Source organism: Oncorhynchus clarkii, chromosome 7, assembly GCF_045791955.1.
Source record: "Oncorhynchus clarkii lewisi isolate Uvic-CL-2024 chromosome 7, UVic_Ocla_1.0, whole genome shotgun sequence".
NCBI classification, from domain to species: Eukaryota; Metazoa; Chordata; class Actinopteri; order Salmoniformes; family Salmonidae; genus Oncorhynchus; species Oncorhynchus clarkii.
The window spans coordinates 24,193,667-24,469,544 of record NC_092153.1 but is presented as its reverse complement, the minus strand read 5'-3'; the positions used below and the strand labels follow the sequence as shown (position 1 = coordinate 24,469,544).

The 275,878-nt window shown below is 43.5% G+C and overlaps 8 protein-coding genes across 18 annotated transcripts in view; 4 read left to right on the top strand and 4 right to left on the bottom strand.

The window, feature by feature from the left end:
- Positions 1 to 1,406: 1,406 nt before the first annotated feature.
- LOC139413099 (pyridoxal (pyridoxine, vitamin B6) kinase b) lies at positions 1,407 to 33,052 on the bottom strand. 3 transcript variants are annotated; one of them, XM_071160159.1, is made up of 11 exons: positions 32,752 to 33,052; positions 27,253 to 27,307; positions 19,005 to 19,109; positions 15,058 to 15,141; positions 12,512 to 12,546; positions 11,143 to 11,228; positions 9,722 to 9,767; positions 6,241 to 6,352; positions 5,970 to 6,106; positions 4,094 to 4,160; positions 1,407 to 2,661 (listed from the first exon to the last, which is right to left on the bottom strand). In XM_071160159.1, exons 1-11 carry the CDS (start codon positions 32,830 to 32,832, stop codon positions 2,543 to 2,545), a joined length of 927 nt encoding a protein of 308 aa, XP_071016260.1. In that variant the 5' UTR covers positions 32,833 to 33,052; the 3' UTR covers positions 1,407 to 2,542. The 3 variants fall into 3 exon arrangements, 2 of the variants coding, with proteins under 2 accessions (XP_071016260.1, XP_071016261.1); XR_011634766.1 differs by lacking the exon at positions 1,407 to 2,661 and adding an exon at positions 5,402 to 5,535 and having other exon boundaries at positions 4,104 to 4,160; XM_071160160.1 differs by lacking the exons at positions 1,407 to 2,661; positions 4,094 to 4,160 and adding an exon at positions 5,299 to 5,535.
- Positions 33,053 to 42,432: 9,380 nt separating this feature from the next.
- LOC139412565 (transmembrane protease serine 3-like) lies at positions 42,433 to 50,470 on the top strand. The gene is made up of 13 exons (XM_071159283.1): positions 42,433 to 42,489; positions 42,734 to 43,007; positions 43,232 to 43,351; positions 43,918 to 44,034; positions 44,244 to 44,367; positions 45,960 to 46,088; positions 47,477 to 47,523; positions 47,629 to 47,794; positions 47,953 to 48,125; positions 49,250 to 49,345; positions 49,461 to 49,603; positions 49,926 to 50,078; positions 50,447 to 50,470. The coding sequence occupies exons 1-13, from the start codon at positions 42,433 to 42,435 to the stop codon at positions 50,468 to 50,470; spliced, it is 1,623 nt and encodes a 540-aa protein (XP_071015384.1).
- A 685-nt stretch (positions 50,471 to 51,155) lies between these two features.
- Positions 51,156 to 58,429, bottom strand: LOC139414173 (homeobox protein PKNOX1-like). 3 transcript variants are annotated; one of them, XM_071162058.1, is made up of 11 exons: positions 58,360 to 58,429; positions 57,304 to 57,423; positions 55,336 to 55,478; positions 54,946 to 55,117; positions 54,254 to 54,427; positions 53,913 to 54,060; positions 53,521 to 53,618; positions 53,289 to 53,423; positions 52,248 to 52,324; positions 51,963 to 52,135; positions 51,156 to 51,663 (listed from the first exon to the last, which is right to left on the bottom strand). In XM_071162058.1, the coding sequence occupies exons 2-11, from the start codon at positions 57,352 to 57,354 to the stop codon at positions 51,482 to 51,484; spliced, it is 1,353 nt and encodes a 450-aa protein (XP_071018159.1). In that variant the 5' UTR covers positions 57,355 to 57,423; positions 58,360 to 58,429; the 3' UTR covers positions 51,156 to 51,481. The 3 variants fall into 3 exon arrangements, with proteins under 3 accessions (XP_071018159.1, XP_071018161.1, XP_071018160.1); XM_071162060.1 differs by having other exon boundaries at positions 53,943 to 54,060; positions 58,360 to 58,428; XM_071162059.1 differs by lacking the exon at positions 58,360 to 58,429 and adding an exon at positions 57,509 to 58,327.
- Positions 58,430 to 70,657: 12,228 nt separating this feature from the next.
- LOC139413098 (intersectin 1 (SH3 domain protein)) lies at positions 70,658 to 133,575 on the bottom strand. 4 transcript variants are annotated; one of them, XM_071160155.1, is made up of 41 exons: positions 133,418 to 133,575; positions 116,860 to 117,055; positions 113,162 to 113,229; positions 112,489 to 112,584; positions 111,721 to 111,784; positions 111,258 to 111,424; positions 108,418 to 108,579; positions 108,159 to 108,234; positions 106,611 to 106,723; positions 106,451 to 106,514; positions 105,955 to 106,092; positions 105,493 to 105,605; positions 104,802 to 105,064; positions 104,290 to 104,439; positions 104,043 to 104,183; positions 101,150 to 101,237; positions 100,365 to 100,504; positions 98,400 to 98,486; positions 97,577 to 97,663; positions 95,467 to 95,588; positions 95,114 to 95,316; positions 94,579 to 94,700; positions 91,545 to 91,873; positions 91,214 to 91,388; positions 90,594 to 90,799; positions 85,481 to 85,563; positions 84,803 to 84,969; positions 84,252 to 84,419; positions 83,729 to 83,927; positions 82,645 to 82,839; positions 79,038 to 79,159; positions 78,704 to 78,810; positions 78,255 to 78,438; positions 77,753 to 77,851; positions 77,087 to 77,254; positions 76,623 to 76,835; positions 76,048 to 76,169; positions 75,867 to 75,949; positions 75,217 to 75,300; positions 73,513 to 73,686; positions 70,658 to 73,332 (listed from the first exon to the last, which is right to left on the bottom strand). In XM_071160155.1, the coding sequence occupies exons 3-41, from the start codon at positions 113,187 to 113,189 to the stop codon at positions 73,184 to 73,186; spliced, it is 5,451 nt and encodes a 1,816-aa protein (XP_071016256.1). In that variant the 5' UTR covers positions 113,190 to 113,229; positions 116,860 to 117,055; positions 133,418 to 133,575; the 3' UTR covers positions 70,658 to 73,183. The 4 variants fall into 4 exon arrangements, with proteins under 4 accessions (XP_071016256.1, XP_071016257.1, XP_071016258.1 ...); XM_071160156.1 differs by lacking the exons at positions 97,577 to 97,663; positions 116,860 to 117,055 and having other exon boundaries at positions 133,418 to 133,558; XM_071160157.1 differs by lacking the exons at positions 97,577 to 97,663; positions 98,400 to 98,486; positions 116,860 to 117,055 and adding an exon at positions 96,831 to 96,893 and having other exon boundaries at positions 133,418 to 133,558.
- A 225-nt stretch (positions 133,576 to 133,800) lies between these two features.
- Positions 133,801 to 138,794, top strand: LOC139413096 (crystallin, zeta (quinone reductase)-like 1). Of its 2 annotated transcripts, XM_071160152.1 has the most exons (13): positions 133,801 to 134,009; positions 134,098 to 134,156; positions 134,285 to 134,362; positions 134,638 to 134,710; positions 134,826 to 134,870; positions 135,070 to 135,138; positions 135,294 to 135,427; positions 135,599 to 135,710; positions 136,198 to 136,296; positions 136,556 to 136,668; positions 137,012 to 137,117; positions 137,302 to 137,347; positions 137,955 to 138,794. In XM_071160152.1, exons 1-13 carry the CDS (start codon positions 133,922 to 133,924, stop codon positions 138,052 to 138,054), a joined length of 1,122 nt encoding a protein of 373 aa, XP_071016253.1. In that variant the 5' UTR covers positions 133,801 to 133,921; the 3' UTR covers positions 138,055 to 138,794. The 2 variants fall into 2 exon arrangements, with proteins under 2 accessions (XP_071016253.1, XP_071016254.1); XM_071160153.1 differs by having other exon boundaries at positions 133,859 to 134,156; positions 137,955 to 138,791.
- Positions 138,795 to 138,890: 96 nt separating this feature from the next.
- LOC139413095 (SET domain containing 4) lies at positions 138,891 to 146,543 on the bottom strand. 2 transcript variants are annotated; one of them, XM_071160149.1, is made up of 11 exons: positions 146,468 to 146,543; positions 145,812 to 145,896; positions 145,630 to 145,725; positions 145,476 to 145,513; positions 145,307 to 145,395; positions 144,508 to 144,937; positions 143,356 to 143,530; positions 143,009 to 143,093; positions 142,828 to 142,908; positions 141,430 to 141,553; positions 138,891 to 140,744 (listed from the first exon to the last, which is right to left on the bottom strand). In XM_071160149.1, the coding sequence occupies exons 2-11, from the start codon at positions 145,885 to 145,887 to the stop codon at positions 140,565 to 140,567; spliced, it is 1,374 nt and encodes a 457-aa protein (XP_071016250.1). In that variant the 5' UTR covers positions 145,888 to 145,896; positions 146,468 to 146,543; the 3' UTR covers positions 138,891 to 140,564. The 2 variants fall into 2 exon arrangements, with proteins under 2 accessions (XP_071016250.1, XP_071016249.1); XM_071160148.1 differs by lacking the exon at positions 146,468 to 146,543 and having other exon boundaries at positions 145,812 to 146,190.
- LOC139413097 (carbonyl reductase 1) lies at positions 146,514 to 148,628 on the top strand. Its single transcript, XM_071160154.1, has 4 exons — positions 146,514 to 146,622; positions 146,990 to 147,271; positions 147,375 to 147,482; positions 147,793 to 148,628. Exons 2-4 carry the CDS (start codon positions 146,992 to 146,994, stop codon positions 148,227 to 148,229), a joined length of 825 nt encoding a protein of 274 aa, XP_071016255.1. The 5' UTR covers positions 146,514 to 146,622; positions 146,990 to 146,991; the 3' UTR covers positions 148,230 to 148,628.
- A 90,613-nt stretch (positions 148,629 to 239,241) lies between these two features.
- Positions 239,242 to 275,878, top strand: part of LOC139413092 (B-cell CLL/lymphoma 9 protein-like) — a 55,892-nt gene continuing 19,255 nt past the window's right edge. The window contains exons 1-3 of one of the 2 annotated variants that reach the window (XM_071160144.1): positions 239,242 to 239,580; positions 243,375 to 243,580; positions 257,597 to 257,672. The gene's annotated coding sequence lies outside the window, so the exon portion shown is untranslated. Of the gene's footprint in view, positions 239,581 to 243,374; positions 243,581 to 257,593; positions 257,673 to 275,878 lie in introns of both variants that reach the window. The other variant, XM_071160145.1, reaches the window with a different exon arrangement.

The window sequence follows — 275,878 nt, the reverse complement described above, 5'->3', positions numbered from 1 at the left end:
TACACATGGCAAGAGTATATGTTATGATACTTTGCCAAAGGGACTATTTTAGGAGAGAGCCAACACTACAGCAAACACAGTGGTCCAAACAAAGAAACATCTTTTATTTATTTTTTATATATATTCATTACTTTTATATATTTAACCTTTATTTAACTAGGCACTACCTTGAATCAGATGGGACATTCCAAAATCTCTTCTTCCCTAATATTCAGCCAATAGCACGTGGCTCAATTGCAGTAGTGGTGAAACCCCAAAAATGGGTTAAGGATGATTGTTGACATGTAATGCCCTACATGGGCATTTTTTCTAGACCAAAACACAAAATGTTGCACACCGTTACATGTCAACAATCATCCTTAACCCATTTTGTTTTTGTTTCACCACTTCTGCATGTGCTATTGGCTGAATATTAAGGAAGAAGATACTTCGGAATGTTGTATCTGATTCAAGCCCGCGCCCTCAAATATATGTTTCAGAAATTGGCCATATCTTTAGCACAGATTCATGATCCACAGTACATGACATATTTATACATATACTTTATATATGTATAAATAACATACATTTTGTAATCCACCGTGAACGATCGCTCTACGTTTCCCCCAGGGAATGTGTTAAAACATTGCTGCAACAACAGTGAATATGTTGTTTCCATGGTTTCCCACAGAATACTGGGGGAGCTGAAGATTTAGTTATGTGACCAGACTCCATTTTGCAAGGCAACCCACTTCAGACCAACATATATATATCATCCGAAGACACAGACAGCCTCGACCATCCAACTCCCCCAAGCTCTTACTCAAAGTACATACTCGGACCACTCAATGGCAGTTTTAGGTGCTTCCGTTTTGGAGTTCAATGCCCACATACAGTATTTGGGTTCAAAAGCTGGCACAGCCAACAAACCTCACCACCACCGACTTAGTCAGCAGCTGGGTTATTTCTACGAGAGCACCGGAAAGGCTAGTTTCTGGATGATAAGACTTTGCTTCTCTTCTTTTTTTATTAATTTTTTAAAACTAGTTTCCCCCCACCCCAACCCCTCCCCTAAAACCCCCAAACCTCATTACAGAGGAAATATACACTTACATACATGTACATACTCTCACACACACACACACACGCAAACACACAAATGTACAGTAACGCACAATTGGAACATAGATTAAACAGTTCACTGGTTTCATGAAAAGCTGAGGAGTAAGTACATGTCAGTCAGAGCAGAACTAACCCCTGATTGGTCCTGCACACGGACACTCCCACGCCTGAGTAGAAATGGTTGTAACATAGCATCACCAGAAAGATCAAATCAGCTTTCTCCACATTGTTCATTCTTCAGAACAGAGCGTAAGATATGGAGAATTCCCCACAAAGCAGGGGAAGACAGAAAACTTACAGCAAGTTGGCTAAATAACAGGAATCATATTAACTTTATTGCAATTTCATGTCTGTTTCAGGAAACAGCCAGTTTGGCACGCTCTAACATAATTTGATTTCACAAGTTTGGTACAGACAGAGAAACCATATCAATATTATATCTGCCCAAGATATGTAAATATACAAACACATAAAAAAGTATATGAATGTTTTGCTTAATTTGTATGTATAAAAATGAACAGTGTAGATTATCCTTGCTAGTCCTTGCAACCAATTAAGAACAAAATAAAAGACATACGCATGGTAATTCCAATAACATTGAAATTTGAACACACACGGATCATACATCAACAAATGTTGAAATGATAGATCTCCAGCATTTCACACATTGTAAATAACAAACAACACACAAAAACGTACAACCACAAAGTTAGTGACGTGCTTACAATGATCATACGCTGATCATGATCTAAGCACCGAACATGGTTAATTGATTTAAGAATCAACATACCCAAAACCATTGTCCTGTTGTGACATATGAGGTAAAACGTTTATAAACCACCACTCCTCCACTCAAATAAGTGCCTCAGAGTCTATCCTATCCCTGATCAGTATTCTGCCCTCAGCTGTGCATATATTTCACAAGGCTTGATTGATTGACAGATTGTTGATTGGTTGATTTTTGTAGGCCAGATATAACCTCGGCCTAGGCTTTAGCTAGCCTGAGCCACCACATTGCCACCGTAGTTAGCTAGTGCTGCAACTCCAATAGGCCTAAGCCCTGTGATGCCTGGCCTTGGAATAGTCTAGGCCTGGGCTGGCCTGGGCTGTGAAGCTGTGTGTGCAGGACAAACCAAGAGGTTAGGCAAGCTCAAAGAGGGAGTGGGAGAGATAAAGAGAGACCGAGAGAGACCAGGTTGTCGAAAAGAGGTGTCTGAGTGCAGTAGCCCCCACCCCGGCCCACTCAGGTCTTCCCCTCCTCTGCTCACCCCCCCCATCTGTCCATCCATACCCTGCTAAGTCTCCTCATATGGAAATGTTGTGCTCTGTAAGAGATTTCTAAGGCAATGTCACATTACAGATCAAAATGTACAACACCTATACATTGTGCGGTTGTGGCGCGTGGGGGGGGGGGGGGGGGGGGGGATTGGGGATGGGGGCTCTATAGGTTTAGGACAGTAGCCTCCATCACGATGGCGGGGTCCTCAATGTCTGCTTTACTCTGAACCATCCTCAGCTCCAGTTGAGGCGGGCTGGGTTTTCGGCCAGGCCCTGCTAAATCTGACAGAGAGAAGGAGATGGGGGAGGTGAATCACCCAGGGAAAGAGAAAAACAAAGACAGAAGGAGCAAATGAACGCTCAAGCATCTTAAACACGAAGCACATATACAGTGGGGCAAAAAAGTATTTAGTCAGCCACCAATTGTGCAAGTTCTCCCACTTAAAAAGATGAGAGAGGCCTGTAATTTTCATCATAGGTACACTTCAACTATGACAGACAAAATGAGAAAAAAAATCCAGAAAATCACATTGTAGGATTATTTATGAATTTATTTGCAAATTATGGTGGAAAATAAGTATTTGGTCAATAACAAAAGTTTATCTCAATACTTTGTTATATACCCTTTGTTGGCAATGACAGAGGTCAAACATTTTCTGTAAGTCTTCACAAGGTTTTCACACACTGTTGCTGGTATTTTGGCCCATTCCTCCATGCAGATCTCCTCTAGAGCAGTGATGTTTTGGGGCTGTTGCTGGGCAACACAGACTTTCAACTCCCTCCAAAGATTTTCTATGGGGTTGAGATCTGGAGACTGGCTAGGCCACTCCAGGACCTTACGAAGCCACTCCTTCCACATTCTCCCAATCTTCTTCTGGATCAACCAAATGCTCTCTAGCAAACTTCAGACGGGCCTGGACATGTACTGGCTTAAGCAGGGGGACACGTCTGACACTGCAGGATTTGAGTCCCTGGCGGCGTAGTGTGTTACTGATGGTAGGCTTTGTTACTCAGGTCCCAGCTTTCTGCAGGTCATTCACTAGGTCCCCCCCCGTGTGGTTCTGGGATTTTTGCTCACCGTTCTTGTGATCATTTTGACCCCACGGGATGAGATCTTGCGTGGAGCCCCAGATCGAGGGAGATTATCAGTGGTATTGTATGTCTTCCATTTCCTAATAATTGCTCCCACAGTTGATTTCTTCAAACCAAACAGCTTACCTATTGCAGATTCAGTCTTCCCAGCCTGGTGCAGGTGTACAATTTTGTTTCTGGTGTCCTTTGACAGCTCTTTGGTCTTCGCCATAGTGGAGTTTGGAGTGTGACTGTTTGAGGTTGTGGACTTTTATACTGATAACAAGTTCAAACAGGTGCCATTAATACAGGTAACGAGTGGAGGACAGAGGAGCCTCTTAAAGAAGAAGCTACAGGTCTGTGAGAGCCAGAAATCTTGCTTGTTTGTAGGTGACCAAATACTTATTTTCCACCATAATTTGCAAATAAATTCATTAAAAAATCCTACAATGTGATTTTCTGGATTTTGTTTCTCATTTTGTCTGTCATAGTTGAAGTGTACCTATGATGAAAATTACAGGCCTCTCTCATCTTTTTAAGTGGGAGAACTTGCACAATTGGTGGCTGACTAAATACTTTTTTGCCCCACTGTACACACAAACACTTCTTACAGTGAGTAAAATGATGCTTGCTTTTGTCTTACCGTGAGCATAGGAGATGGTCCTCTTGATAACGTGATGCATGACTGAGAAAGTCTTCTCACATGCAGTCTAACAGAGAGACAGAGAGAGACAGAGAGAGACTTGTTTGTCAAAGCAATGTTGAAACTTTCAAAGGAAATTAAGCTGCCATCCCGGTCTTTCTTTTACAATTGCGGTTTTAAAATCCTAGGACTGAGCACCCCTTCAGTGGTTCAGACAATTTTTGAAATATTGGTAAGAGCTCCAGCATATCACACCTATGAAGTTTGACCTTACCTTGAGAATGGGGGAAGTTTGAATGGTGGGAACGTAGCTGACTGATTGAGATCACTATTATTCTAAGTATGATGCTGACAGTATCAGTGGTGAGCTTCAGCTATACAAGAGAGAGCTATAAAACCTAGAGGGTGCACCTCCAATCTATTCTATTGATTGCTTCTATGACAGCATGGGCAGCGCCATGGAAGGCCATTACTATCACACTCCGGGGTGAAGTTTCCCCTAGATCTAGGATGATCTTCCCCTTCCCCAATCTTAACCATTAGTGGGGGAAATGCAAAACTGACTCAAGATCAGCATGTAGGGTAGTGGTCACCAACCGGTCGATCGCGATTGGTCCATCTCCAAGCCATTCCTAGTCGATCACCAAACATTTCTGTAAAAAACCCAATGATAAAGCCTTGCGTTCCTCTTTAAAAAAAATATTTTTTATGCTGTTGGCGGTAGGTGCACTTGATTCAGCAGCCCTAGCGCCGGTAAGGCAAAGTGTTACCATTTTGAACAATTTCACGTGTCTGAAGGTAGAACTCCGCCTACCCGGCAGGCCCAGAGAGCAAATCAAGTGCACCCATATGCCTACCGCTAGCCAATCACATATCTCAAATCTACGTGTCTACAGTTTCCTTGCGCCATAGACTGTAAAAAGAAGCCTCGAGCGCACAGCAAAGTTGCTAATGTGAGATTCCAAAACGTTTAAAACCACGACTAGAGAGAGACTCAACGAATAGAGCAAAGTGCTGATGTTTTTATAAGTAAGTAAGTTCCTGTTTAAGTTGTTATTCAGCACTGTCAACACTTTGTTCAACAGTTTTAAAAGTCAATAAATGTGTCTCCCTACTTCCACTCACACTACAACCAGCACTGCAGCTGCAATAAATGAGTATCGCAAAGTGTTTCGATAAGCTTGCGCTGTTATTATTAGCGGCTTAGCGGTCTTTTTAATATCAAGGAATATTTAATTTTCTGTGGTCATAGAAGTAACATGAATTGGTGCATGAGGCAGAAATAATGCAGTGCGACTTGAGTTTCACCATCAGCTGGAAGACAGTGTCCCCTTTTCCGAGCGGAGGGAGGGAGAGAGGAGGGACGGTGAGTCGGGAAAGAGGCAACCTCAACGCTGCTCCCTCCCTCCCCTCAGATTGACCATCAGATGCAGGCCATCAGTCTAGTAAACAAACAAAAAAAGACCAAATTATTATGCTCACTCAGCTGTGCCTCACAAGGAATACAACAAATGATCTCTTACCAGTGTGATCATATACCTACATTTAAAAATGTAGATAATTTAAAAATGGCCTTAGAAGAACAACATTGGCAGGGCAATTGAAGTGTAGCCAATATGCAGTGATAATGTATTGGGCCTATAGCCTACTGCAGAAACCTCATTACTACAGAACTGCTTTTAATTGGTTAATATTGCATAGGCGTATGTTTTTTAAGTCATGTTTTTAAAATAATCTGAGTGGTAGATTTCGGCTTGCATTTTGGTTGGTGACCAAAAGTCTAGGGGCAACTTCACCCTACACCTTTACAATCACAGTCTTTTGTGCCAAATGAGCCCTCTAGGTTTTATAACTGGCTTTAGTACACACTGCAGACCTTGAGGTCGTTGGGGTAGTGGTGAGTCCAGGCCAGCAGCATCGCAGCAAACAGGTCCCCTGTCCCCACAAACACAGCGTCCACCTTGGGGATTTCCATACGAACCCTCTGGGTGGACTTGGTACCATCAGGCATCACTGGAGATGCAAGATGAGGAAATGTTACACCAATGACCAATGATTCACAGATGGGACATATAACCATGACAGTTACATCAATTACTCATTGTCATTGTTAGTTTGCCCACCCTTGACCACAGACACACACTTACACGTCCTCTGGCTGCCCAGGGACACAAGGAAGCGGTCACCCAGACGCGAGGGCAGGTCAGAGCTGGTGATGACCACCGTGTCAGGACCCATCTTATGGAGCAGGTCCATCACCTGGGGAAGGAGGCAGCAGCCAGGGGAAAAAGGTCAACTTCCTGCTACATTTAATGGAGCCACCTCCCTATTCAAAATCACATACTTAAAAAATGCACCCTTCTGTGCAGAGCCATGGTTGAGTTGGTAACACTCAGCACATATTCATGCCTCCCCAGCAGAGACAGGGCTTCAATCCCCATCTCCACTCTTCTTGGGAACACAGATTTGGTCACAGATACCTTAAAATAAAAGGTAGGGGCGTGGATCAGAAAACCGGTCAGTATCTGGTGACCACCATGTCCCTTATGCAGCGCGACACATCTACTTCGCATTGAGTTGATCAGGGCTGTTTATTGTGGACTGTGGAATGTTGTCCCACTAATCATCAATGGCTGTGTGAAGATGCTAGATATTGGCGGGAACTGGAACACTCTGTCGTACATATCGATCCAGAGCATACCAAACATGCTCAATGGGTGACATGTCTGGCATGAGTATGCAGGCCATGGAAGAACTGCAAAATGTTCAGCTTCCAGGAATTGTGTTCAGATACTTGCGACATGGCGCCGTGCATTATCATGCTGAAACTTGAGGTGATGGCGGCGGAGGAATGGCACGACAATGGACCATAGGATCTCATCATTGTATCTCTGTGCATTGAAATTGCCATCGATAAAATGCAATTGTGTTCTGTGTCCGTAGCTTATGCCTGCCCATACCATAACCCCACCTCCACCATGGGGCACTCTGTTCACAATGTTGATATCAGCACACAGCTCACCCACACAACGCCATATATGCTGTCTGCCATCTGCCCGGTACAGATGTGAAATCGGGATTCATCCATGAAGTCACTTCTCCAGTGACTATCGAAGGTGAGCATTTGCCCACTGAAGTCGGTTACAACGCCGAACTGCAGTCAGGTCAAGACGCTGGTGAGGATGACGAGCACACAGATGAGCTTCCCTGAGACGGTTTCTGACAGTTTCTATTCGGTTGTGCAAACACAGTTTGATCAGCTGTCCAGGGGGCTGGTCTCAGACGATCCCGCAGGTGAAGAAGCTGGATGTGGAGGTTCTGGACTGGCGTGATTACACGTGGTCTGCGGTTGTGAGGCCCGTTGGACGAACTGCCAAATTCTCTAAAACGATGTTGGAGGCGGCTTATAGTAGAGAAATTAACATTCAATTATCTAGCAACATCTCTGGTCGTCATTCCTGCAGTCAGCATGCTAATAGCACACTCCCTCAAATTTGAGACATTTGTGTCATTGTGTTGTGTGACAAAACTTCAAATTTTAGAGTGGCCTTTTATTGTCCCCAGCACAAGGTGTACCTGTGTAATTATCATGCTATTTTATCAGCTTCTTGATATGCCACACCTGTCAGTTGGATGGATTATCTTGGCAAAGGAGAAATGCTCACTAACAGGGATGTAAACATATTTGTGCATATGGAACATTTCTGGGATATTTTATTTCAGCTCATGAAAAATGGGACCAACACTTTACAGGTTGTGTTTATTTTAGTTCAGTGTAATAAAGCATAAAACATATGGTAAAAGTTCCACTCTCCTTAAAATATACAGTGCCTTGCGAAAGTATTCGGCCCCCTTGAACTTTGCGACCTTTTGCTACATTTCAGGCTTCAAACATAAAGATGTAAAACTGTATTTTTTTGTGAAGAATCAACAACAAGTGGGACACAATCATGAAGTGGAACGACATTTATTGGATATTTCAAACTTTTTTAACAAATCAAAAACTGAAAAATTGGGCGTGCAAAATTATTCAGCCCCTTTACTTTCAGTGCAGCAAACTCTCTCCAGAAGTTCAGTGAGGATCTCTGAATGATCCAATGTTGACCTAAATGACTAATGATGATAAATACAATCCACCTGTGTGTAATCAAGTCTCCGTATAAATGCACCTGCACTGTGATAGTCTCAGAGGTCCGTTAAAAGCGCAGAGAGCATCATGAAGAACAAGGAACACACCAGGCAGGTCCGAGATACTGTTGTGAAGAAGTTTAAAGCCGGATTTGGATACAAAAAGATTTCCCAAACTTTAAACATCCCAAGGAGCACTGTGCAAGCGATAATATTGAAATGGAAGGAGTATCAGACCACTGCAAATCTACCAAGACCTGGCCGTCCCTCTAAACTTTCAGCTCATACAAGGAGAAGACTGATCAGAGATGCAGCCAAGAGGCCCATGATCACTCTGGATGAACTGCAGAGATCTACAGCTGAGGTGGGAGACTCTGTCCATAGGACAACAATCAGTCGTATATTGCACAAATCTGGCCTTTATGGAAGAGTGGCAAGAAGAAAGCCATTTCTTAAAGATATCCATAAAAAGTGTCGTTTAAAGTTTGCCACAAGCCACCTGGGAGACACACCAAACATGTGGAAGAAGGTGCTCTGGTCAGATGAAACCAAAATTGAACTTTTTGGCAACAATGCAAAACGTTATGTTTGGCGTAAAAGCAACACAGCTGAACACACCATCCCCACTGTCAAACATGGTGGTGGCAGCATCATGGTTTGGGCCTGCTTTTCTTCAGCAGGGACAGGGAAGATGGTTAAAATTGATGGGAAGATGGATGGAGCCAAATACAGGACCATTCTGGAAGAAAACCTGATGGAGTCTGCAAAAGACCTGAGACTGGGACGGAGATTTGTCTTCCAACAAGACAATGATCCAAAACATAAAGCAAAATCTACAATGGAATGGTTCAAAAATAAACATATCCAGGTGTTAGAACGGCCAAGTCAAAGTCCAGACCTGAATCCAATCGAGAATCTGTGGAAAGAACTGAAAACTGCTGTTCACAAATGCTCTCCATCCAACCTCACTGAGCTCGAGCTGTTTTGCAAGGAGGAATGGGAAAAAATTTCAGTCTCTCGATGTGCAAAACTGATAGAGACATACCCCAAGCGACTTACAGCTGTAATCGCAGCAAAAGGTGGCGCTACAAAGTATTAAGGGGGCTGAATAATTTTGCACGCCCAATTTTTCAGTTTTTGATTTGTTAAAAAAGTTTGAAATATCCAATAAATGTCGTTCCACTTCATGATTGTGTCCCACTTGTTGTTGATTCTTCACAAAAAAATACAGTTTTATATCTTTATGTTTGAAGCCTGAAATGTGGCAAAAGGTCGCAAAGTTCAAGGGGGCCGAATACTTTCGCAAGGCACTGTATATATATTTTTTTAAACAAGCAGATGCCATCTGCTTACTTACATATCAGTGAATACCTCAAGGAAGGAAGAATCCATTGTATTGGTATTCAAACATGGCCCATGGATTAAGGACAAAATTCGACATGACTTGAGGACAACTTTGCAACATAATATATATGTTGCATGGTCTATGGTAAGACTCACCTCCACTGCATCTTTCTCTGTGCTAATGTTCTTCCCTGTCAGGAGCCTGGAGGACAAATACGGGCACATTAATAAGGTCGGGCACATTAATAAGGTCACACACAAACATGCCCATGCTAATTTAACCTTGAAACCAGAGGAGGCTGGTGGGAGGAGGTTGGGCTCATTGTAATGGCTGGAATGGAATAAATGGAACGGTATCAAACACATCCGTTCCATTGAATCCATTCCAGCCATTACAATGAGCCCGTCCTCCTATAGCTTCCCCCCACCAGCCTCCTCTGCTTGACACTAACACCACATTCATTGTAAACAGCAACCGACAAACAGTCTAAGGAAGAGACTGTTTAGTGTTCTACTATAGTGTTCTAGTGGCCATAGTGAGAGACAGTGAGCAACATTTACGCCATCATCTCCAAGCTAAACGACTGAGACTATCATTAGGCTGTGGAAACACCTCAAGACACAACGTACAGTATATTATTATTCAATCTGTATCCACCAGAGGGACCCTGTGCACCGGTAGACCTGGGATTGCAGTGATGAGCAGAGGAGGTGGTTTAGAAGTAGGGTTGAAAGGAGCGAGGGAAGAAGCAGTGGCGCACACATAAACCAACACAGAGCCCACACAAACCAGCACAGAACACACAAATCAACACAGCCCACACAAACCAACACAGCCCACACAAACCAACACACAGCCCACACAAACCAACACAGAGCCCACACAAACCAACACAGAGCCCACACAAACCAGCACAGAACACACAAATCAACACAGCCCACACAAACCAACACAGCCCACACAAACCAACACACAGCCCACACAAACCAACACAGAGCCCACACAAACCAACACAGAGCCCACACAAACCAGCACAGCCCACACAAACCAACACAGCCCACACAAACCAACACAGCCCACACAAACCAACACAGCCCACACAAACCAACACAGCCCACACAAACCAACACCGTACACACAAACCAACACAGCACACACAAACCAACACAGTACATACAAACCAACACAGCACACACAAACCAACACAGCACACACAAACCAACACAGCACACACAAACCAACACAGCCCACACAAACCAACACAGGAAAAATGATGGAGGAATGCAGACAAAAAGACAAGCAGACAAACACAGAGAGGAGTGACTGGGTATCACTCAGCTTAGCAGCCATCTTACTGACATGCTACACGCCATACATAGGCCTTTGGTGTATCTGTATATCAGTTGATAGGATATTGAGTAAAATTACATCAATGTAGCTGATTAGAATGTGGACGAGGCTTAGTGACAGTGATAGTAACAGATACGATACAGTCCCTGTGGTGATTTAACTCTCCGTCTCTCTCTCTCACACACACACACACACACAGCAGCTGTATAGGTTCACTACTACTCACTCTGCTTCAAACTGATTGGGTGTGATGATGTCGGCCACTGGCACCACCTTGTTCTTGTAGACTGGGTGCAGGTTCTCTGGAACGTACTGGAGACAGAAAGAAACACATCAGTACCGGTGAGCAACCACGCACACACACACACACAGGGTGCATCTCAATCACCTGAAGTGACTGCCTCTCCTCATCAGCCCTTATTTATCTACACCGAGCTGAAATTTCTGCCTAGCTCAGATCAGAGCAGACTAAAAAAAGGGGACGAGGAAAGGAAGCAACTTTAGACTACTGAGATGCATAACAAGGAAAGGATGGATGTTTTGAGTAAATCAGAATGATGAGCACAACAAGTATACACACCATTTTCTCAATGTCACTATATACATCAACAAACATTATGCATGTATGCCCTTCTGCTCTCTCTACCTATCAAACACACACACACAAATACTAGTGTACGCACACACACGCACACTGTAACGCGTACGCACGCACGCACAGTGAGTCACAATCGAGCAAATTATTCCGCATAATTCTCTCTGTACAGACAGCGAGGGCAGCTCCGCTCATGCTAATTTCATCTGTCACTGTGAAATGAGATGCGGTCTATCCTTCCCCAATCCACAACACACGGATACGCACGTCACACACACACACACACACCCACACCATGATACAACAATGACATCATGTCGACTGATCCCTGATGCTCAGCCCATAAAGGTAAAGAAGAGATTCCAGTACGAGATGGGGGAGCGAGATAGAGGGAGAGAGACGGGGACAGGAAGTGACACAGGGAGAGACAGACAGAGAAAGGGCAAGGGATAACAGAAAGTAAAAGTGGGGTTCTAAGTCCCCAGTCACATTGCGGATTTTGTGTCTGAAAAATTTGCCAGTGGTTTTCCAAAGGACAACGGAGATCGTTATCCATCAGAAAGTGCTCAATATGCCTTTTTACATCCGAAAATAGTTGACTTGAATTGAACTCTTGCCTGACAGACAAAAACAGGCAATCGATGAATGCATATAGGATTTCCGTTTATGTGTTCTCAGTGTGGCTGCGGGGTCTTAGGTTTGACTCATTGGTTCAGGTAAAGCTGAAGGTCAGCGTTGCCCCATTGAATGAGATTGAGCAGGAGTAGTGACATCACTTACTAGTACCATCTGATCACCCATTAAAGGCACAGTACTCTCTGGTGGCCTGGATTGTGTAGGATACATACCTACCAATGTCAGTGTGGGTTCAAATCCGACCCACTGTCTATGATGAACTCTTCCAATCTTACCCACTATTATATTTTCATAGTCTTTTCTGCTCTGTTCAATAAAACATACGAAATACAGGCAGCGTAACACAAAAACACAAAGTACTCACCATGGAGCCATGGTCCCCCAGCACCGGGTCACACACTGAAAAGGCAAACGAGAACACGCTCAACCTCTTAACACAGATCTCTCAGGTTTCACACAGACATTACAGATGTTTTACATCGAAGTCAAGCTGACCCAAGATGTCTTCCGATTATGTTCATCGTCAGCTAATCACGTCAAAACACCTGGGTCGTATTCACTAGACGCCAAAACGGAGGATAACGGGACGAAATGGGGATGGACGACTTGGACAAAGAAATTCTTGTTTTCATTTTCCGTTGCAAAACGTGTTGCTATGTTGTGCACTAATGCATACGACACTGCCCTCGGAACAGACTGTAAACACGCCCTACAGCAGTTTCATTCATCCCGCTCCTACATGTTGTTCAACTAATTTCCATGGAAATGCATGGGCGTTATTAAATGATGTCAACTTTAATCTTAATTAGCAGCTTAATGAAGAATGATTTACTTTGGACTCACTGAAACAGACACAACTGTCCTGTCAGCGCTTTTTCTAAACGCAGCAAGGGCTTAAGGCGTCCGCATACTTAATGTTCAGTTTGCTTCTTGGAGAACTCAGTTAGGAGAAACAAACGTCTGAGCTCGCATACTCCCTAAAGACCTTTACTTGAAAAAAGGGGGAAAAAGCAGTAATATCACTGTTGTTTGTCCCTATTGAGCAACCATAGCAACAACATACCCAGATACCCTTCCTCAAAATAGGCTAAATTAATACAAAATATGGTGCATTCAGAAAGTACATTACAACCTTATTCGAAAATGGATTAAATAAACATTTTCCTCATCAATCTACACACAATACCCCATAATGATAAATTATCAACAAATTATCAACAGTATTCAGACCCTTTGCTATGAGACTCGAAATTGAGCTCAGGTGCATCCTGTTTCATCTTTGAGATGTTTCTACAACTTGATTAGAGTTCAACTGTGACAAATTCAATTGATTGGACATGATTTGGAAAGGCACACACCTGTCTATATAAGGTCCCACAGTTGACAGTGCATGTCAGAGAAAAAACCAAGCCATGAGGTCGAAGGAATTGTCCGGAGAGCTTCGAGACAGAATTGTGTCGAGGCACAAATCTGGGGAAGGGTACCAAAAAATGTATGCAGCATTGAAGGTTGCCAAGAACACAGTTGTCTCCATCATTCTTAAATGGAAGACGTTTGGAACCACCAAGACTCTTCCTAGAGCTGTCCGCCCGACCAAACTGAGCAATCGGGGGAGAAGGGCCTTGGTCAGGGAGGTGACCAATAACCCAACGGTTCCTCTTTGGAGATAGGAGAACCTTCCAGAAGGACAACCATCTCTGCAGCACTCCACCAATCAGGCCTTCATGGTAGTGGCCAGACGGAAGCCACTCCTCAGTAAAAGGCACATGACAGCCCGCTTGGAGTTTACCAATAGGCACGTAATGACTCTCAGACCATGAGAAACAAGATTCTCTGGTCTGATGAAACCAAGATTAAACTATTTTTGGCCTGAAGGTCAAGCGTTACGTTTGGAGGAAACCTGGTACCATCCCTACGGTGAAGCATGGTGGTGGCAGCATCATCCTCTGGGGATGTTTTTCAGAGGCAGGGAATGGGAGACTAGTCAGGAACAAAGGAATGGCGCAAAGTACAGAGAGATCCTTGATGAGGATCTGCAGAGAAGAATGGGAGACACTCCCCAAGTGCCAGGCTTATGGCATCATACCCAAGAAAACTCGAGGCTGTAATCACTGCAAAAGGTGCTTCAACAAAGTACTGAGTAAAGGGCCTGAATACTTATGTAAATGTCATAATTCAGTTTTTATTTTTAATACATTTGCAAACATTTCTAAAATAACATGGGTTTTGCTTTGCGATGATGGATTATTGTGTGTAGATTGATGAGGGGGAAACGATTTAATCAATTTGAGAATAAGGCTATAACGTAACAAAATGTGGAAAAAGTCAAAGGGTCTGAATACATTCCAAATGCACCGTGAATCAAGGTAAGTCATTCATTTGGCAGTTTTTGCAGAGGAAGTCTTAGTCACACAATGTTACATCTGACTAAGATGTTTGGTGCAGTATTTCTCATGTGAAAAAAAAGAACCTGCCGAAGACCAAAACAAACAAAATATTGTCATAATATATGCATGAACTGTTTCGACTGGGAAACATATGGTAAGCTTTATTCCACATCAAGCTTGTCATTACCCTGAAACCCGGATGAAGGCAGCTAAGCTGTCGAATAACAGGTTATATCAAATGTATTGCTTCGGAGCCATGAGTGTGAAGTTTTTCTTTTCTTTGTTACGTGTCCTTACGCTTCTACCAACTCAAACCTGAAGACGATGATACAACAGCTAGGGCCAGGAGTTCTCCCTGGTCAGGTCAGGTGGTCAGGAAAAACTCTTGGCCCTAACAATAATCCATACTGGCATCTTGAACTTGTGATCAGCAGTGGTTGAACCCCACCCTGTTGATTTGAACAGATGTGTGAGACACACACACACACACACACATAGGGTTGACATAGCGAGGGATACACACCATACACAAGGTTAGGATTGGCCCTCTTCAGCTCTTGTACGATGTCCACAACCATCTCCAGAAAGGAAGTGTCTCGAGTGTACCCTGAGGGGCGAAGAGGATTCTGGGTCAAAGCAAACTCCTCAATGTCTCAATAAAGTTTTATACAGTTCACTGCAGACAAAACCAACCCCTCACCCAGGGCTCTAATGAGAGGATCGGGGATCATGGTGTGACAGTGTGTGTGTGTGCCAAATCAAATCAAATTTTATTTGTCACATACACATGGTTAGCAGATGTTAATGCGAGTGTAGCAAAATGCTTGTGCTTCTAGTTCCGACAATGCAGTAATAACCAACGCGTAATCTAACCTAACAATTCCACAACTACTACCTTGTAAGTGTAAAGGGATAAATAATATGTACATAAAGATATATGAATGAGTGATTGTACAGAACGGCATAGGCAAGATGCAGTAGAAGGTATCGAGTACAGTATATACATATGAGATGAGTATTTTTGGGTATGTAAACATAAAAGTGGCATTGTTTAAAGTGGCTAGTGATACACGTATTACATAAAGATGGAAAGATGCAGTAGATGGTATAGAGTACAGTATATACATATGAGATGAGTAATGTAGGGTATGTAAACATAAAAGTGGCATAGTTTAAAGTGGCTAGTGATACATGTATTACATAAAGATGGCAAGATGCAGTAGATGGTATAGAGTACAGTATATACATATGAGATGAGTAATGTAGGGTATGTAAACATTATATTAAGTGGCATTGTTTAAAGTGGCTAGTGATACATTTTTTACATCAATTCCCATTATTAAAGTGGCTGGAATTGAGTCGGTATGTTGGCAGTAGCCACTCAATGTTAGTAGTGGCTGTTTAACAGTCTGATGGCATTGGGATAGAAGCTGTTTTTCAGTCTCTCGGTCCCTGCTTTGATGCACCTGTACTGACCTCGTCTTCTGGATGATTGCGGGTGAACAGGCAGTGGCTTGGGTGGTTGTTGTCCTTGATGATCTTTATGGCCTTCCTGTGACATCGGGTGGTGTAGGTGTCCTGGAGGGCAGGTAGTTTGCCCCCGGTGATGCGTTGTGCAGACCTCACTACCCTCTGGAGAGCCTTACAATTGTGGGCGGAGCAGTTGCCGTACCAGGCAGTGATACAGCCCGACAGGATGCTCTCGATTGTGTATCTGTAAAAGTTTGTGAGTGCTTTTGGTGACAAGCCAAATTTCTTCAGCCTCCTGAGATTGAAGAGGCGCTGCTGCGCCTTCTTCACGACGCTGTCTGTATGGGTGGACCAATTCAGTTTGTCCGTGATGTGTACGCCGAGGAACTTAAAACTTACACCCTCTCCACTACTGTCCCGTCGATGTGGATAGGGGGGTGCTCCCTCTGCTGTTTCCTGAAGTCCAAGATCATCTCCTTTGTTTTGTTGACATTGAGTGTGAGGTTATTTTCCTGACACCACACTCCGAGGGCCCTCATCTCCTCCCTGTAGGCCGTCTCGTCGTTGTTGGTAATCAAGCCTACCACTGTAGCGTCGTCCACAAACTTGATGATTGAGTTGGAGGCGTGCATGGCCATGCAGTAGTGGGTAAACAGGGAGTACAGAAGAGGGGTCAGAACGCACCCTTGTGGGGCCCCAGTGTTGAGGATCAGCGGGGTGGAGATGTTGTACCCTACCCTCATCACCTGGGGGCGGCCCGTCAGGAAGTCCAGTACCCAGTTGCACAGGGCGGGGTCGAGACCCAGGGTCCCATAGGTATTCCTATAGTCCAGATGGGTTAGGGCAGTGTGCAGTGTGGTTGCGATTGCGTCGTCTGTGGACCTATTGGGGCGGTAAGCAAATTGGAGTGGGTCTAGGGTGTCAGGTAGGCTGGAGGTGATATGGTCCTTGACTAGTCTCTCAAAGCACTTCATGATGATGGAAGTGAGTGCTACGGAGCGGTAGTCGTTTGGCTCAGTTACCTTAGCTTTCTTGGGAACAGGAACAATGGTGTCCCTCTTGAAGCATGTGGGGACAGCAGACTGGGATAAGGATTGATTGAATATGTCCATAGGCTGTTTTTTTTTTTGTAATCCGTGATTGACTGTAGACCCTGCCACATACCTCTTGTGTCTGAGCCATTGAATTGCAACACTACTTTGTCCCTATACTGACGCTTAGCTTGTTTGATTGTCTTGCGGAGGGAATAGCTACACTGTTTGTATTCGATCATGTTTCAGGTCTCCTTGCCCTGGTTAAAAGCAGTGGATCACGCTTGTGTGTGTGTGTGTGTGTGTGTGTGCGTGAGCAGGACCTGCTGACGCTGCAGTGCTGGCTGTACATACAGTACGTGGGAGATAAGGGCCAGAAGAGAGGAAGATGATTCCATGGGAATGCTGATGTAAGGCTTGTTTGCGTGTGTGCCTCACTTTTGTGCTCGGCCACAAGGCTCTCAGTGAGGGAAAGCCCATGTCCTCATGGCTGATTTAAACACACAGGGGCTAACTGTCTCAACACCTATTCCCTTTCTAGCCCCTAACCCGAGTTTTCGCCAATCTGAAGGGTCTGGATAGGTATGAGTATAAATAACGACACACTGCTTGCTTAGCGACTACCGCTTCCTCCTAATTTTGGCTCATACCGAAGGCCCGAACCCAGGACCTCTGCCTTGCAAACATACCTCCCTCCTGAAGCTAGCTATTGCGCAAGTGGGGACACTTCGGGCTAAGGAGTGAGTTTCACACATCTCCATGCACAATATGAGCAGTGTATTAGTTGAGCTTCCCCCATATTTCTAACTTTTGACCGATCTGTAAATGACGAAGATTTAGGGCCATGGGAAGAGTTGGGAAAAGGGAGCAAATTGGCACGGCTAGATTCTAACTCAAACTCCACTTATTCAGGTTATCTACCTATTGGATGATAAACACAGAGTACTTCATGCCATGTATCTGACCGCAGAGTAAGTCCCATTTGTAAGCTAAGTTTCTTACAGACAAAGTTTCAACTGACAAACCTAAGAGTCTACTAAAGGTGAACCTTTTCATTGTTGGTGTTATACAGTATGTAACCTAACTGATGTGATTTTTAGCCGCACTTAAGTCTCAACTACTGTATCCATGATATCTACTCTAGTGTGTCCGTAACGATTACTTCCAAATGTCTAGCAGTCTGTCTTAATAAAAGAGCTGACCAACCAATAGTCTGCTTACTAGAATGTAGCTGTTCCAACACATTCCTGTTTGGCAACATTTCACACCTCGACAGATTCACAAGGACTCGGAGAGAATAAAACCATGACCTTCACTCTCTCCTCTCCTCTTCTCTTTTCTTCTCTCCCTTATTGTCTGCTCCCTCTTTCTCTTTCTCTCTCCCTCTCTCTTCTTTTCTCCTCTCCCTCTCAAGGTGATAGGAGAGGAGACGTAATCCATCAGGGAGTGCGAGCGTTTCTGTTCCGTCTCTCTCTCTCTGGGCCAGGGCTAGCAGAGCACGACGGCTACCACAGAACAGTGGCTGGGAGCGAACATCTGACAGCCTGACTGACATTAGGTTCTGTAAACCCTGCAGCCTGACACAATCTCTGTCTGGGTGACCTCATGAGGCTCATGTCCATCAACTGCTTCCTGTGTTCTCCCTGGAAAGCTGCAGAGGGAGCCGAGGACTGATGAGAACAACATCTGTCTGAAGAGAATTTAGGCCTTGACCAGAAGCAGGCACTCTCTGAAGCTATTGACTTAGCTAGCCGCTCTCTATGAAAAATGTCTTCAGCTAGCTAACTGTTATCTCCTTTTTTTTATTGTTTATTTTTTGTCTGTATACTGCAATTCAGCTTTTAGCAGCGAATGTGTCCCAAGACAGTCTAAACAACATAAATAAATACTTGATATAAACTAACAACCATCCCCAGTCTGCTAGCACTGCTAGCGCTGGCCTTCACTTCTTTCTGTGTGTGAGTCTCACCTGTGAGAACATAGTCGTAGTGGTGGACGTTGTTGAGCTTGATCCCCTCGTAGAGGACGTGCAGCTCGTCCGCGGTCAACACCTGGCCTTTCCAGTGAGAGTAGCCTTGGGACAGAGGTCAGGGGTTAGAGGTCAGGGAGACAACTCCACAACAGAGTGACAACACTTCCCCTGTAATGGATTTAACAATGGTGAAAACTCCCTCCACCAATGCTTTGAAATCTATGACGGGGATTGAACCAGTGCAACTTTGAGGAAAGTGTGGAGAATCGGGACGCAATCAGAACAACTGACAGTTCACAACATAGGCTAGTATCTTCATTAATTTCTATGGTTTAAATGATGAAAACAACAGTTAACAGTGCTGATGTCTTTTCTACACAGAGGGGGCCTAGAGAAGCCCCCACCCACAGTGAGGCAGCTTCTCAGGAAGGGGGATGGGACAGGGGGCATGTTTGTTGCGTCAGCTCCCTCAAATGCAAAAAAAAATGTGTGGGGCTGTGGGGGCAACCAGCATTTTGTCAGAGACCATTGTCGCTGCCGCAGGAATTGTGATGTCACACTTCAGGGGAGTCACCCAGCAGATCACATGGTGTGGTGCTGGTTGCCTAGTAACAGGCCAGAAGAAAGCCTGAGGGACTGAGAGCAATAAAGAGTTGCCGCTGCTCTTCTCTCTGTGTGTGTGTGTGTGTGTGTGTGTGTGTGTGTGTGTGTGTGTGTGTGTGTGTGTGTGTGTGTGTGTGTGTGTGAGATAGAGAGGGAGGGAGCCAAGGAAGGAGAGAAATCTTTGTGATAAAGGCTGGCTCTGTCGTCATACTTTTCTGCTGTCGCAATTACATGATTCGCTGCTGGGGAGAGCATTTTCAGCTCGTCACAATCCAAGACACACACACATACACAAACACACATACACACGTTTTCTTCAGCACGTGCAGAGTGAAGAAGAGATAGACGCTGCGTATCCTTCCCCACTGGGAAGATAACCGCCACTGTGTTTTGAGCTGAATCTACCCATCAGGCCCTGCTTCTCTTTGCCCCCCTAAAGCTAACACAGAGAGACACTTACACACAGCAAAAACATTGTTCTTTAAAACCTTGAAAAAATACTATTGGGCATGGGAAAAGACAAATGTTACATCCCAAATGGTACTCATTCCCAATATAGTGCACTACTTTTGGCCAGAGCCCTATTGCCACTATACGGAATAGGGTGCCATTTGGTACACAACCAGAGATGAAACTGCAGTAGCTAGCCTAAGTCACTGACATAATTAAAGTCTGAATCTTCCTCATTGCAGTAATGTTTGATGTGTGATGAGCGGAGTGACCCGTACGACAGGAGCAGGGTTTTTTGGCCTCCATTGCTGTGATGTTCCAGAATCTAGATTATGTCTGATGTTCCACACTAGAGGTCGACCGATTAATCGGAATGGCCGATTAATTAGGGCCGATTTCAAGTTTTCATAACAATCGGAAATCTGTATTTTTGGTCACCGATTTTTACACCTTCATTTAATCTTTATTTAACAAGGCAAGTCAGTTAAGAACACATTCTTATTTTCAATTACGGTCAAGGAACGGTGGGTTAACTGCCTTGTTCAGGGGCAGAACGACAGATTTTCACCTTGTCAGCTCGGGGGATTCAATCTTGCAACCTTACAGTTAACTAGTCCAACGCAATAACGACCTGCCTCTCTCTCATTGCACTCCGCAATGAGCCTGTTACGCGAATGCAGTAAGCCAAGGTAAGTTGCTAGCTAGTTAAACTTATCTTATAAAAAACAATCAATCATAATCACTAGTTAATTACACATGGTTGATGCTATTACTAGATATTATCTAGCGTGTCCTGCGTTGCATATAATCTGACTGAGCATACAAGCATACAAGTATCTAAGTATCTGACTGAGTGGTGGTAGGCAGAAGCAGGAGCATAAGCATTCATTCAAACAGCACTTCGTTGTGCGTCAAGCATTGCGCTGTTTATGACTTCAAGCCTATCAACTCCCGAGATGAGGCTGGTGTAACCGAAGTGAAATGGCTAGCTAGTTAGCGCGCGCTAATAGTGTTACAAACGTCACTTGCTCTGAGCCTTGGAGTGGTTGTTCCCCTTGCTCTGCATGGGTAACGCTGCTGCGAGGGTGGCTGTTGTCGAGCCCAGGTAGGAGCGAGGAGAGGGACGGAAGCTATACTGTTACACTGGCAATACTAAAGTGCCTATAAGAACATCCAATAGTCAAAGGTAAATTAAATACAAATGGTATAGAGGGAAATAGTCCTATAATTCCTATAATAACTACAACCTAAAACTTCTTACCTGGGAATATTGAAGACTCCAGCTTTCATATGTTCTCATGTTCTGAGCAAGGAACTTAAAACGTTAGCTTTCTTACATAGCACATATTGCACTTTTACTTTCTTCTCCAACACTTAGTTTTTGCATTATTTAAACCAAATTGAACACATTTCATTATTTCTTTGAGGCTAAATTGATTTTATTGATGTATTGTATTAAGTTAAAATAAGTGTTCATTCAGTATTGTTGTAATTGTCATTATTACAAATAAAATATATTTTTTTTAATTGTCCGATTAAATCGGTAACGGCTTTTTTGGTCCTCCAATAATCGGTATCGGTATCGGCGTTGAAAAATCATAGTCGGTCGACCTCTAATCCACACATCTTCAGAAACTCAATGAACTGTGTGTGATTGTGTGCTCATGAGAAAACTACCACTGGGTTAGTAGATACAGTAATGGTCCAATGGATATTGCATGTTCCTGTCTCGAAAGAAACGACAGTAAAAACCCTTAAGAAGTAGTCATCCTTAGCCAAACTGGAACTACTTACAAAGGATAAGTCTGAGCCAAGCCTTTTCAAAAAGAAAAGTTTCCATTAACCCAGTGCAGGGACATAAAGAATGGCAGCTAACAACAAAACAACTGGAGGAATGAGTCTGATTTAGGTGGCAACAAATGTTAAGGCATTCAAAGATGGATCATTCATGAGCGATGTGCATGGGGTCTTATAATCGCTATGCACTTTTTGGGCATCATGATGTCCCAATAAGTCTGTATTGTATTGTTTCTTTATTTGTATCTTTATTTTGACAGAGAGTCATGCTGAGACCAAGGTATCTTCTACAGATGAGCCTTGTATCAAACACACATCTATGCACATCGATATAAACCAATGCACAAAAAGCAAAAGCAATCATTGAAAACAAAACGCATTCTTCAGTAAAAAAATAAAATCCTTAATTAGCCGTCTGAATTGCTCTCGAGGCACCAACTCTTTTTTGTTGTTGGTGCCTTCAAAATAACTTCAACCTGAACTTAATAACAAACGGAAGCTTAAATAACTCAGAGCACGTGTCAAACCCATTCCACAGAGGGCCCGAGTGTCTGCGGGTTTTCGCTATTCTCTTGTACTTGATTGATGAATTAAGATCACTGATTAGTAAGGAATCCCCATCACCTGGTTGTCTAAGTCTTCCCCTGACTCAGAGGAATCACGTAAACTTCCGGACTTAAAGCGGATTTAAACACGGTCGATTTGTACTGCTGGACTGTATGCATTCGGGTTAGGTGTGAACGCTGTATCAAAGCAAAATGGGGGACGTTTACCCAATTATCCAGAAGCTGTTGGAGCGTGGGGAGGCTGAGAGGACACAGGGAGTTGTGTGACAAGTGGACAGAGAGGGCTACGGGACTAGCATAAAGCATGGTGAGGACTGAGGGGCCAGGGATTAGCTTGGGCCCCAAGCCCAGAGAGGAGAGCTCTAATAGGGGTGACGATAGCAAGGACAGTGCCTCCCCTAGTTGAACAGTACAGAACCTTCTAGATAAATGTTTACCGTTATTTAACCAGGCAAGGCATCTTTGAGGTTAAAAACCTATTTCGCAAGAGCGGCCTGGCACATTCAAGTGGATGAGGTCAGCACAGCCAAGCTGGCTCTTTGGCACGGTGCCGCTCTCCAGGACATCTGCTCATGAATGAACACTTAGCAAGAACACAAGCGGGCACACGAGGCTGGCTAATTCATACGTTGACAGACGCGGCGCAATCGATAGGGTCATTCCTCAAACCTACGTCCGAGACACACAGTGTACTTATCCCTCTGCTCTCTTTTAATCTCCCTCACAATCACTCACTTCCTCTCTGTCGTCTTGCCCACGCTGCTCATCGGGCTCAGGCAGGCATCCGTGGTTTTCCCAGACGGAGCGACAGATGAAGTGAGAGACGGAAACCGAGAGGAGCCTGACAGTGGTGCGATCTCAATTAGCACTCATTCACGTTTCTTTCACAGACACACACGGACGTGCGCACACACAAACACACTGGTGTCTACCATGTCATTCACCTTCAGCTCGAAGACCAACAGCCCCCTCCCATCCTCCCTTAGGTGACCCTGTACAACTACTGTATTAGGCTATAACAGTGTCCACAACCCCAAAACATTTGGCACAAATGTTACATTATTGCCCTAGCGGCTTCCAGTGCATTCTGCTGTCACTATTGACATCACAATAAAGCTGGAGTCACTCTGAAGATTTCCTCTGTGGTGGATGTGACGGGCTCATGGGGCCACCGGCAGGTGACTCGTGCGGCAGTGAGGCGTGAACAGGCAGCGGAGTGATTGGGCTGTGATTGGCGTTGCCTGGAGGTTGCATCCAAAATGACACCCTGGTCAAAAGTAGCACACAATTGTATATAGGGAATAGTGGTCCATGGTTTGGGACATAGAATCCTTGGATATCTGAGAGAGATTACTGTGAGACTGACTGCTAATCTCTGCCCCATAGCTATGGGACTCAGTGTCAGGGTGTCCGTTGCAAATGGGGCTCCTGTAACAAGGGTGGTTCAGAGAACCTTGCTCGCATGTTGAGTAACCTTCCCTGAGACTAAATCAAATAAAAATGTATTTGTCACACGCGCCCGAATACAACAGGTGTAGTAGACCTTACAGTGAAATGCTTTCTTTACAAGCCCTTAACCAACAATGTTTTAATTTTTTTTTTTTTAAGTGTTAAGTAAAAAATGTAAAATAAAAGTATCAAATAATTCAGTAGCAGCAGTAAAATAACAAGCGAGGCTATATACAGGGGGTACCAGTACAGAATCAATGTGCGGGGACACATGTTTGGACCATGATAGTTTGTTGGTGATGTGGACACCAAGGAACTTGAAACTCTCAACCTGTTCCACTACAGCCCCGTCGATGAGAATGGGGGCGTGCTCGGTCCTCCTTTTCCTGTAGTCCACAATCATCTCCTTTGTCTTGATCACGTTGAGGGAGAGGTTGTTATCCTGGCACCACACAGCCAGGTCTCTGACCTCCTCCCTGTAGGCTGTCTCATCGTTGTCGGTGATCAAGCCTACCACTGTTGTGTCATCGGCAAACTTAAATGACGGTGTTGAAGTCGTGCCTGGTTGTGCAGTCATAAGTGAACAGGGAGTACAGGAGGAGACTAAGCACGCACCCCTGAGGGGCCCCCGTGTTGAGGATCAGCGTGGCGGATGTGTTGTTACCTACCCTTACCACCTGGGGGAGGCCCGTCAGGAAGTCCAGGATCCAGTTGCAGAGGGAGGTGTTTAGTCCCAGGGTCTTTAGCTTAGTGATGAGCTTTGAGGGCACTATGGTGTTGAACCCTGAGCTGTAATCAATGAATGACTAGAGCGGGCTAACACAGTCTTGTGGCATACAAGAGACCCAGGTTCAAACCACAGTTGATCACATGGGTGCTGTAACCTGGATGGGTTTATGTGAGGCGCAGGAGGAGGTCAAAGGGGAGGAAAGTGTAAATGTGGTTCATGTAAGCTTGCGTCATGAGTAACCTTGTCTGAGACCTGATTATTTGTGTAGGCTTAGTGGGCTAACACAGTTTAGTAAGGCACAGAAGACCCAGGTAAATAACCCAAGACACACCAGTGGCACTGAAGAAGGCCACAAACGTGTTACTATTAAGTAACTCAAAGGCCTATTAAGCAGGGCAGGTGTGTGTAAGAGAGAGAGAGTCAACAAGTGCAGTAGCCTATACTGTAGTATAGTGGCCTCTTGTTATGCTATCGTTTCCGTTTCTCTCAGACCACCTGCACTGTCAGCGTGTAGGCTATCCCCCAGTCAGATCCCATGTAGAGAAAAATACAATCCTGAGACTGTGTCCTGAACTGGCCCTGACAGACAATTCATCTTCTCCACTTAAGAGAGGACAAATTGTACATGTGGCGTCACTTTAACCATTACAACCAGTGACACTTTGTTCCACCCAAGAACGTGTCTGATAACTTGACACAATGAGGAATGTGACACAAAACACAAAACCCATATCTTTTCATCACACTTTTCCTGATGTGAGCCTGATCAACAGCTCCACTTTCAAGATGGAAGAGATTTTGTTTCATGTGATAAAGGTTGATTGCAGTCATAGTGGAAATATAATGTGAGGTTAGGGTGCAGTCATAGTGGAAATATAATGGTAGGTTAGGGGGAGGCAGGTAGCTTTAACTTCTTATGGCTGCAGGGGCAGTATTGAGTAGCTTGGATGAAAGGTGCCCAGAGTAAACAGCCTGCTTCTCAGTCCCAGTTGCTAATATATGCATAGTATTAGTAGTATTGGGTAGAAAACACTCTTGACGTTTCTAAAACTGTTTGAATGATGTCTGTGAGTATAACAGAACTCATATGGCAGGCAAAAACCTGAGAAGAAATCCAAACAGGAAGTGAGAAATCTGAGGTTGGTCAATTTTCAACCTAGCCCCTATTGAATTCACAGTGGGATATGGATGAAGTTGCACTTCCTAGGGCTTCCACTAGATGTCAACCATCTTTAGAAACTTGAATGAGGCTTCTACTGTGGTGTGGGGCTGAATGGGAGCTGAATGAGCAAGGTGTCTGGCAAAGAGCCAAGGGCTGGTCACGCGCAATTCACATGATAGCGACCTGCGTTCCAGGGCTTCTCTACACACAAAGGAATTATCCAGTTGGAACTTTATTGAAGATTTATGATAACAACACCCTAAGGATTGATTCTATACTTAGTTTGACAAGTTTCTTCGACCTGTAATATAACTTCTTAAAGTTTTTGTCTGACATTCGGATGGACCTGCACGAGCGTTTGGATTTGTATACCTAAGCCCTAACAAAAGTAGCTACTTGGATATAAATAATGGACATTATCGAACAAATCAAGCATTTATTGTGGAACTAGGATTCCTGGGAGTGCATTCTGATGAAGATCATCAAAGGTAAGGGAATATTTATAATGTGATTTCTGATTTCTGTTGACTCCAATTGTATTTATTTTCTGAGCGCCGTCTCAGATTATTGCATGGTTTGCTTTCTCCGTAAAGTGTTTTTGAAATCTGACACAGCGGTTGCATTAAGGAGAGGTAAATCTATAATTCCATGTGTATAACTTGTATTTTCATCTACATTTATGATGAGTAATTTCTGTTGAATTAATGTGGCTATGCAAAATCACTGGATGTTTTTGGAAATAGTGAACGTAACGTGCCAATGTAAACTCAGATTTTTTTTACATAAATATGAACTTTATCAAACAAAACATACATGTATTGTGTAACATGAAGTCCTATGAGTGTCATCTGATGAAGATCATCAAAGGTTAGTGATACATTTTATCTCTATTTGTGCTTTTTGTGACTCCTCTCTTTGGCTGGAAAAACGGCTGGATTTTTCTGTGAGTTGGTGGTTACCTAACATAATCGTTTGTGGTGCTTTCGCAGTAAAGCCTCTTTGAAATCGGACACTGTGGTGGGATTAACAACAAGATTACCTTTAAAAGGGTATAAAATACATGTATGTTTGAGGAATTTGAATTATGAGATTTCTGTTGTTTTGAATTTGGCGCCCTGCACTTTCACTGGCTGTTGTCATATGATCCCGTTACGGGATTGCAGCCCTAAGAAGTTTTTAAGGGTATATGAAAATTATTAGCTTACCCAAAATATGTCAAGATCTTTCAGCAATGATAGTAATGGTACCAAAGATGCTGTTCTTCTCTCAAAAATGTGAAATAATTTCCTTTCAGGAAGGGTTAAAAATATACAAGACAGCAACACATGGTACTTTTATACTTTTACTTTTATAAATTCTAGGCAATTCATAAAGTTCACCAAATTCCAATTCCACATTTTCTTAAATTAAGAGAATTGAAATTTCAGTGCCTGAATTGACTAAAATGTCAATAGAAATGACGACAACCCTGCTCTACATTATATGTACCTGTATGATTGGAGAACTGTACCGAGTTGATTGAATCCACTTCAAACCCCAGCACCTGTGGAAGAGACAGACAGAGCATTAATCAAAGTATTGGGCAGAAGACGAACAATATGGGTAGCACAGGAGGTTGGTGGCACCTTAATTGGGGAGGACCTGCTCGTGGTAATGGCTGGAGCGGAATTGGTGGAACGGTATCGGATGTCATTCCATTTTCTCCATTCCAGCCATTATTATGAGCCGTCCTCCACTCAACACCCCCCACTGGAGGGTAGGTTAATCACCTAGGCCCCTCAAACTCAACTCTGGACCTCGAAGGCAGTTCCACTGCTTTTTTTCCATAGTTCCCCTCTAATCAGGGACTGATTTAGAACAGAAAACCATCAGGCGCCGTAGCTCGTATGGTAAGAGTTTAATATCCCTGATTTAGGCAATACAAAAGGCCAGATTTAGAGATGTGGTGGTCCGTTTAAAAATGACATTGAACCAGCCCCCAAAAGGGCCACCCCCCCCCCCCCCATACATTTGTATTATTCCACATCTAAAAACACATTTTTCATAATGTTTAATGCATGCAATTCTGAAATGTATTGGACCAATAAAGCTGTTGAGTCAGTGACTAACAGTGAGGGTCTCCTGGGCTATTGGGGCCCATTTAACTTGAAATTAAACATAGCTAAGTCCACCTGATATGGTGGGAATAGTCCACAAAGCAAGAACAGCCCTACACGTTTCAAATTACCAGCCATTTTACTTATATTTCGACTAGCAGTTTCAGATACCTGCACAAGAGGGTTCCTGGTAGTCTTCAACTAAAATGACAGAATGTACCTGGTGAAAAGCCTCATGTTGACACTGACTCCTGCACTGTATTGAGCAGGCTACCCCAAGGGGATTTTTTTAACATGACTTGACCTTTCTATAAATAGAAGGCAATGGTTTTGACTTAGGGTACCCACACTAATAGATTTCACTTACATGACTTCACATGCAACAGATTGATATAACCATCGTCCCGTCATTTTGAGCCCCACATGTAGCCTCTAACCTGTTTCAGAGAAATGTCATCATCAAATATTTTAAGAGCTTTCATTGTCTGCTTATATGCCCCCTTTATTTATCCAATGGTTCTGACTTGGAAAGCAAAAAAGAGACCATGTTTGTATGCGGCTTTATTAACTCAATAATATTTTTTTACATTGTTTGCAAACTGATATGTGACACGTATTAATGCCAAAATAGCATGCAACATGCCTGTTTGGCATTAATACGTGTCACATATCAGTTTGCAAACAATGTAATAAAAATTAATATGTTGTTAATAAAGCCACATACAACATGGTCTCTTTTTTGCTTTCTTGAGTAAGGTAGCTCCAAAATGCCTAGCTCAGTGCTTTCTGTGGTGGTGGGGCAGCCAGCGGAATATACGGAGCGTAGGGGTTGGTAATGTTCTCTAGTTGCACCGTGATTGGCTCAGTGTCCAGTCACTAATGGGGACCCTACGTCACCGCAAAATCTAAAGGGAGAGCTTGAATTTTCACGCCCATTGGGTGCTGCTATAGATTTACAATAGAAGTGCCCATCCAAGAAGGCTCAACGTCATTGGCCACAGATAAAATTATGTCAAATCACGTTATACAGTACCAGTCAAAAGTCTGGACACACCTACTCATTCAAGGGGTTTTATTCTACATTGTAGAATAATAGTGAAGATATCAAAACTATGAAATAACACATATGGAATCATGTAGTAACCAAATCAAAATATATTTTATATTTGAGATTCTTCAAAGTAGCCACCCTTTGCCTTGATGACAACTTTGCACAAGCTTTGCATTCTCTCAACCAGCTTCATGAGGTAGCCACCTGGAATGCATTTCAATTAAAAGGTGAGCCTTGTTAAAAGTTAATTTGTGGAATTTCTTTCATTCTTAATGTGTTTGAGCCAATCAGTTGTGTTGTGACAAGGTAGGGGTGGTATACTGAAGATAGCCCTATTTGGTAAAACACCAAGTCCATTATGGCAAGAACAGCTCAAATAAGCAAAGAGAAATGACAGTCCATCATTACTTGACATAAAGGTCAGTCAATCCGGAACATTTCAAGAGGTTTCTTCAAGTGCAGTAGCAAAAATCATCAAGAGCTATGATGAAACTGGCTCTCATGAGGACCGCAACAGGAAAGGAATATCCAAATTCATTAGAGTTAAATGCACCTCAGATTGCAGCCCAAAGAAATACTTCACAGAGTTCAAGTAACACACATCTCAACATCAACTGTTCAGAGGAGACCGCGTGAATCAGGCCTTCATGGTCAAATTGCTACAAGGAAACCACTACTAAAGGACAGCAATAAGAAGAAGAGACTTGCTTGTGCCAAGAAACACAATCAATGGACATTATACCAGTGGAAATCTGTCTTTGGTCTGATGAGTCCAAATTTGAGATTTTTGGTTCCAACTGCCGTGTCTTTGTGAGAAGCAGAGTAGGTGAACGGATGATCTCCACACATGTGGTTCCCACCATGAAGCATGGAGAAAGAGGTGTGATGGTGTTGGGGTGCATTGCTGGTGACACTGTCAGTGATTTATTTAGAATTCAAGGCACACTTAACCAGCATGGCTACCACAGCATTCTGCAGCGAAACGCCATACCATCGGGTTTGCACTTAGTGGGACTATCACTTGTTTTTCAACAGGACAATGACCCAAAACACACCTCCAGGCTGTGCAAGGGCTATTTGACCAAGAAGGAGAGTGATGGAGTGCTGCATCAGATGACCTGACCTCCACAATCACCCAACCTCAACCCAATTGAGATGGTTTGGGATGAGTCAGACCACAGAGTGAAGAAAGAGCAGCCAACAAGTGCTCAGCATATGTGGGAACTCCTTCAAGACTGATGGAAAAGCATTCCAGGTGAAGCTGGTTGAGAGAATGTCAAGAGTGTGCAAAGCTGTGATCAAAGCAAAGGGTGGCTACTTTGAAGAATCTAAAATATATTTATATTTGTTTAACACTTTTTGGATTGCTACATGATTCCATATGTGTTATTTCATAGTTTTGATGTCTTCACTATTAATCTACAATGTAGAACATAGTCAAAATACCTTGAATGAGTAGGTGAGTCCAAACTTTTAACAGGTACTTCATCTACCGTAGTTTTGATTGGACTGATAATTTCAACCTTTCAAAATCTTAGCTAGCAAGCTAGACAAGCTGTCATCATCATGAATCAAGTGGACAATCTACTGGCAAATCCTTTTCAATCCTTGTCATATGAAGATAAATTATAGATAAAACGTATTTGTGCTCCTCGGCCATTGGACATAAACATTATACAACAAGTTGGAAATTGCAAATTCAACAATGAGTGGTTTGGAAGGAATCGGTGGCTAACTGCAAGTGTTGCAAAGCCATCACTAGCCTACTATTCAGTTGAGAGGGTGTGTGGTACAAGTTTGGGTTTTAGGGTCTCTTTTCCTAGCTTAAAAGGATAAACACTCACATGCAACACCATGGGCCAGGTTGAACACATTGGCCATGCTGTCAGCCCAGCATGCCACGTTCAAAACAACTGGAAACTTGGAACAGGAAAATCTCAGACTTCAGTGAGTTCAAGACAACTGGGAACTCGGTAAAAAACAAGCTCCAACTGGGAGAATACGTTTTGAACAGTCATCCAACTCAGAATTCCAAGTTGGGAACTCTGGCCTCTTTCTTTTTGACCTGAAGATCACTGACGTCATGAATCAACCTTGTTTTTGTTTTTTTTGAGTTCCCAGTTGTCTTGAAAGCACCATAAATCCAGAGAATGGAAGACTTTGATGACAAAGTTTGATTTGTCCACAAGAAGGTCCGCTGCACCACACCTTCCTGTTCAAATGATTGCATCACAACAATGTGAGTCCAAAAATGTATTGTATGCTGCTGAATAAATCATGTCATATGCCAGGAACATATGTATACTGTAGTTAAGCAAGTAATAATAAGTGTATGTTGTGTAGTAAGCTGTTAGTAGCCATTGTGCCTCACCCTAATAATTTTGTCCCTTTCCCCTCATAACTTAGCCTACTGTTCTGATTTGCTGATGCACATGTAGCCTTAAGCCTGTTTTAGAGAAATGTCATCATTGAATATTGTAAGAGCTTTCATTGTCTGCTTAAATGCCCCCTTTATTTATCCTATAGTTCTGATTTGGTGTACAGGGATAATACTGTAAGAATGGCCCATATTCTGAATTCTGTCGCTGTGCATTTCATAAGTGCTGAACAAATAGTTATATTGAATATGTCCGTCGAGGCTCGCTCATTAATGTCTTAATCGCAATGACGGATTGCCTCTTTGCCGCTTGTCGCCCCCTTATGCCATAGTTTGTACATCTCAATTGTCAGTAAAATCCACATTCATTTAAGCAAGTCAGCCATATCAGCTATGTTTTTACAAAGACAGTAAATTAGGCTAAATTAACTGTTTTGCTGCCAGACAAGGCTCCACTGATAGCCAGGTGTAGCAGTGGAAAAGAAAGCTCTGCTGTTGGGACAGCTTTGTGTAAGCCCTACCAGTTTGTGGGCCCCATTTGTCACCGTCATAGTGCAATTCATGTATTGTTTAGTGTTGTGTAGTGTAGTGGCTTTGCTGGCATGCATCCCAAAAAATGTGGGGAGTTGGCCCCACCAAGATGTACATGTTAAAATTGCCAGTGAATATAAACAGTTAGTGAATTGCTTTTGGCCTCAGGGTTTAATCAAGATAATTATATTACAAGCTCCTGTCTCCTCCTTAGTGACGTCAGTCAGAGGAATATATGCTAAATACGTCAGTTATCCATGCAGAATCTCTCTGCTGTCTTTCTTAACTGATAGAACAGCAGAAACAGAGGATTTCCAGCTAACTGAGGACAGCAGAAACAGAGGATTTCCCAGCTAATTGAGGACAGCAGAAACTGAGGATTCCCAGCTAATTGAAATGCCTTTACGGTCATCATCTATGACAGACCTGTACATTTGGATGACAATCAACTGTCCATGGAAATAATGACCACCATGGTACCCAAATCACAGCAGTGTCTAATGTGATGAGGAGGATGAGAAAAAAGGGGATGTCATTATGGTATTGATTATGAGGCGGACGAGGGTGAACGGATGACACGCGGACCCTATTGATGAGATTGCATTGCTGCAAGAGTCAAATCCGAATGTTCTTCACGAATGTCACATACGTCCTTTCTTCAGTGCTGTGCCTAATCTGACAGGCATGATCATGGCATGATCATGGAACGAATATTCTCGCCATAACAATATGTCTGATGATTGTTACATGTAAATTATACTATCATCTCTATTTCCTTTGAGTGTTCAGGGATTGTCAGCGCCAAACGGGTATTTGCCATGTGACCTTTTGCTACCTGCAAGCATGCACAATTGTCTCTACTCAATAAATAGAATGAAATACCGTTACATTAGCTCATCAAAACAATGAATCAGAATATAATAGATTCCTACCTGTAACGGAAATGATGCCGATTTATTGCCAACATATCCCCTGACAACATGACTCTGAATTGACAATACTCTGCATTCCATTTCGTGCACAAAGTTATAATAAAACACGCTACACAATCCGCGCAAAACAAACGCAGGTTTTGTGTTCAGGGCTGCACGTAAAGCAGCGATCCTGAGTCCACAATCCAAGGTGTTTTCAGTGAGGGTAAAATCAGAATCCAGCCACTAAACTGAAGGACATAGAACCCACACAGAAACGCTCATTGAAGAGACACATCGTTATTCTTCAGGCATTCGTGACGGGCACCTAAATCCACTGACATCACAAGCGCAATAATGGAACGGACGTGACAGCAATATTGTGAAATAGAAAAAAAGCGTGTTGCTTCTATATGGAAACCACCCGTAGTCCTTTCCGATGTTATCTGTGGATTTCAAGGGCAGGTGTTGTGCGCACCCAGGAAGCAGTGGGCTAATTCGAATGAAATCAATACAAATGTTATAGGTAGAGCCCTACACTCATTTGTAGCCAGGGATTTTGTAACTATATAAGTATTAATGGGAGCAAAGAACCCTGTCTAACAGGACTGTAATGGGAGCAAGCAGAGCGAGGATACTAGGCATTTCTTTGGAGCAAGAGGCACTGTGTGAATCGATTTGGGGGGTCCTTCATTATGTTACACATTATGGTCAGTGCTATCTGGGATGCTTGGGACGTTCCTACACCATAGCCGCGAAAAGAAGTTGTGCTGAGGGTGCTGCAGCACCCCCTGAAACATCGGAATTCAAAAGAATCATATGAATATGAATAAAAATATTGTATAAAGTAGTGCACTGGGCCTTTACTAGTCCTGTAAAGTTATATGCAAAGACCCAAAACATGCCCACATCAAATTAAATATTTTTCTTGATCAAATAAGATGGAAAACAACCACTTTTTGTGCAGTACTAATTTACCATCCTCACAAACCACTTAATGTAAATCTACATTACTGTATTCTACATAGGCTGGTCATCTAGATTTGTACCTGTAGACTTTGAATCGCCATAAAGAAAAGCAATGCACAATACAGTAACGGAGTACATTGAAATATCAAGTGGTTTATGACGATGTGATGAGATGTGGCTGGCTCATTTGGTAGAGCATGGTGCTTACAATGCTAGGGTTGTGGATTCAATTCGCAAGGGGGACCAGAAAGAAAATGCATGCACTCACTGCTGTAAGTTTGTCTGGATAAAAGCATCTCGTAAAAGAAATGAATAGACCATTTCAGTTTTCACATAGAAATAAGTGTCACGGTCGTGATTAAAGACTTGCCCGAGGCGCAGCGTGCATAGAGTTCCACATGTTTATGAACCATGAAACTTCAACAAAACACGAAAAGAACAGTGAAAGTCATGGTGCACAATAACACTCACACAACCCAGGTGGGAACAATGGAGAACTTAAGTATGATCCCCAATTAGAGACAACGATAATCTGCTGCCTCCAATTGGGAACCATACCAAGCACACCAACATAGAAATAGGAAAACTAGAACACCCCCCCTAGTCACGCCCTGACCTACAACACCATAGAGAACCAAGGGTGACACTAAGTAGAATTTGCAAGAAACTGGAAAATGTATATCAAGCAAGTATTATCAGATTAACTGTTTTGTACAGATAATTATGAGACTCAAGTTACAAATCCTGGTAAACACTCAGATACAAATACATTTAGTCAAATAAAAATCATAAAAGTAGTGCACAGGGTCTTTACTAGTCCTGTGTTAGCTGACAGATATAGACTTCTGTAGTGCGGGCCAATTGTTTTTGCAGCACGCCCACCTCCAAACTACTTACCGCAGCTATGCCCTACCCTAAACCCTAATCCTAACCTTAACCTTAACCAGAACCCTTACCATAACCATTGTACATTTAAACTTCAATGGGGGAGGGACGTCCCAAGAATTCTGTATAGTACAGATCTATACTTGATTGGCCAATTACATGGAAAGGCTTTTTGTGACGTCAGCCTACAAATACACAACACAATATATTACACGCAGCATGGAAAACTGGAAAGTTAGTACACAAGTCACACATTTAGGCTACATTTTCACATGTTCAAAGTCTCTGCGGCCTACTGTCTGTGTACCGGGCCTGCATCATCCTATGTCCCATTGTTCAGCAGCCCAATGGCTGATGGTATGAAACTTGCCTTGCTCCTGTTCTTGCTGAACAGTTGGGGCCCTCCTGGAGGGCAGCAGCTCAAAACATTGGGATTGTGCGTGGGGTCCTCTGATCTGTGCTTGGCCTTGTCCCTTGTCGGTTTATCATAGAGGCCCTGACACCCCCTCCACTGCAGCCAGCAGAGCCGGGGCCCCAGGTTATCTTTGTCGCATTGTGAACATCCTCTATCAGAAATAGTAGGGGAGATGGGGAATGGTGCTAATGAATGGGCTCTCTGAATGGTCACGCCTACATAATGATGTGAACATAGACTAGGGGGATTCAATGGAAGATGTATGGATATGAATGTACAGTAGGATATTGAGAATGTGATACTGACTGGGAACAGGACAGTATAACCTCATCACTGGGAGGTAATGGGACCTGTAGCAGCCTTTAGATAATTACACATACATACACACGTAATAGAGGCCACTGAATCAAGCCAAGCCAGACTCGACTGATGCACTCTTTTCACAGTGTGATAGGATTTCATGTAGGCTAGTCTAGACACTGTCTGGCTGGAAAGTGATGATACTAAAAAAGAAAACATATTTCACAGTATTTCTTCTCAACTAGACTAGAAATAGTGGATCATTATCGAGCAGCAAATTATTCAGAGCACTAACCCAATGTACAGAGAGGAAGGTCAATAAGTTGACCAAGTCAAGGCGAGGGTTCTTTCTAAATTTGTCACTCGCCATTCCTCGGATCTAACTCCTCGCCGCCTCCTCGACCATATTGGAGGACAAGGTCCAAGGTCTCGCGAACATTTTCCAATTTGTTTTGAGAAGGAGGCAAGGTGAGAAGATGTGAACAGGTGCTGCTTGCTTAGCCGTACCTCTTTTTAAATTTCAAGCTAAGGAGTGAGCTTCACAAATCCCCATCTGCTACACACTCACCCCCCTAAACGGACACCACAGCGACCCCAACTATTGCGCTAACCAATCACCATTATAACAGACGTCATTATAATGGATGCATCTAAGCCGGATGGATGTGGTTATTTGAGGTATTCATTCTGACTGTGCGTGCTGTTCGGTTCTGACTGCTGAGTCATACAGTCTTTATCTGCACAGTCGTGACTGAGAGCTGAGAGCTGAGAGGAGGAGGAAGAGGAGGGGATTAAAAGGGGAGCCTAACTTTGGCTTCGTGATATTACTGTACCCAAAGCTGTGAAATTGAATCAACGCTACCAAACTACCCAACACTTCAGCTCCGATTTAGCTTTTACCTAGCTTTTAGTTAGATGTCTTCATGGGGGATTGGGTTACTCTGTATGAGCATGGTTCCCATAGTTTAACTGTAGCCTGGCTGTGTCACAGGCTATGTGGACAATTCTACGTCCAGGTCTCTTTCTCAATCCATCTTTCCTCGATTCCTCGCAGCCTCTCTCCTCGTCTCCTTCTTCATTGGAGGAAGGGATCGTGGACCTTCTCCATCAATGCAGTTGAGAAGGAAGCTTGGAGATAGGATGCGAATAATCACATTGGAAAGACACATTTAGATACTGTATATCCCATCGAGAACCCCTTTAGCTGTAGGGTTAAACAAAGAACAAGGTTCTGACATCTGCTGGTAAGATATTTCCACAACATCCTAGTCCTCATTTATGAATGCCCTCTCCTTATTCCTACACATGTTTGGGTGAGTCGTTGAAAGAGGAAGACCGTTCACATACACATGGCCAGTGGCGACCCATCATTCAGGGCAGATGGGGCAGAATAGGTTATTTTGGCATTAAAACGTGTCACATATCAGTTTGAAAACAACATTTTATAACATGTATTGAGTTGATAAAGCCGTACACAAACATGGTCTCTTTTTTGCTTGTTTGAGTTAGGCAGCTCCAAAATGCATTTGTTTCAGCCTAGCTCAGTGCTTTCTGTGATTAATTGGCTCATTCATCTCCCTCCTCTCCCCTGTAACTATTCCCCAAGTCGTTGCTGTAAATGAGAATGTGTTCTCAGTCAACTTACCTGGTAAAATAAGGGTAAAATAAATAAATAAAATTAAATAAAATGGAGAGGTAGCCAGTGGAAAATACAGAGCGTAGGGGTTGGTAATGTTCTCTAGTTGCGCTGTGATTGGCTCAGTGTTCTGACACTCATGGGGATACTACGTCACCGCAAAATCTACAGGGAGAGCAAGAAAGTTCAAGCCCCCTTGGGTGCTGCCATAGATTTACATTTGAAGTGCCCATCCAAGAAGGCTTAAGGTCATTGGCCACAGATAAAAATTATTTCAAATCACGTTATATCTACCGTAGCTTTGATTGGACTGAACATGTCAACATCATACTTTCAAAATCTTAGCTAGCAAGCTAGACATGCAGTCATCATCAGGAATCACATCGACAATCTACTGGCAAATCCTTTTCAATCCTTGTCATATGAAGAGAAATTATACTGTAGATAAAATGTATCTGTGCTCATTGGCCATTGGACATAAACGTTACACAACAAGTTGGAAATCGCAAATTCAACAATGAGTGGTTTGGAAGGAATCAGTGACTAACTGCGAGCGTTGCAAAGCAATCACTATTTTGCTTCCCCTGCCTGCTATTTGGTGGAGAGGGTATGTGGTCCAAGTCTGGGTTTAAGGGCTTAAAACATCTGTCTGAAAGGGTCTGTTTTCCAAGCTGAAAATGATAAACATTCGTGTAACACCATGGGCCAGAGAAGGTTGAATACATTGGCCATGCTGTCAATCCAGCATGACTTCTGCCTCATTCAAAACAATTAGAAACTCGGAACTGGGAAATCTCAGACTTCAGTGAGTTCAAGACATCTGGGAACTCTGAAAAAAACAAGCTCCGACTGGGAAAATAGGTTTTGAACGGTCATCCAAATCGGGAACTCGGGCCTCTTTCTAGAGCTCCGACCTGAAGATCACTGATGTCATGATTCGACCAGTCGTCTTGAAAGCACCATAAATCCAGAGAATGACAGACTTTGATGACAAAGTTTCATGGCAAAATTTGCACACAAGAAGGACTGCCGTGCCTTCCTGTTTAAGTGAGCACAGCACAATGGTGAGTCCAAAAATGTATTGTATGCTGCTTCATAAATTATGTAATATGCCAGGAGATACGGTGCATTCGGAAAGTATTGAGACCCCTTGACTTATTCCACATTTTGTTACGTTGCAGGCTTATTCTAAAATGGATTCAATATTTTTTTCCCTCATCAATCTACACACAATACCCCACAATGACAAAGCAAAAGCAGAATTTTATTAAATGTTTGCACATTTATAAAAAATAAAAAACATTTACATAAGTATTCAAGCCCTTTACTCAGTACTTTGTTGAAGCACCTTTTCAGAATCTTCTTGGGTATACCTGTATTTGGGGAGTTTCTCCCATTCTTCTCTGCAGATCCTCTCAAGCTTTGTAAGGTCGGATGGGAAGAGTCTCTGCACAGCTATTTTCAGGTCTCTCCAGAGATGTTCGATGGGGTTCAAGTTCGGGCTCTGGCTTGTCACTCAAGGACATTCAGAGACCTGTCCCGAAGCCACTCCTGTGTTGTCTTGGCTGTGTGCTTTGCGTCGTTGTCCTCTTGGAAGGTCAACCCTCACCCAGACTGAGGTCCTGAGCGTTCTGGAGCAGGTTTTCATCAAGGATCTCGCTGTACTTTGTCTGTTTATCTTTCCCTCAATCCTGACTAGTCTCCCAGTACCTGCCGCTGAAAAACATCCCCACAGCATGATGCTGCCACCACCATGCTTCACCGTAGACATGGTGCCAGGTTTCCTCCAGAAGTGACGCTTGGCAATCAGGCTAAAATAATTCAATCTTGGTTTCATCAGACCAAAGAATCTTGTTTCTCATGGTCTGAGAGTCCTTTAAGTGCCTTTTGGCAAACTCCAAGCGGGCTTGTCATGTGCCTTTTACTGAGGAGTCGCGGCAGAGGTGGTTGTCCTTCTGGAAGGTTCTCCCATCTCCACAGAAGAACTCTGGAATTCTGTCATAGTGACCATCGTGTTCTTGGTCACCTTCCTAAAATGTCTAAAAACCTGTTTTCACTTTGTCATTATGGGATATTGTGTGTAGATTAATGATAATATACAGTGGGGCAAAAAAAATAATTTAGTCAGTCACCAATTGTGCAAGTTCTCCCACTTAAAAAGATGAGAGAGGCCTGTAATTTTCATCATAGGTACACTTCAACTATGACAGACAAAATGAGAAAAAAAAAATCCCGAAAATCACATTGTAGGATTTTTTTAATTTTTTTAATTTTACCCCTTTTTTTCCCCAATTTCGTAGTATCCAATTGTTGTAGTAGCTACTATCTTGTCTCATCGCTACAACTCCCGTATGGGCTCGGGAGAGACGAAGGTTGAAAGTCATGCGTCCTCCGATACACAACCAACCAAGCCGCTGCTTCTTTAACACAGCGCACATCCAACCCGGAAGCCAGCCGCACCAATGCGCCGGAGGAAACACCGTGCACCTGGCCACCTTGGCTAGCGTACACTGCGCCCAGCCCGCCACAGGAGTCGCTGGTGCGCGATGAGACAAGGACACCCCTACCGACCAAGCCCTCCCTAACCCGGGCGACGCTAATGGACTCTGATGGCACAGCTGGCGCTGCAGTACAGCGCCCTTAACCACTGCGCCACCCGGGAGGCCTCATTGTAGGATTTTTAATGAATTTATTTGCAAATTATGGTGGAAAATAAGTATTTGGTCAACAAGCAAGATTTCTGGCTCTCACAGACCTGTAACTTCTTCTTTAAGAGGCTCCTCTGTCCTCCACTCGTTACCTGTATTAATGGCACCTGTTTGAACTTGTTATCAGTATAATAGACATCTGTCCACAACCTCAAACAGTCACACTCCAAACTCCACTATGGCGAAGACCAAAGAGCTGTCAAAGGACACCAGAAACAAAATTGTAGACCTGCACCAGGCTGGGAAGACTGAATCTGCAATAGGTAAGCAGCTTGGTTTGAAGAAATCAACTGTGGGAGCAATTATTAGGAAATGGAAGACGTACAAGACCACTGATAATCTCCCTCGATCTGGGGCTCCACGCAAGATCTCACCCCGTGGGGACAAAATTATCACAAGAACGGTGAGCAAAAATCCCAGAACCACACAGGGGGACCTAGTGAATGACCTGCAGAAAGCTGGGACCAAAGTAACAAAGCCTACCATCAGTAACACACTACGCCGCCAGGGACTCAAATCCTGCAGTGTCAGACGTGTCCCCCTGCTTAAGCCAGTACATGTCCAGGCCCGTCTGAAGTTTGCTAGAGAGCATTTGGATGATCCAGAAGAAGATTGGGAGAATGTCATATGGTCAGATGAAACCAAAATATAACTTTTTGGTAAGAACTCAACTCGTCGTGTTTGGAAGACAAAGAATGCTGAGTTGCATCCAAAGAACACCATACCTACTGTGAAGCATGGGGGTGGTAACATCATGCTATGGGGCTGTTTTTCTGCAAAGGGACCAGGACGACTGATCCGTGTAAAGGAAAGAATGAATGGGGCCATGTATCGTGAGATTTTGAGTGAAAACCTCCTTCCATCAGCAAGGGCATTGAAGATGAAACGTGGCTGGGTCTTTCAGCATGACAATGATCCCAAACACACCGCCCGGGGAACGAAGGAGTGGCTTCGTAAGAAGCATTTCAAGGTCCTGGAGTGGCCTAGCCAGTCTCCAGATCTCAACCCCATAGAAAATCTTTGGAGGGAGTTGAAAGTCCGTGTTGCCCAGCAACAGCCCCAAAACATCACTGCTCTAGAGGAGATCTGCATGGAGGAATGGGCCAAAATACCAGCAACAGTGTGTAAAAACCTTGTGAAGACTTACAGAAAACGTTTGACCTCTGTCATTGCCAACAAAGGGTATATAAAAAGGAATTGAGATAAACTTTTGTTATTGACCAAATACTTATTTTCCACCATCATTTGCAAATAAATTCATTAAAAATCCTACATTGTGATTTTCTGGATTTCTTTTCTCATTTTGTCTGTCATAGTTGAAGTGTACCTATGATGAAAATTACCGGCCTCTCTCATCTTTTTAAGTGGGAGAACTTGCACAATTGGTGGCTGACTAAATACTTTTTTGCCCCACTGTATATATATTTTTAATCCATTTTAGAATAAGGCTGTAATGTAACAAAATGTGTAAAAAAGTAAAGGGGTCTGAATACTTTCTGAATGCACTGTATGCATACTGTAGCTAAGAAAGTAATAATAAGTGTATGTTGTTTGGTATGCTGTTAGTAGCCCATGTGCCTCACCCTAATAATTTGGTCCCTTTCCCCCTCATAACTCAACCTACTGTTCTGACTTGGTGGTGCACATGTAGCCTATAGCCTTTTTTTATAGAAATGTCATCATCAAATATTGTAAGAGCTTTCATTGTCTGCTTAAATGCCCCCTTTATTTATCATACAATTCTGACTTGGTGTACAGGGAGAATACTGTAAGAACGGCCCATGTTCTGAATTCTGTCACTGTACAATTCAAAAGTGCTGAACAAATAGTTATTTTGACCTTATCCGTCTTAGCTCACTCATTAATGTCTTATTCGAAATTACGGATTGCCTCTTATCTGCTCATCGTTCCCTTATGCCATAGTTTGTACATCTCTATTGTCAGTAAGATTTATTTTCTAAAATAGCCACTGCACATGGCCACACACCCACACATGTAAAGACCCCGAAGCACCACCCAAGGAAACAAGACACAGGAAGCAGAGGAAAAGGGTCAAACGCTAAAGGGTTCTCCAATAATGGAACTCATTGTCCCTCCACTCCTTGGTGACACAGTACTGCTATTGGTGGCGTTAGATCACTAGAGGTTCTGCTCACTATACAATTACTAACGTATAGTATTTTATTTTAGTCATACACTTAGACTCAGATAAGTACGCATCGAAGATCTTGCCTGTTGACAATAGAGAAACCTTCCTCCTATACAGTATGCACCAATGATCAGTCACGCACTGCACAATTCAAATGACTGAGCATTCCCCAGATGCATGGCCTCCTTACATCCATCTCTATTAGCCTGTACACCTGACTGACCACATCACATGGAACAGCCAGTAAGTAGGCTTATGACCTTTCACCTTACAACCACAGACCCACCACGCCGTCCCTAATTCCCCCAAAACCTGTAGCAGCAATGTGACCTGAGTGTCTTCCCAGAATACTCCACTGTAACCTTACCCGCGAGGTCGAGGAGCTTTCAGACGTTACTTGATCCCCCTTTATGTGGCACGGCACACTGGTGTTGCACCTGCTCAGGTGTCCCATTCTCTCCATCAGGGTGTGGCCAGAGGAGGGAGAGAGAGAGAGAGAGGTAGAGAGAGAGAAGTAGAGAGAGAGAGAGAGAGGTAGAGAGAGAGAGAGAGTCTGGTCTGTCTCCCATCGCTCCAACCAGCCTCCAGTGGTGGTCATCTTACTACCATGGGGCCAAGATGATTAGCTGGGTGAGGAGATATGGCCATGCCTGATAGTGACAAGACTGCTGCTGATGGTTTAGCCGAAGAGAGGGAGGTGTGTAGCCAGACTGACCTCCCGAGGTCTGCGTGTTTTAACGTCAATGCTTTTCAGATGAACGAACAACTGACCATGAAGACTCATCCTCATCTCTTTTTCTATCTCGTTCTCATTTTCCTTTTTTCTCTCCCCCTCCCTCTCTCACGCCATCCATCTTCTCTCTCGCACGCCTTCCCTCTATTTCTCTCTGTCTCTCTATTTGTCTCTCTCTCTCTTTCTCTCTCGTACACACTCCATACAGGTGTCTGGGGCAGAGGGAACGGACCCGTTCCGTATTGAGGTTGAGTCTGTGAGTCACGAGGACCTGCCAACCGTGGAGATCCCCACCACCTTCAATGTCAGCCCCCTCAGTGGCCAGACCAGCGGCTCCTTCTCTCAGGACCTCCTGGACCCCCATGTACCCACCGCTCCGCTCCAGGAGCCCCCTGCCCCCACCCCAAAGAGCCAGGGCCAGCTCACCCCAACCAGTTATCTCCCTTCCATGCGCTTTATCAAGGTCCGGCCCTTCATGCACGGTATGGAAGCCTCAGAGGACACAATGACTCTCCATCTATGCGCCAAGAGTTTTTCGTGGTCTGGACACAGAGTCAGGAAAACCCCCTTGCTCTGTCTATGAGTGCCTCACATGTTGTAATGGGGCTAACCATGGCTCTTAATGGTTTGTGGCCTTACTAGTGCCAGTGTTGCCCTGTCCCCCATTGTTTAGATTTTCTCTCATGGTTCATTTCTGCTGGTTCAGATGACGGCTTGGTGGAGACTAAGACCCTATGCAGCCAGCTCCTGGCACACTGGCTGCTGCTGGTGATTGTTGCGTGTGGTCTACTGGCCCTGAGTCTAGCCCTAGGCATTGGGCTTGGAGGTAAGGGAACACAGTTTGTGGCCTTGTTATTACAAAGTCATTATCAAGCATATTATTACAGATAATCAGAAAGTCTGTCTCTAGCAGTAATGTTGAACCACGTGTCGTTGGATTGAAATAAAGGACACATTTGCACTTGACACTATATGGCTGCATTATAAAGTGTTATCTATCTGTTACAACAGGCAATGTTGTGTGTTAGGATAGAGTGTCAAGTACTAGGATTCGGGTATACAGCGTCTGAGTGGCTCATAGTGTTATTGTAATAGTATCGTTGTTCTGTACTGTTTTATTGTGATTGTAAGAGGAGTCGTGTGTCATATGTGTAACAGGAGACAGGGTGCAGTAAGTTACTCTTGAGGCCTGAATGACGCGACAAGTTGTGTGTGTAATCAGGGGGGGTCAACATTTCATTACTTATCATTGTGACGTGCTTTTTACAGAGAATCATAGGATTTTACTACAACTTCTTTCCAATTCCACCACCGTGTGTAACAATGTGTGTGTGTGTAACAATGTGTGTGTGTGTCTGTGTGTACATGCGTGTGTCCTCCTTGTTTCCAAAGTGGGAGTCAGCTGCACGGGGAAGTTCCACTGTAGCACATCCACTTTGTGTTTTGCCAGATCTGCGCAGTGTGATGGAGTCAGCGACTGCGCAGATGGGGAGGACGAACTGCAATGTGGTGAGATGCACACTTCTCTCCCACACGCATGCACGACTAAAAACGCCCCCCCCCACCCCTGTAACCCTGATAAAGGGCTTGAAATTCCCTCGCACCATTCATCCACATTATTCACTGTGTAACCTCGTCCCCAGGCTAGGTCAGATAGGCCAGACTTTTCACAGAGTAACCTGTACACACACTAATGTCTGTCTGTCTGTCCCTTATAGTGCGTCTGAGTGGGAGGAGCTCTGTGCTGCAGATCAACAGTAGGGGTGTATGGGGGACTGTGTGCTCCACCAACTGGGATCACAAACTGGGTTATTCTGCCTGCAAACAGCTGGGATACTCCAGGTACCCGGTTGGGAATTGAATGGAATTGAATTAGTTCTCTGTGACAGGGGTAAAAAGATAAGTGAAGGGTCAGAGGTTCACTGGGGCTGGCATGGTGGATGACTAGGGTGAGGGTGAGTGGAGCAGTGTCAAGAGACGCACAGAGAATACAGATCATTCCACCATAGAAACCATTCTCCCACAGGGCCTGAGGAGATAGACTATTACATCGACATGACTCTGCAGTTTGTGATAAAAACGCTCTCCCTCCTCGTTGTAATACACCCACATTTACCCAGCTTTCAGAGGGAGGGCTTTCTAATGGGTTTCTGTACCCAAAGGTCCCATTAACTGCATTGCTAATCCCATTAAAATCAGCCTGGCATTAAATGAAGTGAAAAATCACCAGCCCAAACAACCAGCGCTCTAAGTAGGTCAAGATTGTCAGTTATACCATTGGCAGTGTTACAACGGATCTGGCCACGTTCCCATTTTGGGGATCATTTTGGTAATGAAGCCCTTTATCTACTTCCCCAGACTCAGATGAACATGTGGATACAATTTTTAAGTCTCTGCGTGCAGTTTGAAGGAAGTTGCTAATTAGCACTAGCGCAATTGCTAACTAACATTAGCATAATGACTGAAAGTCTATGGGTATCTGCTAGCATAGTAGATACCCATAGACTTCCAGTCATTGTGCTAACGCCAGTTAGCATTGGCTCACAAACCTACCTCTAACTTCCTTTAAACTGGACACAGAGACATAAAAACGGTATCCACAAGTTCATCTGATTCACGGGAAGTAGATAAAGACTAAAGATGTAGTGCCAAAATCCCAAAGTATCCCTTTAAGACCTTCCTAGTTAATGTTAGGAGTATGTTTGGATGAATAATTAACTGCTTTTATAAAATACAAATACAGTTGACTCAGCCTGTCACGTTCGTTATAGCGATGAGACCAAGGCGCAGCATGATTTGCATACATCTTCTTTAATGAAGAAAGAACACTGAACGAACTATACAAAAACAACGTGACGCTATATAAGATAAGTGCAGACACAGGCAACTAACACATAGACAATAACCCAAGAAATACCCAATGAATATGGCTGCCTAAATATGGTTCCCAATCAGAGACAACGATAAACAGCTGCCTCTAATTGAGAACCAATCTAGGAAACCATAGACATACATAACACCTAGACTAGTAAACACCCATAGACATACAAAACCCCTAGACAGGCACAAAAACACATATATCATCCATGTCACACCCTGACCTAACCAAAATAATAAAGAAAACAAAGAATACTAAGGTCAGGGCGTGACACAGGCACATGAAATCAAAGACACACATTCAAAATAACTGTGGATGAAACACAATAAAGTCAACAGACTTATTTCCGTTGTGGTCCAAGTATATTAGGATCCTGTGACCACTTTTATAAATGTATTGTAAATGAATGGGTAGTGCTGTCAATGGATCTAGTCACAGAACGTCAGCATAATAGCATCCCAAACCCACCCACTGCCTTATAAGCGGCAAATGAAGATTCACACTATTTGCCCCAATAAACTGTAAATGTCTGTGTGGTTCCTTCTTGTTCGCTCAGCTACATCAGTTCCAGATCCCTGCCTCTCTCCTCTGTCGAGTCGGCCTTCCAGGCTAACCTGGTATCAGTCAACCTGAGTCATCCAGATCGCCAGCAGACTGTCAAGATCCATAACACCACCTTCCTCAGGTGAACCATTTGGCCATCCATTTCTGACAGAAAATACAACTGTGTTCGCTACCAGTCTGCCAGTCTTTCTGTTAAAGTTCTAATGTACAGCTGCCGCCGCAAGTTCTTCCTCTTCTGGCGTATGCCCTTACAACCAAAGATCTTTTCACAAGCACTATTTGCGTTAAGTACACAAATTCTTGATTGTGCCATCACGCTACGGTATGCCACCGCAAGGACTACATACTATGCTGATGTGAGGCTGTCAACAGGGCTGTGATGGTTGAATGTCTCCCCGTTCCTGTTATCGGAACTGAAGCCTTTTACAGTGGCTTGTGAAAGTATTCACTCCTCTTGGCATTTTTCCTATTTTGTTGCCCTACACACTGGAATTAAAATATATTTTTTGGGGGGGTTTGTATCATTTGATTTACACAACATGTCTACCACTTTGAAGATGCAAATATATTTTCTTGTGAAACAAACAAGAAATAAGACAAAAAAACTGAAAACTCAAGCGTGCATAACTATTCACCCCCCCAAAGTCAATACCTTGTAGAACCACCTTTTGCAGCAATTGCAGCTGCAAGTCTCTTGGGGTGTGTCTCTATAAGCTTGGCACATCTAGCCACTGGGATTTCTGCCCATTCTTCAAGGCAAAACTGCTCCAGCTCCATCAAGTTGGATGGGTTCCAATGGTGTACAGCAATCTTTAAGTCATACCACAGATTCTCAATTGGATCGAGGTCTGGGCTTTGACTAGGCCATTCCAAGACATTTACATGTTTACCCTTAAACCACTCGAGGGTTGCTTTAGCAGTATGCTTAGGGTCATTGTCCTGCTGGAAGGTGAACCCCCGTCCCAGTCTCAAATCTCTGGAAGACTGAAACAGGTTTCCCTCAAGAATGTCTGTATATTTGGAAAAACGGCAAGGGGGGTGAACACTTTTGCAAGGTACTGTAACTGTCTGGAGGTACCCCCAAAGTGGCGCATTATACAGTATTTGTCAATGCTTCACATTTGTCATGTGAAGCATTTCCCTCAGAAACGCATGTTGCTCGGCGGCAGTAACTAAAGCATTTTTCGTAAGCGCGTGTTGATTGTTTATGTTGCTCTGCTCTGCTTCATAAGTCTAGTTGTGATCTCATGTTTCACTTCAGTCCATGTCATGTTTCTCAATTACATAAGGGCTTGACTGGGTTTGTACATGGTACAAATGAGACCACACATCAAACTTTCCCATTGGTGTTATACAGAGAAGAACCTAATTTGAACCAGTTTACTGTATAATTTCATTTTCTGAAGTTATTTCCAGCTTGTTATATACAATTGGTTCTGTGTTCAGGTCCACAGACTGTCTGTGTGTATGTTGGCAGTAAGTATAAGCCTTCATTCTCTGTTTTTCCAGTAAGACCCAGTGCAGCTCTGAGAGTGTGATCGTACTCAAGTGCCTAGGTGAGTGAAAGAGTGACAGTGGAGTTAGGAAGTGTGTGTGTGCGTTGTGAGTGCATACTAGCAACATTATCATATCAATGGTTTTCCCCTGGCTGCCCCCTGCAGATTGTGGCTCCAGGCCCATGTTCAGGTCTCGTATTGTGGGAGGGAACGTCTCCAAACCAGGCCAGTTTCCCTGGCAGGCCAGCCTGCACTATCAGAACCGACACCTCTGTGGGGGCTCCATCATCACACCACGCTGGATAGTGACAGCAGCACACTGTGTCTACGGGTGAGTCTCTCTCACAAACACAGGTGCACATGCGCGCACACGCGCATGCAAGTACGTACACACACAAACATTTGTCCTGTACTGACCTTACATGAACACAGCATAACTTTTAAAAGTGATATGATGTTTCATTGGTTGACTGTCCATCCCTTCTCAAGGTTTGCAACAAACACCATGCTGTGGGCGGTGCAAGTGGGATTGACAGATCAGCCGATCAATGGGGTGTCGTCTCGCTCTTTGGAGAAGATTATCTATCATGCCCGCTACCAACCAAAGGGCTTAAACTATGACATCGCTCTATTGAAGCTAACAGAGCCTCTTACCTTTAATGGTACCACGGTCTACAATGAGCCCCAAAAGTATTGGGACAGCGACATTTTGTTGTTGTTTTGGCTCTGTACTCCAGCACTTTGGATTTTAAATGACACAATGATTATGAGGTTAAAGTGCAGGCTGTCGGGTTTAATTTGAGAGCATTTTCATCCATATCGGTGAACCGTCAAAAAATGACAGCACTGTACATAATCTCCCCATTTTAAGGGACCAAAAGTATTGGGACAAATTAACTCATATGTGTATTAAAGTAGTAAAAAGTTAAGTGTTTGGTTCCATATTCATATTCATAGTACGCAATGACTACATCACACGTGTAACTCTACACATGTGTTGGATTCATTTACTGTTTGTATTATGAATGGTAATGGAAATGAATGGTAAATAATGTATTGTGTCATTTTGCAGTGACTTTTATTGTAAATAAGAATATAATATGTCGGGGCGGCAGGGTAGCGGGGCGGCAGGGTAGCCTAGTGGTTAGAGCGTTGGACTAGTAACCGGAAGGTTGCAAGTTCAAACCCCCGAGCTGTCGTTCTGCCCCTGAACAGGCAGTTAACCCACTGTTCCTAGGCCGTCATTGAAAATAAGAATTTGTTCTTAACTGACTTGCCTGGTAAAATACAAAAACAAACACTTAATGTGGACGCTACCATGATTATGGTGAAAAAGTCACAAATATCATTTTTTTTCTAAACGGTTCAGCCGATATGGACGAAAATACCCTCATATTTAAACTGTCAGTCTGCACTTTAACCTCATAGTCATTGTATCATGGAGTACCAAGGCAAAATAACCAAAAAATGTGTCCCAATTCTTCCTGTCTGTCTTGTCCTACTGAGTGATAGGGCTCTATTCAATCTTCAATCTGTATCGCGGAAGCATTAGAGATTGCGTGATAGAAATGTAAAGGTAATTTCTGATTATGTTGACATACAGTATGCAAGGTTTATCGTGAACACAGTCCCCCGCCAACTCAGGAACATTGCCTTTACATTTAAATGGGGCTTTAGTGCTGAACTTCCGCCATACGGATTGAATAGAGCCCTTAGAGTAACTGCTCTTATTCACCTCAAATCTGAAGGAGCACATCAGGTTCATTGGCTAAGTCTTTTCCTCCAGGTCTGGTTGAGCCTATCTGCCTGCCGAACTATGGGGAGAGATTTGAGGAGGGGAAGATGTGCTGGATCTCTGGGTGGGGTGCCACAGTGGATGGAGGTGATGGGCTCAAATTCAACACCTGACTAGATGCGCAAGCATGCACCACATGCCCGCACAAACTGTGATACACCGTTCCTGCCCTTCCTCTCTCTGTGTGTGTGTGTCTTTCCAGGGGAGACCAGTGTGTCCATGCACTCTGCCCAGGTCCCTGTGCTCTCCAGCAGGGACTGCAGTGGACCGGGAGTGTACCAGGGTGCCATCTCCCCTTGGATGGTCTGTGCAGGCTACCTAGAGGGGGGCAAAGACTCTTGCCAGGTATCTTTCAGAAGTGGACCTCAGAGTTCCATGCCCCATTTGTCTAAAGGACAAAGTGCAGACAAAAAGCACACAGCGAAGACAAACGGTTAAAAGCAGGGGGTGGCCACTGTGTGTTTTGCCATCGCGAAACGGTGGTGATTCAGCAAGTAGAATCGCCAGGAAATTAACAGAAAATGTCAACCAATTTCCTGTTCAAAGGCACAAGAACGGTCACCCGCTGCTTTTAACCGTTCCTTAGCACAGTGTGTTTTGTGTTATAGCGCTCACCTATTTGGAGTCAAATGCACTGCTGCTAATCCTGGTGTGTTTGGCTCCTCAGGGGGATAGCGGAGGCCCTCTGGCCTGTGAGGACTCATCAGTGTGGAAGCTGGCGGGAGCCACTAGCTGGCGCTATGGCTGTGCTGGGAGGAACAATCCTGCCATGTACACTCTCATCTCACACGCTCTGACCTGGATCCACCAGCAGATGGAGGTGAATTCTACTGTTGGTACTGTATACTGGTGCACTGAGGAACTCTGCTGGTGGCAGACAGTACTGCAATACTGTTAAGGCTGCTATGCAAAGGAGAGAGATACATGGTTTAAATGGACAGTCCACCCCAAAATCAAAGTCTGTCAAATGTTTTCAGACGTCAAAATGAATTTAGGCCTGGATTTACTAAGAGTTTCACCAGTTGCAGAACCGTTCTTTTAAGAGTGAAGCAGTCTTAAAGTCCTAGACAGCCAGTGAAATCAATGGAAAACCTTTTGGTAGTTTATTCTTTAGGATTAGTCAGTTAAATCTGTTAGTCTATTTAACATCAAAATGACACACACTCATTCTGTGATATCTTTCCCCAGAAAGAAGAGGCACTGAGTCCTTGATCCCCAAAGGATACAGTGGCTCACATATTTAGAGGACTTTACTCAGAGACACTAATTATTTGTTCTGAATGAATGGACACCATCTGAGGCTGAGCAATAGCTCTATTTTAAAGTCAGAGAAACAAGATGGAGGGGAATGGTGGACAATAAATGGAGGACTGGGGAGATGAACTAGGGCCAGGACTCAATACGGACTGCGGGGGATCCGCGTTGTAGCAAAGTTGACATTAAAAGGTAATTTCCGATTGAGCCGGCATCTGCAGCGTTTACTTTGAATGCGATCTCCACGATCGTGGTAACATCGCCTGTAAATGGGGCATATTAGAAGGTCGGCATCTCCACCGTGAGCCCCTTCCATCCCTACACACAAACCGTGTATGTAGACAATAGTTGAATAGTTGTAACATGTACTGTGTGTTATATACCATTATATAGCAGATGTGTTTGTAGATAAATATGGTACAGAGAACACAAGTAAAAACCTGTATACTTTTTAAATGCCATAAAGATATGTATTTATTTTTACAAAAAAAAAGTTTTTTTTTCCAATGATTCATTTTTGATGTTGCACTCATAAGGGTGTGAATTTCTTATCAATACATCCTCCAACACATCCTAGTTCACCGTGTCGATATCCTCCCCTGAAATACTGAGTCTACATAAAAAAACAAAGTTGAGGAGAATCTTTCTTGAACATTTTATTATTAGAGAAATCCAACAGACCTTGAAAAGCAGGTCAGCCATATTGGACATTCAATGTTCATACATAAATATTCTTTAAAAAACAAACTAAACAAAATAAAAACACTAAGCAAAAAAGCCAAATGAAAAAAATTAAACAGCCTTCATTCCAAACATTTTACATATAAAAATAGCATTTTTTTTTCTGTTTCTAGAAGGGCCTTAAAGGCCTAGTGTGGGTTGTCTTGGACACTGTGATGAGTGTTGAGTATTATAGTCAAACATAGGCATGCATGAGGGTGTGACATCACATCCCGCAGTAGTGGTATGTCACTCCAATCCGGCCATGTCACCCCCCTCCTCCTCCTCTTCCTCTTCTTCTTCCTCCTCGCTCTCGCCCTCCTCCTCCTCGCTGTGTCCTCCCATCATCACCTGCTGCATGGCCAGTGTTGCACCGTCTGAGGTCAGCGTCTGCAGCTCGTCTACACTCATGCCCATCGTCACCATGGTCACTGAGGAAAAATATCAAGCTTCAGCCACACCCACTAACCAGTACGGAATTGGACAGCGTATAGTCAGAGTTGACCGGGGTTATCGTGGTAATAGATATGGCTGGTATGTTAAGGGCAAGATCAAGTCATATCAAGGTGTGAAAACCACAGCATGGCATTCCTCCCAGCCTGTAGTAAGGACTGGGGATTGTCTGGAACTCTGATATGTTCCTACTGTGATTTCTCACTTGCGGTGTAATAAATCAGGAGCATATCAGAGTTGCAGAATTTTCGTATTATTATTTTTTCTGGGCATTTACCGTCATCGTCCATGGCCACCTCTTGCCCTACACCGGCCGAGGCAATGTTGTTGGCCATGGGCCAGAAACGCTGGGTGGGCCGGCTCTGGGGAGTCCTCTTCCTGCTCTTGGGCGTGTCTGAAGCACTGCTGTCCATCATGGGCTGGAGGATACGCCTCCTAGCATTAATGAACCTGGAGAGGGAGAGACGGACAGGGGCTAAGCCAATCACCCGAGGCCACATTTCTACGCTTGGGTATAAGGTGTGTGTGTGTGTGTGTGTGTGTGTGTGAAAGATTGCCTCACCAGTTGTTGACCTGCAGCAGGGTCAGGTTGGTCTGTATGGCGAGCTGTTTCTTCTCGTCCTCTGTGGGATAGGGATGCTGAGAGAGAAAGAAAGAGAGAGAAGGGTAAAGAACACAAACAATAATTTACAGCAAATGAGTTCTATTAGCTCCCTATTAAGCCGAGTAGGTACTGGGAGAGACTGTGGATGGATGAAGTAAGACTAAAGGTCAATTTGTATTGGAACGGCACAGGATGTTGATTAAGTAAAGTCGCTTCTATGTGAATTAAGAGTTCGGAGCAGCCTGGCCACTAGTCGGATACCTTTTTACCCAATTTCTCTGTTACTTGATCTGCTATCATGCAACGTTTGTGGGCGCCACAGGGACCATTAATAACACCGGTATAAATTGCTAGTGGGCCATGTGGGGGAAAATTATGAGGTACTGGGAGGTTGGGCTTTCGCCCCAACCAGGATGTATTTAGATTCAACTTTAGGATGTACAAAGGCCTGAGGGCCAGGATTGGCCGCTCGGGAGCAAGCAGAGAGGAACAAGCTGTAGTGAAGACGCGTCATCTCAAAGTGTCTTTGTGAGGGCTAGGATGTTCTAACATCTGGCTGCTAGTTAACTGTCTCTTACACACACGCGCAGGCACACAACAAACATACACCGACACCCACACATGCACGAACACACACAGGGAACAAAGGGTCTCTGTGAGCTACCAGTCTGGTTAGGTCCACCATTAGGCCTGTGGGCTGTCTACTGATTAACCTCTGATTAGCATTTAGCCAGCAGACCATGGGCCAGTCATATGAGGACCTAACACATCCGTCTCTGTCAACGCAACCGCTCCGAGCCATCATGGGACGAGCCATCATGGGACGAGCCATCGTGACGGGGGCCAAATGCATGCACGTGCACACTCACATGCACGCAAGCATGCTCAGACACCCTTGGAATAACCTAGCAGAGCTTTACTCTGGGTTACAATACATTCAGTTATAGTTGAAGTTATTCTAATCTTAGGAACGGTTGAAACGAGGTGTTTTTCACTCACCCCTATGTGTTGGAAGAGCCAGGTGCGCATGATGTTGGTGGCTGATTTGGGCAGGACCCCCCTCTTGTTGCTCTTGGATGAGCTGTCCTCCTGGGTGAAGAAACTGCTTAGGTCCTGATTGAGCTGCAACTGGAGCTGTACACACACACACACACACACACCAGTCAATTCACAGAACCGGCTGTAGTTTGTGTGACCGTGTGTCTGTCTGTGTGTGTGGTGTATTCCTCACCTGTGTGTTGTTGATGCGTATTGTCTGGGGTGAGATAGCTTGTCCCACCACCTGTCCCTGAGGAGTGACTACTGTGATGGGCTGGTACACTGTACCACCTGCTCATACACACAAATAAAAGTTAGGGCATTTTTGGTAACACCTTGATCCAAGGACCCTCAGCACCTCACCATAATCAACTTTGAAATCAACTCTGAAAAAAAAAGAGGCAACATTCACAGATTCAAGAAAACTGACTAAAACAGGGAGGGACTACCTGAACCTGCTAAGAAAATATTGTTTTCGTTATCCGTTGAAAAAAGTTTTTCTACGGTGTGCCATAATTAATATGACCCAGTGTTGCTAGTAGTTGTCTTAACAGGGACACAGTAAGGCCGGAGAGGAGAGGGTACCTGTAGAGGTGGTATGCCACGGAGACATACCTGCTAACACTTGGCCAGCAGAATTGACTGTTGTCAGGGTAACGTTGCCCTGCTGCAGGGCCGAGGCTGACATCACAATGCCTTGAGGGCTGAGGGTTCCTGTGAGTGGGCTGGAGGTCTGGGGGAGGGGGGAAACACACAGAATTATAGCCTTACTGCCTTCACATTCATTTGTGTTCATCTTGTATAATTGTACTATTATGCGCTTATCATTTAATCCCAATACAATAGCCAAAGTTCCCTCTGGGAAAGATACAAATAATCTATGAAGGGGAAATGTGTGTGTATAACCTGTGTGTGAGTGTGTGTACCTGTATCTGGACAGGGGAACAGGGGCTGTCAGTTTCTCCTCCACTCAGCAGGGTCTCACTGTTCATCTTGGTGCGCAGGCAGGCGATGTAGCGGCTACAGAAGTCCTTACACAAGTCGCTCACTTTCTCCAGCTCCAGGAGGTGGATACGCAGCACCTGGATGGCCTTCACCATCTGGGGTCAGAGGTCAAAGGTCAGGTGAGGTCATTAGCGGTCCATGGGTAGGTATGCTGCCAACCCATAACTCTAACCCTGACCGTAGCCAAGTTTTAAGCTTAACCCTTACCAATTAGGTCATTCAACATAAGTTTGCTGGTCAGTCATGTCTCTTCAGTTCTTTCCAATAAAGACATGGGTCACAACATTTATTTCAGTCTTTTTGATAAAACATTTACCATCACACATACACTCTTTCAATTGCTCGATGTAAAGAGGCAATTCAAGAGTGGTTTGTTGAGGGGCACAACAGCCGTGGAACTTCGTTATATTATCTTATAACGTCAAAGACAGACGTGTAATAGCTAGGTCATGTTCATTAGGTACCAAAAGGAAGAAAACATACAAACAGGAAAGGACCAACTGGGCATATCCAATAAGAAACAACTATTTTTTTCTCCAGTTGCACAAGATTTTCAAATGTTTTCAGTTGCATGCCCAAATGAACAAGACCCTGGTAGTGCAGAGTTCCTCACCAGGTTGTCCACGTCTGGGTCGTCACAGAAGAAGCCCTTGCCCTCTTTCTTCTGGCTGCGGACAAAGTTCTCAATGTCCACGTTGAAGCTGGCAGAGCTGACGCAGTCCGAGCTCTGAGTCGACTGCTCACACTTCTCAAAGAGCAGGGCCAGCAGAGGGAACAGGGGGTGCCTGCGATGCACAGGCGAGTGCAAAGGATTAACGCCAGTCGGGCGCAGTTAATGAAAGTACACAAACACACAGTCATGCACCGACGCTCGCAACCTCCACACAAGCTCACAGTCATAAACAGGACAAGGGAAGGAAAATGAAGGAGGAGGGGGGGGGGGAACAGAGGGAAACAGCTCTGATGAGGAGGATGGAGTGGAGGAGTACCATGACTCGCCTACCTGTAGATGGCCTGCTTGTCTGTGTCCATGGGCATCTGGGGCTGCATGGCAGAGGGGCTGCCTGCTCCCCCCTCGTTTCCCTCGGTCAGACTCTGCTCCGGATCCCCCTCCACATCCGCTCCCACGCGCATCTGCACCAAGACCTTTACCCAGGGAAGAGACACGTATGGTAAAGAGAAGAGTGGGAAACAAGGCAGATAAAATAGAAGGAGAGTGGAGGAGAAGGGATAGGAGTGAAATCCAGTAAAGTTAGTCAGTGGTTGGTAGATGACTCCCACTCAGGGTGGTAATGGGGTGAGTACACACACCCCAGGGAGAGGAGAGAGATATTGGTCTGATTCTTTCCACTCATAACACTGTCTCAATTCAGCGGCTTACAGACACCGCCTTAGCCATTTCTCTACTCACATTGAACCCCGATGAATACACTGTCTAACTTCTACACACAGTTATAAATTACTCATGATCCATTCTAGTCCTTCCCTGTTTCAACGGTTGTTTCCATTTGGTTTCTAGTGAACACGACCCTGTCCTACACTGCCTCAGGTCAGGCTCATTCCAACTGTGCCTAATTCTTCACTGGATCTGACATTCATTGGTTTTTAAAGTGGTCCTCTGTAGCACAGTTGGTAGAGCACAGTGCGTGCAATGCCAGGATAGTGGGTTTGATTAATGGGACCACCCATACGGGAAAAATGCATGCACTCATGACTGCAAGTCATTTTATAATGAACAAAAATATAAAAACGTGCAACAATTTCAAAGATTTTACTGAGTTACAGTTCATATAAGGAAATCAGTCTATTGAAATAAATTCCTTAGGCCCTAATCTATGGATTTCGCATGGCTGGGACTACAGATATGCATCTGTTGGTCACAGATACCTTTTAAAAAAAAAAGGTAGCGGAGTGGATCAGAAAACCAGTCTATCTTTCATCAGCTGTCCAGTTGTCTGGTCTCAGACGATCCAGCAGGTGAATAAGCCAGATGTGGAGGTCCTGGGCTGGCGTGCTAACCCGTGGTCTGCGGTTGTGAGGCCGGTTGGACGAACTGCCAAAACAACGTTGGTAGAGAAATGAACATTCAATTCTCTGGCAACAGCTCTGGTGGACATTCCTGCAGTCAACATGCCAATTGCACACTCCCTCAAAATTTGAGGCATCCGTGGCAACGTGTTGTGTAACAAGACTGCACATTTTAGTGGCCTTTTACTGTCCCCAGCACAAGGTGCACCTGTGCAATGATCATGCTGTTTAATGCCACGCTTGTCAGGTGGAAGGATTATCTTGGCAAAAGAGAAATGCTCACTAACAGGGATGTAAACAAATTAGTACACTCAATGAGAGAAATAAGCTTTTTGTGCGTATGGAAAATATCTGGGATCTTTTATTTCATGAAACCAACACTTTACATGTGGCGTTTATATTTTTGTTCTGTATAGATAAAAGCATATGCTAAATGGCATATATTATATTAAAATGACATGTATGATGATGAATATTGCCTCTCTCCTACTTGCACACCGTAGATGTGTGACTGCTACAGTATTTGAAAAACATTCCCCCACTCACGGTCTCTGGATATTGATGGTCCTTGCCCTTGTGATTGCCATGTGATGGCGCAACAATGACTTTGATTGAAAGGCAAATGTGTTAATACACACATTTATGTGAGAGCTAGAAGATGTGTGGTTAGACTCAGCCCCCGCGATCTCTGCCATGTTTGCTGGGAGGCCATGGAGTCCACAGAGGATTGATAGACTTTTAACGTGTGTAATATTAACTTTCACAGCAGCTCATTGAAATGGGGAATTCAGGACAGGAACACTTCATCAGACAGTTATTAATTTACTAGTGAATTTGTGGTTAAGTTTGGGGTATATAACATCACACAGCTCATTCATTGGAATATGGCCACCCACTTTGTAAAATGTTCAAACTTCACTCCTCCTCGTCTTCAATCTCTTACCTGATCTACCTCCGGGTACTCATCTAGAGATGCCGACTGGGCTTCCATCATGGTCGCTGCCAATGATGCCAATACACGGGCATTCCAGTCCAAGACCTAAGACCTGTGTGGCTACCAGTCCTACAGACAAATGCATCAGACATGGGGTTTAGATAAGGTTTTCGTTGTTGTCATAGATTAGATATAACCATTGCATGATACATACATAGCCAATGAAGAACGTAGAGTCAGGGTACTATGCCAACACAGGGCCTTTCATTCTGGGGTAGGAGGATTCCTCTTTTTTGGAGTGTGGTAAATGCTTGGTCACTGTATGCGTGTATCAGAATGGAATTCAGACAGTGCAGTTATCAATTCACGCGCGTGCAGGGTGGGAGGTATGTTGTACAGTCAATAGCCCTAACTTCCGGGCACACATTTTGATTAAATAAAGCATTTTTTTTAACGCAGTAGTTGTGCATCTACAGTTCGTAATGTTCACCAAGCATCATCCTAAACTGGGACACTAGGCCCACGAATCTCTCCTTAGCAAGCCGTATCCATTGGCAAAAATAAATAAGGGGAAAAAAATCAAGCGTGTTTCCATAACAAACAAAAAAGTGCATACAATTTCGTGTCAATTTGATTACCAGTGTATCATACCCTCGCTGTCTAAAGATCGTATGGCGGCTCAGGCTACATGTAGCAGATAATATTGGTGCTTTCAAATGTTGAACAAATAAAACTGTCAACAGCACACATCCCATCTACATTGCGGTCATCACTAGGTATCTCTCATAATAACATTCGAATATCCAATAGTCTGTAGATGAGTGAACACACGCTTGGCCTTCTCATTCACCATTTCCAATGCGCCTTTTCCAAACAAGCGGACATCTTTTTTTTCTCTCGCCACAACAGCTTGCCTTTATGTGTGATCAGTCTTTTTGGCTCACTGTCCATTCTGCAAAGTGCACATTGGCTCATTCCATGGCGAGCCACTGCATTCAAGCATGTTGCGTCGATTGTTAGATTGATGGGCGACGAAAAAAAAGAGGAATTTGAGTGACAGCTTACCTTAGTGCCAATCTTCGTCACAGTGACAAGGGGCTGCTGCAATCCGGGCCCGCAGTTTTCGTGTGTCGTCACTACGTATAGGCTCGCAGACTATTTTCTCTCATTAATATTCAACATGTGGGAGGAGAAGCAATTCCGAACATGCCTTGTCCCGCCCCTAGAGGCCGATACCCTTCCCCTTATGCTTAAATTATGATTACAAATTATTATTAGGAATTAAAAATACATTTCTATTACATAAAATGTATACACACTTAAAAGTGTATGTAATGGACTAGGCCTACAAATGACAAAAACATGAATCATTGAAAAATTATCCCTAATAATTGACAACATGAGTTTTATATTTCTGATGCAATGACAACTTTTTAAACAAAGAAGTGAAGGAGACTACCCATACTAAAACATTTTTGTAAATTAAAGATGGTTATTGGTCAGATTTAATTAAAAGACAAAAGACAGAGTGAAGATAATTTTGCAGACCAATCATCTAACTTGGGCCTGAAAAGAGAAAGAAAAGCAACACTGTACACTGTGAAATCTATGCTCCTAAATTAAGATGTAGATTATGGATATAAAGTGCATCACACATGATCAAAGGATAGTAGAACGTATGCTGACCTGACCTGACTTTTTAAATGTCATTTAAACTACAACCAAATCTTACCAAAATGAACAAAGGACGGATACTTATGAACACACAATTGACTCACCAGGGAACTAAAAATCGGGGAACTCAGTGAGGTCACCACCACCATACAACCGCTGTCGTTTGGCCATCTCCTCAGACAGTGCTTTCTCATACTTATCCACCAAGCCCCCAGAGGCTCTGATATCAAATAAAATGTTATTTGTCACATGCGCCAAATACAACAGGTATTACAGTGAAATGCTTACTTACAAGCCCTCAACCAACAATGCAGTTTTAAGAAAATAACAACAACAAAAAAGTAAGAGATAAGAATAACAAATCATTAAAGAGCAGAAGTAAATAACAATAGTGGGGCTATATACAGGGGGTACCGATACAGAGTCAGTGTGCGGGGGCACCGGTTAGTCGAGGTAATATAGGTAATATGTACATGAAGGTAGAGTTATTGAAGTGACTATGCAAAGGTAATAACAGAAAGTAGCATCAATGTTCCTGGGGGGGGGGGCTAGGCAATGCAAATAGTCTGGGTAGCCATTTGATTAGTTGTTCAGGAGTCTTATTGTTCGGCAGGTAGAAGCTATTTAGGAGCCTCTTGGAGCTAGACTTGGCGCTCCGGTACCGCTTGCTGTGCGATAGCAGAGAGGACATCTATGACTAGGGTGGCTGGAGTCTTGGCAATTTTTAGGGCCTTCCTCTGACACCGCCTGGTATAGAGGTGCTAGATGGCAGGAAGCTTGACCCCAGTAATGTACTGGGCCGTACGTACTATCTTGTGTAGTGCCTTGTGCTCAGAGGCCATGCAGTTGCCATAACAGGCAGTGATGCAACCCGTCAGGATGTTCTCGATGGTGCAGCTGTAAAACCTGTTGAGGATCTGAGGATCCATGCCAAATAATTTCAGTCTCCTGAGGGGGAATAGGTTTTGTCATGCCCTCTTCGCGACTGTCTTGGTGTGCTTGGACCAGGTTAGTTTTTTGGTGATGTGGACGCCAAGGAACTTGAAGCTCTCAACCTGCTCCACAATCATCCCCTTTGTCTTGATCACGTTGAGGGAGAGGTTGTTGTCCTGGCACCACATGGTCAGGTCTTAGACCTCCTCCCTATAGGCTGTCTCATCGTTTTCGGTGATCAGGCCTACCACTGTTGTGTCATCAGCAAACCTAATGAGGGTGTTGGAGTCGTGCCTGGCCGTGGAGTCATGAGTGAACATGGAGTACAGGAGGGGACTGAGCACGCACCCCTGAGGAGCCCCTGTGTTGAGGATCAGCGTGGTGGATGTGTTGATACCTACCCTTACCACCTGGGGGCGGCACGTTAGGAAGTCCAGGATCCAGTTGCAGAGGGAGGTGTTTAGTCCCAGGGTCCTTAGCTCAGTGATGAGCTTTGAGGGCACTCTGGTGTTGAACGCTGAGCTGTAGTCAATGAATAGCATTCTCACGTAGGTGTTCCTTTTGTCCAGCTGGGAGTGCAATAGAGATGGCATCATCTATGGATCTGTTTGGGCAGTATGCAACTTGTAGTGGGTCTAGGGTTTCTGGGATAATGGTGTTGATGTGAGCCATGACCAGCCTTTCATAGCATTTCATGGCTACAGACGTGAGTGCTACGGGTCGGTAGTCATTTAGGCAGGTCACCTTAGTGTTCTTGGGCACAGGGACTATGGTGGTCTGCTTGAAACATGTTGGTATTACAGACTCAGACAGGGAGATGTTGAAAATGTCAGTGAAGACACTTTTTTTCCTGGATTTTTTCTTTCCTGGATCAGTTTTAATATTGCGGATAAATTGTTGCTTCCATCAAAGTAATTGTCTGCATCATTTCCAATCCCCATATATTTTTGGTAAATATATATAGTGAAGACACTTGCCAGTTGGTCAGCGCATGCTCGCAGTACTCATCCTGGTAACCTGTTTGAAGGTCTTACTCACATCGATCGGCTGCAGAGAGCGTGATCACACAGTCGTCCGGAACAGCTGATGCTCACATGCATGTTTCAGTGTTACTTGCCTCGAAGCGAGCATAGAAGTTATTTAGCTCATCTGGTAGGCTCGTGTCACTGGGCAGCTCTCGGCTGTGCTTCCCTTTGTAGTCTGTAATAGTTTGCAAACCCTGCCACATCCGACGAGCGTCGGAGCCGGAGTAGTAACATTTGATCTTAGTCCTGTACTGATGCTTTGCCTGTTTGATGGTTCGTCCGAGGGCATAGCGGGATTTCTTATAAGCTTCCGGGTTAGAGTCCCGCTCCTTGAAGCGGCAGCTCTACCCTTTAGCTCAGTGCGAATGTTGCCATATTCCAGTCTGTGCTAGCAAAGCAGTCCTGTAGTTTAGCATCTGCTTCGTCTGACCACTTTTTTTTATAGACCGAGTCACTGGTGCTTCCTGCTTTCATTTGTGCTTGTAAGCAGGAATCAGGAGGATAGAATTATTGTCAGATTTGCCAAATGGAGGGCGAGGGAGAGCTTTGTACACGTCTCTGTGTGTTGAGTAAAGGTGGTCTATACATTGTTTTCCTCTGGTTGCTCATTTAACATGCTGATGGAAATGAGGTAAAACTGATTTAAGTTTCCCTGCATTAAAGTCTCCGTCCACTAGGAGCGCCGTCTCTGGATGAGCGTTTTCCTGTTTGCTTATGGCCGTATACAGCTCATTGAGGGCGGTTTTAGTGCCAGCATCGGTCTGTGGTGGCATGTAGACAGCTACGAAAAATACAGTTGAAAACTCTCTCAGTAGATAGTGTGGTCTACAGCTTATCATGAGATACTCTACCTCAGGTTAGCAAAACCTCAAGACTTCCTTAGATATCATGCACCAGCTGTTGTTCACATATATGCATAGGCCCCCGCCCCTTGTCTTACCAGAGGTTACTGTTCTGTCCTGCCGATGGAGTGTATAACCCGCCAGCTGTATGTTCTTAATGTTGTTGTTCAGCCACGACTTGGTGAAACATAAGATATTACAGTTTTTAATGTCCCGTTGGTAGGATATACGTGCTTTCAGCTCGTCCCATTTATTTCCCAGCGATTGAACATTAGCTAGCAATACGGATCGCAAGGGCAGATTAGCCACTCGTTGCCTGATCCTCGCAAGGCACCCTGATCTTTTCCCACTAAATCTCAGTTTCCTTCTCCAGCGAATCATGGGGATGTGGGCCTGGTCGGGTGTCTGTAGTAGTATATCCCTCCCGTCCGACTCATTGAAGAATAACTCTTCGTCCAGTTTGAGGTGAGCAATCGCAGTTCTGATGTCCAGAAGCTCTTTTCGGTCATAAGAGATGGTAGCATCAACATTGTGTACTAAACAAGTTACGAACAAACACGAAAAAACAAACAAAATAGCATGGTTGGTTAAGAGCCGACAAGACGGCAGCCCTACGCTCTGGCGCCATTGTTCCAAGGCTGGATAAATCAGGGAGTGTTGGGGTTGGAAGATGGAAAGAAGTGATGAAAACATGGTGAGACATGAGGAATCAAAGAGACGGTGTAGAAAATGTACACCCCCTTTCAAAATTGTCACCTTTTGTTGCCTTATAGCCTGGAATTAAAATGGCTGGGAATAGTTTATTATTCCATTGATCTATACATCCTACCCCACAACTTCCAAGTGAAACAAATATTCAGATTTGTATTTATTTATATCAACAAGAACAAAAAAGGATAAGGTTGGATAAGTGTCCACCCCCTTGTACTAGCAATCCTAAATTAGCTCAGGTTGTAACCAATCACCTTCAAAATCACACACCAAGTTAATTGCCCTCCATCTGTTTAATTGTAGTGATGAACATGATTTCAGGACTCATTCAGCAGTTCATGTGGGTTCCCTCTGCTGGGCAGTGAATTGCAAAGCAAACACTCAACCATGAGCATGAAGGACATTTCAAAAGAACTCTGGGACAAAGTAGTGGAAAGGCGCAGATCAGGGGATGGGTATAAACATATTTCAGAGGCCTTTAATATCCCCTGGCGCACGGTCAAGACGATTATTAAGAGGTGGAAGTTGTATGGCAGCACTAAGACCTTGCTTAGATCAGTTTCTATTAAGGTATCTTTACTTTTACTCAAGTATGACAATTGGGTACTTTTCCCCCCAATGGCCGTCCCGCCAAACTGGATGACAAAGGAAGTAGGAGACTGATCAGAGAGGCTACCAAAAGTCCATTAGCAACTTGAAAGAGCTACACACTTTTATAGCCAAGCCTGGTCAAAGTGTGCATGTGACAACTACAGTGCATTTGGAAAGTATTCAGACCCCTTGACTTTTTCCCCATTATGTTATGTTACAGCCTTATTCTAAAATTGATTAAATACATGTAAATACATCCTCATCAATCTACACACAATACCCCATAATGACAAAACGAAAACAGGTTTTTAGAAATGTTTGCAAATGTTTTAAATATAACAAAATAAACACCTTACCTTATATAAGTATTCAGACCCTTTGCTAAAATTGAGCTCAGGTGCATCCCATTTCCATTATCATCATTGAGATGTTTATACAAATTGTTTGGAGTCCACATGTGGTAAATTCAATTGATTGGACATGATATAAGGTCCCACAGTTGATACAGGTCCCACAGGGCACGTCAGAGCAAGAATCAAGCCATGAGGTTGAAGGAATTGTCCATAGAGCTCCGAGACAGGGTTGTGTCGAGGCACAGATCTGGGGATACCAAAAATGTCTGCAGCATTGAAGGTCCCCAAGAACAGAGTGGCCTCCATCATTCTTGAATAGAAGAAGTTTGGAACCACCAAGACTCTTCCTAGAGCTGGCCGCCCGGCCAAACTGAGCAATCGGGAGAGAAGGGAGGTGACCAAGAACCCGATGGTCACTCTGACAGAGATCCAGAGTTCTTCTGTGGAGATGGGAGAACCTTCCAGAAGGACAACCATCTCTGCAGCACGTCAGGAAGCCACTTCTCAGTAAAAGGTATATGACAGCACTCTTGGAGTTTGCCAAAAGGCACCTAAAGACTCTCAGACCATGAGAAACAAAATTCTCTGGTCTAAGGAAACCAAAACTGAACTCTTTGGCCTGAATGCCAAGCGTCACATCTGGAGGAAACCTGGCACCAACCCTATGGTGAAGCATGGTGGTGTCAGCATCATGCTGTGGAGAGGTTTTTCAGCGGCAGGGACTGGGAGACTAGTCAGGATCGAGGAAAAAATGAATGGAGGACCTGCTCCAGAGTGCTCAGGAACTCAGACTGGGGTGAAGGTTCACCTTCCAACGGGACAGTGACCCTAAGCACACAGTCAAGACAACACAGGAGTGGCTTCGGGACAAGTCTCAGAATGTCCTTGAGTGGCCCAGCCAGAGCATGGACTTGAACCCGATTGGAGATCTTTGGAGAGACCTGAAAATAGCTGTGCAGCGATGCTCCCCATCCAACCTGATAGAGCTTTAAAGGATCTGCAGAGAAGAATGGGAGAAACTCACCAAATATAGACGCTTTCAGCGTCATACCCAAAACGACTCTAGGCTGTAATCGCTGCCAAAGATGGTTCAACAAGTTACTGAGTAAAGGGTCTGAATACTTATGCAAATGTAATATTATTATTATACATTTGAAAAATAAATGTGCATATTTGTCAAAAATCTTGCTTTTGCTTTGTCATTATGGGGTATTGTGTATAGATTGATGAGGAGGGGAAACTATTTAATCAATTTTAGAATAAGGCTGTAACGTAACAAAATGTGGAAAAAGTCAAGGGGTCTGAATACTTTCCAAATGCACTGTATATCCCAAGATCTCCACAAATCTGGCATATACGGTAGGGTGACAAGAAGGAAGCCAATCTTGAATCCCATTTGAAGTATGAAAAAAAAACACTCGGGAGACTATGTAGCAAAATGCTTTGTGGTCTGATGAAACAAAAATGAAACTTTTCAGCCATAATGCAAAGTGTTACGTTTGGCACAAACCCAACATAGCACTTCACCCAAAGAACACCATCCCTACTGTGAAGCTTGGTGGTAGCAGCATCATGTTATGGGGATTTTTCTCATTGTCAGGGACTAATGTGGTTGGAGGCTCCATATAGACTGGGTGTGATGCAATCGCGGAGCATCCAGAGGTATGCGAAGGCCAAATAGTGCTCCGTACCGCATCGCCATACGGTTTCCAAATTTTGTAACAATGTGGAGGGATCTGTATAGATCCGCTTTCACATGATTGGTTGACGGTAGGTGGGGGCGGTACATCCTGTATAAATACAAACTCACTTCCTTCATAACAGCTCTGTACTGATCCGCAAGAAATATGAATGCCCTGACTTCTGCTGAGGCCATAACGCCGCATGGATTGACCATGCGCCCAGATGCACTTCTCTCTCCAGAATCTGCAAAAGCCAACACGGGTGGGAAGAGAATAGTTGGGCCAGGTTAATGTTTTTGTCTTGTGGTTATCTAGATCTGGCGCCATCTTGAGGCATTTGTCTTATTTCATCAAACTGTAAACTTAAAGCATCAGACAAGCTCAATGCATATACAGTTGAAGTCGGAAGTTTACATACACCTTAGCCAAATACATGTAATTTTTCACAATTCCTGTTTTTCACAATTCCTGTTTTTCACATTTAATCCTAGTAAAAATGCCCTGTCTTAGGTCAGTTAGGATCACCACTTTATTTTAAGAACGTGAAATGTCAGAATAATAGTAGAGAGAATGATTTACTTCAGCTTTTATTTCTTTCATCACATTCCCAGTGGGTAAAAAGTTTACATACACTCAATTTGTATTTGGTAATATTGCCTTTAAATTGTTTATCTTGGGTCAAACGTTTTGGGTAGCCTTCCACAAGCTTCCCACAATAAGTTGGGTGAATTTTGTCCCATTCCTCCTGACAGAGCTGGTGTAAGTGAGTCAGGTTTGTAGGCCTCCTTGCTCGCACACGCTATTTCAGTTCTGCCCACAAATATTCTATAGGATTGAGGTCAGGGCTTTGTGATGGGCACTCTAATACCTTGCCTTTGTTGTCCTGAAGCCATTTTGCAACTTTGGAAGTATGCTTGGGTCATTGTCCATTTGGAGACCCATGTAAAACCAAGCTTGAACTTCCTGACTGATGTCTTGAGATGTTGCTTCAATATATCCACATCATTTTCCTCCCTATGTTGTGAAGATGCCACCTATGTGAAATTCACCAGTCCCTCCTGCAGCAAAGCACCCCCACAACATGATGCTGCCACCCCTGTGCTTCTTAGGCTTGCAAGTCTCCCCCTTTTTCCTCCAAACATAACGATGGTCATTATTGTCAAACAGTTCTATTTTTGTTTCATCAGACCAAAAGTACAATCTTTGTCCCCATGTGCAGTTGCAAACCATAGTCTGGCTTTTTTATGGTGGTTTTGGAGCAGTGGTGTCTTCCTTGCGGAGCGGGTTTTCAGGTTATGTCGATATAGGACTCGTTTTACTGTGGATATAGAAACGTTTGTACCTGTTTCCTCCAGCATCTTCACAAGGTCCTTTGCTCTTGTTCTGGGATTGATTTGCACTTTTGCACCAAAGTACGTTCATCTCTAGGAGACAGAACGTGTCTCCTTCCTGAGCGGTATGACGGCTGCGTGGTCCCATGGTGTTTATACTTGCGTACTATTGTTTGTACAGATGAACGTGGCACCTTAATGCGTTTGGAAATTGCTCCCAAGGATGAACCAGACTTGTGAAGGTCTACAATTTGTTTTCTGAGGTCTTGGCTGATTTATTTTGATATTCAAAGAGCCACTGAGTTTGAAGGTATGCCTTGAAATACATCCACAAGTACACCCCCAATTGACTAAAATGATGTCAATTAGCCTATCAGAAGCTTCTAAATCCATGACATCATTTTCTGGAATTTTCCAAACTGTTTAAAGGCCCAGTCAGCTTAATGTATGTAAACTTCTGACCGACTGGAATTGTGATACAGTGAAATAATCGGTTTGTAAACAATTGTTGGAAAAACGACTTGTGTCATGCACAAAGTAGATATCCTAACCTCAGTCAGGAAGTTCAAGCTTGGTCTTACATGGGTCTCCAAATGGACAATGACCCCCAGCATACTTCCAATCCTCCCAAAACTATAGTTTGTTAACAAGAAATTTGTGGAGTGGTTGAAAAACAAGTTTTAATGACCCCAACCTAAGTGTTTGTAAACTTCCGACTTCAAATGTAGTTAATTTTATGAAAACACATAGGGTTTGTCTATTAATGGAAAAATACACATTTAAAAATATCCATCAATTGATTGGTAGAAAGAACAGACGACTTATGGTCGACCAATATTTATTTGGGTCGGGGACAGGCCTACAACAGACTCACAGCTGTAATTGCTGCCAAAGGTGCTTCCACCGGGTATTAACTCAGGGGGGCTGGAGACTTATCCAATTCTGATATTTCAGTTTTAAGGGGATTTTTTTGTGTGTGGAAAAAATATATACAGTACCAGTCATAAGTTTGGACACACCTACTCATTCAAGTTTTTTTAATATATATTTTTTAACTATTTTCTACATTGCAGAATAATAGTGAAGACATCAAAACTATGAAATAACACATGGAATCATGTAGTAACCAAAATAGTGTTAAACAAATCAAAATATATTTTATATTTGAGATTCTTCAAAGTAGCCACCCTTTGTCTTGATGACAGCTTTGCACACTCTTGGCATTCTCTCAACCAGCTTCATGAAGTAGTCACCTGGAATGCATTTCAATGAACAGGTGTGCCTTGTTAAAAGTTCATTTCTGTAATTTCTTTCCTTCTTAATGCATTTGAGCCAATCAGTTATGTTATGACAAATAAAATTAGAGTAAATAATAAATATTTTATGTCAATTAAAGTAAAAAACAAAATCAAGGTACATGTTGCTTTTATATATTTTGTTCAGTGTAGATAGCCATTATCAATAGCAGTTGCTGCTGCATGATTCTGAATGAAGTAATAATGCCCAAGAAGACAGTATTTGGAGGATATATTGGCATGGGCGTTTGAGACCAGAGACAAAGTTTCAATATTGAAACAATGTTGCAAATGTCAGAGACAGACAGTAAGGTTCATAAAAGTATCCGCTATTGAAAACCCAATTGCTAGTCTAAAATAAATGGGAGATAATGTCTAGATGGTTTTCACAGTGGATATCAAAGTTCATTAATTGTCTGGCTGGGCTGATGAGACTGGATTGGGAGTGAGATGGAACATAGTAAATAGGAATTTCAACTTCATAGCTTCAGCCGGTGGTAACTTGTGGAACTTTAACCAATCAGCATCCAAAATTAGACCCACTCAAAGAGACTACTAGGCTAACGACTGTAGCAAGTTAGACATCAAGCCAAACTGACTCGCGCTGAAATATGGTGAAGTACTTGGTAATAAACAGAGAACATTTCAAACAATACAAAAACCTGCGGACTCTCCTTCACTGCAGCCGACGTGAGTAAAACATTTGAACGTGTTAACCCCCGCAAGGCTGCAGGCCCAGAAGGCATCCCCAGCCGCGTCCTCAGAGCAAGCGCAGACCAGCTGGCTGGTGTGTTCACGGACGTATTCAATCAATCCCTATCCCAGTCTGCTGTCCCCACATGCTTCAAGAGGGCCACCATTGTTCCTGTTCCCAAGAAAGCGAAGGTAACTGAGCCCCGTAGCACTCACTTCCGTCATCATGAAGTGCTTTGAGAGACTAGTCAAGGACCATATCACCTCCACCCTTCCTGACACACTAGACCCACTCCAATTTGCTTACCGCTCCAATAGGTCCACAGACGATGCAATCGCAACCACACTGCACACTGCCCTAACCCATCTGGACAAGAGGAATACCTATGTGAGAATGCTGTTCATCGACTACAGCGCAGCATTTAACACCACAGTACCCTCCAAACTCGTCATCAAGCTCGAGACCCTGGATCTCGACCCCGCCCTGTGCAACTGGGTACTGGACTTCCTGATGGGCCGCCCCCAGGTGGTGAGGGTAGGGAACAACATCTCCACCCCGCTGATCCTCAACACTGGGGCCTCACAAGGGTGCGTTCTGAGCCCTCTCCTGTACTTCCTGTTCACCCACGACTGCGTGGCCATGCACGCCTCCAACTCAATCATCAAGTTTGCGGACGACACAACAGTGGTAGGCTTGATTACCAACAACGACGAGACGGCCTACAGGGAGGAGGTGAGGGCCCTCGGAGTGTGGTGTCAGGAAAATAACCTCACACTCCACGTCAACAAAACAGGAGATGATCGTGGACTTCAGGAAACAGCAGAGGGAGCACCCTCCTATCCACATCGACAGGACAATAGTGGAGAGGGTAGTAAGTTTTAGGTTCCTTGGCGTACACATCACAGACAAACTGAATTGGTCCACCCACACAGACAGCATTGTGAAGAAGGCGCAGCAGCGCCTCTTCAACCTCAGGAGGCTGAAGAAATTTGGCTTGTCACCAAAAGCACTCACAAACTTTTACAGATGCACAATCGAGAGCATCCTGTCGGGCTGTTTCACCGCCTGGTACGGCAACTGCTCCGCCCACAACCGTAAGGCTCTCCAGAGGGTAGTGAGGTCTGCACAACGCATCACCGGGGGCAAACTACCTGCCCTCCAGGACACCTACACCACCCGATGTCACAGGAAGGCGATAAAGATCATCAAGGACAACAACCACCCAAGCCACTGCCTGTTCAACCCGCTAACATCCAGAAGGCGAGGTCAGTACAGGTGCATCAAAGCTGGGACCGAGAGACTGAAAAACAGCTTCTATCTCAAGGCCATCAGACTGTTAAACAACCACCACTAACATTGAGTGGCTGCTACCAACATACTGACTCAACTCCAGCCACTTTAATAATGGAAAAATGTATGTAAAAAATGTATCACTAGCCACTTTAAACAATGCCACTTAATGTTTACATACATACAATGTTTACCTACATTACTCATCTCATACATATATACTGTACTCGATACCACCAACTGCATCTTGCCTATGCCGTTTTGTACCATCACTCCTTCATATATTTGTATGTACATATTCTTCATCCCTTTACACTTGTGTGTATAAGGTAGTTGTTGTGAAATTGTTAGGTTAGATTAATTGTTGGTTATTACTGCATTGTCGGAACTAGAAGCACAAGCATTTCGCTACACTCGCATTAACATCTGCTAACCAATGTGGATGTGACAAATACAATTGAAATTGATTTTGATTTGATATTTGTTTTCATTACTACCTTGAATGAGCAATCACAGAATGCCATCTAAACGGAAACAAATGTGAAAACAAATTTAGTTCCACCCTATTACCTCAAAGAACGAAATGACCAAAATGTCACACATCAAGACATTCTCAGTTTCAATGTGACGTATATGCAAGTTCGACACAAAAACAATACATATTGCTATTTCAACGTCAAACTTTCCCCAAACATTCCTTGCATAACAAAATTGCGCCCTGCTGAAACACCAGCCCCTTCAAATCATCACGGTTACTGCTTTAACATGAATGACATGTTCAATGTACAAACCTTTCAGGCACTGACTGAAGTGAACGCTATCTATGAGACCCATTTAATGGAAAAGTAATATATGGCGGTAAACTCCAAAACATTTAAGTATATTTTGTATAAAATAAGTACTTACAAGGTTTGTAAATTAAGGCTAAAACATACATCAAACTCCTTGGTCCAATCGAATTTTATTTTCAACATTTAAGACAATACACTTCTCATACCTTGATAACAATACATTGTCATCAACATTATTCTACGGTAGTTGTTGTAATATATTACTTATACTCCTTTCAAATATTTCAACATATTCACATACTGTACTTTATCAGTTAAGACTTTGCTCATTAAAAAGAAGAGAGACCATCACTGGTTTTAGAGTGAACATTAAAAGGGCACTACTGTGGGGTAACCGGGAAAGGAGTGGAGGTACAGGTCGCACGCTATAGGGAAATGACTAGTCATAATCTAAGTCCTCCAACTTGAACAGAGACCCAGCACAAACCCAAAAGCACTCGAGAATAGTAAGTTAATGTTACTCACTCCCTCCTAGACATACACATAAGGAACACAGGCTCTGCAAACGCTGTTCTCCTTGACCACTCTCACTAACACGGCAGTGGAATTTCACTAGTATTTGTACATTATCTACACGGACACATAGCTGGTAACAACAACAACATACATTAAACTAACATTAGACAAACTATGCTAACATTGTCAGACTTAGACTGAAGTCAGTCGTCTCTGCTGCCTTCGGATATCCTTGTACATCTCCTTTCGAACGCAGAACCCAAGATAATGGGAGGGTCATCATAAAGAACAAATTAACAGATAAGACCATATGAAAGATTCAAATTTTCTCATACCTCGGAGTAGATTGCATATTGCAGCAACCTGGAGGCTGATATTTCCCTTTTGTCAGAATGGTCTTTCTTAACGTCAATAAATATGTAATACAGTGTTGTTCAACTGAACACAGTGCCACACAAAACTCTAAAAAAAATAATTCCTGTTCTCTTGCAAAGGAAATATATTCATTTGAGACCCACATTGAATGAACCTGAAATGCCTCCTCTTCACAAACAGTTACAGCATTGGCCGAATATGTCCATCACAACAAAGCCTGACCTCAGCCTCCAAAACAAAACACCTCCAAAATGGCTTTCCAACACATAAATATAGCACTCTATATTAAATGGTGCTTTTTTGCCGTACGAAAAAATGTAATTAAAAACAACTAAAATATACATACAAAACGTGAAGATATGAATGCGTTGAAAATAACTGAATTTTTCGGAACAAGTACAAAAACATTCCTGACATCACCGTATGATTCTTCTAACCATCAAAAAACGAATGATTTGTAGTACACTGGTACTCCATCATCTTGGCCTACGCTGCAAATGTAACTAGAAATCGGCACTCATTTACACATCATTTAGAAAACAGGAAATCTGCTCTTCAATTTCCCTCAAACCGTACAACAATATATATTTGGCTAAGCCAATTTGATAGCGTGTACTTTCGTACAGTACTTCTGTAATGTTTCAAACACACCCAAACATTTCGTCTGGCCTTTCATTTGAATTTCCAATCTAAAACACAACGCTCAATATGTGGACCATATAAAGGTACATTGTAAAGATTACTGATAGCTTCATTTTCATTCTCAGCATACTGTAGTATACTAACATAACAGCTCTTTAATTCCCTAACACATTTTTCCAAAGTGTCTCACCAAACCTTTGAAGGTATATCACAAAGTATAGCTCTCCTCCTCACATTCACTTATGTACTGTACCTGCTTATGTACCCTGGTCTCAAACAGACGTACACAGAAACGAACAAATAACTCGAAACCTGGGTCACGTTTGAATGAAAGAAATACAAGGGAAGATGTTCCAGCTAAAACAACCAGGGGTATTATCAGATGGGCTTCACACAAGCTTTTGAAATTGTCTGACCTGCAATGACATAATAGCCGTATGTTTATAAACATGAACACAGTGTCAAAGGTTATATGGGAGGTTGCCGTATGTTGTCACAGGGATGGCACAACAACAGTGTGGTCACCTGGGTGGTGTTCATTTGGCCACACAACGGAAGGCGTTTTAAAACGTTTTGTAACGTGAAAAGAAAATGAACGTTTATTATTGGACAAGGGAGTCTCGCCCGGTTTGTCCGTTTTCTTCCGCTTGTTGACTAATGAACACGCCCCAGGTGTTAATGCCACAGGGTGGGCTCTTTAAGACATACAGTGCATAAGCAATGATCATATGTGTTGTTCAAACATTTCTCCACAGTATATCATGTCTCAAAGGTTCATTGCGTTATAAGACGGCCTTTGAGATTTTAGATTAGCTGTGGAATGCTTCATAATTTTGTTCAACCAAATAATAGCGGAATCATGATATCATATATACACCATAATGATTCAAATCAAAAAGAGGAGAAAAAAACCCACACCATAATTAAAACCCTTCTGCAGACATTCCTTCACAGTCACACGCACATGCACGCACACACACACACACACACACAGGAGTGTGGGGCTGGGCCGTTGGGGATTGTCACTAGAGCTTGGTGAGTCTTCGGGCAGGGATAACGGGGTTTGGGGGGGTGTACAGTATATGGGTGCTAGGCTAGGCTGGGTTAGGCTGAGCTGAGCAGGGCTGGGATGAACTGGGATGGGCTAGGGCTCCTCGAAGAGCTGCAGGTCCAGTCGTACGACAATCTCTCCTGTGGGCACCTCGTGGAGCAGCAGCCTCTTGGTGATGGGCCCTTTGGAGCCCTGGTCCTTCTTAATGTCCGCCAGACGGATCTCTGTCCTGCCTAGGAAATCTACAGACAGACAGGATAGACAAGTAATGAGGGTTCAATACAAGGTTGTCACACCATATATTGTGATAGAATATATCGCATGACAGCACACGGAATCAAAAAGGCCTGGTCAATAAAAAGCTGTTTGTGTGTGTGTGTGTGTGTGTGTGTGTGTGTGTGTGTGTGTGCCCGCAGCCTCACCGTCAGGAGAGAATTGGTCTCTCTCAAACACGGTGACACACAGCACGTCCTGCTCCAGGTCCTTGATGAAGAACTGACAGTTGGAGTTCCACTTGGGGTTGAGCGTGTCCTGCAGGGTCTTGGTGATGTGGCACTGGGAACCCATCGTCACCTCGCAGTACGGGTTGCTCTTACCTGAGAAGAGATCACACCTTAGGGTTGGGAAATTACACTCACTTTCCCCAAATCCACTGGTTTGAAAGAAATCCCGGTTGAAGAATTCCAAGTTGGAGAATGCTAACTCCCTCCTGATTCCTTAACCCTCAAACTGGGATTTCTGGAAAAAACTTTGTCAAATTACCAGAATTTTACAACCCAATAACAGATTGGCACAGTTGTATAGACGTTTAGAATAGACCAATATGGGTATTCCCCCTCAAAATAGTATTTTAACTTCTCTAGGGTAGGGGGCAGCATTCAGAATTTTGGATGAAAAGCATGCCCAAATTAAACGGCCTGCTACTTGGGCCCAGAAAATATGCATATAACTGATAGATTTGGATAGAAAACACTCTAAAGTTTCCAAAAGTGTTAAAATAGTGTCTGTGAGTATAACAGAACTGATTTGGCAGGCGAATACCTGAGAAAAACCCATTCAGGAAGTAGTTTTCTTTTTTTGTGTGTAGTTTTCTATTCAATGCCATTACAGTATCCATTGACTTAGGACTCAATTTGCAGTTCCTATGCCTTCCACTATATGTCAAAAGTATTTTGTTTCAGGCTTGTTGTTTCAGGCTTGTATTCTGAAAAATTAGGGAGTAAGAGCAGTCTGAATGAGTTAGTTTTTTCATGCGCGTGACCGAGAGAGTGCCTTTCTTGTTTACCTTTTATATTGACAACGGTTGAAATATTATCAATTATTTAGGCTAAAAACAACCTGAGGATTGAATATAAACATCGTTTCACATGTTTCTATGAAATTTACAGATACAATTTTGATTTTTTTGTCTGCCTGTTTTGACTGCGTTTGAGCCTGTGGATTACTGAAGAAAATGCGAACAAAACTGAGGTTTTTGGATATAAAGAGACTTTATCAAACAAAAGGAACATTTATTGAGTAAATTAATGCCTTCTGAGTGCAACCATATGAAGATCATCAAAGGTAAGGGATTCATTTTATCTCTATTTCTGACTTGTGTAACTCTTCTGCTTGGCTGGTTACTGTTTGTAATGATTTGTCTGCTGGGCTATGTTCTCAAATAATCGAAAGGTATGCCGTAAAGCATTTTTAAAATCTGACACCGTGGTTGGATTCACAAGAAGTTCATCTTTAAACCTATGTAAAATGTTTTGTTTTCAGAATTTTTATAATGAGTATTTCTGTATTTGAATTTGGCGCTCTGCAATCTCACTGGATGTTGGCCTAGAGAGATTAGATCTTCCACATACTTGTGCTCGATTAAGCTGGCTTGGCGAAATGGAACCAATGGAATAGTCCCGAAAGGGCAAACACCACCCATCTGGCACTGCAGGCAGGCTCAAAATACTATTTGAACCCCTGCATGTACTGTTAACACTATCATTCTTCTCCTGTGTACTGAACAGCAATCGACACATGTATTAAAAGGTGGTGTGTGTCACTCTCTCGTGTCAGAGAAACACAGATCAAGTGTTGAGATCAACCTCCGGTCTGGGTGTGGCAGGGGGTCATCTCCAGGGACTTACCGTGGGAGCGGCAGGGCTTCAGCTCGATGCCCTCCACAATGTTTACCATCAGCCGGCCGATGCCCGTGGCCCTCTGTGAGCGAACTGCATCGAGACAGACACAAACGTAATGGTCAGACCTAAACGTAATGGTCTGAGACAAACACGCAGCAAAGTCAGAGGAGACAAAGCCAGCATGAAAACACTCAGTGGTCATGAGAGATAGTTTGGTAACACTTTACATGAAGTTGGTCTTATACCTGTGTACTAACACTGTACATACATTAAAAACCAAAATCGTTATTAGCTCGTTCTTTGCATCTTAGTGAAATTAAGCCGTTTTTGTTAAAAGTGGAATAAGTAGTCACTATTCCTCAAGTATAACACAGAAATTGCTCAACTCCACAATTCCCACACTACTATGTAGCAACATTTTCATAAAATGTTACTAGCATAAATACAAGGTTACAAAGATAATGGGGTAACTTCAAGTAATAATACAAAGTACTTATATAGGGCTTTTATGAAACCCAAAGATGCTTAAAAAAAGACACTCATATAAAGTGTTACCAACAGTGCTTTTGAGACCATGGTCTGGAAGGGTAGGTGACAAAGCTGTCCCTCCCAGACACAGTGGACCTACAGAGGAGCAGAGAGACAGACTGTTATACCCAGGTAAGCCTTCTCCCTCTTCTTCTTCTCTGTCTCGATGAAGAGCTCCGAAGCTGCCTTGATCTTCTGCACCCAAGCAGTCCTGCATGAGTCATCACAACAAGGTCAAAAGAACACCTTGGCAATGTGTGTGTGTGTGTGTGTGTGTCTGTGACTGCATGCATTCGTCTGTGTGCGTACCTCTCGTTGATGCTCTCTGCCCGGATGGTGTAGACCCTGTCGATGTGGGAGATGTGGAAGATGGGCTCATCTCCCGAGGGATCTGTTGGCAGCTTCACCAACACCTCGTTCAGGAAGATGGGCTGTGGCGGGGGTTAAAGATCACAACAAGGTCAGAGGTCACAAGTTCAGAACTATTGGGGTGCATCGCAATAATATCTCGTCACGTTCCTGAAGTGCGCACTCGTTTACTACATCCCATAAATCTAAAAGCACGGGATTGGTGCAGGTTTGGGCTCGAGGGGATTTCCACAATATTTCTTATACAGGTAATTTCCTTTCGAATCAGTGAAGAGAAGTGAACAAATGTACAGGAAGGAGAGATAATTGGGATTTAGCCCTGGTCTTGAACATGCCACTAAAACAGCCATACTACTGTACTTGGGGATTTGTACGGCAAATCAGACACCCATGACCCACTCAAAACCTCATACGATTCAAATTTGGGTCACGACCCACAAGTTGAGAATTGCTGCCCTATAGGGTGCCATTTGGGGCGCGGACAATGTGTAGGTTGGGGAGAGGAGAGTACTTACGGTCTTGTACATGCGGTACTGCAGGTGGGACTTGGCACTGAACACCTTGTCGCAGCCCGAGAAGCCCAGGGGCTTGATGATCTGAGTCAGCAGGAGGAAGTCGTTGAATAGGAAGCCGTACAGCTCCTTGTTGCTCTTGGCCTTGTAGAGTTTGCCGCTGTGCAGGAACTTGCGCGGACCCAGGCAGTTGGTCACCGAGTTGAACACAAGTTGCTAAAAAGAAAGTCGTTAAAAGAAAAAAGGCCAGGTGATTGAGTTGGGAGTTGGGAGTTGAGTCTGTGTTCACGGTGTGGAAATGTGTCAATTGTGTGTGTATTTTTGTGGAAACAAGTACATGTTCCTGTGTTTTTCATTGTGTTTTATTTGACCTTTATTTAACCAGGTGAGTCAATTAAGATTTTTTTCCTTATTTTATTAATAATGATTTGTGTGTGTGTTTGTGTGTCTGTCTCTGTGTGTATTACCTCAGACAGCCCCTCACACTGGACGTGGGCCTGGATCCACTCCAGCCGGTCAGAGTTCTCCTTCTCCCTGACACCCTCGTTGACCTGGGAGCACAGCTCCTCAGCCTTCTCCAGAGCCTGCTTCAGATGGCTATGGTCCGGGTGAGCCTCCGGAGTATTCTCTAGGATCTGAGCCGTATCACACATAGTTAGTCAATTCCAGTGTGTGTGTATCAGTTAAATGTTTTATTTATTTAACCCTTATTTTACCAGGTAGGTTTACTGAGAACACATTCTCATTTACAGCAACAACCTGGGGAATAGTTACATGGGAGAGGAGGGGGATGAATGAGCCAATTGTAAGTTGGGGATGATTAGGTGACCGTGATGGTATAAGGGACAGCTTGGGAATTTAGGACACCGGGGTTAACACCCCTACTCTTATGATAAGTGACATGGGATCTTTAGTGACCACAGAGTCAGGACACCCGTTTTTTTTAGACCAGAGGAAAGAGTGCCTCCTACTGGCCCTCCAACATCACTTCCAGCAGCATCTGGTCTCCAATCTAGGGACCGACCAGGACCAACCCTGCTTAGCTTCAGAGGCTGTGGTCAGGCTTTTCAAATCACATACACTTTATTCAGATGGTGGGAAGAGTGGGTGTGAGAAAACATGTGTGCACATACATTTTTGATGATGAGGGGGTAGCGCGTCACCCTTTGCATGGGTTTGAGGAGGAAGCTGGAGAGGGGCATTCCCTTACAACCTGGGTCCATGGCCAGTCTCTGTAGGGGAGAGGAAATATTATCAGTATCAGATATCAGCGTAGAACCTAATAACACTCACATGTGAATATATATACACAGGAATCACGTTGGATCAGTCCCAACCTAGTGCTGTGGCTCGGCTACCCTCAAATAAGAAAGTACACTGACGCTAGTATATCACAGTCTAGTCTTGCGGTGTCAGACATCAGGCGAAGAAACCAAGAACGGCTGGAGTCGAGGCTATTCACAGTCAACCAAACAAGAGGCATGAACAAACCGAATGTGCACGAGACACTAGGGGCCAATAAAATATTGATACAAATTAGTCAAACATAGAGCTCTGGTCAAAAGTTGTGCACTATATAGGGAATATGGTGGCATTTCAGATGGTAACGCGTTCTTTACGACCTTTCTCCATTACCTTGACAAAGTCCTTGAACTCGGGCACCTCGTCGGTCTTCTGCTGGATGAGCGTGGCCCCGTTGAGCTGGCAGCTGCAGAAGCGGATGTAGGGCTGCATGTGGGGCAGCTGGGCCGTCAGGATGTCTCCAATCATCTTCACCGGCATCCGCTCGCCCGACATCTTCTTCCTAACCCTCAGAGCCCTAGTGACGGGGGACCGGAGGAAGGGGGCATAAGAGAATGGGACGATTGGTGAGTCTGGCTATAGTTCTGAAGCTGTACAGTGTTTGTTTACAAGAATCAATGGCAAAATATTATTACTTGAAAGTGTACAATGGATGTACCAATCCCAGATTGCCCCTTTAAGCCACGAGTCATAAAGACCCACAGGAAATCAGCTGCTATCCACCATATAGCTAGTTAAACTATAGTTATGACAACAGGACCAGAGGTGGCTAGGGAGCGTACTTGAGCAGCTTGATGTTACACATGATGAGCTCCTTCCAGTTGACGAAGATCATGGCCACCTCTTTCTCAGTCAGCAGCTCCGACTCCAGCAGAGGCTTCTGAAAGACCTGGCGAGGAAACGTTGACGCAATGTTAACACAAACATTCCGGAAACGTATTGAATCCCAGAGCTGACAAGGTACAAATCTATCATTCTGCCCCTGAACAAGGCAGTTAACCCACTGTTCCCCGATAGGCCGTCATTGTAAATAAGAAGTTGTTCATAATTGACTTGCCTAGTTAAACAAAGGTAAAAAAAAAAAGTGTAAATAAATAAATATATAAATATGGTTACCTCGGTGACGAGCTGCAGGTCATTGACATAGTTCTCCTCGGTGACGATGAGCTCGTGCGTGTAGCCCTGTCTCTTCCTCTCAACGGGGGTCAGCATGTCCAGCAGGTGCAGGTCCGCGCACCCTGTGGAACAGGACAACAGCTTCGATCAGAAACACAATCTCAATGACCCATCTCTCAAACAAACTTCCACAGAAAGCCAATTGCTGGCTCTTTGGACTTTCTGTCTTCAGAGTTCTAGGCATGTAGACTGACACCTGAACAAGTCACTGAAATAAACAATATACACTACAAAATACTTCCCCGGAAAAGTATTTCAAAAATGTATTTACAAGGTGTCAGGTAAAAGGATCTTCCCCTCAAAAGCCAACCAAAAATCATGCATAAAAATAAAAAGTTGAAAGTATAATTCTTTAGACCCTTGTAATATACATTTTTCCAGTTATCTATAAAAGGAATTAAAAAGAAATGGTGGTAGGTCTCTTGATCAAGTAAACAACCCTTTTGATTTTTAAAATCAGTAAATACATAAAAAAAACACAAGTCCACCATTGCCATTGAGCTTTTTAATCATTATACACGTACTTTTCTATATTAAAGACGGCATGACACTTAAAAAAAAATTAAAGCCGACTTGTTTGTATACATTTTTCAATTTGTACATTCATTTCTGACCAAATGCTTCAGGAACCAAGTGTAACGATTACATTTTGGATTTGGTTGTTGATTCCATAACATACCAGAAGCAATTCAGTTTATAGTCAGAGTATTGTATATACCGTAATAGTTCGAATTTTTGTTGTGCTTCTCAAACCCGAGTCAGCAACGGAGTACAAACCCCCTTGAAACTGATGAGTCTCAAAAAGACACATTGGGAAAGTCCAACAAACCAATCATAAAGCAGCAAACACCAATACTGTCACATAGTGGAACCAATAGGAACCAAACGGTTATATATTTTTTTTAAAGGCGGCATACAGGAATTCCATCTTTGTGTTTTAGAAGAACAATGAAATGACAATACTGTTGTGACAAAAGCAAACAAGATTGATATGGTTGAAGTACAATACTACTGTATGTATATATTGCTTTGAATGGATGATGCCATGCTTTTTCCTTTTGTTTGAGGAGAATAATAATAATAATAATAATAATAATAGGTTAAGGCCATAGCTATATAGCCCTAGAACATGGCATTCCACTCTGTTACAAGGACTACAAAAAAAAATACCATAGTCTTTGTTTTTTTCTTAGTTTTCATATGTAAACATTGTTAAAAAGCTATTATTAGGAGGCTATTCATTTCATATTTAGTATGTTCATATTCAGCTGAATCACAGTTCTTTTCAATAGGATTTTCTTGACAAAATAACTGCGGAAAAGGTCAAACTAAATGGACGTGTTGCTTCTGAGTTTTACAAATGGCAACTGCGTAAACCGGTAAAAAAATAACTTCAGGAGGGAAGGGGGGAAAAATACAATACAACATAACCATACATATTTAAAACACTATGCATTATAATTGCATTCATTTATAAAAAATAGACTGTCATGGTATAGTGCCTGGGGATTTAGAGTTGTCCAACTTGCGTAGAAATTACACTTCAATAGACATAAATCTAGGAGAAAACACGTAAACCAACTCATGAATACAAAACACCCCATATACTCTGAATAATACATAGTTCTGAGGAGACAAGAATTGACTTGCTGAGGATATAACATCCTTACTTACTTGGTGTGTGCCATTCAAATCACACAATTACAAGCCTGTGCATACTGTGTGTGTACCATCCCCACTCCACTTGTGGCGGCTGTGCATTATTTGGTTTGCGTCGATCATAACCCCGTTTCACAAAACGCCACAGCACAAAGTAAACACCCCAGCACCTCCAAACAACAAGACTCATCCAAAGAACGTTTAGTATGAACATTAAAAAAACACAGCTAGATGCGAGTGGATAAATTGACAGGTTCAGTCCCGCCCATAGGTTTGACAGACAGCTTCTCTGTCCACTGTATGAGCTGGCTTTGGGGCAGGGGTGGTCTGGATGTAAGCTACAGTAAATGTAATAAGCTCTGCCTCCATCCTATAACGTGACCCATGTGTGTTTCGGTGACCTTTCAACCCCTAGACTAGTCCATTAGACAGGGTGCTCATGATGAACCAATCCCGGGCCCAGTCGGACAACCAACCCACCACCCATTCCCATATAACCCTTCGTGTTTGTGCAGATCTGTAAGACGTAAGCAATGTGGTTACAACCGATCCCGTTTCCTTCAGATCTGCAAACTGAAGGGGGAAGGGGCTTGGGGTTGTCTTTCGGTCCAGGCCCCGGTTGTTTGGGGGGCCCGTCTGATGCTGTGTGTCATGAATAGTGGGTCTTTCTGTGGAGCTGTGGGTCGGATGGGGGAGGGGTTAGTAAGGGAGGGGAGGGAGAAGTTTAACGTCAAAAGGAAGCCATTTGACTCAGTAATTTCTTTTTTAAATAAATAGACCAAATCCGTGGTGCGCTGATAAAAAAAAGCAGAATGATAAAAGCAGAATGTCTAAATCTACCAAAAAAATCTTAGTTCACAGAAAGCCACAAAAGGACCCACTATCCAGTCTCCCATTCATATGATCACTTCCAAGTAGTTATTTTTTTTCAATTTCCTAAAAAAAACATTGAAATGTTTCGATTAATAATAAATGTTTAATTTGTTTAAGTAAATTGTTTAAAAGAATAAACGATGTAGGATAAGGAAGCTGCTTGGCAATTTTGGCGAATGCGTCTAACAGTTCGAATATGCGGCCTGCTCTCTGCAGCTTGACTCTTCTAGCCCACAAGGCCAGGTGGTAATCATGTGGCAGTCACATGATCGGGGTGGCTGCATCTCCCATCATCCCGCGGGGGCAGTGTTTAGGGGATAGTGGGTCTCTTTGAGGACTTTCAAGGCTGAGTGGGAATGGGCAACATATGAGTCCTAGAAAGAGGAGGAGAACACAGCACATAAGCAAAAAACGCAAACCAAAAACGGAACCAAACCAACAAGACAACAACAAAAGAAAGAAAAATATGCAAATACACGAGCGTGCAGAACTAAATGGACGTCGGTGGCGGACGAGTTCACGAGACGACACACAGCGTGCAGCATAACAGATGAGGTGGAGTCTAACCATGGTACAGTATATGCATGAGGGATGTGGGGGAGGAGGGGGCGTCTACAGGACATTGAGGGAGATGTTAGTGAGGAGGGACTGTACATACAGACACACACCTCTATTCAACTGAGGATGGTACATGATCTGAAACGTCTTCAAAGAGGGGGGGCCCATAGGTATCAGTATGATCAGTTGACTACAGATTGTACCCTTGTCAAACACTGTCCCTTTTGATTAGATTCCAGAGGTTTCCAGGGGTTTTAGTTGAAATGAATTAGGTTTCGAAGAGAGTGAGAGGATACAAGAAAGATCACGTCTATACAAAGCAGGAGTCCACATCAGTGTGTGTGTGTGTGTGTGTGTGTGTGTGTATGCGACTGTGTGTGTGAGAAAGGGTTCAGTATGTACTCAAACTGCTGGGTGTGACAGAGAGGTAGACTTTAGTAGTAGTGTGTGCACTCACATTGTTGGCTGGGGTCTGTGTCGGTGGTCAGTTTGACGTAGTTGGAGGGGAAGAGGCCCACGGAACCATTCAGCTCGCCTTTCCACCAATCAGGGTCTTCCCTGCTCAGCACATTGATGATCTGGCCCTTCCCAAAGGGCAGTTCGTCATCATTCTGCGCCATGTAGTCGTACATGCCAATCACCTGACAGACTGCTGGAGACACACATACAGATACAAGTGAAGGGTTAGTCATACAACACAAGAGACTTGGGCCCCGTCCACGAGAAAAGGGACAAAAGGCAGTGTTCGATCAAATCTGTGATACTTTGTGGGTAAATTGTTACCGACTGATTGATCTAATAATTATTTGATATAAATGAAGCAAAAAAGGCGATTTGTAGATCAAATCAGTCGGCAATGTCGACCAAACCCCCCAAAAAATATTGTTTAGGATCTGAGAGGATTGGAATGGGTATTATATAGGCCACTATGGAGACTATTCTACGTATAGCTTATCAGAGGGCAAGGTAGAGCTGCTACCAAATGAATTATACCTATCCAATCCCCTCAGATCCACACAGGAGACTAGGGGTGTAGGGGGCTAGGGCTTTACTCCTGGACAGGACATTAAAAAACACTACTATTAGGCCCACTGCACAACACAGTCCTCTGTTACTAATAATATGACAGAATGTTCTTGTAAAGAATGTTATTATAACACAAAATAATGTAATTATCAAAAATGTTATTATAACATGACAGAATGTTCTTGCAAATAATGTTATTATAACACAAAATAATGTAATTATCAAGAATGTTATTTTAACATGAAAGAATGTTCTTGTAAAGAATGTTATTATAACACAAAATAATGTCATTATCAAGAATGTTATTATAACATGACAGAATGTTCTTGTAAATAATGTTATTATAACACAAAATAATGTAATTATCAAGAATGTTATTTTAACATGAAAGAATGTTCTTGTAAAGAACGTTACAATAACTTGATTTTTTTTTATTTTGATAGGAAAGAATGTTATTATCAAGGACGCTACTATAATATGAAAGTACACAGAGAATGTCTGCACCGTGTTAGTACCCGTCATATGTTGAGTCAAGGAGGGGCCCCAAGGCCCTGGCGGGCCCCCGTCAGATCCCTGCTCCTGGCCCCTACCTGCACTGGGCATTGGCAGCTTGGGGGGTGTGGGTTCTGTGGGCGTGGTCTTACTGGTGCTGGGGCTCAGGAGCTTCACGTAGTTGGCCGGGAACCAGCCAATCTGCCGCTTCTTTCCCCGGGCCTGGACCAATGAGAGGACTTGTGAGTATGAGAGAGGCCACAGGGGCAGAGCAAGAATTTTAACAGTTAGAAACAGTCCCCTTTACTTGTTTTTAAAGCAAATGTGTGGATGACAATGAATCTACATTACTGTATTGTAATTTCTACATCACTGTCTACGTATAAATTACCATATCACCTTGTATATTAGTACTATATACTAAGACCATTATTGGCACATCTAAGTCCACGTATTAATACAACTTAGTATTTAAACATCTACTACGATATTTCAAGAAAGTGTTGTTGGTTTGTGGTGAGTAGTGTTGAGAGATGGTCCTCCAACCTGCAGCTCCCCTTCCCACCAGCCCCCCGGGTTCTTCTTCCTGATGAGGATGAGCTGGCCGGGCGCCAGGGTGAGCTGCTCGGCCCCCGTGGCCGTGTACGGGGCGATGACCTGGGCTATCTCGGGCTTCTTCCCCAGGCTTCCAGTCTTCCCTGCGGGTCCCAGTCCCTAGAGGGAAGACCGAGAGCTCTGGTTTTACTGGGAGTTAAACAAGGCACACAGTTCGTGAAACGTTAGCCAACGCTGGCCAACTAACCTATTCCATTTGTTTTATGTTCACCGTGAACGTTCGCTAATGTTAGGAGAGCGCTTTGGAATATATAAAGCATATTTTTCTATGTGTATGTATTAACACGGCAAAATCATTTTACTGTCCTACTGTTGTTTTAGCTGTCTGAAACCTAAAAAAGAAAACTCAAATATTTGTATTTATTTTTTAAAGGAGAGCAGGGAGATTTTTTAAAGGTTTTACTGGGAGAGCTGATCAGACAAACAGGACTGCATCGCAGAGCTTATGAATCGCCACACAAAGACTGTTTTCTAGAAGTTACCTCAGAGTCCTTGGGTTTGACGTAGTTGGAAGGGAATACCCCCGTCTTGCCTGAGACCACGCCCGTCCACCAGTCGCCCTCCTTCTTGGTGACCACGATGACGTCGCCCTGCTGGAAGGTCAGGTCGCCCTGCTCATTGCTCTCGTAGGTGTACATGGCTATGTATTCTGGGAAAACACAACATCTGAGCGACAGGGTCTGTTTATAGACTTTTTTTAGTTGTGTTTTACATAGGATTTCATCTAAAATGGGTAGAGTAACAGGAACATACTGTGTTCCATGATAAACTCTGGTGTAATTGTTCTGTTTTATATTGTATATATGGTGTGGAACATAGTCTGAGAGAAAGAGTCATTTAAAGCCTAGATCCGATGATAGGTGAAACGGTGCCACTGGTTGCCCCAGGCGCATTTGTTATTGTTTTGTTGAGCTTATCCAAAAGGACATGAGCGTCCAGCGTCACGGTAAAAAACTAATCGTAGAACATACTCTGCTGTTCAATCGCACATGCAATGAAATACAATGATGTCAGAGAAAAAAACAACAGCGTTCATTGTTTGAAGTCATTTATTTGTATTTGTAATATTGCAAACGGACGTGGCAGTTTCACCTCAAGGGATTCCAAGCGTATGCTGAGCTGTGTGTGTGTGTGCGCGTGTGTCTAGGGCCATCACCCACCTTCTCCTGGGTCCATGGACTTGGTAGGGGACGGGGTGGGTCTCTTCATGATCGGGGGGCTGTCGGACGAGCCAGACTCAATGCTGCACCAGAGAGAGGGCAAACAATCACTCAGACAGCCAAGCTAGTGGATAATATAACAATACATTCTAAAAGGGGGAGGGACTAAAGCCTTACACAGAGAACTTGGCCATTTAGGTTTCAATAAAAAACCATAATGATGTCACGTCATTCCATGGCAGCCATGTTGCTCCCTCCTAGACAATATCAAGCAATAGTAGTTGGGATTTACTCTAAAGTTGGCTGAAGTCTGTCCTGCTGACCAGGTCACCCACGCAAAATAGGTTTTTAACCTCAAGCGTCTTTCCTGGTTGAAAAGGCCGGACAAAGTTGAATTACTGTTTAACGGATGCCCCGCCTCAATTTTCTCCACACCACAATAAAATCTAAATCAGATGTGTTATATTTTGGCCAATATATGTTTATAATGAACTGTCCGCTCTCCCTTGAGGCTTTCCCAAGTTGATGCCCAACAGACCAAACAGTTCTCAGATCACACGCTCAGATCATGTTCAAGCCTCGGATTGGACAGTGAAACACACACGCTCGCACCTGCAGGCGACGTGTAGATGTTTAATTTCTCTCTCATACAGTCATGGCTGAAGCCAGCACAAATTCCTACTAATTTATGTGTCCAGGTTAAACGTGGGACGTCCCTCACTATAAACAAACAGTCGGTTAAATTCATGGTTATTGCATCATTTTCAGATCTATTAGAAGCGAGTAATAGACGAAACAACAACGTAATTTTACCAATTGACTGGCCAGAAATCAGGGCATTCATCAGAAAATACGCAGCGCAAGCTGATCGTATTTTGGACAACCAAATTGAAGTCAAAATGATTGATGAAATCGAAGTGTGTCAGCTGTATGGTGATTTGCGATTCATAACTTACATTTTACCAGTACTACCAGTAGTAGTAGGCTAATCGATAACACCACGACGGAATGCGTTTGAAGTGATGATGCGCCGCCGAGAACAGCTAGCGTGTCCAGCAAAGTACATTGCCAGTGGCACGGACACACTTTGTGCAGATCCGCAGGTGTGGGCTTTTCGTGGCAGCCAGACGAGACAATAGAAGGAGGATGTGGTGAACAAGGTTACTGGGCTTGAATTTAGTCACGCTTGATCTACAGTTGAAGTCAGAAGTTTACATACGCTTAGGTTGGAGTCATTAAAACTCATTTATAAACCACTCCACAAATTTCTTGTCAACAAACTATAGTTTTGGCAAGTCGGTAAGGACATCTACTTCCTGCATGACACAAGTAGTTTTTCCAACAATTGTTTACAGACAGATTATTTCACTTATAATTCACTGTATCACAATTCCAGTGGGTCAGAAGTTTACATACACTAAGTTGACTGTGCCTTTAAACAGCTTGGGAAATTCCAGAAAATTACGTCATGGCTTTAGAAGCTTCTGATAGGCTAATCGACATCATTTGAGTCAATTGGAGGTGTACCTGTGGATGTATTTCAAGGCCTACCTTCAAACTCAGTGCCTGCCTCAGTGCCTGCAAAGGCATTGACATCATGGAGAAGAAAAAAAAGAAGAAACCAGCCAAGACCTCCGAAAACAAATTGTAGACCTCCACAAGTCTGGTTCATCCTTGGGAGCAATTGCCAAACAGCTGAAGGTACCACGTTCATCTGTACAAACAACAGTACGCAAGTATAAACACCATGGGACCACGCAGCCATCATACCTCTCAGAAAGGAGACGCGTTCTGTTTCCTAGAGATGAACGTACTTTGGTGCGAAAAGTGCAAATCAATCCCAGAACAAGAGCAAAGGACCTTGTGAAGATGCTGAAGGAAACAGGTACAAAATAATCTATATCCACAGTAAAATGAGTCCGATATCGACATAACCTGAAAGGCCGCTCAGCAAGGAAGAAGCCACTGCTCCAAAACCACCATAAAAAGCCAGACTACGGTTTGCAACTGCACATGGGGACAAAGATCATACTTTTTGGAGAAATGTCCTCTGGTCTGATGAAACAAAAATATAACTGTTTGGCCATAATGACCATTGTTATGTTTGGAGGAAAAAGGGGGAGGCTTGCAAGCCGAAGAACACAATCCCAACTGTGAAGCACGGGGGTGGCAGCATCATGTTGTGGGGGTGCTTTGCTGCAGGAGGGACTGATGCACTTCACAAAATAGATGGCACCATGAGGAAGGAAAACAATGTGGATATATTGAAGCAACATCTCAAGACATCAATCAGGAAGTTAAAACTTGGTCGCAAATGGGTCTTCCAAATGGACAATGACCCCAAGCATACTTCCAAAGTTGTGGCAAAATGGCTTAAAGACAACGTATTGGAGTGGCCATCACAAAGCCCTGACCTCAATCCTATAGAAAATGTATGGGCAGAACTGAAAAAGCGTGTGCGACAAGTAAGCCTACAAACCTGACTCCGTTAAACCAGCTCTGTCAGGACGAATGGGCCAAAATTCACCCAACTTACTGTGGGAAGCTTGTGGAAGGCTACCCGAAAAGTTTGACCAAAGTTAAACAATTTAAAGCAATGCTACAAAATACTAATTCAGTGTATGTAAACTTCTGACCCACTGGGAATGTGATGAAAGAAATAAAAGCTGAAATAAATAATTCTCTCTACTATTATTCTGACATTTCACATTCTTAAAATAAAGAGGTGATCCTAACTGACCTAAGACAGGGCATTTTTACCAAGAATAAACTTGATTGACCCTCTTTCTACAAGGCCTAGGCTATGATAGCAAAAATATTCATACAAATATGATTAGACCTAACGCCTAGGCTATAGAGATGCATTCAGGTAATGAACTCATTATTATGCATCAATATTTTAATTTGATTACAATTATTTATTGTCAATCATTCTTTAATTTTTTTAGGCAAAACAATTAAGTATTCAATCACTCCCTATCCCAGTCTGCTGTCCCCACATGCTTCAAGATGGCCACCATTATTCCTGTACCCAAGAAGTCAAAGGTAACTGAACCAAATGGACTATCGCCCTGTAGCACTCACCTGCTTTGAGAGACTAGTCAAGGATCATATCACCTCTACCTTACCTGCCACCCTAGACCCACTTCAATTTGCTTACCGCCCCAATAGATCCACAGATGATGCAATCGCCATCACTCTGCCCTATCCCATCTGGACAACAGGAATACCTATGTATGAATGCTGTTTATTGACTATAGCTCATCATTCAACACAATAGTACCCTCCAAGCTCATCATTAAGCTTGAGTACCTGGGTCTGAACCCCGCCCTGTGCAACTGGGTCTGAACCCCACCCTGTGCAACTGGGTCCTGGACTGCCTGACGGGCTGCCCCCAGGTGGTGAAGGTAGGAAACATCACCTCCACTCCGCTGATCCTCAACACTGGGGCCCCACAAGGTTGCGTGCTCAGCCCCCTCCTGTACTCCCTGTTCACCCATGACTGCGTGGCCATGCACTCCTCCAACTCAATCATCAAGTTTGCAGACAACACAATAGTAGTAGGCTCTGGGAGTGTGGTGCCTGGAAAACAACCTCTCACTCAACGTCAACAAAACAAAGGAGATGATCGTGGACTTCAGGAAACAGCAGAGGTGCACCCCCCTATCTACATCGACAGGAGGTGGAAATCTTCAAGCTCCTTGGTGTACACATCACTGACAAACTGAAATGGACCACCCACACAAATAGTGGTGAAGGCAGCGCAACAACACCTCTTCAACCTCAGGAAGCTAAAGAAATTTGGCTTGTCACCTAAAACCCTCACAAATATTTTTTTTTACAGATGCACAATTTAAAGCATCCTGTTGGGGCTGTATCACCGCCTGGTATGGCAACTGTGATAATGCATTAGGTAGACTGCACCACCCTCTTGAAAGCCTTGCGGTGGTGCAGTCTGCCCAATGCATTACCGGGGGCAAACTACCTGCCCTCCAGGACACCTACACCACCCGATGTCACAGGAAGGCCAAAAAGATCATCAAGGACATCAACCACTCGAGCCACTGTCTGTTCACCCCGCTACCATCCAGAAGGTGAGGTCAGTACAGGTGCATGAAAGCTGGGACCGAGAGACTGAAAAACAGCTTCTATCTCAAGGCCATCAGACTGTTAAACAGACATCGCTAGCACATTAGAGGCTGCTGCCTATTGGCATAGACTAGGAATCACTGGCCACTTTAAGGAATGTAACACTAGTCACTTTAATAATGTTTACATATCTGGCATTACTCATCTCATATGTATATACTGTTATTCTATACTTTTTGACTGTATCTTAGTCTGTTCCGCTCTGACATCGCTCGTCCATATGTATATAGACTTAATTAATTCCTACTTAGATGTGTGTGTATTGGGTATATGTTGTGTAATTTGTTAGATATTACTTGTTAGATATTTCTGCACTGTCGGAGCTAGAAGCACAAGCATTTCACTACACCAGCAATAACATCTGCTAATCACGTATGTGACCAATACCATTTGATTTAAGTAGATTAATGAACTGATAATACATGACTTTCTCTCAATACTGCATTCTATTATAGAATAGATAGAATACTGCATACTGCATTCTATTATTCATCAAAATAATGTTCATTAATGTTAACTTGTGTATTAACAACAATAATCTGAAAATCAGTCTGAAATGGAATATTTCTCCTATTGTTCATGTCCATATAATGTGGTAAAGTACTGTTTGTTATTCCTTATACACGGAATGTTTTGTTTTTTTTGCTCGCTCGCCTCACTTTTCTGGGGGAAAATCCGTTAAACAGTGAATCAATTTTGTCTGCCCTAAGGGTTGAATAAAAATACATAACTATAACTATATGTGATTTTCTGGGTTTTTGTATTAGATTCCGTCTCTCACAGTTGAAGTGTACCTATGATAAAAATGACAGACCTCTACATGCTTTGTAAGTAGGAAAACCTGCAAAATCGGTAGTGTATCAAATACTTGGTCTCCCCACTGTATATAAATAATCGTTTTGATTAATAATAATACTCCAATAATGAGTATGGGGAGGGACAGTTTCATCCTCATTCTCCTCACCTCATGGACTTGCGTACGGGGCCAGAGATGAGCTTGACGTAGGACTTGGGGAACCAGCCCCGCTGGCCCTGCACCTCGCCGAACCACCACATGTCCTGCTGCTCCAGCACTGTGATCACGTGGCTCTTGTTGAAGTTGAGGTGGTTGTCCTTCTTGGCCCGCCACGGGTACAGAGCCTGGGCCTGCAAGCCCTCCACCTTCTCCCCCTGAGAGATGGAGGAAGAGAGAGGGGGGTGAAACAGAGAGCGAGAGAAAGGAGTGGGAGAGGAAGAGTGTGAGAGAAGGAAGGGAAGTACTACAGAACCTCTATGTGCTGTTTCTAAGTCCTGCTCTTCATTCATCTGACAGTACAACCGCACTGCTTCAGGTAGAGTCAATATCATTCTCCTGCTAGGCCTAGGTGATATGTTCCTGTGCTCCTCAGAGTCATCTAAACTGAGTGTTACAATCAAATGTATTATTATTACTATTATTTGACTGATATGTGTACTTTGTATTTAATTACATTTTTGCATGTTGCAGGGCTCATTTGTAAAAGAGACCTCCGTCTCAATGTGACTCCCTCTTTTTAAATAAAAGGGTAAAAAAATATATATACTACATTTTAAAAACGACTGTACCTGTCCCAGGACGGGAGACGGAGAGGAGCCAGTGAGGGTGGCGGGTGTGAAGGCAGAGCGCTGGCGCAGCTGGCCCCCGGGCCCGGCACTGGGCACAGAGAGAGATGGCTGGGTGGGCCAAGCGTCCCAGCCCTCCCCAGTCTCAGTCTTCTCTACAGAGCTGGTGGACGGCCATCTGAGCGGAGAGAGGCACACAGAGTTTACCAACTCAAACTCTGATTTCTCTTCAATTAATAACCTGGTGTAGGTAAGACTATGACTGAAAAACACTTGTATTGCATTTTAATGTATTGAGTGCTGTGTGAGAGGAAGGGTTGGAGCTGTCACTCACGTGGTGCTGAAATCTGCCCAGTTACTAGATGCCGATAAGGAGGAAGAGGCGGGACCAGGACCAGGGCAGGGCCCGGGGGCAGGGGGAGCTGTTGCCGGGGGAGGGGTTGCCATTGGCTGGCTGGGTGGTGTGGGTGTGGTGGAGACGGCGGTGGGTGTGAGCCGTGAGGCCAGTTTGGGCGCAGCGCCCGTGGTGGCAGCACTGGCCCGCAGGCTCATGGGAACCTCGGTTTCTGGGATCTTCTCTGCGTAGTTGGCAGGGAACCAGCCCGTCTTCCCCTTCAGCTCGCCGCCCAGCCAGCCTGGCTCACCTGTCTGGGACTCGTCCACCTGGGGGGCGAAGGTCAAAGATCAGCTCACCATCATAGCACTACAGAGCCAAATAAGACTATAGAAATAACTCAAATGAATAGAATGGATATTCTCATTTAAGTCATGCTGGGATGAGTGGACCGGGTGGGCCATATTGAGTGTACCTTCTAGTAATTATATTTCTATGCCAAGAACAACCCACAACCCCAGTTCTCAGGGATCACACTATCCATTGGACCTTTTCCTTTAACCAGCTACAGGCTCATAGCTGACAGCAGGGTTAGGATCAATTCTATTTCAAATTAGGAACATGTACTGAAAAGCTTTGTTGAAAAGCAATGGGGAAATTCCTGAATTGACTGAGTTGAAATTGAATGGACCCCAACTCTGACTGACAGAAAAGGCGAGTAGTCTGGACCAAGATAGTGATGAGCCAACACAGGATTGGATTGATAAATTGTGGGGAAACAAATTAAATTAAGAGCGGTTACAATAAATCCTGTGGACTGGGGTTGCCCAGCCATGTGTGGTTATTCCTTATTTAAAACATACAACAGAGTGGTTGGACCACTTTTGGAATGGATGTTCGCGATTCACAAGACAAGTTGCATATCACCGCTTCCTTTCCAAGCATGCGGATGGTCATGAAGAGAAGCTGAGAGAATAAGAATGACAGTGGATGGCTTTGGGACTGCTTTGTTGAAGGAGTACTTGGTGAAATGGGATCAAATGTGTCTGTATGATCGTCTCATTCTCTGCAGCTTACAAAATGCTTTTTCCAGTAACCAACGTAGAGGCACGCTTGAATAGATGTATAAATGATATGCCCTTTGAGAACAAGTGTGTATCCTCCGAGTATACTGACCATATAACGGATATACAACCACAAACATGCAACCCAACGGTTAAATTCTTTAAGCGCTTATGAAGAGATGACAGCAGTTGAGATGGACACATGAGATGGACCAATGAAAGCAGGTGTTGGGATCACAAGAGAGCAACTGATTAGACAGTGGACCTGCACTTACCCACTCCCCTTTCACCTTCAGGTAGAGTGAGCAAAGTCGGGAGAGAGTCAGGAGGCAAAAGTTAATACATGCACGCATGCAGGCAGACACACACTCAACTAGGGGTCGGCATGGCCGATTAATTGGGGCCGATATCAAGTTCATATAACAAATCGGTAATTTGCCTTTTTGGGGGCCGATTATGGCCTATTATATTGCAATCCATGAGGAAACTTCGCGGCAGGCTGACCACCTGTTACGCGAGTGCAGTATCAATAGGATCTTGGGGTTGCAAGGAGCCAAGGTAAATTGCTAGCTTGCATTAAACATATCTTATAAAAAACGAATCAATCTTCACATAATCACTAGTTAACTACACATGGTTGATGCATATAATCAATGCGGTGCCTGTTAATATATCATCGAATCACAGCCTAATTCAACTTCGCCAAACGAGTGATGATTTAACAAAAGCGCATTCGCGAAAAAAACACATTCTTTTGTACCTAACCATAAACATCAATGCCTTTCTTAAAATCAATACATAGAAGTCTATTTTTTAAAACCTACATATTTAGTTAAAATAAATGCATGTTAGCAGGCAATATTAACTAGGGAAATTGTGTCACTTTTCTTGCGGTCAGTGCAAGCAGAGTCAGGGTATATGCAGCAGTTTGGGCCACCTGGCTCATTGCGATCAATGTTTATTTCTTCCTAACAAAGACCGTAATTCATTTGCCAGAATTTTACATAATTATGACATAACATTGAAGGTTGTACAATGTAACAGCAATATTTAGACTTCGGGTTACCACCTGTTCGACAAAATACGGAATGGTTCCGTATTTCACTGAAAGAATAAACGTTTTGTTTTCGAAAAGATTGTTTCCGGATTTGACCATATTAATGACCAATGGCTCGTATTTCTGTGTGTTTATTATAATTAAGTCTATGATTTGATATTCGATAGAGCAGTCCGACTGTGCGGTGGTAGGCAGCAGCAGGCTCGTAAGCATTCATTCAAACAGCACTTTACTGTGTTTGCGAGCAGCTCTTAGCAATGCTTGAGGCACAGCACTGTTTATGACTTCAAACCTATCAACTCCTGAGCCTAGGCTGGCAATACTAAAGTGCCTATAAGAACATCCAATAGTCAAAGGTATATGAAATACAAATGGTAGAGAGAGAAATAGTCGATGCGTCATAATTCCTATAATAACTACAACCTAAAACTTCTTACCTGGGAATATTGAAGACTCCTGTTAAAAGGAACCACCAGCTTTCATATGTTGTCATGTTCTGAGCAAGGAACTTAAACGTTAGCTTTTTTTACATGGCGCATATTGCACTTTTACTTTCTTCTCCAACACTTTGTTTTTGCGTTATTTAAACCAAATTGAACATGTTTCATTATTTATTTGAGACTAAATTGATTTTATTTATGTATTATATTAAGTTAAAATAAAAGGGTTCATTGTTCATTCAGTATTGTTCTAATTGTCATTATTACAAATATATTTAAAATTGTCAGATTAATCGGTATCTGCTTGTTTTGATCCTCCAATAATCGTAATCGGCATTGAAAAATCATAATCGGTTGACCTCTACACTCAACCACACACTTCCTGGTTCATATAGACTAATCACTTTACATAAACCTCCATAACATACACACAAATGGTGCTTGGCAGGAGTGATTGACAGCTTGCCTCTCACCATGACAATGTCTCCGGGGGTGATGGTGATCTCATCGTGACTGCGGGCATCGAAGGGGTACAGCGCCCGGTAGAAGACCACCTTGACCTTGTCCTGGTTGAACCCAGTCACCGGGATCTTGTCTGCAGGGAGGAGACGAGGAAGGGAGTTAGGAACACAGGACAGGGTCACATCTTTCTCTCTCACCCACAGAACCAGGCACATCCAAACGTTCTTAGAACGTCTACAGTAGGACCTCTGAGATTTGAAAATGTTTGGAATGGATGTCATTCGGGAACACTGAAATACTCGAGACTACTTAAAAACGGCATTAAAACTTCACAGAAAATTTGAATTGTGTGAATTGAATCTACATGCATTTCCTAATAATTTATTCAGATACCTACAGCACACATTTTGGTTGTCTGATTTAATTGTCCCAGTTCGACATTGCCCCTGGTCAGTCCAGAAATCGAAGGATTTGTAAATCTGAGGTTCTACTGTATGCACGCTCTTTCAAGGCTTCTCTGTTATACATTTTATTTTTGACACGTACCGCCCGTGGGCCATGGGCTCTGGTTCACGAGTTTCCCTGGTTCAGGCTGCTGCATGAAGAGCTGGTTGAGTTTGTCCTGCATGTCCTTCTTAGTGCGCCCCTCCTCCTCACTCACGCGCTTCATCCAGGGCTGGGCGGGTGGGGTGGGGGCCTCCACCGTGCCCTCATCTCGCCACGCCAGGCCCTCGTCAGTGGCAGACAACCTGGGGAGAGGAAAGGGGGTGTTAAGAGATAACCTCTAAAATGACTGGATCACAGTGATGGGGCTGCATCCGCGTAACCCATACAGAATGAGCGGACATAGGAGCAGCTCGCTCACACATATGGTGTCCTGTGCGCAAGCACACACACACCTTCCGTCTGTGAGCTCGGCGGACTTGGCCCTCTCCTGGGCGATGGCGTGGATGTTGATTTCTCCCTCCAGGTGATCCTTCTGCTTTTGCCTCTGCTGCTTGCTGTGGATCTCTCGGAGCTCCTGCAAGGCAGCGTGGGATAGAGGAGGACCGGTGAGGGGGAAGTGTGGGCGGGGTCGCCGGGACTCAACACAACACTCACATCACAGTGAGGCGTCAGCCATTTTGTGCCCTGTAAGCGCCATTATGATCCCAGCCGGGCTCAGTTACCGGATGTAAAGTCTGTGTTTAGTCTAGTGCTTCCTTCCATTTAATCTCATCTCTGTGTTTTCTCCAATTAATGCTGGGCTACTACTACTACTGAAATGTAGGTGTCAGTGGGATTTTTGGGGCGGACACACTTGCACAAAACATAGCCGCCACCACAGTGCGTTCATGGGAGTTGGACAGCTCTCGGAGTCTGGCGAGTGCTGCACATGAACCACTGAGGGAGGGTTAAACAAGCCCTGGGTTACTACGGCAACACTGACACCACTGGAACTGGAAGATTGCAGTGTTTCAGCGCTCCGGGGTGAAGTTTCCCTTAGGTACAGATCTAGGATCAGCTTCATCTACCCCAATCCTAACCTTAACCTAGTAGGGGAGAATGCAAAACTGACCTATGATCAGCATCTAGGGGCAAATTCTCTCTGCTCTGGTTTGAGCACCAAATGGAAACACTACTGGTTAAAGCCAAGTGGTACCAACCAATCACAGAGAACATTCATGGCTCTGGGAGAAATCTGAGCCAAACTATGATTCTCAAAAGCACACAGACTGATATGGAGATCAGTCAAAAGAGTTGAATGGGAAATTCACAAGGATCATAGGTAGGTGTTCAAACCAATCGTCTCTAAAGGGTTAAGAAAGTCTTAATATACAGTCTGAGCAGGGAATTAAGTTCTGAGGACTTGATTTTCCTGAATGAATTACTATCAAGATCATTAATCAGTATTAGATGCAACACCATGCAACCAAAGGCTTCATCCCCATATGTTTAGTTTGCGTGTCATCAACACATGGGGCTGGAGAGAGTGAGGTACGTTCAGGAAAGCAATATTTGTTTAGTACTTGGTTAAAATGGTGAGAGATGCACGACTGACTGAGCAACTGTGAAGATTTCTTTAAATAGTCTCACAATAACAAATTGAGGATCATTTTCATATCGCCTCAATCTACTGATAAATGACATTACCCTGTTCACTACCTTGTTCTATATTTCTTTACTGTACCAAGTCTTCATGGATTTGGTCTCCCAAAATAGTAGGCCCTACACCACAGTTCACTATTAAATAAATACATCACTAAGACTAGTGGTCACTCACCCAGTAGAAGGACTGTACAGCCGCAAAGCGTCGGTCGAGTGTGCTGTTTTTAATCTTGTCCTCCTGCCATGTAATTAAACAAAGGCATTTCATTTCTTTCCAATAAGACAGAGTGCCTTACGAGTCTTTTGAGAAGTGTTTTTGTGCTTTCTACAGATGTTTACTAACGCAACAAGCGTATGTCTTAAAGTTTTTGGGGGATACCAAATAGGTAAATGTTGTCCTCTCACCGTAACCAAAACTACAAAGCCTGACAACTTAAAGCTCAAGTGGTCAAGGAGCTCAAAAAATATAAAATTGTCATTGATTCAATTTAATAAAATGAAATAGACAAACAACCAGGTTCACGCACATGGTGGCTAACAACATTGACCGGAGCTGTGTCCCAGTATACACTTGCATACTACCTAGTGTGACCCAATTGACTCTAGTCTTGGCAACGCATACTAAATAGTATGCTAGTGTTTTTATTGGGCCCTAGTCTAGAGGGTTGAGGAGGCAATGAGAGAGATATACTCCAGCACCACCCAGAGGACAGATAAAGGAGGGAAGCGGCGGCTGGCATTTATTAACTCGCTGCAGGGCTACCGAGGCTAAAGCTAAAGACGCTCAAGCGGAAGGACAGCATGGCTTGCTTTGACCAGCACTTCAAAAGAAGCAGAGGAGTGGTAAGGGGGTTGGGGTGGGGGAGCGCGGGGGGGAGGGCGTGGAGGAAGAGGAGGAGGAAGGGGAGGCAGTAGGGACACCTGCAGGTAGACGTCTATACGCTGCAAACAGGCCAGGAGGGCCGAGAGACAGTCCAGCAGCATCTGGTCCACCGAGCCCCCCTCGGACTGAAAAGAGACACACAGGGACCCCAGGGTCAGATAGAACAGCAGCAGTGCCACCGAAGTCAACAACAAGGTCGTGCTCATTAGGCACCAAACAGAAAGAAACAGACTGAAAAAGGGAGGGACTACCTGCCCAATAAGGAAAGCACATTTTTGTTTTCCATTGCGTTGTCCTTAATGAACACGACCCAGGTAAACATCCAGATTAGACTCAACCCCTAGCCCTGACCTGGCGCCTTGAGTTAGGTGGCCCAACAGCCCCACGTGGCTGTGTCCGACGTCAAACCATAGCAACCCACATACAGCTTAACCATTTTTGATTCCCCAGGTTGAGCCCACAGGATGTTGTGGGGAAGAGGGTCACGCTGCTCGGAAACAGCACAACCTACCACAGGTACAGACACAGGGTGAGCCTAACATACCCATCACATTACTGAGCCCAGCTGAGCAGAACCGTACTGCACTAGGCCTGGTTACACATCCACCATAGTCGCTGGAACAGTGTTTTGAAAGGACAATGTGAAATTGAGCCAGCCCAGTACAGTTCCGGTTGGCCCTGTATTGTGACATGGGTCTAACTTTCTTAGTTAGTTAGTAAGGCAGCTTCCTTCTTTATCATTGGGTTTCAAATCTGCTTAGTAACAGCACACTGAGTTATTCTGATTGGTTATTATTCTCCAGAGGAGTGCGCTATTCTAGAGTGTCCTGCGGTGGGCAGCAGTGCTGGTGAGTGGACTACCTGTCGCCCCCTCTGCTCCTCCAGCAGCAGCTCCAGACGGAGGCCCTCTATCCGGGCAGTGTGGCCCTGATAGAACACAGCCAGAGACTGGAAGGACAGGCGAGGGCAGAGGGCATGGGGAAAAGGTCAGCCAAGCCACACAGACCAGACGGGGGTTTCAGGGTGGATGGCGGGCGGGGCGACAGAGTGAGCCACAGTCAGATACAGTGAGAGAACAGTGTAAAACCCCACGTTTTCCCCTAGGTACAGACCTAGGATCAGCTCCCCTTCCCCAAATCCAAAACTGACCCAAGATCAGAGTCTACAGGCAATTTAACCCTACTCCACTACGCTGGGGCCCTGATGTGGTATGTGGAGCAATTAACAAAGTTTTGGCTGAAAAGAAAGGACTGAAATCACATTGAAATTAAAAAAGGGGGATCATCAGACACACAAATCATCAAGCCCTCTGACAGTCTTGGCTCCCCAACACACACACACACACACACACACACACACACACACACACACACACACACACACACACACACACACACACACACACACACACACACACACACACACACACACACACACACACACACACACACACACAAAAGAGATGCAAAGGTATCATTAGGCAGAAAGAAAGTTCTGGAAGTCAGTGTTTTAAAATGGTCCACTATCAACTGTTAAACTGAGCACATGGGGCAAATCCTAACTTCCATTTTATAAGTCAGATTTTCATTTGGTCTCTTATTGAAATCAATGCATGGTGAAAATTCGACTTATGTGGTAGTTAGGATTCGCCCTATGAGAAGAACTGTAGCCAGTTGTTGGTCACTTCTTGTCTGTGCTCTGTGGGATAGGTCTATCCACTGGGAACAGGAGACAGGGCACTCTAACCCTGTTCCTGGAGAGCTACCATCCTGTAGGTTTTAACTCCAACCCTAATCTAGAGCACCAGATTCTAATAAGTAGCTGGTTGATAAGCTGAATCAGGCTAGTCACAACTGGGGTTGGAGTGAAAACCTACAGGAGGATAGCTCTCCAGGAACAGGGTCAGAGTGAAAACCTACAGGAGGATAGCTCTCCAGGAACAGGGTTGGAGAGACCAGGGCCGGGGTTCCCGATAGCAATGGAACTTAAAGCTTCCATAATGTTTTAACGAGGCATCAATCCTATAAAACGGCTTTAGATTGTCACATGCTTTCCCCAAAACACCACGTACAGAGAATGTCCATAAGCACGTCGTTGGAGCATGTGTCGATACTGATCGAGACGAAAGAAAGTCAGCGCTGCTCTCGGATCAAGGTTTCTGCTTTCAAATCTTATTTTAGCATTAGAATTATTCCACAATACTGACAACAGATCTGCACCTAGAGAGATATCATCCCCTATGTGGCTGCAAATATTGAGGATGTTTATTCTAATGCCAACCCTATCATAATGCACTAAATCACAGATTTGGTACGTCATTGCGCACATGTCACACAGCATGAAATAAATTGAGACAAAAATTATAGACATTAGCATTGCAAAATAGAACTCCTTGATTGAACATGAAATTGATTTGAATAGCTTATGATTGAAATATAGGCAATAGGCCTAAGTAGCCTATACTTATCTTCTTTTAATGCAGTCATCTCGGTGTTCATTCAATGCATTTTTATCCTTTGTTTGTTTGTAACGATTGACAAACCGTTGACAACCTTCTATTTTGTAGTCAACTTCCTTCTGAAGTTAGCTGCGGTCACGGAGTGACAAAGTGACGCAGAAGGGTACAAAAAGCATCTAATGATGCACTATGCTGTTCTATGAGTGGTCTGGGGCAGTCGGTAAATAACGAGCGTTTTCAAGTGAAACTTGAATGCCAATGGTTTTGAGAAACAACCTCCTACGAAGGTTCTAACGATGAACTTAGCCTTGAAAACCGGGGCCCTGGTCTGTAACCTAGTAAGATGAGTGGTTAGTGAGTAGTACTACCTTGAGCTGGGTGTTGAAGGCATCTATCTCCAGCAGCTTGGAGCGGGTCTCTCTCTCCACGGTGTCAAGCTGTTCTCTCAGCTGCTGCCGACTAGACTCCTTGACTTCCAACGCCTTCTGCAGCGACGACAGGGAGTCTCCTGGACAAGGACGGGGTTGTATTTATTAGTGCCCAGCGTAGCAAATTTTTTTTGCAGCAGAAAACTAAAACAAGCATTTTCTATTGGACAAGTTCGACTAGCCCCTCCCCGTTTGGCCCGTTCATTTTGAGCCTAGTGAATATGACCCAGAGAGCAAGCGCCGTATCGGTTATTATAAACCGGGTGGTTCGAGCCCTGAATGCTGATTGGCTGAAAGCCGTGATATATCAGACCGTTCTAATTCCGTTGGTAACCAGTTTATAATAGCAATAAGGCACCTAGGCGGTTTGTGGTCGGTGGCCTATATACACACACACCACGGCTAATGGCTGTATCCAGGCACTCCGCACTGCGTTGTGCATAAGGACTTAGCTGTGGTATATTGGCTATATACCACACCTCCTCTGGTCTTATTGCTTAAGTATAGTAGGGCAGTCAGTATTTCCCTTAGTTTTGTTTGCAGGTGGGTTACAAAGGCCCCTCAGGCAACCGTTTGTCAATTAAAACTAATAGGCCAGATTATTTGATGCGGTGCTAGATGGGGGGCACTTCCACACCTATACTATACAGTGCACTACTTTTGACCAGGGATCTAGGAGACGGTCTCTGTAGAAAGATGTGCGGAGGTGAGGAAGCAGTACTTACTGTGCAGGCTGTTCTGTTGAACCTGTTTGAGTTGTTCGTTTAGACACTGTTTGTCAGGGATCAGCCTGCCGAGCCACTGCTGAGAGTCCTTGGGGAGACAAACAAAGCACTTAATTAAAATCTCAGTGCAGTTATCACAAAAATTACTATTTTGTGTGTTATAGTCCATAGGCTATAAAGGCCTGGGAAAGTTGTGTCATTCAAATAAAAGCAGAGAGGAAGAGGCAAACTTCAGGCTACTTTGGTGAATTTGCAAGGTAAGACATTGCGAGATGCAGATTACAAAAACATACGAGCCTGCCCCACCTCTCCATCTCTCTCGCTCTCTCTCTCCCTCATGCTGGCCTGCCTGCCTGCTCTGTCTGTTTGCTAATGATCAGATCAAACTTTATTTGTCACATCCCTAATCTGTAGAGGGTTTGGGTGGAGGATATGCACCATAATGTCTCTCCAGAGATGCTCAATCGGGTTCAAGTCCAGGCTCTGGCTGGGCCACTCAAGGACATTCAGAGACTTGTCCCGAAGCCACTCCTTCATTGTCTTGGCTGTGTGCTTAGGGTTGTTGTGCTGTTGGAAGGTGAACCTTCACCCCAGTCTGAGGTCCAGAGCGCTCTGGAGCAGGTATTCATCACAGATCTCTTTGTAGTTTGCTCCGTTCATCTTTGCCTCGATCCTGAATAGTCTTCCAGTCCCTGCTGCTGAAAAACATCTCCACAGTATGGTGCTGCCACCACCATGCTTCACCCTAGGGATGGTGCCAGGTTTCCTCCAGACATGACGCTTAGCATTCAGGCCAAAGAGTAATTTTGGTTTCATTAGGCCAGAGAATCTTGTTTGTCGTGGTCTGAGAGTGCCTTTCGGCAGACTCCGAGCAGGTTGTCATGTGCCTTTTACTGAGGAATAGCTTACCCAGATCTGTGCCTCGACACAATCATGCCTCGGAGCTTTATGGACAATTCCTTCGACCTCACGGCTTGGTTTTTGCTCTGACATGCACTTTCAACTGTGGGACCTTACATAGATAGGTGTGTGCCTTTCCAAATCATGTCAAATCAATTGAATTTACCACAGGTGAACTCCAATCAAGTTGTAGAAACATCTCAAGGATGATCAATTGAAACAGGATGCACCTGAGCTCAATTTCGAGTCTCGTGAGAAAGGGTCTGAATACTTATGCAAATAAGGTATTTCTGTTTTTGATTTATTTAATAAGATTTGCTAACATTTCTAAAGACCTGTTTTCACTTTGTCATTATGGGATATTGTGGGTAGAATGCTGAGACTTTTTATTTATTTAATCCATTTTAGAATACGGCTGTAACGTAACAAAATGTGGATAAAGTCAAGGCACCAGTCAAAAGTTTGGACACACCTACTCATTCAAGGGTTTTTCTTTATTTTTACTATTTTCTACAGCGTAGAATAATAGTGAAGACATCAAAACTATGAAATAACATAAATGGAATCATGTACTAACCAAAAAAAGTGTTAAAGAAATCAAAATATATTTTAGATTCTTCAAAGTAGCCATCCTATACCGTTACAGCTTTGCACACTTACTGGGACAGTGAATCATTTCATCTTCTTTTAGCTCTAGAATAATGTATGGTGTCATTTTGGAGTCCCTTTTTATTGTAAATAAGAAAAGAATATGTTTCTAAACACTTCTACATAAATGTGGATGCTACCATACACTACGGATAGTCCTGAATGAACCGTGAATAATGATGAGTGAAAAAGTTAGACGCCTAAATATCATACCCCCCAAAATGCTAACCTCCCCTGTTATTGTAATGGTGAGAGGTTAGCATGTCTCCTGTTATTGTAATGGTGAGGGTTAGCATGTCTTGGGGGTATGATATAAAGTGCTAACCTCCCGTGTTATTGTAATGGTGAGGGTTAGCATGTCTTGGGGGTATGATATAAAGTGCTAACCTCCCGTGTTATTGTAATGGTGAGAGGTTAGCATGTCTTGGGGGTATGATATAAAATACTAACCTCCCCTGTTATTGTAATGGTGAGGGTTAGCACATATTGGGGGTATGATATAAAGTGCTAACCTCCCCTGTTATTGTAATGGTGAGGGTTAGCACGTCTTGGGGGTATGATATAAAGTTCTAACCTCCCCTGTTATTGTAATGGTGAGGTTTAGCATGTCTTGGGGGTATGATATAAAATGCTAACCTCCCCTGTTATTGTAATGGTGAGGGTTAGCATGTCTTGGGGGTATGATATAAAGTGCTAACCTCCCCTGTTATTGTAATGGTGAGAAGTTAGCATGTCTTGGGGGTTATGATATAAAATACTAACCTCCCCTGTTATTGTAATGGTGAGAGGTTAGCATGTCTTGGGGGTTATGATATAAAATACTAACCTCCCCTGTTATTGTAATGGTGAGAGGTTAGCATGTCTTGAGGGTATGATATTAGTGCGCCTGTAACTTTCTCACTTATCATTATTCACGATTATCTGTAATCATGGTAGCATCCACATGAATGTATAAGTGTTTAGAAACATATTCTGTTCTTATTTACAATAAAAGTGACTAAGTGTACAGAACATTATTCACAATTCATTTTTATTGGGCACAAAATAATCTGAAACGCAACCAAAACAAACAGAAAATGCATGGAACAAATGTGAAGTCACAAGCTTGATGTAGTCATTGCGTGCTATGAATATGGGACCAATTACTTAACCTTTGACTACTTTAATATACATACAAGTGAATATGTCCCCAAAATTAAAGCTGACAGTCTGTACTTTAACCTCATAGTCATTGTTTGATTTCAAATCCAAACCTTTGGAGTATAGAGCCAAAAGAAGAAACAATGCTTCACTGTCCCAATAATTATGGAGGGGACTGTATGTGTTACACAAGGTGTGTACGTACCTGCAGCTGCTGTTGGAGGTGGGTGATCTCAGCGATGCGGACCTCGCGGGTCTTGTTGGTGCTCTCGATCTCATGCCGCTGGGCAGACAGGTGGAAGCGGATGTCCTGCAGCTTGCCCTCCAGCTGGCTCTTCTTGTCGTTCTGGGGAGGGAGGGTGAAACTAATTATCCTACCTTATTGTCTTTTCTTCCAAAGAACAAAGTAAAGACAGTTATGATGGTGTGTGTGTGTGTGTCTCTGTCTTTACCAGTGCCTCCAGCTCTAACTCCAGGGTCTTCTTGCGGGCTTTGAGCAGGACAATGTTCTCCTGCTCTCGGTTCCTCTGGGTCAGCAGCTCCTGCCGGCGGTTCCTCTCCCACTCCAACTGACGCTGACGCTCCAGCTCCCGCTTTGCCGCCTAGCCCGAGGAAACACAGAGGGAATGTTATACTGTATACGCAGAAATAGTGCAGAGCCAGCCGTGGTCGAGTGGTAACACTTCCAGGTCTGCGCACATATTCAACTTCCTGCCGGAGACCTGGGTTCAACCCGCGTTTCCACCTTTTTCTCTACACCCGTCTCCCCTTGTCATTAAAGCAACACAATAAGGAGAATGAATTTACAAATTTTAAAAAGACAACGTAATAGAATTGTTAATATACACACACACTGCATTGGTTCCTGTGTTCTTCACTTTCCCCTTACATCACCTCTCCAGCCCCCTCTCTTGATCTATCCTCGCTGTCCTCCTTACTCCCCCTTTCCACCTCCTCTCCTCACCTCTCTCCTTTCAATCTCCTTGCGTCTTTCCTCCTCCCGCTGCCTCTCCATCTCCCTCTGCCTCTCCAGCTGCTTCTCCAGCTCCTGCTGCCGCCGCCGCTCCTGCTCGAGCCGCTCGCGCTCCTTCCTCTCCTGCTCCTCGCGCTCCAGCGCCGCCAGACGCTCCTGCTCCTTGCGCTGCAGCTCAAGCAGGGCCTGTCGACGCTTCTCCAGCTCCAGGTTGCCCCGCTCAAAGTTCTCCCGCTTCCTGTCCTCAAAAGTCACTTTGGGGAGAGAGAAAGAGAGAGATAGGAGGGGTCAGAGCGAGAGAGAGAGAGAGAGAGAGAAATGGGGAACATATTTTGCCCTGTTGCCAAATTTTCAGGGGCATTTCTTGGAAAACTGGGGCCATTTTTATATACCTGTTTATATTTAAAAAGGAGCGTTTTGGTGTGTGTTTAAAGGGATTGGTACATACATTTTTGGACTTTAAAATTGATGATACATAGCCATAGATTCGAGAAGAACATAGCTCCCAAGCATTTTGGTTTAGTTCAACTGACGCACCGCACCCAAAACGTGAGCTCGTTTTGCTCCATTGTTCATTAACAACGTAATTGTAAAGAAACACTGCATAGCTTCAGATCTATCACTTCGAGCCCATGGACAGTCAGTCACCCATAGCTCGGTCTATGAATTTAAGAGTGGTTACGTTTCTCCAGCTTCTGTTTCTCGCTCTCCTGCTCCTCTTCGGCCTCCTCTTGGACCCGCTGGTCAGTGGAGTGCAGGCTGGTGACAGACACCCCGCTACCACTACGTACCCTCCTGGAGACGGACATCAGACCACAGTCAGAGCAGCTCACTAACCTACAGCACCTCATATAGGGCATGGGTGAGCAGGACCAGGGGTTTTTCCTGACCGTGTGACTTGACCAGGAAAAACTCCTAATGGAATCAATATAGACTGATTGATAGTTAAAACAATAGGAGCCAGTGTTTTTCCGGGTCAGGTCACGGGGTTAAGGAAAAATTCCCTGGCCGTGGTGAAGGGCAATAAGATCAATAAAGCATCTTTAGACAAGACTCTCTAAGGTAAGTGCCGGTATCAATGCTCTGCAGACAGAGGTAGAGTTAAGGGGCATTGCCAGACAGTAGAGGGGGCAGTGGATTGTACCTAAAGGTGGGGGGGATGAAGTCTGGGGGCAGGATAGGGGGCAGGGGCAGGCCGGACATGGCCATGTCAATCAGGTGCATGGCCAGGATGAACTCCTCGGCCGTCAGCTTGCCGTCCTGGTCGATGTCCGACAGGTTCCTATAGAGAAACAGGGAGAGGGGGAGAGAGAGAGAAAGACGTGTCGTGTTACCACCAGCCATGCACTTCCTGTCCTGTGACTAGCAGAGTGGACGAAGGTAAAAACAAGTGCCGTTTAGGGGCACCCCGACGGCACTGATCCGAGACTATTTATGCGTTTCACCCTCCTAAACAGCAACTGGTATGATTCGTTTTGCCATCTGATGGTTAAGCTGATCCTAGATCTGTGTCTAAAAGTAACTTCTACCCAGAGTCAGCAGAGAGAAGCAGTAGTCAGAGAACAAAGAGCAGCAATGTGTGAACATATAGGAATTAGTGGCCAAGTGTCTTAAGTATTGGCCCTGCTCCCATCTCTTACCATATAGATGCCAGCGAGGTCTGGGGCAAGCTGGACTGCATCAGGATGGTTCTTGCTTGGGGTCCTGAAAGACGAGGATAAAAACATTTGCTTTTTTGAGAAACCGCTGATGTGGACTGGACAAACCAGCAGTGTGTATTGTTGACAGACAAGGTCTTACCGGTGAGGTGGCCGCTCATCATCTTGTCGTGGCTGTTGAAGAGCTGCCGGTACTTTAGCCGGGACGAGCTGGGAACAGCCCAGTCAGTGGGAGGCTGGGGGGGCACAGGGGCGCTAAGATGAAGAGGGGGGGAGACAATATCTTATTAAATGCGTATTTTTAAACAGACTTTTTGATGATGCCTCACATCTGCTTGTATCTATTCTTTTTTTTTTTTATAGTACTGTTGTGTTAAGTTGTGTGTTTTTGCTTTGCTGTCTGTGTCGGAGCCAGTTGGAAATTGCCTTTAAGACAAAGACAAATTTCCATTATAAACCTTTACACTCGTACCGGTATACGGGTTTGGACACTGATAAGTGCCTAAATTGGAACACAGTGGCTGTACAGTAACATGCTATACATGACGCTAGAGCTCAGGCTCTACGCTTCACAGCGCTGTATGGGTTTTGACTCACAGATGTTCTGAACTTACGCCGCACAAGATAAGAAATTGCCCCACATCCCTCCCACTAATCCCTCCCGCAACTTTTGCAAATGTTTTGTTGTCTGAGTGAGGGAAATGCTGGAAATGAAGACTTGATATATTTAGAAAGATGAGCTGTTGAGGATAAAAAACACCTGTGAGTACAAATGTGCACTTCACATTTCCATAACATAAAACTCACGTCATATAGTGTCAACGTTTATGATCACTATGTTTAATGTACAGTTACAAGATGACATGGTTTTATATCCGGGTTGTTCTGAACAGAATGTCTACTGTACATTATAGTTGAAGCACATTATAGTTGAAGACTCTTCTTTGAGTCATAAAAGTGCATTGAAACAACTTAGGAACTGTGCACACTTTGTAGAGGTGTGTGGCGCCACTTGGAGACACCAGTTAGTCTTCTCACTTAAACCCTTAAATGTGTTGTCTAATGTTGCACCTAGCCCACATTTAACAAGAATATTCTCATCACGTGACTGAATGTATCCAGAGTATTTTCACATTTAGTTGTCAACAAATGCAGCGAAAAGTACCGTAGATGTACTTTGCACATAAAATCAACAGTGTAACGTTTGGAGTCTCGTTTGTGTCCTCAACTTTGGTCGAATCATTTTCCAATAATCTCCAAAGGGTTTCCTTTCAATTGCTACCATGCTTATGTATATGATTTTCATATTTCTTCTTGAAGAAACATTTCAATTTATCCATATAGACCAACTCCCACAAGTGTAAAGGGTTAACTTCTGGAAAAAAATGTACTTGAAACATTAAGTTATTTTTGTGTAACGTTAGAAAGCAAAGCGGTCTGGACAGAAGAATTGCTCTTCTCCAACTGACAACATGGGACGTCGGCTGTGCATCTCTCTTTAACAGAGGGATCTCATCTAAAAGTGATGTGATGGCATTTTAATGAGCTAGCCTGTTGTGTGTTCCAAAAAAAAAAAAGGGCTCGGTGTCTAAGCACAAACACAGCTACATTTGTCCCTTTGAGTTTGGGCTCAATGAGCAGGGGCCATTCTTCCAAGTGGGTGCTCTTCCAAGTGGGTGCCGTGACTCACCTAGAAGTCTCAAAAGACTGGCCCTGCATCTTGGCACCGGAGCGGTTGGAAGAAGAGCTTTTGTTGAGTGTGGTGGCTGAGAGACAGAGATGGAGAGAAAGAGACAGAGAGAGATGGGGTCACAAAAAGAGGTTAAGAAAGGATTAAATCAACAAAGTGAGATGCTCTGAAACGTGCTCTGAAACGTTGCCACTGTCATTCACTAGAACTCCGCTTTGAATAATCAGTATGTCTTACGGCGATGCTGATTGGGCCATACCTGGGTGGGAGAAGCCCGTCATTGGCGCTCCGTTGGCCAAGGGGGGTACAGACGGGGGAACCGACGACACCAGAGGGGGGGACATACCCACCCCTGGCATAGGGGGCATGGGTAATGGAGGGACTGCTGGGAGGCCTGGCATTACCCCTAAACCATGCATTCCTGCAGGGTAGAATGAAGTAAGTTATGTCAGACAAACATAAGACCTCCATTCATTTTCTATTGACAAGCCTATTATTATTTTTTTGAATTTTACCCCTTTTTCTCCCCAATTTCGAGGTATCCAATTGTTGTAGTAGCTACTATCTTGTCTCATCGCTACAACTCCCGTACGGGCTCGGGAGAGACGAAGGTTGAAAGTAATGCGTCCTCCGAAACACAACCCAACCAAGCCGCACTGCTTCTTAACACAGCGCGCATCCAACCCGGAAGCCAGCCGCACCAATGCGTCGGAGGAAACACCGTGCACCTGGCCACCCTGGTTAGCGCACACTGCGCCCAGCCCGGCACAGGAGTCGCTGGTGCGCGATGAGACAATGACACCCCTACCGACCAAGCCCTCCCTAACCCGGGCGACGCTAGGCCAATTGTGCGTCGCCCCACGGACCTCCCGGTCGCGGCCGGTTACGACAGAGCCTGGACGCGAACCCAGGGACTCTGATGGCACAGCTGGCGCTGCAGTACAGCGCCCTTAACCACTGCGCCACCCGGGAGGCCAAGCCTATTATTTTAACACTGTTTATTATTATTATTATTATTTTCCCCACTCACCCAAAGCCGATGAGTCTACAAGTGCTGAGTTCTGACTGATTCACTTGAAAATTAACAACATTAGCCTGGTCATAAACAGGCAGTGCACAGCAAAATGCCCTGGTTGTCAGGGGAAGCAACCAAATATCGACCCAGGGCGTTGCCAGTTCAAGTACCAGAAACAACACGGTTGTGCTTTGAGATAATAGGAAGTTAAAGGTTTTAAATTGCCCCAGTGAAACATCTAGCTACAGTTAAAGTCGGAAGTTTACATTCCCTTAGGTTGGAGTCATTAAAACTAGTTTTTCAACCACTCCACAAATGTCTCGTTAACAAACTATAGTTTTGGCAAGTCGGTTAGGACATCTACTTTGCGCATGACACAAGCAATTTTTCCAACAGATTATTTCACTAATAATTCACTGTATCACAATTCCAGTGGGTCAGAAGTTTACATACACTAAGTTGACTGTGCCTTTATTAAACAGCTTGGAAAATTCCAGAAAATTCCGTCATGGATTTAGAAGCATCTGATAGGCTAATTGACATCCTTTGAGTAAATTGCAGGTGTACCTGTGGATGTACTTCAAGGCCTACCATCAAACTTGGTGCCTCTTTGCTTGACATCATTGGAAAATCAAAAGGAGAGCAACTTCCTTGGGAGCAACTTCCAAAAGCCTGAAGGTACCACGTTCATCTGTACAAACAATAGTACGCAAGTATAAGCACCATGATGGGACCACGCAGCCGTCATATCGCTCAGGAAGGCGATGCGTACTGTCTCCTAGAGATGAACGTACTTTGGTGCGAAAAGTGCAAATCAATCCCAGAACAACAGCAAAGGACCTTGTGAAGATGCTGGAGGAAACGGGTACAAAAGTATCTATATCCACAGTAAAACAAGTCCTGTATCGACATAACCTGAAAGGACGCTCAGCAAAGGAAGAAGCCACTGCTCCAAAACTGCCATTAAAAAGCCAGACTACGATTTGCAACTGCACTGTTTGGCCATGATGACCATTGTTATGTTTGGAGGAAAAGGGGGAGGCTTGCAAGCCTTAGAACACCATCCCAACCGTGAAGCATGGGGGTGGCAGCTTCATGTTGTGGGGGTGCTTTGCTGCAGGAGGGACTGGTGCACTTCACAAAATTGATGGCACCATGAGGAGGGAAAATTATGTGGATATATTGAAGCAACATCTCAAGACATCAGTCAGGAAGTTAAAGCTTGGTTGCAAATGGGTCTTCCAAATGGACAATGACCCCAAGCATACTTCCAAAGTTGTGGCAAAATGGCTTAAGGACAACAAAGTCAATGTATTGGAGTGGCCTTCACAAAGCCCTGACCTCAATCCTATAGAAAATTTGTGAGAAAAACTGAAAAAGTGTGTGCGAGCAAGGAGGCCTACAAACCTGACTCCGTTAAACCAGCTCTGTCAGGACGAATGGGCCAACATTCACTCTACTTCTTGTGGGAAGCTTGTGGAAGGCTACCCGAAACGTTTGACCCAAGTTAAACAATTTAAAGGCAATGCTACAAAATACGAATTGAGTGTATGTAAACTTCTGACCCACTGGGAATGTGATCAAAGAAATAAAAGCTGAAATAAATAATTCTCTCTACTATTATTCTGACATTTCACATTCTTAAAATAAAGTGGTGATGCTAACTGACCTAAAATGGGGAATTTTTACTAGGATTAAATGTCAGGAATTGTGAAAAACTGGGTTTAAATGTATTTGGCTAAGGTGTATGTAAACTTCCGACTTTAACTGTATGAACATAGATGGTGCAGATGATATGGCAGAGTTGGCTTTGAGCACTCTAAAGTACATTTAGTTAATGGTGGCCATGGGGACAGTAACATGGGTGTATCTCATAGCCTAGTGGCACACACTCCTAGTCTCTTGTACATCACCTGCATTGATCTGAAAGAACAAGTGGACAGGTCAAAGCAAAAATGTACTTTTTTGTTTGTTGCATCCACCACACTGCTTTTACCTATCCTGCTGTACAGATCAGTGCAGATGGAGAAAAGGAAGCCCCTTAAGACTATTGAGAAGCACCCTGCCCCTGTCTAATCCCTTACCAAAGGGTGCGGTGGGTGGCGGGGGCAGGGTGAGGGGCGGCTGCTTCATGGAGGGGGGCAGAGAGGGGGGCAGGGGGTGACCCTGCAGCTTGAGCTTGATCAGCTTCATGGCGATGGAGAACTCGTGCATGTCCATCTTCCCATCATTGTTCATATCGGCCAGGGCCCTGAGAGAGGGAGCGAGAGCAAGAGAGGGAGAAAGTAAAGATTTGATTACATTATACTGATTATTATCATTGTTGTTCACAATATGTCCGTGCGGATGTCATGTCAATAAAGCAATTGAAGAGCGAGGGAGAAAGATAAAAGGAGAGAAAGAAGGAATGAGTGAAACTGGAGTGGAAGACAGAGGGAGGAGAACGACAAAAACCGGAGAAGGGCAAAGAGAGAGAGACAACAGTGGTTGACATTAGCAGCAGATTGAGTTAAGAATTGGAGAGATGGAGTGAGAGGAGACACTCACCATATCTGTGCCAGGATGGGAGGGGGCAAGCCTGACTGCAGGAAGAAATTCCTGGCCTGGTCACCTACGGACAATGAGAAGGGAAAATTACATTATAATACTGTCGAGTCTGTTGTACACCATTATGAATATATCTATTCAAACGCAGAGAGAAAAGGCCAGTTGGTTCCTCTTTCAAGGGGAATCATAGGGCAAATGATTTCAATTTGAACACAATCAGCAATTTTGAGACTTGTTGCTGAAGTAGCAGAGTGAAACAAGCACTAACACTTCTCGAAAATTGTGTGAGGAGGTTCTGCAAGGTTATGTTGAACATCAAAACACCCAAGGCAATGATATCAGATGATAATATGAGTGAGTGTGAGTGACTGAAATGTCCTTTCTGAAAGTGAGAAAAGTGGAGAATGACGTGGCTTGCTACGGTGTGTGCTGTAGGGAATGAAACACTTCAAGGCCTGCCCTAGACTCAGTCCACCAGGCTTCACTCAATCAGATTTATTTATAAAGTCCTTTTTAAATCAGCCGATGTCAAAGTGCTGTACAGAAACCCATCCTAAAACCCCAAACAGCGAGCAATGCAGATATAGAAGCACTAACCCTTCACCTTTGACCTGGTACTCTGTGTGTAATATAAGAGAAAGCCCTTAAGAAGTGACTTTCTGCTATCTTCAAGCAACTTCTGCCTGACATGATGTACTGCAAAGACTGTCCTCCACCGCTCTTTCCCTTCGTTTGTCCATCCCCTCCCCTGCTGTGAGTAAAGCTAACCTGTGATGTAGCCAGCTGGTGAGGGGGCCAGGCTGACAAACTGCTGGTCATGTTTGGCTCGCTCGTCCAAAGAGATCACCCAGGCGTCCAGACCTCCTGAGAGAGAGAAAGATCAGTTGAAGCTCTCGCCTGGCCTGTGTGTGTGTGTGTGTGCGTGTGTGTGAGAGGGGGGTTAAGTCCACCATACACCATGGCTGTATTCTAAATGCTACCCCATTCCCTATATAGTGCGCTATGTAGGGCAGGGGTATACAACTCTTACTCTACGAGGTACGGCTCCTGCTGCTTTTCTGTTCTACCTGATAACCAATTGCACCCACCTGGTGTCTGTCTAAATGAGTCCCTGATTAAAGGGGAACAGTGCTAAAATGCAGTGGAACTGGCTTTGAGGTTCAGAGTTGATGTTGAGGAATGTAGGGGAAAAGGTGGCATTAGGGATGAAGCCATTGCGGTCCAGCAGGCAGGCTTCCACCACCTGGGAGTAATAACTTGATAGTGGCCCTTCCTTCGTGCTGAAGTTACAGTATAACTCTCAATAACCCATGTGTAGAGGGAGATCAGGACACACACACCTGCACGCAGGCACGCAGCTGCGCGCACAGACATTTCTCTGACACACATGCACGCTTGTGACTCACACAGACGGTTGTCAATCTGGTTGGGTGGCACTCACCTCCGAAGGGCGTGGGAAACTGAGCCATTGTTCAGTCGGTCAGTCAACTGCAGCCTCGCTGCAAACACCTGAAAGACAGGAAGGTCCGGAACAGTCAACAGGTCCACAACTGTGTCTATATCCTCTCCTCCTCCATCTCCCAAAGCAGCTTCATGTTCTATGCCTTTTTTCTATTCCTTTCCTCAGAGGGAGGGCAGGCCAGGCAGCAAGTTGTTAACAGACAAGGTTAACATTTTGCAATAGAGACTTGTTTGGTAATAGGTTGATAGGCCTAAATGCATCACTTGTCTGTAAAGTACAGCGAGTCGGTCAGTGGTGTTGCACTGACAGACAAATGGTTGTCGTGGGGTGCATCCCAAAAGGCACCCTATTCCCTTTATAGTGCATTGCTTACTGGTCAAAGGTGGTGCATTATAAATGGAATAAGGTGCCATTTGAGACAACCAATTATGTATGGGTGTATTGTCATCTGGTTAACAACACTGAATTCGAGGTTAGCAAAACTAAACCCTGCATGAGCATACCAGCTGTTCTGGACGAATATGTGATCACGCTCTCTGTAGCCGACGTGAGTAAGACTTTAAACAGGTAAACATTCACAAGGCCGCAGGGACAGACTGATTACCAGGATGCATACTCAGAGCATTTTCAATCTCTACCTGACCCAGTCTGTAATGTTTCAAGCAGACCCAAGAACGCAAAGGTAACCTGTCTAAATGACTAGCACCCCTTAGCAGTCACATCTGTAGCCAATAAATTATTTGAAAGGCTGGTCATGGCTCACAACACCATCAACCCAGACACTGTGGACCAACTAATTCGCATACCACCCAACAGCTCTACAGATGACGCAATTGCTATTGCATTCCACACTGCCATTTCCCATCTGGACAAAAGGAACACCTACATGAGAATGCTGTTCATTGTCTACAGCTCCGCATTCAACCTCAGAGCTCTCCAAGCTCATCACGAAGCTATGGACTATGGGATTAAACACCTCCCTCTGAACTGGACACTGGACCCTGGACCCCCCCCAACACCATAATTAAGTTTGCTGACGACACGGTGGTAGGCCAGATCACCGACGACGATGATCACCGACGACGATGGCAGCAGGTAGCCGAGCTGTTAAGAGCGAAAAGTTGAAAAATCTGTCGATGTGCCCTTTATTTTATTTGACCTTTATTTAACTATTATTTAACTATTTAACCTTTCGGTTACTAGTCCAACACTCTAACCACTAGGCTACCCTGCCACCCCTTGAGCAAGGCACTTAAACCTAATTGCTCCTGTAAGTCACTCTGGATAAGGGTGTCTGCTAAATAACTCAAATTAAGGTGTAGACCTTACCGTGAAATGCTTACTTACAAGCCCTTTACCCACAATACAGTTCAAAATATTTACAAAAACAAAAGTTTAAAATAAATAAATAAATAGCAATAACGAGGCTATACACAGGGGGTACCGGTACCGAGTCAATGTGCGGGGGTACAGGTTAGTCGAGGTAATTTGTAAAGTGACTATGCATAGACAATAAACAGCAAGTAGCAGCAGTGTAAAAACAAAGGTGGGGCGGGTGTCAATGTAAATAGTCCGGGTGGCCATTTGATTAATTGTTCAGCAGTCTTATTGCTTGGGGGTAGAAGCTGTTAAGGAGCTTTTTGGTTCAAGTCTGGAACCAATAATACCCTGAACAGCTTCTACCCCCGAGCCATAATACTGCTAAATAGTTAAAACAGTTAACCAATAGTTAGTTACCCTGAATATCTGCATTGACCCTTTTTGCAGTAACTCTTTTGACTCATCACAAGTGCTGCTGTTACTGTTAATTATCTATCCTGTTGCCTAGTCACTTTATCCCTACATCTACACCTAATTTACCTTGTACCCATGCACATTGGCTCGGTACTGGTACCCCGTCAATATAGCAAAGTTATCATTACTTGTGTTATTATTTTTTCTGTTTCTATTATTTAAAAAAATAAAAAAATCTCACTACATTGTTGGGAAGGGCCCGCATAGAAGCATTTCACTGTTAGTGTACACCTGTTGTTAACGAAGTACGTGACAAATAATATTTGATTTGATTTTGATTAGGCAGAACTCTGGCCTTAAAATGGCCTAGCTACATCCTGGGGTGGCTGTCACAAGAGGGGAAGAAGGGGGACAGAAGGGCCCTCTTCATGTTTTTATAAAGTGGATGAATGAGATTTTATTTATTTAACTAGGCAAGTCAGTTAAGAAAAAATTCTTATTTACAATGACGGCCTAACGACGCTGGACCAATTGTGCGCCACCCTCTGGGACTCCCAATCATGTCCGGTTGTGATACAGCCTGGAATCGAACCAGGGTATGTAGTGCCTTAGATACAAAGATGGGGGGAAGATAGCGGGAGAGGGAACGGAAGAAAGGCAATGTTATCTCCCAGCTGTGTAAACGTCATGGTGAGAAAGGACAGCCATAGCCGGAGTATCAGTAAAACAAAGACATGGGGGAAGGGAGCAGCACACACAGACACGACCCCCCCCCCCCCCAAGGTATTTTAATCAGAGCCAGACCACTCCTCCCGTACAGCCCTCACAGTGGGAGCCCCAAGCAGGCTGAAACATTTCAATGACAAGGAGACACAGGCACTGTATTCTTCTCTCTGTTCATAAAAAAATAAGTAATTTCCCATGACATGTACATACTAGGCAGTCTGTTGGGTAAAAAAAAGAAAAGAAAAGAAGCTTGTTCGTGTGCGTTAATTATGGGAGTAGTGACTGTTTCCGGAGCTTTGAGAGGTTCTGTTTCGTAAGAGCAAAGCCAGGCCAGCAGTGCACCGACGCTGCTGCCAGCTTCGCTCTCTGTCCTCCAGGCAGAAAGAGCAGAGAAAAGGCAGAGCAGATTACCATGCTGTTCCACAGTGATTCATCATCCTACACTTCATTCACGTCGCCCTCGAGAGGCACACAAGAGCCTCGTCACACATTCTGAGCTAGCCTCACACTTACTGACTCACAGACACGCACGCCTCGCACATACCAAGCAAATGAGGGCGGGGCAAGGCTGTTTTGTCCCTCTGACCTAGTTTCTCCCTCAAACTTTTCTGATTGTCTTTGGTGGTGATGAGTGTTTCCCTGTGACCCAGGGTCTTGAACAGGACAGTTCAGAGAGAGAAACATAGGCTAGGCTGCAAGGTGGATTTATCTACATAATCTGGTCACTTGGCAAGCTCCTGTTGTGGTGGAACGCCCCTTATAAGACAGACAGGCTAGAAGCCTAGGGCTGGGGCTTGTGCACCACCGCACATGATGTCATAGAGGTATGCAGTCTGAGGGAGGGCATAGCCCAATGCAGGGTCAGAAGTGACAGAGAGCAAACAGACTGACAGATACACCTGGCACACAGGTGAAGGGGAGAATTGTTCTTAAATCAACTGGATTTGAAGCCTATTCCGCAGAAGACAAGGCCAGGCCAAAATCATGTATTTTCGAAGGACATCACATGGAGTTGGATTTGGTATTTTATTTAACAGATTAAATACAATTACATACAACGGAGGCTTACGATTTTGGAAGGCCAATCACTACATACACTCATGTTACATACACCCCTGTTCCACCCTTCAAGGGCAGATATTAATGCAGTAACACTAACTAGTGTTAGCACATACAGCCGGGAAGAACTATTGGATATCAGAGTGACGTCAACTTACCAACACTACGACCAGGAATACAACTTTCCCGAAGCGGATCCTTTGTCCGAACCACCCAGGGCATCTGAACTGATTCCAGAGGATGACCCAAAACAAGGTCGCTGCAGAAGAGGTAGACGGAGCGGCCTTCAGGTCAGACTTCGGAGGTGTGCACACCACCCACCGCTTCCGAGTTTATTACTCGCTAACGTCCAGTCTAGACAACAAGGTAGACGAAATTAGGGCAAGGGTTTCCAGAGAGACTTTAGGGATTGTAACATACTCCGTTTCACGGAAACATAGAACTCCCGGGATATGTCGGTGCAGCCACCGGGATCCTTTGTGCGTCGTGCCTACAGAAATAAACATCTCTCCAGGAAGAAGGAGGGCGGGAGTGTGTTTCATGGTGAATGACTCATGGTGTAATTGTAACAACATACAGGAACTCAAGTCTTTTTGTTCACCTGACCTAGAATTCCTCACAATTAAATGCAGACCATATTATCTCCGCAGAGAATTCTCGTTGGTTATTGTCACAGCCGTGTATATCCCCCCTCAAAGAACTTCATTGGACTTTATGCAGACTGGAAGCCATATTTCCTGAGGTTGCATTTATTGTAGATGGGGATTTTAACAAAGTAAATTTGAGAACAAGGCTACCTAAATTGTATCAGCATATTTATTGTATTACTTGCCCTGGCAGAACTCTGGATCACTGCAACTCTAACTTCCGTGATGCAAACAAGCCCCCCCCCCCCTGCCCTCCCTTTGGCAAATCTGACCACGAATCCATTTTGCTCCTCCCTTCCTATAGGCAGAAACTCAAACAGGATGTACCCGTGACAAGGTCTATTTACCGCTGGTCTGACCAATCGGAATCCACACTTCAAGATTGTTTTGATCACCCGGACATGTTCCGGGTAGCCTTAGAGAATAATATTGATTTATGCACTGATTCGGTGAGTGAGTTTATAAGTAAGTGCATAGGAGATGTTGTACCTACTGTGACTATTAATTCCTACCCTAACCAGAAACTGTGGATAGATGGCGGCATTCGCGCAAAACTGAGAGCGAACCACCGCATTTAACCATGGAAAGTTGACTGGGAATATGGCCGAATACAAACAGTGTAGTTATTCCCGCAGCAAGGTAATAAAACAAGGGAAATGTAAGTATAGAGACAAAGTGAAGTTGCAATTCAAAGGCTCAGACACAAGATGTACGTGGCAGGGTCTACAGACAATTACAGACTACAAAAGAAAAACCAGCCACGTCACGGACACCGACATCGACCCCACCTGGACAAGAGGAATAACTAACTATATGTTCATTGACTACAGGTCAGCATTCAACAACATAGTACCCTCCAAGCTCATCAATAAGCTTGAGGCCCTGGGTCTCAAACTCGCCCTGTGCAATTGGGTCCTGGACTTCCTGATGGGCCGCCCCCAGGTGGTGAAGGTAGGAAACAACATCTCCACTTCACTGATCCTCAACACTGGGGCCCCACAAAGGTGCATGCTCAGCCCCCTCCTGTACTTCCTGTTCACCCATGACTACATGATCATGCACACCTCCAACTCAATCATCAAGTTTGCAGGTGACACAACAGTAGTAGGCTTGATTACCAACAAAGACGAGACAGCCTATAGGGAGGAGGTGAGGGCCCTGGGAGTGTGGTGCCAGGAAACACCTCACTCAACATCAACAAAACAAAGGAGATGATTGTGGACTTCAAGAAACAGCAAATTACCTTCAAAAGTCACATAATTAGTTAAATAAAGTCCACCGTGTGCAATCGAAGTGTCACATGATCTGTCATATGATCTCAGTTTATATATATATATATATATATATATATATACACACACTGCTCAAAAAAATAAAGGGAACACTTAAACAACACAATGTAACTCCAAGTCAATCACACTTCTGTGAAATCAAACTGTCCACTTAGGAAGCAACACTGATTGACAATAAATTTCACATGCTTTTGTGCAAATGGAATAGACAACAGGTGGAAATTATAGGCAATTAGCAAGACACCCCCAATAAAGGAGTGGTTCTGCAGGTGGTGACCACAGACCACTTCTCAGTTCCTAAGCTTCCTTGCTGATGTTTTGGTCACTTTTGAATGCTAGCGGTGCTTTCACTCTAGTGGTAGCATGAGACGGAGTCTACAACCCACACAAGTGGCTCAGGTAGTGCAGCTCATCCAGGATGGCACATCAATGCGAGCTGTGGCAAGAAGGTTTGCTGTGTCTGTCAGCGTAGTGTCCAGAGCATGGAGGCGCTACCAGGAGACAGGCCAGTACATCAGGAGACGTGGAGGAGGCCGTAGGAGGCAACAACCCAGCAGCAGGACCGCTACCTCCGCCTTTGTGCAAGGAGGAGCAGGAGGAGCACTGCCAGAGCCCTGCAAAATGACCTCCAGCAGGCCACAAATGTGCATGTGTCTGCTCAAACGGTCAGAAACAGACTCCATGAGGGTGGTATGAGGGCCCGACGTCCACAGGTGGGGGTTGAGCTTACAGCCCAACACCGTGCAGGACGTTTGGCATTTGCCAGAGAACACCAAGATTGGAAAATTCACCACTGGCGCCCTGTGCTCTTCACAGATGAAAGCAGGTTCACACTGAGCACATGTGACAGACGTGACAGAGTCTGGAGACGCTGTGGAAAACGTTCTGCTGCCTGCAACATCCTCCAGCATGACCGGTTTGGCGGTGGGTCAGTCATGGTGTGGGGTGGCATTTCTTTGGGGGGCCGCACAGCCCTCCATGTGCTCGCCAGAGGTAGCCTGACTGCCATTAGGTACCGAGATGAGATCCTCAGACCCCTTGTGAGACCATATGCTGGTGCGGTTGGCCCTGGGTTCCTCCTAATGCAAGACAATGCTAGACCTCATGTGGCTGGAGTGTCAGCAGTTCCTGCAAGAGGAAGGCATTGATGCTATGGACTGGCCCGCCCGTTCCCCAGACCTGAATCCAATTGAGCACATCTGGGACATCATGTCTCGCTCCATCCAACGCCACATTGCACCACAGACTGTCCAGGAGTTGGCGGATGCTTTAATCCAGGTCTGGGAGGAGATCCCTCAGGAGACCATCCGCCACCTCATCAGGAGCATGCCCAGGCGTTGTAGGGAGGTCATATAGGCACGTGGAGGCCACCACAACAAACCTGCCAAGAGAGGGCCACCTATCAAAACTCAGGGAACAGGCAAGGTGGGCATTAATCAGAGGCAACAAAGAGACCAAAGATAACCACGAAAGAGCTGCAAAGCTCCACAGCAGAGACTGGAATACCTGTCCATAGGACAACTTTAAGCCGTACACTCCACAGAGCTGGGCTTTACGGAAGAGTGGCCAGAAAAAAGCCATTGTTTAAAGAAAAAAATAAGCAAACACATCTGGTGTTCGTCAAAAGGCATGTGGGAGACCCCCCCCCCAAAATAAATAAATAATAATTGAAGAAGGTACTCTGGACAGATGAAACTAAAATTGAGCTTTTCCTCAATTTTCCTCTCATCACCCCGAGAACACCATCCACAGTGAAGCAGGGTGGGAAAAGCATCATACTGTGGGGATGTTTTTAATCGGCATGGAATGTGAAACTGGTCAGAATTGAAGGAATGACGATGGCGCTAAATACAGGGAAATTCTTGAGGAAAACTTGTTTCAGTCTTCCATAGATTTGAGACTGGAACGTAGGTTCACCTTCCAGCAGGACAATGACCCTTAGCCTACTGCTAAAGCAAAACTCGAGTGGTTTAAGGGGAAACATTTAAATGTATTGGAATGGCCTAGTCAAAGCCCAGGCCTCAATCCAATTGAGAATCTGATGTATGACATAAAGATTGCTGTACACCAGCGGAACCCATCCAACTTGAAGGAGCTGGAGCAGTTTTGCCTTGAAGGATTGGCAGAAATCCCAGTGGCTAGATGTGCCAAGCTTATAGAGACATACCACAAGAGACTTGCAGCTGTAATTCCTGCAAAAGGTGGCTCTAAAAAGTATTGACTTTGGGGGAGGGGAATAGTTATGCACACTGAAGTTCAGGTTTGTACTATTTCACAATAAAAAAACATTTAGCATCTTCAAAGTGGTAGGCATGTTGTGTAAATCAAATGATACAACCCCCCTAAAAAATATATATTTTAATTCCAGGTTGTAAGGCATCAAAATATGAAAAATGCCAAGTGGGGTAAATACTTTCGCAAGCCACTGTACATACTGTATTTTATACCATCTATTGCATCTTGCCTATGCCGCTCCGTCATTGTTCATGAATATATTTATATGTATATATTATTCCTTGACTTAGATTTGTGTGTATTAGGTAGCTGTTGTCGAATTGTTAGATTACCTGTTAGACATTGCGGCACTGTCGGAATTAGAAGCACAAGCATTTCGCTACACTCACAATAACATCTGCTAACCATGTGTATGTGACCAATAAAATTTGATTTGATGGAAGAAGTGTTGAGTCATTACTTTGGTCATGACTGAGTCCTACTTCTCCTCAGAGTCTAAGGCTCAGACACCAACTTCCTCTCTAGTGTTCTCCTCGCTCAGTAGTTTTATGGCCTGCAGTATAAAACTTCTCTCCCTCAGCCCCACTGTGGGACTCGAAGTGTCCTGCTATTTCATGCACCACTTCCCTCTTTTTAAGAGGCCCAACACAGGAAGCGGGTATTGTTTGGCCCTGTATACTGACTGCAGTGTAGTGTTGTCACGATACCCACATTTTACAAACGATACGATACCAGGCCTAGTATCGCGATACCACGGTGGGGAAAATAATTCTGTCGCCAAGCATCCTGTTTGCCTTGTCCTGGACGCACACTTGTTCACGTTTTCTAACCGTTCTCCAAAAATCTGTCACTGAAATGTGAACACATTGAATTTCACTTCACTGTTTAGTGTCCAATGGAATTCTGCATAGAATGGCTGATTTGCACATATTTGCAAAGGCCTTCCTGTGATTTGGCTGGAGGAATGGGAGGAAGGAATATACGTGCATAATGATCTGCATTATCATTGTGCCAATAAAGGGAAAAACACTGCATGAAACACTCTTTAGTTAACACACAAACTCTCCCTCCCTTCCTCACTCTGTCTCCCTTACACACACACCTCCCCCACAAACACCAAACAATTTATTAAGGAGCACCAGAAAGAAATAGGATTTAAAAAAATATATAGTTTAGGCTTACATTAGGCCTATATGAATGCTACCATTGAAGCACATCTCATGAGTAGCAGACACTTTTCCTTTCTTGCTGTGCCAATCAAATTTGCATAAACCTACGGTCAAGTTACCAGCTTGTTAGCGATCAAGGTAACATGACTGAACAACCAATAATTAGTGACTCGGGATTAGTTTAAAATGGCCCGCTTGTGAAATTATATAAAAAGTGTGTGAATCACAATACGGAAAAAAAGGTTTCGGTAATATGGGTCCATTTTTTTGGGACCATTTAGGCTACAGACACGGCGTTTTCTTTACTGTAAAGATTCAAGCTTGCCTGTCACAAAGCAGGTGCTCCATTTTCCGTCTCTGCCTCTCAGAGGCTACATGACAGAACTTGCAAAGTCTACTCAGACTGGTCTGTGCTCTTGGTTATAACAGATGAAATTATACAACGTATCAACACTGCTCGCTTTGCGCACTGCTCCAATTTAACAAAATGTACAAATCTAATAACAGAAGACTCATCAGGATCTGCAGCTCTGCTCAACATCACGGCTAAATTCGATTAAACATTTTTTTTTTTTAAACTGACAGCGGGGCGGAGAAAAGCAGGTGATTGAGGGTTGGTAGGGGACACTGCTGGCTTATTACAGCTGTCACGTGATAATTGTGTGGAAAGTGAAGTGGATATTACTGGACCTGTGCACACAAAAGACTAGTGGCTTTAAACTTAGCTGAATTTATGAACTAAACTGACTTTATAAACATTTTAAAAAGACTCTAGCAGGTTCTTTAGATTTATAGAGCTGAAACAGTTGGTGGTATCAAATGAAACAGTGCCAAGGCATTCTAAAATGTTGGTATCATGTTTTGGTACTGTGATATTACCGTGCAACAGTAGTAGTACCGGCAGTGTCACTCACAGCTCAGGGGGCAGGACAGGACAACAGTGCAGAACAACATTCTGCCTGCTCATAGGACAACATGGATTGTCTCAGTTACACTGCCTCTGCACATTTCCACTGCTCAAACTAATATAGAGGCCAAAGGGATAGGGTGAGAACAGTGAGTGTGAAAATAGTGTCCTCTACCCATCTTGTTTGTAAATTGTCAATGCTCCCTGACTGTCTAGCTTTCATTTAGATAATGTTTTGCGAGCTGGACCCAGTCAAGAAACTGTATGAATGTAGACCCACTATCATTTCAACACAGTTTCTATTGGGTCGAGTCATTTTGTGTTGTTCTTGCTGCAGTTTGACGTGACTGTGTTAGCCGTAGTTGGCTAGCTAGCAAGCAAGGGATAAGAGTGTTGCCAGCCAGCATGGAAACGGAACATTTAGAACAAACGACTGGGTTGTGTCCATAGATATAGAACAAAAATACTTCATGATTGTGTCTGGCAACATAACTGATGGCTTGGCTAGAAACAGATGTGTTGGGACTAGGCCTATATTTTCATTGATGGATGAAATAGTAGCATATGAACACATTTATCAAAAATAACATTTTTATTTCATTTGTAACCCATTGTAGAAAAGCCATTGTACACTGAAGGTTGTGCAAAACTACCTTTTTAGCACGGCTGTGCTGCAGTCATAGGTACGAGGTGGAGCAGAGCACTGTAGATCAGCACATCCCTGCTAAAAAACTAGTTTTGCACAACCTTGTGTGTACAATTGCTTTATTCAATGTATTTTTTACCCATCTACCAATAGGTCCCCTTTGTGAGTTATTGGAAAACCTCCTTGGTCTTTGTGGAACTTACAGATAATTGTATGTGTAGGGTACAGAAATGAGGTAAACAGTATTATTGCAGAGTGAGTCCATGCAACTTATGAAACTTGTTGAGCGAAGTTTTCCTCGTGAACTTATTTAGGATTGCCATAACTAAAAGGGGTTGAATACTTATTGACTTGAGACATTTCAGCTTTTCATTTTTAATTAATTTGTAAAAATCTCAATAAAAATCATTCCACTGACATTGTGTGTAGGCCAGTGACCCAAAAATTTGGTAGCCCAACAAAATGTGGAAAAAGTCAGGGGGTGTGAATACTTCCTGAAGGCACTGTATGTATGCATAAATGATTAGTAACTAATGCTTTAGGGTGACATGGGGCCAAGGCCCTCTCATTGAGCCCGCCATAGCAGATGTGTGTCCACTAAGCCCTGAGTACACTAAGTCAGGCTTATGGTTGTTTTCTCTGTGTCTGAGCTGACCATGTTAACTCCAGGGGAGGTTGAATATATCCCTGACACACAACAACCAACAAGACAAAGCAATAATAAATCCTGGGCATTACTCTTTGGGCTAATTCTTCCATCGTCATTAAGTGAATGAGGGAATTACGATGATGAACAAAATGTGTGTGGAACTGGAAGTCGATGTGTTTTTGTTCTCTCTCCGTCTTAATTGGGGCATGGGGTGATGGGACAGTGTGAGGGGTAATAATAGCCCCCCCACTTCACCCTCACTAGCAGCGCCTAGACACCCACTCCGGTGTGAAAGTCCTGTGCCACTACCGTTATGACATTCCTGTATTGTTGACGCCCAAAGCAGTGACACACTGGAGGACAAAAGTGGCTATGACAAGTTGAGGGACTGTCATCCTAGTAGGGCTAGGGCCTAAAAATGGTCAAAGACTCCAGCCACCCAAGGCAGAGACTGTTCTATCTGCTACCGCACGGCAAGCGGTACCGGAGCGCCAAGCCTTGGAACAAAGCTTCTACCCCGAAAGACATAAGTTAATCAAATGACTAACTGGACTATTTGCAGTGGCAACCTTATTTTATTCTCATCTATTATAGGTTTTTGCACTGACTCTCTTGCACAGGATCCATGTACACTCACTGGACTGACCACATTCCCACATATACTACACTGGACACAAACACGCATATTGACTCCACACACATACAGTGGCAAGAAAAAGTATGTGAACCCTCTAGAAAAACCTGGATTTCTGCATAAATTTGTCATAAAATTTGATCTGATCTTCATCTAGGTCGGAACAATAGACAAACACAGTCTGCTTAAACTAATAACGCACAAACAATTATACACTTTCATGTCTTTATTGAACATGCAGTGTAAACATTCACAGTGCAGGGTGGAAAAAGTATGTGAACCCTTGGATTTAATAACTGGTTGACCATCCTTTGGCAGCAATAACCTCAACCAAATGTTTTCTGTAATTGCGGATCATACCTGCACAATGGTCAGGAGGAATTTTGGACCATTCATCTTTACCAAACTGCTTCAGTTCAGCAATATTCTTGGGATGTCTGGTGTGAACTGCTCTCTTGAGGTCATGCCACAGCATCTCAAATGGGGTTGAGGTCAGGACTGACTGGGCCATTCCAGAAGGGGTATTTTCTTCTGTTGACTTCTGTGTTTTAGGTCGTTGTCCTATTTTATCACCCAACTTCTGTTGAGCTTCAATTGGCAGACAGATAGCCTTACATTCTCCTGCAAAATGTCTTGATAAACTTGGGAATTAATTTTGCCGCCAATGATAAGCTGTCCAGGCCCTGAGGCAGCAAAGCAGCCCAAACCATGATGCTCCCTCTACCATACTTTACAGCTGGGATGGTTTTGATGTTGGGGTGCTGTCTTTTTTTCTCTCCACACATAGTATTGTGTGTTCCTTCCAAACAACTCAACTGTAGTTTCATCTGTCCATATAATATTTTGCCAGTAGGCTGTGGAACATCAATGTACACTTTTGCAAACTTCAGACGTGCAGCAATGTTTTTGGGGACAGCAGTGGCTTCTTCCGTGGTGTCTTCCCATGAACACCATTCTTGTTTTACCTATCGTAGATTCGTCAACAGAGATGTTAGCATGTTCCAGAGATTTCTGTAAGTCTTTAGCTGACACTCTAGGATTCTTCTTAACCTCACTGAGCATTCTGCACTGTGCTCTTGCAGTCATCTTTGCAGGACGGCCACTCCTAGGGAGAGTAGCAACAGTGCTGAACTTTCTCCATTTATAGACAATTTGTCTTACAAGGCTTTTAGAGATACTTTTGTAAACATTTCCAGCTTTATGCAAGTCAACAATTCTTAAACGTAGCTCTTCTGAGATCTCTTTAGTTCGAGGCATGATTCACATCAGGCAATGCTTCTTGTGAATAGCAAACTCAAATTTTGTGGGTGTTTTTTTAATAGGGCAAGGCAGCTCAAACCAACATCTCCAATCTTGTCTCATTGATTGGACTTCAGGTCAGGTGACTCCTGACACCAATTAGCTTTGGAGAAGTCATTAGCCTAGGGGTTCACATACTTTTTCTAACCTACACTATGCATTTTTAAATTATTTATTCAATATAGACAAGAAAAATACAATAATTTGTGCGTTATTAGTTTAAGCACACTATGTCTATTGTTGTGACTTAGATGAGGATCCGATCAAATTTGATGACCGGAGCACCAAGGTTCACATACTTTTTCTTGCCATTCGCTGCTGCTACTCACTGTTTATTATCTATGCATGGTCACTTTACCTCTATGTACATATTACGTCAATTACCCTGTACCCCTGCACATTGACTCGGTACCAGTACCCCTTTTATATAGCCTCGTGATTATTATTTGAACTGTTTTACAATTTTTTCTTTCATTTATTTAGGACGTTTCAAACTTTTTCTTTACTCTGCATTGTTGGTTAAGGGCTCGTAAGTAAGCATTTCACTCTAAGGTCTACACTTGTTGTATTCGGTGCATGTGACAAAATCTGATTTGATATGGCCTAAATATTAGGGCTGAGACCCTACCAGTAACGCGATCCTCATTAGTATCATGGCAAGGAAACAAAACAAACTGGATTTACATTATTTAGAAAAACAGCCCTAATGTTGGAAGGAAACCTTATGTTGTCATTCAGAGTCACGTTTAGTTGTTTTCCAAGCTACAGCACACAATATTTTACATACAGCAGGTTTTTAAATAACCAAATAGGTGGCCTGCTTCGTGTTTTCAGTTTTGCTATGGAAAAAACATTGCGAGTCACAACCCTACTAGTTAAGGTGAACAGCATCAAGTGGGGCTGACTAATGGCACAGGAGTATTTTTTCTGGATCAAAAAGGGCCTTAGGTGGTGGGCGTGGTAGGGGACGTGGCAATGCCAAATCGTAGTGATGAAGAGAGTTTAAAACACCTTTTATTGAACTGCTACAGAACTAAAGAAATATGGTAAATGATGTATGCATAAATTGCAAGACAGTCTCGCTGTGTTTTTGATACTCACATGGATGACAATACTAAAGATATATGGTGGACAATATTATGCATTGGGAACAATAAGATTTGGAAGACAAAATGTATTATGACTTTTTGTCCACTTAAACATTATTGTTTTAAATGAATCAAACGGGAAAAAAATATATATTTGAATGCTGGACTGCAAAAAACTAGTTGACCTACAAAAACTTTCATGGACACTATTAAATATGTAAATCATGTAGCCTAATAATGAACCCATTTATTGATGTGAAAACACATTTGTAATCATATCTATTATTTATAAAATAAGAAAAAAATACGTTCATAAAGATTATTTTACACTCAAAAAAAGTTATGAGCGCTGTCAGCACGGTTGAAATTGAGAAAACGATAGAGGCCCCCCATCTTTTCTTTAGTAATTTTAGCATTTAGGACAATTTCTTGCAGTTCAATTAATTTTTCCATGGAGCCAGGATACAATTTTGCAGTTTTAACATACATTTCCTGCAATTCTACACATTTAGCCATGGACCTGAGAGAAAATGTTGCAGTTTTTAAAGATAATTTCCTGCAATTGTATGCATTATGCCATGGCTAATGCTGCGTTCTTGTGCTCAAACTTAACCGGGACCTCCTACTCCTCTTTCTATTCTGGTTAGAACCAGTTTGCACTGTTCTGTGAAGGGAGTAGAACACAGCATTGTACGCAATCTTCAGTTTCTTGGCAATTTTTCACATGGAATAGCCTTCATTTCTCAGGACAAGAATAGACTGACGAGTTTCAGAAGAAAGTTATTTGTTTCTGGCCATTTTGAGCCTGTAATCGAACCCACAAATGTTGATGCTCCAGACACTCAACTAGTGTCTGATTTTTCCTGCACTCAATTTTTTTTTTACAGACTTAAACATCCAAGGGTTACATCAGAAGAATCCCTGCACAGGTGGGGTGGTTATTTAAGTAATCAAGTGACTTATATAGGTGTCCTTGAGCTGCTCAGTAGAATACTAATAGTGGCAAAAAAAGCATTGTGAGAAAAAGCAATCAAAACTAAAGATCGACCGATTATGATTTTTCAACGCCGATACCGATTATTGGAGGGCAAAAAAAACTATACCTATTTTAAATCGGCCGATTTTTCTTTCTTTCTAATAATGACAATTACAACAATACTGAATGAACATTTATTTTTACTTAATATATCTACTTTTGATATCAACAATATCAATTTAGCCTCAAATAAATAATGAAACATGTTCAAATTGGTTTAAATAATGCAAAAACAAAGTGTTGGAGAAGAAAGTAAAAGTGCAACGTGTGCCATGTAAAAAAGCTAACGTTTAAGTTCCTTGCTCAGAACATGAGAACATATGAAAGCTGGTGATTCCTTTTAACATGAGTCTTCAATATTCCCAGGTAATTCGTTTTTAGGTTGTAGTTATTATAGGAATTATAGGACTATTTCTCTCTGTACGATTTGTATTTCATATACTTTGACTATTGGATGTTCTTATAGGCACTTCAGTATTGCCAGTGTAACAGTACAGCTTCTGTCCCGATAAACTTGTAGTATCATCAAACCATGTGTAGTTAACTAGTGATTATGTTAAGATTGATTGTAAGGTAAGTTTAATGCTAGCTAGCAACTTACCTTGGCTTCTTGCTGCCCTCGTGTAACAGGTAGTCTGCCTGCCATGCAGGCTCCTCGTGGAGTGCAATGTTAGGCTTGGAGTTTGCCAAAAGGCACCGAAAGGACTCTCAGACCATGAGAAACAAGATTCTCTGGTCTGATGAAAACAAGATGTGGCGCTTGGCATTCAGGCCAAAGCATTCAGTCTGGAGGAAACCTGGCACCATCCCTACGGTGAAGAATGGTGGTGGTAGCATCATGCTGTGGAGAGGTTTTTCAGTGGCAGGGACTGGGAGACAAGTCAGGCTCAAGATGAACGGAGCAAAGTACAGAGAGATCCTTGATGAAAACCTGCTCCAGTGTGTTCAGGACCACAGACTGGGGGCAAAGGTTCATCTTCCAACAGGACAATGACCCTAAGCACAAGGCCAAGACAATGAAGGAGTGGCTTTGGGACAAGTCTCTGAATGACCTTGAGTGGCCCAGCCAGAGCCCGGACTTGAACCCCATCAAACATCTCTGGAGAGACCTGAAAATAGCTGTGCAGCAACACTCGCCAGCCAACACTGACAGAGCTTGAAAGGATCTGCAGAAAAGAATGGGAAAAACTCCCAAAATACAAGTGTTCCAAGCTTGTAGCGTCATACCCAAGGAGAGTAGAGGCTGTAATTGCTGCTAAAGGTGCTTCAACAAAGTACTGAGTAAATGGTCTGAATACTTATGTAAATGTGATGTTTCAGTAAAAATAATATACATAAATTAGCAAACATTTCTAAAAAACGTTTTCTTGCTTCGTCAGTATGAGGTATTGTGTGTAGATTGATGGGGGGGGGGGGGGGGGGGGGGCGATTTAATACATTTTAGAATAAGGCTGTAACGTAACAAAGTGTGGAAAAAGTCAAGGGGCCTGAATACTTAATGCACTGTACAACCAAATTGAGAACTGTGCAGCACACACAGTTATTTCCACCATCCCCAAGAGAGGTCCAAACTGCATGCAGATAGTATTTGAGGGAATCCTACTCCAAAACTGCAGCACCAACATCAAAACTATCGCTCATCAAACTAACATGACCTTGGATATAAGGGAGCTGGTGTTTAAAAAAACAGACGACTATATAACTTGTCAATCTCGGGCCCACAGATCCTGCAGTGAATGCTGTGCAACCGGTTGGTAGTCTGGTGAACAAAGGGCAGCACTGGTCCACTGGTCAATAATCAAAAGGTTGAGGTGGGGAATGGGGCACTGGGGTAGCGACAGCGTCTATGGTGCACGCCAAGACAAGGGCATTGCCTGCATCTTTGAAACATATCTGGCAGTAACCTACATCATGTTGCATTGGCAGTATAATTGTGCTGAAAATGGACTACAGTTGACTGTGTGGACTGCTGGTGGGTAGATTTAATGTGACACTTTTCTGTTGAGGACCTGAAATACCATGCTCCAGCCAATGTCAAGGCAAGGTTGCCCTGTAGCTGAGCGATAGGAGCGCTGCAGTATCAGCAACAGTGAAGCCAAAGCTCTTTCACATACATGCATGCGTGCGCACACACACACACACACCTGTTACCTATCAGTCAGCCCATAAGCCCCGATGCGGATCAACATCGTCAAAGGTTAATGTAAAATCTCAGAAAAGATTAGGAGGTTTGGTGGGACGTTTTCCCTGCACTAGTTGGCATCGGAGGCAATTCAATTAACTTGATAAGTCTGGAATTCTCTCTGCAATAAGCACACCATGTTCAGCCCTTAGAGGAAAATTCCCAGATCCTACATCAGCACAGGCCCAGTTCAAAAGCCAAGTCAATACTATATGCATTGAAAATCTACCTACCGTCAACAAGATTGCATTTCCTATCAGACAGCGCAATTTTCTGTATTTTCTTGCCCTGACTATGGTAGGGCTGGGTGATACGGCCAAATGATCATATCATGTAATTTTCTTTTGATATGACAGTATTTTGTGTTTTTGAAATTTGCTTTGAGTAGTATGTGAACCTAGGGTGGCAACACATACATTCGAAGTGATTTCAATGGGTTTCTCCATTCTGATTGTTTAATACTGTTCAATTAAACCAAAAAGAATTTCCTTCATTTTAATCAATTCCTGCACTCATTTGAGATAATTTCCACACTGCCACGTAGGGCTGCACAATATGGGGGAAAAAAAATCTAGACCTTATTTTTAACCAAATGTTGCAATTGCAATTTGACTTGTGCTTAACATCAAAACACTAGGGTGGACAGTTGGAATCATGGAAATAGAATGTTTATTCAAATTTTATATTTAGAATATAACAGTGGAGGCTGCTGAGGGGAGGATGACTCATAATAATGGCTGCAATGGAGTAAATGGAATGGTAATAAACGTGTTTGATATGACAACGAATGAAAATGTCAGGGAGGAGTTATTGTGAGAGGGTAGGAACCAAAGTGTTGGTCAGTGTTTTATAGGAGACCATATAATCTTTGGCTACATTAAATGTTTCTTCATGTTGACAACATATTCATGCTTTGCCTATTCCTCTTTGATGTAAAAGAGCATGTTGCACAATCAACACGCTGATTTAGGCCTACACCATCACTGGTATCAGGCTGTATAGCTAGCTACGTTTTCTTTGACTCGGTACATTTAATAGCTAGCTAGCGATTAGCATTAGAGGCTAACACAATTTAGCTAAAACATGCCAAGGAAAAACAAACTAGTTGTTTGCAGATGTAAGAAAGTAAAAACCCATAATGGTCCATGCATCAATACTGGTATATACCGCCCAGCCCTACTCTATGATATTGAATAAAGCTGATGAAGAAAAATACAAAGCCTCATTTGAGAGGGAGATGCAAGTCCAGCAAAGCAGAGTTCCAACCAGCCTTTGCTGTTAAGATGTGGTAAAACAAAGCAGAAAACCAAATAACTGAATTAGCACACTAACACTAATCATTGGCACCAGAGCAGTATAGTGGGTCTCCTACAAGTCAAACAAAACTCAGCAGGCTATAACACTGGAAAGCAAAACTACAGTGGCAAAAGGATTCTATGCTGTGACTAAAATCATATTACAAAATCAAAGCATGTCACTTCCTTCATGCCCCTCAAATAGAGATAATTTGGGGTAGGGTATCACTGCCAACAACAAAGTTCAATGCACATTGATAATTTATATGATCTTTCTTGACAGCTAAACTGGCATGGCTTCTAGACAGCATCAGACAGTGGGGCTAGGTTTAGATTGGCCAACAGGGTGTGTGAGGCAATGCCAAACATTGCTGTTAAAAATCATGCCCTTTCTTTCTTACTCTGCCTGTCTCTCTCTGATAAATACACACGCAAATGCACGCGTAGTGGCATGGCGAGATGTCAGACAGAAATATCCTAGAGTAGACATGTTTGTGAGATATATTCATTTCATTAGCTAAACAAAAGAAACAACATAATCCAACCTGTGCAAGACTAATGATGTCAGGGCAAGGGCACAGCACAGTTCTTGTTAGATATGGCCAGGTCTAGAGCCTTCTTTTCTATTGCAAATACAAAGCTATGGCCATGTCATTCCTATTGAAGCTAAGCATAATATTTAAATTCTTAAGAGCCCACAACACAAAATAAAGCATACCTAGCTAGCAAGCTAACTGGCAGCTAACTGTCAATGCAGCTTCGTTAGCTAGCTAGTCAGTCTGCTAGCCGGTTGGCTTATTTGATTGATTGTTAGTTAGTCTGAGTAGTCAGGCTGTAATACATAATTAATTGGTATATGCAGCCGGACACGTGTGAAATCTTGTAAAATGTTCCTTACAAACCAGAATGTTGCAAAAAAATGACATTGAAACTTATTCTACCGGTTGTCTGTGCAGTTTGTCCTTCAGCTGCTTGAAATTTGAGGTTAATATCCACAGGAAAGAATAGTTTATTATTTACCCAACTTTTTAGCAGTAGGTAGGTATGCTTGAGTCAATATCTATTGACGAGAGAACCGAATATCAAACTACCTTTCCCTTAGTGACGAACCCAACCATATAATATATGTAGCTACCAACTTGCGCTCTAAACAGTCGGGTACACAATACTTTCCTGTGGATATTTTGTCTCTTATTAAGAGCAGCTGAAGGGAAGGACAAACCACACAGGCAACCGGTAGAATAAGTTCAAATATACAACATTCTGTTTTGTAAGGAACGTTTACACGATTTTGCACACAACTGTTTCAGCCCGTATATAACTTACCAATGAATTGTGCATTACAGTCTGATTAATCCGACTGGTTGCTAACTAACGTTAACATCCCATTCAACACAAATTAACTTGGTTGGCTAACTAGTTAGCAGGGTAAGGAACCTTGGAAACATCATACACTAAAATTCATACAATGGCATCTGACTGGTTAGCTAGCTAATAACACGAAATGGGTTGATAATCACTGCACTTTCCTACCGACCGTCTGGTCTGCCCCCTACCAGCTAACGTTACTGTTACCAGTTAGCGCTAGCCAGAAATTCTTCCAAATTTGTACTGATTGATTAACATATTTTTCTTACCTCATCATTCGTTTTCCATTCTTAAATAATTGATAAGCTAAGGTACTGTGTGTACTTATAAGATAAAATCGAATGGTCGATTTAGCGATATATTTTCCCTTTAATTCCAAATTCCCTTCCACCATGGGCCCGCCGTAAGGCTAAGCAAATTGGAAAATGGGGTACTACCGCGAGATGTTGAGTTTTCTGACTCTCGGCAGTATCGAGCCAATCAGCGAACGATATAATATGATCGACGTAAAATTGTACTAATCACAAATAGCAAAAATGTGATGGAAGTGCCCTATTGGACTATCATCGTTGATTGACAATGAATTTTGTGAACGCGATAAATCAAAAGACCAATGGGCAGCTTAAGCCAATCTCGCGGTATTAACATTTTTGGCCGTACAGAGGAACTAAAGGAAAACATACAAATATTTGTTGATGCATGTAGTTAGCTAACTTTCTGCCCATTTTCTTTTAACCGAAGACCGTTAACTAATATAATATGTCCAAAATGACATGTATTTGTTTTGTAAGATATCTGCATACTCATTGACATGGTTTAACAATAATTTTGGCAGCACAAGTTTCTACTTTCATTGCACAGGTAAACAAACAGCATTGCTAGCTAACGTTAGTTGCTCTTATTGCGCGTGAATTTCACCTGCATGCTGACCGTTTTTCCACCATGAAAGGGCTTTACTGTAAACTGGGTGAAACCGCTGCAGATGCGAAATTTGTCGTCCGGGAGACGGTGAGTGCCCAGCATAATAATGTAGCTGTCACTTTAGTCTAGCATGCCAAAAGTTTTCGCAGGAGGGCTCATAACGCTAGTTTGCTGTCTGACAAACTCACTGATTGTCTTTTCAACATGTCACACAGAATGTACCCAGTGCCCTTGGTAGCAACCAGGTCAAAGTGCAAGTGAAGGCATGTGCCCTTAGTCCACTGGATATAAAAGTAAGTGTAAATGTGTGTTATACTCATTGTGTTGTCAATGTTGACTATATAGACCTAGCAATAGCCCTACTGTCTCCGTCATAATGGACAAGATTTACTGTTGTCTCTCTCAATATGCTGCTGAAAATAAGTATCAGCCCCTGTATTTTTTAAATATTGTTTTTAGACCAAAGTATGTGTGTTGCTATAGGATAGGCCTGCCTTATATGACCACACAGCATGTATGGCTGTATGGGCTATTTGTCACATTTCCTTACCCTCTCTCCTCTGGTTAGCTCCACGAGGATCTAAAGTTCCAAAGGGACCTGGTGCCAGTAGGGAGGGAGATTGTTGGGATTGTCCTCCAAGGTAAACAGAATATTCACTAATTGACCTTGTTTATCACTTTGATGTTAATTACACAATGTGCTATATTTTTGGAGCAAACCTTTAATCTTTTGCAATGTTTTTGTCCTGTTTTCAGTTGGGCCTAAGGTGACCTTTTTCCAACCTGATGATGAAGTTGTAGGTAAATGTTACAGGTGGGATCTGAACCTGCTACATAAGGATAAATCATAGAGCTTCAAAACATCCCCTTATTTTGATGATTTTTACATTGTCAACGGCCATGTTCCCGATAACCTATTGAAAGACCCTTTTTATATTTTTGGGGATATGACCATTGTGTATTTATCTAGACTTTGCTTTTCCCTTCTTCCACATGACAGGAATTCTGCCCTTGGATACAGCAATGTCTGGTTTGTGCGATGCCGTTGTCATCAACGAGCATCATCTTGGTATGTTGCACACATCCAAAAGTTACGCAAGAGTACATCTATAGCATCTATTACTATTTGTTGGTACAAATTAACAAAGTAATAAAGGGATTTGTTGGTACAAATTAAGTAATTGTTTCTTCTGCAATAATGAGTGACTTGTGTTTGCTCACCAGTGCAGAAGCCAGAGAAGTTGAGCTGGGTGGAGGCGGCAGGGGCCATTCGGGATGGACTGCGGGCCTATACAGCCCTCCATACCCTAGCCCGTATGGCATCCGGGCACACTCTGCTGGTGCTGGACGGAGCCAGTGTAGGTATTTCCCCATAGTGGCCCCTCATCTGAGCATTCAATGGCACGGTATAAATCCATAGTTGGACATCACAAGAAGATGTCAGCAAAGAATCTTAATAGTAGCACACCATTTCTCTTTAAGAGAACAAGACTACTAACTGCTATTTTGGCTGTGTTTATACCTTTCAGCCCTTTGGAGTTCTGGCCATCCAGCTGGCCCACTACCATGGAGTTAAAGTACTGGCGTCAGCCCTGTCCTCCGAAGACCAGAAGTTCCTGGAGCAGCTTCGGCCCAGCGTCGGTGAGAACAGAGAGGGGGGCGTGTGTGTGTGTGTGTGAGTAGAGTAGCAGTGTCACAGTAGAGAAGGTGTTGGAAGTTGAGGATTGTAAATTAATGCAGCCTGGTAATAACGAATGCGAAGAGACAGCGTTATTATCTGTTACCTAAACCACTCTCATCATGAAAAATACAGTATTAAAGTTCTGACAGCAACACATAGGGCCCGGTTTCTCAGACACAGGTTAAGCATAGTCCCGGACTGAAAAGGGTGCTAGATGGAAATTCACTGGGAAACTGGCCCGTAGTATTTAATCCTAGTCTATGCTCTCTGTTTCCTCTGTCAATTTTCCACTCAAATCACGCATTCTAGGAGTGCGAGAGTCTCTTGTAGGTAGGTCTTGTGTGTGTGTCCTCTTGGAGGGAAATGGAGTACCAAAAATGCTTATTTATTGTTGGTACACTGTTTGGTGTGTAGCCTTCAAAAGGGTTTCCCCTGTCCTGTGTCTAGCCAGGGTGATAGGTGTGTGGGATGCCAAGGTAGACCTGGTGGCTTCTTGTTTGGAAGAGACGGGCGGTCTAGGGGTGGACATTGTCATTGACTCCGGAGGTAAGAAGCCAATGTAGGGCCGTAGGTTGTTGTTATCCATTATGCTCGCTAGATTTATCTAACATGAATCGTAGTGCTGTGAGTGTGTGCTTCTGTGATTTTGTATCTTAACAAAACAGTAAACGTTTGTAACAGGGATAGAAGGAAAATGGATTCACTGTTGAGCCCTGATGTTTTTATACCATTGACACAGGCTTAAGGTGTGTGTGTGTGTGTGTGTGTGTGTGTGTGTGTGTGTGTGTGTATGTGGTCTCTCCAGTGAGATTGCATGAGGAGGAGCCAGAGGCCAGGTGTCTTCTGCCCTACAAGCATGACATCATCACCCTGCTTGGGGTTGGAGGTCACTGGGTTACAACTGAGCAAAACCTGCAGGTATATGGCAGTCAAGTGTTCTATCCATCCATGTTGGATTAGAGTAGCCATTTGGCAGTTCATTTCCACTAGTCATCATATAAAATTTATTCATCACTACTTGTCACACTCATACATACCATGGGTGATCAAAATATTGTTTGTTTGTTACAGCTTATTAATGTGTGGTTTCTGAGAAGTTAAACATACTGCAAAAAAACAGACCATGCTGCCAATGTTATGTTGGGAGTAGTGAAGAGATCTGGTTTAGATGGTGTAATGTGTATTTATGTCTTCCCATTGACGTTGTACACAACGTCTTTGTTTGGGGTTTATCTTAGCTTGTCTCGCTTCTCTTTCTCAGCTGGACCCTCCAGATAGCCGCAGCCTCTTCCTGAAGGCCGCCTCCCTGTCTTTCCTCAACGAGGAAGTGTGGGGGGCATCCAGTGCCCGCCAGGGGAGGTACCTCCGTATCCTTTAGCTTACCCCAGCCCCTCTGGGTCAGCCTCTGGAGGGGGCAGGAATTTTAAAATCTCCTAACTATAATTCATTGAGATGAAAGACATATTGAAATGAAAATCTGATATAAGGGGTTGAGCATGGATAATAGAATTGCTAATATGTTACATGTTAACCTTACATGCTCCTTTTCAGACATCATGAAGGATATAGTGGAGAAGCTTTCCACTGGAACCTTAAGGTACAGAACTGCAATAATGAGTGTGTATGTGCAGTGCAAGTGTGAATAAGCTAGGGCCTCCCGAGTGGCACAGTGGTCTAAGGTACTGCATCGCAGAGCTAGAGGTGTCACTACAGACCCTGGTTCGATCCCAGGCTGTGTAGCAGCCGGCCGCGACCGGGAGACCCATGAGGCGGCGCACAATTGGCCCAGCGTCGTCCGGGTTGGGGGAGGGTTTGGCTGGCCGGGATGTCCTTGTCCCGTCGTGCTCTATCGACTCCTTGTGGCGGGCCGGGCACGTGCACGCTGACTTCGGTCGCCAGCCGTACGGTGTTTCCTCCAACACGTTGATGCGACTGGCTTCCAGTTTAAGCGAGCAGTGTGTCAAGAAGCAGTGCGGCTTGTCAGGGTCGTGTGTCGGAGGACACATGGCTCTCGACCTTCGTCCGTATGGGAGTTGCAGCAATGGGACAAGACTGTACCTACCAATTGGATATCACGAGAGGGGTGAAAAGTAAAAAAATATATATGTTTGAATAAGCATGGTTATACTGCACATTTGTTCTTGGTATGTTGATGAGTTTGTGTTTATCCTGGTGGACAGTACTTTGCCCTCTGTCTTATGCAGGCCCCAGCTAGAGGACCCGGTGCCTTTGTATGATGCCACCGTTTCTATGGAGATGGTGCAAAAGAAACAAGTCCGGAAGAGGTTGGTTATTCAACTCTGAGGCGGACAGACACTCTGGTCCAGCATTCCCCTTGTCAAAGGCAGGCTCCCAAATTCTGCCTCTCATATTTCCTATGTATTTGTGGCCAGCAGTGGTGGAAAAAGTACCCAATTGTCATACTTGAGTAATAGTATAGATGCTGTTAATAGAAAGTGAAAGTCACCCAGTAAAATACTACTTGAGTAAAAGTCTAAAAGTATTTGGTTTTAAATGTACTTAATTATCAAAAGTAAATGTAATTGCTAAAATATACTTAAGTATCAAAAGTAAATTCCTTATATTACATTTAAAGTTTTTAAAATGTAGATAGCCAGGGACACACTCCAGCACTCAGACATTATTTTCAAAAGATGCATGTGTTTAGTGAGTCCGCCAGACCATAGGGAGTAGAGATGACCACGTGTTCTCTTTAAGTGTGTGAATTTCACAATTTTCCTGTCCTGCTAAGCGTTCAAAATGTAACAAGTACTTTTGGTTGGCAGGGAAAATGTATGGAGTAAAAAGTACAATATTTTCTATAGGTATGTAGTGAAAGTAAAAGTTACCCAAAAAACAACTTAAGTAGTACTTTATACCGCTGGTTGCCAGTCATTCCAGTACAATGTAAATATGTGCTAAGAGTCTGTTTCTGAGCTGATCAAAACTTATCAAATGAGATGGATATCTAATAATGTAATTACATTCAACACATTGAGGGTTGTCTTGTTATTAAAAACCTGTGGTTAACCCTCAAGCATGAAGCATTGTAATTCTTTACAGCCTCCAACAGAGCAATGCATGAGTGGCGTTTAGTATGACACACCTTAGCAAATCATTTCGCAACAGAAAACAAAACATCTGTAAAACCTACAAGTTTTATTCCGTTTGGTGCCTTACTGAACATGACCCAGCTTGAAATCTACATGAACTACAACTGCTTTTCGTGTGTCATTTGTGACCAGAGAAATTCTTGCTAAATGATTTAATCTAAGGTGGGGAAACAACAATGTCCTGTTTCTGGAGGCTTTGTGGGATTGGAGAGATACCATTGTCCATCTGTACCGCTCTCTGAGGGCATATCAGAAGTGTTGAGAGACAGGTCACTTCCAAATAGTTTGTCCTTCCAGTCAACGCTCTGTTGTCAAGTGACCCTCACTGTGATTGGCCAGAGTTAACAGGGCTGCATTCAGTACATAACGTAATAGAACGTTCAATTGAACAGAAATCGTGCTGTACTGAACGACCAATTGAAAAAAAACATGGCAGGGTTTGGTTGTGGGTTCAAAATGCACAGCTGTCCTTTTAAATACGTCACTCATTGCTTTAACCCACACCCTGGCAAACCCACCGACTTGCGCAAACGTATTTCAAAGTCTGTTCAAGAACATACAAGACATTTTGGGAAAATGTGTCATTCAATACAAAACGTTCTGCAATGTAGCAAATGTTAACGTACCCCTGATGTCTGAGGTCGTTGACCTATCACTAGACAGGTTTCCATTGACCCAGGTTTATTCAACAAAATCATTGTGGCGTGTAATGGAAACGGCAGATATGAGCCATTTTCTAAAGATGGACCAAAAAAATTCATTTCTAACTTTCTTTTCGACAAATTGACATGAACCGTTTTTTGAACAAGATTGCTGAATACTTTTAGGGTACGTGATCCACTCTACATTTAATATGAAATGCCCACTGCTTACAAAATAAAAATGTTCCATCTATAAAAATAGCACAAGGATTGTCCCGACTTAAGAGTACTTCCCCTTGCTTTTCTGGTTGGCTGAATGCAAGTTTCACCTTCCAATTATTTCAGTGCAAGTTTCAACATGGCACAGACTAGCCTAGGCAGCCGATATTGCCTGCCCAAGGGTGCTAGATCCGAGGCTATACGTTGGCACATGAGAATTATTAGAATATGGCAAATATTAGTCAATTGTTGCCAGGGGCACAACTTTCACTGCGGACATGTCCCCCCCTCCCCCCACATTCTGAAATTGCATTTTTATAATTGGAATGTGATACAAAACGAGGCACCGGTGTGCTTTAGGACCATGCAGATGCCTCTGAGCGGTCAGGTAGGCTGTTTATCCAACTGGATAAAAAAACAAACATTTAATGTCCCCAACACTTCTAAAAACCAAAGTTGTGCCCCTGATTATTGCATTCTATCCATGCTGGCTTTTGTGGACTACCTGAGACAAACAGGTAGGTGGGAGGGCATACAGGCTGCTATTGTTTTTGTTGTAAATTGTTTTTTAGGTGAGATGTCATTACGTCCAGCTGCTTTTAATCTACAAAATAGTTCAATGGAAATGCACCCTAGTAGGCAATTGTCGCATCTATTTTCTATGCAAACATTAAAAAATGTTGCCCCAAAAAATAAATCACTGGACAAGTTAATGGAAACATAACTAGTGACAGTGCCCTTTTTGCTGGGACACTTCATTGCACTGATAATGAAACAGACATGGTTGTCTCATAGAAGCATAGCCAGTGATGGATAAATGAAGTGACCGGTTCTGGAACATCTAAGTTGTGCATGCTGCTCTAAGTTGTGCATGCTGTCTGCTTGGCAACAATTGTTTCTGAAGACCCTGCAGCATTTCCTGGTTAAGACCCAGAATTCCTTGCTCCTCTCGACGTAGACATTCCACAACAGCTAGCTGCTCCTTGAGAGACACGTCTGCCCTCTCTGTTAGTTGGGATATCTGGAAAAAGAGGATAAAGCCTCAACACAATTTCAGAACAAACTCTTTGTAAGATCCTAGAATCAGCACATCAGCAAAATCCTAAATAAGTTTGCTCCACTCTACGTCTGTAGGTGCAAGTATCTGTTAAAGTGGCCAATGGAGAATAACTGAAACCAATTAAACTTGAATGTTATGGATATAGCCATGGGTATCAAGTGCAACTCACAACTACGGTACCTTGTCTTCATGATTTTCTTCGCTATTCTGCTTTTGTGCTTTTCTGTATCTGTTCTCCGCATTTCTTTCCTGCTCTCGATTGGTCTGTATTCATTTTTGTCCTCTGCTCCTGAATTCTGTTTTTGTCTCCGACTTTCCTATATCCCACCTCTGTCAGTCTTCTTCATTAGTTTTTGTCCTTCTCTAATCTTCATCCTACCTCAAGAGGCTTCAAGTGATCAGCACTATACATACTGCCTTTTTGTTAAGGGTGACAGAGTTTACAACTATTATTTCTATTATATATTGACCTCAAGTTCTTGGTAATCCTGTCACCTGAGGACCATTTTTCCTGCCATTAGACCGACATCTCTTGGCTTAAGTCACCCCCCCATACTTTTTCATGACACGTTTTGAGCGTCTATGGGTTTGCTTTTGGCTTTTTCTATTTTGGATTTAAATTTCAGGTCTCTTTTTCCTACGGTACCTTGTTCAGAGCTCTAGTGTTGTCAACCATCAGGTAGTGACAAAGTCTAAGGGCTGCATCGACACTCCACTCCTCTCTGTCCTGGCTCACCCCCGCCCCCAAGATGACACTCTTCCAGAAAGGGCTGAAAGACACATTCACACACTTCAAAATCATTCCAAATTTTAGCAATTTTGAGCTGCGATTGGTACACACATTTCTGGACTTTTATATTTAAATACACTACATGGCCAAATTAGTGGATTTGACCATTTCAGCCACACCCGTTGGTGACAAGTGTATACAGTTTAGCACACAGCCATGCAATCACCATAGACAAACATTGGCAGTAGAATGGCCCATACTGAAGAGCTCAGTGACTTTCAACATGGTACTGTCATAGGATGCCACCTTTCCAACAAGTCAGTTTGTCAAATTTCTGCCCTGTTAGAGCTGCCCCAGTAACTAAATGCTGTTATTGTGACGCTCACTGCCATTGGATTCTGGACAGTGGAAACAAGTTGTCTGAAGTGATGAATCACACATCACCATCTGGCAGTTCGGTAGACGAATCTGGGTTTGGGAGATGCCAGGAGAATGCTACCTGCCTGAATGCATAGTGCCAACTGGGGCTGTTTTTCATGGTTTCATAGGCCCAATAGTTACAGTAAAGGGAAAGCTTAAAATCTTAACAATGACCTTCTAGACTATTCTGTGCTTTCAAATTTGTGTCAACAGTTTTTGGAGAAGGTCCTTTACTGTTTCAGCATGACAAAGCAAGGTCCATACAGAAATGGTTTGTCGAGATCGTTGTGGAAGGACTTGACTGGCCTGCACAGAGCCCTGACCTCAACCCCATCGAACACCTTTGGGCTGATTAAGAACACTAACTGCGAGCCAGGCCTAATCGCCCAACATCAGTGCCCGACCTCACTAATGCGCGCAGCTGAATGGAAGCCAGTCCCCGCAGCAATGTTCCAACATTGAATGGAAAGCCTTCCCATAAGAGTAGAAGCTGTTTATAGCAGCAAAGGGAGGGACCAACTCCATATTAATGCCCATGATTTTGGAATGAGATGTTCGACGAGCATGTGTCCACACCCATTGATTCTTTATAAATGCCTCATGAGCTTAATTCAATGGTTGTACCCCATCAGAACTAAATATAAGCTTGTTTTCTTACTCCACTGTTTGTAAACAATGTAATTGTAAAACACTATAGCCTCAACATGGTTTTAATATCATGGATGGTCAGTTCTTGGATCCTATTTGTTAGATTTCTCCAGCCCCACCCCTCAGCTGTTTACCCAAGCAGTGGTGGGGGCGTGACCGCTTTGTTATTATTTGAACTGCAGATTGCCCCTTTAAGAATGTTTTGCAGCTGCTGTTGTGTTAAAACTGAAAGATTATATTTCTTACTATTGTTCTGTCTTAAGTGACAGCAGCCTGAGGGCGGTCATCAGTCTCCAGGACGGCCCATCCAAACTAAGAGTCAAGTTTCTGTTTTAGAGAGAGAGAGAGAGCGCATGTGAACTCATGGTACTGTAAATACTGGTATCTGTACGAGACAGCAGTAAGTTGTAATGCTGATAACACTTACGCTAAAAAGTCATTTTTCTTCAGGAAGAGTAGCTTCTGTGCCAGCTGATTTATGTCTGTTATACAGACGCACTGTTGAAGGATAACTGGAAAACACACGAATAACAAGTCAATTGGCTCTATTGCTTGGAAATTGGGATAGGGACAGTGTAATAAATGCATACTAAATATTACAGCAAACATAAGGCCAAACTAACTTGAGGTGCGAGCTCTGACTTTTGCGTACATCATGCATTGATGTCAATGGAGTGCAGAACTCAAGTTAGGATTGAGACCATGAACATATAATCGTTGCTGAAAAGAACGGGTCAGTGTACCGTTTTATCCCACTAAGCTAGCCCTCCTTACCTTGGTCCACATACACCACACTGTGAGGGTTTCCAGGAGCAACAAACCCATACTCTAACAGGAGACGTTGGTTGTCATGGGGACCGTAGCAGATAAAAGCCTGCTGGAATCTCTTGCAGCCTTGGATGCTACGGATCTCATAGCACCTGCTCACATGGCTGAAGCTCGCCTTGACCTGAGGACATAGTACATTTGGATACTTCACTCTGATACCTTCAATTTGAACTGTCACCAGACAGAGAAGTCATATATATATATATATATATGAATATGCAGGCCATGGAAGAACTGGGACATTTTCATCTTTCAGCAATTGTGTACATATCCTTGCGACGACATAGGGTCATGCATTATCATGCTGAAATATGAGGTGATGGCGGAGGATGAATGGCAAGACAATGGGCCTCAGGATCTCGTAACGGTAGCTCTGTGCATTGAAATTGCCATCAATAAAATGCAATTGTGTTTGTTGTCCCTAGCTTATGCTTGCCCATATCATAACCCCACCGCCACCGAGGGACATTCTGTTTACAACGTTGGCATCAGCAAACTGCTTGCCCACATGACGCCATACACGTGGTTTGTGATTGTGAGGCCGGTTGGACGTACTACCAAATTCTCTAAAACAACGTTAGAGGCTGCTAAATGAACATTCAATTCTCTGACAACAGCTCTGGTGGACATTCCTGCAGTCAGCATGCCAATGGCACACTCCCTCAAAACTTGAGACATCTTTGGCATTGTGTTGTGTGACAAAACTGCATATTTTAGAGTGGCCTTTTATTGTCCCCAGCACAAGGTGAACCTGTGTAATGATCATGCTGTTCAATCAGCTTCTTGATATGCCACACCTGTCAGGTGGATGGACTATCTTGGCAAAGGAAAAATGCTCACTAGCAGGGCATGTAAACACATTTGTGCACAAAATTTGAGACCAATAAGCTTTGTGCATTTGGAATGTTTTGGGGATCTTATTTCAGCTCATGAAACATGGGACCAACACTTTACATGTTGCGTTTATATTTTTTGGAATCTAAACGGAATATTGTTCCATTTCACTGCTGTTTCACTGAGCAGAATTCAGTTTGGATTCCAGGTTAGTAATGACTAAGTTGTGTGTTCCTACATTATAGGTGCACTCACTGCTCTCACCTGTATGGCTGGGCAGTGGTTGAGCAGGTCCAGGTAGGGGGCTAAGGCATACACATTTCTCTCCCTGGACATGTAGGGGGTGTGTTGGTGCTCCATGTACACAGTGCGCGTGTTCACACTGCACCATGCCCAGCGCAGTGCATCATACGTGAACACACTCTCCACGGGCTGACTGAAGAGAGGCTGGAGGGAGCTGAAGAAGTCCAACGAAGAGGAGTGCAGCTCCTGAACCATGGCTCTCTGCTCCAGGGCCTTCCCACTCAGACTCCCCGGCAGCAGGTCGATGACCTCATCTGAGAAGTAAGCAGGGCACGTGTATTTTTGGGGCAGGACGTCGATGTAGGGCTTCCATTCTGCACGTTGGCCAAAATGTCTCTCAGAGATGAGGAAAGCACAGAGGGCTAAGAGAGGAGACACAGGCGGTTTCCATCTAGGAGAGGATTTAATTAAACATGTCAACAAACTAGAAATATAAATGTATCTTTTTTTAACCAGAGTTTTGTATTTGAACTTGATCAAGTTCTCAGCAGAGAACATTTTAAATGGAACCCGTTAACTCTAAACTCTGCAACGTGATGTAAAAGCTGTCGAGTTCCGTTTAGTTCTGAAATGGAAGTTGGAGTTAATTATTTTGAAGCAGGGTAGCAGAGCGAAATGCCTATTAACTACAACTTCCGTTTAAGAGCAGTTTTTACGTCAAGTTGCAGAGCATTGAGTAAACGGTTTACACCGCAAAAATGTCTCTACTGTGTGTGACTAATGAATACACCCCTGGTGTGTGATGCTGTTTGTATGTTACCTTTCTATGTATTCACCAATGTAGCTCCTTAGAACAGTAGAGGTAGTTAAAAGGCATTTTTCTGGTAAGGAGATCACCAAATCCTCAGCCTAAAGTCAATCATAACAAGAGTTTGAAGGCGTACTGGAACCAAATTGGTATTTTAAGTAAAGACAGGTTTTCTCATAACCTTGATAGGCTGTAAAGTCATCAGTCCACGTCCCGTGTCTGTAAAGAAAAATAAGACAAAGCTGCTGGTCAGAAATGTATGAAGAATAGAAGACAACCCTGTATCCAGAATGTATGGCGATTTGGCATGCATCTTGGCTCTGAAGGATTTCTACCTGAGAAGTGTGCAGGTACTAGAAGCTTGGAGCTGAAGCCTCTCTGTTGCAGCCATCTTCTTAGAGCCACAAACTGTGGTTCATGAGATAGTGTCACTGGAGAGGTAACAAATAGCACAAGGTAAGGCTAAGAAACATGAACCCAATTTGAGAATTGAGGTTGTGACAGTAATGATTTGCACCAGACTGAACAGTTGTTTCTCTGCACTCCCGTTGCCTCTTCTTTCTCGCCCTTCTCCCATGTTGCTTCCTCGTCATGTTGATGGGCTTTGATGGGAAATCAGATCCATAGACATTCGTATTAACTGGCAAACTCCGTGTTCTAATGTTGATAATAATCTCATTCATGCCTCACTGTCATGGTTATGTTGTTTAACTGTAAACATGTAGGTTTGATGTTCGTGGGTAGCTAATGCTGTTGCTAAACCCGTTTTGACATTAGTAATATATAACGTTAGTATATCATATGTCCAAGAAATAAACGACCGGCTAGCTAACCTAACTACTTTTGCGTTTATCCAACTGTTTGACCAAGCAAGCAGCATGTGGTCATGGCTAGAGGAGATGCAGTTTGTCAAATTTAGGTCTAAAGGTGGGTTTTTTTCTTATTTTTGAGTGCATTTTAGCTAACCGTTTTCCTAACCTTAACCTAATCGTCCTAACCTGCAGCGTAAACTGCTACGAGAAGTCAATTCTGATACAAACTGCATCCCATCTAGTCAAAACCAGTGGCGTCACAAGTATCTCTCAGTGGGCTCTCTCTATCCGTCTATTGAAGTATGTTAAAATACAGTTATAATTGTGTAAAAAATGATTTTGTAATTCAGCGCATGCTCACCCGGATCTACATTTTAGTTTGTTATTCCGGTTCTGCGCAGTAGGCTGTTATTGTTACGGAAGCCAGGAAGTAGACTGAAGCGTGTCAACCTCAGTGGTTTGAAGCCAGTTCTGTGACAGTATTGTACGACACGTCAAGAGTACCCCCACTCTAAAGTAAGTACATCAAAACTGCTGTACCATCGACTAATTTAACTGCTTCTGTTTTAGAGTAGTCACTTGAATTTAGAACACAACTAACTAACGTTAGCAAATTAGAACATATCGCTAGTTTGAGCAGCAAAGCGCTCTAGAGTTGTCAGTCAGAAAATGGTTCTCTGCCTGGAGAGTATTCATTAGTCGGATTCCATTGCAAAAATGTTTTGCCATGGAAACCGTGTAGCTACGACAAACGAAAAACGTTTTGCAACGCAAACGAGAGTTTCTATTGGACAAATCCAAGTCCTCATAACGTTTTTCAACGGAATCTGGCTAATGAATACACCTCTGGTATAATCTAATTCTCTCGAACTTTGCATTTCAGGTATGCCAAAAGTTGCACTGGTGACTGGTTCCAATAAGGGGATTGGATTTGCAATTGTGCGGTCGCTTTGCAAGCAATTCAATGGTGATGTTTTCCTCAGTGGCCGGGATGCTGGCCGTGGCACAGCGGCTGTGGAGAGCCTGAATTCTGAAGGGCTGAAACCCCTCTTCCAACAGCTTGACATCGACAACCCAGAAAGTGTGCGGGCGGCCCGAGATTTCTTCAATGAGAAATACGGTGGCCTTGATGTGCTCATTAACAATGCTGGGATTGCCTTTAAAAGTATGGAAATAAGTTGATCAAATGTAATAGCTACTATGATTGGCCATAATGATGCTATATGATGCCCCTTTGATCTGAGAGACGACTGATGTTTATTTTACAGATGCTGATACTACACCCTTTGGAACCCAAGCTGAGGTGACTCTCAAAACAAACTTCTTTGCCACAAGAGACATGTGCAATGAGTTTCTCCCCATCATCAAACCAGGAGGTAATACTGTTAGAACAAGCCAACTGACAGCTGGAACTGATGCATAGCAATAGATTTTAGAGCCTATCCCCTGGAACAGAGGGACCTTTTATGATCACACATCATTGTGTTTTATCACTTTCAGAACAATGATGTCCTATGACCATACACAATCTAGGACCCTGTGTTTTTCCTGTGCCACAGAACCTCACAACCACATTACCTGCCCTCTCTCATGGTCGTAGGGTTATTTTGCTGTGTCAATTGGCAGTAGATACCGTAACTGTTTATTTTACTAACAACACAGTTGTTTGTGTCTCTCTGTCCTCAGGGAGGGTGGTGAACGTGTCTAGTGTTATGAGCTCCATCGCCCTGAACCGCTGCAGCCCTGAACTCCAGGCCCGGTTCCGCAGCAATGACATCACAGAGGAGGAGCTGGTGGGGCTGATGGAGAGGTTTGTCCAGGAGGCCCAGGCAGGGGCGCACTCCCAGGGTGGCTGGCCCGACACAGCCTACGGGGTGTCCAAAACAGGCCTCACCGTGCTCTCCAGGATCCACGCCCGCAAGCTGAGGCATGAGAGACCAGCTGACCAGATCCTTCTGAATGCGTGCTGCCCGGGCTGGGTGAGGACCGATATGGCTGGGCCCACCGCCACCAAGTCACCTGACGAGGGCGCCATCACCCCCGTTTACCTGGCCCTGCTTCCTGCGGGGGCTGGGGAGCCGCAGGGACAGTTTGTGATGGACAAGAAGGTCCATCCGTGGTGAGGATTAGGTTATCGAGTAATGTGTGTATTCTGGAGGGGTTTAGAGTCTGGTTCTTATCTGTGGGAATGTGGGTTAAATGCACTGTATACATTGGAAAGGACAACATCACAGGAAAATGCAGGAATGTTGATTTTTGGTAACACATGTGCAAGCCCAGGTGTGTGTTTGTTGTTTATCCAATCTCACTCTAATAGTGTTTTTCAGGAATTAACCATGTTTTTAGCACCTACGTATGATATTGTATTCAACATTTTACAAACAACTTATTTTCACATAATCAGGTGGGCTCTGTTTAGCAAAAAAAATAGTTTAGCATGTTTTGGCATTGTGTCACATATCAGTTTGCAAACAATGTAATTTCATAATAATTTAGTTAATAAAGCTGCATATAAACTTTGTCTTTTTTTTGCTTTCTTTAGTAAGGCAGCTCCAAGATGCAGGTGTTTCAGCCTAGCTCAGTGCTTTCTGTGGTGCTAGGGCAGGCAGCGGAAAATATGGAGCGTAGGGGGTTGGTAATGTTCTCTAGTTGCACCGTGATTGGCTCCGTGTTATAAAAATGTTGAAACTGGTGTAAAACAAAGTAAAAAGACTCAAAAACAAAACAGGTAGGTCAGGATTTTACAACTCGATGTTAGATGGTTCTGCACCATTAAAGTAGTCTGGGCCAGGATAAACTGTATACCAAGGTTTGTTTTTCTTAAATTGTCACATAATGGCTCGAAGCCCGTAAACAAAAGGGACACAACATAAGGAATAACAAAAATATATTTAATAACTGAAGTAACCTATAACCTATAAAGTTCTGGGACACTGTAAAGGCCATGGAGAATAAGAACACCTCCTCCCAGCTGCCCACTGCACTGAAGATAGGAAACACTGTCACCACTGATAAATCCACCATAATTGAGAATTGCAATAAGCATTTTTCTACGGCTGGCCATGCTTTCCACCTGGCTACTCCTACCCCGGTCAACAGCACTGCACCCCCACAGCAACTCGCCCAAGCCTTCCCCATTTCTCCTTCTCCCAAATCCGTTCAGCTGATGTTCTGAATGAGCTGCAAAATCTGGACCCCTACAAATCAGCCGGGCTAGACAATCTGGACCCTTTCTTTCTAAAATTATCTGCCGAAATTGTTGCCACCCTATTACTAGCCTGTTCAACCTCTCTTTCGTGTCGTCTGAGATTCCCAAAGATTGGAAAGCAGCTGCGGTCATCCCCCTCTTCAAAGGGGGGGACACTCTTGACCCAAACTGCTACAGACCTATATCTATCCTACCATGCCTTTTTAAGGTCTTCGAAAGCCAAGTCAACAAACAGATTACCGACCATTTCGAATCTCACCATACCTTCTCTGCTATGCAATCTGGTTTCAGAGCTGGTCATGGGTGCACCTCAGCCACGCTCAAGGTCCTAAATGATATCTTAACCGCCATCGATAAGAAACATTACTGTGCAGCCGTATTCATTGATCTGGCCAAGGCTTTCGACTCTTGTCAATCACCACATCCTCATTGGCAGACTCGACAGCCTTGGTTTCTCAAATTATTGCCTTGCCTGGTTCACCAACTACTTCTCTGATAGAGTTCAGTGTGTCAAATCGGAGGGTCTGCTGTCCGGACCTCTGGCAGTCTCTATGGGGGTGCCACAGGGTTCAATTCTTGGACCGACTCTCTTCTCTGTATACATCAATGAGGTCGCTCTTGCTGCTGGTGAGTCTCTGATCCACCTCTACGCAGACGACACCATTCTGTATACTTCTGGCCCTTCTTTGGACACTGTGTTAACAACCCTCCAGGCAAGCTTCAATGCCATACAACTCTCCTTCCGTGGCCTCCAATTGCTCTTAAATACAAGTAAAACTAAATGCATGCTCTTCAACCGATCGCTACCTGCACCTACCCGCCTGTCCAACATCACTACTCTGGACGGCTCTGACTTAGAATATGTGGACAACTACAAATACTTAGGTGTCTGGTTAGACTGTAAACTCTCCTTCCAGACCCATATCAAACATCTCCAATCCAAAGTTAAATCTAGAATTGGCTTCCTATTTCGCAACGAAGTATCCTTCACTCCTGCTGCCAAACATACCCTTGTAAAACTGACCATCCTACCAATTCTCGACTTCGGCGATGTCATTTACAAAATAGCCTCCAATACCCTACTCAACAAATTGGATGCAGTCTATCACAGTGCAATCCGTTTTGTCACCAAAGCCCCATATACTACCCACCATTGCGACCTGTACGCTCTCGTTGGCTGGCCCTCGCTTCATACTCGTCGCCAAACCCACTGGCTCCATGTCATCTACAAGACCCTGCTAGGTAAAGTCCCCCCTTATCTCAGCTCGCTGGTCACCATAGCATCTCCCAACTGTAGCACACGCTCCAGCAGGTATATCTCTCTAGTCACCCCCAAAACCAATTCTTTCTTTGGCCGCCTCTCCTTCCAGTTCTCTGCTGCCAATGACTGGAACGAACTACAAAAATCTCTGAAACTGGAAACACTTATCTCCCTCACTAGCTTTAAGCACCAGCTGTCAGAGCAGCTCACAGATTACTGTGCCTGTACATAGCCCACCTATAATTTAGCCCAAACAACTACCTCTTTCCCTACTGTATTTATTTTATTTATTTATTTATTTTGCTCCTTTGCACCCCATTATTTTTATTTCTACTTTGCACATTCTTCCACTGCAAATCTACCATTCCAGTGTTTTACTTGCTATATTATATTTACTTTGCCACCATGGCCTTTTTTTTGCCTTCACCTCCCTTATCTCACCTCATTTGCTCTCATCGTATATAGACTTGTTTCTACTGTATTATTGACTGTATGTTTGTTTTACTCCATGTGTAACTCTGTCGTTTTATGTGTCAAACTGCTTTGCTTTATCTTGGCCAGGTCGCAATTGTAAATGAGAACTTGTTCTCAACTTGCCTACCTGGTTAAATAAAGGTGAAAATAAAAAATATACAATGGTGTATGTAGCCAGTAGTGTAAGTGAGTGTTTTCATGCATAGATGTGATAATGAGTGGTGTTGAAAGGTGCCCAAGCAACCAATCCAATCAACAATGTGTCTGCATGGAGAAAGCCTCCTCAATGAATGGGAAAGAGGTGTATTTATCCCAGAATTCACCTGGGCCCAGGTGTGTCCCATTTCGCTGACGACCCTCCTGGCTCCGCCCACCGACAGCCTATTAAGGAAAACAAGAGCAAAGAGAATTCGACAGATGGTCGTCACAACAACCATTACAACTTCAGCTAACTTTAGCCACCACTAGCTAACAATCAATATACAGTGGGGCAAAAAAGTATTTAGTCAGCCACCAATTGTGCAAGTTCTCCCACTTAAAAAGATGAGGCCTGTAATTTTCATCATAGGTACACTTCAACTATGACAGACAAAATGAGGGGGAAAAAATCCAGAAAATCACATTGTAGGATTTTTAATGAATGTATTTGCAAATTATGTTGGAAAACTTTTGTTATTGACAAAATACTTATTTATCTCAATACTTATGTTGTATACCCTTTGGCAATGACAGAGGTCAAACGTTTTCTGTAAGTCTTCACAAGGTTTTCACACACTGTTGCTGGTATTTTGGCCCATTCCTCCATGCAGCTCTCCTCTAGAGCAGTGATGTTTTGGGGCTGTTGCTGGGCAACACAGACTTTCAACTCCCTTGAGATCTGGAGACTGGCTAGGCCACTCCAGGACCTTGAAATGCTTCTCACGAAGCCACTCCTTCGTTGCCTGGGCGGTGTGTTTGGGATCATTGTCATGCTGAAAGACCCAGCCATGTTTCATGGGGGGGGGCATGTATTTGGGTAATATGAGATTCCCTGTGAGAGCCTTCATGCCCAAACGGGGGAGTATTACAGTATGAGCAGGCTGAATCTAAAAGCTGCAATTGTGGTGAACATGGACCCACATACCTGAAGGAGACAGAGGTGTCAAGAATAAGGGCTGCTATCCAGAGGCGGTGAGAGTGGAAGAAAAGGAGTGAAGTTGAAGAAGTAATGGTAGTAGGAGTAGATGAGACACCAGATGTTCCTTGTCAACAGAGGGATCCTGACATGTTGCGTGTGAAGAAGGTGGACTTAGTGGCATTTATTACTTTGGTTATCAACTGCACAGTGGAGTGCAGTGGTCTCCATCATTTGGAAATTGAAAAGAAATATGGAGCTACCCAAACTCTGCCTAGAGCTGGCCGTCTGACCAAGCTGAGCAACCAGGCAAGAAGGACCTTGGTCAGGGAGGTGACCAACAACCCAATGACCACTCTGACAAAACTACAGAGTTCCTTGGCTGAGATGAGAGAACCTGCCAGAAGGACAACCGTTCCCGACAGCATTTCAACAATCTGGGCTTTATGGGAGAGTGGCCAGACAGAAACCAGTCCTGAGAAAAAGGCACATGACCTGGAGTTTGCAAAAAGGCACGAGAAAGTCTGAGCATAATACAAAAGATTGTAGTCTGATGATACAAAAAATGTAACTCTTTTGTCCTGAATGAAAAGAGCTATGTCTGGAGAAAAACTTGGCACAGCTCATCACCCATCTATCACCATCCCTACCATGAAGCACAGTGGTGGTAGCAACGTGATATGGAGATGCTTTTCAGAGTCAGGGACTGAGAGACTGGTAAGAATAGAGGGAACAATGAATGGAGCCAAATAGTGCAATCAACCTTAGACTGGGGAAGATGTATGTTCCAACAGGACCAGCTAACAGCCAAAGCAACGCTGGAATGACTTCAGAACAAGAATGTGAAAGTCCTGGAGTGGCCCAGACAAAAGTCCAGACAATCTTTGGAAAGACGAAGATTGGGGTTTGCAAGTGAACAGCAATCTAACTTAACAGAGCTTGAGAAAATCCCCAAATCCAGATGTGTAATGCTGATAGACATACCCAAGATGACACAAAGCTGTAATCGTCTCCAAAGGTGCGTCTCCAAAGTATTGACTCGGGTGTGAATGCTTATGTAAATTAGATATTGCTGTAATTAATTTGATACATTTGCAAAAATGTCTTAACTTGTTTTCACTGTCATTATGTGGTTTTGTGTAGATGGGTGAGGGAGGGGAAAAAAACAGTAATTTATTTTGAATTCAGGCTCTAACACAACAAAATGTTGAATAAGTAAATGATACATTATTGGTCATAAAACCATCGTTGCCTTAGTATTTAGGTCTGGTGGTATAGGTTTTAATGGGGTGCTTGTCTTAGGTCAAATATTCCGAACAAAAATATAAAAATGCAACATGAAACAATTTAAAAGATTTTGCTGAGTTACAATTCATATGAGGAAATCAGTCAATTGAAATAAATTCATTTGGCCCTAATCTATGGATTTTACATGACTCGGAATACACATAAGCATCTATTGGCCACAGATACCTTTAAAAAAAATGGGCCTCAGGATCGCATCACGGCATTTCAGTGCATTCAAATTGCCATCGATAAAACGCAATTGTGTTCGTTGTCCGTAACTTATGCCTGCCCATACCTTAATCCCACCGCGGGACACTCTGTTCACAATGTTGACATCAGCAAACCGCTCGCCCACACGATGCCATCCACATGGTCTGCGGTTGTACTGCCAAATTCTCTAAAATGACATTGGAGGCGGCTAATGGTAGAGAAATTAACATTATATTCTCTGGCGGACATTCCAGCAGTCAGCATGCCAATTGCATGCTCCCTCAACTTGAGACATCTGTGGCATTATGTTATGTGACAAAACTGCACATTTTAGAGTGGCCTTTTATTGTCCCTAGAACAAGGAACACCTGTGTAATGATCATACTGTTTAATCAGCTTCTTGATATGCCACACCTGTCAATTGGATGGATTATTTTGGCAAATGAGAAATGCTCACTAACAGGGATGTAAACAAATGTCCACACTAGATTTGAGAGAAATAGCCTTTTTGTGCATCTGGAAAATGTTTGGGATTTTATTGTTCAGTGTAGTAGTTTTGAGCCTGGAATAAGAGGATAGAATTACAGAAACGCCCAAAGATGATGGCAATGGTAGGTCTATATTCATTGTTATGGTGCTCTGGTCATCTCATCTCGTAATCTCGCAAAGAATTAATCGACCGGTGGAGGCTTCTAAGGGGAGGAAGGCTCATAGTAAATGGATGGACCAGAATTAATGGAATGGTATCAAACACGTGGCTTCCATGTGTTTGATAACATTCCATGTTCTCCATTCCAGCCATTATAATGAGCCGTCCTCCCCTCAGCAGCCTCCGCTGATAATTGTAGTTATGGAAATGTCGACGAATACCTTTAGAAGTAGACAAACATGTACTGGGTTATTGTTTATGGTTTAAAATTGTATAAGATGATTTGGGCATGAAATTGAATAGGCTACAGTGCTCATCATAAGTATTCACCCCTTTGGAATTCTTCACATTTGTTTGTGTTACACAGTGAGATTGAGATGGATTTGATTTGCCATTTTTTTTGTCAATCTACACAAAACAATCATGTCAAAGCTGAAAAATAAAAATATAAACAATAACATGACTTAATTAACCACTAACAACGCACATAAATTAGCTAAGTATTCACCCACCTGAGTCAATCAGTACATGTTATAAACACCTTTTGGCAGCAATTACAGCTTTGAGTTATTTTGAGTAAGGGCCAGATTCCGACCCGGGTTATGCACTTTTCTCTCTATGCATATTCTGACATTGATTTTAAGCGTTTTGAGGTGGAGCTCAAATGAATGAAAGTGTGGCGGAGGTGTGTCTACAGATAGACTGTATTCTGACCTTGATTTAACTCCCTAATAATTCCGGTAGAAATAAGACCATCCTCCATGCACTGTCATTGACAATTTGATCATCTCGATTGATAAGAGCTCGGTAAATTAGTAATCAGTTTGGAAAGGGGGATTGTAAATACACATAGCAATTGTTTTAGATGATCCCTGTGAAACCAGACATATTGAAGCAAACTGAAAATCATATAAACATGACATGTATTGCGGCCCCTTGTCCACAGTGAACTTGGATATAAATAGCTAGCTGTGCCATTATTCCGAAATCGATTTGTGAGCCATCATAATTTGCTTGGATGAAATTTGTAGACCCAAGCTATAGGCTTCTGTAGGGCTGAACCTCTCAATTTGACGTAAGCGCATTAAAATGTTTTAATTATATACCCGGGCTTTTCTCCGTTTTATTATAAAAGTCGTCGTGAACCGGCTCCACTATCGGGAGCCACCGTCAGTAATACCCAGATACATTTATTTTCGCATCATTCCATTCCGTTTACCTTTCTTTCCTCTGTCACGTCCTTGTAAATGAATTAGTGAATTATAAAAGGCTAACGTTGTGCAATAATTTCGGGCATGTAGCCTAATTGAATCATCATGGAACTCACGTAGCAGGTTAAATCGGGAGCCGGAAGCACGGTTCACGACGATTTGACTATTGTCCATGATCAGTGAGAATTAGGGTAGATTTTTAGGATTATTGTTCAACCCCCATTGTACACTTTTTTTCCACCTTCCAATAGTTAATGGGTTTAATTTTAATCTAACAATTTTCCGGATTAATCAAACCACTGTATTTTTGATTGGTGTAATATACAGTATTTCGTGCGTAAAGGATCTCCAAACGGTTCTATTAATGATCCATACATACTTTCCTAACCCTAAAATGTGCCTAAATAGTCTACAAAATCAGAGTATTTTTAACTACCAGTTGGTGCTGAAAATGCATAGATTGGTTTCTTTCATAGAGTACCACAGTATGAGTCATAACACCCATAAAACCTAGCAGTCAAACAGGGGAAATGGTTCCATTCGTTTTCCACCAATCATTTTTCCCATAGGGGATTTTTAGAAACTTTTAAAATAAGGGCTGTGTTTTGTGCTTACCCTGGTGTGACCTTTTGATAACCATGTAAATCTCTATAGGACAAGGTGACTTTTATCAATATATTCACCTGTATTTACCCCCCTCCCTCCCCCAAAATGAAATGTTAATTAGCTGCTAATGTGGCTATCATAAAGAACTACAAATGCCATGATGATCTGTACGAGAAGGCCGAATCAAGGCTTAGTTAAGAATCTCTGGATTAACTATCTAATGTTAGCAAATATAGTAATGAATGAATTGGTTACATTTCTTTAAATGGACAATTCTGTGAACTGTCTTGCGCAAGTTTTAAACTGACACAATACCTGTTAGCAAAGGTATCAGCTAGAGATGATATGCATGGATTTGTAGTTTTGCATGATGTCTACTTTGATCCTAATTAGCATTTTTGAATCTGAAAGTAAATAGAGCCGAATGTATTGATAAAGGCCACCTTGACCGAGAGAGATTTGCATGGTTGTCCCCTATGGGAAACCATTTCCCTGTTTGACCGCTAGGTTTTATGGGTATTATGACACCTCCTCTGTGGGGCTGTATTGGTTCCTATATTCTGAACCCGTTCTAAGAATGTATTCTATTGAGTCTGTCGACAAATTATAATTAAAAGTGCACCGTATTTAAGGGGGTGGCGTCAGATAAATGTACTGAAAACCCTACTGAATGAAAACTCCACAGGAAAATCTGTTGGCCAGAAAGTGGGAGGGTTTTCAGTGGTTGAATGAAATGTAGTCAGAGTGTGCAAAGGTAGCCACACCTGCAGGGCGCAATACATGACTGAACAAGGCAAGTCTGAACACCAAATACAGAGAAGTGAGTAGGACAGGCATAAATTCCTAAATCGGGATTGGCCCCTAAGAGCTTTGCTCACATGGATTGTGCAATATTTGCCCATTTATTATTTTCAAAATTCTTCAAGCTCTGACAGTTTGGTTGTTGATCATTGCTAGACTGCCATTTTCAAGTCTCACCATAGATTTTCAAGCAGAGTTAAGTCAAAACTCTAACTAGGCCACTCAGGAGCATTCACTGTCTTCTTGGTAAGCAACAGCAGATTCTGTCTTGTGTTTAGGTCATTGTCTTGCTGAAAGGTGAATTAGTTCCCCAGTCTCTGGAGAAAAGCCTGTTTTTTCCTCTTGGATTTTGCCTGTGCTTAGCTCCATTCTGTTTCTTTTATCCTGAAAATCTCCCCAGTCCCTGTGGTATGGCCATTCCTCCAGACAATGCCATGAATTGTGATTGATCACAAGCTGTGCTCTGGCACCAGCAAGCCACTGACGTTGTCTTCATCACAGTCTTTATCACAGGTCATTCTCTCACCCTCTCTCCCCCTACAGTAAGTAGTAGGCTGAACAACGTTAGCTTGACTTTTACAAATGTGTCCATATATTGGTCTTTAGTGCCACCTATTGGTTAAAATTGCAGATGGCTACATCAAATCGTTTCTCAATTTCAGTTAATAGCGTATGCCAGCACCCCCCCCCCCCCCCCCCAACCTGGGTGCATATTTAGATTTTTGCCCTAGCACTACACTGCGGTTTCAAATAGCCAACTCATCATGTCACCCTGGTTGTTGAAGCTACAGTATCTGTTGTATGGTGAACTTGGCCATCATCAAGGTTCATTTGTGTGTTGATAATTGCCAGTGCCTATCCAGCCACTGACCTCACCATGTGTTACTGCAGGCCATGCCTAACATGAGATATTCAAACCTAACCCACTAAACTGATTACTGTCTGAGTCCTACACAAGACAGAAGTATCAAAGGCTCACACAAACACAGCTCACTAAACAGATTAAGCTACTGACAAACCAGCGTGGGCGTGCGTGTGAGTTTCTGTGTACATACAGTGTATATTCTGGTGCCGCCCTTCTTGGTGCCAGCCAGAGAGTCTCTCTAAGTCTTGTGAAAACCTGTTACTAACCAGACCGAATATGTTCTACTTCTGGCATTTCCTCTGCTCTTTCTTCCTCCTGTCAGCCATGGCCACTGCGGCACCTCTTGGGCAGGATGTGGACCCAGCTGACCCAGAGGTACAGGCCTGTGTTGCCTTCGGCATCAAGAGCTTCAACTTCCACAGCCAGACTCATCAGCTCCACAACATTACCAAGTTCCACTCTGTCCACAGAGAGGTGAGAGACCCCCCTGTTTGACAGCAGTCTCGCCAGCTCATAATTGATTTTAAGGGATCATACCTTATGGGCAATCTGTTCGTAAAGACTGCAACTCCTAATAAAGATTTAGGTAGTGCATTTTCTTCTTTCTAGGTATGGTGATTCGAGAGTTAGTATTTTTACATATGTTTTTTTTCCCTAATTCTGTACATTTTATTTTCATTTCCCAACTAGATAAACACAGCTTTGTTGCATTTGCATTGTACATTGAAGTATGATTTTGCAATTGCTTGTGTTTGCTCTGCGTCCGATGTCTTGTTGAAAGCCCTTTAACGCACAAGTGAATCTGAACTAAGGTGTGGCTCTCTCAGGAGGTCGGTGCAGGTCAGTACGATATTGACGTGGAGGTGAGAGGTTGCCAGTCCTCCTTCTGTTCTCCAGACAATTCCAACACCCAGGTATGCCTCAACCACATCTTGAACCCGCTCGGTATTTGCAGCATGTATTTTCTGGATTTAATTTAGGGGCATGAGAAAGAGGGGGGGGGGGGGGGGGCATGAGAAAGAGGGGGGGGGGGGGGGGGCATGAGAAAGAGGGGGGGGGGGGGGGCATGAGAAAGAGGGTGGGGGGGGGGGCATGAGAAGGGGGGGGGGGGGGGGGGCATGAGAAAGAGGGGGGGGGGGGGCATAGAAAGAGAGGGTGAGGGCAGACCTGAACGTCCATTACCAATAGGTATAAAATAAACTACATTTCCTTCTGATAGAGATGGAAGATGTAAATATTTTCTGAATTCATTTCAAGAATGGCTTTGAGAGAGCCTTGCATTTCAGACTGGGGTCGACATGTTTTTTTGAGGCAGTGAAAGTCCTTCGAGAGCGATCAGTATTTAGTCTTTAATCTAATCTCTTGTTAAGGGGGTTGAGTTAGTGCTAATAGCACAGAGGCTGTGCATGTTTGCACTATTTGCCTTGGTAACGGTCCTTATCACAAAGAACTTGGATATGGAAGTTTCTCTGCTATGCTGACTCCCTAATGACAAAACTCCTTTCCTCTCTCTCTCTCGTTCCAGATTTTCCGTTGTCATTTTGTCATTGTGACTGCTCCTTGGAAGAAGCAGCTGATTCTGATCAAAAGCAGCTGTACTCCAGTGTCTTAGGATGGACAGGAACTACTGTCTATGTGCAACTACACACGCGTAAAAACACACTTAGCATGTGTCAATTGAATCGTCAAACTATGTATGCATTGTGTGAGGTTGTTGCTTAAATCAGACATGCACTATTTGGCCGAGAAAGCTAACAGACACTAACAAACACCTTTTTAATCAGAATTGAACCTAACACTAATTATTTTCATGTTAGAAAGAATGGAGTTATTTGTAAGAATAAAATCAATGTGATTACTGGAGTACTGATTAGATTGTTGTGTGGTTTTCTTATAGGTGGTCTAATCTACTGTTTAATATGTTGATCGACTCTGGTGCCAGTGAAATTGAATTAGGGGCTCGATTCGATGTGTGGTAAACGCTGCATATGTCTGTTCAATTGGGAATTACCTTTAAAAGGTGACTGCATGTCCTGATTTTGCCTCCTTTTAGATTTGTGTCATTAATTAAAGGATGCTAGCGGCCATGACTGAACTCAAACGTAAATTGGTTTTAGGGTGTGTGTGGGTTTGCAGGTGTTAAAGTTGGTTGAACTTTGTAAAGCCTGTCCCTGGGGCTAATTAAGGACCATCAATAAATTATACAATGTAAATGAGACACTATTTTCACGTTGCACACCTTTTTAGTTCTCATTAAATGCTTTCACATAATCATTCAAGGGGTTTTCTTTAATTCTACATTGTAGAATAATCGTGAAGACAAACTATGAAGTAACACATGGAATCATGTAGTAACCAAAAAAGTGTTAAACAAATCAAAATATATTTTAGATTCTTCAAAGTAGCCACCATTATCCTTGATGACAGCTTTGCACAAGCTTTGCATTCTCTCAACCAATGCATTTCAATTAACAGGTATGTCTTGTTAAAAGTTAATTTGTGGAATTTCTTTCCTTCTTAATGTGTTTGAGCCAATCAGTTGTGTTGTGACAAGGTAGGGGTGGTATACAGAAGATAGCCCTATTTGGTAAAATACCAAGTCCATATTATGGCAAGAACAGCTCAAATACAGAGTATTTATTTCAACCAGCTTCAGGAGGAATACTTTTCCAACAGTCTTGAAGGAGTTCCCACATATGCTGTGCACTTGTTTTCCTTCACTCTGCGGTCAAACTCATTTCACACCATCTCAATTGGGTTGACGTCTGGTGATTGTGGAGGCCAGGTCATTTGATGTAGCACTCCATCACTCTCCTTGGTCAAATAAACCTACACAGCCTGGAGGTGTGTTTTGGGTCATTGTTCTGTTGAAAAAACAAATGATAGTCCCACTAAGTGCAAACCTGATGGGTGTATCGCTGCAGAATGCTGTGGTACTCATGCTGGTTAAGTGTGCCTTGAATTATAAATGAATCACTGACAGTGTCACCAGCAAATTTGGACTCATCAGACCAAAGGACAGATTTCCACCGGTTTAATGTCCATTGCTTGTGTTTCTTGGCCCAAGCAAGTCTCTTCTTATTATTGGTGTCCTTTAGTAGTGGTTTCTTTGCAGCAATTTGACCATGAAGGCCTGATTCATGCAGTCTCCTCTGGACAGTTGATGTTGAGATGTGTCTTACTTGAACTCTGTAAATAATTTATTTGGGCTGCAATCTGGGGTGCATTTAACTCTAATGAACGTATCCTCTGCAGCAGAGGAAACTCTGGGGCTTCCTTTCCTGTGGCGGTCCTCATGAGATCCAGTTTCATCATAGCGCTTGATGGTTTTTGCGACTGCACTTGAAGAAACGTTCAAAGTTCTTGAAATGTTCCAGATTGACTGACCTTCATGTCTTAAAGTAATGATGGACTGTAGTTTCTCTTTGTGTATTTGAGCTGTTCTTGCAATAATATGGACTTGGTCTTTTACCAAATAGGGCTATCTTCTGTATACCACCCCTACCTTGTCACAACACAACTGATTTGCTCAAACACATTAAGAAGGAAAGAAATTCCACAAATTGACTTTTAACAAGGCACACCTGTTAATTGAAATGCATTCCAGGTGACTACCTCATGAGGCTGGTTGAGAGAATACCAAGAGTGTGCAAAAGCTGTCATCAAGGCAAAGGGTGGCTACTTTGAAGAATCTCAATTATAAAATATATTTTGATTTGTTTAACATGCTACTACATGATTCCATGTGTGTTATTTCATCGTTTTTATGTCTCCATTATTATTCTACATTGTAGAAAATAGTAAAATAAAGAAAAACCCTTGAATGAGTAGGAGTGTCCAAACTTTTGACTGGTACTGCATATGTCTATGAATTTATGTAATACAATTCATAGTTGGTTTGAGTTGTTAAGTCATTGAAATTTGGAACTATTGCAATTTTAGCATATTGTCCCATGTACATTGTGTAATTTACCGATGGTCCCTAGCTCGCCTCATCAAGATATCCAAAGTCAACCCAAATTTACCACATGCATTTAGATCGGTCTGGTGCAGCTGCACTTCGAATTTATGACTACTTGTGTGTTGCCAGCTGTGGGCATGTGGACCAGATTGAAACAAACCCAACCTTAATTTGCGTTGTGATGCAGTCCCGACGACGAGTCTCACAAAACTCTGTTTTGGACAAGACTGACTTCATGACCAAAATTATCATATATACACTTAGTAGTCAATTTTGAAATTAGAATAAATATTTCTGACTCAGATTGATGCCACATACAGTGCTTTCGGAAAGCATTCAGACCCCTTGATTTTTTCCACATTTTTGTTACGTTACAGCCTTATTCTAAAATTGATTAAATAAATAAAAATTGTCATCAATCTACACACAATACCCCATAATGACACAGTGAAAGCAGGTGTGTAGAAATGTTTGTAAATGTATTAAATATAAAAACAGATACCTTATTTACATAATATTCAGACCCTTTGCTATGAGACTTGAAATTTAGCTCAGGTGCATCCTGTTTCCATTGATCATCCTTGAGATGTTTCTACAACTTGATTGGAGTCCACCTGTGGTAAATTAAATTGATTGGACATGATTTGGAAAGGTACACACTTCTCTATATAAGGTCCCACAGTTGACAGTGCAAGTCAGAGCCATGAGGTCGAAGGAATTGTTTGTTGAGCTCCGAGACAGGATTGTGTCAAGGCACAGATCTGGGGAAGGGTACCAAAACATGTCTGCAACATTGAAGGTCCCCAAGAACACAGTGGCCTCCACCATTCTTAAATGGAAGACGTTTGGAATGACCAAGACTCTTCCTAGTGCTAGCCGCCCGGCCAAACTGAGCAATCGGGGTTGAAGGGCCTTAGTCAGGGCGGTGACCAAGAACCCGATGGTCACTCTGACAGAGCTCCAGAGTACCTCTGTGGAGATAGGAGAACCTTCCAGAAGGACAACCATCTCTTCAGCACTCCACCAATCAGGCCTTTATGGTAAAGTGGCCAGAAGGTAGTCTCTCCTCAGTAAAAGGCACATGACAGCCCGCTTGGAGTTTGCCAAAAGGCACCTAAAGGACCAGATTATATGCTCTGATGAAACCAAGATTGAACTCTTTGGCCTGAAGGTCAAGCGTCACATCTTTAGGAAACCTGGCACCTTCCCTTTCAGTGGAAGGAACTAGGAGACTAGTCAGGAATGAGGCAAAGATGAACGGCAAAGTACAGAGAGAGCATTGATGAAAACCTTCTTCAGAGCGCTCAGGACCTCAGACTGGGGCGAAGGTTCACATTCCAACAGGACAATGACCCTAAGCACAGAGCCAAGACAATGCAGAAGTGGCTTCGGGACAAGTCTCTGAATGTTGAGTGACCCAGCCAGTGCCCGGACTTGAACCCGATCGAACATCCCCGGAGAGACCTGGAAATAGCTGTGCAGCGACGCTCCCCATCCAACCTGACAGAGCTTGAGAGGATCTGCAGAGAGGAATGGGAGAAACTCCCCAAATACTGGTGTGCCAAGCTTGTAGCGCCATACCCAAGCAGTCTTGAGGCTGTAATCGCTGCCAAAGGTGCTTCAAAGTACTGAATAAAGGGCCTGAATACTTATGTAAACGTAATATTTTTTTTAAATATACCAAAAATCTAAAAACCTGTTTTTACTTTGTGGTTATGGGGTATTGTGTGTAGATTAATGAGGAAAATAAACGATTTAATACATTTTAGAGTAAGGCTATAACATAACAAAATGTGAAAAAAGTCAAGGGGATTGAATACTTTCCAAATGCACTGTAGGCTGCTTCCTAAATGAGTAGTTGTTTTTTATTGGCAGTTGCTCTTTAAATTTAAATTGCGTTATATCGTGGATCTTCCACTATGCGGATTAAATCGGCCCCTAAAATCTGTGTATTTAGGTGCTAAAGTGTAAATCTTCTGAGAAGAACAAACAATGTGCTGAGGAATGAAGACCCACACCATTCCAAAAGACGTCAGTGTCTTCTTCTTCTTTATGGTTTTATGGCAGACTGTATCTATTGGTGTAATGGCGCCACCTACTGTACAGGTAGTGAAAATAAATCCATTGGGAGGGTGGATACCAACATCATATACAACCCAATAAAAAAAAGTACAAATGTATCCCCACCCTTTCAATGACAATCCAAAGCACATCCCTAGACAGGCTCGGGGGTGCCTGTGTGGACTGAACATTCATCGACAGGATTCCTTGCAATGCCTCTGCTGTAAAATCCCTGAATCCCCCCAAAAACGTTTTAATATGCAACATCCCAGGTTTCTTTTAACGTCACTCCCTTCTTCCACTCTTCTCACTCCCTACGGAGAGGCGACGTGCCGAACAGCCCTTGCTCTTGCTACCCTTGCTACCCTATCAGGGTACTTGATGAATTCAGGTGCATGATCGCCACCACTTTTGCAGAATTTTGCCTCAAATGGCATATGGATACTCCTCCCATCTACATACACTTGACACATGTCCAAATAGGTTACATTTATCACACTGCAAGGGTTTGTGCATGAAGGCTCCTTACCGGATATCTCACATAACCCAAATATAGGTACGAAGGGAGATACTCTTCTTCAAATAACAAAATAATGGATAGAGGGGGGCTTCCTCACTCCAACCACCATACGGGTCAGTCGGCAATTTCTTGTTATTTTCACTGACGCCACCTCATCTATCGCGTCTACAATTTTATCAAATCAAATTTATTTATATAGCCCTTCGTACATCAGCTGATATCTCAAAGTGCTGTACAGAAACCCAGCCTAAAACCCCAAACAGCAAGCAATGCAGGTGTAGAAGCACGGTGGCTAGGAAAAACTCCCTAGAAAGGCCAAAACCTAGGAAGAAACCTAGAGAGGAACCAGGCTATGTGGGGTGGCCAGTCCTCTTCTGGCTGTGCCGGGTGGAGATTATAACAGAACATGGCCAAGATGTTCAAATGTTCATAAATGACCAGCATGGTCGAATAATAATAAGGCAGAACAGTTGAAACTGGAGCAGCAGCACGGCCAGGTGGACTGGGGACAGCAAGGAGTCATCATGTCAGGTAGTCCTGGGGCATGGTCCTAGGGCTCAGGTCCTCCGAGAGAGAGAAAGAAAGAGAGAATTAGAGAGAGCATATGTGGGATGGCCAGTTCTCTTCTGGCTGTGCCGGGTGGAGATTATAACAGAACATGGCCAAGATGTTCAAATGTTCATAAATGACCAGCATGGTCGAATAATAATAAGGCAGAACAGTTGAAACTAGAGCAGCAGCACGGCCAGGTGGACTGGGGACAGCAAGGAGTCATCATGTCAGGTAGTCCTGGGGCATGGTCCTAGGGCTCAGGTCCTCCGAGAGAGAGAAAGAGAGAAGGAGAGAATTAGAGAACACACACTTAGATTCACACAGGACACCGAATAGGACAGGAGAAGTACTCCAGATATAACAAACTGACCCTAGCCCCCCGACACAAACTACTGCAGCATAAATACTGGAGGCTGAGACAGGATGGGTCAGGAGACACTGTGGCCCCATCCGAGGACACCCCCAGACAGGGCCAAACAGGAAGGATATAACCCCACCCACTTTGCCAAAGCACAGCCCCCACACCACTAGAGGGATATCTTCAACCACCAACTTACCATCCTGAGACAAGGCTGAGTATAGCCCACAAAGACCTCCGCCACGGCACAACCCAAGGGGGGGGGGGGGGGGGGGGGGGGGGGGGGGGGGGGGGGGGGGGGGATGACCACATAGAAACACCAACAAAAAAAACAACAACGAAATAAGCCCACTTCTCGTTATTTACTTCCTTACTTCTTTCATTTCCTTTCTGGATTCTCCACTGTAATCCAATTCTTCTCACTCTCATCTCCACTCGACACATCATCCGATTCAAACAGAACATCCGCTTCCGCCAGTTTCCCAAAACAAACCTGACGGTCTTGTTCATGTAAATGTTTTAACGGAATGCCAAAGAAAGAAATGGGGGCGGGGGGGGGGGGGGGGGGGGGACAGCTAGGCCTTTAGCAGTAGTTGTCAACTTGGGGGATAATGTCATGCTGATGCTGAGGTGTTCGTTGATAAATCGTCAGTACATGAAATATCCACAAGATGGCTTCCTCACCTAAAGCAATTGATAAATCTGTACCTTGCTGTCAAAGGAATTGAACTTCAGCGGCAGAATGACATCTAGTGCACTGTCGAGCGCATACAAACTTGTAGATGTATCCTGTCTATGGAGAAAAGTGAAGCAGAGGTTTTGTCAAATGAATGTAACAGGTCTTTATGATACTGCCTGTTGCAATTAAATGTCAGTGTGACGAAACAGTCCGTCCCCCTGTTCTTAGTTGACACTTTCCAACCCAATACTTTCTTTCTTCCTTTGCGAAGTGTAACTTCAACAAGGAGCGGAGGTTTGTCTTCTGACTGAGTATAAACACGAACATATTTTGTTAGAGGCAGAATGATGGTTTAATAGTAAAATGCTGACCTAACCCCAAGCTGTTTCAGACAAGGAAATCTGTGATCCATATTCTCTCTAGATTTGAAAATACTAGGCTGGGGTAATAAGGACAGTCTCTTGATCTTCTGCTTATGTTCTACGGTTTATGGCAGTACCTGCCCTGCCATTGTAAATGTATGTGAATAATAATACATATAAATGTGTGTATTTGCCTTTTCTAACCATATCCCCTTTGTTTCCAGACTAATTCAAATTGCTGCCCATCCCCTTTAACTGTGCTCAATCAGTCCCATGGTCTCTTGACAAATAAAATTGTTTTCCTTGGTTATTCCCATGTACTCAACGGCAATCAGACATCCGCTATCTGTCCATCTCAGCAATGTCGGGGGCCATGTCGGGGGCCATGTCGGGGGCCATGTTGGACAGAAGCCAGCAGGGTGTCTAATCAGCTAGCCAGTGGCTGGACAGTGGCTGTGCCTGCTCTTTTATGGGGAGACAACAGGCTCCTGCTCTGCCTCACTGCCAGTTTCTGCTCTATTCCTGTCTCTTCTGCTTACGTTACAGAGTCCCCGAGAGCAGGCGTTGCATAACATCCAGCGTCAGTTCGAAAACCTTGAAATGTTAGACCACTGCATAGCAAACAACTGCACTGACTGGGGAGAGGAACCGTAAAAATAGACTGAAATAGATTATATTCTATGAGAGGACCTATACCTGCTGTTGGTGGAGATGGACTTTGTTCTTCAGGGCTGAGAGGGACTATTAGGTGCTAACTGGTCATATCAGAGGTGATGCTTTTCTGAAGTAGTATATGCAGGCATGTTCACAGATCCAGTATATCCTAGATACCGCGTTATCAAGAAAATGTCACATTCTGACATCCCTTTGCAGCGTGGTACAGGTATCCAGGACAAAGGAGAAACTGAGGTGAGGGTAGAAAAATGTGTATCTATGCATCCTCACCAGTCCAAAGAGAAAATAATAGATATACAATGACCTCTGTCATTGCCAACAAAGGGTATATAACAAAGTATTGAGATAAACTTTTGTTATTGACCAAATACTTATTTTCCACCATAATTTGCAAATAAATTCATAAAAAATTCTACAATGTGATTTTCTGGATTTTTTTTTCTCCATTTTGTCTGTCATAGTTGAAGTGTACCTATGATGAAAATTACAGGCCTCTCTCATCTTTTTAAGTGGGAGAACTTGCACAATTGGTGGCTGACTAAATACTTTTTTGCCCCACTGTATGTAACATGGTCATAAAAAAACAAACATTCATCTCTAGTAAGGTCCTCAATCAGCCTTCTGAATTGTGCTAGAGGCACCAGAGCATCTAGTTCAATTCAGAATTTTTTCCCCTCAAATAAGGTGCAAGAAAACTAAAAGCTCATTTCCCTAACTCCGTAGAGACCAAAGGAATTTCCAGAGTTAACCATCTCTGAGACCGGGTGTGGTAACTCAAATGTCTAAAGTCTAGTAAAGATGTTAGGTACAGTGGGACTTTTTTTGTAAAAAGGCTTTATAAATGAAAACATAGTAATGCATCAACCTGCATGACATCAAAGAGGGCCAACCAACTTTCTGGTAGAGAAAACAGGGATGAGTGCTTGAACTCCAATCAAGTTGTAGAAGCATCTCAATGATGATCAATGGAAACAGGATGCACCTGAGCTAAATTTCGAGGGTCTGAATACTTATGAATAAGGTATTTCTGATTTTTATTTGTAATACATTTGCAAACATTCCTAAAATCATGTTTTCACTTTGTCATTATGGGGTATTGTGTGTCGATTGCTGAGAAAAATGTTTTATTCAATCCATTTTAGAATAAGGCTATAACGTAACAAAATGTGGGATAAAGTCAAAGGGTCTGAATACTTTCCGAAGGGCCTGTATGCTTAAATCATCATAATTAATTGTATGCGATCTAGAGAACAGCATAAACTTAGTTTTACCTACATTCAATACTAATTTCAGGTCAGTAAAAATATTTCTGTAATACAATGAATACAACCTCAGCCTGGTCAACCGTGGGGGAAATAACACATACAACAGTATCACCGGCATAGAAGTGCAGGTTACAGTTTTTTTTTACAGACGATATTGGTAATGTAAATAGCAAAAAGTACAGGACCCAGAATCGACCCCTGCGGGACACCTTTCGTAATATCCAGGAAACCTAATTTAGCACCATCAGTAGATACACATTGAGTTATATCTGTCAAGGATGATATGACATGCATTGTTAATTATATGACATGTGAGTGTTTTGGTACCGGCAGGGCACCAAACAGAAGAAAACGTACTGATATAGCTAAGGACAACCTGAACTTATCCAATAAGAAACGCTTTAGCCGGTTCCGATGCAAACCGTTTAAAAAAACGTTTAACATTTTGTGCCTAATGAATGTGACCCAGGTCAATAATAAAAGTGTGCCTTCGAGATACCTTGGATATAAAGGTAACGTGATAAATCATGAGAGGTATTCAAATCAAATCAAATGTTATTTGTCACATGCGTCGAATAGAGTGTAGACCTTACAGTGAAATGTTTACTTACAAGCCCTTAACCAACAATACCGTTTAAGAAAAATAAGTGTTAAAAAGTATTTACTAAAATAAAATGATGTAAAAAAAAATATATAATAAATAATAATAAATAAAATGGAAAAATACCAAATAATTATAGAGCAACAATAAATTAACAGTAGCGAGGCTATATCCTGGGGGTACCGGTACAGAGTCAATGTGTGGGGGCACAGGTTAGTTGAGGTAGTTGAGGTAATATGTACACGTAGGTAGTGGAAAAGTGACTATGCATGGATCGTAAACAGAGCGTAGCAGCACTGTAAAAATGGGGGGACAATGCAAATAGTCTGGGTAGCCATTTGATTAGCTGTTCAGGAGTCTTATGCCTTGGGGGTAGAAGCTGTTAAGAAGCCTTCGCAGAGAGAACAGTCTATGGCCTGCCACATTTACGCTTTGCCTGTTTGATGGTTCGTTGGAGGGCATAGCGGGATTTCTTATAATCGTCTGGGTTAGAGTCCTGCTCCTTGAAAGCGGCAGCTCTACCCTTTAGCTCAGTGCGATGTTGCCTGTAATCCATGGCTTCTGGTTGGGGTGTGTACGTACGGTCACTGTGGGGACGACGTCATCGATGCACTTATTGATAAAGCCAGTGACTGATGTGGTTCACTCCTCAATGCCATCGGAAGAATCCTAGAACATATTTCAGTCTGTGCTAGCAAAGCAGTCCTGTAGCTTAGCATCTGCGTCATCTGACCACTTCCGTATTGAGCGAGTCAAGGGTGCTTCCTGCTTTAGTTTTTGCTTGTAAACAGGAATTAGGAAGATAGAGTTATGGTCAGATATGCCAAATGGGGGGCGAGGGAGAGCTTTGTACACTTCTCTGTGTGTGGATTTAATGTGGTCTAAAGTTTTTTTCCCCTCTGGTTGCACATGTAACATGCTGGTAGAAATTAGGTAAAACGGATCTAAGTTTCCCGGCATTAAAGTCCCCGGCCACTAGGAGCGCCGCCTCTGGATGTGTTTGCTTATGGCCTTATACAGCTCGTTGAGTGCGGTCTTAGTGCCAGCATCGGTTTGTGGTAGTAAATAGACAGCTACGAAAAATATAGATGAAAACTCTCTTGGTAAATAGTGCGGTCTACAGCTTTTCACGAGATCCTCAGGCTCATGCGACCAAAACCTTGAGACTTCCTTAGTATTAGATTTCGTACACAAGCTGTTATTTACAAATAGACACAGTCCTACACCCCTTGTCTTGCCGGAGGCAGCCATTCTATCTCGCCGATGCAACGAAAACCCAGCCAGCTGTACAGTGCCTTGCGAAAGTATTCGGCCCCCTTGAACTTTGCGACCTTTTGCCACATTTCAGGCTTCAAACATAAAGATATAAAACTGTATTTTTTTGTGAAGAATCAACAACAAGTGGGACACAATCATGAAGTGGAACGACATTTATTGGATATTTCAAACTTTTTTAACAAATCAAAAACTGAAAAATTGGGCGTGCAAAATTATTCCGCCCCCTTAAGTTAATACTTTGTAGCGCCACCTTTTGCTGTGATTACAGCTGTAAGTCGCTTGGGGTATGTCTCTATCAGTTTTGCACATCGAGAGACTGACATTTTTTCCCATTCCTCCTTGCAAAACAGCTCGAGCTCAGTGAGGTTGGATGGAGAGCATTTGTGAACAGCAGTTTTCAGTTCTTTCCACAGATTCTCAATTGGATTCAGGTCTGGACTTTGACTTGGCCATTCTAACACCTGGATATGTTTATTTTTGAACCATTCCATTGTAGATTTTGCTTTATGTTTTGGATCAGTGTCTTGTTGGAAGACAAATCTCCGTCCCAGTCTCAGGTCTTTTGCAGACTCCATCAGGTTTTCTTCCAGAATGGTCCTGTATTTGGCTCCATCCATCTTCCCATCAATTTTAACCATCTTCCCTGTCCCTGCTGAAGAAAAGCAGGCCCAAACCATGATGCTGCCACCACCATGTTTGACAGTGGGGATGGTGTGTTCAGAGTGATGAGCTGTGTTGCTTTTACGCCAAACATAACGTTTTGCATTGTTGCCAAAAAGTTCAATTTTGGTTTCATCTGACCAGAGCACCTTCTTCCACATGTTTGGTGTGTCTCCCAGGTGGCTTGTGGCAAACTTTAAACGACACTTTTTATGGATATCTTTAAGAAATGGCTTTCTTCTTGCCACTCTTCCATAAAGGCCAGATTTGTGCACTATACGACTGATTGTTGTCCTATGGACAGAGTCTCCCACCTCAGCTGTAGATCTCTGCAGTTCATCCAGAGTGATCATGGGCCTCTTGGCTGCATCTCTGATCAGTCTTCTCCTTGTATGAGCTGAAAGTTTAGAGGGACGGCCAGGTCTTGGTAGATTTGCAGTGGTCTGATACTCCTTCCATTTCAATATTATCGCTTGCACAGTGCTCCTTGGGATGTTTAAAGCTTGGGAAATCTTTTTGTATCCAAATCCGGCTTTAAACTTCTTCACAACAGTATCTCGGACCTGCCTGGTGTGTTCCTTGTTCTTCATGATGCTCTGCGCTTTTAACGGACCTCTGAGACTATCACAGTGCAGGTGCATTTATACGGAGACTTGATTACACACAGGTGGATTGTATTTATCATCATTAGTCATTTAGGTCAACATTGGATCATTCAGAGATCCTCACTGAACTTCTGGAGAGAGTTTGCTGCACTGAAAGTAAAGGGGCTGAATAATTTTGCACGCCCAGTTTTTCAGTTTTTGATTTGTTAAAAAAGTTTGAAATATCCAATAAATGTCGTTCCACTTCATGATTGTGTCCCACTTGTTGTTGATTCTTCACAAAAAAATACAGTTTTATATCTTTATGTTTGAAGCCTGAAATGTGGCAAAAGGTCGCAAAGTTCAAGGGGGCCGAATACTTTCGCAAGGCACTGTATGTTATCCAAGTCATCGTTCAGCCACGACTCGGGGAAACACAAGATATTACAGTTTTTAATGTCCCGTTGGTAGGATAGTCTTGACCGGAGCTCATCCATACTTATTTCCCTCATTAAAATGCAAGGAAATTTATAACATTTTTGACATGCGTTTTTCTGGATTTTTTTGTTGTTATTCTGTCTCTCACTGTTCAAATAAACCTACCATTAAAATGATAGACTGATCATTTCTTTGTCAGTAGGCAAACGTACAAAATCAGCAGGGGATCAAATACCTTTTTCCCCTCACTGTATATTGTAGCTTTAATTACCTTTAAAAATGCAATATTTTCTCTCAACCTCCTGGCAACGTGTGTAGAATAGCATGAGACTAGCTATTAAACTGCACATTTTCCTCTCTGCCCCATGGCAAAATGTTTAGAATTGCGGGAAATTAGCTTTAAAACGGCCACATTTTCTCTCAGCCTCATGGCAAAATGTGTAGAATAGCAGGAGATTACCTATAAAACTGCACATGATTTTCTTTGTCCCATAACAAAATGTGTAGACCTGCAGGAAGTTAGCTGTCCCCCTCCTCCCCCAAAATATCTGCAGGCCCACCAGTTGTGTCTCAGGCTATAAGCCGTACAATTTTGATCAATTGTAGGACAAAAATATAACGACAATTTGTCTTATTTTTTTTATACACAATTAATTCAAATATATTGAATTTAGTCTCCATATGCTTGAAGCCATTGACTGTGAGTACGGGATATGTTCGAGCTATCTCATGTAACATCAGTTTCCAGCCCTCACCAAAGGGTAAAAACATACATTGAGACAAATCCCAGTCCTACCAGTAGCAGGTACGATTAACACAGGAGTAGTAATGAAACCAAAGGGTAGTCCTACTACTCTGTACAGACCATTAATGTGTCGTCTTTGGTGAAAAACTCCTCCCGCCTCAAACTAATGTGCATTGAATACACATGAGATTCTCTCACGCGCATACAATTACCGCAAGGTCACTGCGTAATGTTCTAGTTAACAGTAGCACAGCATTACATCTTTTTTATTCTACACAAAACACTTGAGTCACATACAGTACATGTTTATTGAAACTAACAAACATTCAGTGTGACAGTGATCTTCTACCCCTTTCTTTATTGACCCTACCCCTCCCCCCTCCCTCATAGAGGTACACAATATTTCCCATTCATTCACACAGGTGTTATAAAACCAGAGTTGATGGTTCACAACATACACATTATAATTGTAGGCTTTTGTGCAGTTCTCAGTTACAGGGAATGAGGAGAGGAGGAAGCAGCAGAGAGGCTTGAGGGAGGAGCACCCCCGCCATACAGCTCACATTGGTTCAACCCAATCTCAGACATTGCAATACCACCAATTCTCAATGGGATCCTGTCCCTTTGCCCCGCCCCCCACCTCCCTCCCCATTTTGGGTCAGTTGCTGGTATATTTAACCCTTTGCTTACCCAGCTACTCATTCAGATTCTGTATTGGAGATGTCTAGCACCAAATACATCACACAGACATTGTCAATACCATTTACTGTTATTTGTTCATAGATGTAGGCATGTTAGTGACAGCATACCGTTTCCCATTCCTCTTCTGGTGTTGAGGTTTTAGTCCTTCAGAAAGGTGATGAAATAGTGACATGAGAAATGAATACACAGTGAATAACGAATAACTATAAAGAGTACCGAGTCAGAGGTGCAGGGGTACGAGGTAATTGAGGTAGCTATGTACATACGGGTAGGGGTAAAGTGACTAGGCAAAAAAATGGATAATAGACAGTAGCAGCAGCGTATTTGGTGAGTGGGAAAGTGTGTGAATGTGTATGTGTGGCGCCAGTATGCACGTGTGCACATGTTACTGTATGTAGCGTGTGTGTGTGTCTGTCTGTCTGTGTAAGTGTGTGTTGGGGTGTCAGTGTGAGTATGTGTGAGTGTGCGGGAAGAGTCCAGTGTGTGTGCATAGAGTCAGTGCAAGAGAGTTAGTGCAAAAAAAATAATCCGTCCAGGTAGCCATTTGATCAGCTATCTAACAGTCTTGTTTAGCGGTCATGGCTTGGGGGTAGAAGCTGTTCAGGGTCCTGCTGGTTCCAGACTTGGTGAACTGATACCATTGCTGTGCGGTAGCAGAGAGTACAGTCTATGATTTGGGTGGCTGGAGTCTTTGACAATTTTTCGAGCCTTTGACACTGCCTGGTGTAGAGATCCTGAGTGGCAGGGAGCACGGCCCCAGTGGTGTACCGGGCCGTACTTACCACCCTCTGTAGCGATTGCGGTCGGGTGCCTTGCCCTTGCCGTACGAAGCGGTGATGCAGCCAGTCCTAACCCTGTGCATCAGCGCAGTGAATTTGTTGTTGCCTACCCTCAACGCCTAGGGGTGGCCCGCCAGGAAGTCCAGGATCCAGGGTCCTGAGCTTGGTGATGAGCTTGGAGGGCACTATGGTGTTGAACGCTGAGCTGTAGTCAATGAACAGCATTCTCCCGTAGGTATTCCTGTTGTCCTTGTGGGTCAGGGCAGTGTGGAGTGCAACAGAGATTGCATCCTCTGTGGATCTGTTGGGGCGGTCCAGGGTGTCTGGGATGACGGTGTTGATGTGAGCCATGACCAGCCTTTCATGGCTATAGATGTGAGTGCTACGGGGCAATAGTCATTTAGACAGGTTACCTTGGCGTTCTTTGGCACAGAGACTATGGTGGTCTGCTTGAAACAAGTTGGTAGCAGCATGAAGCTGCGTGTGACGCAACATGGTCACGGCCAGTGAGGTGATTTGAAAGCTGAGGGTAAAACTGACCACGTACCTGTATGATAAAGATACCATCGTGCAGTTGTCACAATCATAAAACATATAACCACAAAAACAATGGGATTTTGGTGATAAACAGTACGTTTCTCAGGATTTCTTTGTTAACCTGTCTGGCTGCCATCTGTGTCTGTCAACACCAAAATCCCACAGACCCACACACTCACTTTGTGGGTCAGTTTCTGTGGGTTGAAGCTGACTTTTACTTTTACCTGCTAAGTTTGTTGCTCATGGTTCGTTGTTCCAAAATCTAAACCCCCCCCTCCACACACACACACACACACACACCTCTGTTCTCAGGACAGGCATGAGGACAGATCCTACCCAACCCCCCACCTTTCTCTCTTTCCCTCACTCTCCCTTGCCCTCTTTCTATGTAGGTGCCTCTCCGACTCTCCCTCCGTCTGAATTGACAATGTTTTATCCTACCCTCCCCTCTCGATGTGATTTTTCACCTGTGAAAGCGGGAGCAGTATGATGCCTGTGCAATCCTCTGCTGTGTGTGTGTGTGTGTGTGTGTGTGTGTGTGTGTGTGTGTGTGTGTGTGTGTGTGTGTGTGTGAGCAGGTCAGAGACTGAGAGGCTTACTCGCCGAACGAGAGAGAGGAGGGGCGACCTGAATAGTGGGGGATAAAGAGCAAGTGACCAGAGGACAGGGGGGGGGGGGGGGGGGGTGTTTGTAAGGGTAGATGTCTGTGAGTGTGTGTGTGTGTTTGTGTGGGGGCTGTCTTGTTTGCAGCTTGTCAGCAATTGCTTGAGACAAGCTTCCCCTCCACCATGTGTGAAAGCTACTTGGCGTGAATGCCCGGACTGTACCAAGTGGCGGCGAGTCACGAGGGGGGCGCTGCAAGAAAAACAGATCCATGCAGAGACAATAGGCCCCTGAAGTGTTCCCCCCCCCCCCGAGTTGCTTTGATGTTGTCCTAGTGTCTAGATGCTAGTGGGGACCAGGGGTTGCGAGGAGGAAGAAGTCTTTGTGTGCACTTTTTAACCGTCCAGGACAAAAGAGTGGGGAGTAAGAAGCCCAAAGAGAAGAAAAACACCAAACAAATGAAACCAAAGCGCTCCTCTAGATGTTTTGTGTCCGCGCTAGTGGGGAAGCGAGGGAAGGAGAGAGCGAGTGAGGAGAAGAGAGCTGCAGCAGCACAGGCTGATTGGGTGAGTAGTCTCTGTGTGTGTTCCTTCAGCTATGGTTGTTTTCTATTTATTTCCAGGGGTTAGTTGTATTTAGGGGTTAGTGGGGGTGGAGGCTGGAGTTGGGAAGCTACTGGGTGAATTGCATGGTGTTGTTGTACTAGCTGTGTGGTAAAGCGTGCTTAAACAGCAGTGTGTGTGTGTGTGAGATTGTCAGTGTGGTTTGGAATGTGGGATTGATTAGTCTGTAAATGGGATAACCCCCCTTATGATAGTCTGACCCTCTGTGTGTGAGACAGAGAGAGTAACGGCAGTGAGTGAGCGTGTTAGGTGGGGAGGGAGAACCGTCTGAGATCTCCCCATTTCCATGTGTGAGACAGAGGTGAGACAATGAGACCGCCCTCTCCGTGTCAGCTTTGTCACTTGTGGTTGTGGCTGAACACAATGTTGGGGGAGTGTGTGGGGGGTAGGGTGGACCTATCTGCCCCTGAGGGTTTTTGGGGGTGGGGGGGCTATGTCTGTCGGACCAAGTGAGCATGTGGGTAGCGGGCAGATTTCACACAACCAGCGGTTAGATTAGGAAAAAAAAGTCTGCTGTGATTTTTGGTTCTCCATTCCTTCCTTTCTGTCTCTCTTCCCTTTCCATGTTATGATGCTTGTCCACAGCTGCATTGTATCTTGAGAATTAGAACTCTCCATCTTATATACGGAGTCTTTGTTAGGCACTGGCAGTGAATGGCAGTTTGGGGGGGGTTAATCTTTCTGAGGTTGTCTGTCATATTCACTTGGTTAACATTCAACACACGATTCAATGAGTGAACTGTGTACCATGCTTGGGATTCAGATGGAATTAAAACGTATACGAAAGAAAAGCATTCGAATTTTATACACAATGTCTTTGTGGAGGAAATATATATATATTTTTTGCAATTTCAATTTCAATTCTGATTCGTTTCAAAGAATGGTTCACCATGACTTTAGTTCACCATAACATTAGTTCACCAATGTGATTGTACAGGCATTTGTTTTTGGAATTATTTGGCCATTTCCATTCTCTCCCAATTCAGCAGTACATCTAATCTGAGAGGTACTGATGTCAGTCTTCGATATGATTGTTTTCCTTCACTCTGGTCCTGAGTTAAAGGAAGTCCTCTCTGTCAAGTGGACATGATAGAATGAAGTATGTTTCTTTCTTTCATTGGATCCCCATTTAGCTTTTGCAGAATCGGCATCTACTTTTCCTGGAGTCCACAAAAAAACACCAAACATGAGTTGTTTTTTCACCTGTTTTTTTAAAGGTCGTTTTGCTGTTTCCTCGAGCAATAGGAGATGGAAGGGAGTTCCATGCGAACATGGCTCTGTATAAAACTGTGCGTTATCGTTCATTTGTTTTGGAATTGGGGACTGTGAAGAGACCCCTGGGGATATGCATGGGTATTCTTAGCTGAATGTTATTTGATTATGCAGACAACATGTCATTTTCGTCACAGTATTATTTATCCTAAACACTAGGAGAAGCAGTTCATCTCTGGTCAACCCTACACATTGATGGGGCTGCAGTGGAGTGGGTAGAGAGATTCAAGTTCCTCGGTGACTTAAAATGGTCCACACACAGACGCGCATGGTCATGAAGAAGGCGCGACAGCACCTCTTCCCCCTCAGGAGATTGAAACGGTGTGGCATGGGCCTTCATATCCTCAAAAAGCTGCACCATTGAGAGCATCTTGACTGGCTAAATCACTGCTTGGTATGACAACAGCACCGCCCTCCATCTCATGCCACTACAGAGGATGGTGCGGAAAGTCAAGTAAATCACTGGGAACGAGCTCCCTGCCGTCCAGGATCTCTATATCAGGGGGTGTGAAAAGTAGGCCTGGAAAATCGTTAAAGACTCCAGCCACCCAAGCCATAGACTGTTTTCTCTGTTTCCGCACGACAAGCGCTACCGGTGCAACAACGTTGACACCAGCAGGCACCTGAACAGCTTCTATCCCCAAACCATAAAACTGCAAAATAGCTAACAAAATGGCTCCACAGACTATCTATCTAAAGGAGTTGACTCCTTTATTTTATTTTTTGTACTGTCTCTATGCACACTCACAGGATTCTACACACACACATTTGGTTTGCTCACAAGCACAACATGCACACACGCTTATGCTGACTCTACACACACGCATATACAATCATCACGTACCCTGCTGCTACTCTGTTTATCACATATCCGGATGCCAAGTCACCTTATACATATATCTACCTCTGTCACTCCAGTATCCCTGCACATTGGAAATATAGTATTGGAACTGACCCTGTATATAGCTTCCTCACTTCTCGTGTTCTTCTTATTTCGTATTTTTGATTTATTTCTCATGTGTTTTTGTTTGTGTTATTTTTAGTATATTGATTACTACATTAGTGGGTTTAGAGCTAGCAAGAAAGGCATTTCACTGTACTTGTGCACGTGACATTAAAAGTTCAAACTTGAGAGGGGAGGAGAGGAGAAATACACTCTATTCTACATCAGTCCTGTCTGGGTCCTCAGACATCGGCTTCAAAGGTGTAGTCGTTTAAAGGGATTTAAATCCACACTGTGGAGTCAGTGCTACAGTATAAGAGGCAGAGTTCACTTCCAGTTGATTCAAGCAATGCATTAAAATGATTTTAATACGTCAAAAAACTGAGAAGAAATCATCTAGCTGCGTTAACTGCCGTTTATACTACATCTAACTCACCTAAATAGAAGTAAATGAGCACTGAATGAATGAGCGTGGGCAATCATGAGTGTTTTATTTGTGTAAGCATGACCTAATAATGCATAAAAGAGTACTTGGATTTGTTGATAGAGTATATTTGTGCCGCTGTGACACAGACACATTTTGTGTGTTCAAGACAAAAAAACTTTTCTAAGCGTATTTCTCTGGACATTTTTTTCAGAGTAGGAAAATCGAATTGGTTGTGAGCATTTTTTGTCACGCAAAAAAAGGCAGACTTGGCAACTTATGAATTTGCATATGACCTCGAGAATGCAACTTAAGTCTGTTTCTCAAATACAACAGGAAATGGCATGAAACAAAAATGATACTGCTGTAGAATCAGTCAAAAGAATCATACTGAGTAATTAGGTAAAATAAAAAAAAGTGTTCTAGGGTTTAAAACGAGGGAAATTCTATCATTGAAAGGGATAGTTCATGAGTTCTAGGGTTTAAAACGAGGGAAATTCTATCATTGAAAGGGATAGTTCATGAGTTCTAGGGTTTAAAACGAGGGAAATTCTATCATTGAAAGGGATAGTTCATGAGTTCTAGGGTTTAAAACGAGGGAAATTCTATCATTGAAAGGGATAGTTCATGAGTTCTAGGGTTTAAAACGAGGGAAATTCTATCATTGAAAGGGATAGTTCATGAGTTCTAGGGTTTAAAACGAGGGAAATTCTATCATTGAAAGGGATAGTTCATGAGTTCTAGGGTTTAAAACGAGGGAAATTCTATCATTGAAAGGGATAGTTCATGAGTTCTAGGGTTTAAAACGAGGGAAATTCTATCATTGAAAGGGATAGTTCATGAGTTCTAGGGTTTAAAACGAGGGAAATTCTATCATTGAAAGGGATAGTTCACTGGGGAGAGTGCAACAGAATAAATGGGTTTATTCTTCACAGTTGTCAAATATCTAATGCATAAATTATGCCTACATTACAGCAACAGTTAATAATCCACTGCAAACATAAAAAAGCATTTAGTTAGATGACAGTTTAGTTAATGCCAGGATGTGAGAATGAACGCTCGCAATAGTTTCATTATGTCCCGGGGTTCCTTAGCAAATTTTTGGTCAGCAGAAATAACTTTAGAATGAGAATGTAGACTGGGGACTTAACTTGAAGACATGGTGATTCTAGGAGGTTCGTTTGGAGGTGTCAATCAGGCTGTGTATTTGGGGGGGATGACGACATTCCAAAGACAGTTGCATTTTTAGAGGGGTCTGTGGCAGAGAGATGATTCCCATGAATCATGCAACTGCTGAGATTGTCGCTTCAATCTGGAAACCAGAGTGAATCACATCACAGTTATATTTGAGCATACTACACACCCTCTTTGGCATAATCACCGCACCTTTTTGTGCCCTGATTCGGGTTCATGTATTAAGCTAGCGCTGGCTATTGGAGAAGAGGGTAGTGAGAAAGAGTCTTTGTAAGCCCTGCAGCACAGCCTGGCCTCGGGGACCCATCCCCCATCAACAGGCCCGGTAATCAACATGGATTTCTGCCCAAAGTGGTGACAAATTTACCGGTGCTATAGCTAAGCAATTTCAAGGAAAAACGAGCAGAGGATCCAATAATTGATAGAAGGATCAATGGCTGTGGTTCAGGAGAGAAAGAGAGGAGCTCTGCTGGATGGGCAGACAGCAATCAGACATTTGGCCTCTCTCAGGAGAGAGAGAGAGAGACAGGTTGATGAACGCAGGGTTAGAAGTATAGGTGGTAGATGAGTGTTTGGATCATTTTTCTTAGTTCACTCCGATGGTCAGATTATCTCCCAGTCTCTCTCTGCTTGATGACTTCCCCATGTGTTCCAGCCAGTCTGTCTGAGATGGCTGCTGAACTCATTCAGCTGCATGGCTCCACAGAGTACAGGGGCTGTCCAGGCAGCCCAAGTTCTCTCTACAAAGACCAGAAGTCCCTGACATCTACCTAAGCCTCTGTCACTGGGGAAAAACTTCCCTCAAGTACTGCTATTGAGAAATGTCTAAGGAGGCTTGAGCCAGAAATCAACCAATTGTAAATGAAGGGAAAACCACACTGTGCGTTGACTGAGAATGCTGTATTTTAAGGACAGGCAAGGTTTTGTGTCAATCTCAAATGGCGATATCCACGAAAGAATCAGCTTGCATGGTGTGTCGTTTGAAAACACTTAGCACCTCCGATACAGTGTAAACACTCAGAGTGAATCTCCAGTGTGTTTTTCTTTATAAGTTATCTAGGTCTGTGTTGAGGACTGTGTCTACTCTATAGAGTTGCTACCTTCCTCAAGTGTCAAACCGACATTAAGTTGAGTTGGCCTATTTTCAGAGCTCTTCAGCGTGATATCACCGATGCTAGCTAAATAATAGCACACAAGACTTGATTGAACTCCCCAGCTTCACTTCATCTCGATCAAGCACGTTACAGCACACAAAGCATGTGCATGTTCAAGAGGCCCTTCACACCTGGGTGGGCTCTACAAAAGTACTCGGAGCAGGTGAGAGATAATGCAGGGGAACACACATTAGCGATAGTGATAGCATTAGCATTAGCGCATAACATTAACAGTGCTGCTGTCTCAGCTAGGGCTGTGGCGGTCACAAAGTTTCGTCAGCCGGGGATTGTCAAGCAAATAACTGTCGGCCTCACGGTAATTGAGCGTTAATTAACACACACACATTCAGCATCTCCTGGCTTCCACACACGGCCTACAAGCCACTGATGCAGGCCTTTGGAACATCTACATTTTCAAAAGTCGAATAAATCCATGTAATGTAGCCCACACTGTCACAATACATCCATGTAATATAGCCCACACTGTCACAATACATCCATTATTTATTTTAGACAGGTCTAAAGAAGCATGATGTGAAAATGTAGACAATTTCAGAAGTACATAATGGCATACTCAGATAATCGATGTTATGTTAGGCCCTGATCTAGCTATGCCATATGGCTGTGGGCTGCGCTTGTTAATTTAGCAGACAAGATTTGCTTCGATTATTTTATAGGATGAAAAATACACCCGAACAAAGCTGAATAAAATATAAATCATATTTTCTCCAAACGATTTGAGGGAGTGTGCACGTGCGGCTATTCTGTGTTGAGCGGTTATTAACAAAAGAAACAGGTATTCCTATATGCTTAATTTGGAGTTATTGCAGTTTTTTACAATTGCTAACAAGCATTTACCTATACTTTAAGATACTTTTCTAAACTCTTATTACAGCAACACACCTACATCACACAATTAGCCAAATAGTTAATTTTCTGCTCAAAACCACATTTTGTTCATTAAATACCAACTCTACATTTCAAAATGCTAAAAATGGGATGGGCTGCAAACCAGTTTGTGATTGCATGTGATTGGTGGAATGCTACATTGTCCCATGCAATCACACATGTCCTCGTGTTTCCTCCCAGCTGTTCCCTTTCTGCTTCTGGCATCAGTTGTTGGTGGAGGTCATCTCAAAACAAAAGAAGGCGCTCAGTGTTGTCGGAACCAATCTGGCATTTCTGCAGGACCAAACCAGCACTCCAGATTGCAGCACACATTGTGATATTTGCTCCTCTCTGACCCGGCACATCAACTGTGTCCCTTTTTCCGGATGGCGTTTCTTCCCCCGCCGACGTGTTTTTGCCAGGTTAAACCCTGCCTCGTCTCCATAAATGATTTCAAGTGGGGTCTGATTAGTCTCCAACTCCGTGACTCTCTGAAAGAAATCAAAACACAGTATGTGTAAATGCTTTTCATTATGTCCTACTGTATGTACTGTAACTCATGTTTACATGTAGATTAGCATAGTGTAAAACTCACCATAGAACAAGACATAATGGATAGACACCATACCTGAACGTATTGGTGCCAGAGTTCTTTGACCCACTCACTGTTCCTTTTAAAAGGAACTGTGTAAAACTTTCATTCAAACTCTGTGTTTGGTCAGAGTCCGAGCCAATGGTGGTCAGACTGATGCTTTCCACACTGTGAAACACCAGGTTGTCCTCTACAATTCTGGTCTGAATATCTCTCAGTTTTATTGCATTGTCAGCAATGACCAATCCTACAATGGTCTTGGTTTTCACTGGGGAGCTTTCCTCTTCCCCCAGAGGGAGGAAGACATTAGCGTCCTTTAGAGGAACAAAAATACAACAAATATATTTGCATTGGGACTGGTGCCCTACAGTTTCTGTGGGACATAGCAACAGTAATGATAGAAGAAGCTCTTGTGAAATGCATTACTTACCTGTTGGTTCGTTGAAAACTCTGGATAATGGAAGCCACGGTTGACCGTCTGAGATTAGGCTGGACTGTTTCACCAGCCTCTCTCAGTGATAGACCATGGTATTAGGCTGGACTGTTTCACCAGCCTCTCTCAGTGATAGACCCTGGTATTAGGCTGGACTGTTTCACCAGTCTCTCTCAGTGATAGACCATGGTATTAGGCTGGACTGTTTCACCAGCCTCTCTCAGTGATAGACCCTGGTATTAGGCTGGACTGTTTCACCAGTCTCTCTCAGTGATAGACCATGGTATTAGGCTGGACTGTTTCACCAGCCTCTCTCAGTGATAGACCCTGGTATTAGGCTGGACTGTTTCACCAGCCTCTCTCAGTGATAGACCATGGTTTTAGGCTGAACTGTTTCACCAGCCTCTCTCAGTGATAGACCCTGGTATTAGGCTGGACTGTTTCACCAGCCTCTCTCAGTGATAGACCATGGTATTAGGCTGAACTGTTTCACCAGCCTCTTTCAGTGATAGACCCTGGTATTAGGCTGGACTGTTTCACCATCCTCTTTCAGTGATAGACCATTGTATTAGGCTGGACTGTTTCACCAGCCTCTCTCAGTGATAGACCATGGTATTAGGCTGGACTGTTTCACCAGCCTCTCTCAGTGATAGACCCTAGTATTAGGCTGGGCTGTTTCACCAGCCTCTCTCAGTGATAGACCATGGTATTAGGCTGGACTGTTTCACCAGCCTCTTTCAGTGATAGACCCTGGTATTAGGCTGGACTGTTTCACCAGCCTCTCTCAGTGATAGACCATGGTATTAGGCTGAACTGTTTCACCAGCCTCTCTCAGTGATAGACCATGGTATTAGGCTGAACTGTTTCACCAGCCTCTCTCAGTGATAGACCATGGTATTAGGCTGGACTGTTTCACCAGCCTCTTTCAGTGATAGACCCTGGTATTAGGCTGGACTGTTTCACCAGCCTCTCTCAGTGATAGACCATGGTATTAGGCTGAACTGTTTCACCAGCCTCTCTCAGTGATAGACCATGGTATTAGGCTGAACTGTTTCACCAGTCTCTCTCAGTGATAGACCCTGGTATTAGGCTGGACTGTTTCACCATCATCTTTCAGTGATTGCCCATGGTATTAGGCTGGACTGTTTCACCAGCCTCTCTGTGATAGACCATGGTATTAGGCTGAACTGTTTCACCAGCCTCTCTCAGTGATAGACCCTGGTATTAGGCTGGACTGTTTCACCAGCCTCTCTCAGTGATAGACCATGGTATTAGGCTGAACTGTTTCACCAGCCTCTTTCAGTGATAGACCCTGGTATTAGGCTGGACTGTTTCACCATCCTCTTTCAGTGATAGACCATTGTATTAGGCTGGACTGTTTCACCAGCCTCTCTCAGTGATAGACCATGGTATTAGGCTGGACTGTTTCACCAGCCTCTCTCAGTGATAGACCCTAGTATTAGGCTGGGCTGTTTCACCAGCCTCTCTCAGTGATAGACCATGGTATTAGGCTGGACTGTTTCACCAGCCTCTTTCAGTGATAGACCCTGGTATTAGGCTGGACTGTTTCACCAGCCTCTCTCAGTGATAGACCATGGTATTAGGCTGAACTGTTTCACCAGCCTCTCTCAGTGATAGACCATGGTATTAGGCTGAACTGTTTCACCAGTCTCTCTCAGTGATAGACCCTGGTATTAGGCTGGACTGTTTCACCATCATCTTTCAGTGATTGCCCATGGTATTAGGCTGGACTGTTTCACCAGCCTCTCTGTGATAGACCATGGTATTAGGCTGGACTGTTTCACCAGCCTCTTTCAGTGATAGACCATGGTATTAGGCTGGACTGTTTCACCAGCCTCTCTCAGTGATAGACCATGGTATTAGGCTGGACTGTTTCACCAGCCTCTCTCAGTGATAGACCATGGTATTAGGCTGGACTGTTTCACCAGCCTCTTTAAGTGATAGACCCTGGTATTAGGTTGGACTGTTTCACCATCCTCTTTCAGTGATAGACCATGGTATTAGGCTGGACTGTTTCACCAGCCTCTCTCAGTGATAGACCATGGTATTAGGCTGAACTGTTTCACCAGTCTCTCTCAGTGATAGACCCTGGTATTAGGCTGGACTGTTTCACCATCCTCTTTCAGTGATAGACCATGGTATTAGGCTGAACTGTTTCACCAGCCTCTCTCAGAGATAGACCATGGTATTAGGCTGGACTGTTTCACCAGCCTCTTTCAGTGATAGACCCTGGTATTAGACTGGACTGTTTCACCATCCTCTTTCAGTGATAGACCATGGTATTAGGCTGGACTGTTTCACCAGCCTCTCTCAGTGATAGACCATGGTATTAGGCTGGACTGTTTCACCAGCCTCTCTCAGTGATAGACCATGGTATTAGGCTGGACTGTTTCACCAGCCTCTTTCAGTGATAGACCCTGGTATTAGGCCGGACTGTTTCACTAGTCTCTCTCAGTGATAGTCCATGGTTTATCACGCGGTCTATGATGGTGCCTCTTATTTCATCAGTGGCAACAGCTCTTACTCTCCTTACTCTTACTCTCCTGAACACTACCACACATTCTTACTCCTCTCCCCCTACCTCTCCTTCTCCCTTGTCCTGGTCCAACTACTCCTCTGCCTGGTCCAGCAACTCCTCTGCCTGGTCCAGCTACTCCTCTACCTGGTCCAACTACTCCTCTGCCTGGTCCAGCTACTCCTCTGCCTGGTCCAGCTACTCCCCTCCCTGGTCCAACTATTCCTCTCCCTTTTCTAGACATTAATTTTCCTCTGTCTGCTTCTCTGTGTTGTTCTGTAACCACATTGACCAAAATCAATCCAAAGAGTCCCCTTTTCACTATGTAAGGCTTTTATTATAAAGGTGCACTTTATTGGTGAAAATGATCTTCCCCAAACTTGAAATTCACGCGTTGCTTATGTATGCCAGTCAGTGGTGGAAAAAGTACCCAATTGTCATACTTGAGTAAAAGTAAAGATACCTTAATAGAAAAGGACTCAAGTAAAAGTGAAAGTCACTCAGTAAAATACTACTTGAGTTAAAGTCTAAAAGTATTCGGTTTTAAATATACTTAAGTATATTTTATCATTTTTAAGTTTGACACTTAAGTATCAAAAGTAAAAGTACAAATATAAATCATTTCAAATTCATTACATTAAGCAAAGCAGACAGACACATTTTCCCGTTTTTATTTTATTTACAGATAGCTAGGGGCACGATCCAACACTCAGACATAATTTACAAACGAACCATGTGTTTAGTGAGTCTGCCATATAAGAGGCAGTAGGGATGACCACTCACTCTTGATAAGTGGGTAAATAAGAACATTTTCCTGTTCTGCTAAGCATTCAAAATACAACGAATACCTTTGTGTGTCAGGGAAAATGTACGGAGTAAAAAGTACATAATTTTCTTTAGGAATGTAGTGAAGTAAAAGTAAAAGTTGTCTAAAATATAAATAGTAAAGTAGAGTACAGATACCCCCAAAAAACTGCTTAAGTAGTACTTTAAAGTATTTTTACTTATGTACTTTACACCACTGATACCAGTTAGGCTCTACACCTGCCATAAAGCGGATTAATGTGCTTAATTTTAAGAAGATCTTTGGCCACTTTAGTTGTGATACAAACCTTATTAAAACATGTAGGCCTATGGGCTGGCTGCATGAGGTGTTTGACTATGATTAGAAAAAGTCACAAAAAAAGGCATTGTTTCTTATGCTGGGCATCATTCACAAGCGATAATATATAATTCACAGGTGATAGGCTAATATTCTTACCCATCAGACTATTTTTTATTTAATCTCGTCTTTACATATACTAAATAATATATGTGCGAAATTTGTTTTGATTTAGAATGGACCATTATCATGCACCTGTCTAGAAACAGGGGCAGTGGGACAAAATGTAATCTTTGCACTTAAATAGTGAATGGAGGACGCTTTTCCCTGTGGTTTATTTTCATGCCAGCCAGGTAGGCTATACTCCTGTTGTAAATATATTAAATGTGCTTAATATTAGGAAAGTTGAGAAATAAATAGTAGGCCTAGCCTATAGAAAGCTGATGGGATCCTCCTCTATTTAGTAGAAGCCATCACTCTGTTTTCTCCCCCAACTGCATAGCCTATAGAAACTTTGCACAACACGAGCTCATGGGCTCTCATGAAGTGTTTGATTAGATTTTCAAAACATTTCCATTGGTCAGAGTGATTCGAGGGAAAGTAGAGTGCTGAGTACAAGTCCGTTAGCAAGTTTGTAGGCTACTATTGACCATCAGAGCTTGGAGAAGCCTAATTACCTTCAACGGTCACATGGAATTTGACTGCCTTCATGACTCGTGACCGCCGGTGTGGCGGTAATACGGTCACCGCAACAGCCCTAGTCTCAGTTCTTGTTCGAGATGCATTGATCTGGTGTTTGTTTGTTATCGTCAATGTTCTCTCGTGGCTCTGCTCAATGCCAAGATGCCAGCAGACGAGGGAAATCTAATTTGGGAGAGAGTTCTCTCCACGATGGAACACAGCTGTAGGAAACCTTGCTGTAGTCTCCTGCTCTGTACACATCAGGGATATGTTCATTCGGCACCAAACAGAAGAAACTAAAACAAAGAGGTACTACCTGGACTTGGTCCAATTAGAAACAGTCACTTGGGTTTCCTGTTACGTGCCCTAATGAACACATCCCAGATGGGTGATGATCAAGGAGAGAGACAATGACCACCTCTGTGAATGTGTACAGCACATTAGATCACAACTCTGGCTTTGGATTGACCTTGGCTTGCCCATGTAGTACTATAATAGGATAGTATATTCTCTGCAGCTAACTACTAGAGCCGTAACAAGGCAGGACAGTAAAAGGGTCGTTTTCTCTTAGAAATAGTGCTGTTGTTCAGTGGCTGGAATGTTTCGTGACTTTTCCATGGCTGCACTGATATAGCTGGCGCAAATGATGGTGCTACTCCGACGGTAGGCCTGTAATGCTGATCTATTTGCTGTTAGCGCTCCGTGATATCAGCACAGACCTGCACTTTAGTTCCAATTAATGGACTCAGCATGGGTGAGGAATCAGCTTCGCCAGCATATTAGACAAACGTACACACACACACACACACACACACACACACACACACACACACACACACACAACTAGAGGATGCCGATACAAAGCCTTCTACAGTGAAAGGTGGTGATGTCTCTTCCATTTCAGTGCCACTTCTTTCCTAGAACCCCTCTGGTTCGTCACAGTCACATGGAAATAATACCTGCCCCTTTGCTTTGGGATCATTACTGCTCTATTTTCATAATTGACTGTGTCTGCATGTTGGATCTGGTTCCCATTTCCCCAGGATTTATACTGCTCTATTACATTCCTCTCTCTTCAATTCACATGCACAGAGCCACAGGAGAATTTGATACGCTTCACATTTTGGGGAATCTGAGACTGAGAGAAAGCGAGAGAGAGAGAGAGAGAGGGAGAGGGAGAGGGAGAGGGAGAGAGAGGAAAAAAGAGGGTCTGAAAAGAAAAATGTAAAAATAATGACACGGGATCAAAATCTAGAATTGCTGTGTGGAGGTCAGGTTCCTGGTTTAGTGCTTTGTGGTGCCTTAGCCTCCTGGTTGGGCAGAGGTTAAACCAGATCATTGGCTGCTGGTCTCTGGTCCATGGTGGTGGCACTGGTGGCGGTGTGGGATAGCAGGCATTAGGGAGGAGGGTGGGTCATCAGGGAGGAGGGCGAGTCATCAGGGAGCCCAGCGCTCACAATATACAAGTAGCAAAAAGGACTGGAGAAAGGGAGGGAGGGAAGGAGGGGGAGAAGGGAGGGGGCTGTGATGAATTCAAAGCAGTCTTGCTTGACTGGTGATGTTTATTGGTCCATGGAAGCTTCTGGAAGTATGCTAATGACTCTTATCCTGTGTGTGTGTGTGTGTGTGTGTGTGTGTGTGTGTGTGTGTGTGTGTGTGTGTGTGTGTGTGTGTGTGTGTGTGTGTGTGAGAGAGAGAGAGAGAGGCGATGAGCGACTTTCCCCAACATCTCTCACTGTCTGTCACACATGTACACAAACACACACACCCACAGGGAGACACACAGAGGCACATGTGGAAAAGGGGCAGGAAGGTACTCTGAATCTGGAAAAAAAACAACATACTCACCGTGACATGTAGCGAGAGGGAGAGATACGAGGAGAGGGGGAGATTCCTGGACAGCATGTGCTGCTGTAGGTGCATAACGGTAAAAAGAGCATAGCGAGAGAGGATCGGGATAGTCAAAGTGCTGTGATCCTTTCCAATCTGATGACAACCAATGTTGGAGCTGATTCAGATCGGTTCAGCTGATTAATGGTCCTGTTCATGTCCAGAGTCCACTTCGTTGATTATTTTGGCAAGTGTGAACGACTGGGCTCGAAACCCAGGTCTCCTATGTGCCTCAAAACTGTGAGCCTGCTGAGCTAAACGCTATCAGAACCCTGACAATTGTCCATCTCTTCGCACAGATCTGCTATGACACAGCTTCGTCACGGACAATAATGTAATAATCATTTGATTCACTGGATCCCCATGCCTTCCTCAAGGACAAGGGCTTTTCATTCAGACATAGAGCATATTATATACACTCCTAAACCACACATCGTCTCCCATGGCAACAGGTGCATTTCTCAGTGCCACAGGTAGTGTGTGTGTCAACATCACAGGTCGAGTCGTTTTGTGCTGCTCCGGCACAGCAAAGGTCACCTCGTAGTCTCCGTGACGAGCCACTGGAGCCACACGTTCTACCCGTTACTTTGTACTTGCAGGAACAACGGTTAGCATCATTTTTAAAAACCTCTCTCACACATTGTAGCCCCTTCACCCTGCTCTCAGCACTTATCTCAACCTCAGCTACCAATACGATATCTCCTTATACTGTACAGAGTGTACTACTAGCAAGGCAGGGCAATCAAAATCATTCCGATCTTGCCCTGCCTTTCCCACCCCCCCACATTCATGCTGTGAATGATAAGCACTGTGGTATGTTCCATCCTACTCCTATCTCAAGGCTCCTATACGCTCATGCACCCCATACAGGCATAGATAACTCTCCGACATGGATTTACTGTGTAAGGGGGTGTATTGTGTGTCGTGACTTTGGCTGCGGGGTTGCGTGGAGCAGGTTGGTATTTATTGTTGTGAATCTTGACCTGGAGGCAGTTCTGGTGACTAGCTGGTACAGCCACAATCAAAAAAGTTTTTAAAAATCAGATTTTTAATCTTAACCCTAACCTTAAATTAAGACCAAAAAGCACATTTTTGTTTTCATGAATCTTTACGATATAGCCAAGTTTGACTCTGCAGCTGGCCTATCTCATGGAAATCGCTCAATTTTGCCTCCAGGGCAAGGTTCATGACAATCAATATCAACCTGCTTGGGTGGATGACGAGCTGATCTTGTGTCAGCGAGTGTCCCCTTTTGCATGATCATCTCTTGTGTTTGCAGTGGGAATGTCGTGTGGAAATGTGGTGTTTGTGTGTGTATATTGTATGCATGTGCTGGGTGTCTGTCTGTTTGTGTATGCGTGCTGTGATGCAGAGCAGTAATGCTTCTGCTCAGAGTAGCAGATCACACTAGCATCTGCGCAGCTGTGCCGGCTCCTCCGAGAGCACGGGGAACGGGCGCAGCTGTGCATCTCTTTCTCTCCTCCTGCTGTCTTTTCTATTTCTTACTCTCTCTTTCTCTTCCCATCTCTCTTTATTTTTTTTCTTCCTCTCTCTCTCTATCCCTCTATCTCTCTATCATCCTCCCTCCCTTTTCTCTCTCCTGTCTTTACTCTGCGTCTCTATCTTTCTCCCTCCCCTCTCTCACTCTCTATTTTTCTCCCTCCCCTCTCTCTCTCTTTCTCCCTCCCTCCCCTCTCTCTCTTTCTCCCTCCCTTCTCTCACTCTCTATCTTTCTCCCTCCCCTCTCTCACTCTCTATCTTTTTCCCTCCCCTCCCCTCTCTCACTCACTCTCTATCTTTCTCCCTCCCCTCTCTATCTTTCTCCCTCCCCTCTCTCATTCTCTATCTTTCTCCCTCCCCTCTCTCATTCTCTATCTTTCTCCCTCCCCTCTCTCACTCTCTATCTTTCTCCCTCCCTCCACTCACTCACTCACTCATTCACTCACTCACTCACTCACTCACTCACTCACTCACTCACTCACTCACTAACTCACTCACTCACTCACTCTCTATCTTTCTCCCTCCCCTCTCTATCTTTCTTCCTCCCCTCCCCTCCTCTCACTCACTCACTCACTCTCTTTCTCCCTCCCCTCTCTCAATCTTTCTCCTTCCCCTCGCTCACGCTCTCTCACTGTCTGCTATCTTTCTTCTGTGTGTCTCTCTCTCTCTCCCTGCCTCTGACCCTCCTCCCTTCCTTCACCTCCTCTTCTTCTTTCTGGTGAATTCAGACGCCGGCCTGACTTTCGGTCACTCAATCGTGGTTCCACCAAGGGCTTGTTGGGCTGTATCCCCATGGTAGCCCTCATCAAAAAGCAGAGACCGGTACGTTAGATGTTGATCCATCAAACCCACATACTACTGGTCCCATAGATCAGCACAGGCCAGCTCTCACCACACCTCCGTGCAATGCATTGTGGGTGTGACTCCAAAGCCCAAGGGATTTTGGCTCTTGACTCAACGTCCTGTGCTTTACTTGGCCCACGGCTTCGTGGAACCCTGGCCTTTGGAGCTGCTCCTTAGTTAGTATGTGAAAATAAACTTGAACTATTCACTGTTTGGATAAGCCCCGTGTTCCAGCACTTTGTTGTACTTTGAGGAGGAAATGGACTATGAAATGAGAAAGTTCAGATTCAGAACATCCAAAGCACATGGAGAATAGCTATACTGATAATTCAATCTAGCCTAAAGAACAGGGCCAGTTTCCCGTACACAGATTATGTAAATCTAGTTCTCTACTAAAAAGCTATTTCAGTGGGGATTCTCCATGGAACATAATTTTTAACCCAGGACTAGTCTTAAACTAGGTCCAGAGTTAGGAGGCCATTTTACCAGATTTTTTTGCTCTATAAGAAGGTGATTGGGCCAAAGAGAAGATTGCGTTAGTTGTTCAGATCCAGACTCTGGGTGGCCTGCTTTTGTTTTCAGAGCTAGTAACATAACAGTGTATCACTAAGAGGGTTTTTCAAAGGAAGGACAAGAGCTATTCTATTTTCGAAAGACAGGGGCAGTTATGCAGTGTTTATCAAGCTTTTAAGAGGTATTTAGGGCATGTAGCCTAGTAGCTGGGGTAAAACTTCTGTCTTTACAGTGAAACAGAATGCGGGCCAAGGTGTGTTGAGAGTATTAGTAGTTCTGAGGATCAGTAATTTAGAGTTGTGTTTATGCTAAATAAGCTCAACCAAATCTATAAGTGGTTTCAATTCTGCCGAAACCTAACGCTGAAAATTCGAGACGATGTGACACACAACTGAAATCCCACTGAAAACCCAGAGAGCCCATTTCGCCAGAAGCCAATATTGTGTTCAATCTGATGTGATTACCCTTCCCAAAACCCTCCCTGTAGTCCTTGCCAGTAATAAGGTTTCATTCCTCTCCCAGCAGGACACATACACACAAACACACAGACACTCCACAAGATAGCTAGCTAAATAAAGTAAGACAAAATGTTTTTTGAAACCTTTTCAGCACAGGTTGGCTGTACGATCAATAGTGTTTCCACTGTAGGTAAACGACGCTCAGAGCTGCAGCAGTATTGGACTGTCAAAACAGGGCGTCACAGAGGGCTGCTGGGTATGTGCCTCTCCTGCCCTCTCTCCCTCTGTCTTCCCCTCTGCTTCTCTCTCTCTCTCCTTCTGTCTCCCTCTGCCCCCCTCTCCTTCTCTCCCTCTGCCTCCCTCCCCCAGCTCGGGTGTTTTTTTTTTCTAGCTCAAACAATAAGCAGCCACACCAGCCAGGGTAAATTATTTCTGTATGTTAAAGACAACCTTGACATTTTCAACAACAACAAAAAAGGTTCCTTGCACTGTAAAGTGTGGTTGCACGCAAATGTATGTGCTCTTGATTATATGTATTGATGGTGATGACGATCAGCGTTCAGTGACATTTTCTGTTGCGAAACGTACAAAACAAAATCTGTTGCGTGCCCTAATGAACACAACCCTGGTGTGAATGGACACTAGCTCCCCTCAAGCATTGTTCTCTTTGTGCCCCAATAAGTTGATGACGTTAGTGGAGGCAGTACTTGTTTAGCATTGATCTGTACGCTCTGACTGACACAGGAGTGCATGCATGAGCTAATCACGCTAACCGCGCTGTGTTCCCTACAAGCCAAAGCGCCAATGTTGTTTTTCAAACGCAGCCCCAGTCTGGCCAGAGGCTTTCCATGGGCTAAAACCTTGTTGGTTTACTGGAACATTGAGTAAAGAGGACACTTGGCCCCTTTGTAAACAGGTTAGCTGTTAGCTATGTTAGCTTTGTTGTTTTTTCTACGCCTAATTCATATCCATATCTCTGTGTCCTTTCTTTGCAGCTCTATAAAACGTGTCACAACTTGCATCCAAACACACAGGAAATAACACTTGCACAGTCACAGATCTACTGCTAGTGTGTTAGCTGTATGATGATGAGGCACTTGCAATGCGTCATGCCTCAATCAATGCTTTCATCGTCATAGAGATAAATGGCTGTGTGGACACGGACGGGGACAGAGACAGGGTCTGCTGTCTATCGCCCAGACGGAGACCCTCTGTGTCGGAGGGTCGCCATGGTGACGGCCAGGGCCCATCCCAGACGGGGTCCATGTTACAGACACAAAAAAAAACACCCTCCTCCTCGTCCCCATGCAGCGAGCAGACGTGCCCCTGCTCCATGGCTCTGGGCCCGTTTGTGTGGCCGCTGTGTGGTGGCAGCAGGCAGGCTGAGGGGACTCAACCCAGGACCTGAGTCAGCCTGCCACCCCCTCGGGATATAGGTCAGCTCTGGTGAAGTGGCCCACGGGGAGGGGAGGAGAGGTGAGAGAGCGTGACGTGTCTGGCTGAGAGACTGCATGGGGACTTTCTCTCTCTCTCTCAATTCAATTTAAGGGGCTTTATTGGCATGGAAAACGTGTGTTTACATTGCCAAAGCAAGTGAAATAAACAATAAAAAATTAACAGTAAACATTACACTTAACATTTCAAATGTCATATTATGTCTATATACTGTACAGTGTTGTAAGGATGTGCAAATAATTAAAGTACAAAAGGGAAAATAAATCACCATAAATATAGGTTGCCTTTACAATGGTATTTGTTCTTCACTGGTTGCCCTCTTCTTGTATCAACAGGTCACAAATCTTGCTTCTGTGATGGCACACTGTGGTATTTCACCCAATAGATATGGGAGTTTATCAAAATTGGACTTGTTTTTGAATTATTTGTGGGTCTGTGTAATCTGAGGGAAATATATGTCTCTAATATTGTCATACATTTGGCAGGAGGTTAGGAAGTGCAGCTCAGTTTCCACCTTATTTTGTGGGCAGTGTGCACATAGCATGTCTTCTCTTGAGAGCCAGGTCTGCCTACGGCGGCCTTTCTCAATAGCAAGGCTATTCTCACTGAGTCTGTACATAGTCAAAGATTTCCTTAATTTTTGGTCAGTCACAGTGGTCAGGTATTCTGCTACTGTGTACTCTCTGTTTAGGGCCAAATAGCATTCTAGTTTGCTCTGTTTTTTTGATCATTCTTTCCAATGTGTCAAGTAATTATCTATTTGTTTTCTCATGATTTGGTTGGGTCTAATTGTGTTGCTGTCCTGGGGCTTTGTGGGGTTTGTTTGTGTTTGTGTACAGAGCCCCAGGACCAGCTTGCTTGGGGGACTCTTCTCCAGGTTCATTTCTCTGTAGGTGATGGCTTTGTTATGGAATGTTTGGTAATCACTTCCTTTTAGGTGGTTGTAAAATTTAATGGCTCTTTTCTGGATTTTGATAATTAGTGGGTATCGGCCTAATGCTGCTCTGCATGCATTATTTGGTGTTTTATGTTATAAGGATATTTTGCAGAATTCTGCATGCAGAGTCCAGACCTCACAACCACAAAGGGCAATGGGTTCTATAACTGATTCATTTTTAGCCAGATCCTAATTGCTATGTTGAATTTTATGTTCCCTTTCAAATCAAATCAAATCAAATTTTATTTGTCACATACACATGGTTAGCAGATGTTAATGCGAGTGTAGCGAAATGCTTGTGCTTCTAGTTCCGACAATGCAGTAATAACAAGTAATCTAACTAACAATTCCAAAACTACTGTCTTGTACACAGTGTAAGGGGATAAAGAATATGTACATAAGGATATATGAATGAGTGATGGTACAGAGCAGCATAGGCAAGATACAGTAGATGGTATCGAGTACAGTATGTACAAATGAGATGAGTATGTAAACAAAGTGGCATAGTTTAAAGTGGCTAGTGATACATGTATTACATAAGGATACAGTCGATGATATAGAGTACAGTATATACGTATGCATATGAGATGAATAATGTAGGGTAAGTAACATTATATAAGGTAGCATTGTTTAAAGTGGCTAGTGATATATTTACATCATTTCCCATCAATTCCCATTATTAAAGTGGCTGGAGTTGAGTCAGTGTCAGTGTGTTGGCAGCAGCCACTCAGTGTTAGTGGTGGCTGTTTAACAGTCTGATGGCCTTGAGATAGAAGCTGTTTTTCAGTCTCTCGGTCCCAGCTTTGATGCACCTGTACTGACCTCGCCTTCTGGATGATAGCGGGGTGAACAGGCAGTGGCTCGGGTGGTTGATGTCCTTGATGATCTTTATGGCCTTCCTGTGACATCGGGTGGTGTAGGTGTCCTGGAGGGCAGGTAGTTTGCCCCCGGTGATGCGTTGTGCAGACCTCACTACCCTCTGGAGAGCCTTACGGTTGAGGGCGGTGCAGTTGCCATACCAGGCGGTGATACAGCCCGCCAGTATGCTCTCGATTGTGCATCTGTAGAAGTTTGTGAGTGCTTTTGGTGACAAGCCGAATTTCTTCAGCTTCCTGAGGTTGAAGAGGCGCTGCTGCGCCTTCTTCACGATGCTGTCTGTGTGAGTGGACCAATTTAGTTTGTCTGTGATGTGTATGCCGAGGAACTTAAAACTTGCTACCCTCTCCACTACTGTTCCATCGATGTGGATAGGGGGGTGTTCCCTCTGCTGTTTCCTGAAGTCCACAATCATCTCCTTAGTTTTGTTGACGTTGAGTGTGAGGTTATTTTCCTGACACCACACTCCGAGGGCCCTCACCTCCTCCCTGTAGGCCGTCTCGTCGTTGTTGGTAATCAAGCCTACCACTGTTGTGTCGTCCGCAAACTTGATGATTGAGTTGGAGGCGTGCGTGGCCACGCAGTCGTGGGTGAACAGGGAGTACAGGAGAGGGCTCAGAACGCACCCTTGTGGGGCCCCAGTGTTGAGGATCAGCGGGGAGGAGATGTTGTTGCCTACCCTCACCACCTGGGGGCGGCCCGTCAGGAAGTCCAGTACCCAGTTGCACAGGGCGGGGTCGAGACCCAGGGTCTCGAGCTTGATGACGAGCTTGGAGGGTACTATGGTGTTGAATGCCGAGCTGTAGTCGATGAACAGCATTCTCACATAGGTATTCCTCTTGTCCAGATGGGTTAGGGCAGTGTGCAGTGTGGTTGAGATTGCATCGTCTGTGGACCTATTTGGGCGGTAAGCAAATTGGAGTGGGTCTAGGGTGTCAGGTAGGGTGGAGGTGATATGGTCCTTGACTAGTCTCTCAAAGCATGGATGGAAGCAGTCTTGGAGTGTGGAGTTAGCTTGGTCGGACCAGCGTTGGACAGACCTCAGCGTGGGAGCCTCTTGTTTTAGTTTCTGTCTGTAGGCAGGGATCAACAAAATGGAGTCGTGGTCAGCTTTTCCGAAAGGGGGGCGGGGCAGGGCCTTATATGCGTCGCGGAAGTTAGAGTAACAATGATCCAAGGTCTTTCCACCCCTGGTTGCGCAATCGATATGCTGATAAAATTTAGGGAGTCTTGTTTTCAGATTAGCCTTGTTAAAATCCCCAGCTACAATGAATGCAGCCTCCGGATAAATTGTTTCCAGTTTGCAGAGAGTTAAATAAAGTTTGTTCAGATGGCATAGAAGGCCCTTCTTGTATTGTCTCTCAGATTGATTGTTCACAGCTTTGTGGAAGTTACCTGTGGCGCTGATGTTTAGGCCGAGGTATGTATAGTTTTTTGTATGCTCTAGGGCAACGGTGTCTAGATGGAATTTGTATTCGTGGTCCTGGCAACTGGACCTTTTTTGGAACACCATTATTTTTGTCTTACTGAGATTTACTGTCAAGGCCCAGGTCTGACAGAATCTGTGCAGAAGATCTAGATGCTGCTGTATGCCCTTCTTGGTTAGGGACAGAAGCACCAGATCATCAGCCAACACTAGACATTTAACTTCAGCTTTTAGAAGGGTGAGGCCGGGTGCTCTCTCTCACTCTCACTCTCACTCACTCTCTCTTTCTGTCAGTCTCTCAGGCCAAAAGGCTCAGTGTGATGTTTCTGGGGGGTGGTGTGCGTGTTTCTTTCTGAGTGTGTCTTTTTTTGTGTGTGCGCGTGCATGTGCGAGAGAGATTATAAAGAAAGCAAGGGTGTGTGCATGTTAAATGTTATGTAAAGGTATGTCATGAAAAATATCTGCCTGTCAATGCCTGGGTTTAGCTTATGATGGCAAACCTGGTGGTATGGATGACTCGAATAGGCTTCAGCTTCCTGTCCATTCTCACCCCCACCCATTTCTCTCACCCCCACCCATTTCTCTCTCTCTCTCTCTCTCTCTCTCTCTCTCTCTCTCTCTCTCTCTCTCTCTCTCTCTCTCTCTCTCTCTCTCTCTCTCTCTCTCTCTCTCTCTCTCTCTCTCTCTCTCTCTCTCTCTCTCTCTCTCTCTCTCTCTCTCTCTCTCTCTCTCTCTCTCTCTCTCTCCATCTTAATTCCTATCGCTGTGATGTACTTCTTATGAGCCCCGGCAGCCTAGTTAGTATTCTAGGAGAGCCATCAACAGCGAGAGAGCAATGTCACCGACTCCATAGCCACTCTCCTCTTTACCCACTGAAAACGAGCACACAAAATAAAACCTCTGTCTGTCTCCAGATGCTTATCCCTGCAAATGGGTCTGAAATAGCAGGAGAAACAATAGGAGAGCGAGAGATAAAGAGAGGGAGCGAGAGCCCTCGACACTGTGTGGACGGCGGAGTGTCATCAAAGAAATGCACAGAGAGACGGAGGGAGATCATCACATCAAATTAGTGGCGAGGGTAATTAAACATCATTATCTGCAGGCGAGAGCAATATGAACCCAGGAAGTAGTGTTCCCGCCTGCCTATATTTAGAGTTGGCAACAGAGAAAGAGAGGAAGGGGGAGACAGTCATTACTTAATCATAGAGCTGTGATTAGGTGGGGCTGGTTAAGTCTCTCCCTCTAGTTGTGTCTGTGCACCAGGACTACGATAGTAAGTCTAGGAAGAGCCCATGTCTATTCCTGACCACAAACAATGTGTGTGTGCATGTGTGTGTGTGTGTGTTAGATGTGTGTATATCTGTGAAGATAATTGTATTTTGTTTTGTAAGAACGCCTGTGTGTGAGAGTGTGTATTGTGTGTGTCTCTGTGTTGTATACACGGGGCTGATGCTGTGCATGAATATAAATTCACACCAGAGCCAGGAGGAATCTGAAGGAAGATGACACGTGAACCTGTCTCTTGCCGTTCCTATGGCAACGCAGGGAGCGGAGAGGGGGGGGGGTTTACTCAAAGGCTCTGGAATACGGATGGAGAGAGAGAGAGAGAGAGAGAGAGAGAGAGAGAGAGATTTGATTGACAAGAGCTTTCTTTAATCCGACCCATACGCTATCCTAGCCATGGTATGTAGGCATATTATAATACAAAAGTACCTTATGTGCATGACATTATTTGTAGCTCATTTGTCATTTAAAAACAGTATCTTGGGTTTGGACAACAGTGCGTGGCTTTACCTACTACTCATTAGTAGGTGACATGCTGTGTGTGATTCGAACAAGAACCTGGTGACTGGATGACTGTCAATAGAAAACTTTTCTTTTTGATGAGAGCCATAACAAAAGTGGTAAGGACCACTCACAGAGAAAGGGAGAGAGAGAGAGCTTCGATGCTTCCAGGGACATGATATAATCAAATTTGCTGAAAAACGGGGAGGGGTTTCTCAGGGGCAGGGGTGGGGTCCGGTCTCACACTGTCCGTGTGAGGAGGGAGGGACGGAGACACATGATTGGTGGTCTGGGGGTTGTGGGTCCTCAAAGGGTGATGGTAGATTAACCACTCGACACTCGACGGGCTCCTCTGTCTCTCTCCCCAGCCGTGGAAGATTGGGATGTGTTCACTAGGCATCAAACGGGGAAAAAAATTACTGAAACAGGGTGGGACTTCTGTTCACCATTACAAAATGTTTAAAATACTTTGAGTTGCATGCCCTTATGAATACAGCCCTGCTGTGCAGAATATGCCTCAGTCGTTCCAAGAAACAGACAGGAAAATATATCTATTTAGTTATGTCTGTCTGTCTGTCTGTCTGTCTGTCTGTCTCTCTGACAGTCAGTTGACAGCGATCTCACACCTAGAATCACAAGGGTACACCCTGCGGGAGGACTGTGTGTGACAGAGATGTTCACAGCTACTGAACACAGAGGGGGATGCCATGTCAGTCAGGGGGGTACAGAAGTGGAACATGTTACGATTCAGATGTTAAAGCACACAACTGGACACTTTATACTGTCGGCCTACACTGTACATGAACTATGTCTGATGGATTGGTGTTCAGTTTGTGTAGTAACAGTTGCAGACACGTTTGTGATCTAACAAATCAAATTGTATTTGTCACATGCGTCGAATACAACCTTACCGTGAAATGCTTATTTACAAACCCTTTAACCAACAATGGAGTTTGTATAGTTTTACCCATTTTTCTCCCCAATTTCGTGATATCCAATTGGTAGTTACAGTCTTGTCCCATCGCTGCAACTCCCGTACGGACTCGGGAGAGGCGAAGGTCCAGAGCCGTGCGTCCTCTGAAACACGACCCTGCCAAGCCGCACTGCCTCTTGACACACTGCACACTTAACCCGGAAGCCAGCCACACGAATGTGTCGGAGGAAACACCGTGCACCTGGCGACCGAAGTCAGCGTGCAGGTGCCCGGCCCACCAAAGGAGTCGCTGGAGCGCGATGAGACAAGGAAATCCCGGCCGGCTAAACCCTCCCCTAACCCGGACGACGCTGGGCCAATCGTTCGCTGCCTTATGGGTCTCCTGGACACGGGATCGAACCCGGATCTATAGTGACGCCTCAAGCACTGTGATGCAGTACCTTAGTATGATTCATTCTTTGTCCTAATCCATGGCTTCTGGTTGGCGTATGTAAGTACGGGGACGACGTCGTCGATGCACTTATTGATGAAGCCGGTGACTGATGTGTCATACTCCTCATCCAAAACTGGTCATCTCTGTATCTCCATCGCAAGACACACTGGTTGATGCTTATTTATAAAGCCCTCTTAGGCTTCATTCCCCCCTATCTGAGATTCTGAGATGTCTACTGCAGCCCTCGTCCTCCACATACAACACCCGCTCTGCCAGTTACATTTTGTTAAATGTCCTCAAAGCACACACATCCCTGGGTCGCTCATCTTTTCAGTTCGCTGCAGCTAGCGACTGGAACGAGCTGCAACAAACACTCAAACTGGACTGTTTTATCTCAATCTCTTCATTCAAAGACTCAATCATGGACACTCTTTCTGACAGTTGTTGCTGCTTGCGTGATGTATTGTTGTCTCTACCTTCTTGCCCTTTGCGCCCGATAATGTTTGTACCATGTTTTGTGCTGCTACCGTGTTGTGTTGTCGTGTGTTGCTACCATGCTGTGTTGCTGCCTTGCTATGTTGTTGTCTTAGGTCTCTCTTTATGTGGTGTTGTCTCTCTTGTCGTGATGCATGTTTTGTCCTATATTTATATTTTATTTATTTAATTTTTAAAATCCAAATCAAATCAAATGTTATTTGTCACATACACATGGTTAGCAGATGTTAATGCGAGTGTAGCGAAATGCTTGTGCTTCTAGTTCCGACAATGCAGTAATAACCAACGAGTAATCTAACCTAACAATTCCCCAACAACTACCTTATACACACAAGTGTAAAGGGATGAAGAACATGTACATAAAAATATATGAATGAGTGATTGTACAGAACGGCATAGGCAAGATGCAGTAGATGGTATAGAGTACAGTATATATATGAGATGAGTAATTTAGGGTATGTAAACATAAAAGTGGCATAGTTTAAAGTGGCTAGTGATACATGTATTACATAAAGATGGCAAGATGCAGTAGATGGTATAGAGTACAGTATATACATATGAGATGAGTAATGTAGGGTATGTAAACATAAAAGTGGCATAGTTTAAAGTGGCTAGTGATACATGTATTACATAAAGATGGCAAGATGCAGTGGACGATATAGAGTACAGTATATACATATGAGATGAGCAATGTAGGGTATGTAAACATTATATTAAGTGGCATTGTTTAAAGTGGCTAGTGATACATTTTTACATACATTTTTCCATTATTAAAGTGGCTGGAGTTGAGTCAGTATGTTGGCAGCAGCCACTCAATGTCAGTGGTGGTTGTTTAACAGTCTGATGTCCTTGAGATAGAAGCTGTTATTCAGTCTCTCGGTCCCTGCTTTGATGCACCTGTACTGACCTCGCCTTTTGGATGATAGCGGGGTCAACAGGCAGTGGCTCGGGTGGTTGTTGTCCTTGATGATCTTTATGGCCTTCCTGTGGCATGGGATGGTGTAGGTGTCCTGGAAGCCAGGTAGTTTGCCCCCTGTCCCCGCAGGAGGCCTTTTGGTATGCCGTTATTGTAAATATGAATTTGTTCTTTACTAACTTGCCTAGTTAAATAAAGGAAAAAAATATATATAATAAATAAAAATACAATTATCGGATGAATCCCGGAACATATTCATGTCTGTGGTAACAAAACGGTTCTGTAGTTTAGTATCTGCGTCATCTGACCACTTCCATATTGAGCAAGTCACTGGTATTTCCTGCTTTAGTTTTTGATAAAGAAACAAGTTGTGGTTGTGGGTATGCATGTGTGTGTGGGAGGAGGGGACAGGCCATATATTTAGTTCCAGGATACACCTCTTGCCCTCTCTTATGTCACACACACTCTCTCGCTAATGCAGTAACATACATCTAAAACACACACACACACACGAGAGGTAAGCTGTCAAGGCTGTTTAATTTGAGAGTGGCCAGCACCCATAAACACACATGGATAAATAATTCAGACCAGTCAGTCCATGGGCAGGAAACTGGGCCTGGGGCACACACACACACCAAACATGCAGCGTTGAATATTGCCTCGTTTAAAAAAAAAAGGTTTAACACATTGTGATTGGTTTTCTGAGCTACATCAGGTGTGCAGTGCACCAACATGACAACATGTCTGTCTCTATGTCTGAGAGACTCTTTTTGTCTGTTGTTGCATTGAGATCGTTACAGTTGAAGTCGGTAGTTTACATACACCTTAGCCAAATACATTTAAACTCAGTTTTTCACAATTCCTGACATTTAATCCTAGTAAAAATGCCCTGTCTTAGGTCAGTTAGGATCACCCCTTTATTTTAAGAATGTGAAATGTCAGAATATTAGAAGAGAGTTTACATACACTCAATTCGTATTTGGTAGCATTGCCTTTAAATTGTTGAACTTGGGCCAAACATTTTGGGTAGCCTTCCACAAGCTTCACACAATCATTTGGGTGAATTTTGGCCCATTCCTCCTGACAGAGCTGGTGTAACTGAGTCAGGTTTGTAGTCCTCCTTGCTCACACACACTTTTTCAGTTCTTCCCACAAATGTTCTATACGATTGAGTTCAGGGCTTTGTGATGGCCACTCCAATACCTTGACATTGTTGTCCTTAAGCCACTTTGCCACAACTTTGGAAGTATGCTTGGGGTCATTGTCAATTTTCCTGACTGATGTCTTGAGATGTTGCTTCAATATATCCACATAATTTTCCTACCTCATGATGCCATCTATTTCATGAAGTGCACCAGTCCCTCCTGCAGCAAAGCAGCCCCACAACATGATGCTGCCACCCCCATGCTTCACGGTTGGGATGGTGTTCTTTGGCTCCAAACAGAACGATGGTCATTATGGCCAAACAGTTCTATTTTTACTTCATCAGACCAGAGGACATTTTTCCAAAAAGTGTCATCTTTGTCCCCATGTGCAGTTGCAAACCGTAGTCTGTATTTTTTATGGCAGTTTTGGAGCAGTGACTTCTTCCTTGCTGAGCGGCCTTTCAGGTTATGTCGATATAGGACTCGATTTACTGTGGATATAGATACTTTTGTACCTGTTTCCTCTAGCATCTTCACAAGGTCCTTTGCTGTTGTTCTGGGATTGATTTGCACTTTTTGCACCAAAATACGTTCATCTCTAGGAGACAGAACACGTCTCCTTCCTGAGAGGTATGATGGCTGCGTGGTCCCATGGTGTTTATACTTGCGTACTGTTGTTTGTACAGATGAATGTGGTACCTTCAGGCATTTGGAAATTGCTCCCAAGGATGAACCAGACTTGTGGAGGTCTACCATTGTTTTTCTGAGGTCTTGATTGATTTCTTTAGATTTTTCAAGATAGGCCTTGAAATACATCCACAGCTACACCTCCAATTGACTCAGATGATGTCATTTCGCCTCACAGAAGCTTCTAAAGCCATGAAATCATTTTCTGGAATTTTCCAAGCTGTTTAAAGGCACAGTCAACTTAGTGTGTGTTAACCTCTGACCCACTGAAATTGTGATACAGTGAACTTTTAAGTGAAATAATCTGTCTGTAAACAATTGTTAGAAAAACGACTTGTGTCACGCACAAAGTAGATGTCCTAACCGACTTGCCAAAACTATAGTTTGTTAAGAAGAAATTTGTGGAGTGGTTGCAAAATGAGTTTTAATGACTCCAACCTAAGTGTATGTACACTTCCGACTTTAACTGTATGTGGCTGGTGGTGGCATTGTTCACACTCCTTCCTGCATGCCTCCTAGTGTCTGACTCAGTCAATCTTATAGTGCATATCCACTGGCCCTCTGTGTAGTCCCAGCAACATGAGGGGCCACTGGTTACTTGATCCCGTGTGGCAGTAGTGTCCCCAGATCCTCCACAGAGTAGGAGCTCTGCCTGTCTGGGAGGCAGGTGGAGGGGGGCGAGAGAGGCACCAGGGCCAGGAGCTGAGGGATGCAGTCTGGGGAAAGAGGCCCCCGGGCAGCAGCTGCAAAGAGAGGCCCAGGGTCATTGGTAGGTTGGCGGGCTACCTTTCTTGGCCCAGCATTGGTGGAGAAATGTGGGATGTGCATATCACCTACACACTCCCTCCAACAGAGGCCAGAGTGAAGCCCTAATTGAAGACTATAAACAAGCAGGAAAACATGCATCTGGAAACTGCGGATGAATGTTTTCCTGCTCAGAGCATGCGCAGATCAGCTGGCAGACTGGGACAACCTCTCGTTGTCTCAGTCTGTATTCCCCACATCTTAAAATGACTACCATCATTCCCGTCCCCAAGAAGGCTTCATGCCACAATTACTGTAGCACCCACATCTGTAATCATGAAGCGCTTTGAAAGGCTGATTATGACACACATCAAGGCCATCATCCCAGACATCCTAGACCAACTCCAGTTTGCATAGCGACCCAACACTTCCCTCTGCAACTGGATTCTGGACTTCCTGACAGGCCGACCCCAGGTAGTGAGGATAGGCAACAACACTTCCGCCACACTGACCCTCAACACGGTAGCCCCACAGGGGTGTGTGCTTAGTCCCTTCCTGTACCCCCTTATTCACCTGCCACTGCCTTCCATGCACGACTACAACACCACCATTGAATTTGCTGACGACATGACGGTAGTAGGCCTGATCACTGACGATGATGAGACAGCCTATAGGAATGAGGTCAGTGACCTGGCAGTGTGGTGCCGGGACAACAACCTCTCCCTCAACGTCAGTAGACCAAGAAGCTGATCGTAGACTACAGGAAACGGATGGGCAAGCATTGTAAAGCAAATGCCTGCCGGTCTCACAGTAATTCACTGTTAATGAACATAAACACATGTAACCCTTTCACCACAGGCTCAGATAAATGAATATAGTAAGTATGGTGAAAAGGACAGTCTCGGTACATATTAAACCTGCCATGACTTAACTCGCTAGGGAAAAACCAGAGACCAGGGTTCTTACAGACAGAATGTTTATATAGAAAAATAAGGAATAATGAATGATACACTTGCATACAATCTGCAATACACACGACACAATACCATTGTAAGACAGTTTAATTTAAACCCGGGTGCTAAAGTGAAAATGTTTGTTGGCGCCTTCGGAGCTCAAAAACACATTAGACTAACACCACAGTTATTCACGGTTTCGTAGGAAAAAAATCATGAAACTAACAGTTCCAAGGCCGTTGCCCATTCATAATCCGATTGTCAGAAAGTGCCCTGCATGCATCCGAAAAACGATGTCCAGCGTCAACGAAGCCATCAAATTCCCTCAGACCAAGACGTCCTCTTCAGCTCCCGATCCGACAAACCCAAGCTAGCTCCCGAAGCGTCCGAAACCCTCGTTGATCCAGCCAAACAGCAAGCGAATAGAGACGACTCTCTAAAGTATTAAACTATAAATCTCATTTTGTTAAGGTGAGTAGAGTGCAGTTAAACCCAATTCGGGGGGGGAAACACTATTTTTAGCCCACAAACTGTTTTCCCGTTTCACAAGAGCATCTCTCCTATATATTTTCTCTTACTCTCCACAGCAACAACGGAAAAACCCGCAAAGCCTTTTTTCTCTCGCTCTTCCCAGTAATAACAGAAAAAACCTGCGAAGCCCTCTACACACCACCCATAATCCATCTTGATTTTCACCTCAACAGAAACTCTAACATAGGACCAGCAGCGAAGGCTGTAGTAATACAGAGTTTATGAAAATAATGCAAATCGGATTAAATGTATACATGGTATACAAAATATACATCCACATATTATTATCACTATTAAACCATAGTTCTAAATACATGTTTTAACAGGGTATTACACACATTCAGCATCTCCTGGCTTCCATGCATAACCTACAAGCCCCTGATGCACACCTTTTGGAACTTCTACATTTTGACAAAGTCTAATAAATCCATGTAATATAGCCTACATCATCACAGTAAATCCATAACTTATTTTCGACGGCTCTAAAATAACACGATAGGAAGAAAATTGAGTCTATTTCAGAAGAACAGAATAGCATACTCAAGAGTTGTCCTTATGTTAGGCCCTGATCTGGCTACGCCATATGGCTGTGGGCGACGCTAGTTCATTTAGCAGACAAGATTCGATTAGAATTCTGTGACATTATTTTGATTATAGTATGAAGAATACAATTGAACAAAGCTGAATAAAATAGAAAGGATATTTTCTCCAAACGATTTGAGGGAGTGCGCACATGTGGCTATTCTGTGTTGAGCAGTTAACAAAGAAACAAGTACTCCTATATGCTTAATTTAGAGCTATTTATGTAACTTTAGTTGTGATACAAACTTTGGGCTATATGTTTTGATTTTTAATACATTTTTAATACATTCTAATTCTGCATGCATGTGACTTAGAATGTTGCATGAAAGGCATGAGCTATGCTTTGGTTTTTTTGCGCTGGCTGTATACACTTGATCAGTCTCTTATTCACAATTTGACAAGTACTTGATAAAGCCTTGAATTTCCTGGCAGTATGCCCTTTGTATGGCTGTAATGTCCCCTAAAAAAAATCCATGCCTTTTGTGGCCAGTGGCGGTTGTGCCCTTGGGGCTGAATATAATTAGAATTCCCTTCTCCCAGCTGCGTGTGCCGAAGCACCTCTCACTTGCATGGCTCTCTGTCAGGTGATCGGGTCTTTCTGATAGGCCTCAAGTGAAGACAGACACATCGGGGACGCAACCGCGCGCAGCCTTATCTAATTCCGAGGTGCATATTGAAGATATTGGAAGAACTCTCCACATTTACTTTTTGTCAGCCAACAAGATAAGTAGGCTTAACGGGCAGCAAAAACACTAGCCTACATCAATCTGCGATACCCCATAGTACAAAAGTTGACCTATTCTGTGCGAGACTCTGTAGATCCCAAATTAATTCAACCACTAGCATAAAAATATATTTTTAAGCAATGAGGCTGACGTAACTGATCAGAACGTTTAGCTTAAAATGTTGATAAACTATTAGGCTATTTATTCACATTATATGCGCAGCAATGCACACATGGCAGTAGGCTATAAGTTTGAATGTTCCACTAGCAGGAAAACACCATTCTTAAACGTGACCACAAAAGCAATTATGCATGTAATGCTTTTATTATAAAGGTGCATTTTTATGGTGAAAATTATCTTCCCCAAACTTGAAACTTACGCGCTGCATATGTATGCCAGTTAGGCTCTACGCCCCTTGTAAATCGCAGTAATGTGCTTAATTTTAAGAAGATATTCGGCCACTTTAGTTGTGATACAAACCTTATTAAAACATATTATGCCTATGGGCTAGGCTACATGAGGTGTGCGACTATGATTTTGAAAAAGTCGCAAAAAAAAGACATGTTTCTTGCATCATTCACAAGTAATAACATATCATTCACAAGGGACAGGCTAATATTGACACCATCAGACAATTCTTGATTTAATCTTGTCTTTACATATACTAAATAATATATAAGTGAAATTCGTTGTGATTTAAAATTGACCATTATCATGCACTTGTCTCGAAAATTGCGAATGGAGGACGCTTTTCCTGTGGTTCATTTTAATGCCAGCCAGGTAGGATATACATGTTGTAAAGAGAAGCAATGTGATTAATATTAGGAAAGTTGCGAAATAAATATAGTAGGCCTAGCCTATAGAAAGCTGATGGGATCCTCTTCTATTTAGTAGAGGACATCACTCTGTTTTCTCCCGCAATTGCATAGCCTATAGAAATGTTGCGCAACATGAGCTCATGGACTCTCATGAAGTGTTTGATTAGATTTTCGAATACATTTGCATTGACGTCAGAGTGATTAGAGGGACAATAGAGTGCTGAGTACAAGGCAGTTAACAAGTTTGGTAGGCTATTTTTATTTATATTGGCCTACCCCAGCCAAACCCGGACGACGCTGGGCCAATTGTGCACCGCCCTATGGGACTCCCAACCACGGACGGTTGTGATGCATCCGCTACTAATGAACATCCGCAGCATCAGAGCTTGGAGAAGCCTAATTACCGTGGAATTTGACCGCCGTCATGACTCTTGAAAATCGTTAAGGACTTCAGCCACCCAAGTCATAGACTTTTCTCTCTGCTTTAGCAGAGCAAGCGGTACTGGTGCATCAACTCTGACACCAACAGGCTCCTGAACAGCTTCGATCCCGAAAGCCATAAGACTGCTAAATAGCTAACAGAATGGGTACACATGGGTACACATGCAGACACATTTATACTGACTCTACACACAAGCACACACACTCAAATACAATCATCAGTTACACTGTTGCTACTATCATACACTACATGGCAAAGGTATATACAAAGGTATGTGGACAACCCTTCAAATTCGTCAGTTCGTCAAATTTATTCCCTGCTAGAGCTGCCCCGGTCAACTGTAAGTGTTGTTATTGTGAATTTGAAACATCTAGGAGCAACAACGGCTAAATGGCGAAGTGGTACGCCGTACAAGCTCAAAGAACGGGACCGGCAAGTGCTGTAGCGCAAAGCGCGTAAAAATGGTCTACTCTCGGTTGCAACACTCACTACCAGTTCCAAATTGCCCCTGGAAGCAACGTCAGCACAATAACTGTTCGTTGGAAATGGTTTCCATGGCCGAGCAGCCGCACACAAGCCTAAGATCACCATGCGCAATGCCAAGTGTTGGCTGGAGTGGTGCTAAGCTCGCCACCATTGGACTCTGTGGCAGTGGAAACGCGTTCTCTGGAGTGATGAATCACGCTTCACCATCTGCCAGTCTGACGGACAAATCTGGGTATGGCAGATACCAGGAGAACGCTACCTGCCCCAATGCATAGTGCCAACTGTAAGGTTTGGTGGAGGAGAAAAATGGTCTGGGTCTGTTTTTACTGGTTCGGGCTAGGCCCCTTCGTTCCAGTAAAGGAATATCCTAAAGCTACAGCATACATTCTAGACAATTTTGTGCTTCCGTCTTTAGGGCAACAGTTTGGGGAAGGCCCTTTCCTGTTTCAGCATGACAACACCCCAGTGCACAAAGCGAGGTCCATACAGAAATGGTTTGTCGAGATCGGTGTGGAAGAACTTTATTGGACTGCACAGAGCCCTGATCTCAACCCCATCGAACATCTTTGGGATGAATTGGAACGCCAACTGCGAGCCAGGCCTAATCGCCCAAAATCAGTGCCTGAACTGACTAATGCTCTTGTGGCTGAATGGATGCAAGTCCCCTCAGCAATGTTCCGACATTGAGTGGAAAACCTTCCAAGAAAAGTGCAGGCTGTTATAGCAGCAAAGGTGGGACCAACTCCATATTTGTTTGACGAGCAGGTGTCCTCATACATTATTTGTGTATATCCTGATGCCTAGTCGCCTAGGTGCCTAGTCACATTATCCCTATATATTTATATATCTACCTCTATCACTCCAGTATCTTTGCACATTGTAAATATAGTATTGGAACTGACCCTGTATATAGCTTCTTACTTTCTTGTGTTTTTCTTATTTTGATTTGTTCTGTGTTTTTGTTCTACCTTATGCTATTTTTAGTGCTACATTGATGTTGATCACTGCATTGTTGGGTTTAGAGTTTGCAAGAAAGGCATTTCACTGTACCTGTGCACGTGACATTAAAACTTGAAACCACGCCAAGCAGTAATGGCTGTGTATACTGTATACCATATTGATCCTCTGTGTGATATAGATAAACCTACACCCCATGTCTTGGAGCTCATAACATAATGTCCATTGTGGCCAGATGTGGTCATTCTCTAAAAGGACAATCTAGGATTTAAACAACCCCACCACTTTTTTTGGCAAACAGCCTAGGGATGGGGTTGGCGAAATGCAACCATTCTTAAATTCATAGACGGTGATAGGGATGCAAGGACTGACCATCCAGCCCCGTCCATCAGCTGTTTACCAAAAAAGGTGGTCGCCGCTTTGTTGTTATTTGAATCCCAGATGAACCCTTAATGATGATGAACCCTTGAACCCTTTAAGGAACAGGGGAGGGCAGATTTTTTTTGTGTCCTCCTGCCTCGTCGTTGGTTTTTTCAGTGTTCACAGTCCCACAAACGGGATACATCCAGGCCAGACAGAGAGGAATCCCAGGAATTGTATCTGGAGCCGAAAGCATTTTAAAGGAACACTCAATAGATTTTGTTTTATGTACACAAAATTTACTTTCAATTGAGGTGCATGACTGCAGTTTCTTTGCTTACTGTCCCAAATGACAGTTTTTTTTAGATTTGTTGTTTGCTGGTAGCTCACCATTGATGTATTGTTGACAGTAGGTATCCTAGTAGTTATGGATGACATCCTCATGTCATTGCCAATGTATTGACTGTTGTATAAAGATTTGATTGACTGTGAATTCATATTTTCCATTGTGAATGGATCCCAATTCTATTTCAGAAGTTGCTTTGCTGCTTTGATGAACAGGGTCATTTGCTGCTTTGTTGAACAGGGTCATTTGCTGCTTTGATGAACAGGGTCGTTTGCTGCTTTGATGAACAGGGTCGTTTGCTGCTTTGATGAACAGGGTCATTTGCTGCTTTGATGAACAGGGTAATTTGCTGCTTTGATGAACAGGGTCATTTGCTGCTTTGTTGAACAGGGTCATTTGCTGCTTTGATGAACAGGGTCATTTGCTGCTTTGATGAACAGGGTCGTTTGCTGCTTTGATGAACAGGGTCATTTGCTGCTTTGATGAACAGGGTAATTTGCTGCTTTGATGAACAGGGTCATTTGCTGCTTTGATGAACAGGGTCATTTGCTGCTTTGATGAACAGGGTAATTTGCTGTTTTGATGAACAGGGTCATTTGCTGCTTTGATGAACAGGGTCATTTGCTGCTTTGATGAACAGGGTCATTTGCTGCTTTGATGAACAGGGTCATTTGCTGCTTTGATGAACAGGGTCATTTGCTGCTTTGATGAACAGGGTCGTTTGCTGCTTTGATGAACAGGGTCATTTGCTGCTTTGATGAACAGGGTCATTTGCTGCTTTGATGAACAGGGTCATTTGCTGCTTTGATGAACAGGGTCATTTGCTGCTTTGATGAACAGGGTCATTTGCTGCTTTGATGAACAGGGTAATTTGCTGCTTTGATGAACAGGGTCATTTGCTGCTTTGATGAACAGGGTCATTTGCTGCTTTGATAAAGTGGTGTTGATTTGGTTGCTTTTCAGTATGGTACTGAGTAATGAATGAAGAGCTGTGTGTGTGTGTGTGTGTGTGTGTGTGTGTGTGTGTGTGTGTGTGTGTGTGTGAGGTTCTACCTCAGATGGCTCTAAAGGGCAGACATTCTTGGTAGAAAATAAATAGTCCACTGTATGTCTGTTCCAGGAAGAGCTTAATTTGTTTTCCACCGATGACTGTTTTTGATCAACCACTTGGGCTGAAATTCAACGCAAGCATTACAGCGCAGCACACTATACAACTTACAACGCGCCTTTTTAAAGGCATTTTCCCTAATGTTCGCGGATACCACATTTATGGTAAACGCTGCGCAGGTCGGCTCAAGTGTAAATGATGCTCTAATGCTCCTTGAATTAAATCCTGACTTTAGTTTGTCCGAAATACCCACAGACTCAAAAACATAAAGGTTTGATTATTAATGCTCTTTCTAAAGATGCTTGTTTTATAATAACGGGAACAACTCAACAAGGCATATCTTTGTGTTACTGTGGGAGTGTGTAGAGCTCTTATTGGTGTAAAGTAAGGGTCTGGGAGCAGCTTGCCTGGAGCATAAAGTCACAGAAGGCTGCTTGGCTTCCGATTACAGCTGGGAAACTGAGTAGGATGACAGAAATAGTGCACTGTCTGGAGAGACATCTCAGCCAGCGTACAGAATCAGAACACACACCCACAGCTATCTCTCCCGTCTCTCTCTGTATTCTTATATATACACACACATTTTATTTAGGGGGTAGATCAGCTTTAATATTGCAGATAGATTGTGGCTTCCATCAATGTAATTGTCTGTATCATTTCCAATCCCACATTTTTTGGGTATATATATAAATGAAAGAATATATCATTTAAAAATATATTTTCCTTTATTATGTTCCCCTAACCCTACCACCCCTCCCCTAATTAGGGTAAACTAATGGACAACAACACTTAAGCTTCTACTTCCAGCGTATACACACTATATACATTTTAAAGTCACAGTGTATTTTTTACAAAGGTTCTCTGTTGTTTGTTTTTAGTCCCATGCTTCAGCTCCACTGTGTCTCTGTACTTGTGACGTGGTTGGACCCAGGTGCAGAGAATGGACCAGACGAGGAATCAATGATTCAGGATAAACGTAAATACTTTACTCGAAAATTGAGAACATAACGATAATGGAAAAACAACAAACACTAGGGCTAGACCACTCACCCTGGGGATGAACACACAGGGAACCGAAATCCAGCTGCTACAAAGGGAAACAGAAAACACACCTCTCTTAAAGGGAAATCATAATTAGTACTAAGACACACATGAGTGTCATTAACGTCTCCAGGACGGTCTCTGCCACCCTCTGGTGGCAGGTGGAACCATGACAGTATTAACAGTCTTTCAAAAAAGACAGAGAGGGGAACGCATAGAAATGGTGGGAGAGAAGGAGGGAACGTGATGAGGACAGAAAAATATAGAGGGATGGGGAGGGAGGCAAAGAAGATAAAGATAATGGACACGTAGAGGGAAAGAGATGGAGGGAGAGACAGAGTGACACATGATAGAAGAGTCAGAAAGAGAGAGGGAGTGTGTGTGTGTGTGTGGGGGGGGAGGGGGGTACTGATAGCTGAATACCCGAGACCCGAGGTGGTTGGAGTTGCCAACAAAGCAGCGTGGCAGAAATATGATGCCAAGTTTTCAAGCTACCGGTAGTTTCTTTGTGACGATATATAAAGCGATTTGTGCATTTGAACAACGCCACAAATACACCTATTTCACTTTTGCTTGTCAGAAACCGAATGGCCACTGCTGCACATGCTGCCACTGTTTCGAACTGATTAGACTATTTAGAACTAGCAGCCAGCTCAGGAACGAACGAGTGCACCAGGGAGAACGCACCAAGCATGCAGATGCAATAAGTGAAAACACATTATCTAACTGAGGAAAGCTAGCTAACATAATGTCACAAAGCATGATGCGCTAGCCAGTTAATCTTTATTCTGAAATAACTTCACATTTCAGAGTTAGTCAGATATTAGTTTTGAAAGATTTGAATTCGGCATGGGAGCTAACTATCATGCAAGCCTCCAGCTAGCTATAGCTAGTTAGCTGCTTATCAAAGGTACAGTTGAAGTCGGAAGTTTACATACACCTTAGCCAAATACATTTAAACTCAGTTTTTCACAATTCCTGACATTTAATCCTAGTAGAAATGCCCTGTCTTAGGTCAGTTAGGATCACCACTTAATTTTAAGAATGCGAAATGTCAGAATAATGGAAGAAAGCATGATTTATTTAAGCTTTTATTACTTTCATCACATCCCCAGTGGGTCAGAAGTTTGCATACACTCAAATAGTATTTGGTAGCATTGCATTTAAATGGTTTAACTTTGGTCAAATGTTTTGGGCAGCCTTCCACAAGCTTCCCATAATAAGTTGGGTGAATTTTGGCCCATTCGTCCTGACAGAGCTGGTGTAACTGAGTCAGGTTTGTAGGCCTCCTTGCTCGCACACACTTTTCCAGTTCTGCCCACAAATGTTCTATGGGATTGAGGTCAGGGCCTCATGATGGCCACTCCAATAGCTTGACTTTGTTGTCCTTAAGCCATTTTGCCACAACTTTGGAAGTATGCTTGGGTCATTGTCCATTTGGAAGACCCATTTGCGGCCAAGCTTTAACTTCTTGACTGATGTCTTGAGATGCTGCTTCAACATATCCACATAATTTTCTATTTTCATGATGCCATTTATTTTGTGAGGTGCACCAGTCCCTCCTGCAGCAAAGCACTGCCACAACATGATGCTGCCACCTCCGTGCTTCACAGTTGGGATGGTGTTCTTTGGCTTGCAAGCCTCCCCCTTTTCCTCCAAACACAACGATGGTCATTATGGCCAAACAGTTCTATTTTTGTTTCATCAGACCAGAGGACATTTCTCCAAAAAGTACGATCTTTGTCCAAATGTGCAGTTGCAAACCATAGTCTGGCTTATTTATGGCGGTTTTGGAACAGTGGCTTCTTCCTTGCTGAGCGGCCTTTCAGGTTATGTCGATACAGGACTCGTTTTACTGTGGATATAGATACTTTTGTACCTGTTTCCTCCAGCATCTTCACAAGGTCATTTGCTGTTGTTCTGGGATTGATTTGCACTTTGCACCAAAGTACGTTAATCTCTAGGAGACAGAACGTGTCTCCTTCCTGAGTGGTATGACGGCTGCGTGGTCCCATGGTGTTTATGTTTGTACCTTCAGGCGTTTGGAAATTGCTCCCAAGGATGAACCATGCTTGTGGAGGTCTACCATTGTTTTTCTGAGGTCTTGGCTGATTTCTTTTGATTTTCCCATGATGTCAAGCGAAGAGGCACTGAGTTTGAAGGTAGGCCTTGAAATACATCCACAGGTACCCCACCAATTGATTCAAATGATCAGAAGCCTATCAGAAGCCTATCAGAAGCTTCAAAGCCATGACATAATTTTATGGAATTTTCCAAGCTGTTTAAAGGCACAGTCAACTTAGTGTATGTAAACTTCTGACCCACTGGAATTGTGATACAGTGAATTATAAGTGAAATAATCTGTCTGTAAACAATTGTTGGAAAAATAACTTGTGTCATACACAAAGTAGATGTCCCAAACCGACTTGCCAAAACTATAGTTTGTTGACAAAAAATGTGTGGAGTGGTTGAAAAACGAGTGTTAATGACTCCAACCTGACACGGAACCCAAACCGGCTGCACGCGTGCGCCATCGTGCATAAATGTGTTTTGTTCCCCCACACCAAACGCAATCACAAAACGCAGGTTAAAATATCAAAACAAACTCTGAATCAATTACATTAATATGGGGACAGTTCGAAAAGCATTAAACATTTATAGCAATTTAGCTAGCTAGCTTGCACATGCTAGCTAATTTGTCCTATTTAGCTAGCTTGCTGTTGCTAGCTAATTTTTCCTGGGGTATAAACATTGAGTTGTTATTTTACCTGAAAGGCACAAGGTCCTCTACTCCGACAATCAATCCACACATAAAACGATCAACCGAATCGTTTCTATTCATCTCTCCTCCTTTCAGGCTTTTTCATCTTTGAAGTTATATGGTGATTGGCATCTAAACTTTCATAGTATTACCATGACGACCGGCAAAACAGTTTGTCTTTCAATCACCCACGTGGGTATAACCAATGAGGAGATGGAACGTGGGTAACTCCTTCTGTAAACCATTGAGGAGATGGGAGAGGCAGGACTTGCAGCGAGATCTGCGTCAGAAATAGGAATGACTTCTATTTTAGCTCTTGGCAACGCAGACGCTCGTTCGCGTGCGCGAGCATTGTGGGTGCAATAATTGAATAACGTGGATTTCAAAAATATATTTTGAAATGCTCGCGCACGCGACATGTCCGTTCTGGACAGCATGTTAGTGTATGTAAACTTCCGACTTCAACTGTATATAACTGGTTAATTTGACCCCAAAAATCTACCAAACTATTTCACAACGTTTCTCATAATTACTGTAGCTGGTTAATAAATTTGTTTTGTGATACACCTGGATTTATGCTGCTTTTGTCCACAAAACGTATATATATTTTTTAAATTGAACCTTTATGTCACGTTGGCATGAAGGATTGGGAGACAGACACTGGAATGCGTAAAAGTTTTTTTTATTAAACCCACTCTATGGTGTGCCGTGGCCCTCGCTACATATTCGTCGCCAGACCCACTGGCTCCAGGTCATCTACAAGTCCATGCTAGGTAAAGCTCCGCCTTATCTCAGTTCACTGGTCCCGATGGCAACACCCACCCATAGCACGCGCTCCAGCAGGTGTATCTCACTGATCATCCCTAAAGCCAACACCTCATTTGGCCGCCTTTCGTTCCAGTTCTCTGCTGCCTGTGGCTGGAACGAATTGCAGAAATCGCTGAAGTTGGAGACTTTTATCTCCCTCACCAACTTCAAACATCTGCTATCTGAGCAGCTAACCGATCGCTGCAGCTGTACATAGTCTATCGGTAAATAGCCCACCCAATTCTACCTACCTCATCCCCATCTGTTTATATTTATTTACTTTTCTGCTCTTTTGCACACCAATATCTCTACCTGTACATGAACATCTGATCATTTATCACTCCAGTGTTAATCTGCAAATTTGTAATTATTCGCCTACCTCCTCATGCCTTTTGCACACAATGTATATAGACTCTCTTTTTTTCTACTGTGTTATTGACTTGTTTATTGTTTACTCCATGTGTAACTCTGTGTTGTCTGTTCACACTGCTATGCTTTATCTTGGCCAGGTCGCAGTTGCAAATGAGACTAGCCTACCTGGTTAAATAAAGGTGAAATAAAAATAAAAAAGGCACAGGGACGAAGACCAAACAAACACTAAACAAAACACAAGGTAGAAACCCAAAACGAAAGAGCGAGGAGAACCTCGAATAAATAACACACTTGCACAATGATTAACACACGGGACGAGACCCGTAATTATCTGCGTAATCTACAATGGCACGAAAGCCAAAAAACACGCAACAGACATAGTAATCGACAGCCCAATGGAAACCAAAGGGCACACTTATACGAGTACTAATCAGTGGGAATAGGGGACAGGTGTGCGTGATGAAAGTTCCGGAGGGATCCGTGACACTTTATTTAACTAGGCAAGTCAACATATCGCACTCTCACCTAAAGTAGAGCCTGATGAACAACATGGGGGGGAAACAAGCCCTACCAGATCCGCCGTGAGACGGTTCTAGCTAGTGTATCCCTCTGTCCTTTGACTCTTGCTGGATGTTGATGTCCAGTTCATCAGGTCCCAGGCTCCCATGACTGCTATGACTATTGATTTTACACGTTGATCATCATTAGCTTTAGCGCCATCTGTACCTGATAGAGCAGATCTGGTCTCATGTGCGGAAGTAAGCCGCCTGGTGCGAGAGACATATTGGCATGGAGACTAGAGCAGACCCAGAAGTTCTGACTTAACACACATTTGAGCACCACAGGACAGTCCATTTATTTTGTGCTGTTATAATGCATGCTAGCGGTTCCCCCTCATAGCAAATACCTGTCAAAAGGGATGTGAAGCTGCTGCTACTGCTGGCAGTCACTGAGGGGCAGAGTAGTAACTACCTGAACAGCTTGCATTGAACTATTTATTTTTGAAACAGAAAAATGTACACATTTACTACACTTTAATGAGCATGTAAAATATAACCCATGAATTAAACAATATATATTATTGTTTCAATACAAATGGGCGGGCCGCCGCTGTGTGTGTGTGTGTGTGTGTGTGTGTGTGTGTGTGTGTGTGTGTGTGTGTGTGCGCGAGCAAGCATGTGTGCAAAAACTGGTTGAATCAACTTTGTTTCCATGTCATTTCAACTGAAAAATGTAATGTGAATGTAATGTTGAATCAATGTGGAAAACTGATTGGATTTGCAAAAAGTCATCAACCGTAACAGAATTTAGCATGTTTTTTCACCCTTTTTTGTTCCACCCTTTTTGGTTGAATTCACGTTGAATTCATGTTAATTGACCACTCAACCAAACGTAAACCAGAACTAGACGTTGTACTGACGTCTGTGCCCTGTGGGATGTGTGTGTTTTTGCATGTGTGTATGTGTTTGTGCATACTTGCGTGTCCGTGTGTGTGCGAGAGAGAAAGAAAGAGAGAGAGAGAGAGTGAGATGTCACCTTGCTCTGGCAGTCTGAGTCTTCAGAGGAAGTGAGGTGGAAGCAGGTAATTAAGGGTAGGACCAGGAACAGCGATGCACAGGGACCTTCGGTCACTGCCATTTATTCATCTGATTACCACCTCTTCCTCTCCTCCTCATGTCCTCCACCCACACAATTACACTCCTGTCTGTCCAACTGCCATTTCCAACCCCACATTGTTTTAACTGAACTGGATATTGGTACCGACATAGTCGTTAGATGCAGAGAGACGATAGCTAGCTAACATACATATGACCATGTGGACTATCAGCCGTGTTATTTTGTCATCACGCTGAATTATGTATCAATCTCAATGATTAGACAGGTGATAGTGCTGCTGGGAGTGTACATGCATGCATCATATGGTGATGTTTTTGTGTTGCGAGAAAATGGTGTACAATACATGGTGTAGTGATGATGTAAAGAAAAGGCAGATTTGAAGTGTAGTGTTTAGGTGGCCTGTCTCTTGTTGTGGATGAGCTGACTGAATAGATGCACACACATTAATGGGGTGACTGATGAGATGTGGCCACTCTATCAAGCAAGTGTCAATCTGAGGAACAGAATCACAACACAGCATAACACAGCACAGCACTGCACAGTACAACACAGGGGACAGCAGTGCAATGTATAAGTACATTTAGAAGGAGAGGCACTATTTACAGTTCTCTTGAAGGCATTTCACTTCAATTAGACGCCGTTGGAATTTATAGCCGAGACTGATGGTATGTAAGAGAAGAGGCTGTTGGCAAGGCAGACGTATTTGGTGTGCTTCTTCTTGCCTGTTTACCATTTCACTCGGCCGGTAATTTCCAGAGGACTGTCTGGCTCAGTGTTCTCTCTCGGTATGGAGGGGAAAATCACATTTAGACTCAAAATCGGAGGGCCACAGATGCTACTACGCCATATAATAGCTTCCCACCAGTTGGTTTCTTCTCTCTCTCTCTCTCTCTCTCGCTCTCGCTCTCTCGCTCTCTCTGATATACAGTGCCTTGCGAAAGTATTCGGCCCCCTTGAACTTTGCGACCTTTTGCCACATTTCAGGCTTCAAACATAAAGATATAAAACTGTATTATTTTTGTGAAGAATCAACAACAATCATGAAGTGGAACGACATTTATTGGATATTTCAAACTTTTTTAACAAATCAAAAACTGAAAAATTGGGCGTGCAAAATTATTCAGCCCCCTTAAGTTAATACTTTGTAGCGCCACCTTTTGCTGCGATTACAGCTGTAAGTCGCTTGGGGTATGTCTCTAACAGTTTTGCACATCGAGAGACGGAAATTTTTTCCCATTCCTCCTTGCAAAACAGCTCGAGCTCAGTGAGGTTGGATGGAGAGCATTTGTGAACAGCAGTTTTCAGTTCTTTCCACAGATTCTCGATTGGATTCAGGTCTGGACTTTGACTTGGCCATTCTAACACCTGGATATGTTTATTTTTGAACCATTCCATTGTAGATTTTGCTTTATGTTTTGGATCATTGTCTTGTTGGAAGACAAATCTCCGTCCCAGTCTCAGGTCTTTTGCAGACTCCATCAGGTTTTCTTCCAGAATGCTCCTGTATTTGGCTCCATCCATCTTCCCATCAATTTTAACCATCTTCCCTGTCCCTGCTGAAGAAAAGCAGGCCCAAACCATGATGCTGCCACCACCATGTTTGACAGTGGTGATGGTGTGTTCAGGGTGATGAGCTGTTGCTTTTACGCCAAACATAACGTTTTGCATTGTTGCTAAAAAGTTCAATTTTGGTTTCATCTGACCAGAGCACCTTCTTCCACATGTTTGGTGTGTCTCCCAGGTGGCTTGTGGCAAACTTTAAACAACACTTTTTATGGATATCTTTAAGAAATGGCTTTCTTCTTGCCACTCTTCCATAAAGGCCAGATTTGTGCAATATACGACTGATTGTTGTCCTATGGACAGAGTCTCCCACCTCAGCTGTAGATCTCTGCAGTTCATCCAGAGTGTTCATGGGCCTCTTGGCTGCATCTCTGATCAGTCTTCTCCTTGTATGAGCTGAAAGTTTAGAGGGATGGCCAGGTCTTGGTAGATTTGCAGTGGTCTGATACTCCTTCCATTTCAATATTATCGCTTGCACAGTGCTCATTGGGATGTTTAAAGCTTGGGAAATCTTTTTGTATCCAAATCCGGCTTTAAACTTCTTCACAACAGTATCTCGGACCTGCCTGGTGTGTTCCTTGTTCTTCATGATGCTCTCTGCGCTTTTAACGGACCTCTGAGACTATCACAGTGCAGGTGCATTTATACGGAGACTTGATTACACACAGGTGGATTGTATTTATCATCATTAGTCATTTAGGTCAACATTGGATCATTCAGAGATCCTCACTGAACTTCTGGAGAGAGTTTGCTGCACTGAAAGTAAAGGGGCTGAATAATTTTGCACGCCCAATTTTTCAGTTTTTGATTTGTTAAAAAAGTTTGAAATATCCAATAAATGTCGTTCCACTTCATGATTGTGTCCCACTTGTTGTTGATTCTTCACAAAAAAATACAGTTTTATATCTTTATGTTTGAAGCCTGAAATGTGGCAAAAGGTCGCAAAGTTCAAGGGGGCCGAATACTTTCGCAAGGCACTGTATTTCTCTGTTTCTCTCTCTCTCTCTCTCTCTACCTCTCTTCTGTATATATTTCTCTGTTTCTCTCTCTTTCTGTCTCTCTACCTCTATCTCTCTCTCCTCTGTGTATCTGTGTTCCTCTCTTTCTCTCTCTCTCTTTCTCTGTGTCACTGTCTCTCTCCCTTTCTCTGACTCAATTCAAAGGGCTATGTTGTCTCGCTTTACTGGCATGGGAAACATATGTTTACATTGCCAATGCAAGTGAAATAGAATATAAACACAAAATTAAATAAACCATCAAAATAAAACAGTAAACGTTACACTCACAAAAGCTCCAAAAGAATAAAGACATTTCAAATGTCATGTTATGTCTATATACTGTACCGTGTTGTAACGATGTGAAAATAGTTCAAGTACAAAAGGGAAAATAAATCACCATAAAATATGGGTTATATTTACATGGGTTTTTATTCTTCACTGGTTGCCCTTTTCTTGTGGCAGCAGTTCACAAATGTTGCTGCTGTGATAGCACACTGTGGTATTTCGCCCAACAGATATGGGAGTTTATCAAAATTGGATTTGTTTTTGAATTCTTTGTGGGTCTGTGTAATCTGAGGGAAATATATGTCTCTAATATGGTAATTTGTTCATTCTTTCCAATGTGTCAGGTAATTATCTATTTGTTTTCTCATGATTTGGTTGGGTCTAATTGCGTTGCTGTCCTGGTGATAGTTGTGCAGATGATGATGTGCAAGTAGAGATACTGGGGTGCAAAAGAGCAAAAAGATAAATAACAATATGGGGATGAGGTAGTTGGGTGTGTTATTTACAGATGGGCTGTATATAGGTGCAATGATCTGTAAGCTGCTCTGACAGCTGATGCTTAAATTTAGAGAGGGAGATATAAGTCTCTGGCTTCATTGATTTTTGCATTTCGTTCCAGTCATTGGCAGCAGAGAACTGGATGTAAAGGCAGCCAAAGAGGTGTTGGCTTTGGGGATGACCAGTGAACTATACCTGCTGAAGCGCATGCTGGGTGGGTGTTACTATGATGACCCATGAGCCGAGATAAGGGGGGGCTTTACCTAGCAAAGACTTATAGATGACCTGGATCCAGTGAGTTTGGAGACGAATATGTAGCGAGGGCCAGCCAACGAGAGCATACAGGTCACAGTGGTGGGTAGTATATGGGGCTTTGGTGACAAAATGGATGGCACTGTGATAGACAACATCCAGTTTGCTGAGTAGAGTGTTGTAGGCTATTTTGTAACTGACATCGCCGAAGTCAAGAATCGGTAGGATAGTCAGTTTTACGAGGGTATATTTGGCAGCATGAGTGAAGGAGGCGTTGTTGCGAAATAGGAAGCCGATTCTAGATTTAATTTTGGATTGGAGATGTTTAATATGAGTCTGGAAGGAGAGTTCACAGTCTAACCAGGCACTTAGGTATTTGTAGTGTCCACATATTCTAAGTCAGAACAGTCCAGAGTAGTGATGCAGGTCGGGCGGGCGGGTAGCAATCGGTTGAAGAGCATGCATTTAGTTTTACTACCATTTAAAAGCAGTTGGAGGCCACGGAAGGAGAGTTGTATTGCATTGAAGCCTGTTTGGAGGTTTGTTAACACTGCGTCCAAAGAAGGGCGAGACGTATACAGAATGGTGTCGTCTGCATAGTGATGGATCAAGGAAACACCAGCAGCAACACCAGCATAGAAAAGATTTCGGCCCGAGAATTGAACCCTGTAGACTGCCAGAGTTCTGGACAACAGGCCCTCCGATTTGACACACTGAACTCTATCTGAGAAGTAGTTGGTGAACCAGGCGAGGCAGTCATTTGAGAAACCAAGGCTATTGAGTCTGCCCATAAAAATTCAGTGATTGACAGAGTCGAAAGCCTTGGCCAGGTCGATGAAGACGGCTGCACAGTACTGTCTTTTATCAATGGCGGTTATGATATCGTTTAGGACCTTGAGAGTGGCTGAGGTGCACCCATGACCAGCTCGGAAACCAGATTGCATAGTGGAGAAGGTACAGTGGGATTCGAAATGGTCGGTGATCTATTTGTTAACTTGGCTTTCGAAGATTTTAGAAAGGCAGGGAAGGATGGATATAGGTCTATAGCAGTTTGGGTCTAGAATGTCTCCCCTATGAAGAGGGGGATGACCACGGCAGCTTTCCAATCTCTGGGGATCTCAGACGATACGAAAGAGAGGTTGAACAGGCTAGTAATAGGGGTTGCAACAATTTCAGCTGATAATTTTAGAAAGAGAGGGTCCAGATTGTCTGGCCCAGTTGATTTGCAGGGATCCAGATTTTGCAGCTCTTTCAGAACATCAGCAGTCTGGATTTGGGTGAAGGAGAAGAAGGGGGGCTTGGGCAAGTTGCTGCAGGGGGTGCAGAGCTGTTGGCCGGGGTAGGGGTAGCCAGGTTGAAAGCAATGCCAGCCGTAGAAAAATGCTTATGAAATTATCGATTATCGTAGATTTATCAGTGTTGACAGTGTTTCCTAGCCTCGGTGCAGTGGGCAGCTGGGAGGAGGTGCTCTTATTCTCCATGGACTTGACAGTGTCCCAAAACTTTTTGGAATTAGTGCTACAGGATGCAAATTTGAAAAAGCTAGCCTTAGCTTTCCTAACTACCTGTGTATATTGGTTCCTGACTTCCCTGAAAAGTTACATATCGCGGGGGCTATTCAATGCTAATGCAAAATATGTTTTTGTGTTGGTCAAGGGCAGTCAAGTCTGGGGTGAACCAAGGGCTAGATCTGTTCTTACATTTTTTGAATGGGGCATGCTTATTTAAGATGGTGAGCAAAGCACTTTTAAAGGGCAACCAGGCATCCTCTACTGATGGGATGAGGTCAATATCCCTCCAGGATACCCAGGCCAGATCGATTAAAAAGACCTGCTCGCTGAAGTGTTTTTGGGAGCGTTTGACAGTGATGAGGGTTGGTCGTTTGACTGCAGACAAATTACGGACGCAGGCAATGAGGCAGTGATCTCTGAGATCCTGGTTGAAGACAGCAGAGGTGTAGTTAGAGGGCAAGTTGGTCAGGATGATATCTAAGAGGGTGCTCATGGTTACGGATTTAGGGTTGTACCTGGTAGGTTCCTTGATTGCAGTAGGGTGAGGCCGGGTGCTGCAGACTGTTGGGGTGCCTTCGCCAATTCGTCTTTCTCTGTCTCCCTCTATCTCTCTCTCTTATTCCCACCACTGGGTTTGTAATAAATTGGGGCTCCTGTATGTAGATAGAGGAGACGCTGCCTGCAGACTGCCTCTAGCTCCCATGCGGTCTGGCTCCCCCTTCTTTTCAATGGTGGGAGGGAAAAAGAGGAGGGAGGAGTGGGGTTGGGTATAAAGCCCTGTGGCAGGACAAAGACCTGGTGTGAGACTCCATTAAACTGGACTAAAGGGAACAGTTGAAAGAGGGGCGCCGACCGACGACTGATGCAAATATACGCTCCTCTCTCGCTCCTCTCGTCCACCCTGGCCACTCAGCTCAGCTCTCCTCAGCTCTCATTACTCCCAAATTACCTTCACTGAGAGAGATGGAGAGTGGGAGGGAGGGAGGGAGGGAGGGAGATGGGGAGGGGACTAGGAGAAAAAGAGAAATAGATGAGGGGTGTGTATGTGAGAGAGACTTGGTGAGTGAGAGAGAAATGTTTTTAAAAAGTCAGGAGAAAGAGAGAGAAAGGGGTGACCAAGAAAGGACTGCAATAAACAGTGAAAGAGAATGGGAGGGAAAATGAGCGTTGAATGAGAGATAGAGTGAAAAATGACAAAGGGAGTGCAGGAAACCGAGAGAAAGAGAGAGATGTAGGAAAGAGAGACCGGTTAGGCCCCCTCCTCACCACACAAAGAATGCAGGGAGGCTGGTGGAGGAATGTGAAATGGGTCTCATGGGAGGGGGGGGGCAGGGTCTGGATGTAAACAGTGCTGCACCCTGTATGTGTGTGTGTGTGTGTGTGTGTGTATGCATGGGTGTGTCTCTGAATTCATGCATGCATGCATGCATGTGTGTGTATGCTAGAGCGTGCGAGTGGGTGTGTGTGCATTTGTGTGTGTAGGTGGGGCGTTGTCAGCCACAGTGATCCCTCTCTAATGACAGCTTTAACGAGCTAACTGTCTAAGCTCTCTCCTACAGCTCTCTCCTGCATGCTTAGATTCAGATAGGTGTTTCAGTACACATACTGTCAGTACTGTAAGGATGCTTCATGAAATTCAAGCCCCTCCCCAAGTTGACTCTTGTGTGCCATCCACACCATCTCATCCATTCATTATAAAGAAAGCATTTTGATTGAGGATTTGCCTCAGGATTAGATGTGAATGAAAGCATTTGGTGGGAATAATGAATTTAGTAGTATTTTTAAAAGGATAATATATTTTTGGGCAAAATGGGAATACTTGTCCAAGTTTGTACTTAAACAATCTTAAGAAATAAAGCAGACCTCGTATAATTATTTCAGCTCAGAGAGTGCCAAACCAGAATCAGTGTGAACAGGTAAAGATACTAATGCTGCCTTTCTGAAACAGCTCTCTCTTTAAAAATACATAGTACATCTCAATGAATACATGCACACATACAGAGCGCGTGCACACACACACACACACACACACACACAAACAACCTAGATAACCCAATAGCCTTGACAGTGAGCCTTGGGTCAATGGTAATGTGTGTACTTGAGGCGAGGGAGAGAGAGCAGCCATACCTTTGGTTTCTCTCTCTGCCTCCTTGGCCTTCTTACCGTGTCAGTGGTTTATTTTTAGCCTGCTCTCACAGGGCTGCCATGTTATTTTGGGGGGAAAAGAGCAAAACAGTTATTGCAACAGTGTTGGCTCTCCTCCACATGGACAAGTGCTGCTTTCCTAAAAAGATCTGGAATCAGTTTGAGGGAAGGCTGTGGCTGTAGAACCAGAGGTGGCAATTGCGCAACACCAAGATAGAAGCTGACCTGGAAACAGTCAATCAGTTTTGGGTCAATGAGGTTGGCTGGATTGGCTGACTTCCCTTTTAGCACACAGACACACACGTGCATGCAATTGGCTGCTCTTGAAAGGGGAGAATGGGCCTATACCATTCCTAGTAGCTATTTGGTTCAGTGAGGACCTGGAGTCATATTAAGGTATCTAGAGACTTGAGGTCTGTGTGTGTCCGATGGGTGTGATGGAAGCCTGTGCTTCGTCAATTTGTGGCCACAGGAAGCTTGCAAGACTTGACCTCTGACGCCGCCATCACCACACACACAAATGCACTCACATATCCATACACGCCTATGTTAGCCAGCTACACTGCACTGATAAAGCTCTCCCCGCAAAGGAAGACCAAATGAAACCACTGCGCCTGCTCACACCACCCTGCCGGCTGGCTGGCCGGCCCCATAAACAGGGTCAACACAGGACACTCTCACACCAATATACATTTACAAAGGTCAAATGACCTTTGACCTGCAGGAGCTTGGGTCCGTTTCCTGTCTCCCCCCCGCCTTGACTCTGTTTATAGGACATTCACAGAGAAAAGAGAGATCCCACCGGCACAAGATATGGTGCCACCCTACCAGCATGGCTGTAGATGACAACGGTGCTGTGTTTGTTGTTGACATAACTGGGATGTTATAGGAGGACTCAGCTATTGGTGCCAGGGTTGATCAATACAATTCAGGAAGTAAATAGAAATTTAAGCAATTACTTGAAATATTCTCATTTTTTTTGTTACATTTCTCTTGCTGCATTTCTTCAATTAAAACATGGAATTGTTGCTTTCCCCCGGATTACAGTGTCTTCTCTCCTTGCCTGACTCTGTTGTTGTAACGGCTTTCTTCTGTGGACAAAGGATCGGACCAAAACGCAGCGTGGTTAGAGTTCGACATGTTTAATAAAGACCATAAACGCTACAAAATACCAAAACAACTCATGTGGAAAAACCAAAACAGTCCTATCTGGTGCATAGACGAAAGAAGGGAGAAAGTAGAAAAGAAAAATAAAAAAAAGACACAAGACAACCACCCACAAAGTACCCACAGAATATGGCTGCCTAAATATGGTTCCCAATCAGAGACAACGATAGACAGCTGCTTCTAATTGAGAACCAATCTAGGCAACCATGGACATACAAACTACCTAGAAAGGAAACAGCCATTTAAACATAGACAAGTCAAAACACATACATCACCCATGTCACACCCTGACCTAACCAAAATAACAAGGAAAACAAAGAACACTAAGGTCAGGGTGTGACAGTCGTCAAGTGTGTGGTTGCTGCCGTTTGTTTTCGGGGTTTGAATGAGGAAGATGAGAGGGTAAAATCCTCCCAAGTCAATAGCTTGCCACATTGCCAAGGTTTAGGAGAAAGATATTGATTTTTCAATGATGCCTCAAGACAACAAAGGGGTCCACCAAGTGAAATCTCATTGATATTCACAGCCTCCTCATGGGAGGAGTTCTGGGCTGGATGGGGTTCAGAAAAATGGTGTAAATGATTCTCTGAGCCACTGATTCTCCGTTATAGGATACCCTTTTCATACTATTGAGCTGAGCTTAGCTTTAAGGTATATTTACATTGGAGGGATGCAGAATGACTTATGGAGCAGTCTGACCACGCATCAGAGGCCTTTTATTTCCAATTCCCCAGGAGAATCTTGTAGCCCTACCTGCTATCACCTCACCTGTGTGTGTGCCACAAATGACACCGTTATAGATTGATTGATTAAATTGAATGGATAAGTAGTAGGACGTAGGCTGGTTCTCCAGCCGGAGACAATAATATGTACATGAAAAATGATCAAGGATTAAACACAGTAATGCCTATTTCCATTGTGGTCCTCTCAGAGAGATGACAGGTGGGAAAGACTGACAGTTTACACTCGATGCAATTAAAAACAACAGAATCACCAGTTAAAAAAATCAACAATCACGTGTATAAATCACTTGTTGGTCGTGTTACGCTTCCTGCATAGTTTCCTGTTGAGAAAAGAGTATCTCAGAGCCAGCACTGTACGTTTCAGGTCGGCTTCCACCCAAATCGCAGCAGGCGGATCTATACTGAGCCATACTTACTGCATAGCCATACCTCTGGCTATAGAACTGGGCTACAAACTAACACAGAAGATCATTATTTGTTGTGTAGCCTTGCAAATAACAGAATGCTGTTGAAAAACCTAACATTCAGGCTAACCTCATTCCTTAACGTAACATGGCAAACGCTCACCCATCATGTAGATGTATTATATAAAATGGGTTACTGATCCATGGAGCAGAGCAGTGGTCTGCTGGGCAGTTGGTCTGCTGGGCAGTTGGTCTGCTAGGCAGTTGGTCTGCTGGACAGTTGATGGCACCAGTCACTTTGATTTCCACACAGCTGTGGATGTAAAATACTAGTCAGACTCTGGGTTGGCTCAATTCAGTATGCATGCAGTTATATAAGAAAAGGATCCTATAGAATACAATAAATAGTATTACATACAGTACGGAATAGTATATAGTATTGTATAGTGTATTACGGCATAGCATAGATATCGATTGCAGGTCACAGACGGGCATGTCTGTGACCTTTAAATGCTTGTGTCTCTGATTGAGACCTGTGAATTTGTGTTATAAGAGAGACTAAGAATAAACCTGGACATCTTTTGAACCTTTTATTACAGTACACGACAGCTAAATTGAATTTTGACAAAGTTCTATATCTGGCAGGTCGTTCAGTCTTGTGATAATGAAGAGTAATTCACTCACAGTGCTTGCTAGCCAACTGATTTACTTGATTTCCACTCAAACGAGTCTTAACCTTGCACATGACTTCCAGTATTCATAGAGAAGCTTGCTCAATGTCCACGATGTAAGTAATGAAAAAGTGGTCTACATGGGCATCCAGTTTATAAAGGAATTGATAAGGAATTTACAGTTGAAACCTTTGGTTCAAAATGATACCTACGCACACAGATATAGGTGCAGGCACAAAGAGACAGACAGACAGACACACACACACATGGGGACCTAAAATTCATTTCCATTCAAAATCCTTTTTTCCCTAACCCTTACCCAAACCCTAACCAAATCCCTGAGACTAACTCCTAACCCTAATACTATACCTAACCACTAACCCCTTACCCTAATTCTAACCCTAAACCTAATTGTAAGCCTAACCTTAAACGTAACCTCTAAGCTTAAATAACCTTTGTCCCCATGAGGATTTGGGAAATTATCCCATGAGGGAAAATGTTCCTTGTTTTACTATAGTTGTGGGGACTCCCCCCCCACAAAGAGGAGCTACTTGTCTGAATTTATGACACCCTGATGCCCTCTGTGTACATAGAGGCGGTCCTCTCACAGCCATACAGCAACCCTCAGTGCCTAGAAGCTGCATGGAACTGCAATGATAGCTCTGTTGCATATTTAAGTGATAATGCCAGAGAAGCCGGTGTTTGGAGGATATATATAGTGTTGTTAACTGTGTCAATATATCCTCCAAACACCGGCTTCAAGGACATTATCACTTTTAAACAAATTTTCAAATATTGATTTACATATTTTCATATTTCTTTTTACACTTTGATTAATTTATTCATGATATTTCATCCTTCCACAAGATATAGTCCCGACACAAATCTAGGGTTGCTACCCAAGCGGGCTGGTCGTTTAACAGTGTAGCCATAATAATAGCAAAGTAGCTGCATTTGCGTTTATTTAAGCTGTTTTCTAGCGAGACTTAGTTGGATACACCCTGGGTCCACTCCCACTTTTCTGTCTTGGTCTTTATTTAAAAACAGAGTTTTATTCCAGAGGTGACTGTCACTCCATAAAGCTCTGCTAGGCTTGCTGCCAATAGTCCGTTTATGATTTCATATCCTTTTTGATAGTTTTCTGCTTTTTTTTTAGCTAATGAGGCTTGATTTTGCTTGGCATGGAAAACGTGCTCTCTCATCAGGACACTTGTTCAGAGGAGATAGTCAACAACAGCTAACACAATCACTTCCAACTGAAGCTAGAAATACTGCAAACTAGCTGCACTTTGTTTCGTTTTTACCTGATGATTTTTATTGACATTTCTTTGTATATATCCATAAAAATGATGCCAGCTGATTCATGATTTCGACTGGCTGAGAAACGCTGCCTGCCTGTCTTTCTCGTCCCGACTCCCGACACGTTCATTACTATGGGACAGCTGGATATTGAATTTGAATATTGAAACAATGTTGCAAATGTAGTAGAGACAGACAGCAAGCTTTATACAAAATATCTGCTGTTGAAAACTAAATGTTAGTCTAAAATAAATGTGAGATAATATCTAGATGCTTTTAATAGCGGAGATCAAGTATATAAATTACCTGGCTGGGCTGATGAGACAGTGGATTGCGCAGTCAGATGGAACAGAGTAAATAGGCATTTTTACGTCATAGATTTAGCCGTTGGTAACTTGTGGAATAGACATTGGCTGGAATGCGGTTTTAACCAATCAGCATGAAGGATTAGACCCACCCGTTGTACAACTGTTGACAACATCTCCTCTGTCATTGAAGTGTATTCATACACTCTCTTTGCACTGCCCACACACACACACACACACACACACACACACACACACACACACACACACACACACACACACACACACACACACACACACACACTTGAAGTCGGAAGTTTACATACACCTTAGCCATACATTTAAACTCAGTATTTCACAATTCCTGACATTTAATCATAGTAAACATTCCCTGTCTTAGGTCAGTTAGGATGACTATTTTAAGAATGTGAAATGTCTGAATAATAGTAGAGAGAATTATTTATTTAAGCTTTTATTTCTTTCATCACATTGTCAGTGGGTCAGAAGTTAACATACACTCAATTAGTATTTGGTAGCATTGCCTTTAAATTGTCTAACTTGGGTCAAACGTTTCAGGTAGCCTTTCACAAGCTTCCCACAATAAGTTGGGTGAATTTTGGCACATTCCTCCTGACAGAGCTGGTGTAACTGAGTCAGGTTTGTAGGCCTCCTTGCTCGCACACGCTTTTTCAGTTCTGCCCACAAATGTTCTATAGGCTGGAGGTCAAGGCTTTGTGATGGCCACTCCAATACCTTGTGACCAAGCTTTAACTTCCTGACTGATGTCTTGAGATGTTGCTTCAATATATCCACATAATTTTCCTTTCTCATGATGTCCTCTATTTTGTGAAGTGCACCAGTCCCTCCTGCAGCAAAGCAGCCCCACAACATGATGCTGCCACCCCCGTGCTTCACGGTTGGGATGGTGTTCTTCGGCTTGCAAGCCCCCACCTTTTTCCTCCAAATATAACGATGGTCATTATGGTCAAACAGTTCTATTTGTGTTTCATCAGACCAGAGGACATTTCTCCAAAAAGTATGATCTTTGTCCCCATGTGCAGTTGCAAACCGTAGTCTGACTTTTTTATGGAGGTTTTGGAGCAGTGGCTTCTTCCTTGCTGAGCGGCCTTTCAGGTTATGTCGGTATAGGACTCGTTTTACCGTGGCTATAGAAACGTTTGTACCTGTTTCCTCCAGCATCTTCACAAGGTCCTTTGCTGTTGTTCTGGGATTGATTTGCACTTTTCGCACCAAAGTACGTTCATCTCTAGGAGACAGATTGCGTCTCCTTCCTGAGCGGTATGATGGCTGCGTTGTTCCATGGTGTTTATACTTGCGTACTATTGTTTGTACAGATGAACGTGGTACCTTCAGGCGTTTGGAAATTGCTCCCAAGGATGAACCAGACTTGTGGAGGTCTACAATTTTTTTCTGTTGTCTTGGCTGATTTCTTTAGATTTTCCCATGATGTCAAGCAAAGAGGCACTGAGTTTGAAGGTAGGCCTTGAAATACATCTACAGGTACACCTCCAATTGATTCAAATGATGTCAATTAGCCTATCAGAAACTTCTAAAGACATTACATAATGTTCTGGAATTTTCCAAGCTGTTTAAAGGCACAGTCAACTTAGTGTATGTGAACTTCTGACCCACTGGAATTGTGATACAATGAATTATAAGTGAAATAATCTGTCTGTAAACAATTGTTGGAAAAATTACTTGTGTCATGCATAAAGTAGATGTCCTAACCGACTTGCCAAAACCATAGTTTGTTAACAAGAAATTTGTGGAGTGGTTGAAAAATTAGTTTTGATGACTCCAACCTAAGTGTATGTAAACTTCCGATTTCAACTGTATGTTTGCACATGGACACACACAACACACAGAGGTACAGAGGTACACAAAGGTGAGTCACATGGCATTTCATTGCTTACATGACTTGTTTCCTTGGCCAGTATTTACCAAGGACATCTATAGAAGGGGGCGGCAGGTAGCCTAACAGTTAAGAGTGTTGGGCCAGTAACCAAATCCCCGAGCCGACTATGTGAAAAATCGGTCAATGTGCCTTTGAGCAAGGCACTTAACCCTAATTGCTCCTGTAAGTCTCTCTGGATAAGATCGTCAGCTAAATGACTCTAATGTAAATGTAATAGAATATCCTGAAGCTGTTGGTTTCACAAATGGTCTACAGCAGTAACGACTATGAAAGGCCTTGGATGTTTCCCAAATGGCACCCTAATCCTTATGTCGTGCACTACTTTTGACCACAGCCCTATGGGTCCTGGTCAAAAGTACTGCACTACATAGGGAATAGAGTGTCATCTGGGATGCACACATTGACTCACCAGTGTTCCTGCAGGAGGAGTTGAAGAAAGGGCTTTGTAATGGGGGTGACAGCAAAGCACCCAGAGCTAGGGACATTGTAAAACAAGTCCACTGGGGAAAGAAGTGGTGAAAATGAATTAAGGCAAGAGTGCTGGCTCAGCAGAAGTACTTTTCTTTGTTATGAGGTTTGTTCAGAGACAAAAGGATCATATTTCTTCGCAGGGCCTGATATATTCACGGACAACAAACCTCACAGACTAACAAGCTGAGAGATGAACATCGTCTTCAAAGGTTCCTTATTGGGTAGGGAAAAAAACTGTGCGTTACTCACAAATGAACAGGATTCACTTCAATATGATATCAATATTTAATTAGTTAATTTGCCAGGTTGTTGTTCAACGTATCCACTCTAAACTGAGTGTATGATTTAATTTCTGTATGACAACAATTACATCCCATTTTTATTGCTGTTTTCAGCTCCCTGATTAGCGGTTATTGAATAAATTATAGGGCACTCAATAGTGGTTTGCTAACAAATTCCTTGTTGATGACTAGCTCATTGGTGTAATTTCACTAGAGAGGTGCATTCATTTAATTGGAGCTTGTTTAGATATCTACCTCCATTGTAGAGGAGGGGAATGAAGAGGAGATGAGAGGGAAGGGGAGCGGGGAGGAGAGGAGAGAACTGGAAAGTGGTGATTAATTGCAAAAGCAATCAAATCTGTATCTGGAAGACTGCTGTTAGATAAGCCTGAATGAATTTGAAATACTTTTTTTTTTCAAGAAATACAAATTATTGTCCACTCTCAAAATGTCGTGAACGGTTGTTTGTGTCTCACTCAGTGACCACTGACTGCCTTTAAAAATCTACAGTTGTGCACCGCAAGGTCATCTACTTGACTTATAGTAGAACAATAAGTTAACAGTGTCGGCCATAGGGTCACAAATAAATGTGAAAGAAGAAAAAAAAATAAAAAAAAAATATATATATATATATATATATATATATATGAAACTGGTCAGCAAATGCAACCATAATATTGGCGCCATAGTGATGTTCAAGTCATCCATCACCACTGATGTTTTCTGGTAGGGCTACTATAAGAAACACACCACTTGTATCTTCCTGGTGATGCCCTGGATGGATACACAAGTGGGAGAGCTGATATACATACTAGTGTAACCGATGTGAAAAGGCTAGCTAGTTAGCGGTGGTGCGCGCTAATAGCGTTTCAATTGTTGACTTCACTCGCTCTGAGAACTTGAAGTAGTTGCTTCCCTTGCTCTGCAAGGGCCGTGGCTTTTGTGGAGCGATGGGTAACGATGCTTTGAGGGTGGCTGTTGTCGATGTGTGCAGAGGGTCCCTGGTTCGAGCCCAGGTAGGGGCGAGGAGAGGGACGGAAGCTATACTGTTACACTAGCACACCAACAAAGAGTGTGACTGGGACATGATCCCCTCCTACGGTAACAGTCAAACGTTTGGACACACCTATTCATTCCAAGTTTTTATTTAGACTATTTTCTACATTGTAGAATAATACAAAAGACATCAAAACTATGAAATAACACATATGGAATCATGTAGTAAACAAAAAAGTGTTCAACAAATCAAATCCAAATATATTTTAGATTCTTCAAAGTAGCCACCCTTTGCCTTGATGACAGCTTTGCACACTCTTGGCATTCTGTCAACCAGCTTCATGAGGTAGTGACCTGGAATGCATTTCAATTAACAGGCGTGCCTTGTTAAAAGTTAATGTGTGGAATTTATTTCCTTCTTAATTAATACGTTTAAGCCAATCAGTTGTGTTGTGACAAGGTGGGGTGGTATACAGAAGATAGCCCTATTTGGTAAAATACCAAGTCCTTATTATGGCAAGAACAGCTCAAATGAGAAAAGAGAAACGACAGTCCATCATTACTTTAAGACATGAAGGTCAATCAATACGGAAAATGTCAAGAACTTTGAACGTTTCTTCAAGTGCAGTCGCAAAAACCATCAAGCGCTATGATTAAACTGGCTCTCATGAGGACCGCCACAGGAAAGGATGACCCAGAGTTACCTCTGCTGCAGAGGATAAGTTCATTAGAGTTACCAGCCTCAGAAATTGCAGCCCAAATAAATGCTTCACAGAGTTCAAGTAACAGACACATCTCAACATCAACTGTTCAGAGGAGACTGCGTGAATCAGGCCTTAATGATCGAATTGCTGCAAAGAAACCACTACTAAAGGACACCAATAATAATAAGAGACTTGCTTGGGCCAAGAAACACAAGTAATGGACATTAGACAAGTGGAAATCTGTCCTTTGGTCTGATTTGATAGTCCAAATTTGAGATTTTTGGTTCCAACCCCCGTGTCTTTGTGAGATGCAAAGTAGGGGAACGGATGATCTTCGCATGTGTGGATCCCACAGTGAAGCATGGAGGAGCTGTGATTGCGTGGGGGTACTTTTCTGGTGACACTGTTAGTGATTTATTTAGAATTCAAGACACACTTAACCAGCATGGCTACCACAGCATTCTGCAGTGATACCCCATCCCGTCTGGTTTGCGCGTAGTGAGACTATCATTTGATTTTCCAACAGGACAATGACCCAAAACACACCTCCAGGCTGTGTAAGGGCTATTTCACCAAGGAGTGTGATGGAGTGCTGCATCAGATGACCTGGCCTCCACAATAACCTGACCACAACCCAATTGAGATGGTTTGAGATGAGTTGGATTGCAGAGAGAAGGAAAAGCAGCCAATAAGTATTCAGCATATGTGGGAACTCCTTTAAAACGGTTGGAAAAGCATTCCAGGTGAAGCTGGTTGAGAGAATGCCAAGACTGTGCAAAGCTATCATCAAGGCAAAGAGTGGCTACTTTGAACAACCAAAATTATAGATCACTACATGATTTCATGTGTGTTATTTAATAGTTGATGTCTTCACTATTATTATACAATGTAGAAAATAGTACAAATAAAGAAAAACCCTTGAATGAGTAGGTGTGTCCAAACTTTTGACTGGTACTGTATATAGATCACATAAACACATACCTCTTTATGGATGAGCGGCACCACTAAATCCCTCTGTTTGACTATATTGCACTGTTCTAAGCAGCCACATATGTTGGTCTCTTTATTAACCTATGGCAATGACATACATTCACTTAGAGTGTCAGCTTAGACCTGGAACACCAGATAGCAGGATAGAAATAAAGCCCATGCCTCATTGTGATCAGGATTTGTTTTTGCTTTCCGTGCTACCAGATGTCACCTCTTGCTGGGGTGTTAAACATGAAAAACGTGTGTAACTGTTTTTACTCACTGTGTTGCGCAAACATTTAACTCTGTGGAGACACAACAGGGCCGTGTTCGTTAGGCATTAATCGGAAGATAACAGACTGAAGCAGGGAGGGATTATCTAGACTTGTTCTAATAAGAAAAATGTTTTTTTTCCTTTGCAAACCATTTGCCACGATGTATCCTGCTGAACACAACCCTGTAACACTAGGGATGTCAGGCACCATATTATATATAAAAGTATACAAACATTGACAACTGTCTCTGTTTTCGCCCATATAGTAAATGGTATATGTCTGAAACATGTCTGTCATGTACTCTCTGGGGGTAGAGGAACAGACATTTTATCAGCAGGGGACGATCTTTCATATCACTCCCAAAGAGGAAAAAGGATTGCCTTTTTTTTTCTCCCCCTTGTTATCTAAGAGGCACACGAATCGACAGAGTAAAACGGTAAAAGCAATTGCCATGGAACTTCTAAGGGAATTGTTTTCCCCAAGAATGGAGTATTCACTTAGAATGTTGTTGTTTTCTCTCTCTCTCTCTCTCTTTGTCTCTCTCTCTTTCTGTCTCACTCTCTGTCTCTCTCTCTTTCTGTCTCACTCTCTGTCTCTCTCTCTGCTCTTTCTGGGATCCCGGGAGTCTGTTGGTTGCGTAGTAGTGGTGCTGTGGGTTCAAGCAGAGGATTAGATGGCAGACAAATGCTTTTAATCCCTTGAGTCTGCCAGCCCCCCCTCCGTTGCACGCTTAGTATGCATCAGAACGAACAACAGACAAAAATCTACTGCTTCCTCTCCTCCTTCTAACATTCCCTGTCTTTTGTCTCCATTTCGAATCAAGAAACAGCTATGTGCCGATAGGTCTCTCTCTGATCATTCGCTGCTATTTCTAACCAATATAAAGAACTATATCTTCTTGTGTAAATAGAATAGATAAACATGTGCCTAGTGTCTGTTCTATTGTGTTGACACAAAGAATCCCTATTGCATGTTTATCACTCTTGCTCAGCTATTTGAAGGAAGAGTGTTTTAAGAGAGGCAAGTGACTGTGAAAAATTGCAATTGGTATCTCTGAGATGGCATTTGTGAGTGTGTTGTACCCCACATCTGAGGGGATCCGACTAGTACGGTCAGAGGATACTATAGAGTTCAGCCCATAGCATGTCCCCAGTAAGGGACACAGGGAAACCCAAATGTGACAAAAGACGAAAACTGCTATCCTGACGTCTGTACTGGCTGCTAGTACAGCCTGGTCTCATAGACTAGACGTAACATAGTAAATGAAAAAACGGGATAATCAAATTGGTATGGTATGTTTTGTTTGGTATGGCTACATAGGACAGAATGTTACTAAAGGCAAAATCAAAAGTATGAGGGTTGGTCAGGGTAGATTGGTGGGCGTATAACGTGAATGTCTAGCAACCCAAAGGTTGCACGTTCGAATCTCATCATGGATAACTTAAGCATTTTGCAACTACTTAACATGCTAGCTAACCCTTCCCCTAACCCTTTAACCTAACTCCTTATCTTAACACTTAACCCCTAACCTAGCTAACAGTAGCCACCTAGCTAAGGTTAGTGTTAACCACCTAGCTAACGTTAGCTACTTCAAATTGGAATTCGTAACATATCATACGTTTTCGCAAATTCATAACATAGTAAGAATTGCAATTCCTAACATATTGTACGAATTGAAATTCGTAACATATAATACAAATTGTAATTTGTAAGATAAGACACGAAATGGAAGATGGACATCCACAAATGAATACATACCATACGAAACTTAACATATTATACTAATTGGAGTGCCCAAGATTTCCATTTACTTTGTTATATCTAGGTTGGCTATTACTGGCATCTTGAGATGCCAGGGGTTTAAGTGATCCATCATATGAATCTGTCCAGGTTGACTGTTCATGTCTCCAGTCTACGACATTTGATAAAGACGGACACAGACAGTTAGACAGACAGATGACGGACATACTTTCACATTCACTTCTTGTCATTTAACAGACTCTTACCTAAACCAATATATAACCTATGGGGAGGGGCAAAGTAGGTGCCAGGTAGACCCATATAAAACAAAACCTGTTCAAAGAAGAACAAGTGGATAAGTGCAAGGGTGGAGGGAATCAAGGGTTGAGGTGGTGGAGTAGCCAGGTGCAGTTTGAAGAGAACACACCTACACCTTTGATGTTCAAACCGTTGAGGACATCTAAAAAGACGTCAGGCTATAGGAAAGTGTCTGCTTTTTCATTTACTATCGTCTCCTGTGCAGGCATGCGGGGGACACAGCTCTTTCAACTACAATTGATTTAACAGCTCACATACAGTATGGCACATTGACTTGACCTAGAATCTGATTAAGAATTTAGGTTAAGCTATTATTTCAAAGTGGGGGTAGCAGAGGAAACAAGACAAGAAGTATACTTCATTAGTCCACACGAGGTGGAAATTTGTCTTCTGCTTTCATCCAACCCCCCTGATATACACACACACACACAAACACACATTAGATTGGAGAGGCTGGAGCAGACATCATTTACAAATGAAGCATGTGTGTTTAGTGAGTCCACCAGATCAGAGGCAGACCAGAGATAAGCGCATGTATAGAGTATCACAGTATGACTCATAACACCTATAAAACCTAGCGGTCAAACAAGGAAAGGGTTCTAATAGTTTTTCCACCATTCATTTTTCCCATAGGGGATTTTAGAAACTTAAAATAAGGGCTGTGCTTCGCATAGGCTTACCCTTGCGTGATGTTTTGATAACCGTGTAAATCTCTCTAGGACAAGGTGACTTACGTATATATATTCACCTGTATTTACCCACCAAAAATGTAATGCTAATTAGCTGCTAATGTGGCTATCATAAAGAACTACAAATGCCATGATGATCTAAATGAGACTGCCAAATCGAGGCAAAGGTAAACATCTCTGGGTTAACTATCTAATGTTAACTAACTCTAGTAATTAATAAATTGGCAACATTTCTTTAAATGGACAATTCTGTGAACTGTCTTGTGCAAGTTTTACATCGATACAATACCTGTTTGAAAAGGTGTCAGCTAGATGTGACGTGCAGGAGCTTGCAGGGATTTGTAGTTTTGCACGATGTCTACTTTGATCATAATTAGCATTTTTTAATCTAAGAGTAAATAGAGCCGAGCATATTGATAAAAGTCACCTTATCCGAGAGAGATTTACATGGTTGTTGAAACATCCTTCCTGGGTAAGCCTACACAAACAGCCCCTTTTTTCCTCTAAAATCCCCTATGGGAAAAATGAATGGTGGAAAAATTATTGGAACCATTTCCCTGTTTGACAGCTAGGTTTTATGGGTATTATGACACCTCCACTGTGGGGCTCTATTGGACCATTTTCCTGTCCTTGCTAAGCATTCAACATGTAAGGAGTACTTTTGGTGTCAGGAAAAATGTATTGAGTAAAATATACATCTTTAGGAATGATGTGAAGTAAAAGTTGTAAGAAATAGTTGTAAGTACAGATACACCAAAAACGACTTAAGCGGTGTAAAAATACTTCAAAGTATTTTTTTTTTTTTTTTACACTACTGCTATTTACTGTCAGGCCTAATAGGCAAACATTTTAATTTCCCAAAATGCATAGGATATTGTATGGTTATTCTAGTCTTGCAATCGGTTAGTCCATTATCACCTTTACCCTGTCGTCCCTAGTAGGCTATAACGGATTGACTTCGCTCTCACTTCTCTGTGAGTTTGGTCTGTGTTCTAAACTGGCTGGGGTTTTCAGCTTGCTTTGACAAACACCCCTCCCCCAAGCTTTGGCGAAACAGGAACAACTCCTTTGAGAGAGAGAGAGAGAGAGAAAAAAAAGCTGCACAAGTTTGGAACGTCTTGGAGAAGCCCTTGTTATCGCTTGGAGTATACTAGTCAGGAGCGGAGATTTATTCATGCAAAATCTGGAACTATTCTACTGCTCTGGTTTAATCGTGGAAAAATAACAGTTTAACCTCGTCTTTCGCGTAGGCCTAACCTCTTTTTATGAAAATTGTTTACTTTACTCGAGGATAATTATTGGTGCAAGTCTATTTGTGTATGGAATCATTTGTCCTCAACGAAGAAAGATGGGACTCGTGGAGCTCTGTATACATATGTGATATCGTGTTCAACAATGAAGGATATTGTGTCAGACACAATGGGTAAGGGAGGGTTTCCCTTTGCATCTAACGTTACTCTACCTAACCAAGCTGTATATCTTTAAAAAAAATGTTTTCTCCCATGCCCTTTCAGCTGTAAACATACTTGGCCTTGCTCCGTTGGGAAGTCAGACCCTTATTCTCTGGTTAACGTTACACCTTTAAACATTCTTCAATTTGCTATTTCAATATATCGCTTCAAAGTCTGTCCCTGGTGCTAGTTTTGTCCTATTAATTTGTGTAGATGGGTATTTGTCCATTGCAGCACACATGCTGCTGCTTTCTATTTTCGTAATGCATCGATTTGTGGGGGGTTACTTACTTTCCCCACTAATACTAATCAATTCTGACTTTCGGTTTCACATAGAAAACTTAAATTACTGCACTTATCCAGGTCTACGCGTGGTGAAACCATTGCAAGGCAGTAAGCAACACATCCTGCAAATGTTGATCGTGATTCGCCGACTTGGCCTGAAGCTTTTTGTCCCATTCTGTGACCAACCCGACGTTTTCCAGTGGAAGGCTTGAACAGCCGTGGTCGAATACGCTAAATCTATCGTTACCTTTCGTGTTGCAGTGGCTCCTGGTTTTGATCAACTTGTTATTAAAGGCGAGCGTGAAAGGAGATGGTTTGTAACTGTCTGGCCAACAAAAAAACAAAGCTACGAGAGGGTATAGTAATTTTCCCATTCATGGTATCCGACTCAATATGGAATGGGACGTCTGCAACATATTCTGAAATGAATGTAGCCCACACTCTTTTGCATATGTAAACACTGGATTGGAGGTACTGGAAAATGTTGAATCATACGTTTTATATTATTCATAATAGGTGTTGTGTCAGTTAGTTGGAAACTTGCATCACCACCCCTTTGTAGTTATATAGATGGTATTTATGCTGTGTAACTAGCCCGTTTGGTTTCTTGAGCAAAGACTGTCTGTTTACTTGTTCTACCCATAGAGAATACTGCGTCATGTCCTGTGTCCACCTGGTTGTGGTTCCTGCTTGAATGGTAGGTTACTTAGATAACCAAAGCCTTGGCCTATTCACTCTGCTCACGACTGTTTGGGCAGAATCAATATTTGCCAAAAGGTTATTTTGGTGGTGTAGACTATTCATATAGAAGATGTGAATGATGCCATGGTCAGAAGAGCTGATGAAGCCGTATAACACTCATTTTGCCAGCATGGAAAATACATTGGCTCCAGTACAGTAGGTTAAAGCTAGAATCCTTAGTTGTTACATCCATTTTTGGACTTATAAATTAATGATATATATACCCATTGATTCTTGAAGAATGTAACTTATAAATGCCTCAAGCTTAGTTCAAGTGTTTTACCCCATCAGAACCCAAACTATTTGTTTTATGCCAATGTTTGTGACAATGACCTAAATGTAAACAAACACTGTATAGCCTCATCATGGTTAAAACTATCATTTTGATATCATGGTCAGGGTTTCATTCATATCTCTGTCTGAATTTGATAGTGGTTACATTTCTCCAGGCCAATCTCAGCTTTTTACCAAAACAGGTGGGGTGGCTGCGTTGCCATTGTTTCAACTATGCATCCAAGGTTTAAGATTATAATTAAGGCCTTAAAGTTTATGCATACCAGGCTAGGGTAACGCTATTTCCAAGTTGTCCTTTTGGATCAATTGGTATTTCATTCTAGCTGTCCCATAGTTTTACTGTTAGCTGTCCCATAGTTTTACTGCTGTGCAGTGGCTTAAACCTGGGCATCTAACCTAATGTCAAAGCTGTGGATATGCAGTTAACATGTAGGTTGTCTGCTATCTATTCCCTTTGCACTGTGGGTAGAATCTGCCATGTGGTTCCATTGCCTTTGTATATGTGATGGTTTTATATATTAGCTTGGTATATGTGGGATGTATCATGTACACATTATACAAGTTTTCTATATATAATTTCCCTTGTGCATCTTAGTTGTTAAATGTGTAATTGCTAAATTGCATGGCCTCTGTTGCAGCCAGAGAAAGAAGAAACACAAGCTAAAATAAAAATCGAACACACGTTCGATTTGGGACCGACTGTGTCTGCCTCTTCCTATTGTATTCCTATTTGAATTATTCCTCTCTAAGACATTGCCCTGAAACCTCTAAAAAGTCACACTGCTTTTCAACCAGACATTGAATGTATCGATTGTGCCTTTTTTTAAAGCGGCTTGATAAATTCATTAAAAAAAAGAAACGTCCTCTCACTGTCAACTGAGTTTATTTTCAGCAAACTTAACATGTGTAAATATTTGTATGAACATAAGATTGATCAACTGAGACAAACTGAACAAGTTCCACAGACATGTGACTAACAGAAATGGAAAAATGTGTCCCTGAACAAAGGGGGGTCAAAATCAAAAGTAACAGTTAGTATCTGGTGTGGTCACCAGCTGCAATAAGTACTACAGTGCATCTCCTCCTCATGGACTGCACCAGATTTGCCAGTTCTTGCTGTGAGATGTTACCCCACTCTTCCACCAAGGCACCTGCAAGTTCCTGGACATTTCTGGGGGGAATGGCCCTATCCCTCACCCTCCGATCCAACAGGTCCCAGACGTGCTCAATGGGATTGAGATCCGGGCTCTTCACTGGCCATGCAAGAACACACAGAACGATCAGTATGGCTGGTGGCATTGTCATGCTGGAGGGTCATGTCAGGATGAGCCTGCAGGAAGGGTACCACATGAGGGAGGAGGATGTCTTCCCTGTAACGCACAGCGTTGATATTGCCTGAAATGACAACAAGCTCAGTCCGATGATGCTGTGACACACCGCCCCAGACCATAAAGGACCCTCCACCTCCAAATCGAACCCGCTCCAGAGAACAGGCCTTGGTGTCACGCTCATTCCATCGACGATAAACGCGAATCCGACCATCACCCCTGGTCAGACAAAACCGCAACTCGTCAGTGAAGAGCACTTTTTGCCAGTCCTGTCTGGTCCAGCAACAGTGGGTTTGTGCCCATAGGCGACATTGTTGCCCGTGTTGTTTGGTGAGGACCTGCCTTAGTCCAGCCTTTCTCAGCCTATTGCGGACAGTCTGAGCACTGATGGAGGGATTGTGCGTTCCTGGTGTAACTCGGGCAGTTGTTGTTACCATCCTGTACCTGTCCCGCAGGTGTGATGTTTGGATGTACTGATCCAAACATTACACGTGGTCTGCCACTGTCCGTCCTGTCTCCCTGTAGCGCTGTCTTAGGCATCTCACAGTACGGACATTGCGAGTTATTGCACTGGCCACATCGTTCATGCAGATGAGCATGGACCCTGGGCATCTTTCTTTTGGTGTTTTTAGTAGAAAGGCCTATTTAGTGTTTTAAGTTTTTGTAACTGTGACCTTAATTGCCTACCGTCTGTATCATTAATTGTTCATGGTTCATTGAACAAGCATGGGAGACAATGTTTAAACCCTTTACAATGAAGATCTGTGAAGCTATTTGGATTTTTACGAATTATCTTTGAAAGACAGGGTCCTGAAAAAGGGACGTTTCTGTTTTTGCTGAGTTTATGAATGAGATGTAAACGTGTGTGGTCCGTTGATAATCATGTTCCTCAACCAAAAGTGTATTTAGGTCTTTGGAGATCTGAGGCCTGTTTAGGAGGATGTAATGTCACGGAATGTTCGGAGAGAGAATGTATTGCGTAGAACAGAAATGATTGTCTCTCAGATGGAAAAGGGGATTGTGTCAACTGGATTTGTTCTATTTCCATCTGCGATATTCTGAGCGTTTTAAAGACCCTGAATACACCCCTGATGGTTGTCTTTTTTTCCACTCTCCAGGTTTGTGAATGGGCACTGTGATCTTCTGCTGAGAGGGAGTGCCGGGATTTGAGGCTCTGTGACAGTTGTGACTCCGGGCCGACGCTAAGCCAGTCAGCTTGCTTTATCTGCCAGACCAAGGTCAAAGGGCACGACAAAGGGAACCCAGGGATAGGCTCTCCTCATGAGGAGTAGCCGGGGTCTCTGAGACCTGGGGTCATTTTAAGGTAAGGAACATCACAAACTCACACACGCGTGTAGCCGCCATGTTACTTTGTCACTGTTTTACAGGCATGTGATATGTGAAAATGTTTTTGTGCTTGTTGGCGAATGTGTCAATTATATTCAAGCATTAGGAATGTTAGGGACAACACGTATTACGGACTACAATATGGTTAATCAAACGTTTTATTATTTTTGTATGACAACGTATTCACAGATATCGACTCTTCCCATGACATCTGACTGCTTAAGATGTGTTTTTCTTTTTGTGCGTGGGATCTAAGAGTCTAAACTTAAAGAACTCAAAGAGCAGTAACAAGGGAATCTTGACGTGATAGTTTACTCCACAAATCTCAGATGTGGGTGGGGGCGGCGCATGGGTTCAGGCCCTGGGCAGAGGACAGGGCACCCTGTTTATGGAACGGTATGCTGTGTTGCAGGGCTTATCTCAGGCCCTGCCTACACACACACACACCATGTGTGACGCCAGCCTGGGCAGAGCTGAGGGCGGGCACATGCAAATGGCATGAAACAGCCCAGCATACCATCCTGTAATCACATTCCGTGACCTACACACCCACTAATGGCCTCAGATGTAGGAACACAGAGGCTGACAGACAGGAAATGGTGTGTGTGTGCGCGCATATGTATTGGAGACTGTGTGGTGTGAGGCGTGCGCTGTCTCCATGGCTGGGCGGTATACCATATTTTATGGTATTGAAGCAGGGACCGGTTTGGGTTTTCACTTTACCTTCTATACCGGTATTTGAATGTTTTGTTTTGTTAAATGTGATACTCCATGTGTAATGTCAATTTTTAGAGTTTACTTTGCTACTTGAGTCATTTCTCTCCGCTCAACACATACCTAGCCATGCCCCCTGTCACTCAAGGAGCGCATTTTGATGTTCCTCAACCACGAGACACTTGCGTTCAGTCTGCATGGTCAATGCAGCACATGCAACAATGTTGATGATGACAATGCTGTTTTCACTCTGCTTCTTAATATAAATCCACTAGCGTTCTATAATGACACTAAAGGTTTGTGTTTCTTACATCAGCAAACAGCTAGTTTGTCTTTTCTTAGCAAGTTGCCCTAAATCTTGTTAACCGCTAATGCTAATAGCTAGCTAATAAATGTACTGAGTAAGAGCATACATAGCTAGCTAATACAGCCTGCTAATACCAGTGATGGTGTAGACCTAAATCAGCATGTTGTTTGTGCAAGAGTATCTTCAAAATCAAAGAGGAATATGCAAAGCAGGGATATGTTGGCTACATGATGTAGGTAAGAGAGAACATGCAATATAGCCAAAGCTTATAGGGTCCCCTAGGAAACGCTTATCGACACTTTAGTTCCTACTGTCACAATAACCCCTCCCTGGCATTTTGTCATCTCAAACAACATTGTATTCAAAGTTCCTACTATTATATTCTAACTATAGAATTAAAATAGTCATTCTATTTCCATGATTCCAACAGTTTTTTGCTCTTATTGGAAAGTCAAATTGCAATTGCAACATTTGGTTAAAAATAAGTCCTAGATGATTTGTCCATATCGTGCAACCCTACGTGGCAGTGTGGACATTTTCTCAATTGAGGAGTGGTGTAAAGTACTTAAGTAAAAATACTTTAAAGTACTATGTATGTTTTTTTTTTTTTTGTATCTGTACTTTACTATTTTTTTAAAATTTGGACTACTTTTACTTCACTACATTCCTAAAGAAAATACTGTACTTTTTACGTGCATTTTCCCCGACACCTAAAAGTACTCGTTACATTTTTAATGCTTAGCAGGACAGGAAAATGGTCCAATTCACACACTTGTCAAGAGAACATCCCTGGTCATCTACTGCCTCTGATGTGGAGGACTCACTAAACACAAATGTTTTGTTTGTAAATTATGTCTGAGTGTGCCCTTGGCTATCCGTAAATACAAACAAACAAAAAACTAGAAAATGGTGCCATCTGGCTTGCATAATGAATGGAATTTTCAATTATTTATACTTTTACTTTTTTGATACTTAAGTATATTTATAACCCAATACTTTTAGACTTTTACTCAAGTAGTATTTTACTGGTCGGCTGCGCGGTTTGGCGAGGGTAGGTAGCAACACATCTGCCACACAACACTTAAGCTCCACAGGGGTGCGTGCTCAGTCCCCTCCTGTAACTCCCTGTTTACCCACGATTGCATGGTAAGGCATGACACCAACACCATCATTAAGTTTGCAGATGACACAAGAGCCTGATCACCGACAACAACAAGACAGCCTATAGGGAGGAGGACAAGAGACCTGGCCGGGGGGTGCCAGAATAACAACCTCTCCCTCAACGTAACCAAGACTAAGGAGATGATTGTGGACTACAGGAAAAGGAGGACAGAGCACACCCCCATTCTCATCGATGGGGCTGTAGTGGAGCAGGTTGAGAGCTTCCAAGTTCCTTGGTGTCCACATCAACAACAAACTAGAATGATCCAAATACACCAAGACAGTCATGAAGAGGGCACGACAAAGCCTATTCCCCTCATGAAACTAAAAAGATTTGGCATGGGTCCTGAGATCCTCAAAAGGTTCTACAGCTGCAACATCGAGAGCATGGTTGCACTGGTTGCTTCACTGCCTGGTACGGCAATTACTTGGCCTCTGACCGCAAGGCACTACAGAGGGTAGTGCGCACGGCCCAGTACATCACTGGGGCTAAGCTGCCTGCCATTCAGGACCTCTATACCAGGCGGTATCAGAGGAAGGCCCTAAAAATTGTCAAAGACCCCACCCACCCCAGTCATGGACTGTTCTCTCTACTACCGCATGGCAAGCGGTACCGGAGTGCCAAGTCTAGGACAAAAAGGCTTCTCAACAGTTTTTACCCCCAAGCCATAAGACTCCTGAACAGGTAATCAAATGGCTACCCAGACTATTTGCATTGTACCCCCCCAACCCCTCATTTTACGCTGCTGCTACTCTCTGTTTATCATATATGCATAGTCACTTTAACCGTATCTACATGTACATACTACCTCAATCAGCCTGACTAACCGGTGTCTGTATGTAGCCTCGCTAATTTTATAGCCTCGCTACTGTATATAGCCTGTCTTTTTACTGTTTTATTTCTTTACTTACCTATTGTTCACCTAACACCTTTTTTGCACTATTGGTTAGAGCCTGTAAGTAAGAATTTGACTGTAAGGTCTACACTTGTTGTATTCCGTGCACGTGACAAATAAACTTTGATTTGATTTCTTATATTGCAGCTGGCAACTTTCATAAATTAGGTGCATTACCGCCACTGACCTCGTTCGTCTTTCAGTCACCCACGTGGGTATAACCAATGAGGAGATGGCACGTGGGTACCTGCTTCTATAAACCAATGAGATGGGAGTGGCAGGACTTGCAGCACGATCTGCATCATAAATAGAACTGACCTCGAGCGGTGTAGTCAGCCTGTAAGTGATTTCACCGAGTCTGTGTTGCCACCCTAGGATCACTCACTACTCATAAAGCAAATGTAGAACTTGTATTACTGAAAAACTAAAAATACCATCAAATACTGTCCAATTAAAAAATTCATATATTTTTTAAATACGGTGAAATAATATTTTGGCCATATCGCCCAGCCATAGTCTAGTTATGTCCTTTAATTCGGACCAGTTACATCCAGTTGGTCCAGTTGCATGACATACTCCTGGCTCTACGTATAGGCTAATGCTTCATTTTGGATTTCACTATTGTTGGTGATGTAAATTAGTGACACTAAAATGCTCACCAAATCCGTACTGGCTAAAATGTTTCTGTTAGAACTGTGTCAGGAAGGACAATGTTATCAACTTTGGCTTGACTCAGGTGTGTGTGTGTAACGGATGTGAAACGGCTAGCTTAGTTAGCGGTGCGTGCTAAATAGCGTTTTAATCGGTGACGTCACTTGCTCTGAGACCTTGAAGTAGTAGTTCCCCTTGCTCTGCAAGGGCCGCGGCTTTTGTGGAGCGATGGGTAACGATGCTTCGTGGGTGACTGTTGTTGATGTGTGCAGAGGGTCCCTGGTTCGCGCCCGGGTATGGGCGAGGGGGCGGTCTAAGGTTATACTGTTACATGTGGATTAGGTATTGGAGGGTGTTCTGTTCTGGTTGATTGTGATTGGTGACATTCTGCACATACTGTTGATGGTGTTAGACTTTTGGGAGAGTCTGATGTGAGCAGTCCCTATGTTTTCATAAGAGTAGGCCATGTTGGGTCATGTTCATTAGGGCACTGAACTGGAAATGTTTTCAAACATTTATCAATTGGATAAACCCAGATAGTACAACCCAGTATCAGTCGGTTTTCTACTATTTAAAGCCTAATGAACATGACCATGGTGAAGTGCTGTCTCTCCCTCCACTCATGTGCAGTGTGTGGGTGTTGCTGCCCTTTCCACCAGTGCCCAACTGACCTGGCTGTGACCCAGCTACTCTCCCATAGTGCACTGGGCCATCTGTCACTGCCACAGCTGCCACATACTATGGCTCTAATAAATGGGCCTCCTTTTTAATCTGGCATGGTTGGTTACTATTCCTCAAAACCCCATTGGAGAAATGGAACGTTCTCTTTTTACTTCTTCCTCCTGCATAATGAGAATTCTTATCGCCTATCTCTCTCTGTCATGGTCTCTCTCGCTCTCTCTCCTCTCCCTGTGTAATCAGAAATTGTAGGGTTTCGCAGTGGTTCAGAGTTTGCCGGTACTGTCACATACCTCTAAATGAACTATCACAACCAGGAGGATCCTCGTTTAAATCTCTAGTTTGGGAACATTTTGGTTTCCCGTTAGATTATAACGGAGATGGACAGAGAGTTGTGGATAAAACTTCAACAGTATGTCGCCACTGCTCAACGAGAGTGGCTTATGTAGCTGCCAACACCTCAAACATGTTGACACTTAACATTTATGCCGAAATCACCCCAGTATTCCTACCACCGGAGCAAGATGGAAACAACACAACTTTGTCTCCCGTCTGTATTCGCGCTGCCCTTTGCAGCAGATTCGGACCTGGCCAAAGAAATTACAAGAGCCATAGGTGTTTATAGCTGCGCCCGTTCTCGGTGGTTGAGAATAGGGGGGTTTCAGTACCTCGTGAAAGTGCTCAAGCCACGTTACGAACTTCCCTCTCGCACCCATTTCAGCAACTGGGTAGTACCTGCTCTATATAAGCAAGCCAAAGTTGTGTTGGGCGTGTCGCGCTTACTACAGATGGATGGGGCTACAGAGAGCTACTTAACAGTGACAGCCCATCACATTAACCACAGAGTGGGAGATGAGAAGTACTGTGCTACAGACACGACCCCGTTATGAGTCACACAATTGCACAACTTTTTCTCTCTGTAAGAGAAATGTTATAGCATAGGCCTATACAATGCCCGAGCCATGTTTTTACATATTGACTTCACACGCATATTGCACTTTATTTTAGCGTTGTTTTTGAGTCTTTTCGGTGTTAACACTTAAGTAAATAAAAATGGACTGTAGTAACTGCAATATGTAGCGAACCGTTTGTTTGGTGAATTGTTACACCCCTACTTTCTGTGATTGGCTAGTGGTACCCCCAGTGAGGGAATGGCTTTCTGTGATTGGCTAGTGACACCCCCTGAAAATGGAAACACTCTCTCTGATTGGCTGGTGGCCACTGAGTTTAGCTCAGTTCCTTGTAGTGGAATATTGTCATTTCAGCTCACGATGCGAGTATGAAGGTTGCCAGGTCTCCTGATACCTTATCCCTCCCTGAGTTGAAAAATGTAGGGTGCGCTGATTTGGAACGCTTTACTGGTGGGTGGGGGAGGGGTGCGTTTTGGCATCCTCCACTGAAAGAGGAGAACTCTGGGATTTCTCTCCTCCATTCCCCCTTTCTATCCCAAATAATCCCTTCTGCTAACAAGGCACATTTTCCTTTTTCTTTTCACTCTGTAACCATAATATGGCTAGTTAAGCATTGGCAAGACATTGTAACCTTATGCTATATGAATGCACTGGCGAGGCTTTGCCAAGCGCAATGAGTTCTGGAGTGGCACTATATTGCCAATGGCTTCTCCCGATGCCAAGGCCAGGTTGTGTCACGGTGCCAGTGTGCCAAGAGGCCTGCCAGGACATTAAATGGGCTGCTTTTTGAACTCTCTCTCACTGGCAAAGGATTCTGCTCCAGTTCCTGCGGCGTGCTTGTTCTAGCTAAACACAGTTTGATATGGGGGGGGGCACAGGCTTTCATCACCCATAGATGAAATGCTCCTAGTGCTAGGATGTTATGATAGGAACACGAGCGTTGTTCAGCGGTATTGTAAGCACAACCTCTCGTCACCACTGTGAGTTGTCCGGCTCTGTGTGTCTGTCGCGTCACTCGCGTCACCGGCTGATGGTCTGACACCGTGTCCGCCCATGCGCCAACCATTTGGCTGCGTGTGCCTGTGCCCACGAACCCATTCCAAAAGGGGTGGCAGGGGGAAACAGACTGGCAGAGGAGAATGCCAGGGGCCGTAGATCAGCCTTGTGATAAATGAACAGGGCTTTTTAGACAAAGCTTGGCTTCTCTATGCGGTCCAGAGATTCTCTTTGACCTGTTTAAAAATATATAAATATTTCCTGCTCTGAAATTACAGAGCTGAACTTCCTGCACTACGAATACTGTAATGACATAACTGAAATTTCCGCAACGACAACTGAAATTCCTGTTCGACGAGCTTATATTTGACCTTGTCACGGCTTATCATTGCAGTTGAAGGGACGGATACAATGATTTCGTTAAATCACTGTTAGACCATGGAGAAAGAGCCCGGGTTGTGTAGATTGGTGAGTCACAAACTCGGTTCCACTGCTCCAAGTGGTAAATGCCGTACGTACTTTTAACCGCTTTGCCGAGAACTTACCTGTTCAAGTAGTTCATGGCTTCATAGGCCTATTGAGTGAACAGTGTTATATGAGAACATGTACATGAGATTCATGCAGAACCATTGACCAGTTTCATGAAGTACCAATCAGGTGTTATTTGCTATTGACTGGTTGATTGTTTAGCAACAAAACCGACGTGTGCGCAACTCTGGTACAAAACAGGCGGTTGGCAGAGCTTGTTGAAAACATGTAAATTATATTAAGTCTCCAATGTTTATTGAAAACGAGTACATTTACACAATGAGCACTTGTCTCTCAAATACGTCGTTACAGTTGTTGGTTAGCTAGCTAGTGAATTTGAGCCATATTAGCATTGACATGAAATCAGTCAACGCCTCCGAACAAGACACATGACCCACATACAGTTGAAGTCGGAAGTTTACACTTAGGTTGGAGTCATTTACTCGTTTTCCAACCACTCCACACATGTCTTTCCTTGACATCATGGGAAATTCAAAAGAAAAAGATTGTAGACCTCCAAGTCTGGTTCATCCTTGGGAGCAATTTCCAAACGCCTAAAGATACCACGTTCATCTGTACAAACAATAGTACGCAAGTATAAACACTATGGGACCACTCTGCCATCGTACCGCTTAGGAAGGAGACACGCTCTGTCTCCTAGAGATGAACGTACTTTGGTGCAAAAAGTGCAAATGAATCCCAGAACAACAGCAAAGGACCATGTGAAGATGCTGGAGGAAACTGGTACAAATGTATCTATATCCACAGTAAAACGAGTCCTATATCGACATACCCTGAAAGGCCGCTCAGCAAGAAAGAAGCCACTGCTCCAAAGCTGTCATAAAAAAGCAAGACTACGGTTTGCAACTGCACATGGGGACAAAGATCGTACTTTTTGGAGAAATGTCCTCTGGTCTGATGAAACAAAAATAGAACTGTTTGGCCGTAATGACCGTCGTTATGTTTGGAGGAAGAAGGGGGGGGGCTTGCAAGCCGAAGTACACCATCCCAACCGTGAAGCACGGAGGTGGCAGCATCATGTTGTGGGAGTGCTTTGCTGCAGGAGGGACTGGTGCACTTCACAAAATAGATGGCTCCATGAGAAAGGAAAATGATGTGGATATATTGAAGCAACATCTCAAGACATCAGTCAGGAAGTTAAGGCTTGGTCGCAAATGGGTCTTCCAAATGGACAATGACCCCAAGCATACAAGTACTTCCAAAGTTGTGGCAAAATGGCTTAAGGACAACAAAGTCAAGGTATTGGAGTGGCCATCACAAAGCCCTGACCTCCAGCCTATAGAACATTTGTGGGCAGAACTGAAAAAGTGTGTGCGAACAAGGTGGCCTACAAACCTGACTCAATTACACCAGCTCTGTCAGGAGGAATGTGCCAGATTTCACCCAACTTCTTGTGGGAAGGTTGTGGAAGCTGCCAGAAACGTTTGACCCAAGTGAAACAATTTTAAGCAATGCTACCAATACTAATTGATTGTATGTTAACTTCTGACCCACTGGGAATGTGATGAAAAAAATAAAAGCTGAAATTAATAATTCTCTGTACTATTTTCTGACATTTCACATTCTTAAAATAAAGTGGTGATCCTAACTGACCTAAGACAGGGCATTTTTACTAGGATTAAATGTCAGGAATTGTGAAACACTTACACCTAAGCCAAATAACTTGAGTTTATGTAAACTTCAACTGTATAATGCCTCTATCACACAGACAGTGTTTTTGCGCAAAACGGTACAAGGTATCATCATCTGGTTATGTGTGCAACAAAAGTTCAACATTCAGCTTCTACTACCATTTCTGTCAAGCCGCCTACGCGTACAGTTTGATGCATTTGTTCAATAAATCCAATGTATGCGCCACACAGAACGTACTACAACTGCCTCTGCAACGCAATGCTGCAAGACAAACGCAGTGTGCCATTGGAAATTAATGTACTGCAGGGAAATGTAGTCATGTAACATAAGAAAAGAAGGGAGCCCACATCTTTAATGTGTTTTTTATTACTACCAAATAACTTACAAGTGCAATTATTTTGTAAATGCTGGTGTTAAATTCAATAAACAAAGTTTTAAAAAATATTGTTTTAAAGAAATGAATGTACTTCTGGTGTACCAACGTGCCTGCACTGTTGGTGTGATCGAGGCGTCAGTCTGACGAAAAGTGCGCAGACGCAGGGCGAGCTATAAAAGAGGGGCGCAAACTGATCTTCTCCCCGTGTGATCACTAAATAATGGTGTATGTTCTCGTATCGAAATGACGACTGGGCACAGATGGCGTCCTACAAATAGAATATCAGAGTTGAGAGCGTGATAGCAGACGCTTCATCCAATATCAGGTGTGACAGCTCTGAGCAGCCAGCCACATCCCCCAAACCAGCCATTAGCCAATTTAGCCGCTTCTCTCCGTCCGTTCCTTCTGCGCGTGATAGCAAGCTGGGGTGTGCAGACCGTGATGGGTTTTCTGTTACCTTTGTTTAATTATTGGAGTGGCTCAGAGCGCGAGCGAAGTGGGTACGTTTTTATTTTCGACTGTAAGAACAAACAGACCAGTCTGACTAAACTTCGCTGTCACACAGCCTCTGAAAGCCACTGCCATAGATAGACAGGGATGAAAACTTGTCACTTTAAAGGCGATTTATTTGCCCGTTTTGATCTCAAAATAGGTCACCCACGCGAAGAACGGCAAAAAAAATTGTGGCAAAGGGTTCAGACGCAGAGTTTATCACCCATAGAGCTAAAAAAAAAGAGAGACGCAAACAAATCTCCCTGTGTGGTCACTGCCTTCTCTCTCTAAATTAATGACAGCACATAATTCATCCCTACGTATTCTATTTGCAAGGACAGAGTTCAGAGCCTGATGTCAGAAATGTCATATCAGAATTAGTACTTCATCTGATATCAGCTGTGACAGCTGTGAGCAGCCAGCTGCATCTCCTAACCAGCCATTAGCCTACTCAGCCACTTTTCTCCGTCCATTCTTTCTGCGTATCTCCATCAGTTTAAAATGTTTATTTAGCTGCGATGGCGAGCTGGGGTGTGCAGACAGTGGTGGGGCGTCTGTTACAAATGTTTAAATATTGGAACGGCTCACAGTTCGAGCGTTTCTTTTCATTTCGCCTGTAAGGACAAGCAGGCCGTTTTTATATAATTCAATTAACCATGTTGCGGGCCGCTTTGATCCACTCACGGGCTGCAAGTGTTTAGTTTGAGTACAAACAACCTTGTTTAGAGCCATGTTACCTGGATAGCTAGCTAACAACATGGTACCTTGGCTATGCACAAATTTGGATGGCACAGGAAAAACAGAGATGGCCTACCGAAAGAAATGATCCATATGCCTAATCAATGTGGTTCTAAGATAAATCTGAACAAAATTCCTAAAATTCTTGCCTAACTTTTGGGAGCTCTGTGTGTGTGTGTGGGGGGGGGGGGGAAATAGAATGTGTGTGGGAGAAGGGAGGGAGTAAGTGAGGTGTGTAGACTGTGTAAAGTTGTCTGAAGAGTAGGCTAAAAATGGTTTCATATAGGCCAATATGAAAATGCAGATCATTATGCTTTGATATCCCCTACTACATTCCTCCTGCCCAATCACAGGTAGGCCTTTGGATATGAGCAAATCAGCTATTTTCAGCAGTAGCCTTTTCTATTATACAGTAAAAAGTGTGACGTTAAATTCAATGTGTTGTATTGAGTAGAGGTGTGACTATCAAGGAAACGGTTTTGTGCAAAAACATATAGAAAAAGGGAACATGCGTCCTGGGGGGGGGGACGGGGGGGGACTTGGTATAGTGATACTTGGCCTGGTAGTATGAAGAAGAAAAATGATAAACAATGTATGCACTCACAACTGTAAGTTGCTCTGGATAAGAGTGTCTGCTAAATTAAAATGTCAAATGTATCGTTGGTATTGTGACAACCCCACTCTTAAAATAGACACATTTTGTTGCTGTTTACACAGATTTTCTGCGCACACATTTTTGGTCTCCTTTTTTGGCCCCCGCCAGTTTGCGTCAACGGCACAAACCGATCTGGGACCAGGCTAGTTCAGGCCTAAGTCGAGGTCAAAACTATTTGGCCCGTAATACAGAGTAGAGCTGGGACTACTCGTTAGTATCGTGGCAAGGAAACAAAACACATGGTTTTAACTTATTTCGGAAAACAGCCCTAATGTTGAAAACAAACATGTTGTCAACCAGAGTCACATTTGATTTATTTCCCAAGCTATAGCACGCTATTTGATGCTGCGGGGTTTTAAAGGACCAAAAATGTCGGATCTGCGTGGTGTTTATGTTTTTGCCATGGACAAAATACACCGATACTGGTATCGTCACAGCCCCATGTCAGAGGGTGTTGCACAGGGTCAGGTCTACCACTGCATATGTTGGTAAAATGTTTGTGGGTCTGCTTGTCTGTTGAGGGGTATTTGTAGGGTTTTTGTTGGTAATAGGTTTAGTGGGGATGTGGGCTTTGGTTTGTCAGCAGCTTAATCTGTTTAGTGAGCTGTGTGTTTGTGTCTTTTGAGACTTCTGTCTTGTGTAGGGCTCGGACAGCAATCGGTTTACTGGTTTCGGCGTGAGTATCTCAGTAATGATACGTGTTTGTGTGTGTTGAGTCTGAGAGGGAGGCACATCTGCTGATCATGCTCCTCTCATTATGTATGAGCGATGCAGTGACACCCCTCCTCTCTGCCCCTCCGCTCTGCCGCAGTCAAGCCGTAATGCAACCCCTGTGACTGGGAAGCCTGATAGCCCTCTGCATTAATGTTTTCTATTTCCCCATCTGCTCATCAACGTTACTATTCCACGGATACGGTCTCGCTCCTGAGATCAAATCCCAATGCCCAATTCACTCTTCATATACACAGTCATTCAGTTTCTCTGGCTCGGGTTGAATACTGTTAGAGTGAATACAGACGAACAGGAACGTCGGGCGCACGCAGTAGATCACCCGCTTGGTGTCGGCGGCCAGTGCTGACTCAACATGCCGGACCGTCAAGTGATGAACAGATAATAACGTCCGATGTTCTGTGGTTGGAGACGATGGGACGGCCACCCGTTGCCCACTGCCGACATTCGTGTTGATCCGTCTTCGGATGCTGCCTTTCTTCCTCCGTTCCACCCCGTAGGTTTCATAGCTTACACCAATCCACCCGTGTCAGATCAGCCATGACTTCAAGGAAGGATGTATTTACACACCGCCTTCTTCTTTACGTCAAATGATATTTCTTACCTGCACGCTAGGAAACGTTTGGCTGTGGCTTTGGTATAGATTTCTGTGATCGTCTTGCTGGTTTGTGGGCCTTTTGTTCAGTTGGCGCTGTTGGTAGATCATCTTAGAACCATGATTGGCTGCAGATATTGTGACCTATTAACTGTGTGATGAGCTGACCCCGGCAGTGTTGGGGCCAATCAGGATGTCTTAACCCAGAAGTAGGGACAGCAGACCTGGGTCAAATACTTTCATACTTGAGCTGTGCTTAATGAAGTGTGCCTGCCTGGGTGCACTGTTGTTTTCATGTTGGTTTCAAGTTAGTGTCGGCTGCTACTCCTTGGCATCATACTGAACTTCCTGGTGGTGAAGGATTGCTTGTTTGGACACAGATGCACCGCACGCAAACGCAAGCACGCAGATGTGGCTTACACACACACACACACACAGAGCGTGTGCAGATTAGAGGAATTAAGTGAGTGTGCTGGCGCTAGGGCTGACCTGCTCCGGATGATCGTCTTGGGCTGTGCTGATGAGATTTTGGCCCTGGCCCCACAGCCACTGTAAGCAGATTAGCTCACCCGCTGAAAGGTGAACGCTGAACTGCCACGCTACTTTTGTCCGCACCAGTGCGTGTGTGGGAGAGAGTGGGGATTACATCATCTGACACTGCCGTCGCTCCATCGTGACTGAACAGCATCATGACTGAACAGGGCATGTTTTACATCTGACATGGGTGTTGATCCATCATGACCCAACAGCATCATGACCCAACAGCATCATGACCCAACAGCATCATGACTGAACAGCATCATGACTGAACCGGGCATGTTTTACATCTGACATGGGTGTCGCTCCATCATGACTGAACAGCATCATGACTGAACCGGGCATGTTTTACACCTGACATGGGTGTCGCTCCGTCATGACTGAACAGCATCATGACTGAACCGGGCATGTTTTACATCTGACATGGGTGTCGCTCCATCATGACTGAACAGCATCATGACTGAACCGGGCATGTTTTACATCTGACATGGGTGTCGCTCCGTCATGACTGAACAGCATCATGACTGAACCGGGCATGTTTTACATCTGACATGGGTGTCGCTCCATCATGACTGAACAGCATCATGACTGAACAGCATCATGACTGAACCGGGCATGTTTTACATCTGATATGGGCGTCGCTCCGTCATGACTGAACAGCATCATGACTGAACCGGGCATGTTTTATATCTGACATGGGCGTCGCTCCATCATGACTGAACAGCATCATGACTGAACCGGGCATGTTTTACATCTGACATGGGTGTCGCTTCGTCATGACTGAACAGCATCATGTGTTCATTTCAATATGATATGCGTTTAGTGTTCATTTCAATATGATATGCGTTCATTTCAATATGATATGCGTTTAGTGTTCATTTCAATATGATATGCGTTCATTTCAATATGATATGCGTTCATTTCAATATGATATGCGTTTAGTGTTCATTGCAATATGATGTGCATCTAGTGTTCATTTCAATAGATCTCTTTTTAAATTGCTGCAATGAGCAGGTAGACGAATGGGAAATGTAATTAACAAACCAATTAGAACGTCCGGTGGAGGTGTTCTGAAATTAGGATGAAATGTAATGGTTTAAATGACATTTAATGGTCTTCCCTTTTGATTTTCCTTCATGCTATTCCTAATCATGTATATTTGTACATGTAAATAGTCCTCATTCCTGCTATACTGAACCACTAGCTGTCTACGTGTTGTTATAGACTGCTAAATCGAGTTGCGTTATATCATGAAAAGGGGAGCCGCTCAAGTGCTTGCCCGTAGCTCTGTCTGCTAAGCCTGTGTGTGTGTGCCAGCCATGTTGGACAGTGTGTTGTTGTGATTTGAGAGATGTCCCTCTCTTTGTCTCCAGCAGCGTTGGGGATTTGACGAGCGCCGGCCCATTGCAATGCAGACATGGCCACGGCTATATCGTGACACAGAGGGACATGGTGAGTGCTACACACGCACAGACAAGCCGCTTGACTGCAGGGGGGGGGCGGGGCATTAGCCTGGTGAAGCAAGAGCAGGGGGGTGGAGGGGAGGGCGAGCAGTACAGGTTGGATGAGAGGTAGAGGTAGAGAGTAAGTGGTTGGTAGGGAGGGTACATTCAGTTCTCCTTTGCCTTTGTCCCTGAGGCACAGACACACCAGAGGCAGCACAGTGTACCGCACTCCCTGTAGTTAACTCCGTGGCTCAGGTGAACATTTTGCTTCGGGCCTCTTTCTGTGACATTGGCTCAAAGGCGCCTGCAGATTACTGGGTATCTAGATTAGAAAGCAAGATAGAGATCACACGATCTCAGAGTTAAGCGCTTTGACTTGGGCATCCTCTATGAAAGCAGTACAAGGAGTTAGTTTGAGGATTGTGATTTCTAAACAAGAGCTAGTTGCCTTGAACAGCAGTTCCCTGGAATGAGCCCCTGACGTCAACCATAATCAATTTCCTAGAAGAAAACTGGCAACAAAGAACTGTATGTTCAGAAGCTAAGCCTTCCTATTCTCCTCCTTCCTTGAACCAATCTGAGCATTCCCCCCCCCCCAGAGTATGTAATACTCACCTGAAGTTAAAAAGGATAGTTGGCTTTAAAATACATTTTAGCTTATTTTCGTCTTACATAGGCTGTCATTTCATCCAAGTCATTGGTTATTTAGCAATGGCCGGAATCCCCTGGCTAGCATTTTTGGAGCATGTTAGCAATGCTAGTGGAAACAGACTGTATTAGTTAGCGGAGAATTATAGCATTAGCTGCTCTTTAATTCCCAAATCACCATTTTATTATAATTTTTTTGGCTTTGTGAAACATTTTAAAATATGCTAATTTTGATCTAAAAGGATGTTTTAGACTCATGAGTAGCCATAGCCTTCTCCAGCTTTCATGTCTCGCTCATTCTGAATGAAGTGTTTTCAGTCTCATCTTATACCCACCGGTTAATGGCTGCGAGCAACCTTTTACATGCACACACTGAGCCGAGCCAGAGTCCCGTAGGAGTGTGTCGTCCTCCCGAGAGTGTGTCACGTGTCACGCTCCTTGAGCGCAAACTGTGGTTTTAAAGTTCACAGGGAGTGGAGGTGACACCGATGACATTTGTCAAGACTGACGGCAACCGTTAGCTAGTGAAACGGTTTGGTGTGATGCTAGTGTAGACAGACGGAACGGGAAGGAGGTTGGATGGACCGGCAGGCAGGCAGAAAACAGACTGACCGATGCTTTGCAGAATGACTTGGCCTTGTCTGTGTTAAGAAGAAGAAGAACCCACCCAGGATGGTCTTGAATCTGATGAAATGAAACTTTCTCAGTGTAGCACTCTTCTACACTTTGATCATACATTATTATTGTGCGTGTACATTTGTACACGTTTATGTATAGGAATGTGTGTGTTTATTCACACGCATGTGAAAAATGTACACGTTTTTGCCAGTTTTGAATCTGGAGATTTTGGCCAGGCTTCATTTTCATGTGTGTGAGCCTTTGTGCCTGTTGGCAGCCAAGCACATAACCAACAGAGGGAGAGTATAGGCTATGTCCTTACTACAGGAGGGCTGAAGGGAGGGGGAGAGAGTAGCAACTGATCAGTAGTGGCTTTGCTTCAAAATGGAATTGACATAATATGGCTGGTAGATGCTGGTGGGCACAGCCAGGGTGTATGTGGCCTGCGTGTGTGTACCCTATATGCCTGTGTGCCAGAAAAATGGGTCCTTCAGCAAGTTGAGATCTGTGTTTGTGAAACATCGGAGTGTAATTTGGGATCCATACTTTCCATTTTCCATTCATGCATGCATATTGCATAACCACCACCAGGTTACATGCACTCTATGAGATTTGTTGGTTGGACTAATTCTATCCAGCACCCCCCTGTTTCAGGATATTTCTGGAGTGCGCAGCACGTCTAGGGGGAGACTTCACACAGTTGCGTGATGTTTATCTGGTGCTTGGTAGGATAAAAATACATGATTTGGTGTCTTCGCGGCGGGTTTGTTTCGGAGCCCTCTTCAAGGTCAATTTGAGAGCGTTCATCTCTTCGCTGGGAGTATGGAAATGGGTGCTCTTTGAGAGAGGGCATGTTGCAACGCTTTGCACATCCCTCCAGCAATGCAAAAATAAATGTGAGTCTCTCCTGTTGACTCTCTTTCTTTTTCATTGACTCTGTCTCTACCCCTCTCTCGCTAACACAAACAGTTACACAGAGAAGGCTGTTAGAGTAAACCGCAAGCAGTTGCGGTTCATACAGGCATTTTAAGGAGACGCGTTAGCTATTAGCATGGAGCCCCTGTGGCACCACAGCAAAGCAGACTGCCGTAGAGGGTCTGTTCTTTCTTGTCTGTGTGAATGGCTCTCTGTTGCGCAGAGCTGGGCTAATAGTTTGTTTAAATTCTTCCAATTAGTTGCTATGATCGCTAGACTGAGACGAACCTGGCTAGTTATCGGTGGGAGAGGATGCCGGTTGGGTGAGCGCCTGTCCCTTTCTCCTCGTCTCCCTCCCTCGCTCCTCCTCCTCTTTCTCCTCGTTCTCCCGCTTTTCCTCTTTCTCTCTTTCCAATCTTCTTTCTCTTCCACTCCTTTTTCTCCCTCGTGTGCCCCTCTCCCTTTTCCCCTTTCTCTATCCTTTTCATACACTCGCTCTCTCACCATCATCACACAAAGTGTCAGCGATTTTGGCTTGTTTTCTGGTCCATTGCAGAGAGGGGCATTAGCCAATGCACTGTGACCTGACCCGACCCGGCCTTTTGAAGGCTGCCGCTGCACCACTCTGTAGTCCGGTTGTCATGTCCTCCTGTCCTGGCGCTGGACCAGCGGGCCTGCTAAACTGTGTCATCATCCCCGTTATTTAGTCCACCCAAGATCTCACAGTACAGGCCAAGGGAGGGAGCAGGAAACGCTGGTGCATTCTGGAATTTTAGGTTGGTTCCGTGAGGGAAGTGTGTGTGTGTGTGTGTGTGTGTGGGGGGGAGGTCGGTCAATGTTTGAATGAGACTGGTTGGGGAGGTTGTGGTCCCCCTGCCTCTTTCCCCTGCAGTGCTGGAGGCTGCCTAGCTAGTTTCCCTCTGCCCCTGGGGTAAACACAAACACGCAGCATGCATGCCTGCATTCACACATCATATTCAGTCAGACAGCTTTGATTCACAGCATGCTACGGTGTAGGTTTACTTCTAGATGATTTTTGGATGTTGAAGTGCCCAAATTGGGCTATTCAGTGTTTAAGGCGTCTTCTACTTTCTGAAGGAAATTCCATTTAGTCTGAAATGAAGGTGTAGGGTCCAGATCATTTGAAAACCCACTGTGTGTGTATCTTTCCCAGTGTGTGGGGGTGGGTGCTTGTCTGTTGAGCGGCACAGTGCACTCAAACACTCCCGAGTTGTTGTGCTGGGAGTCGTTCAGATTCAGATACCAGTGGCGTTGCCACGGCGACCGTGTGGGTGCACGCTCGTTAGTGAAGTGTAATGTCTCTGTCTTTCTCTCCCCGGCGCAGAACCTCGACTGACTCTATGCCTCTGCCTGTGCTTACCACACTCGAGTGGTGGAATGGAAACAGTGGCCTTATACAGACACGTGTCTCTGTCTTTTTTGAATATCATGAACATACTGTGTTTGGTAGGAGAGGGCAGGAGCCTTGCCTAGGGAAACTGGCCTGGGTTGTGTTCATTAGGCACGAAATGGACAAACGCTCCAGTGAAACGGAGAGGTACGATATTAACTTATCCAATAATATATGCTATGTTTTCCGTTGCATTTAAAAAATAAAAAAACCTGTGTGCTCTATTGAACACAACTCTGTTATATAGCTCTTGTCATTCATAATTGATGGACACACCAAGCCCACGTGTCTGCCTGTTAGAAATGTTTTGCAATGATGTGCTCTAATGAACAGAACCCTGTCATTGATGGGAGAGGTAGAGCTGTTCAAGGCTTGATACTGGTGAGCTCACCTCTCTCTTTCACATCCTCCCAACTGACTCCTCCTCTCTTTCTGGGTTTTGATGACCTAATTTTTTCCCCACTGCATACCCTGGAGGGCACGGAGGTGTTAGATATAGCAGGACCTCTACAAAACCTGACTCACGCACTCTGATACTGAGCCTGTTATGTCTGCTGAGACGTGCTCCCATTGCTGGGCCATATTCATTAGTGCACACCATAGCTAAACGTAGCAAGGTATGTCTTGCAACGAAAATTTGTTTCTTATTGGTTACCTTTTAAGTCCAGGTAGCTAGCTGCACACCGTTTCGGTCCATTTGCTTCCGATGTCAAGTGAATAGGACCCTGGTTTCCTGAGTCCGATCCCGTCCTCTTGTCACTAGATTATTAGATTTCACATGTAGTTTGCACGTCAAGGTTGGAGGGCTGTTGAAGTAGTTTACTGAGTAGTGTTCATCTTTAAGCTTTTTAGTCATCTCAGAAGCCAGAACCAAATATTCAATTGACTGGCAGCCAACTTTTTAGGATTGAGAGTTGTGATGTATGATATATCGGAATCAGACGATATTAGCCAAAAATGCCAATATCGGCATCGGCCCGATGTCTAGTTTAATGCTGATGTGCAAAACCGATGTCAAAGCGTATACCTATATAATGTAGGTACATGACTAGAGGTTGACCGATTTATGATTTTTCAATGCCGATACCAATTATTAGAGGACCAAAGAAATCCGATACCGATTAATCTGACAATTTTTTTTTTACAAATATTTTTTTAGTAATGACAATTACAACAATACTGAATGAATATTTATTTTAACGTAATATAATACATCAATAAAATCCATTTAGCCTCAAATAAATAATGAAACATGTTCAATTTGGTTTAAATAATGCAAAAACAAAGTGTTGGAGAAGAAAGTAAAAGTGCAATATGTGCCATGTATGAAAGCTAACGTTTCAGTTCCTTGCTCAGAACATGAGAACATATGAAAGCTGGTGGTTTCTTTTAACACGAGTCTTGAATATTCCCAGGTTTTAGGTTGTAGTTATTATAGGAATTAAAGGACTATTTCTCTCTATTCCATTTGTATTTCATATACCTTTGACTATTTGATGTTCTTATAGGCACTTTAGTATTGCCAGTGTAACAGTATAGCTTCCATCCCTCTCCTCACCGCTACCTGGGCTCGAACCAGGAACACATCGACAACAGCTACCCTCGAAGCAGCGTTACCCATGCAGAGCAAGGGGAACAACCACTTCAAGTCTCAGAGCGAGTGACGTTTGAAACGCTATTAGCGCACACCCCGCTAACTAGCTAGCCATTTCACATCGGTTACACCAACCTAATCTCAGGAGTTGATAGGCTTGAAGTCATAAACAGCGCAATGCTTGAAGCATTGCGAAGAGCTGCTGGCAAAACGCACAAAAGTGCAGTTTGAATGTTTACGAGCCTACTGGTGCCTACCATCACTCAGTCAGACTGGTCTATCAAACCATAGACTTAATTATAACATAATAACACACAGAAATACGAGCCTTAGGTCATTAATATGGTCGAATCCGGAAACTATCCTTCCGAAAACAAAACGTTTATTCTTTCAGTGAAATATGGAACTGTTCTGTATTATATCTAATGGATGGCGTCCCTACGTCTAAATATTGCTGTTAGATTGCACAACCTTCAATGTTATGTCATAATTACGTAAAATTCTGGCAAATTAGTTCGCAATGAGCCAGGCGGCCCAAACTGTTGCATATACCCTGACTCTGCATGCAATAAACGCAAGAGAAGTGACACAATTTCACCTGGTTAATATTGCCTGCTAACATGGATTTATTTTAACTAAATATGCAGGTTTAAAAATATATACATTGGGGCAAAAAAGTATTTAGTCAGCCACCAATTGTGCAAGTTCTCCCACTTAAAAAGATGAGAGAGGCCTGTAATTTTCATCATTTTCATCAACTATGACAGACCAAAATGAAGAAAATAAAATCCAGAAAATCACATTGTAGGATTTTTTATGAATTTATTTGCAAATTATGGTGGAAAATAAGTATTTGGTCACCTACAAATAAGCAAGATTTCTGGCTCTCACAGACCTGTAACTTCTTCTTTCTGTCCTCCACTCGTTACCTGTATTAATGGCACCTGTTTGAACTTGTTATCAGTATAAAAGACACCTGTCCACAACCTCAAACAGTCACACTCCAAACTCCACTATGGCCAAGACCAAAGAGCTGTCAAAGGACACCAGAAACAAAATTGTAGACCTGCACCAGGCTGGGAAGACTGATTCTGCAATAGGTAAGCTGTTTGGTTTGAAGAAATCAACTGTGGGAGCAATTATTAGGAAATGGAAGACATACAATACCACTGATAATCTCCCTCGATCTGGTGCTCCACGCAAGATCTCACCCCGGGGGGTCAAAATGATCACAAGAACGGTGAGCAAAAATCCCAGAACCACACGGGGGGACCTAGTGAATGACCTGCAGAGAGCTGGGACCAAAGTAACAAAGCCTACCATCAGTAACACACTACGCTGCCAGGGACTCAAATCCTGCAGTGCCAGACGTGTCCCCCTGCTTAAGCTAGTACATGTCCAGGCCTGTCTGAAGTTTGCTAGAGAGCATTTGGATGATCCAGAAGAAGATTGGGAGAATGTCATATGGTCAGATGAAACCAAAATATAACTTTTTGGTAAAAACTCAACTCATCGTGTTTGGAGGACAAAGAATGCTGAGTTGCATCCAAAGAACACCATACCTACTGTGAAGCATGGGGGTGGAAACATCATGCTTTGGGGCTGTTTTTCTGCAAAGGGACCAGGACGACTGATCCGTGTAAAGGAAAGAATGAATGGATGTATCGTGAGATTTTGAGTGTAAACCTCCTTCCATCAGCAAAGGCATTGAAGATGAAACGTGGCTGGGTCTTTCAGCATGACAATGACCCAAACACACAGGGCAACGAAGGAGTGGCTTCGTAAGAAGTATTTCAAGATCCTGGAGTGGCCTAGCCAGTCTCCAAATCTCAACCCCATAGAAAATCTTTGGAGGGAGTTTAACCTCTTACTTCTACCCCCTCCTTTTTCGAAAATTCTGTTAAAAATCGCGCAACTTTTCAGCGTCCTGCTACTCATGCCAGGAATATAGTATATGCATATGATTAGTATGTGTGGATAGAAAACACTCTGAAGTTTATAAAACTGGTTAAATCACGGCTGTGACTATAACAGATCGTGTGTTTCATTGAAAAACGCAAGAAAAACTGCTCTCTGAAAGCTAAAAATAATTTCTGCAATTCATACAAATTCCACACGATGGCGCCATTGTCCTCATTTTCAATTGAATTAATTGTTGGAAAATCCATCTATCTGGCATCCATTTTCCCAGTCTTGACCCGGATGTAGTTGATGAAGACATTATCAGCCATTGTTTTGCAAGTGAAGACCTATTGAAAATACATCGCCCTGTAATCATTTTGATAGATTATAAACGTTTACTAATACCTAAAGTTGGATTACAAAAGGATTTCGAAGTGTTTTGTGAAAGTTTATCGTCGACTTTTTTAATTTAAAAAAATGACGCAGCGTTTAAAAACGATGTTTTTTTCTGAATGACACAGCTTCCATACAAAGCTATTTTGGGTATATATGGACCGATTTAAACGAAAAAAAGACCCAATAGTGATGTTTATGGGGCATATAGGAGTGCCAAGAAAGAAGCTCGTCAAAGGTAATGAATGTTTTATATTTTATTTCTGCGTTTTGGGTAGCGCCGGCTACCGCAAAATCTGTTGTTTACGTGTCGTGCTGGCATTTTGGGGGGTGCATGCTATCAGATAATAGCTTCTCATGCTTTCGCCGAAAAGCATTTTAAAAATCTGACTTGCTGGCTAGGTTCACAACGAGTGTAGCTTTAATTCAATACCCTGCTTGTGAATTTTGATCAAAGATTGAGTTGTAACGAGTACATTTAGCATTTAGCGTAGTGCATTTGCATTTCCAGGGGCATACTTGAGACGTCTGCGTCTCAAGTATGGTCAAGAAGTTAAAGTCCGTGTTGCCCAGCAACAGCCCCAACATATCACTGCTCTAGAGGAGATCTGCATGGAGGAATGGTTCAAAATACCAGCAACAGTGTGTGAAAACCTTGTGAAGACTTACAGAAAACGTTTGACCTCTGTTTATTGCCAACAAAGGGTATATAACAAAGTATTGAGAAACTTTTGTTATTGACCAAATACTTATTTTCCACCATAATTTGCAAATAAATTCATTAAAAATCCTACAATGTAATTTTCTGGATTTGTTTTCTTCTCATTTTCTCTGTCATAGTCAAAGTGTACCTATGATGAAAATTACAGGCCTCTCATCTTTTTAAGTGGGAGAACTTACACAGTTGGTGGCTGACTAAATACTTTTTTGCCCCACTGTACTTTTGTGTATTGATTTTAAGAAAGGCATTGATATTTATGGTTAGGTACATGTTGGAGCAACGACAGTCCTTTTTCGCAAATGTGCACCACATCGATTATATGCAACGCAGGACACGCTAGATAAACTAGTAATATCATCAACCATGTGTAGTTATAACTAGTGATTATGATTGATTGATTATTTTTTATAAGATAAGTTAAATGCTAGCTAGCAACTTACCTTTGCTTCTTACTGCATTCGCGTAACAGGCAGGCTCCTCGTGAGGCAGGTGGTTAGAGCGTTGGACTAGTTAACCGTAAGGTTGCAAGATTGAATCCCTGAGCTGACAAGGTAAAAATCTGTTGTTCTGCCCCTGAACAAGGCAGTTAACCCACCGTTCCTAGGCCGTCATTGAAAATTAGAATGTGTTCTTAAATTACTTGCCTAGTTAAATAAGGTGTATTTAAAAAATATATTTTTAATAATTTAAAAAAATCAGCGTCCAAAAATTAAATACAGATTTCCAATTGTTATGAAAACTTGAAATCGGCCATTCCGATTAATCGGTCGACCTCTATACATGACATAATGACGACACTTAACATTTTGCGCTACACGTGCAACACAGCATTCCTAACCTAGCCCACAATGTCTGCTGTGTGGATCTAGCAGTCAACAAGTCTATCAGTCATTTGAAAGAGTAAGAACATTTCAGCGAGACAACTCAAAGGGGAAATCCATTAACGCCAAGATAATGGAATTCATTGCCCTTGACAATCAACCGTTCTCTGTCGTGGGTGATGTTGGCTTTCACCTACTGGTCGAGCAATGGTACACACTACCAAGTGCGCTATTTTTCAGATGTTGCCCTACCGGAGTTACACCGTAATAGCGTCACTGCTACAGTCGAAGTCGGAAGTTTTCATACACCTTAGTCAAATACATTTAAACTCAGTTTTCTTCCACTCCTGACATTTTAATCCTAGAAAAAATTCCCTGTCTTAGGTCATTTAGGATCACCACTTTATTTTAAGAATGTGAAATGTCATTTATTTCAGCTTTTATTTCTTTCATCACATTCCCAGTGAGTCAGAAGTTTATATACACTCAATTAGTATTTGGTAGCATTGCCTTTAAATTGTTTACTTGGGTCAAACGTTTCGGGTAGCCTTCCACAAGCTTCCCACAATAAGTTAGGTGAATTTTGGCCCATTCCTCCTGACAGAGCTGGTGTAACTGAGTCAGGTTTATAGGCCACCTTGCTCGTTTTTTCAGTTCTGCCCACAAATGTTCTATAGGCTGGAGGTCAGGGCTTTGTGAAGGCCACTCCAATACCTTGACTTTGTTATCCTTAAGCCAATTTGCCACAACTTTGGAAGTACTTGTATGCTTGGGGTCATTGTCCATTTGGAAGACCCATTTGCGACCAAGCTTTAACTTCCTGACTGATGTCTTGAGATGTTGCTTCAATATATCCACATAATGTTTCTTTCTCATGATGCCATATATTTTGTGAAGTGCACCAGTCCCTCCTGCAGCAAAGCACTCCAACAACATGATGCTGCCACCCCTTTGCCACCCTTTGGGATGGTTTTCTTCGGCTTACAAGCATCCCCCCTTTTCCTCCAAACATAACGATTGTCATTACGGCCAAACAGTTCTATTTTTGTTTCATCAGACCAGAGGACATTTCTCCAAAAAGTACGATCTTTGTCTCCATGTGCAGTTGCAAACCGTAGTCTGGCTTTTTATGGCAGTTTTGGAGCAGTGGTTTCTTCCTTGCTGAGCGGCCTTTCAGGTTATGTCGATATAGGACTCGTTTTAATGTGGATATAAACTCAGCAAAAACATCCTCTCACTGTCAGCTGCGTTTATTTTCAGCAAACTTAACATTTTTTAATATTTGTATGAACATAAGATTCAACAAGTTCCACAGACATGTAACTAACAAACACTTAATAATGTGTCCCTGAACAAAGGGGGGTTCAAAATCAAAAGTAACAGTCAGTATCTGATGTGGCCCCCAGCTGCATTTAAGTACTGCAGTGCATCTCCTCCTCATGGACTGCACCAGATTTGCCAGTTCTTGTTGTGAGATGTTACCCCACTCTTCTACCAAGTCACCTGCATGTTCCCGGACATTTCTTGGGGGAATGGCCATAGCCCTCCCCCTCCGATCCAACAGGTCCCAGACGTGCTCAATGGGATTGAGATCCGGGCTCTTCGATGGCCATGGCAGAACACTGACATTCCTGTCTTGCAGGAAATCATGCACAGAACGAGCAGTATGGCTGGTGGCATTGTCATGCTGGGGGGTCATGCCAGGATGAGCCTGCAGGAAGGGTACCACATGAGGGAGGAGGATGTCTTCCCTGTAACGCACAGCGTTGAGATTGCCTGCAATGACAACAGGCTCAGTCCGATGATGCTGTGACACACCGCCCCAGACCATGACAGAATCTCCACCTCCAAATCGATCCCGCTCCAGAGTACAGGCCCCAGTGTAACGTTCATTCCTTCTATGATAAACACGAATCCGACCATCACCCCTGGTGAGATAAAATCGTGACTTGTCAGTGAAGAGCACTTTTTGCCAGTCCTGTCTGGTCCAGCGACGGTGGGTTTGTGCCTATAGTCAACGTTGTCGCCGGTGATGTCTGGTTAGGACCTGCCTTACAACAGGCCTACAAGCCCTCAGTCAAGCTGTTTTCAGCCTATTGCGGTCAGTCTGAGCACTGATGGAGGGATTGTGCATTCCTGGTGTAACTCGGGCTGTTGTTGCCATCCTGTATCTGACCAGCAGGTGTGATGTTTGGATGTACCGATCCTGTGCAGGTGTTACACGTGGTCTGCCACTGCGAGGACGATCAGCTGTCCGTCCTGTCTCCCTGTAGCGCTGTCTTAGGCGTCTCACAGTACGGACATTGCAATTTTTTGCCCCGGCCACATCTGCAGTCTTCATGACTCCTTGCAGCATGCCTAAGGCATGTTCACACAGATGAGCAGGGACCCAGGCATCTTTCTTTTGGTGTTTTTCAGAGTCAGTAGAAAGGCCTATTTAGTGTCCTAAGTTTTCATAACTGTGACCTTAATTGCCTACCATCTGTAAGCTGTTAGTGTCTTAATGACCGTTCCATAGGTGCATGTTCATTAATTGTTTATGGTTCATTGAAAAAGCATGGGAAACAGTGTTTAAACCCTTTACAATGAAGATCTGTTAAGTTATTTGGAATTTTACGAATTATCTTTGAAAGACAGGGTCCTGAAAAAGGGACGTTTCTGTTTTTGCTGAGTTTAGATACTTTTGTACCTGTTTCCTCCAGCATCTTCACAAGGTCCTTTGCTGCTGTTCTGGGGTTGATTTGCACTTTTTGCACCAGCGGTATGAGCGGTATGACGGCTCTGGTGTTTATACTTGCGTTCTATTGTTTATACAGATGAACGTGGTACCAGATGAACGTGGAATTTGCTCCCAAGGATGAACCAGACTTGTGAAGGTGTACAAATATTTTCTTCTGAGATCTTGGCTGAATCATTTAGATTTTCCTGTGATTTCAAACAGAGGCACTGAGTTTGAAGGTAGGCCTTGAAATACATCTACAGGTACACTTCCAATTGGCTCAAATTGGCTCAAATTATGTCAATTAGCCTATCAGAAGCTTCTAAAACCATTATATAATTTTCTGGAATTTTGAAACTTGTTTAAAGGCACAGTCAACTTAGTGTATGTAAACTTTTGACCCACTGGAATTGTGATACAATGAACTATAAGTGAAATAATGTCTGTGAACAATAGTTGGAAAAATGACTTGTCATGCACGAAGTAGATGTCCTAACCGACTTAACCAAAACTAGTGTTAATGACTCCAACCTAAGTGTATGTAAACTTCCGACTTCTAAAAGATACACGTCTAATAACACTTTTTGACAATAAAGCGATGTGACATGTTAAATAAGCTTTTCATTTGACACGTCAAATAACTTAGTTCTATTATAGAATGTTGTGTGTTCTGAATTTGCACGTGGAAGCCAAGTGCCACCACTACTATCAGTAGTTCTGTCAAAGCTGTACAAAGAAAGTCTGCAAACACCGGCCTCGAACGATGTGTTTACAATACCGCATTGGCAATAAAGCATTATTTGTTCTACCACAACTTCTGGGGTAGCTAGCTAGCTTTAGCTTGGTATCTAGCTAGCACTAATACATCCAGCTTGAAAACAATGACCAGTATAAACTGCAGTCATTTTCATTACTCTTAGCAATGATTTAGGAATCCTTGTGAGTAAGTATTAGCTATGTTGCAACTTGTTGTTCGCCTATTGAAGTTGAACTTCAGTTCATGAAAATAAATAGCTAGCCAGCTACTTGACCCTGTTGCCCAAAGCTAATGTTATAAGCAGCCAGGTAGCTTCATCTGGCTAGTGAGGCTCAACCGGAACATGTTATTTATTTTATTTATTTTTTATTTCACCTTTATTTAACCAGGTAGGCTAGTTGAGAACAAGTTCTCATTTGCAACTGCGACCTGGCCAAGATAAGGCATAGCAGTGTGAACAGACAACACAGAGTTACACATGGAGTAAACAATTAACAAGTCAATAACACAGTAGAAAAAAGGGGAGTCTATATATACATTGTGTGCAAAAGGCATGAGAAGGTAGGCAAATAATTACAATTATGCAGATTAACACTGGAGTGTTAAATGATCAGATGGTTATGTACAGGTAGAGATATTGGTGTGCAAAAGAGCAGAAAAATAAATAAATAAAAACAGTATGGGGATGAGGTAGGTGAAAATGGGTGGGCTATTTACCAATAGACTATGTACAGCTGCAGCGATCGGTTAGCTGCTCAGATAGCAGATGTTTGAAGTTGGTGAGGGAGATAAAAGTCTCCAACTTCAGCGATTTTTGCAATTCGTTCCAGTCACAGGCAGCAGAGAACTGGAACGAAAGGCGGCCAAATGAGGTGTTGGCTTTAGGGATGATCAGTGAGATACACCTGCTGGAGCGCGTGCTACGGATGGGTGTTGCCATCGTAACCAGTGAACTGAGATAAGGCGGAGCTTTACCTAGCATGGACTTGTAGATGACCTGGAGCCAGTGGGTCTGGCAACTAATATGTAGCGAGGGCCAGCCGACTAGAGCATACAAGTCGCAGTGGTGGGTGGTATAAGGTGCTTTAGTGACAAAACGGATGGCACTGTGATAAACTGCATCCAGTTTGCTGAGTAGAGTGTTGGAAGCAATTTTGTAGATGACATCGCCGAAGTCAAGGATCGGTAGGATAGTCAGTTTTACTAGGGTAAGTTTGGCGGCGTGAGTGAAGGAGGCTTTGTTGCGGAATAGAAAGCCGACTCTTGATTTGATTTTCGATTGGAGATGTTTGATATGGGTCTGGAAGGAGAGTTTAGAGTCTAGCCAGACACCTAGGTACTTATAGATGTCCACATATTCAAGGTCGGAACCATCCAGGGTGGTGATGCTGGTCAGGCGTGCGGGTGCAGGCAGCGAACGGTTGAAAAGCATGCATTTGGTTTTACTAGCGTTTAAGAGCAGTTGGAGGCCACGGAAGGAGTGCTGTATGGCATTGAAGCTCGTTTGGAGGTTAGATAGCACAGTGTCCAAGGACGGGCCGGAAGTATATAGAATGGTGTCGTCTGCGTAGAGGTGGATCAGGGAATCGCCCGCAGCATGAGAAACATCATTGATATATACAGAGAAAAGAGTCGGCCCGAGAATTGAACCCTGTGGCACCCCCATAGAGACTGCCAGAGGACCGGACAGCATGCCCTCCGATTTGACACACTGAACTCTGTCTGCAAAGTAATTGGTGAACCAGGCAAGGCAGTCATCCGAAAAACCGAGGCTACTGAGTCTGCCGATAAGAATACGGTGATTGACAGAGTCGAAAGCCTTGGCAAGGTCTATGAAGACGGCTGCACAGTACTGTCTTTTATCGATGGCGGTTATGATATCGTTTAGTACCTTGAGCGTGGCTGAGGTACACCCGTGACCGGCTCGGAAACCAGATTGCACAGCGGAGAAGGTACGGTGGGATTCGAGATGGTCAGTGACCTGTTTGTTGACTTGGCTTTCGAAGACCTTAGATAGGCAGGGCAGGATGGATATAGGTCTGTAACAGTTTGGGTCCAGGGTGTCGCCCCCTTTGAAGAGGGGGATGACTGCGGCAGCTTTCCAATCCTTGGGGATCTCAGACGATATGAAAGAGAGGTTGAACAGGCTGGTAATAGGGGTTGCGACAATGGCGGCGGATAGTTTCAGGAATAGAGGGTCCAGATTGTCAAGCCCAGCTGATTTGTACGGGTCCAGGTTTTGCAGCTCTTTCAGAACATCTGCTATCTGGATTTGGGTAAAGGAGAACCTGGAGAGGCTTGGGCGAGTAGCTGCGAGGGGGGGGGAGCTGTTGGCCGAGGTTGGAGTAGCCAGGCGGAAGGCATGGCCAGCCGTTGAGAAATGCTTGTTGAAGTTTTCGATAATCATGGATTTATCGGTGGTGACCGTGTTACCTAGCCTCAGTGCAGTGGGCAGCTGGGAGGAGGTGCTCTTGTTCTCCATGGACTTCACAGTGTCCCAGAACTTTTTGGAGTTGGAGCTACAGGATGCAAACTTCTGCCTGAAGAAGTTGGCTTTAGCTTTCCTGACTGACTGTGTGTATTGGTTCCTGACTTCCCTGAACAGTTGCATATCGCGGGGACTATTCGATGTTAGTGCAGTCCGCCACAGGATGTTTTTGTGCTGGTCGAGGGCAGTCAGGTCTGGAGTGAACCAGGGGCTATATCTGTTCTTAGTTCTGCATTTTTTGAACGGAGCATGCTTATCTAAAATGGTGAGGAAGTTACTTTTAAAGAAAGACCAGGCATCCTCAACTGACGGGATGAGGTCAATGTCCTTCCAGGATACGTGTGGTGAAGCTAGCCACAATAAGGATTAGGCACAATAATGGAATTTGAGGTTTGCCTTCAAAATAAAAGTACCGCAGAAGGTTACAATTGGTTGAGTCATGCCTTATTTAGACTAGATAATGTTAAACAAGGTTGAAATGTGAAGCAATCAATGGGGTATCAGTCTACTCGGTGACACCCACAGAACACAATTGTGAAGAGTTTTTAGTAAAGGACCCTGGGACTAAACACCTCCCTCTGCAACTGGATCCTTGACTTCCTGATGACCCGCCCCCAGGTGGTAAGGGTAGGCAACAACATGTCTGTCACGCTGATCCTCAACACTGGGACCTTTCAGGGGTGTGTATTTAATCCCCTCCTGTACTCCCTGTTCACCCATGACTACGTGGCCAAACACAACTCCAACACCATCAAATTTGCTGACGACCCAACAGTGGTAGGCCTGATCACCGACAACGTCGACAGCCTGTAGGGGGGAAGTCAGAGACCTGGCAGTGTGGTGCCAGGACAACAACCTCTCTTTCAATGTGATCAAGACAAAGGAGCTGATTGTGGACTACAGGAAAAGGCGGGCCGAACAGGCCCCCATTAACATCGACGGGGCTGTAGTGGAGCGGGTTGAGCGTTTCAAGTTCCTTGGTGTCCACATCACCAATGATCTATCATGGTCCAAATGCACCAAGACAGTCGTGAAGAGGGCACAACAAAACCTTTCACCCTCAGGAGACTGAAAAGATTTGGCATTGGTCCTCAGATCCTCAAAGTTCTACAACTGCACCATGGAGAGCATCCTGACTGGCTGCATCACCGCCTGGTATGGCAACTGCTCGGCAACTGACCGTAAGGCGCTACAGAGGGTAGTGTGTATGGCCCAGTACATCACTGGGGCCAAGCTTCCTGCCATCCAGGACCTATTTTAATAGGCGGTGTCAGAGGAAAGCCCAAAAAATTGTCAGTCACCCAAGTCAGAGACTGTTTTCTCTTTCACTGCACGACAAGCGGTACTGGAGCGCCAAGTCTAGGACCAAAAGGCTCCTCAACAGCTTCTACCCCCAAGCCATAAGACTGCTGAACAATTAATCAAATGGCCATCGGACTATTACATACACCCCCCGATTTTTATATAACATTCCAACCTCGTTTAGCATGATCTATTAAATTATGGCATAATTCTACAATTTGTATTCATTTGCATCACTGTCAATGACATAATCTTATTTTGAAGGCTAACTGCAAAGTCTACTGTTGTGGCTAATTCTTATTGTGGCTAGCTTCACATAGATGGATCCAACCACCATTATTCAAATAAGAACTGTCTTATAAATTAGGGTTATTTTAGACGATGACACCTAGCTATATAGTTAGCTAGCTATAGCTACTGAAACAGATGTCGTTTTGCTATGTTTTTGGGGAAGAACATTGTCGGCATCCATGAGCTAGCTAGCTTTTTTTATGACCAGCACAGTAGGTGGGCGAGACAAGTTTACCCGCATCATTTACCCGCATCATAGCATACGTATCGATGAATCGTTGTGACACATGAAATACGAGTGATGGTGTAATAACTACGTAAAAAATATATGAACGCCTTTATTATATGATGTGCAGTCATATTCAGGTCCTGATTGGTCAACAAGCTTATTTGACACGTCAAAGCCTCAAACGGTGTATCTCCATAGAAATCCTGGTTGAGAATGAAACGACTGAACAAATTAACAAAGAAACAGCTCGGCAAGTAAGTGAAAAATTGGTTTTGATTACGTTTTACTGGTAGTGGGGACATACGTAAATGGCAGCAAAATACCTTTTGGTCAGTGTGGTGTGTGTGTGTGTAGCCTTTATTTAACTAGGCAAGTCGGCTAAGAAAAATTCTTATTTACAATGACGGCCAAACCCGGACGATGCTGGGCCAATTGTGCGCTGCCCTATGGGACTCCCAATCACGGCCGGATGTGATACAGCCTGGATTTGAACCAGAGAGTGTAGTGACGCCTCTTGCACTGAGATGCAGTGCCTTAGACCGCTGCATCAATGTGTGTGTGTGTTAACTGTACTAGAATGGTTAAAAGGCTGCTAAAATGTTAAATATCGGTTATTTGTATAGATTCTTTTTTTGGGGGGGGGGGGCAAGGAAAATATCGGGTATCGGGCAACAATGTCATATCAGTGGATCACTAGTTGAGAGTTAAGAAACTCTTGGTGATCGTTAAACTAATTTTGTGTTTTGATTGTGAGTCTAGTATCTGTCCAGCACTTTGAGATATCAGCTGATGTACGAAGGGCTATATAAAAAAAAATACATTTGATTGATTTGAATTGTGTTTTGGTGGTTGTGGCCAAGCTGAAGTTACAGCCTTATTTTCATTTGGATGATTCTCTCACTGGTTTCAGGCTCCCACCCTTTAGCCAGAGGTGGCTTATGGAACCACTTGCATCATCAGAGTATCTTGGAAGCTTTCCTGAATATTTTATGCTATCTTAACAGTGCAGCTTTATGGAGGAGTTTCTCATATCCCTACCTGGGGGTAGTGAGCAATACTTTAAAAAAAAAAGGAAATGTTTTATTCACACTGAGAATACACATTGACACCCACGTGCATACACACACACACACACACACACACCTATGCCTTCATTCACGAACCAGAACTAGCATGCTTACCAGTGCACACGGGAGACTAGCTCCTTCTCACATACACAGGCAGTGTCTGTATCCCAAATGACACCCTATTCCCTACACAGTGCACTACTTTTGACCAGAACTCTATGGGCCCTAGTCAAAAGTAGTGCACTATTTGGGGAATAGGGTTCCAGTTGGAATGTAGACCGTAACAAAAGGTGGGATTCTTCATTTCCACGTGCAGGGTTGTGGTTGTTGTTGGGGG

What these genes read in the sequence shown, in the direction of transcription:
- LOC139413099 (XM_071160159.1), bottom strand. Translation starts at nt 32,832, where the DNA reads ATGGAATGCAGAGTATTGTCAATTCAGAGTCATGTTGTCAGGGGATAT. An exon ending in CCTGGGCAGCCAGAGGACGT is followed by an intron (nt 6,107 to 6,240) that starts GTAAGTGTGTGT and finishes TTGCATCTCCAG; the next exon opens with TGATGCCTGATGGTACCAAG. An exon ending in ACTACCCCAACGACCTCAAG is followed by an intron (nt 4,161 to 5,969) that starts GTCTGCAGTGTG and finishes TCTCTCTGTTAG; the next exon opens with ACTGCATGTGAGAAGACTTT.
- LOC139412565 (XM_071159283.1), top strand. Translation starts at nt 42,433, where the DNA reads ATGGCCATGCCTGATAGTGACAAGACTGCTGCTGATGGTTTAGCCGAA. An exon ending in GGAGGACGAACTGCAATGTG is followed by an intron (nt 44,035 to 44,243) that starts GTGAGATGCACA and finishes TGTCCCTTATAG; the next exon opens with TGCGTCTGAGTGGGAGGAGC. An exon ending in GGGGCAAAGACTCTTGCCAG is followed by an intron (nt 49,604 to 49,925) that starts GTATCTTTCAGA and finishes TTGGCTCCTCAG; the next exon opens with GGGGATAGCGGAGGCCCTCT.
- LOC139414173 (XM_071162058.1), bottom strand. Translation starts at nt 57,354, where the DNA reads ATGATGGAAGCCCAGTCGGCATCTCTAGATGAGTACCCGGAGGTAGAT. An exon ending in AGTACCCGGAGGTAGATCAG is followed by an intron (nt 55,479 to 57,303) that starts GTAAGAGATTGA and finishes CCCTGGGTAAAG; the next exon opens with GTCTTGGTGCAGATGCGCGT. An exon ending in TACGCATCAACAACACACAG is followed by an intron (nt 53,424 to 53,520) that starts GTGAGGAATACA and finishes GTGTGTGTACAG; the next exon opens with CTCCAGTTGCAGCTCAATCA.
- LOC139413098 (XM_071160155.1), bottom strand. Translation starts at nt 113,189, where the DNA reads ATGGCTCAGTTTCCCACGCCCTTCGGAG. An exon ending in CCTTCAACACCCAGCTCAAG is followed by an intron (nt 98,487 to 100,364) that starts GTAGTACTACTC and finishes CTGTCCTTCCAG; the next exon opens with TCTCTGGCTGTGTTCTATCA. An exon ending in GAGGGAGAAGGCTTACCTGG is followed by an intron (nt 75,301 to 75,866) that starts GTATAACAGTCT and finishes GTCTCGATGCAG; the next exon opens with TTCGCTCACAGAGGGCCACG.
- LOC139413096 (XM_071160152.1), top strand. Translation starts at nt 133,922, where the DNA reads ATGTATTTGTTTTGTAAGATATCTGCATACTCATTGACATGGTTTAAC. An exon ending in AATTTGTCGTCCGGGAGACG is followed by an intron (nt 134,157 to 134,284) that starts GTGAGTGCCCAG and finishes CATGTCACACAG; the next exon opens with AATGTACCCAGTGCCCTTGG. An exon ending in CATTGTCATTGACTCCGGAG is followed by an intron (nt 136,297 to 136,555) that starts GTAAGAAGCCAA and finishes TGGTCTCTCCAG; the next exon opens with TGAGATTGCATGAGGAGGAG.
- LOC139413095 (XM_071160148.1), bottom strand. Translation starts at nt 145,977, where the DNA reads ATGAATGAGATTATTATCAACATTAGAACACGGAGTTTGCCAGTTAAT. An exon ending in AGTACCTGCACACTTCTCAG is followed by an intron (nt 145,514 to 145,629) that starts GTAGAAATCCTT and finishes TTTTCTTTACAG; the next exon opens with ACACGGGACGTGGACTGATG. An exon ending in ACCACTGCCCAGCCATACAG is followed by an intron (nt 143,531 to 144,507) that starts GTGAGAGCAGTG and finishes CTATGTCCTCAG; the next exon opens with GTCAAGGCGAGCTTCAGCCA.
- LOC139413097 (XM_071160154.1), top strand. Translation starts at nt 146,992, where the DNA reads ATGCCAAAAGTTGCACTGGTGACTGGTTCCAATAAGGGGATTGGATTT. An exon ending in TGCTGGGATTGCCTTTAAAA is followed by an intron (nt 147,272 to 147,374) that starts GTATGGAAATAA and finishes TTTATTTTACAG; the next exon opens with ATGCTGATACTACACCCTTT. An exon ending in CCCCATCATCAAACCAGGAG is followed by an intron (nt 147,483 to 147,792) that starts GTAATACTGTTA and finishes CTCTGTCCTCAG; the next exon opens with GGAGGGTGGTGAACGTGTCT.